This window comes from Ammospiza nelsoni, chromosome 14 (assembly GCF_027579445.1).
Source record: "Ammospiza nelsoni isolate bAmmNel1 chromosome 14, bAmmNel1.pri, whole genome shotgun sequence".
Lineage (NCBI taxonomy): Eukaryota > Metazoa > Chordata > Aves > Passeriformes > Passerellidae > Ammospiza > Ammospiza nelsoni.
This window is the reverse complement of record NC_080646.1, coordinates 8,873,239-9,161,596: the sequence shown is the minus strand read 5'-3', so window position 1 is coordinate 9,161,596 and position 288,358 is coordinate 8,873,239. Positions and strand designations below refer to the sequence as shown.

Sequence of the window (288,358 nt, the reverse complement as noted above, 5' to 3'; positions counted from 1 at the left end):
GAGAGAAGCGTTGCAGAAACAAGAATAGAGATGTGAATTTAGCAACTGAAATCAGACATGCCAGAGACTTTTAAATTGTGTTTTATTTTTATGGAAACCGTCCATCCTGGAGCAACAGGGTCTCTGGACCCTGAATATTTCTGTTTCTTCATATTGGGTGTACTGGTGATAGGTCCCAGAACTCCTTTGAGTTTTCTGCTTGGAATGAAGGAGAGGAGTGGGAGGCAGCTTCACCTAAGTGCACACAGTATATAATCTAGGAATGAATACACAATGAGAGCTAGATGGGACATTGTTCCTGGAATAAGACCAACACATCCATGCTTCAGTACTCTAAAGAGATAATCCTTCTCAAACTACATGTAACATGGGCTTGTGCTTAGAGAGGTACCACATCCCAAACACACAAATTCACTTGACTGTGGCTGAACTGCAGTCCCAGTCTGAACCCAGTGCTAAGGAATTTCATTGACTCTCAGTGTGTTTTCCCTTTGGATTCTGTTTTCCCTCTTGAGTTAACATGGTCTGAAAAAAACCAGAAACAAAGACCTTGAGAATTGTTATTTCCATCTTCCTTTCAACATTTTCTTTCTGCTAGGAAGCAGGAAAAGCGTGAGGATGACACACTTCAGTTCACACTCTCACTCCAGCTGCAAGAGCTGTAGAAGCTGGGGGCTTTGACAAGGCAGATGTGGTGAGGCTGAGCTGGGACTGGTTCCATTACAACTTCCCTCTACAGCTGTGAGGACAATCCTGACTGGGGAGCCTTCAGCACTGATGGTGATGTGCAAGGCAGAAGGATGTGGACAAACCTCCAGCTCACTGGCTGGAAGAAGGAAAAATAATTCTAGAAATCTCATCAACTTTCACCCAAGACCTTTGCTTCCTGGTGTAGACAGTGCAAGTTAAAGGTACAATTGAGAGTTTGGGTTCTTTATCTAAAATACAGTTTTGACTGGGAGTTACTAAAAGGCAGTAAAAATGGATGCATATTATGCTTTTTTCAGAGTCCCTTCTTGATGATTGTCATTTGAGGGATGAGAATGTCCAATTTGCCACATTGCATAAAGTTATGGCAGCTGTTCCATATTGCTAGATTGGAAATTAAAATGGAGATCTATTTAAATTGTCTGACACTACCAGCAAGCTTGAAAGCAATGCTTTAAAACATAACAGAACTCTAATCTGGGTCCTGAGGGGTAGTCAGTAACATTAAAAGCAAATGACTTTTTCCAAATGGCCTTTAACTACTTTGTGTCTTTTCCTTTTTGTTGCTAAATTCTGCTTTTCATGGCAACCATTTGATGAAGTGAACAGAATTTCTGAGAATGTCAAAGACCAAATCCTAAGTGAGAACATTTCAGCAGGTCCAGTGTGTTATGATAATAAATATTTTCAGGAATGTTTAAGCTATGCTAACCTTTAAAAAAGAATGGCTCACATTTCTATTTTCTTTCTTCATAAATGTCCAGTGCCTGAAACTTCTTAACAGTTTCTTCATCTAAAGATAAGACTGGGTTTATCTCCACCTGTAAAAGGTAATGTAATCTCTTAGTTTAGGAATTTCTAGAACCTTTGCATGTCAACACACAATCAAATCTAACTTTTGATCCTAGTGCTGCTGCTTTAGCAACACCAATTTTATACAGACTAGAAAAACTCTAGTTAAATAATATAGGAAATTGTTCTTTGAATCACGTGTAATTCCAGACCTGTGCTTCAGAACTCAGAATTCTCCAGTTTGATTTGTTTTCGCCCTAAAATGTTGGTTAAAAGCTTTAATGTTTTTATCCAGTAATTCTTAATCCACAGAAAGAATGCACTGTTGACATCTCTGCAATTTTTTGTTGTCCTGAATATGCCAGTTCATCTCACTCACACTGAGCATTAATCACTAAATGTAGCATTGTGATGTGTTCAGGAAATATTTGAGGAGGCTTTAGAAAGGCACACCATTAAAAAAGAAACAAACAAGCCCAAGTAGATTGTGTTGTTCCTTGTGGGTGAAATTCACCTGCATAAAGCTGAAATAGATATGTGACAGACTCTTGTGCTAAGGCACCTCCAATCCACTGCTCCCTGTGTTCTGTTTTGCTTCCCATAATCCTGTAATGATGAAGGTACTCTGTTCTAAAATACCATTTGCATTTCCAGGGGGGCATATTGGAAAGTATGAAGGGCACAGCAGACCCTGGAAAGAGCAATGTGCTATTGATTAATCTGTCCACTGGATGAACTTTGGTAAAAACCCGCCTTTCCAAAATTCTGAAATAATCTGCATACAAATAATGGCAGGGTGAATTCTCTCTGGGATTATATGACTACATAAATAAGCAGTTCTTCAGTGCAGCGTGTGGTTTTCTAATTTCCAGTAAAATGGAATGAGTCACACATGACAACAGCATTGCCACTAACCAGTGTGGCGTGGCATCTGAAAAAGATAGCGCTGGAAGGGTGTGAACTGCAGAGCAGATGATGGGGCTTGAAACATCTTGTTTGCTTTGGCAGGGCAACCAAAATCTTGATGCTTTCCCACAATCTGCTCCAAGGATATAGGTTTTGCTGTGCTGTATCAGATTATTACCCTGGGAATTTGTGTGTCCTGCCTTTGCCAATGGACAGCTCTTGATGCTTCAGATAAAGATAAATGCCTGGACTCCCCACAGGGGAATTCCAAAGTTGGATGCTGTGTCTTCAAGTAGGGTTTACATTACTGCATTATTACATTTTTCTCTCTGGGACCAAATCCACTCAGGCAAAAAAGGCCCAAGACAGCTCCCAAGTGCAGGTTCACATACCATACATATTATTTATATGTAGGTACTTGTGTTGGTATGGGCCTTAGGCTGAGTTCACTCCAGAGGGAGAGTCTAGCCATAGTCATGTCTTAGCACAGGCCCAGGATTTTCTTCCTCATGTCTGGAGAGTTTCTGCTGGGCGGCACAGCTGCACAGGAGCAAAGCATCCCATGGCTGCTGCTGCCATTGGACCCTGAGTCTGAGAGGAGGTCATGCAGAGTCTCAAAAGATGAAAGCCCAAATTAAAGGGATTGAAAGCAAAGCCCTTCCCTTTATTTCTGCACCTCTAGAATTGGAAATCAAATCTTCTGGTGTTAATAAACTAGAAACTCAGAAAATTTTCAGTTCAAAAGCAAGATGGAAATGACCTAGCACTTGGTCACTGTTACAGGGCATTAAGGTTGTCAACTTTGTAGTCATGAGTGACTTCTGCCTTTTTGGATCTATTATATGAAAGTGGTGTCAGACACTTTTTCCTTTGAATGTTTCTCTAAAGGAATATTTGTTAAAGGAGGGGTGGGAGAAGGATGCAAGTAATTATTTTTCTTCTCCTGGCATATCCCCAGACACAGCCATATTTAGGCAGAGTTAATGGTGATGTTCTTGGTGCCCAACATTACATTTTCATTGGTTTATGCTGCCTCCTCCCTGTCAGCATTGTCCACAGAAAGGGCTCAGGGAGTGCAGTAGTTTAAGCTGCAGTTAAATCCCTGTAGATGGAGATTTGCTGTGACAGAAATGCCTGCTGTCCTGGCAGTCTCTCACATCTGCTGGAGGCAAGAGTATGTCAAACAATAACTCAGCCAGCAGATGTGGTTCTGTAGGGACAGTAGTGTCTGTGGTACGAAAATTCCCTCCCAAAATCCAGATCTGTGGGGACAGTAAGCGTCTGTGTCAGTGACAACTTTATAGCATCTGCTGGGACAGTAATGCCTGTGATGGGTAAATGCATCTCTGCATCTGCTGGGTCAGTCAGAGAGAGATGTATTGTATATATCCAGTTCTACATGTGAAAATCTCCTTCTCTTTAGTTCGGGGGATTTGTTTGATTCCCTTTCCCACAGAGTTAATAAGAATGATTTTGTGTAAGAAGAGCTGAAGGTATTTGTGAGTCTTTTGCACGTAGGACAGACACTGCCACATTTCAGCTGCCAAGAAATGCTGCTACATTTTCTCCTACCATGGTATTAATCATTAATGGCTTTGTTCTCAATGAACAGCCTGAGTATCTTCAATGATGCTCTTGTGAGTGCTAATGCTTTGTGGTTGCAGTGAGAGCATCACATGAGAAATGTGTTTGTTCAGAGAGGAGGAGATGCACCATAAACACAGCATTCTGACCCAGACCAGATTTCAAATATTCCTAAGGACAGGTGTGCACAAATAAAGATTTTTAATTTGGCCTCATCTCTAGGTTAAGCACTGGACCCATGTGAGGAAGGATTGCACTGGGGACAGTCAATTTTCCAGCAGCAGCAACTCCATTCAGATGTCAGGGTATTTTGCTAAAACAAAGGCTGATGTTGACATTTTTTCTTGGATAGAGACAGATGCAAGAGCTTCTGCCTCAAGGTTATCCATTATACTGTATATTAACTAGATGTTTTAACATAGGGTTTCCTGCAGAGACAGCAGTGAATGATGATTAATACTTATCAATTAAAATCTAATCTTTTTCCCATGCGTATTTATATGCTGAACTTCAACCTACAAGGCAATTCTGTGACAGGAATTAGATATTCTTTTGTTGGAGAGCACTGGTATTATGGTCAGGGATGTATTATTCACTCATTTATTATGAGCATTGCATTTGTGCCTGGTTTTTGCCTGGGCATTGTATATAAACATAGTCTCTGTGAAAAGGAGTTTATAAACAATTACCATTAAAAGGACAATTATTTTCTCTTTTTTCATGTAGCAGCTCTGAGTAGGAGGTGAGGGATGGAGGAGAGAGGAAGCAAAGGTTGTACATGTTTTATGGCCATAATTATAATTAGCTATTTGAGAGATTAAAATTATATTAAATTTTAATTATAATTTACTATTTCAAAGATTAAAACTGATTTAAAAAGACTCAAGGTTATGAAGTACCTTACAGATCTACGAGTTATCTAGCTCAGTCTAAACAGATATAAATATATATACAGATATAAATCTTCCTTTTTTGTTTTTTGGGGGTTTTTTTTGGATTTTAACCCAGCCCAGGGAGCAGGCAGTGCCCCCGGGTGCGGTGGGTGCCCCGCAGCCGCAGCGCTGCCCGCGGGCCGTGGTAACAAAGAGCTCCAATCCCGCAGCCGCAGCGCTCCACTGCCAGAGAGGGAGCGGGAGGGATGGGCTCCAAACGCGTCGTGTGAGAGCAAAGGAGAGGCAGGAGGGATTTTCATTTCGAACTCTGCTTGGCACGGTTGTTAAACAGCACTCCATTCAGATACACCGCACGGTAACCCTGCTTCACGAGCGAGAGGCAGGGCGGAACAATGACTGAAGGAGGCCGCTCACAAACCCTGGTGGAGAGCCTGAAAGTGGGCAGGTGATCTGGCTGGTTAGTTCTGATTTATTACAAAGGCATCTTTATGCTTTTTGAATTCCCTTCCATCACTCATGTTAAACAAAACTGCATTCTTATAAGGCACTTCATCCCCTCCATGCCTGCACACGCTCATCGCTCATGTCACACTACCAGCTAAGCCATATGAAGCAAGTGCAGTTATGTGATGCCTATTACAAAAATCTTTTTTGTTTTATTTTATTGGAAACAAGCACTTCAGTAAAGCTGCTAGGAACTGGTTCAGGTTTACGGTACTGTATCAGCATTTTCAGAGACTGATTAAAGGTGTGAGACTTTTTCTTGTTTGCAGCAAAATTGCTTTTCACGACTTGTCCCAGAAGATCTTTGTTTTTAAAAAAATATTTTGCAAATGAATTCTGTAGCAGGGAGAGGTGTGGAATTATGGGAATGAAAGTGCTCGTGGAAGCATCATCTTCCCGTTTTGTAGTTTTTGATGTGACATTCCTTATCACAAGGGAAAGAGGCACTTCTGCAGCTTCCCTACCCCTGAGCCTCCTACCAGCTCAGAGAGGCATCACAAAGCCACTCACTACTCAATCTCCATTTCATTCCTTGTCGTTTATTAACACAACCCTACTGTTTTGAGAGCTCGGCCCATCCCTTTGTAAAAGCCTTCAAAGTGGCTGGAACAACTGGTGAAAGAATGATAAACGTTTTCAGCTGAAACTGGTCAGATTATGGATGAGTTGTTTATAAACATCTCGTCCACAACTGTCAAGAGGTGGAGCTGACATCATTGGAAGATGATAAATTCTGACATGGTGCTCTGAGATTTCACTGCCACCAAATGTAGGTTAATATGGGATTCAATAGGAAATCTGCCTTGTGTATTGCTGCATATTACAGGAAACGAAGGAATTTGTCATTTGTCTGCAGATTGCTAATTGCAGTTTATTGCACATTCAAAAGGTTAATTTGGGTATGTTATCACAGTAATCACATGCACTGCCTCAGATTAAACCATACCCTTACAGTAACTGATGAGCTGGCCTGTGGGATTTGGGATATTATTTTGTAATATTATGGCAAATAAGAAATTTGAGTAAATGCTGTAAGAGTGGGCAGCAGGGTCTTTAAGTGCAAAAGAACAGAGTTACAAGTCTCTGGTATGAAATACTTTCCCTTAACCCTTAATTTAATTATTCCCTGAGATGCATGTAATTTATTCTTTGTGATAATTGAAAACAGAAGACTCATCTATTCTAAATGAAAATTATATCCTATTCTTATTATTGTTAATGCTTTGTATTTAGAGGAGTATTTAAAGGGCTGAGATGAATTCATGACGTCTTCATGCTGGGTGCTGTATATATACACACAGTAAGCTCACTGCCCCAAAGACCTTACACTTTAATTAAATAAAGGTTGGAGGAAGGAAGTTTTATTACTTCTGTCACAAATGGGAAATGATAACAGAGAGAAACTAAAAGGACTGAGAATTACACTCCTCCTGCACCGAGTCCTGTATTTGCCTGTAATATATCCTCCCTTCCTGCTTTTGTTAAGTTGCTGTAAATTGCTAGGTGGATGGTTGGTCTCTCCCCCAGAGATGGAGTTTAATTCTGTGCATGTTTCAAGGTTTTATGGAACGAAAGGCGTTCTGGAGAGAGATAACACTTTAATTTAGACCTGATTAAGTTATTCTGAAGCAATACTTTGGTGGAGGGAGTGGATTTGTACAAATCTGGTGCATGTTTATTGTTGCCATATGAACCTAGTGCTGCATAGCTGCTGTGCTCCCCGGGGGCTGCGCTCTTGGTGCATGGGGGTTTGAAGGTACACCAGTATAACTTTTTAATTGTTATGATTCCCTCTAGTTTGCTCTTAAACATCTTCCAAAATAGTGAAAGAGTAATAGTGCTTGAGATGTTGGAACATTCCACAGGATTCATGGGGCTGTTGGAACACCAGTGCAGGCTTAGTCTCCCAGAAATGCATCTTCCTCTCCCCCTGCTCCCTGGAAGTACCATGCTCATTCTGAAGTGTATTTGAAGCATTTTTAATTGGAGCTTCTAGCTTAACATTAAAAATAAAGCCAGCTCTGCCTGGAATCTTGCTTTGTGGAATTTTTTCTATAGAGGAACATAAACCTGAAGATAACTTGTTTCCCTTTTTCTCCTTGTTCAGTACAGTACAGTGACCTGTTTAAGCAGATGGGGTGGGGAGAGGAAAGAAGAAAAAAATGGACAATTCAAGTGAAGAAGCAAAACAAAGAACAGGTAAAATTCAAGCACAACCCAACCCTCTCCTCCTTGCATTTCATTACTTATGACTCTCACTGTTGGACTCCAACAACACCAATTCCCTACACTCATCTCATCTCTGTCCTGTCCTGCCCTGTCTGGTAAATGGATACAGTGGTGTTCTGTCTCACAGATTTTAGACTCATTGAACTAAAAAGATTGCAAAGAATCAAACTTTAAAATAATTATTTTATTTAATAACAAAGAGTATTACTTTTTTGTTATAAGTTTTATGGATCCTTGGGCACTTATAAGTGATCTCTTGTTTACCCTATGAAAACGAGCCCTGCTGCCTATGCAAGTAAATATGTGGAATAAGTAATCTTTTAAATATGAAACCTCAGTTTCCTTAGTTGATGGGACAAGCTCAGCACTTAGGAAAGCACATCACCAGTGTGTACCCTTGCTGGAAAACAATCCACTGGAGCTTTGTTATACAACATTCAAACATCCTGGCGAGGTGACAGTAATTTGCAATAAACACTGCATGTAAACAATTACCTGTGACTTGTTACACTTGTTTGTACAGGCAGCTGGCTAAACAGATCTGGGTGCACTTGTAAACGTCTGTCCCTGTCACACCTGATACTGGAAAACAATTGCTTGTTATATGATTACTCTGAAAAAAACAGGGATTTGTACCTGACAGCTGGCAAGGACTGGGTATGGATGCTTATAGACAGAAAAGTGCCAGAGAAATCATATGTGATGATGGTGTTTTTATGACAACAGTGAGGGCACTTTCATATCTAATCCTCCCGTCAAGGGAGGTCTTTGTGACAGAGTACTTGACAAAAAAACCCACTTTTGCGTGTTGAAGGATCCTGTAGTAGTAGAGGTGAAAGTAAGTCATTTGGCCATGCAAGGTCCAAGAAGAGGCAGAGGCGCTTGATTTTCCAGTGGTTTAGCAAGGCAATGTAAGATGCGGGTGATGTTACGCTGGAGCAGCTGTGCGGGAGGCGTTCCCACCCTTCGGGCTCTTTCCGAGCGGCCCGCGGTGTCAGGGCCGGCACCGGGACACGGCCGCGCTCGGGTCACGGCCCTCACCCCGCGCCCGGGGCGCGCCGAGCCGGGCTGGGCGGGGCCGCGGCTCCCACCGGCTCTGACCCCGCGCCCGCCGGGGCTGCAGCGCCCGCGGGGCGGAACGGGAGGCGCCTCTGCCGGCGCAGCACGGGCCGGGGGCGGCGGGGCCGGAGCGGGCGGAGCGGGCTGAGGGCCCGGGCGGAGCGGGCTGTGAGGGCTCGGCCCGTCCCGCCCCGGCCGCGGCCCCGCGCGGGCGCACTGCGCGCGCCGGGGGAGGGAGGGAGCGGGGGAGGGAGGGGCGCGCAGGCGCGGGGCGCGCGCCGGGCGGGGCCGCGCGGGAGCCGGCGGGGGGTTCCGCGCGCCCGCGGCCGCCGCCCGCGGGGCCGGTGAAGGGGCGGCGGCGCTGCCGGCGCGGGGTCGGGGCCGGGGGCGGTGCCGGGGGCTCTGCGGCGCTGCCGGCGAGCGGCGGCGCTGCCGCTCCCGAAGCCGACGGCGCACAAAGGGCACCCCCCCACACCCCGAACCAACCCCCCCGCCGCAAAAACGCACCCCAAGCGCGGCCCCCTCCGCCGGCGCTCAGGTGGGGCTGGCGGCGGGCGCTCGGGAGCGCGGGGCTGGGGGAGGTGGGGGGAGCGGCGGCCGGCGGGCCGGGGCCCGGCATTGTTCGGCAGCCGACAACAAAGAGCGGGGCCGGGCCGGGCCGGGCCGGGGGGGCAGCGCCGGCCCCTCCGCGCCGCCCCGGCCAATCGCGGCGCGCGGCGGCGGCGCGCGGTGACAGCGAGCGGCGCTTACGCTGCGGCGCCCGGCGCGGCCCCCGCTCCCCGCCCCGCGCCCGCCCGCCCGCCTCTCCAGAGCCGTCTGGCTGCAGCAGAGCCTCAGACAGAGGAGGGGAGAGGAGGAAAAAAAAAACGCTGAGTGAGTGGAGTGGAGCCTGGGAGGGGCTCCTTAAAGAAACGCTGCCGCCGCTTGGCATTGTGGCCGGCGAGGAACTCGAGGGGGGGAAGCCATCGGAGCTCCTCTCGCTTATCCTCTTCCCACCCCCCCCACCCCACCCCCAGCCGACAAAAAAAAAAAAAAAGGAAAAAAAAAAAAGCCAACCGAAAAAAAAACCTCGGGGGGGAGTCGTGGGGGGGGTCCTGAGAACATCTTATAAACCGGATTGCACTGAGAGGAGGAAAAAAAAAAGCAAAAAAGATACAAAATATACAAGCAAAAGGCAACAATTCCCCCGTCTCCAGCAGTCGCCCACCCTCCCTTTCCTTCTCTCCTGCTGGCCATCTGCCTTGGGTTCTCCTTTGTGTCTGATCTCTTACTACTGAGCCGAGCGCAGGCGGAGGGTGCACCACACACAGGGACTATGCCCAGCTCGCTTTTTGCAGACATGGAGAGGAACGGGAGCGGCGGCGGCGGCGGTGGTGGTGGTGGTGGCGGGGGAGAGACCCTGGATGACCAAAGAGCCCTTCAGATCGCCCTGGATCAGCTCTCCCTGCTGGGGCTGGACAACGACGAGACGGGCTCCATTTACGACAACGAGCCTCGGAAAAAGAGCGTGAACATGACTGAATGCGTGCCGGTGCCCAGCTCGGAACATGTCGCTGAGATAGTGGGGAGACAAGGTGGGTGCTGCATGCGAGGGGCTGTGGGGGCGCGGGTCTCCCCTCCGCGCTGCCGGGCGGGCGGCTCAGATGCGACACTGGCCATTCCCAGGAACGCTGCAGCCGTGCGGCGCTGGCCAGTGCCGGCTTCCCCCAGACAAAGAAAGTGCAGCGGCAGACGTGATGTTTCCGAGGAGTGTTATGCATCAGTTTCGAGATGCACTTTCAGCTGCCGGGTTGGGGGAAAAAAAAATCAGGAAAATAATAAAAATCTGTCCTTTCCTCCGGCTGCAAAAGTTAAAGATTTGCAAGAGGAAACGGGAGGAAAATGGGAGCCTCGGTGCTTTCCCCCCTCCACCACCCCAAAGTTAGAAATCGTGGATTATTTTTAAGGAAGAGAAATGGAGTGGAGAAGTGGAACAATGGGGTTGGAATAAAGCATCCGCAGTGGGGAATATGGCTCATTCGGTACAGTCTCTGCTCCTCACCTTAAGAACTGATTTTATTTTTTCCAAAAGGAAAGTGCTGAGCAGGAATGTGGACTGGCGGGTGTGTTGATTTGTGAGGGCTGCTTGCATTTTGTTTTATTTTTTTTTCTGGCGGTGCAGTTTTCCTGCACCCTTTTTTTTAATTTTTTTTTTTTTTTTTTGTCGCTCCCTTTTTTATTTTTTTTTTCTCCCCCTGTGTTACCGAGCCTGTGAACTGCACGTTGGTAGTTTTGGGGCAGTTTGCATGGCAGATGTGTCGGTGGCCACTTGCGATGCCTTTGGGCGTGTGCCAGGGCTGTGGGCTGACATTACTTTACACCGTGACCGAGGCTCCCGGACGAGATGCCAGCGATCACCTGGGGTTGGGGGCAATGTGTTTCTCGGGTGGGTGTGTATTTTTTTTTTCCCCTCCCTAGCTGCACCCAAACAATGGGTTGTAACCGGTTCTCCCCCACCACCTCCCCTTCCTTCCCCTCCCCTTCGCCCTCCATCTCCGCATCTCGTTCCCAGGTTGTAAAATCAAAGCTCTGCGGGCAAAGACCAACACCTACATCAAGACCCCGGTTCGCGGGGAGGAGCCGCTCTTTGTTGTGACGGGCAGAAAGGAAGATGTGGCCATGGCCCGCAGGGAGATCATCTCTGCGGCCGAGCACTTCTCCATGATCCGAGCCTCGCGGAACAAGAACACAGCCCTGAACGGCACCGTCCCCGGCCCCCCGAACCTGCCCGGCCAAACCACCATCCAGGTGCGGGTGCCTTATCGCGTGGTGGGCTTGGTCGTGGGGCCCAAGGGGGCGACCATCAAGCGCATCCAGCAGCAGACGCACACGTACATCGTGACCCCGAGCCGGGACAAGGAGCCGGTCTTTGAAGTGACAGGCATGCCAGAGAACGTGGACCGGGCCCGGGAGGAGATCGAGGCGCACATCGCCATGCGCACCGGCGGCATCATCGAGCTGACGGACGAGAACGACTTCCACGCCAACGGCACGGACGTGGGCTTCGAGCTGAACGGCACGGGCAGCCTCTGGAGCAAGCCCACGCCGCCCAGCATCACACCCACCCCGGGCCGCAAACCCTTCTGCAACTACCGCAACGACAGCTCCAGCTCGCTGGGCAGCGCCTCCACCGACTCCTACTTCGGGGGCGGCACCGGGGGGGGCGGCAGCGCCCGCCTGGCCGACTACAGCCCCCCGAGCCCGGCGCTGAGCTTCTCGCACAACGGCAACAACAACAACAACAGCGCCAACGGCTACGTGTACGGCGGGGGCGGCGGCGACGTCCTCTCCTCCCCGGACTGCTGCTCCGAGCTGCCCTTCGACTCGCCGCCCGGCTTCGACCTGGCGCCCGCCCCGCCGCCCGGGGCCGCCCTCCTCTGGCCGCAGTTCGAGCGCGGCCCCGCCGCGCCGCCCTCGCCCGCGCCCTCGCCCGCCGCCGCCGCCGCCTTCTCGGGCGCCGCGCCCGCCAATGCCAACCTGGCGCTGCTGGTGAGCGGCCCCCGGCGCGGCGCCGCCCCGCCCCCGGCGCGGCTCTCCCCGCCCCTGCACGGCAGCGCGGCCGGCACCGAGCACCCGCTGGCGCGCCGGGTGCGCAGCGACCCCGGCGGGCGGCTGCTGGCCGCCTCCTACCCGCTGTACGCCAACGGGCTGGGCGCCCACCTGCCCGGGCTGCCCTCCGACTCCTCCGCCTCCTCGTCCTCCTCCTCCAGCTCCTCGTCCAGCTCCTCCTGCTCCTCCTCTGGCGTGCGGCGGAAGGGCAGCCGCGACTGCTCGGTGTGCTTTGAGAGCGAGGTGATCGCGGCGCTGGTGCCCTGCGGCCACAACCTCTTCTGCATGGAGTGCGCCAACCGCATCTGCGAGAAGACGGAGCCGCAGTGCCCCGTGTGCCACAGCGCCGTCACCCAGGCCATCCGCATCTTCTCCTGAGCGCCGCGGGCCGGGGGCACGAACCGGGGGGGCCGGCGGGGCCGGGGCCGCCGCACGCCGAGGGGCGCGGGCAGCGGCCGAGGGAGGGCTGGGGGGTGGTGTGACAGCGGGTGCATGCTATAAATAATAACGGGCGACTCCATTCTAGTGCTAGGCTAGTTTTTACACTGTACTTTAATACGAAGCTTCCAAAACTCCCCTTTTTTATAAACAAACAAACAGAAAAAAAAAAAGAAAAAAAAACAGAAAAAAAAATTGAAAGTAGAAGATGCTTATGATGATGACAATGGTGTGTGGACTGTTAGTAAAACGTGCTGGTAGTTCTAGGATGCTTATTACAAAATAATTAAATCTATGGGTGGATACTTTTCTGAATGTTCTTGAAAGGGCAAGAAGTTCCTGTGAAAAACCATGATACTGCAGCTTTATCAGACTTTTAAAAAGAAAAAAGAAAAAAAAAACCAACAAAACTGTAACATATCTCTTATATATATTAAAAACGTTTAAAGGTTTTAAAGATAAATTGCATTAATACAGATTGAAGTATTTTATTCTTTTTTGACTTGAAAAATTATATTTCATATTGCAAAGATGTTTACAAGTATTTTAATTTAAGTTCAGTGAACTTTTTGTAGCTGGGTTAAATCTTTTTTATTTTAGTATGGCCTTATGGCAAAGAACACTGTATTATTTTAATATCACACAATTGTGAACGGAATTACAAACCATAAAATGTGTAATGCTTTGAACAGTATTCTGTTGGGATGGAGATTTTATAGGTTCAGAAAAAAATCTTTTAAATCTGCTTCACCCAGCATATTTTCTATTCAGTGATATAAAGCATATTTTATTCTATATTATTACAAAAATGGAAATGTATAAACATATGTCAAAAGGAACTGTTGAAGCTTTCTAACATTTGTATAAATAGAATTCAGTGGAAATTACAAAAATTCTGTTGCACCACTATAGTTTTAGTATTTCTATTTTAATACATTTGTTTACCACTTGTTTATGTATATGTAGGTGACGTTACTTGAGCTTAAATGTACTTTACTGAGCAAAGTTTAAAAACAAAGTATATTTTATTTTATGATAAAGGGCCTTTAACCTCATGGTCAAATACTAATATTATATTTGCTGAGACAAGATTTGAAATTGTATCAAGAGTTTTATTTTTCTGACATTTAAAGTTCTACATAATAAAAGTAAAACTTAAGTAATGGTGCTACTTCATGTTTTTTTAAGTATTTCTATATAAATAAAATAAAATATTACAGAAAAAAAAAGGTACTCTGCGTGGTGATTTGATTTCATGTGCTGAGAGTTTTTTCTGGAATTTTTGTTTCCTGCTTGTATCAGTGAAACATGTTGGGAGTTTAAACTGTGTCATGCTAATGTTGCTGGAGCTCGTGCAGGCTTCCAGAATAATCCTGCCAGCTATCATACCTTATAACATGTTTTTAATGAAAAAAAACACGAGGTTTTTAATATGTGTTATATTGCTGGGGTTTTCCACAGCACAAAGTACTATTTTTTTAATAATCTCTAGTCATGAAAAGTACTTGGGTTTGTGTGAATTGTTACTTTTGGCAGACAAAGCATAGGAAGTAGGAAACTGAAAAGCAGCTGAAGGAGGGAGCAGGGGAGGCTCCTTTGTTGCTGATGGAGGCTCTGGTCCCTGCCATGCCCAGGGACCTCAGGACTGCGTCCCAGCCTGGGCACTTCTGGAGCACAGCGAGGGCTGCAGTAGCCTCCCTGAGTCCTTGACAGTGCTGTTTGGCACTCGTGGCTGGGCTAATTGGTGTTGACAAGCTGATTAGAATAACACGTTTATTGCCCTGTAAGGGTGGTTTGGCGTTGCTGGTGCCCGCAGTGGCGTTGGGGCGAGGGATGCTCAGCCGAGCCCATGGACACACCAAACAAGCCCTGCAGGACTTGTGCTGCTCCGTGCAGTCCATGGGAACAAAGTGGCTGTTGGCTGATGTTAGAGCAGATTGCACAAGGTGCTGCACATCCCTAAATGTTTCTCTTAGAGCTTCCATTGCCCTTTTCAGTGGGTGAGTGAAAACAACAAAGGAAACGCAGAGTGTGTAGCATATTTCATTTGCCTTACTTTGTGCTTAGCTGTGTATGGGCAGAGCTGCTCTGCTCCAATCTCCTTTATGGACTCCAGAGCTGCTGGTTGGGTGGGAAGGGGGAGGAGGGAGGATGCGGCAGGGGATGATGGGATCTCTTTGTTTGATTTGATTTGATTTTTGCTTCTTTCATTGAACTGTGGTTGTGGTATCATCCGATTTGTAGAGCTACAATCCCTCACCGAGTGTTGCATCTATCTCAGGAATATTGGAGGTTTGGATGGGGGGCAGAAACCCCCCACCCCAAGGCTGTGGAAAAGAATCCAGAGAGTGGCAGAGAAGATGTGTTTAAGCGGTACAGACACTGAAAAAACCCTTGGCAAAATCAATTGCTTTAGAGATCAGGAAGTTTAAGTCCATGTGTATATTTTCTTGATGATGGGTGTTTAGGAAATGCTTTCAAGATGTGTCAATCAATTTCTCATGTCTGTGTAAACATCCTGTGCAGTTTTCAGGGAGAAGTTGTGAAAATGACTATAAATAAAAAAGTGAATTTGATCACTCGTTTGGTTTTCAAGCTTAGTGAAGCTAAAAGGTAAATAAGATGAACAAAATGTGAAAACTAAAGTCTCCTCCTTTTCTTCCTGGTGATGTACAATCCTGCTGCGTCCCTGGTGTTGGCAGTGGTGCTATGGATGGCTGTGGTGTTATGGATGGCTGTGAGCAGCCTCTGGAGAGCAGCCCCTGGCCAGCAGCTCAGGAATGCCCTGGCCTGGGCTGCCCAGCCTGTCAGTAAATTCCTCATTGTCCAGGGTCATCTTGCAGGACTTGCTGTTTCTTTAGCAGGCTGTGGTGGAAACAAAGGCAATCCCCTCTTGCTCCATGGCTCTGGCTGCCTTTTCAGCCTCTGCACACTGTTTCAGCCCCTTTACATGCTCAATGTGTGTGTTGTCTCGAGATGGAAAGATGGGCTGTAGTGCCTTCAAAACTGATTGTGTTCACTCCTCTTTGGGAATTATTTTACCTGCAGAGGGACCAGTCTGGGTTACTCTTGCTTTGTCATCCAGTGAGTGCCTTTTGCCCTGTGGTGGTGGCAGAGCCAGGGGGCTCAGCAGCATTCACCCACCCGAATGGACCCTCCACTGCTGGCAGGGCTGGTGCACCCCCCTCTCTCTGTTGGAGGGTGTTTTGGGGTGTGCTGGCACACGTGGTGTCCATCCTGCCAGGTCTCATTGCTTGCTGGGTTGCCCTGAGCCCAGATCTGCTGCCAGTGTGGGGTGTAAATCCCCCGTCCCTGGCGAGCAGAGATGAGCTCACAGGAGCAGGGCTGGTGTGGGGAGGAACGTGCAGTCTGCTCACGTGCTCTGCCCTGGATTTATGCTGTAGGTCAGTCCCTCAGAGTGCAGAGGCCATAAATCAGTGCAGAATTTGTCCCAGGGTCGGGAGCCATATGGTGTGCTGGAGCAGGAGAGGAAGAGGGATGCCCACACCGAAGGAGAATAAAGGCCTGTGTGAGGGGCCAGAATATTTCAAAGCCTGAGAAAGGGGCAAAGTTCAGTTTCTAATTGAGTGCTTTGAAATATATAGATGTATATGGGCAATGTTTATCTTCCAGAACAAAGCTCCCTCTGTTTGCCAGTGTCTGTGTACCGGTGCTGGGGACTGTTCTGGGGGTGTCCAGCCCTGAGCTCCTCGGTGCTCTGGGGCTCTGGGGCTCTGGGTGCCCCTGGCACGTGCCAGCAGCCTGGCCCTGCTGCTTGGAGGCCCTGGTGAGGACCTGCATGTTTGTGGGAGTTTCCTGGCTTTCCCAACACATTTGTATGGTTCCCAGCGCATGTACACATCATTATCTCAAACCAGAGTACATTTACATATGTGAGAATTATTATAGACAAAGTCCTAAGTTTAATTATTCCTCTGTCCGTATCTTGTACTTCACAGAATTTGCATAACAATCAGACATCAAAGCCAGAACCCTTTACTGGAAGAAAGGTCTTTCCGCGATATTATTTTAATAAAATAAATTATAATGATCAATTAAACCTAAATTTACTCTTTAGATTTTTTTTCCTCCGAATCCATTGAAATGAGAGTTAAAAGCAAACTTTAAATTTAGCAATAAGAATCTAACACAGTAAGGTATTTAAATTGCTTTTTGTTTGATATTTCTCACTCCTCTCTGCCAACCCCCTCTGCCATCTTTTTTCCTCCATTCTCCTTGTCTTTTCATTTTGGAAGTTGAAATGGTGCTTTGCTGTCACTGAAGTAAATGTGGATTCTGCTGCTGGAAGAGTACACAGGTGAGTATTGCATTTAACTGATCTAGAAATGGCAAAAAGGAGTTATTCACCCTGCCTCTGCTTATTTGTGTTTCCTGTAACTCAAGTTGTCTCTCGAGTAGAGATGATTTAATTAGAGAACAAAGACTATTTTAACTCTAAGCTAGGCAAGGGAGGCTTCAGTGTGTGTAACCATTTGCATTTCTGGTTTACCTGTTTATGACAGTCTACCTGCAAGTGCCAAAGGGCCTGAGTTTGCAGGGGAATGTGTGCTCTGCCCAAAGGTGAGTGATGTGGAAGGCACTCCTGACTCCTGTGCTCTCCTGCTTCATACTCAGGAAACATGAGAGTTATATATAAATGTGATCATATATCCAATATGTACTTGTGTACACAACTGACTGCATAGAATCATCCAGAGAAATCATCAATTAGAAAGCATTTCCCTTTTTAGTGCATTGGTGTTAGCAGAAACTTGCTGTAATTATGGAAAAACTCGTATTGCAGTTTTATTACTTAATAGTAAGGTTTTTAATGAAGCTTTCACAGTTAAATATATGAAATAATTATATCTAATCTAAGTTTTAACTTTGATTAAAAAGCAAAAAGCTGATTTGGTATTAGTGAGATAGGTTCTATCATTATGTTCTTCTCCTGTGATGGAGCTGTATCAAAACTATCCAGGCACTTTGTGTATGGATTATTCTTTAATGTTATCTGTGCAGATAGAGCACATGCAGCTCTGCCTGTGCCCCAGGTATATACATGCATGCATGTACAATAAATACTGGGAGCACCACAGAGCCCTGATCTTTTAAGATTTGTGAAGTCTTGGGAAATAGCATCTATCATGAGAAATTGAATTTGTGGCCTTAAGGACTGTCAGGTGAGGATGTGGCTACAGAAGCCATGAGTATCTGCCCTGGGTTGCATTTTTCTGAGCTTAGGGCTCTGTGAAATAGTAGGATTTAGTTCCCCTCATAAAGTAAACTGACAAGTAAGGTTTGTTTGCATGTATACACTTATCCAGGGCACACAAGTAGTATTTCTCCCTAATGTGGGTTTTGTGGCTCTTTTTGTTAGGGATTTTTTTTTTTGCCCTGTCTTTTGCAACAACTTATAGCTCTCCATTGTTATGATGATTGTTGTTTAGGAAAATCAGTCAGTTATAAATAAAAGTTATATATTTTTTTAAAGTGCATCTTATACCTCTGCCATGACAAATGTGATTGATAAGCTGTCTTGAGAAATTTATAACCTTTGATACGATTGCACCAAGAGAAGTGCTTTGTTAGTTTTCAGTAGAGAATGGAAAGAAATTTTTGATGTTCCTCATTACTGGTTTTCCACTTGTGATGGAGATAAAATACAGTAAAGTGCTTTTTCCTCTTATGTACAAGGGCTCTTCTGCCTTTCATACCTGGTAGAATTGTGTGGTCCACTTTGTATTAGTATGAATGGCAATTGCCTTGTAAATGTGGTGGCCATTAATGGGTGAATAGTCTGTCATCTCTTATTTTGTCCTTTGTCTTTATGTTTTATTCACTTTTAGCCTCTACAAAAGAGCTTTAATTTAGACCTCAGACAACAGTAGCAGTGCTCCAGTTCATTATAGATCTAGTGGCAGTTTTATTTCATTTTGATGTTCTTTATATTTTGATGGGTGTACTAAACAGTAGAAGCCATTTTAATCAAAAGAAAATTTCAATGAGAGCATGACCTGTAAACAGTGGTTTTGTAAGAATCGCAAAAGTTTCTGTTACAGATTTGGAAATTATTTCCATGATTTAACTGCAAAGGACAAGTAAATCACCTCCTTCTAAGAGTTAGAAAAAGGAGTGTTTTTCAGGATCTTTAGTTCTTTAACTGACTCATTGTATCATCTCAGCTAATTAATTTCACCTTTTCTATGCTTCAGGATTTCCATCTGTGAATGAACTAATGACACCTACTTACAGGCAGCATTGTGAAGATTAATGAATTGACATTATTGAAGTATCCTGAGGTGGAAGTCCTGATGTAAGTACAAAGAACTATTACTGATGCTTCCTAATTAATCAGTCCACAATCCAGCATGTGGAATCACATTGGTCTACAGCAAACAAACACTGGATTATATTTGCAATCTGTTGGTGGGTTTTTTCCCAGATTTCTGGTTTTCAATGTAATTTGAACCACCTTTTTGAGGTGAGATGGGCTTGTTTGGCAAGAAATAGGTGATCCCAGTGATACATGTATCACCCTGGCAGGCTTTACTGTGGATACAGAAAAGCAACTTCAGCCTGGGATTTTCTTGCCTCCTCTGGTGTAACATTAGTAACACTTTAAACGTGCTGCCCTCTAAAATGGGGATGAAGATGTTAGCGTTACCAGGAGCATCCAGAGTCCCAGCAGGGGCTGGGTGTTCCTGCAGGTGGAGGTGGGTGGGAGGAGGGATGCTGCGCACCAGGAAATGTCAGAAGGGAATTGATGTTGTGAAATTGTTCACAATTTATGCAGATAACAAGGTCCATTCTTACTCCTCATGGCTGGGCTGCTGTTTCCATACAGATATGGCTACATCTGTGCAGGTCTTACACTACATGTTTTATAATGGAAAAATAATTTTTAAAAAAAGCTGGAAACAGTTGAATTTGTCTGAGCCTTGCTCTAATTAAGTAGTCTGCAACATGTACCTAAATTCTCATAATTTTGAGTACATAGTTGACAAATAGGTGAACGCAGCTGCTGCCTATTTCAGTTTCCAGAGACCAGTCACATTCCTAAATGTCTTGATACACTTCTTGTTGGAAATTGAAGTCACAAGATATTTTTTTGAGTTATTTGTAACTGTTACACAAGTGCAGGCAGGGAGGTTTAAAGTTTCACAAACATTTGTATTTCTTTCTACTTATGTCACTTCTTTAAAAAGAAGAGTCTATCACGTGCAATTATGAAACTGCTTCACGTTTGACACAGTTGAAGATGTTTTCAGGCCACAAAAATGAAATTTTCTATGACTAATTTAAATTAAAACCCCACTCTGGCAGAACATGTCCTCAATCTTTGGAGTCACATGGTTCTTGGAAAGCTCTTCCTTGGCTGTGCAGGAGGTCAGACTTTCAAGGAGAGAGTCTGTGCACAAATGTGCAGTGCTGCTAATGAGAGGAATTTCACACTTCTCCCCTCTGCCTCAAGCTCTGTGTTCATCCTGCTGCCTCTGAAGCCTTTGGAATTAGATGTTATAATGAGTGCTGGGCCATCACTGAGCTGGTGCAGCCGCATGCTGGAGCTCTAGCTGGGGACATGGCTTCCAGGAGCCAGGGTCACCCACTCTGCAAAAACAAGTGCTACTTAAAAGTGGGGTCTCCTGTTTGTTTCTGAGAGCATCTCAGCTCTGTGGCTGCCCTTCCTCTCCCCAGTGGCAATTTTCAAGCCAAACAGCCCTTTCATCATGGCTCTGGCTTAGCAGCAAAGTTGTCTGTTGATAATAGCAGGCTTCATTTCTTCCCCAGCTAACTGGTAGTCAGGCAGCCAAAGAATGGCCTATCCAAAATTAGGATATGCTCAATGCACCATCCGCTGGTGTTGTTCCCATCAGCCTAATTACATGACTTTTGGGTCAGACAATGTCTCATTGTGTGGCCCTTGGCAGCTAGGGGATGCCTAATGCTGCATGAATGTCTAATGTGGAGTTTGATGGCTATGACCAAGGCTGCAGCTCCTCACTGGAATTGAAAACATCCGTGGAGTTTCCATAGAAAACCAGGTCAATGGTGCTGCCATATAGCATTAGCCCCAGGGAAAGCCATTGGTGGCTGGTTGCCTGTACAAATCTCTGCAGTTTATGGTGCTTTCCTCTTTCAGGTAAATGACAATTAAGGAGTCAGATTGATTTAGTCTTTAGTGACCTAATTCAGAATCCTAATTTATAGCAAGCACCATCCCACATCCATTTATCTCTATCTTTTCTTCTATTTTATGCATTTAAGAACACTTGTGAAGTATCTTATGAAAACTGCAAGCACAATGAAGATGGCTTTGTACCCATAGGTTAAAAAAAATCATTTTATGTTTTCTTTGACTGCAAAAATTTTATGTAGAACTACCCTATCTTTATGCTTCCTGTAAAAGCCTGCCTTTTTTACAGGCAAAATCAAGGTATGAATGTAAAACACAATTCATTGTAGATGAAGGCTGTAATATGCTTGTTCATTTCAAAGGAGAATGTATAACTAATTACATTTTAATTGAATCTCTAACGTCAACAGCTGTTTTTAAAGGATCTTTTAAAGCTACATTTATTTTTAGTATTTAGTATAAGATTGTCTTTCTTTGCACACATCTCTCTTCATGCATTATTGCCCTTTAGAAAGTTTTCCTTCTTTTAAAGTATCAGTTAACACTAACATACATTAAAGACTAAGCTGGTAAAACTTGGTTTTAAGATGCTTGGTGTGACTTTTCTGTGTGGAGAGGAAAAACAATATGACACCATCAAAAACCACTTTGTTCTCTTTTTCTCCCAGACGTAAGAGGTTCCAGTTGCAGCCCAAAGTACCAAGGCCAGCTCTCAGCTGCTGGTGGTTTACTGATGGCTGTTATCAGTTCCTCCACAAGGCAGCTGCTAATTACAATAAATAGCAGCAACATCCCTTCAGTTGAGCGAGTTACACTGATTTAGTCCTTCTCTGATAAAGCAACAGCAGTATCTGTGAGTATCCTTTAACTTAGAGGGATCAAAAAATGATTGCTGTGAAAAAACTTTGTTAAACTTAGGGTTTCATGTATCAGGGCTTGGTTCTGTTGATTTCCTGGGATGTGAGTTAAAGTTAAACCCACTCCCCAACACCTCTCTGCTCTCACCAGAGGGGCTGGCTCATGTCCCAGTGGGTTTGCAGGAAAGCTGTGTCTGGCTGGTCATGAGCAGCTCTTTCCCTACACATGCTGGGATTCCTGCAGCTATGGAATTTACTCAGAGAGGAGATACCCTCCTCTGCCTCTCCATCACCTCCCTCTTGACAACTGTTGTTGTATGTTTTTGTATGGTTCAGAGTCTTAAGCACTCCAGAAATTGAGGGAATTATCTGAGAGATGATTGCTGTATTGCTGTGCAGGAATATGTAGCTAATATCAGTTCACTGTTTTCTGTATAATTCTACAAATTCTGCTCTATTTTTCTGTAAACATCAAAGCCTAGTAATCATCAGAGCCCTGTGTTGGTTTTGGAAGGTAGTTTCATAAGAGATTGAAATGGCAGTGTAGTTGCTAAAATTTCATAGGCAATAAATAAAAATTCATTATCTCTTGCAGAAGACTAGGCAGTAGGCTCAGAAAGACTTGACATCTGAGGCTAGGATGGTAATGGATGTAGTGGCAGTAAAATAATTGCAAATCAGGAAAACCAGTGAATCTTCTAGTTAACACCTGCAAATGCATGGTGATTATGTTTTCACCAGTAAATGGAGATTTGTGAAACCTGTGATTTGCAAGAGCAGAGTTGACCCGTTGTATTTTAGTGTTAAATCTCTCTTTTCTCCTTATAAGTGCACTGCTTCTAATTTTGATTATGTTAGGCAAGTGTAAATCACAGTTAACACTGGTGACATTGCTGTAATTGTAAATATCTGGTGTTAGTGTATTTGAGAGAAAATCAGACCAGTTTGGTCAGACTCTTTGGAGGGGGAATCTCTGAAAGCAGAATAAATTCATTAAAATGATAAGAGCTATCCCTATCCTGATGCTGCTGTAAATGAGAGCTGAATCTGACCAGCTTAGCACTGCAGCCTAAATAGGATTTTTAATGAAGCATGCACCAGCTCTTACATAAAAAGAGCTTCTTTTGTTTCAGTAGTGTAAAGCAGACTGAAATACCAAGATGTGTGGTGTTCCTTCAGCACTCCAATGTCCACTTCAGCCATTCCTGGAACAGCTCAAACCATTTTAATGCACTGATGGGGCAACTGAGACTACAAATGATCCTTGGGGAGTTTGATTTAGCTCTTAGACAATCCTGGCCTGATGTATTAGGTTCCTGTGAAGATAAGTTAACTGCCATTAAAACATGTTTAAAATTCTGGATTGGAGAGCTCAATAGAAATGTGAAGCATCTTGTTATGGTAGATGCTGTGGAATTAGCACCATGGTTTATCCTAGCATTCAGCAATAATTTTTCTGTGCTGGGGCAGAAAAACAGATCCAGTGAGAAATGTGCCACAGCTGGGCTGATGGAGGCTGTGGTGAAACAGCATTTTGATTTGTTGTGTTCTCAGAATTTTGCTTAATGTGTTACTATTTCTTCTTGTTAGAGCTGATTGAATCACATAAAACTGAATTCCAGGAGCTGAATAGCTACATGGCTTTGTATTAGGAGACATACCCATCACTCCAGCATTGCTTTCCTGGTATCAACAGCCTGTGCTGAATACCAACAGCACCAGGGATGTTCTCCTGTGTATCTGGGAAAATGCACAACACTTTGTGCAAAATAAACATGTCTTGTATGCTGAGTTGTTGAAAAGTTGTGTAACTTGCCTGGTGTCATTTTCAGTAATATTTACCAGTGGACTCTATATACTGACTCTTAGACCTACTGTCATGTTGGATTACCATTTCTATCAGATAATGCAGTTTTTATTTGTGTGTGTGTGTTTTCATAGGTAACACTTGTTCAGCTGCTGTGTGGTGTTTTATCCAACCTCTCTCTTGCCTTTCCCCTCTCAGCTCGGGGCTGTGTGCAGATGAGCTGCAGCACGTGCGCTGTGCAGAGGGACATGGAGGGTTTGCCCTGCTGCACTGAAACTCTTGGAGTATCAAAAGTCACCCCAAGCTACCTGAGCCAAGGCATGCTTTCTCTCTGATCTCAGTGGATCCAGGGTTTTCCTGCCATGTACACTTGCTGCCTGGACAGCTAGGAATTGTTTGGTTGCCTGTGTGCTCACACACATGAGGGTACATGGAGCAGGTGTGTTGTGTGTTGCTGAGAATTCAGGCAACACGTGTTGCCTCTGTCAGAAACATGCTTTTCCTGCTTTGAGGGCTATTCAGGTTATCTGTGTGTAATATCATGAGCTGCAAGAGAAAGGGAATTTGTGCCCTTTGAAGAAACTCCTCCAGTTTATCTTCTGTCTCTCTTCAATGTGATACACCACTATTTACATTTTTTTTATTCATTGCTTTCCCCCACCCTCCTGTTGCTCCAATCTTACAGGCAGTAAGAGTCTGGCTTTGGGCTTATTGGGGGTTGCAGATTTTCATTTCAATGTGTTACTGGATTTTTTGGCTCTGGAGCAGAAGCCAGCCTGCTTTACAATGGCTCCTCTTTGCATTAGACACTTCCAGGTTAAAAAGTGCACTGATGCACTTATTAAAACCTTGGTTATTTATTCATTTCCTCGATACTATCTTTAGGTATACACCTGGACTTGGAAATGATCAGTCATGTTTTTTTCATGTTGCCTTCTCTTTCTGTTCTCTTATATCAGCATGGAAAACCATGGTATTGGTACTGGAAGCCACCATTTCCAACCCATTTATCTGTATGAGTTGTCTTTCTGGATTAGCTTTTCTGGTGAAAACCTTGAAGACACCATGGCCTGCCTTTCTTTCTTTCTTTCTTTCTTTCTTTCTTTCTTTCTTTCTTTCTTTCCTTCCTGACTCACAAAGATATAGCAAAACTTTCCCAGACCTGGCAAGCAGCTCCCTGAGTGTGTTGAGCACTTGCAGGCACAGAGTGAGAAGTGAAAGTCAGGGAAGAGAACTGGGTGGAATAAAACTTTTGAATCCAGACCTTCCAGTTGCACAGCGAGATGTGTTTTATTTGAGAGAAATGAGCATTTGCAAGAGTGTGCCTGGGTGTGCATTTGCAATCACCTGAATCATTTACTGGTATCTATCTAAACAGGTGTTGCCAAACCTCCTAAATTCAAATAGTTTAATTTCAAGGGAAAAACCTATTGGTACAAACCAGTCTGGAGTGGTACAAACCACTCTTCTGCATGCAAATGGGAGAAGGGAAGGCTTGTTTAGAAGTACAAATGTAACAGACAGAGGGAAAGGAAAGAAAGGCTGGAAAAGCCAAATGTTGGGTAAAAAGCCTTCCTTGGAGATTTCACATCATTGTGGTGACTGCACTGAGGGACACCAGCACTGCCCTCTAAAAGCTGCTTCATTATTGGAAATGAATGGAAAATCCTCTATCAGATCAGTTGGGGCTTTAGATGGCACAAAACTCGGCACTTTCCATGCTGTAAATTTAATTTTTTTTTTTTTTTTTTTTTTTTTTTTTTTATCTTAGCATAAAATTTGATTAGGCTCCAGGAAATTCCTTAGAATTTCATGAGAAGGGATGTGATGCAGTGCTGGGGCATGGCCAAGGTGCATTTTCACAGGTGTTCTGATCATTAATGAGGGGCTGTTCATGATACAGGTTATCACCTGGTGAGATAAATGTGATCTGAATCAAGAGGCAGCACAATCACACTTCTGTCAAATTAGCCTGGATGAAAGATGCAAAGTTTATGCAGCTTTATGTTTTCAGATCAATTTTATGCCTGCTGTGGGAGGACAGCTGACAGTGAACCAGGCAAGGTTAGCAGCTGATCTGGTGTAAAGTCTTCCAGTACAGTCACCCCAATAAAAATTTTTAAAAGAAGTTTGCAAAGGCAAAGTGCATTTGAATTGGCTCAGTGCTCTCCATCCAGTGGTCACAATGTTGTGTAATACCATAAAAGCAGATTTAGCTTCTCTTTAGGTCACCAGCACAGCTCCCTGAGGTTCAATTTTCTAGACCTAAGCAGGGGCTTAGGTGAGCTCAGCACATGGAGGGGCAGCCTGGCAGGTGCTGTGTGTGTGTAGAGCCTCATATTGCATCCTAATAGTGATGCTTTTTCAGAAAACTTTATGCAAGTTGTAATTCCAAAAAGCTACCTGCAGACGTTTCCTGCAGGTACAGCAAGCTGGAGAAGAATGAGCTGCCCTGAAATGGCAGTTTAATATCTGAGATTTTATCAATGCTGGTTGCATTCCCTGGAGCCAGCTGTTAAAATCTCTGCTGATTTCCAAATGGGTGTTAAGGGCTTCCTCTACCCAGCTCCTTCTTCCCTCTGTGCCTCCTCCAAGAAAGCTCTGGCTCCAAAAGAGTTGAGGGATTGGATATCCCATGTGGGATCACTGAGCCCAGCATGTTATTCTTTATTCTCTCAAAGATTGAAAGTCATTAAAAGTAAAGATGATGGATAAGTGGTGTTTAATCAAGAGCTGTCTATAAGTGGGTTCAATTGTGAAGTGGCAAAGGGTTAGAGAGGCTAATTTCCTTGTTATAAATGGGTCCACTTAAATTTGATCGTTGGAAAGGGTTATCCATGTTTGGTGGAATAAGGAAATATCACTGCTATGAAAGCAAACCATTATTATTCAGTGGTATTCCCCAATTTTAGGGTTTGTGTGAGGAGGGGTATGTCTCCTTTACATGTGCAAGACAATTTGAAACAAATAGAGAACCTGTAAATACTGGTACAGCATTTTAACCTCCCTCAGTGTGGGCCTGGTGCCAGGTTTGGCTGTGGTTTCTCCCCTCAGTCAGGACCTATGGGAGTTTGAGCTGCTGTGATCAGCCCTTGCTGCACCAGGGCCTGGTGGGCTCCTCAGAGAAAGGGGCTGCTCTGGAATTGCACCCAGGGTCCTTCCCATGGTGCTCATGCTCATTGCTGACAGGAATAACTGAAGAGGCTTCTCAATCTTCTCTTGTGCAGCTTTGGTCAAATAGTTCTGTACGTCATTGGGTTAAAAGATGTTTAACACAAGGTTTGGAGCAATCCCCCCAAAAAAGCAGTAACTGCCAGAGAAATTTTTCCCTACAGCTTCTCCTAGGAAAACTTACCCAGATGTGTTTTTGTCACGTGGCTGCTCTTGCTCAAACCTGCAGAGGAAAATGGGAAATTGTGGCCATGGACACACCTGCTTGGAGGTGCCAGTCTTTTCTCTTGGTTAGCTGAGAGCTGGGGAGGACTCCTGGTGACTCCTTTCTCTTGCTTTCCTCACCTTCATGTCACAAGAAACAACTGCAGACATTGTTAGAGCAGATCTCAGCCATGTGTTTTCTCAGTTCAGGGTGGTATTGGCTTCCAAATTGTCTTTTTTGCCCAGAACATACGGTGATCCTTGGTGACAGTACCTTGTTCCAGTGGAGCTGTTCTGCCTGTTCTTGAGCCTCTACACAGCATGAGTGAAGTTTTCAGCCATGCTGGATGAAAATTGATTCTGTAAGAACAAAGTAGGCTCACCTGTTAATCTATACATAAGCTGATGTTTAAACCTCATTTTCTGCTCTCTTTGAAGTGAAAGGAAACCATCCAAATAAGAGATTTGAATTGATTCAGTTGTGTTTTCATTTTATTTGTGATAAATGTAACTTTCCCTCTCTGGAGGATGCCTGTCCCTCATCCCACTGGAGTGAGGCAGCACTGGCATCTGTGCAAACCTCCTTGCTCGGGTTTCCCCACTGGGAGTTTTCCACCCTTGCTGCTCACACTGGCTCTCTAGAAACCACCTTTCTTTCAAAATCCCTCAATTAACTGTGACTGGTGCCAGGAAAGAGGCTGACCCTGTTACACTTTCCCTGTGCCAGACCTGGTTGCTGGCAGAGGAGCTCTCCATATGGTTCAGCTTTGCCATTTTTCCTCTTCCTCCCAGATAAGCTGACTGACCTGGGAGTCCACTTGGCCCTGGCACAATTGAAGCTGCAGATAATCACATGAGGAAAGTAGAAGTGAAAAGCCAGTAGCAGTGTGGTTTCTGGGCCAGGCATTAATTGGGCTGTGGCAGAGCTGATTCCAGGTCCCAGATCTGCTGCAGCCATGGTCTGTAATTTTAGGAGGGTCACTTAATGCCTTGTGTCTGCCTTCCTGGTCTGGCCAAGCAGAGGGAGCAGTGCTCCTGCTCAGTCCCACAGCTTCCTGCCACCCATCCTTTGGGGCAGGGCTGCTCTTTGTGTAAGGGCTGCCCAGCATGACAGGGATCTGATCTTGCTTGAGGTCTGTGCAGTCTCCAGTAATAGTAACACAGACAATCAGTTAACTGACTCAGAAACAAGTACTCAAACAATATGCCTGTGAGCTTTCTCTCTTCATTGGATTTTATTATGATGTGTTCTTTGTTTGATTCACTCTATACCTCTAGGAACATTTATTTAGCTTATTTATGACATGGTTTTCTTAGAAAACCAGGGCATGGCTCTGAGTAGTCAGATGGATAATGCTTTTATTCATGTTGTTTCTCATGTAATAATTTTAGTCTTTACAAATATTTACTTCAGGCACTGAATGTATTAAAATTCTTGCAGTAGTCTTCCCTCTCTCAGATAGGATGGAATGCCTTCTCCTGCTGGCTGGATTTGGACCCTCAGCTCAGGCTGTGTCAGCCACGTTATTCCACACTCAGTGCCACTGTGATTGCCAGACTTCCAGCATGAGTAAGAAAACCTGGTTAATAGCAATTGTGTGCACTTTATTTTTCCCTTTCAGAGGTTATATCTGGTTACTGTGTGACTGGAACAATGAGACTAACCTCAGTTTTACTGTAACAAAGCAGCTATGAGCTTTCTGGGTAAAGTATATTTTGACTGACATACAAGTAGCTGTAGCTTTGCTGCACAATGGAGAAAATGACTTCATTTAACAGCTTTCTGTGCCAAGAAAGAAATAAAACAGTTCTGAGAATGTTGAAGATTTTTTTCCTGTTTTAATTTTAAACCTAAAAGAAAAAGCTGTTGCCATATAAGTCCAAGTCAATGGAATGTATAAATCTTTAAAAAGTTTTCATAAAGTAATAATGATTTTAGTATATGTACCAAATGAGATTAAAGAGCTACATTTGGTTCTAATACAGTTTCACGTTCAAAAAGACCATCAGTTTCCTGTTTAAAATCTACTTATATTGAACTGAATGGAGTTCAAACATAATGCCATTGTATTTCAGACATTTATCTTAATTTAAAACAGCTGAAAAGCATTAATAACAGAGCAAGGAAATGCAGAGGTATAGGCGTTCCTCCCTCCCTTCCCTGCTTTTTAAAATAATGAACTCAGATGGAACATGGCCCTGCTTCTGCTGTTCTGCCAGTCTGCAGAGCACAAGGAGCAGGGTGCCAGCCCCCTGAAACCACAACAGGAACATTCCTTTGGAAGGGCTGAAGGCCATGAGGGGACCTTCCTTCACCAAACATCCCTTTGCAAACAACGAGGGTGGGTCAAACAACGATTTACTGGAGCAGTTTTTGCCTTGAACATCTTCAGGAGGTATTTGCAGTACAGGCACAGCAAACTGGAACTCCCCAGCCTGAACTTTCCCACCTTGAGGCTTTGATGTCCTCCTTCCCATTGAAAATCTTCCCTCTGCCATGCCTGCCTGTAAGCACATAACATGGCAAATCTTGCCCCTGTGCATTTTGCATGCCCTTTGTATGAATTTCATCTTATCTGCTGCAATTCCACACAGGGTTGCTAATTCTGTGCCAGTCGGGCTGCTCAGAATTGTTCAACATCTTGGAGCTCTGAATCATTGTCAATAAAAATCAAAGCTGATTTCTGTTTTCCTGCTTGGTGTCGTTTCCCAGGAGGAGATGGTGAGTGAATAAAATGAATGGCAAGGGCATGAGAGGTCAGTTTTAGCACACCTATAGAAAAATCCTAATGGGGGCTGGGGCAGTCTTTTTTCAGGTGCTGTACAAGGACAGAGGAGCCAAGTGCTGCCTCTGAAGGTCTGTAACATAAGAAACCTTTACAATAATTTTCCAGTGAATTTTCACACTAGAATAAATTACCTCAAAACCCCTTCAGAATGATAAAGGAATCATCTAGTTTGATGTTCTACTTGCATGGGAACACCTTTTCCCCAAAGATGCCTGATATCCCACCAATCAATGTATCTGTCTAGTGGAATAATGTGAGAATGTAGTTTTGATTATCAGGCTCTTCCCAGGGAGCCTGGGCTACTTTGTAGTGTTATATTCCTTGCAGTTCTCAAAATCATGTGCATTAAAGGTTGCTTAACAGCTGGTGAGTCACACAGCTTGTTCTTTGAGCTCCAATGCTCCATTAGGGCACATCCACTAGAGGTATTTTAACCTTTGAAAAAATCAATACAAGTGGCTTAAGCATTCTAGGTTTTAAGGGGAAAAAAAAGGCAAAACAAACTAACACAACATAAGACTCTAAATAAGAACAAACTGCCTGCATGATGTTTAATAAATTAATCTCTCTTCCAGTGGATGTGTCTTAGGGGTGTAGCATTTGCTAGGGAGCAGCACAGTTCTTGTCTAAAAAGTCACTGTGCTTGGGCATCAGACAAAGTTGAGCCTGAGGGGAGTAAAATGTCTTCTGAGTTACAAAAATCTCTGGTTCATTTTCTCAACATTACAATGGGGAACAGACAAGGCACTTGGAAGTGTACTCCCTAATTTCACAGAGGAGTTGGTCTTTTTCTTAAACCATGAACTGCATTTACTGCAGATAATTGCAAATATGGCTTATGTGTAGCAATCCGCAGTGCTTGACTAAGTAGTCAGAATGAGAGAGGAATTCTGTGGGCAGTGTGTGTTTCCCTTGTGTTTAAATGTACCTGATGTTAAACGAGTTAAACTAGTCCTGCTTTAGCCAAGCTTCTTGAGGAAATGAAGTATATGCTCCCACTTCCCTGGTCAGTGCTGGGGCTTCTCCTCTGTGATGTAACTTGGTGGAGGAACATTGATTTGAATCAAATTTGACTGTGAGATGAAGGGCTGAAGGATATTGCAGTCCTCCAGATTTCATAAGGAGAAGCAGTCCAGCAGAGGGAAAACAAATCAGTGCTTCCTTTAGGGAGCACACTGCACAGTTGATTATTAGACACCTGAGGATCCAAGCCTTTGCCATGCACACACATGGCACAACTGCACAAAAAGCAGATTTCTGAAGTGGTGCCTGTGAAAAGAATCCTTTGCATAAAAGGGCAGTGGTTGGGTTTTCCCTTATGGTCTAGCCTCGGTGATTTTATTTCTCATGATGTCCCCTTGGGATAAATAACCTGGCTGTATAATCACCAGCCGCCTCTCAGAACTCCTGGATTCCCTCTGCTTTGGGCTCTTTGGCATCGATTTTACCCTCGGTATGAGGTGGAGAAATCTCCCTGTGCATCCCAGCCCCCGAGGCAGCCAGGCTGGGATGTGGGCACAGCTCTGCTCCTTGTGTGGCTGAGGGGACGGGTGGGTGGCAGGGCCAAGGGATGGGGCCTGGTGGCAGGGCTGAGGGATAGGGACGAGGTGGTGGCAGGACTGAGGGGCGGGCTGGTGCCAAGGCCGAGGAGTGGGATGGTGGCAGGGCTGAGGGATGGGGCCTGGTGGCAGGGCTGAGGGGCGGGCTGGTGCCAAGGCTGAGGAGTGGGATGGTGGCAGGGCTGAGGGGTGGGCTGGTGCCAAGGCCAAGGAGCAGGATGGTGGTAGGGCTGAGGGATGGCCTGGTGCCAAGGCCAAGGGGTGGGATGATGGCAGGGCTGAGAGATGGACTGGTACCAAGGCTGAGGGCCGGGGTGGTGGTAGGGCTGAGGGACGGCCTGGTGGCAGGGCTGCCTGAGGGCAGCTCAGGGTCATCGTCCCTGCTGTGGGAGGGTGGCAAGGCTGAGGGCTGAGGGATGGGCTTGTGGCAAGGCCGAGGGCTGGGCTGGTGGTACGGCTGCCTGGGGGCAGCTCAGGGTCACCATCCCTGCTGTGGGCAGGGTGCAGCCCATCAGAGAAACCCGAGCCACGCTGGGCTGGCTTTGTGCTCCAGCCACAGCCTCTGGGTGGTGAGCAGAGCCAGTGACAAACCCAGACAGGGCCAAGCTGCTCCTTTCCATGGCCCAAAGCCACCAGGCAGGCTCAGTGTCCCTGGTCTCAGGCCTCTCATGATGGGAGCAGAGCCTGGGCTGTGCTAGAGTGGGGCAGAGCACTGGGAGAGGAGAATGTTCTGGTGCTTCGTGCCACCAGCGTGTCACAAGAGTTAATGGCAGATGTGGTTGTGAAAATGTACTGTATTTTTAGACAACCTTTAATTAAGACGCTCTGTATGTAGCAGCCACCAAATAATATGCTGCCACTTGAAAGCTGTCAGGAGGGAAAAAGTGTACGAAGCTTCCTGATGCAGCCCTCTTTATTTTTATCTGAAAGTGAATTAGGAAACCTTTCCAGTAACAATAACTGTCCTTTCACATGAAATGATTTATTTAATGCACACTGTAAATACTTTGGGCATCTATATGGATTTATACTTAACCCCTTTCACTTCACATTGTTTAATCTAGCCTCATATTAAAAAGATTACATCTGAAAGCTGAATGGGTTTTGTGATCCCAGCCTTTTCTTCTGAGACTAATGTTTTATATAATTATTTTGATACAGCAGATTTTTTTCCATCCTTTTGTTAACCTTTGTGAGGGGTGAATAGCCCTTTCAGGGATTTCATTTGGATTAAATGAAGAGAAAAGAAATGTACAGTGTACAATTCTATTTCAAACTTAAAAATGCCTTCATTAATAGCATATTTATTGCCTATAGGGTTAGAAAGATGTAAGATGATAGAGGATTCTCTAATAGAGCACCAGTTCTTGCTTTGATATCACAGAGATAAAGTTTATCACGTAAAATTGGTCTTTGATGGAAAGCAGTTTCAGTAAATCAAGATATAAGAAATCTGAAAAAAACTTTATAAACACCATTTTGACATTCCTAGAATTCTGATACCCATCACTGGACAATGCCACTTTAAGTAGTAATGGGATTATTATTTAGCCAAGATATTGAGCACATTTACAGAATTAAACTGGTTAATATAGGTAAACTGCTTACAATATATGTAAACTTGCCTCCCAAGCTCTGCAGAAGAATGACCAAAACCCACTCAGGCTGGGAGTGGAAGACAGCCTTAAAAATTGCAACAGCAATAAATCTTTGTGCAGGTGGATGTTCATTTACAGACTTGCTCTGTCACCTGTGGAATTGCAAAAGCTCCAAAAGGCAGAATCAGGCCAAATTTTGCTTCTGCAGGGCAGCTTGTGTTCAGCTGGAAGTGCACCCGAGTGGAAGTGCTGGCAGGTGTGCTGATTTGCTGGCTTTTCAATTCAGCTTCAGCGTGTCTCCTTCATTCTTGTGTTTTGTTAATTTTATTGTCGGTAGATGCTTTGATATGTTAATGTGCAAGGAGAAGTTGCCAGCAGTTGCACAGAGGGAGGCAATGCCTAAGCCTGGAAGGCTGATCAGGACATTCCTGCAAATGCACATTATTCTAATCACAGCGAGCAAATGGCATCCTGCTCTGTGCTGTCTACCTGTCCCCAAGTCACTGCTGCCTTTGTAACAACACCATCCTTACTGAAATGATACATCCAGATAACACCATTAATCTATATTCTATAGCAATACAAATAAAGAATGCTAAGGGTATCTGTAGTCAGCAGTAACTCTCAGGGAAATTTATTTTAGATTTTCAGATTCTGGCTCTTCTGGGCCCAGGTGCAAAAACTCAGTGGAGTGTCCTCCATGTATGGGAAGGATTGTTGGAAAAGAAGTAAGTGTGACAGGTTTTCAAGAACAGAGGGGCTGAGGTATGTGCAGGTCAGTTGTCCCTTGTGCATATGGGTATTCAGTGGTTTTTGGAGTATCCTGCATGTGAAGAACACCAGAAAAAAATCCCAAAAAGTAGCAGAAAAAACAGGTCCTATTGCTAAAAGCACAAAATAATTTTTATTTTTTAATTCAAAAGCTTTCTGTAGTTCTCTAAGCTTTTTTTACTTTTCAAACCCTTATATCTTTGTCAGGCAAAGGACAAATTGCCTGATTATCCTGTTTCCACAAGTGATTTCTAACACACCAGTACCTTGTAATGGATCAAAAACCAGAAGAGGAAGAAAATGGAGGATCCATTTCTCATGTTATTTTTCAGAGAATCTCCTCTAATATCTCTGGGAATGGTGCCACCTATCACAAATATCAACATCTGAACCAAATCTGATATTGTTGCTCACATTAAATAGCACTCAGTTCTGGAGTAGACCTACAATAACACTTGAAAGGTGTTAGCCACAAATGTGCTACCTCCTAAAATAGTTCTTCAGGCAATGATATACTAGAGGCAGAAACCAATGAGATGAATAGTAATGCAGGTGGTAATGGTTGTTACCAGACACATGAGAATTTGACCCTTTTTGAGCACCCTGTACTGGTGGTTAAGTGAGGTTAAGTGACTATTCTTTCAGAAAGAGACATTTTGCACAAAAGGTGTTGATCTTTTAGACTGTCTCCTACAGGGAAGCCCATGGTCGCAGCTGTGGGCACACAAACCCTCCTTCAGGGCTGATGCTTGAACCCCAAGAATAATCAGTTTATAAAGCATATTATTTTTATTTCAGTGGCAAAATACCCAAACTGTCCTCAGGAGTTGGTGGGCCTGGACTCAGCGCATGCTGGTGCCCTGTGCCACATGGGCTCAATCAAAATCCATCCTGGAAGAACTGGCATATGGAAGGGAGAGGGAAGATACAGACACATCAAACACTGGAACAAAGAGACACTGTCCCTGCCAGTTTTGGTAAAAATAAAATAATGGAGCTGTCAGTGTCCTGGCTTGCTAATGAGTTGTGATGGATTGAGAGACATTCATTAATTTTCTGTGGAGGTGAATAGCAGAGACCAGCTCCTGATGTGTGATCTCAGTGTAACCAAGGTGTGGGCCTGTGCCTCAGACACAAATTCATGAGCTTTATTAGATACTTTGGTGAATTCAATGCAGCTGTAAAACCTCCTCAAGGAGCTGGCTGAAAACTTGCCTTTTGTGAAGCTGCAACCCCTGGGCTCAGAGCTGGCTGGGATAACATCAGACTCAGCTGGGTGTGCAGTTGTTGCACCTTGCTAAGCTGTTACCAGCTGTGCCTGAATCCCCACACCATGACTAAGGCATCTATTTTTCCTGTTGTCACCTGAGCTGTGAGAGCAGAGCTGGAGGAAAGAGGTGTTGGTCACATTGTGTTTTGGCTTCTCTAGCCAGCAGACAGTCAAATAGCTTCAATTTCCTAGTTAAAAACGACTTGCAAGCTTGCAGACAACTTTAGCCTGGTGGTACTGAATAAAAAAAAACTATTTATGCTCTTTTTCAGGATTTGTTCAATAACACGGAGTGCTCAGGTTTGACTCTAATTACATATCTCTTCAGCTGGATATCAAGGGGCTTTGTGGCAGCTGAAGGTGATTTCTAGAGGCCCCATGGCTTGATGTGCTTCAGCTGTGGGATGAGCCTGTAAAGGGACTCCTAGAAGCCTGAGTGAGGGGCAGAGGTGTGGGGTGGGGTTATTTTTCCTTCTTTCCTCCCTCACCTCCTTTCATTTTCTTCTTCCTTCCTTGCAGGGCTGTATGGTTCAGCTGGGTTTAAAAGCAATTTGCCATGTTCTTTCTGCCTTTATCCAGGCTGCAGTATTCCTCTGAGGATGTGCTTTTTAGTTGCTCTTTATTCTTATCTCCAGGAATATTTTTCCTCAAAGAGAGGCTGTAGTGATTTTTCTGGCAGGATGTTGCTGTTGTAGCAGCAGAGGGCTGTGGGTCCTCACCAGAAATGTCAGCCCTTTGCCATGAGGCAGTGAGTCTGCATCTGCAGTGCTTCTGATGTGAGCTATCATGGCTTGGGGAGGAGATTTTGACAGGAGACAGCACTTTAGAGGGTGAGTTAAAAGCATTATGCACTTGCTTCACTAAACTGGAAACACATTTTACTTACAGTGCCTGCTCACAAGGAATTGCAATGACTAATTCAGTGTCACCTGCTTGATTCACTGGGGCAGGGGGTGTTCTGTGGGTCACACTCAGCTGAACTGCTCTTTGTTAGAGGCTCCTGGGGTCTGTTTAGGGCTGGTCCCTGCTGAGCACAGCTTTGGTCTCTGGCAGCTCTTGGGCTGGTGAACAAGGCTAAAATTTGGGACTTTGATTGACAGTGATCTACATATTTTGATTATTCCCTCTGGTGCTGTTGTATCTTCTACATTAAGCTTTTGAAATTCCCTCTGATTTATGCCCTGTCCCAGGGTCTCTTCCAGTAAACCTGAGAGGCCTTGGAGAGCAGTTCCATCAGGCTCTCCCTCACCCAGGTGGATAGGAGCACACCTTATTTCCAGGTGGAAATTAGCAGACCTTTGCTGAGCCAAAGAGGAGATGCCTTTTAGCTTTCTAGGGAAGCAACCACCAGGAAACAGTCTCTAACTGGAATTGGAGGTGTGTTTATCACAGCTGGGTATTCTCTGTATATGGTGGTGCATCCATGGTGAGTAGGGGACAATTGGTGTAGCCTGTTCTTTATCTTTGCCCTTCAATTTGCTTCATGACTGCATCTAGTCAGCAAAGTCACCCCTTCAATGATCATTCAGGCTGCATTTTTAATTTTTTTAAAAATTTATTTTCTGGTGTCTTTCAGCCCCATTGCCCACATGGATAAATGGTTAAGAATAGTTTGAATGATGCTGTACTGAACTTCCCACCTTGCTGCTTGCACAAGGGCTCCCCTCCAGCCTCCAGACACTGGTGGCAAGCACTGCCATCCTCTCCTATTGCTGTTCTGTGAACCTTTGTGCTGTGAGCTCCTTGCAGCAGAGATGATTTTTTTGTCCTGATTTACCTGTCTGCTGCTACCGTGCACTGTAAATCCTTCTGCTAGCCTGGGTCACCAAAGGGGGACATGCCACGCTCCACAGAGTGACACATGCTCTCCATTAGCATGGATTCCATGAGGTCACTGTCAGGGAGACAGGGATTGGCACTGCTCGGTGCCCAAGGAGGGAGCTGAGCTCCAGCCTGAGCTCCCTGCTCTGCTCCGCTGAGGCAGCGGGAGGAGGGAGCAGCCACGCCAGTGAGTGCAGCTCCCTCCCTGCCCTGGCTGGCAGCTTTTGGGCTCTCATCTTCCACCTTCCTCTTCGGAAATGCCTGGAAAAAAAACCCTGGAAAGGAACTCCCATTAACAATTTTGTTGTGGTTGGGGTTTTTTTTTTTTTTTTTTTTTTTTTTTTTTTTTTTTTTTTAAATTATTGTTATTATTATTATTTAATCACATTCAGCGAGTAATTAGTAGCCAGATCACCCAGAGTGCCTCTCCAAACAAATGAAACCAGATTTACTGGTCCATCACATTTTTTCTTTTTTTGCTGCATCTTCTTCGTTTGATATGTACTCTCTGGGGCTGAAGCTTCTTTCTTCTGTTCATTTATAGGGTGCTGGCTGCAGTGGGATCTCAAGCCTGTGTTTTACAGGAGCTACTGAATATACATCACAGCTCTGTATTGTTTCATGGGTCTCTTGATACATGAATTGCTGATTAAGACTTTTCAAATTGTTTAAAAGAGCTCTCAGTGCTATGTTATCTATTCATGTGACCTTTCTACTTGCAGGCAAAATATCTGTTACCTCCTTTTAAAAAAGCGTCAATTACTCAGTTAAGATTTTAAAAAAGAATTTTAATTTTTCAGCTGCAAAATTCTCCTTTAAGGATAGTCAGGAAATGGGTATCTAATCAGAGTGCTTGAGGAATGCCAGCATTCTATGGCTTATGGCCACCAAAAGGGTTCTGTAGGAACCACGAGTGTAGAATAGGCAGGTTTTGACTTTCAAGCCTGGGAAGGACATTTGCAATAACGTTTTGTTTCTGGGAGGTCTCAGTGATCTTTGAGAGGTGATCACTGATGTAAGCAATTAGAAATTTAGTGTTGCTTGGGGATGCTAAATGAAAATAGGTTATTAAACAGGTTTTACTGGAAATAATTTATGAATAATTATCTCCTGAATAATCAGAAACATTAAACTGAAAAGAATAGATATGTCATTAAAAAAAGAGGGATGGGATCAAAAGGGATCGGGAATTAGCATTCCTCATTATTTTAATGCCAGAACATGCTTCTGTATTATTAATAGATGTTAAAGCAGCTGCAGATTTTTCTGACTGCATTTCTACAGCTTGAAGAATCATAATTATCTTAGGACTGAATATCCCTTTCTTAACAATGCCACCTGTTTTACCTTCCTTAGTTTGTCTCTGAGAACAAAAAAGCTCCTGTAAGGTCTCCTTTGATTCAATCCATAACCAGGGCATTTTTCTGTAGTTTACTCATCACAGTCCAGACAGACAAGCTCTGAAATCTTTTGAAAATAGAATAGTCAGATAATATTTCTCCCTCTCTTATAGTATTTTATTTCTTACCTCTTTTAATGGTATTTCCTTCCAAATGCATTTTTCTCCCTATGTAACATGTCATTAAACTACAGAGCATTTCAGCCTGGACTTTCCCCAAGTGTTATGGCCTATTCCCATCCAGCCCTGTGAAGCAGACTATTATTCTTCATAGCAGGGTTTAAAAATAATTGCCCAGCTCCCTTTAGAAAAAGGCAGTTAGATAATGATTTAGTCCAAAAGTGTATTTATCTGTTTCAGAGCTGGCTAATGATCAAGATCTATTTGCCTATCAGGTCACCACTGCGAGTGTGATTATTCCTGTGTGTTGGAGGGACTGGAGCACCCAGGGGTGCTGCTCTGGGGGTGCCCATGCCCAGCCCTGCCCTGGCACAGGTGAGCCCTGCTCTGGGATGCCCAAGATGGGGGTTCAGGGGGTGCTTGAGCAACAGGGCTGAAGGCTGGGTGCTGTCACTGACACACCTGAGAGATAATGCCTTGTGGAGTGCTTTTGGAAAGGGGCATTCCTGGAGATGCACTCCTGAAAACCTTGCAAAAGAATGATGAAAAGGTTGGGGAGAGCAGCACTCAGCTGTGTGAATGCTGCTGGGGTTTTTCTGGGCTGCTGTTTAACAGCTCTATTTTATTTGAAAGAAATGCCAGCAGTTTGGATCTGATGTAAAGTCCATTGAAGATGAAGGGAAAGCTAATGTTGCATTGAGTGAGCTTTGCCAATGGTTATTTTAGAAGACTTTTCTCTTGGTTTATAAATTAATTCTCTTGGTCTTCTTTTTAATTGGTGAGACAGAAACTCGATGGGCTGAGTGGCACTAAATCATTCAGAAGATATTTAAAATCTGTGTTTTCATGGAGAGCTGGGAGATACTATCCTTTCCTAGTGCACTGAACTAATCCTGGAAAAATAACAGAAAAGAATGTAATAGGAGGACATAACCAGAACAGGTTGTTTTATTCACTTGCCTTGTGATTCTGTGGTAGAAATATGGGATCAGGTAATAAAACCAGAACACACTCCCACTTAAATGAATGGAGCCATTCATTTCAAGGACAGCTCCAGGGTTTTTAAGCTAGCAATGTAACTGACTGAATTCCCTACAGGCAGATGAACTAGTGAAGGAAAAATGTACAGAATAAGGATTTCAGGTTACAAGCTTTAGTCTGTTGATTTGGTATGTTTGTTTTGTTTTAGTTTTTTTTCCATTTCTCCTTAAACGCTGAGGGCTAATTACTCTGGTGGGGGTGGGGAGGTGATGGAGAGGGGAGAGTGGGTTTGTTAGAGAGAATGGTCTTTGTGGCCACATCCTTCAATGTGCAAAAGCAACTGAACGACTAGAGCTCTGCAATTCTGAAATCAACCTATATCCAGTAAAACACAGACTGCCTTTTTCTAGGTGTGTGGTTGATCCAACAAGAAACTAATGAGAGTGAGACCAAAGGTCTTGCAATAGAAACAATGAAACAATATTATTACACTTTAATATAATAATATTTTAGGGAAACAATAATGATCTGATTTCTCTGCTGGAGGCAGGCCATAAAGATAAGGGTTTCTGGAGCACTTCACTCCTTCCAAGTGCTGCTTTGTGAACAATAGCATCTATGATGCTGAAGGCAGATAGAGAGGGCTCTTAACTTCTGCTATTTCTGCAGGAGGCTGGTCTTGACTGTGGGAAGACTCCCACTAAAGAGTAGAAGAGGCTTCATGTGACCCTTTCCCCATTCAGGATAATGGTTTTTCTCAACAGGTTTTGAAAGAAGGGGAGAACACGTTGTCAAAATAGACCACTGCAGGAAAATAAAGGTATTTCAGATAAGCACATCTGAAGGATGTGACTCTCCTGTGGGAAAGTCAATAGCAGTACAGAAACATGGCATTATCCTTTGCAAGCCCAAAATGCAAGCAGTGCATCATCCTCCACACCCTTTAGGACCTTTACTTAAATTTGCTTTTGTTCGTGATTGTGGGGAGTGGTGGATAAGTGGATACTGCTTCACATTTTTGTCTGAGTCACTTGGTCTGTCCCCTTCAACAAGAGAGAGCAGAGGGAGTTGGCAGGGTGTTTTTGGATCATCTAGAATGTGAATCAGGGGGAAGGCATCCCACTTCTTCTTCCTGGAGGAAAGGAAAAATTATCTCGTGCAGTGGAAGCAGAGAGCAGGAGGTATCAGATGGGCTCTCTCCTGCTATTAGATATCACTGCTGCTTCACCAGGCAAGGGAGACACTTGGAGGCTCAGCAATATTCATTTTTTTCTCCTCCCACACCATGAACTCTCAGTGTTCCTGGCTCTGGTTATCTCATGTGCTCACTTTGTCCTCAGGGAAGGGGTAGAAAGGGTCCCTTCACCAAGAAGGGGATTGTGAGGGATATCAGCCCTGCCTAGCATGTCACAGGTCTGTTCCAGGGCTTAGCAAAGGCTTTCCTCCCACTGGTGCTGCTGTCATCCTGTGTCCCTTCTGCCTGCCCATCCCTTTGGAGAGCTGTCTCCCATGCTTGTGGGCTGCATGATCTGATGTGGACTTGTGGCATCTTTGGGATTTCCCAGGAAATTTGATTTGGGCTTTGGCAACTGCTTGGCTTTTTACATGAAGCTGGAAAAATTGTGGGTTTTTCCCCCTCTTCTAGGCACATTTCATTGTGTCTGTTATCCCTGTTTACTGAGGACCCTAGAGAGGCATCATTACAAAAATGAATGAGAACATGGGGAAAGAGGTGGTTTCACTTCTGACTCTATTTTTTGAATGAATTTAAACATGCTCAGTTTGTACCTCCAGGCATGTGGAAGAGCAATGATCCCACCCAAAAGTGAGATATAGGTGACAGTCTAGGAATCAGAAGAATGGGAGAGCACTTGCAAGGGCAAAGAGCTCCAGCCAGAGTCACTTATGTCTAAATCAGCCCTAATGAAGGTTCAATGTGTTTTTGAAGCCATCCAGTGTTGGTGTCACTCCAGCTTCTCAGCAGCCTGTCCCTGAGTTTCCCCACCCTTATGCCCATAAAATTTATTTCTATAATATCTAATGTTTTTTCTGCAGTATGAGCCCATTATTCTTTGTTTTATCTGCTGCACACGTGGTGGAAAGATGCTCCGTTTCCTTTTGGAAATGTAAAAATTGTATGTACTTATTCATATCAGTTTCTTCTCATCAACCTCCCTGTTCTCAGCCTTTTTTATGTCCCTCCTTTCATTTTCCTTTGTCTCTTGAAAATTAAAATCCTCTTTTCATCAAAAAGCAAAACCAAGTGGAGGAAAGAACCTTGTGAATGCCAGATGAGTTTTGCAAGCCTCCGCGCGGCGTCGCAGCCCTTTGTCTGTCTCCTCTGTTTAGACAGCAAGCTCTTCAGAGGAGGGGCTCCTTTCCTGTGTTTGTACAAGTGCTTAGCAGGCTGGGGCCCTGACAGAGCTGGGCTCCTTGGGGGCTATCACAGTGCACAATAATAATGAACCATATGTTGGGTTAGCCAGGAAAATGCTCAGGCAGTAGGCAGATTTTTCCCCTAATGAACCAGGTATTGCTGAGACAATGCAGACCATTTCCCCTTCTAGCCCACTAATAATACATTTCACTTCTAGAGGAAGTAGTCCTAGGGATAGTGACGTGTTTGAAGCTTTGTGGGTCTTATTGTTAGCCTCTAAATATCTGCAATATATTTAGAAGAACATTTCTGGAGTATTTTGCAGAGCAGGCATTCAGGAGTTATCTGTCATACCTCTCATGGGGCAGCAGTTGTGGTGTGGGGACAGCCCTGCTCTCAAACCTGGCCAAAGTGGTGAAATATCTTGGCTTGGGCTCAGCATCCTGCCAAGCTTTATTGCATTTTGGAGTACTTTGGTTTGGCTCACTGGCTGAGCAAGTTTTTGTCAGTCTGTCGAGAGCTGCAGAGGTCCACAGGGTGATCAGCCTACTTCATACAGGGAGCAAAGAGCCTTGCAGTGATCAGCCTGCTTTAGAGGGATCTATCAGGCATCAGCAGAATTGCTTGGTTTTGCAACTAGATGGAAACTCTTATTTTTAAAAGATTTTTTTTCCTTTCAGATCTAGAGAGATGTTATCACCATATTTTTTTCACTCTTCCCAGTTCTGTCTTATTATCATCAAAATATTTTGAGCAAAGTTTAAGGTGTGTAACAACACTGAGATGTTGACACCAAGATGAAGCATTTAGCCTTTTTTTTTTTTGAAAGAAAAAACTTAGAATTTTAATTTCATAACTGTTTTTTGAATTGTCCTGAGTTAAAAGCAAAAGGGATACAAGGTCATGTTTAAAAAGTCATGCTTAAAAGTATTGGAAAGGATACCAAGATGGTGCCTTAAGTTTTAGCTCTCACATTTTTCAGATTCTGTACTGAATTACTATATTACTCTGAAAGATTTTTAGCAAGTCCACTTCACAGTTTAGTCAGACAAAACAACCTTTTTCCAGCCTGAGAACCGAGGTCCTCATAGAAGCTGCAGGCCCAAGAAAGTACAAACAATAGCGAATTGTGGGGAGCAAACTGGGAGGATGAAACTTCATTACCTGAAGTAATTGTCCAACTGTAATTGGACAATTAACCCCAATATGGAAATGGACCATATTATGGAAAACTTATAAAAGTGTGAAAATGTGTGACCTGTCATCCATCTTGGGTGTATCCTTGGCCAGGCTCTTGCACTGCACAAAGTGTATCCTTGGAAGGCCTTTTTTAATAAATCCCTACTTTATTTCTCTACTCTGTCGAACCTCTGTTCTAGTTAGCCTCTCATGGCATTAAAGATTACCCAGCTTTCAGCCAGAGGCCTTGTAGGACACTTGAAGTTCCTCACTAGCTCAGGGTGAGCCTGGCCAGCTGATGGTTGATGCTGATGTGTCACCACAGCCACCCTGCCCTGGTGCGGCTCTGCTGGGAGCAGGGTGCGAACCTGCTGGAGCTGCCTGAGGCTGCCCCTCTCTGCTGCCAGAGCTCAGCTCAGCAGGAATCACTGGGAATGGGGGGAGGGAAATGGAGGATTTGCTGCTTGGTAAATCCTCCCACTTGCCTCCTCCCAGTGGAGGCATTTGTGATAATCATGGAGAGCGCTAGCACTTGAGCAGCAATAACGGGCTCGGCGCCGTAATTGCCGCGTGCCCAGGGGAGGCACAGCGCTGCTTTCCTCTCATCATTGTCCTCCGTGCTGGGTGATGCCTCCTTCTGTCAGCTAAACATTGCTCCTTATCATCATCTTCATTTCCCTCACCAAGCAACACATGGGGTTATTTTAGGTGGGAGAAGGGACGTGCAGGGCGCCGTGAGATGCTGGGGTCGATATTTATGAGTAAATTCAAGCAGAGCATGATCTGCATGGTCCTGTAAAGTGCAGATCTGTTTGAATTGAGAGAACTATTTTAGTGAATTTATTGTTGCTTTTGATATGCTTTTTATATGTTCTTGTCAGAAGCTGAATTTAAAAAAAAGTGCTGCAATTCAGTGTTAGGCTGTAAAAACATAAAAATCTGCCAGAGAAAAACCTGTCATCATAACTTTCATCATGTTTCAAATCCTTACTTTGCCACATCTGCTCATTACATGAGACGGGCAAGGATTCAGAGCAGCTGAGCTTTGAGAAATTCAGTTACAGAAGGTAATAACTGATTAAAAGGTCAGGAGATTGCTTCAAAAATATTCCTATGGCCTCTTCATGAATTTCATAAGTGGGCTGCTGGTAGACCGCATTGCTGCATGTGTTTAGATACAGATTAGGCTGAGGAATGAATTAGAGTGAGGTGTAAAATAACTGAAATGTAAGCTGTGCAGCAAATGTACTTTTAAAAATGGTTGGTGTCTTTGTGCAATAAAAGTAGAAAAAAGATCATGGCCATTTTGGGAGCACAGTGGGTGAGATCAAGCATGGAAGGGTAAAGTTAATGGTGCTGTGGCCATTCATCTCAGCTGAGGACCTTGCCTGTGGGCTTTAACTCTGTTACTTGGTCAACGGATGCCATTGTTGTTATTATGTTTAAGAGAAGCTATGGATTTTCAGTCAGAATGATCTTTGCTTTTTTGTTTTTATTATTCTCTTTCCAGCTGAAATACAGTCTTGCTGCAAAAGCACGGTTGGGCTGCATCTCCCCTCTGCTGCAAGTGGCCTCTGGAGGCAGCAGGGCAGTCCCCGAGGAGGTGGGTGGGTGGGTCCCCCCTGTGCAGTTCTGCTCCCTCTGGATGCTGCTCCCAGGGGCAGCAGGGCAAGCAAAGGGCTGCCTCCCTTCTGCTGCTCTGCCTGAGCAGCCCTCCCTGCTGCTGGAGGCTTGCAAAGTCCCTGCAAAGATTCTGAGATTAGAAGAATGTTAATTTTAGTTTAATGTATAATTTTCTCTCTTAAAGAGGTTTTAAGCAAAAGAAAAGAGGCAACATAATGCAAGGAATCCAGAAGGTGGGGATTAAAAAAAAAAAAAAAGTCTTAAGCGTTGTGCCATTGGCTAGTTATCATAACAAAGGAAACAAGGTGCTGGTTGTGTATTTGTCTGGTCAGATGATATCATAGGCTTTGTAGCTTGTGCACAGAGGGAAGAGACTTTCTTCAAGGCAGTTTGCTGGCTGGATTTTAAGGTCTTTAGCCTGAGTTACCTGGACAAGTAACTTCACAGCTGGATGGTGTCAAGGCCACTTACAGCCCTCCCGTGGCTGTAGGGTTTTAAGTGGTGCTGTACACAGTCCTGTGTTGCAGTTGCAGTACCCCCTAATAGATAATATTTTAAAATGTACAAAGATATATTTGGTATAAATATAGCTCCCAGCATGAGGCACTGAATAAAACATTTCTCTTCACTCATCGGGGAGGATCATGCATAACTTACTCTTGGATCTGCTTCATCATTCAGGCGTTGGAGAGTCACCCCTAATTTGTGAAAACATATGGCTTATTCCACCCTTCCACACTGAGAATTCATTGGAGGCATGCTTGCCTGCAGTCTTGTGTTCACCATCTGGATCAACCTTCTGCAAGTCGAGGTAATTGGGAGTTACGGCGAGGGGGAGCAGGGAAGTGAGTTCCTCCTCCTCTGCTAAAACAGGAGGACATCTCTTCTGAATCTTGGCTTCATTACTGCCTGATAGACTGAATCTCAGCAAAAAAAAAAAAAAAATCACGGACCAGGCAAACAGCCAGGTTACTGAAAACACATTTTAGCCAATAGCTGTGAACTAACAAATAATTTAACTTTTTTTAGACTACATCTTGATTAACTTCCTAGCAACAGGGAGTGAGGGAAAACTTGCTGTGGATCCAATAAGAAACTGTTTGGTATGTCACAGATCTAGTGCCTGTCATCCATCATACCTCTGGGTGGATGGAAGCTTTGAACTCCCATTGCTCCTGCTCATATTTGATGGAATAGACAAATCTTAGACTACATATGCCACAGTTAGGCTGGAGTCTTTCTTGGAAAAGCAGTGTGTGGCTTGTTCAGGTTTTCCCACTTATTCTAATGCTGGTCCTCTCTCCTGGAGGGAGCCTTGGCATGTGGTCAGAGCCCTTCTGTGTGTTGCATTCCTAGAGCATCCCTCAGGCTGGGCAACCCACAGAGACCTCTGATGGGAGCTGTCATTGCAAACCAGCATGGCTTTGCTCAGTTTTACTGTTTTACTGCAGTCCTTCAGCTGCCCCTGTGGAACTAGTAGCTCAGTCTGGCCTGGAATGCAGAGTCTGAAATGCTCAGTTCTGCTCTGAGGTGCTTAGTAATTAATGCCAGTGCTTTCTCACTCTACCATGGACCTGAATGTGACCTGGTATATTCCCTAGCAGAGAAGAAAGTTATTATTGGCTTAAGTTGTTCTTATACCATGGGAACTGGTTGCATGCTGTGTTAGTAGCAATGGTAAATGTAAAAGCATTTTTTTAGAAAAAACACTTGCAGCTTTATCCTACACTGTTGTACTGGTACAGAGCCTTTGTGACACAATCTCTGTTTCTTTCAATAACCATAACTTCATCCAGTTTCTGAAAAAAGATTTAATTTAAGTTAGTCTGGATCAACAATGGGTACAGAACTATATGTCCATCAAAATTGAAAACTAAAAAGATTTCTTATGATCTTGTAGGCCCCTAATGGTCCATTTATTGTTTGTGTGCACGGCACAGTCTGCAGTTAAAGCTATTTTCTGTGCCCAGCTTCTCCAACCTGGTTTCATCACCTGGAATTACCAGCAGCCCTTCTCATCTACTACTCAGGCAGCAGAACAGTGATCATCCAAACTGTGCATGAGAGTTAGACTGGAGCTTGCCCATTGCTTGTGAATCCAGGCAGAATATTGAAGCAGGAAATGGGTCACACAGGGCTAAACTGGGGCTGGGATTTGCCTGTGATTGCTTTCAGGTAGGTGAGTTCTTGGTTTCTGTGGTGGAAAGAGTTCTCTGTGGCCATGTGCACATCATGAATTGTCAAGGTCTATCAAATACAGGAAAGTGGCCAGTTTAGCCCCCCAAGTCCCTCTGGGGCAGTCCCTCTGGTTCCCTCTTTGCCACAGCTGAAAGAGTTTGTGTGGATGGAGCCTGTCCTGGAACCACTGCCGTGGGCTTGCTTTGAAGACGTTCTGCTGCATTTTTTGGGCAAGATTTCACTGCTGCTGCCTTAAGCTCCAGGCAGGTTTTGCTCTTTCAGAGCTGTCTTTCAGGTCCTTCTGGGTCTGGGAGCATTGAACACACATGAAGCAATATATCACTTGTTTCAAAGTCGAGAGGGATATAAAAATATTCTGCACTGGCAATGCCTGTGAATAGCTTTCACAATTTCCTCTCCTCACCACCCCCTCGTACTCTGTCTCTGCTGTGCCTTGCTGCAGGAATGCTGAGCAGCCTCTTGCGTTGGCCGTGTCCTCCAGCACCAGCAACTCCTTCACACCCCTCTGTGTCCCAGGGAATCACCCAGCACAGCCTGGGCTGCAGCCTGGCACAGGGAGAGGTGAGTGGAAATATTTGGTGCCTCAGGACAGGGAGATCTTTCTCACTGCCCTGGGGGTACGTGGTATGTGGGCATGATTTCAGCCTGGGATCAGTTAAGGGTTTGTATGACAGGGCTGTGCCTGTCCTGGTCTACCCTCTTAATTTACTTCTCTCTTTATCACAGTGTTTGGAATTATTAACCCAGATTAAAATGCAAACTAGCACCATAAGCAAGCAGAATGTAATAGATGGTTTCCATGAAATGACATTAAAATAAAATAAATAATTTATGAGTAAGTCTTTCATCAGCTTTGGATGGCCATAAACCAACACTAATGAGCTACTGCCCAAACTTCAGGAATTAGTGCAGACAGGTTCTCCTCTCCAGGCCCCAAACCTGTCCCAAATGACAAGATGTTTCATATGCCTTTCTTAGATCATCTTATCTTAGAATTTTTATGTGTTGCATTTCAAAGTTTAAAATAGCCTCATTTATATGAATCTGAAGATTTACAAGGTACTGAAAATGTTCATTATTTTGCAAATGTAAGTTTTTATTAATGAACAATTCTCACAAGCCACCTACGTGCCTGGTTAGTCATACCCTTCGTTTATAGAGAGATACATCAGGGGAACGAAAGGTCATGCAAAGCAGGAAGGAGGACTGACTCTGGCTTGGCTACAGCCCAGGTCACCAAACACACAGATTCTGGATTATTGGTATTTCTGAAAGCCTTTGGCACTAGCATTTTCAGTACTTGCAGAATACCTCTGAGACAGGCAGGTCATAGCAATTTAAAGTTGTTGGATTTTTTTTTTTAAGTTTAATTGAGCTGTAAATAAGCATCTGTACCTCCAACAGAGAAATGAGACCAAATCGTTTTGATGAGCCTAATGAATATTATCTCTAAAATTGTATGGGTATGTTCATAGATGTAAATTTCATGGGCTGAATAGCCTGAGAATACTCCAAGAATGCTTGGAGAAGCTTCTCTCTGTTGAGATTATCAAGTTTTTTCTCCATATGGATGGGTGTAAATGGAGATTGATGGGAGGAGCTGTTATTTTAATGTACCCATTAGGGTGGTTCCTTTGTTTCAATATGTAGATGGAATTTTGAAGAAGATATCAAGCTAATTAAACAAAATTAGATATATTGATGCTTTATGCTCTCCTTTCTCCTCAGCTTCTGCTCAGCCCCATGCAATTTTCCATGAAGGGGTTAGTAGTTAGCAGGCATTACAGCACATATTGGTGCTGAAGAAAATTTCAGTCTTCACCCACGTTTTGAATGGAAACAGCAATATCTGACAAAAATATATTTAGTGAGAGGGGCGAGAAGATGATAGTTTGAAGGGTGTATTTTGGTTTGAAACCTTTGGTTTGGCTTTGTTTGCCAGCCAGTGGCACTGCTCTGGGGCACAGAGGAGGAGGCTCCAGGCGCTCCTCAGGGTCTGAGTGCAGCTCTCCCCTGCCCTCCCTCCTGCTGCTGCCACGGAGGGAGGTTCACTTCTCCAACACTTTTGGTGAAGGAAGGCTTTATGAATTGGCCAAGGCAGTCAGTCAGATTCAGTTTTACTCCTATGGGTGGTGTCCTGTACAAAACAATATTCTGGACATTCAGTTGAAATGGGGGAAGTTGGATTTTTCCCCCCCTCCCCACTGGACATGTTATTTGCTTCAATCTGCATGCTATTTATATTTGTAAAGTTAAGTGTTTGTGATCTGTTTGCTTTCTCACTCCAGCTCATTTGCAAGCTGACACAGGATGTTGCATTCTAACTTGGGAAGCAATTTAATTTTGATACAAAAAGTAGATCGATTGTAATTCCCAGGATGAGAACAAGGTCAATAATTCTATTGGATCTCTCAGAGCCATTTCTTGGTAGTGAAAAGCTGTAATTTTTCTGCCAAAGTAAATTCCATACATTTTAAGGTCTACACCTTATGCTCAGTTTTTTTTTAATTTTATTTTTGCCTCTTAAAAATTCTTTGAAAAATACTGATGTCTCTGTTGGAGCACACCAATCAATGCTAGATTTCTTGGCAGTGAAATGCTATTCATGCTGTGTACATAAGCTCCACATTGTCTTAAAGATTTTGCAGGTAGCTGGGAAAGACAAGACGGCATTTGTCTTGTGAAAGAAGCTTCCTAGGTGATTTTAGCTGAGCTCTAGGTTTTGGAGCCAACTTAGCATTTAAAGGCTAGGCACACTTTAAAAAAATCTAATTAGTATTTAGAATAAACGGTAGCATTAATTGCAGTCAGTTCTCTATAAAAGGAATGAACTACCACTTAATTGCATTTAAATACAATTATACAAGAAGATACAAAAATATATCTTGATTAGAGAAAAGAATTAACCTGAACTATTTCTTTCTTTGGTAATGAGCGAAATTTAAAAAATTGCATTATCCTGTGGAGCTGTCATTGGCTTCTTCCTGTAGCTGCTTCTCAGTCTTGAAATAGATATTCAAACACCCGTCTGTCATTTCAGCTTGGAATATTTTTCCTTCTCAGACAATAATTCTCTGCACCCAAAGTTGAAAGCCTTCCAGCTTTATGCTATCTCTGGTCTGTGGGGGTGCAGGTAGGAAGCAACTGTATAAGCTGGCAAGTATATTTCTTCATGGTATAGTTTGCAATCAAGTGAAAATGAAACTATTTCAGTTTTGGTTTGTTTTTATTGTTTTGTTTTCTGAATGGTTCAAGCCCTTGCTAAAAAAAATTCAAAGTGCTAATCCAGGAGGGGGCACGAAAGAAAGGACATGTGTCCCAAAGCCCTGTTAGGGAATGAAAGGTGCTGAACAGAATTGTTTTCTGAAAGATTGAAACCTGGTGTGTTGTGTGAAGTCTAATTTTAGACCACATTATGCTGCAATATGGTATCAGACTCAAAGAGCAGCAGGTGTCAGAGAATCTGCTAGCTGACACTCCATGTTACAGCAGAAAAGCTTTATTAAATTCATTTTCTAAGCTGCAAATAGGACTCTGACATGGTGTGAAATTCAGCTAAACTGAACTTCTTCAGCTCCTGCTCTAGCATGTCATGGATTTTCTGTAATCGCCCACTGTGATCTGGCTGGCCCAAGTTTAGAAATGCTGGCTATTAGCCTTAGCAGGAAAATGCTTTCCTTTTAAGCACTGTGTGCCTCCCACCCTCAACCTAATGAATCCTCAAGGGGGTCTGAAATGAGACAAAACCCAATCCTGAACCAAGTGAGAACAGGAAAATCAGGAAAATCTATTTAACGCCTTTCCCACTGGAGATGAATCTAATTCACTGAGAAATATTTGGTGGTGTGGCTAGGATTACGTGGATGAAACAGCTATTTTTATTTTGGATATCTGACATATGGCTATATGCTAATTTCTATGGATGAGAGATTTTCTTGAAAAATTAAAAGCTTTTTCAGCATAGAGAGAGAGAATGCATGGACAAAACAATGGCAAAGTTGTTTGTTGGGGTTTTTTTTGTGGCTTTCTATATCAGTGCTGTGAACAGCAAAGCCACCCTGGCATGGGAAGGGCTCTGTCACTGTGGGCTTTGGGCTGCCACCTCTCCTGCCCCAAAGGGGCTGTGGGTGCTGGGTGGTTCTGGCACCCAGAGCTCTGTGGTGCTGGCCCTGCAGCTCTGCACTCCTGCTAAAGGAAGGGCTGCAGAGATTTGGTTTAGTGGCACACAGGCTCACAATGTCTTCTAGACTTTGATAGAAAAGAAGTGGGGGGAAAAAACCCCAAACTTGCAGTGCTCCTAATTTTGGCAGTGTGGTGCCCTGATTTACCTGTGGCTGTTGTTGAAGGGGAGCTCAGTGCCCACAGCAATAGGGACAGTGTTATCAGAAGGGTTGTCATTCGTTTTGGGCTGTTCTGACTGGGTTTAAGCAGCCCTGAAAGCGTGGAGAAGCAGCAGAGAAGATCAAAAAAGAGCTGTCAAAGCTCTGAGCCTGTGGAATTAATTTAGAGAGCTCCCCTCAGACAAAACAGTGTCAGGTAAAGCTGGTGTTTTATACAGATCAGATGTGATCAGCTGGGCATTGCTGGCCATCCCAGGGAGCAGCAGAACACAACAAAAGGGAGATGTTCAGGCTGTGAGCTGAAGTCCTTTCTTTATTTTTTGGGAGGGGAGGATTCTGCCCTGTTTCTCTTTTGAAGATGATTCTATGTCTAATCTCATAAAGAGTAAGGATATAAATAGATAAATAACTTCTAGGGGTGCTTATGATTGATGTGTTTTCTATTCACAGTTTGGGTCAAAGTCCTTGTTGGGAGTCTGAACTGCCTTTAGCCTGTCAGGCTGCTTTACTCAGAAAGCAGCAAAGGAATGTGGAAACTAAAAGTTATGCAGGAAAGAGCTGGAAAATTTAGGATTTGCATACAGACCCCCTTTGCTGCCTGGCTGGCTGTTTCTCCTATAAATTATGGGAGATCATGGTTTTGGACAATGCAAAGCATTGCTTTCTGTTATCTCATTCAAGTTCTCACCCGATATTCTGATGATGCAAGTTGTACGCTCACTGATTTGATTGCCAGAACTAAAACAAAAACAACCCCAAAACCCCTCCAACATAATTTTCAAATACAGTGATTGATTTGGTTTAGAAATGCTTGTCATGATGCACAGGAGGTGCAGCCAAGCAATGATCTGATGCAGGGCTGAAAATCAGCTCAAGGGTGGGCAGGTGCACTGGGACACCTAAAAGGTGTCTTTGCCTTTGTAAGTGCTATAGCTGTGTGGGGTCTGAACAGTTTGGATTTTGTTCCAGTGTGGAAGTGGGGTGAAGTGGCCTTGTCAGATTGTGGGCAAACATAAGCAGTCAGTTTGTAAGAGTGCACAAGCAATAAGATTGTCATAGTGCACACCATTCAGCAAGATTTTGAAGCTACTTTCAGTGTAACTGTGCTGCTCCATGTGAATTACTGAATTTCTTTCTTTAAATGAACCTGAAATTCTAACCAAGTCCTCAGGTGAGGCTTCAAATATGAAGTTAAGAACAATATTTCTGGGTGAACCTTTCAAATTGCTTTTTTAATGTATCTTTGTGGGGCTCCTGCTACACAAAATGCATTGGGTTACCTACAAGAAGTAGTAGCCAAAAATGCCATGCAGGGACTGTGGTACCACTGATGTGTGCTGATAGGAAGGGTCTCTGCAGAACTAAGAGCAATAGCTGTATTTTATTCCAAAAGGTAGAACCCCTTGTATTTGGGACAGGATTTTTTGTTTTATTCATAATTTTTTACAAGAAAGCAAACTTTGGACTGGGTGTTTCAACAGTATTTTGGAGAAGACAGCCCTAATTTAATTTCTGGCACTGCTGGTTTGAAAAGAAACCATCAATATCATAATAATGTGTTTTCAGACCATATTATGTTGAGAAAATCTGGGACTTCATCTCAAAGGTGACCTGTTAAGGAAACTTGAAAATTAACTTCTCCCACTTCTTTTTGTTTTGCTTTTCCCTTTGGGTTTTAAAATGTTGTACAAAGGTCTGGGAAGCTTTGAATATTCCCAGATTTCTACTTGGAGATTTTTTTTGGTAATATTTAAAAATAACTAAGTCTGCTGTTGCTCTTCCCCTCCCCCTTTTTTCCCTAGACAACTCCTTGGGGATTTCAAGGACAGGAAAGTGAAACACGGCTCAGCGAGTCAGAGACATTTAATTTTTAGAAGAATTTTTTCCTAAGCATTTGGATTCAACAGGTGTTAGTGCAAAAAGCAGGATATTGGACCTGAACCAGCCTGGCTTGACATTTCTTCTTTCATCTACTTTTGCAGCTATAATTGCATGAGTTTTCATAGGTTTGGGTTTGGGTTTTTTTTAGGACAGGCAAATTATTAACTTTTTAATATCAAAATATTTTCCCTCCTCTATAATTTATTTAGTTCCTTCACAAGTTTTTTGATGCATCACAGATAAGAGAAAAAACTAATTATTTTTTAAAAAAAAAATTATTAAGAGAAGCCTCCAGAAGCTCTGGGTTAAGAGCAAAAGTGAAACAAGCATAAAATCCACAACCTCCAGAATAAATACAGATATTTGTGGTTTCCCTGGTGTTGAGCAGGACCCAATCCTGGGCAGCCATGCTACAGAAGAAAACCATCACTGTGTGACTGACAGAGCCAAGGAAACTTGGTTGTTTATGTGCAGCAGGAACTTTACATTTAAAATCAGTTTTGAGTGGTGGCTTAACGTGCAGATTCCGAGAGGTGAAAGCCATTTGTTGTCCCCAGGTCTCACAGCAGAGAGGAGCAGTTGATCCCAGTTACCCTTTGGGGTTTTGGACCAGGCCAGGGGGGTGTGCACAGGAGGCTCCTGCTGGTCCCAGTCTGCAGCAGAGTTTGAGGTGTCTGTGAGAAGGTGCTGCCTGGGAGCTGCCTGGAGCAGCAATGCTCAGCTGGCTCAGAGCCTGCTTTCTGCTTGTGCCTTGAGGGACTGATGGAGAAAATGATGTCTGGGAGCTCAGACTGACACACAAAGCCCATGGGTCATACCTGGCAGTCCCTCTGTGTTCTTTTGGCTGCCTGCTTGGGATGCTAAGATAATGAATTTTAATTGAAAAAAAAATCTTTTGGTGGAAGCATATTCTCAGATGGGGGAAGGATAAATTACAGAATAATTCATGGACTATTTGCAGCTCTTGAGAATTCAACTGATCTAAATAATGTATGTTTATACATACAAATTGTGTGTGTGTCCGTGCATATTTCAAATGTTTGATTGTTTCACATTAAGGAACAAGTGCTTACTGTAGAATACTGGAACACTTGCCATTTTGGTTTTAATTCTTTGCTATTATTATGAATCTCACACAGATTTTCCTTGGGATATTTTTCATACCTGCAATTATTGCTGGCCTAAAAGCATGCAGGCATGGCAGGCAGACAGCATCTATTTAAATCCTGAAGAGCACCAGCAGAGACAGAGCAGCCATCATCCCCCAGCTAATTAGGGATAAGGCGAGGTGGAAGATCCAGTGTTGCCTCCTTCTCTGCCTGCCTGTCTGGTGGGCTTGCTCCAGAGCAGGCTGAGCTGCTGGTCCCTCTCAGAGAATTAACTGGCATGATGGATTTGCAGTGCCTGGTGCTCTGGCTGCACTAATGACAGCCTGGTCCCAGCGTGCTGGCACAGCCACAGCTCAGCCCAGCTGCCTGGCAGCAAGGGCCCCTTCCAGCTCGTGCAGACCTTGGCCTCTGAAATATGACTTTTGTAGGTAGAGGAAGAGCTGCTGTCAGCTGGAAGAGCAGAAAATTCAGTGGTGTGCTCTGCAGTGCACGTGCACATGTGTGCAAATGTAGTAAGAATCACTCGCTGCTTTAAACTTAGTGTGGGGAAGAGTTAAACAGATGGCAGCAAGTGTTTGGACATGTAACTGAGCTCCTGGATGGTGAGGAGCCAGTCACTGGGAGCCCCAGTCCAGTCACTGGGAGGCCCAAGCTGCTAATAGTTTGCTTTTATGGGTGTATTAACTTCAGACTGTCAGCGACTCTGAAGGAACCCCTGAAGATGCAAGAGGATTTCACTGTACAGTCAGGTGAGAGGATTCCAGAGGCTGCTGCTGTGTGTAAGCTCTCAGTCTTCTCTTCCAGTGCTGCCTGGCCTTGGCTCATCCCTGCTCTGATCAGGGAAGACAACACATTGCTCTATAACTATGTACTCTATATATCTCTGCAACTATAACTATGTTGAGCTGATAGGGTATCCAAATAGAATATGTGACGAGTTTAAGAAAAATCATGAATTGGTTGAAATTAATTAGAAAATCTGAAATAGGGGTGAAATGAGATCAGGTGTTCTTTATGAGTACCTGCAGGTTCCATGTGCTCTCTGAGAAGGCCTGAATGGAGCAGTGATAAAGGATGAGCAGCTGGTAGGGAGCTGGAAGCTGCACATCTCACTGCCCTGAGAACATGACCAGGGAAAGCTGCACATGCACTGAGCCTCAGGAGGCCAGAGGTGCAGTGCAGGGGCAGAAACACCCTTGGGGGTTCAGGCTGCCTTTGGATGATTGACTAGAGCCCTGCTGCAGTGGTTTTGCTCGGCCTGTGTGGAAAGAGGGAGTCAGCTTTCTGAGCTGTACTTCAGGTTCAGTATTTTGTTACAGTTTTGTTGGATAAGGGGGTACAAATTTAGGGTAATTTACTTCCATGTCAGGATAGCATCTAGTGTAAGAAATGAGTGAAGATGGGTCCTAAAGAGACCCCGCTTGCAGGGCATGGGCAGGTGAGAGTTGTTGGTGCTGGTTGCACCTCCTGCAGTGCCCAGCTGGAACATGCCATGCACAAAGTACAGCAGAGGAAGATGAACAGAACAAACTGACCCTTGGGGGGAGAAGTGGGACTTGTTTGAAGAAATGAGTCTCAGGTAATTTCAGACTCAAGCATAGGGGGTGAGGGTGGCATCAGGCTAACAGGTGTGTGTCCTGGGTGCTGGGGTGGTGGAGTGACACATCTCCTCTGAGGACAGCCAAGGAGATGGATGTCAGCCCTGTGGCAAGGTGTACAAACCCCAGAAAGGCTGCACCTGTGAGCTCAGGGTGCTCATGTCACTGAGCATCCTCACACAGGGACTGCTTTTGGTCATTACTGATTTGAGCCAGATTCAAAGCAACAGCCTAGAGGCAATAGCTGGGATTTTTATAGGGCATGATGGCTTATTTAAATGCAAAATTCTGGCAATAATGCCTTCATCTTAGGCACAGTAAACTATCAATAGCTGCCTCTTAAATAGCCTTGTATTTTAAACAAGATATTACTAGTAACCAGCATTTACTATTAAGTGTAAACAAGTCCCAGAAGCACTGCCAGATCTGTGGTTTTTCTAATCTGCATAGCTGTTAAAACTCCTTTTCTGCAATGCTGGCTAGCTACATTTTAGGGTTATATTTCTGTCACAGGTGCAGAGTTGCTTCCCAGAGAGAAGGGCTTGCCACAGCACCCCTTGTACCTGGTACCAGCCCTGCCAGGGCCCCACGAGGTCCCAGTTTGAGTGCTGGCTGTGGCTGCATGCAGATTGCACACAGAGTTCAACTACCAGATGGGGGACACTAAATCTGCTTTGTCTAGCCAAGAGCTGGCAGACAGAGCACCACTGCTGCTGTCAGCCAGAGAAATACTGAAAATTGCTCAATCAACATAATTGATGGAGCTTTGTGGCAGGTCTGCAGCCCCGTGGGGCAGGGGGGGAGTGCCAGGTCAGCCATGGAGCCCTGTGAGCCCGTGGCTCTGCTCCCTTGCTTGGGGACACAGCTGCCTGCTCTGCCCCAGTGTGGTGGCTCTTGCAGAGGTACTTTCAAGGGGAAAATACTGTGAATGACACTATTGCTCAGTAATTCCTGCTTTGTTTGCAGAGAGGGGTCATGGCTAAGAGCTCTGTCCCTGATCCCTTTTATGATGTTGCCTTAAAGCACTCTGAGGACCACAGAGACACTGGGCTGCCCCCACCCTTCCATCATCCCTGCTTGCCATAAACCACAGGCTCAAGGTGAGGGAGAAACAGCAAACAAGGTTAAATCTTTATGGGCAGAGCTGGGCAAACACTCTGGCAAGTCTCAATCATTCTTTCAAACAGAGAGAGGTTTCATCTGTGGTATTGTACTTCCAACCCTTATTTGCTCTTCATGCTCTGTAGCAGTGGGGTTTCCAACAAGAGAGCCTTGAGCAAATGGAGCCTTCAAAGGTCCTGGCAGCAGTGAGCAGTGCTGCAAGCTGTGGAAGTGGGCTGCCTCATGGTGCTGAGCAAAGTGGGCACTTGTGTGTTGTGCTCAAGTGCCCAGCTGAAACATCCTCTTTGGTCCAAAAGGAGAATAAGGGGCTGACTCTGCAGAGCAAGCACCTGGTGTGCAAAGGGGAGCAGCTCACCAGCGTCAGTGGCCCTGCACTGGTGACATGGTCAAATAGGTGCAGACCAAACCTTGAATCAATTTAAAAATAATTAAAATTGTACTTCTCAATCAGTATACTGCACTTTTGTATCAGTCTACCTGTTTTTTTTTTTGTCTTAAGCTGTAAATTATGTAACCTGGTGGCTGCTTCTCTAGTCCTGAATCCTCCTGGAGATGTTTATCCATCATTTAAGTACAGGGGTGTCAATGTTTGTAAACGTGCAGGTAAACCTGCATATATGTGTTTGCATTTCTGTGCAGCCCTGCTAATGGCTAGCAAAACTGCTTTTTAGTGTACTGTATGGAATATGTCTTGCAAATACCCTTAAAGGTTCAATTAGAGAGTCAATTCAGTAGCTATTAGTAATGAAACATAAATGCAACTTCACATTTTTGCCAGCTGGCTCAGGTAACCTGCTCTCATCATCTACAGAAGCACAGCATTTTTCAATTCTCTGGCTGAATATTAAAATCCAAAATTAGACTATAATTACCAAAGGGTTTGATGGCAGAGCAAAGAGGGCTCCTCCCCACTGTGTGTCCTGCAGGAGCTCTGTGCTGGAGCCCAGATCTGCAGCTCATCACATCTGCTCAGGTGGGGCAGACAGCTGTCAAGAAATCTGTGTTTTTGCAGTACCAGCAGGAAACTGGTCAGGAGATTTCATCAGCTGCTTGATTTATATGAATGAATGCAGATTTCTGTGCTTTAGATCATGGCAACAGTTTTGAATCTATTTTGACTTTTTTTTTTCACTTCTGTCCATGGCAGCAAGTACTGTTTTTCACTGCATCTATATTACTAGACCTTGTGGGGATATAATATTTTCATCTGGTCCTGTGTTCATCCCCAAAACCAGGGTGTTTTTCTCTATTGCTGTCACCTACATGTCATACTAATGTTTTCCATAGTGTAATCCTCTACTTGATGCCATAACAGAGGAACACAGTGATGTTGTGTAAGTAGCAGTGCAGAGAACAATAGATTACTGTCATGCTAATAGAGTATTCCAGTGAATAGAGTGGATGTACAGTGTGTTTTATTAGGTGATTTGTTTCTGTTAGTGGCCACTGGGTGGAGGAAAAACTGAAAAAGCTGACAGCAGGAGCACAGCCTAAAGTGTTCTGATTTCCAGGGCATTCAGGGTGCCTGCAAGTCCTCCTGCTTTGCTGACAATGCACAGCAGCTCCTGAAAATCAGAGGACTTGTTGATGCCTGATTTTGAAATATGGGACTGAGCTTTTGATAATTCCAAGGTGCAGTTTAGCAAAGAGGCCAAGAAACAATAAGTGGTGACTGAGCGAGGGCAGCTTGGGCAGCGTGGGGTTGGCACGCTGAGCCAGCACCAGTGGGAACAGGGCTGGGAAGGGAGCTCTTCAGGAGGTGCTTGCTAAGAAAAGGCAACACTTATGCTTGCTTTTTCTTTATAACTCTCTTCCCTATTATTTTAAGATCTAGGGAGCAGAGGATTTGCAAAAAAACAGTGGGAATGTAACTTGGCCGTACAAATACATTTGCTGACTGTGGGGGGTATTGCATCTAGAAATTAACTGTGGACACAATAATTTAAAATCCTATTCCTTTTGATCCCTCCTGTTGTATGTTAATCTGAGGTTATATGCAAGAAATTACTGTTTCTAACCTAGTTTCCTCACTCTCCTGCAGGCTGGGGATGAGACTAGCCCCTTAAGTTGCTGCTAACACTCCTGCAGCATGGGCTTAAAATGAAAATGAAGCAGTTGCTTGGAAACCCTCCTCCTCTTTGTGTCACTTATTTTACTTTCTCAAGATGTCTTTTTCCAGACTATTAATTGTAAGTGGCAAAAATATTACAGGCGGAGCTGCTGGTGTCTCTTACTGTGAAGATTGTGTAACAAGCCCCTGGTTTGATTGGCATTTGCTTTCCTAGACTTGAACCCTTTTGAACAAAATTTGAAGGGAATTTGCTGTGCTAAGTAACTCCTAAACTCTTTAGGAAGATTTAATCCTAACTTATGCCTGAGAATAGATGTAGAGAACAATACACTGGTAAAAAAATTGGGGTGAACTTTGGAAAGGTAAAATATCTCAGTGCTTTGAAGCAAGGATCTGAATTTGGTGGGGAAGGATTGTCTGGCTCTTGACTCAGGGATATTTTTCTTGCCATTTCTAATCTATGAACATTTGGTTAAGTTATAGGTATTTCCTTAACTTATAATTTGAACATGTTGCATATAGGGACAGCTTTGGTGTATTTAGCAGCTAAAACCAGAACCAATTTCAGCCACACTCTGGACTGAGCTGAAGCCAGCCCTCCAGGGGTTATACCTTATTGAAGGGATATGCAGAAAGTGGATAAACTAGCTGCCAAGAAATCCTAATTCTACCATCTCTGAAACTGTGAGTACCTCGCTTTGCAGCTTCAATGTTCTTACTGGGTAGTTTTCTTGTGCAAAGTATATATTTTTAAATTGGGCAATTTAAGCATCAGCTGCACATATCTTAAAATTTCTGCAGTATGAGAATCTAATTTTTTCCACACAATTTGGTTACTGTCAGTCTGTTGGGAATGCCAATAGGCATGGGATCCTATATCTTCGATAAGAGGGATGTCAGTGCCAAAGGCTGTGTGTAAAATTTAAAGTGCATGGATCCATAAAATGCCTCAGGGTTATCCCTGCTATCTGTAGGAAACAGTCCTACAGGGAATACTCTGGGACTGGATAACACTGGGAAGGCAGTTTTCCTGACACTGGATCAATGATTTATTTTATTTTGGAGGCCTCTTCTGAGCAGTAGGGTGGGGGCAAGATAACTCTGGAGGGTTTAGCAGCATGAGATCTCTTATGCAACTAAGCAAATAGCTGGGCAGTCTGGTTACACAGAGTTTCAAAATACACCAAGCATGCAAATGGTTTTTTTGAGTAAAATAATAAAATGCTGTTTCTTTCAGTGGCATGCAGAATACAATACACACTGAAAAAAATTTTAAGTGGGAGAAAGCACTGGTGGGAAACCCTGGATTGTGGGAATTGTTTGCCTTTATATTTTTGGATGTTTCTACAAGCCATGTTGCCTGTCCATGTGTTAATGCTAGTGCAGTGTAATTGGGTGTTTGGAGGCACAGAAGGATTTTTTGTGTTTAGCAGACTCTTGAGTCTTTCTGGGTCTTGTATTTCTTAAAAAAGAGGAGGCTGATGGATATGTGTAGGCTAATGGGGCCATAAAACTTCATTTGGATAGAACCAAGAGGGATGTATGGCAGAAAAAGGATCATACACATTTGGGGGTTTTTGAGTGTGAAACCTGGTTTAAAATGGATTTATTGCTTTATAGTCCATGAAGGACTACCATCCACATGAACTGCCTGGACCTTCTTTTTTCACCTGAAAATTTAGTCTGGAATTTGAAGACTTGGGTGATTTTTGAAGGTTTTAAGCATCTGGAAATCCTGGAGATCAGTACCTTGCACAGACTCTGTGCCCAGGCAGCTCTGCATGGCCTGGAGATCCATCTGTCTGAGCCTGCTCTGCCCAGGGCACCTGGACCTGCTCCTCCCCAGGATGTCCTGCTTAGAGGGGATGCAGCCCAGGCCTTCAGCCTGAACTCACACAGATGCTGGGGCTCAAATTTCCCTATCCCAGAAAGCTGGCAGGACTGCACATCAGCAGTGCTAAAATATGGCTGGGAGCTGTGTGCATCCATCGGGGTCCGTGTGCTAGCATTCCCTCACTCAGTAGGGGTGTGATGAGTTCTTCATTAATATTAGATCTGGAAGGAGCAGATGGTGCCAAGATCTTGCACCTCAGAGCCAGAATTGCAGTTTGGAGCCAGCTGCATCATTTTCATTAGCTCGAGTTTCACAGGCCCCTTCTAGCCTTCATTTACCTTTGTAAGTGGGATGAGAGTGCCAGCTCAATGAACTGATGTGTTAAACATGAATAACATGTTGAATGATTATCCCAAGCAGCAGTACTGACTGATGAGGTAGTGCCACGTTCCCAGCCTCTCTCTAGCTGATGGCATATGTTGCTTTTACCAATAAAATCTGTAGACTCTAGAAAACTGGCTCTCAAGTTGCCTGGAGAAAGCCATAAGCAGCAGCAGGAATGCTCAAGGGCTGGATGGCAAGGAAACCTCTGGTAACTCTGCATAATTGCTTCTTGGATGGTGAGACTCTTGAGAAGGGGTAGTGGAGAGGCAACTGGGAAGAATGGATGAGATCAATATTTTGTGCTTGGATTTTTGTGTGTTATGTTGGTGAATGCTGCATCAGCACAGACAGGTTTCATAACACTATTATAGTAGAACAGAAACATTTTTTTAACGCTGTAAAGACCAGAGCTAAAATGAAGATGTCTAAATGAAAGTAAAGACACTGTGGTGAACCAGTACAGTGGATTCCTTACAGGTAGTGCAGAGAAGATGAAAAAAACAGAGGATCCTGATGAAAATCAGTTAAAGGCTGCTAAAATAGAAACCCCAATGTCAGGTTGCAGTGGTGTGGTAGAGATTCCATAGGCTGATTCATTTAACTTTGCTCTGCTTAAGCTCACCAGGAATGTGCTCAGACACATGACTGAAGATTCAGTGTGTGTAGCTTGCACCAACAGCAAATGGAATTTTGAACATTTGGCTTAAATAAGGCAGTGTGTCATTTGCTTCCCAATGCACTCTAATCTGCTTTAAAACACAGATGGGTCATCTCAATACAAACTTGAAATGTCCTGTTCATGGCAGAATAATTTAACTCTGAGAAAGGATATCTCCATCTCGTGTGCGTTCATTTGTCTAATTGTTCCAACTCTGGCACACAGCTCCTCTTTTCCAGGATCTGAGCTGCATACAGAAGTCAATGGGAACATTGCTTTCAGCTTGGCAGGGGCTGTAAGCAACACTGACAGAGATTATTGCTCTTGCTACACTGTAAATTTGAGACAAGCTAGCTAAACAGTGCAGTCTTTTAAGTGGATGGTTGTGAAAGGTTTTTAAATCTTGTCAATTGTCCATTAATGACTTTTCCCTGTTTGTTTTTTCTTGTTGATCCAGTTGGTTTGATGCAAATGCAGTGAAACCATCTGAGAATACAAAAAAGTATCAGAAAATAACTTTCAGAACACTTAAAAAGAACTCTCTGAGACTTCAGCTAGATATAAAGGGCTCTTCTGGTAGCATTTATTTTTTTTTAAAAAGGGACTTGTTGATTATTACTGTGCCTGGATTTAGCAGAGTGTAATTTATTCCTTTCCCTAACAACTGGCAATTAAACACAAAAGATGAAATGCATCCCACTGAAGTGAAGGGCAAAACTCCCACTGTCTTTGGTGGGACCAGGAATTCACCCAAAGTGTTCATGGAGAAATACTTTGAACACGATGTTATAAGCTATGCTTTGTGGTAGTAAAGAGCTTTTATTAAGCTCACAGCTCCAGATATTCACATGGTGCATTTGCGAGGTCTTTGCTGCACTGCTGTTTTCCCAACTACTAAAGGGCACATACAACTTGTAGTAAAAGGGAAGTTGATGGCTCTGTGTACATATTTCTTTCAGGCAACAGGTACTCCAGGTATGTGATGGTGTTCACAGGGGCCTTAGGATGAGGGAAGAGATGAGGATCTGACTCCATGTTTCCAAAGGTTTGATTTATTATTTTATGATATATATTAAAACTATACTAAAAGAATAGAAGAAAGGATTTCATCAGAAGGCTGGCTAAGAATAGAATAGGAAGAAATGATAACAAAGGGTTGTGGCTTGGCTCTCTGTCCAAGCCAGCTGGGCTGTGATTGGCCATTAATTAAAAACAACCAACATGGGCCAATCACAGATGCACCTGTTGCATTCCACAGCAGCAGATAACCATTGTTTACATTTTGTTCCTGAGGCCTCTCAGCTTCCCAGGGAGAAAAATCCTAAGGAAAGAATTTTTCATAAAAGATGTCTGTGACACAGCCTGTGTCTGATGTAAGGTGGAGGATATACCCCTCTGGTAAAAGAGGAAAATCTCCTCCCGGGCCAAGAATAGGCTCAGTCAGGTTTCTGCTCCAGCATTATTCACTAGGATTAATTGACACTGGGACCACCTTAACCAGGAGGGGCAGTGACTCCATGGATCCAGACTGGTACCTCATCCCCCAGATAGTTACTCATCTCCCAGCAAGACAAGTTACTCTGATAGTCACTTTAAAAAGCAACCCCCCAGCCACATCACTTCTTGCTTGCTGGGGCTTCAGTCAGAAAAGAGCAATTGACCTCATTAGTAAACTCAAAAATGTCTGGAAACAAAAAAAATATATAAGTTTTGGGATGAGAGGGAGGAGAGTACCTGAAAAAATTATTATTTTGGGTCAAACTCTGCTCTGTTAGCAAAGAGTGTCATAGAACTCCACCATGCCTGCCTGCTGCAGGGGCTGCCAGGGAGTTTTCAGCCATCAAGGTCTCATGAGCAGGAAAGGAGGACAAAAGAATTCACTAGAAGGAAATAAATCACAGGTGAGGAGGAGCAGAACAACCACTGCTGCTAGAACCTGGGAGCTCTGGGGATCTCTTGGTTGGTCACTCACACAGATGTTGCTCGTTATGGAAGTAGAGTTAACCAGTAAAGAGAAAGAAATTTTCAGCAGCAACAAAGCTGAACACACTCATTTCACTCCAGAGTTGTACTGTACTGCAGGTTCCTTCTCAAGGAAGAAAAGAGAGTGCTGAATGCAAAACCTGCCTGTACAGATCCCCTCCTGAAGGGCTCTGATGGATGCCCTGCACAGGGAAGGTGCTCACATCTCCAAGCAGTGATCTTTGTCCAGTAGGGTGTAGTTCCAGCAGATGAAACTCCCACAAAAACAGCTTCTGCTGGATCTCACCAAATAAGCCAGATAGTTTTGTGGCTGGCTGGGGAAAACACTGTTTGACAACGTGCTTTGCATGAACAAAGGAGAGTCCAAAATGGGAGAAACTACAGCTTTCTATTGATGCTTCTCCTAGGGGGATCTTTCCTCTCAAGTTCAAATGACTTGGAAGTCCTTTGCTTCATCTGAGAGAGTGAAATGAAACCCCACAGAGGTAAGAATGAGTGTGTGGGGCTGTTCCTGGACACCACACACCCCATATCATACCTGCATGCAGGTGAAGGGATGTTGGTCATGGGACAGAATGACAGATTTGCTTCTCCCCCTGGTAAGTGTTGTGTGCTTGTTGATTCTTAAAGAAATTCAGGTTTAATATTCATTCACTCTACAGCTGCATGTGGGCTATGGTGGCATGAGGGCTCAGGCTCTGTGGCTTTTGCCTTTTTGACTTTTTTTCCATGAAGATTGACTTGAAGAGCTTCTTCTGGCAGAAGCCAGAGGATCACTGAACACCCACTGCAGCTTTTTGTGCTTAAAGGTAGATTTGCTTCATGAAACCCACATTAAGAAGTCACCATTTAGAGAGGAGAATTAACAAAGGATTTTTGTGTTTCGAGATCATACCCTATACAGTGAACATTGTGGCTGTTTAGGAGATTTCCTGTAGGGTAAGGGTAGGACACATGTGCTGGGCTGGCCCTGGTGGATGGCACCAGAGCTGCTCTAGCACTCCCCATCTGAGCTGGACAGGGGAGAGAAAACAGAGCAAAAGGCTCATGGACCAAGATAAGGGCAATAACTGGGAGAGATAACAGGCAACACATCCAATGTTAAAGAATGGTTATGGGGAGTTGTTGGTGTTCTAATTGTGGTGGAGGGATGAGTTGTGTGTCACTTGCCCACTTTCATTCTGTGTTACATCATTTTGATTTTGGAGTAGGAAATTCTTTTTTGTTGGTTCAAGTGAAGATTGTGGATGAACGTGGATTTCAGTGGTTATTCTTAATATTTTACAGAGATAAGGGGGTAATGTGGTGGGTCTGTGTGGTTTTGTGGTTGGGGGCTACAGGAGTCGCTTCTGCCAGAAGGGAGGGGTGGGGGAAGGTGCCTTTATGATCTTGTTTTATTTCTCATTATACTGCTCTGATTTGATTGGTAATAAATTAAATTAACTTTTCCTCAAGTTGAGGTCATGATGGTAGTTTCTGAGTGATCTCCCTGTCATTGTGTCAGCCCAGGAGCCTTTAGTTGTGTTTTCCCTCCCCTGTGCAACTGAGGAGGGAGTGACAGTGTGGCTTTAGTGGGTACCCAGGGTCCAGACAGAGTCAACCCTCACAAACAATAACAGATTTTTCATTTAATATGATATTAAAAGCTTACAGTATGGTTGTACAGAGCTGAAAAATGGTTTTTTTGTGATATAGTCAAGGGAGTAAGCCAGGGAGAAAATACATTTTCATCTAGCAAGACTTGAAATATGCATCCACTTCAGGTTTTGTTAATAATGTTCTTAATTTGCTGTGTGTCATAGGAGGGCAGCATTAGTTATTATAATGCTGTATTTATGATGTTATCAGTAGCAGAGCTGCAATACAGTTTGCACCACAGAGCAGAACTCAGATTACTGGGGATTTAACATGGAAGTTCAATAAAAATAATTTAATATGTACTATGTACAATCAGAATGATATATTTTTCTTTCAGCAGGAAAGAATCATGTTGGATCATTAAGCCCTGCTCTCCTATCCTGTTCCCTATTTAGAAAATAATTACACATAGAGCTCCATATCATTCTGTGTATCATTCTATTGGCTTTGTGACACTGATTTATGTCAGGAAAGCATTGGGCCCAGCTGTCAAACACACTATCTTTATGTGGCCATAAAAGTAATGGAAGAAATCATATCAGCATATCAAAAGTATTAACTGTATTTTAATATATTTTGGCAAAAATGGAAACTGGAGGATTGCAGGTAAAATGTATTTACTCTTTGGTCTTTGACTTCTAACTTCTGGTTCAGAGCAAACTGTCAGAATCCAAAATGTCACTGATTTCTGGATCTTTTTCTGAGTGAATTTATTGCTCCTGATATGTGCTAAATTAACACATTGAGAGACTAAAGCCTTTTAATTTGGGTGAATTTCAAGGCTCCCACACAGAGCCTGAGTGTTTCCATTTTTGGGAAGGGATTCTCTCTGTCCCATGTACAGTCCCAGGCTTGCGGATGGTGCTCAATAAATAATCATAAATAACAAGCTGGCCTATGCCTGGTCCTCTCAGAACTCTGCAGCCTGCTCCCTTTTCCTTTCCTCTGACAGATTTAGTAATCTGCATCCTAAAGGAAGGAAGGAGTGGCTTTTGGCCTGCTGCTAAAGGCAATTTTTAATCATCCCTTTTGGGGTCAGACAGCTTATTCTGCACCTGAAACTGGATGGTTTTTGATCACAGAGCTGCCACCACAGGTACTTGTCCAAATACTTGCTATGAACTAAAGAAAGAGGAATTGGAAGGTGGAAAATTTCTCAAGCTCAGTATGATATAACAAACTGGAGCTGCTAGGAGCCAGGAAAGTTTCCCATCTAGTTTCCACCCAGCCTGAAGGATCAGCCCTGGGCTGGTTGGTGAGCCAGGGTAAAAGCCCCAGGGAATGCTCTGCTCCTGGGAGGTGTCAGCCCAAATGCTGATACCTGGTGTCACCATAGGATGGTAGCACCTTGCAGGGAACACACACGTCTTGCAGGATTGCTCTGCCAAGGGTTTCCCCACCCAGTAAATTCTCTGGGTGTAGTCAGTGAGTAGAGCAACCGTCTTCAAGTGCCTTATATAGGGGATTAATGTTGGCATTGGTCTTAGCTGTATGGCTTTGCTTTTAATACTAAAGCCAGGATGTGGGAGAAATGTGGAAAAGCTGAGCCAGGGTTTTGCCCTTTGAAGACAGGGAAAGGTCTGTGCAATAAGCTACCCTTTATACCAGGCTAAAAAGAAATCATTCTTTCTCATTGTTGTCAAATTGGCCCAAAGAATCCCTGTGAATGCATCTAGCTGTTTCCAGTTGCCTTTAACTGAGTTAGATATTGAATATTTGAGTTCTTTATAAGCACAAGATGAAATTATCATGATTTTCCAGAAGGCTCACAATGGAGTATAAACAATTCAACTGAAGTATTTATTAATAAATCTCTGATACACTGTAAAGATTATTTCCTTGTCTGAAGCTACAAAATGCCACAGTATCTGGCTTCACAGGAGCAATCCTTTCCTGGCTCACAGGCACTTCCTATGGGAAGGCAAAGGGCTGTTCCTCACAGCATCCAGTGTTCAGGGTCTGCTGCTTCTGGGGGTGGGGATTTGTGATCGTTGTTGGTATCTATTGGTATCTTATTTATCAATGGCCAGAAAAACAGATATTAAACTTTCAAGTCTATTAGCAGGACTTGGGCTCATGTGCTGAACTGATTGACACTGCTGCATTATTAGAGTTGGTGTTCTTCAGGTAAAATGAGGGAGAATTTTTTTATTAACTTCAGTTACATCTCCACCTGCAAAGAATTGCCCTGTTTCTCTATAATTAATGAAGTTCCAGATTACTTTTTTCTCATTTTCTCCCGTCTGTTCTCTTAGCCTCCCACCCATTGCCCTGCCAGCTCAGCATACTTTTGATTAACAGAAAAGATTTTATCTATCTCTAATGTTAAGCTGGTCTGTCTCTTTGCCCTTGTGAGAATCTTGTGGGAATGAAAAAATCCAGTGGCATTAAAAAAGGAACCATGAAGGCTCCTAATGTCATCCTGTTCAGCATTCCCCCTCTTAGTAAAACAAGCTTTAATATTCAGGACATTGAATAAGCTGTAGGAAGTGCCAAATTCTTGCTTGTATACTTGTTGCATTGCCAAAGTCTCTTTGGCTCTCCAGAAGGGATGAACAATAGTAGAAATGAGTAAAGTGAAATGCCAGATCCAGCTCTGATCAAACTCTGGAGGAGTTTTTATTTAGATTTGAACTTTCTCACACCCATTGCTATGCAATAGTGGCTGGTGCTTGGTGGCTTGCCACAGCCTGAATATCATATATTGAAATGTCTTTAGCTTTAGAGGATTACCTGGGAAAAAAAAGTCTTTCCAGTTGTAATGCTTGAAAAGGTCTGTTTCAACTCCATCTCCCCTGACCCCTCCTCCCTCTCCTTTTAACACCTGCATGTGAATATAATAAAGTGCAGATTGAAGCTGGTCATTTACAGAGGAGGAAGAGCCCTGGCGTGGTAATTGGGATGTTACTGCCTGCCTCCATGGCACATATTAGCTGAATAAAACATGCAGTCAATAAAGTGAAACAAAACAATAAAACTAAGCCCTTTGGTGCTCTATTATAGGGTGTTATGCAACATAGAAACCTGCAGTCATAAAACTGAGAATGAGAGAAACCTTACACTTTCAAGAACAAAGGCATCCAAGCATCAAGTTGGAAACAGCACTAAACTTCCACTCTCTCTGCACCTGGAAGCAGTTAGTTTTAAAAGCCATACTGGTTTATACTGTTCTCTTCCAATTTAAATAGGGCCTTCATGTGTTCTTGCTAGATGCTTATACAGAAACATGGTTTTAATTAAGGCATGCATTGATCCAAATCCAAAAGATACATTTATTTCAGAAGATAAATTTGTTAGCCATAGGCATAAAGAGCTGGTGTTCTGACTGAGATGATTCCAGCCTTGGGAACGATGTTCTGTATCCTTTCTAAGTGTGTAGTGTGCCATGCAGCTCTGGTTTGCATGACATCAATCAAATATACTCTATCCTTAAGCTGTTTGGCACAGTTAGTTTTGAGAAATAAAGGCGAGCTGAAAGAAAATTAAGATGTATAAGCATGGGAGGACAGATGTTTTCAGCTGTCAGATTTCACTAGCATTTATCAGTTATTTATATGGGATACTTAGCTATGGAAAATAAATCCTGATGAATAATTTATTGAACTATATGAGCAGTAAATTGCCCAGATACAGTAGCAAGTTTTCTGAATGTCTTTGTAGGTACTTATAGATTAAAGATACTTTTTCAACACTTCTTGGGGTGTAAATGAGAAACCTGTCAGGGACATGGTTTATTTCTCACCAGATGGACATAACTTGCTCCCTGGTCCTAAAAGTCAAAATATGTGTAATATTCTTCACAGCTCTTAGTTTGTTAAAATTTATTCCCTCTAAATATTGTCCCATATGAATTCCTGAAACTTCTGGGGGCTTATGGAAGCATAAAATAAAAAATGTTGTGCAAATCAAAAAGATTGTTTATGACCACCTCTTTACAGTGGTGATTAAAATGTTTATATAATTTATATAGTTAATGTAATAATTTGAAATGAGAAGTTGTAAAACTGCAATGTAAAAAATTAGCAAGAGTCAGAAACTTGGAAAACTTGTATTTTCTGCCTTGCTTTCTCTGTTTTTATCTTTTAGATAAAATTTTCTCTAATATGTAATATATTAGAGAAATATATTAGTTATGAGTTAGATGCTCAGAGTGGTGCACCATTTTCTGACAAATGCTCTGGTAAACTCTGGCCTTTTTCCATGAACTCCTTAGGCTTGAAACAATTTTAGGCAAATCTATTCTTGACTATCCTCATTCACAGGAAAGGCCCCATCTGACTCCTGACCACTTTCATGCTAGATGTTTTTTTATGTGCCTGGTTTAGAGCTGGGGCACATGACAGATGTGACACCAGTGAACTTTGGACGTGGCACCAAAAGCAGGTTCAAACACTCACAGGCCCTGGGTCATTACTGTGCCATCTGCTTTCCATGGGGCTGCAGGATACACCTCATTGTACCCTTTAAAGGGACTTGGCTGCATGATCAGAAGTGCTGCTTGGTGGCATATATCTCCTCTTTGATTGTACTGTACTGAGCTAAAGAAAAGGTTTTACATTTTACATAATATCCTTTTCCACTTCGTTACTGCTCGGATTGTGACTGCACCTTGTTATCCTCACCCTTTCCTAACCTGGAGTTAAATTGTCAATGTTGCTTTCTGGTTCTTGCTCTGTATAAAACTACTGGACATTTTGCATCTCCTAAATTTGTGGAGTTTGAGCACTTCAGCACCAAAATTTTGGCCACGAAACACTGAGGAGATAAATGAACCTCTGGGTATCTTTTCACAGGTATCTGTGAACGCAGCTGTCACGAGGCTGGATAAATCCTTGAACCCAAAACATTGACCTGGTTATGTAATATTGATTAAGCCCATGATCTGAAACCTGGTGACTTAAATTTTTCATGTCAGTTTTCTCACTGGTTCATTTGATATTTTGGTTTTATATTTTGAAGGACACTAAAGAAAAACGAAGCTTCTGTCTAGGAGACATTTTCCGTGTTGCCCCATTATTGATGTCATTGCAGCTTTTTTTATGTTCAAGTGACTCTTCATGTTCTTTTCTCCCTGAAAATAAGTCTCTCAATTAGTACAAACACAGTACATACATTGTACATTCATGTTCAACATTGGAACATGCAGTTAGCCAGTGAGCATGTAAATTAAGGTTACAGAAGGGGAACTAAAGGATACTATGTAAAATGTAAAATCAAATTTGAATAGTTTTCCAAGATTAATTTTTAAGATCTCAACAGCACACAATTTGCTGAATATTACAGAAGAATTTTATAGATTAAGTAATGGTTGTTCATGTACTTAAATGCCAGCATGCAGATTTACTGTGGTGAACTGCAGCATTTCTTCCTCAGAGAAAAACACAGCCTTGGTCAACATCCTCCCGTAAAATAAGCATTTTTAAAGAACTGAAGTTACAGTATAAATTATAGTTATCATTCTAAGCACTGAATTTTCAGACTATTTCCCTCTGTTTCCTCACTGGTGAGGAATGCCCAAGGACTGTAATATCAGCATGTCTCCCATTACAAAGTTAAACTCCAGAAACATTTAACAAGGTGAAAGTTCTAAAATTAGCCCAATTTTTCCAGCCCACACATCACACACCTGTGGGAGAACGTGTACAGTATATTCTACACTTTCTTTCCTCATTACGAATCAAAACACTCTAACCTAGCATGCAAAACATGCATTGCCTATTTTCATTAAGTCGAGAGACCTATTAATTCCAGATGTAAGCCATTCCACTTATCCTTCTTAAAGCTGGAAAGGGCATTTTCCTCTGCCTGTGTCTGGCTTTCAGCATGTGATGCTGTTCTTCTACATTTCCTGGCTGCACAGGGCACCCCTGAAGCTTTGCTGGTTCAGTGGTGCCTGTGCAGAGGAAAGGCAGGGCTGGCTGTGAGGGGCTCAGAGAGTTCAAAGCTTTTACCTTACTCCAACATGCTCTCCAGATATTTGGTTAATATCTCTCCCTACTTCAAATACACTCCCTGAGTGGGGATACCCCACCCTGGGGCTAAAATCCCCTCTTTGTCAGTGACTGTTCTCAAGACATGCAGGACAGTTGTAACAAGCCTAAGAAAAAGAGAAGTTATTATTGCTGGGTCTGTGTTATAGCTAGAAAACATTTAGATATCCACAAATGGAGAAGGGTAGAGAACCACTGGCTCAGATGGTTTGTTTTGGAAGTTAGGATCAGCCTAATCCTATTGTGTGTTTGTGGATCTAGCTAATTTCTGTGTTTAATGATGGCTTTTTGCAGCTTTTTACCAGGTCTGTTGGTGAGAATGTCTTTGTGAGGTAAGATAATTTCCCAGGAATTTTAGCTACAGCTAAAAGAATTTGGGGTGTAGGAGATTTGTCTGTAGTAGTAACTAACAAAAATGACCACACAGCTTTATGCATTGATTTTTCTTTTTCAGAATTAATTTAAAACTTTTTTCAAGCACTGATATGGTGGAAGCAACGATCCTTTAGTCAGTTTAGTGTGGGTAGATTTGAATAACTGAATGCTAACTGACAGTGAATTTATCTCTGGTAAAATGTCCATGGAAGAAGATTCTAGTCATAGTCCTTCTGACTCAAGGAAGAGAGAATGTTGGTCTTTTGTGAGATGGACACTGGGTGTGCCTTGGCAGCCCTCAGAAAAACCTCCTAACTCTGCTGGTACCTGACTGAGCATCAGGGCACAGTAAATATATGGCTGCTGCTGCTGCTGAAATTTTATACCTTTGTTGATCTGCACAACAGGAAAAAATTGATTTTGATGCCAACGTTAAAAAAGGGACACAGACTTGTGAATATATGGATAAACTCATAAACAGATGGTCTTGGGTATAAATTTTTACAGGAGGATTTTTCAGGTCAGGGATTGCTGCTTTGATGTGTGTTGTGAGGAGCACTAAGGGGTGGCAATCTGTGCCTGGGGCTCCTGAGTGCCATGGTAAGACAAACAACTGCTGAATTGCCCTTGCTGCTGCTAGGTTGGTGATATATCTGAGTATGTAAGTGTTTATAAAAATTATTTGCTCCATATCTTTGCTTTCCTTGTATTTCAGGAGAGTACTTACATGAGACAGAGAAGTGGGCTTGTGAACAACCAAGTGGAATAAAATTGTCACTGTGCTGCTGGCAGGCTTTGCAGTTAAAGTGTCGTGTAAATCTTTACCCCCATTTTTCTTTAAATAAGAATTTTTTTTTTAAGTGTGTTTAAGGCATAAGTCAACTTGAAAATTATTGGTTTTGTCAGAAACATGCTGTAAAATAGAAAATTAGAGACTGATGAGTCCCATGATTCTTAGGTACAGACCCAGAGTATGAAGTTGGGAATGGACTTCTGCCACTGCAGCTAAGAAGTCCTTTGAATTTTTTTAAGTGTTTCATTTGGCACACTGAATTGAAACTAATAGAGGAAAACAGTTTTTTTCAAGTCTACTGTGTACATAGTTTGGAGATAGTAATCTACAAATATTTCCAGCAAGAACTTCAGTTGTGTTGCTGTGGGCCTCATAAAAAGTGAGGATTTTATCACATTTTCCAGCTATCTCTTCTCCAGTGGACCTTAAATGCAAAGACTGGAAAAAAAACCATCTCTCTTCAAAAGCTATTTCTCTCCATTGAAGCACTGAGTGTTAATAAATTAAAACAAACATTTCTTTATAGAATTTATGATTTGATTGCTTTCAAAGGTGGAGTATGGTGCTTGCAATAGGACCTTTTTTTTTTTTTTTTAACTTGCATGGTTTGTAATGAAAAGAGGCATCATATAAAAGGAGATGGGAGATAACAGGGCTAACATTTTCCCCCCGTGTTACTGTAACAGTGTGAATTGGGAAAATCCAAGATGTTGTTCATTAGGAGCCTTTCTTGCTACAGGCTGTCACTCAACATTCCCATCCAGTGGTGCCTGTGAACATTGGGATTAAAAATAACCAGTGGGGAAACAATGGGATGAGAAGGAGATGGAGGATGATGAAGATGTCTTGGGAGCAAATTCCATCTGCATGGTGCTCTTAAAGAGCTGTGCACTACACACAGTGTATTAGCATGTTAAAGTGCCTTGGAGAGGAGCCTCAAAGCAGGAAACTGGCTTGCTGATAGCTACAAGAACTGGATAAAGGTTTGGAGGGTCCAAGCACTGTGCCCCTGCACAGCTGGTGTTGGATGCCAGTGCTCAGAAATCTTCATGCTACTTTGGAGCAACAAGCGAGCCTCTGCTTTGAATATGAATGAGTGAAGTCAACTGCCCCTTAATTTATACACATTGCCAGAGACCGTCCCAGGGTTTGGAATTAAATACTCCAGCACAAATCTCTTTAAACCTCTCCTAAATAAGAAATTATGCTAAAGCTCTTTAGTAAGGAGGTTCTCCCCCCTGTTGAAATAAAAATCAATTATGTTTGCTCTGCTGTGAACAATGTCATTCCCTAGCCTTGCTTTCTAATTGGGTAATGCCTTAATGACCTGCTGGGAGGCTGTGATGCATTGCTTTGGACCCTCTCTGCAGGCTCTTAGGCTACCAGTCAGATGTCAATGAAGCTTGGCTCAATAGGGGTTCTTTTTCTAAAATTCCATTATTCATCAGGGTTTATGCACTAAAATGATCACAAAATAAAACCTTCACATCAAGCAGAGTTAAATAGAATTATAGATGCTTTACCTCATTGTTAGACTTTGAGATTGTCACTGGATTAAAATTAGGTTCTTTTTTATTTGTTAAATTTGATGAAAACATTTTCTCGGTTTTGGGTTTTTCTGTTAAGAAGCATTGAAAGAAGCAACTTTAAAGGTGGTGGATTTTTTTTTAATAAGGAGGTGTATATGTATTTTAAATGAGTCTTATCTATTCTTGTTTATTTTAAACCACGAAAGAAATGTTTAAAAAAGTCTTATTCACTGTCAGTGAGTGATAAGTATCAAACCATTGACTTCATTCAATAGCTGTGTTGAATCATTCTGATTTTCTATCAGAACTGGGATAAATAAGATTTAAAAAAATCTTACATTTGCTTGATATTTTCTTCCTAACATCTAAAGGAGACTAGTAAAGTGGAATTGTAAAGGCTGTCATTACAAAGCTGGTGTTTGAAGAGAAGAACAGCTGGTTCTGGAGGACTCCTCTTCCAGAGCAAGAACAAGAATTTCTTTCCTTTGCCTGGAGAAGATGCTTTCTTTCCATGATGACAGCCTGAAGCTACATAGCTGTAAGAAAGGTAAAATTAAGCTGGGAAAGCACTTTTCCTATTAAATATGTCCGTATGTACACACATGGACGTGTATGCAATTTGAAAAGTAAAAGCAAATGACATTTGTGTGTTTTTGCAGCAGCCTCAAGGAAAGTTTTCTGTCTATTTAAACACAAATCTGTTATGCAGTGACAAATTAGGAGTTACCAGGGCAACTGCAGGTAACAATTTATTCATACTACCTCTGGAACACATCCACCTTGCTAACGTGACTGGCTCATGTGTTGTGTGCAGTGCATGTATTTCCAAATTAGTAAGTAAGTCAGTCATATAATTACCATAAAATTGCACCTTTCCCTCCAGTTTGTAAGGCGAGGGAAATGTACAAAAACACCATGAGAAATAAGTCAAATGTATAAATAAGTGAAAATTTTAATTTGCTTCACTTTTATATGTCCATATCTTCTGGAAAATTCCCTGGTTTTAAGCTTTAACCTTCTGGTTTTAAAACAAGGCCAGAATTAGTATCTCCTAGGATCTGCATCAGTGAGATAATAATTTTTCATCGGAACCCTCCCTCTTTGGAAAGATGTGAGATTTTCTGCAGATGCTTCACCTGCATCTCTCACACTGAAATCTCATTTTCAACAATCCAGTCCTTTCTGTCAGAGCTTCCATGCCCTTGTCTCCTGGTTAATGCCATCACCTTTACTTTTAACAATTATTAATGCTGCACTTTGTGTACTTGTCTGGCATATAGGCACATCCTGTCATTTGCAGCCTCTCAGTTGTAACATATAGATCTTCTCATCTGACTGATTGCCTGTCAGACAGAGGGAAATGAATTGATGTTTCCTTCTACACATGAAGGAGATTGACACAATTGTTTTCCTAAAACCTTGGAAAGCTCATGAAAACCATCCCAGTCATTCAGACAATACATCTTACTCCAGTATATTAAATTTTTTTCATGTTTATGAAGCTTTCATCAACATCTGCATCTCATCAGTTGTGAACTAGGTCATGAGATGCAGTCCTATGTAGAGTCTCCTGCTAGCAACTTCTTTAAAAGCTCCTTTTCTCCTCTGCTTTTCATTGTTTGAACAGTCTGCCCAAAACACTGCATTAAATTGTCCCCAGGGACAAGCACCCAGCACAGCCACCACTGCCCACACAGGTTTTTCAGACCAGTGTTACCCAGCCCCCAACTCTGGTCTGTCTCTACACCCAGTTGTAATGATAAGTGTTGAAATCTCAGAAATTTGCAGTTTCCTAACACGAAAAGCCTGTAATCCTCACATGATGGATTGCACCCTGTCAAGGAAAAAGTGTATTTGGAATAATTGGAGATTTCATATTTCAGTATTGATCACTTAAACTGAGAGCATGAGCTGGAAATTTGGAATACTACAGGCTGACCAAAGGTTGTTTTTAGGAATTTAGAGAGGCTTGTTATGGGTTCAGCCCTCATGTTTGATCTGTAAATTCTAAAAAGCTGTTCTGTTCTATTACACCATGGCCCCACCCCTATCATGTGAGAGCCATTCTCTGCACATCTAATTCTAATCAGTGATGTAAATAAACTTGAACTTGGAATACTCTCAAGACCACTTGCCCGTGTTTTCATGAGCACTCAGGAAAGGACCCAAGTTTCTCACAGCTGATATTAAAGCCTTAGCTGAAATACTCCTTCTGGCCACCCCAAACTGGAGTTTCCTCCAGCACACACTTGGAGGAATTTGGGACTCCGGAAGGTGACATGACACTCCACAGGAAGCCATGAAGTCTTCTGTTCCTGGTACACAAAACTGCAAAACTCATTAAATTCATTCCTAATCCTTCTGGAGGTTCCTTTTCCACATTCTTCTTCTCTCCCTCCACCCCCTGCCCCAAATATCTCTTTGGTCATTGGCCCTAAACAGTTGTGTTTTCATGTTTTATCAGGCACAACAGGAGAAAAGCCTGGTTTCTATTTGAAATGGCACAAACTAACTACAAAAATCACTATACAAATTATATGATTGCCTGGTATTGAGCTACAGTTTTAATGATTATAAAAAAATTAGTGTGTCACCTCACAGCACAGACCTATCTCCTCCCCAGGGAGTGAAGGATCACTTACATTTAATTTTGATTTGCCCAAATTTTATGGAAGGCTACTCTCTTGCTAATGGTTGAAGCTGTTTCACAAAGCCAGACTTAAGACTTGTAGTCAGATCAAATCTTGACAGAGAGAGATTTTTTACTTCCTTCAATGTTTCTGGATGTTGTTTCTTTTAAATGTCTTTTTTAATGCCTGAGGATTTATCTTCTGAAACAGTAAAACCCTGAGGGAAATCAGTGTTTGAGATTTTTCTGAGCTTGTTCAGTACTGAATTTCTTAAAATAGTACTTAAGTGATTTCTAGGCCTGGTGCTGTCTCCTTTGAAAGGAGATGGGTCACCATGAAGGACCAGATGCTTGACTTACATTGAATAAAGAAAAGAAAATTTGTGATTCAGACAGTTTTTATCTACCTGTGGAGCAATCCTTAGAAGTTTCCAAAGGAGGAAAAAAAGGAAGTTTTAATGAGAAAATCTGTTAAATTCTAACTCTATTTTAAACATTCTCTATTTCTATCTTTCAGGCTGGGTTTCGACTCTTCCATTTACCAATGACAAGATGTGAGATCTACCAAAAGAACTGTTGTGGATTTTCAGCATTTACATGGCTTCCATCCTTTTTATTCCACAGTCCCACAGGCTGTGAAATAGTAAAGAGAAATGGCCTCAAGTGGCAACTTTTTCTCTCCTGAGCGAGAAGGTTGGAGCAGATGAAAACACCACTGTGGTCTTTTCCAGCCTCACCCAGTCTGGGACTCTGTGGTCAGTTTTTACACATTGTAGAAGATGGGGTTTAGGTATTTAGCAACATGAGGCCTTCCTCATTTGCATGCTGAGCCATAATCAAACTCCTTGGGTTTCTGAACTGTCAGAGGTTGCTTTCTCTGCAGCTTGACTGCTGCACTCTGCTCCCCAGCAATACCCACCATGGTGTGTCCCATTAGCTCTAGACTGGAAATTTTGGATGTAGCTAAAATGTCTGTGATGTCTCACCCATTGGATCTCAGATTTACATCAGGATTTCTTCTGCAAACTTCTCAAATATCTTAAAAAATATAATCTTCCTTTTGTTAGACTGGGCTGGAGCAGAAATCTTTGGGCTGGAGCCTGAATGACAACTTCTTTTCATCTTTACTCTTTGCTTGCAGAAATGTTGGCATTATTAGCATATGGCTCCAAAGGATTTTGTTAAGTTTTCAATTAGTGGATTTGTAATGAATAGTTTGCATATGACATCACAGTTTGTTCCAGGCCAAGTCACTACTGTATGAGGTCATATTAAAAATCCTAAGCTGAATTCATAGTTACTATGTTAACTCTTAAAAGAGCATTTATAGGAAAAGAACAGTTTCCCATTAGAGTGCTGCCATGTTCTTTGTCTCAGCTGCAGTATTTGGTTTTGAAATCTCTCTACCAAGTAAAACTGTTGTTAATATGTTTGCTGCAAGGTGGTTTACTATAAAAATATTATCTAATATCACCTAAAAGAGGCTGGGATGTCTCTGTACTAACACAGGCAATATCAATTCCTGCCTTGACGAGGAAACCATAGTGAAGAAATGTAAATTCAGTGATTTCACAACCTTTCTGCTGTGTCCTTCCTGTTTTCTTTCAATTCATATTGTAAATGGTTTTCTTTTATTGTTTTTTATTTCAGGAACGGTTTGTGATTTGATGGTGTTTTCTGATGTTACCATGAGATGTCCTATGCTCCAGCTACATGAAGACATAAATCAGTGCAGTAATTGAAGATCAGTTACTAAAGAAGTTGGTGCTGAGGCTTTGAGGGTGCTGATCCACACAACACGTTCTTTGAAGATTTTTCTGCAGAATAAATTCAGGTCTCCTGAACTGAATGTCTACATCCCAGGCATGGTGTGTAGCTGTCCCAGGAAGCAGCTATTTGTTCAAATCCTTATGGTTAGCACCTGAAAATGAAATTCCAGTTCAGTCCTCTATGGATAAAATTTTTCAAATAAAGTGATTTTGCTGGGAAATAAAAAGAATGAAATATTTTTTAAAATGTTAAATTTGGAGAATTATTTAAACTAAGAGATAAAATTAGGATGACATTATAACATATTAAAATATTTTATTTTATAGATGGAAACTTCCAAAATATGTTCCAAAATACTTCACCTTGGGTTGAAAGATGTAGCTGACCTTCTTTGTTTTGATTTGGTTTGGTTGTTTTGTTTGTTATTTTTGAATTCTTCCAAACAGCCAGCAGCTTCTGCTTTGGATCAATTTTTCCCCGATTTCTTTTTTTTTTTTAAACCCAAAATAAGAAAATTGATTTATTCACTTGCTGTTTCTCATATGTTTAATTAATTTCAGATGCCAGATCCTAAATTCTAATTTTCAACAGGGTAAAGCTGTGTCAAAATTTTCTGTAAAGCAGTTTTTGTAAGTCAAAGCATTACATAAATAAAAGGAATAAAACTCAGACCATAACTGTGGGATCTCAGCACCTCAGGATGGAGGTGCAGAGTGGCCGAGAACACCCTTGGGGGGCTCGGGAGTCCTGGAATGTTGCCAGAAGTGTCTGGTGGCTGGACTTTGATCCTGCACAGGAGACGACACCTGTATGAGGATGGGAGGATTTCACTGGGTGAATGGTGAAGGGATAAGTTAATTAGAGTGTAAAACACAGGGTTTAGGATTTCTGTACAGGGGGGTCTAAAGAAGTAAGATGGAGGAATTGGGGCGTGTCCTGTTCTTCTTCTTCTTCTTCTTGGCCTCCATCTTCTGTGGTGATGGTGGCACTTTGGGATTGGCTGTTACTAGAAGTGCACCGGTTAATAAGGGTAAAAGGTATTGGGGAAAAATGATAAATATTGTGTATGTAACTTCAAGTATAAAGATAGGTGACTGCCCCGGGGGCTCTCAGTGTGCTCATGGCTGGCTGCTGTGCAGACCTCTGTCGGGCTGAGAGAAAATCTTTTAGATAAACAATTAATAAGCACCGAGACCGAGAAAAGATCTGAAGTCTCTTCTCGTCCTTTGAAGCGCGAGCTCTTCAAGGCCATCCCTGGGCCTTTCCAGGCCACCTAAACAGCCGAGAAACCAACACATAACTGCTTCACTGTTCTCATTACCAGCAGATTCTAATATATTTTAGAAGGATTTTTGTGCTCTGCTTTTACTTCAGCCCAAAGCAAGAATTTCAGACACTTGACAAATGTGGAGAGAAGTGAGTGGACACTTGGGGAAGTGAAGCAGTTCCCCAGTTCCTGAGAATGGGATCAGATCTGGGTCTGTTCCTGCATGGCCAGAGCCCCAGGTGGGGAGTGCAGGGCTCTGCTGAACAAACCTGGGTGGCAGCAGAGCCCTGCTTGGCTGCTTGCTGCCCCTCTGCCTTTTAGTATGGATTTTGGAAAGGTTATTTTATAATTTACTCTACAATGTATTGGAATGTTTAGCAAGGAGCAGCTTCTGTGCTGTCAACTTGCAATCCCTAAACTGGAAATCAATCTAAAAGCTAATTCTCCCTGGTCCTTTAATATCTTCTACACTTAGAACAAGCTCCATTGTTAGAGGATATTGAAGTGCTTTGCCAGGGGGATGCTTCCTTCCTGAGGTATTACACAGATTTAGGCTTGAGAAGGTTGACTGATTTGTCCAATATCACAGTTTGGTGGCAAAATTTAGCTCCCAACCCCAGGTCCAACTGATAGTCCTTACTATCTCTCTCAGGGATTAGCTGATTTAAGTAAAGTGTCATAAAGCTGCATTACTTGAATGAGCTAATAATTCTGAACCACCCTGGAGTGGCTGGCAAATCTGCAGCAAAGAAAGAAACAAAGGAAAAACAGTTGTCACAATTTTACATCTGAAAAGAGACAGGGCAAACTGCACCAAGCTGCTGAAATGGGTAAAATGGTCCAGCAGCAGATTTTTACTGTGCAATTCTGTTCCACATAATCAGTGCTCTTGGATTTTGTGGGAGCTGTTCCTGGATTTCATCTGCCTGTGAGGAGACAGAAATGCTCTGCCCTAGGGAGAACAATTGAGGGGGGAAAAGTGTTTCTTAAAATCCACAGTAAAAACCTCCCTGCTTTATCTAGAGCTCATTAGAGAGTTTAAAGAAAACCCAATGTCGTGTTTAAATGCTTTTCCCCCCTCAGTTTTATAGATGGTTAAATGGCACACAGGTTGTGCTGTCTCAGCCATCAAAAGCTAAGAAAGGAGGTTAAAAGACCCCAGGGATCCTTCACATTAATTACTACCACTGTCAGTTGGTGTGAAACCATGTTTGGGCCTTTTAGAAAGGAAGAGTGTAATTTGTGCTTTCACTTAGGGCTGAAACAAATCCTGCAGATACTTGATGGTATACACTCACGTGTAAAAATGACTAATTTGTTTCCACTGAATTCTTGGAGTTAATCTGGGAAAAATTGATGGGAAACCCCCTCACCCTACCCCAGTAACTCAACTGAATTTTAGCAACCTGAATTGGCAGTGTGTAAAACTGGCTTGAATTAATTGGGAGCCTAATCCACAGAAATTAGCTAAAAAATGCATTATTCACTCCAGTGTAGCAGCAGGGAGGAGAAATGAAAGAAGCAGAGAGGAAAAGCAGAAGCAGCACCTAAGGCAAAGGGCTGTCATTTGAATTTCATAATCGAGGGTGAGACAAAGACACCTCTTTGTCCAAGTAAACCACCTTCTGAAAGGGGAAATCTGAGGAAAACATAGAACTGTGCAGTGTGAGCATTGGGGCTGGTTGGATTCTGCATCTCCCATCATTTACAGTGGTGCACAAGAACAACCAAAGTGAAATGAAGTTTCTATAGCACAGCAGCACAGTGCATGGGTTGCATTTGTCACTCAATGTAATCTAGTATAGTCAGCCTGCTGAGAGAGACACACAAAATAAAAAACTGGGGTGCACCACAGCAGCAGAAAGGCTGGTCTGAAATCCCTTTCCACGCCTGCCCCCTGCCCCATGGGCTGGCAAACCAAAAAGAGACATTATATGTGAGTTACACCTGGGTGTGTGCAGGGAAATGGCAAAGACTGAAAAGACAGAAATTTTCTAGAGGACACAATGACAATTATCTTGACAACAAAGCTAACAAGTCTATCTCAGAAGGCCTGAGGAGTGTGGGGCTGTTTCATGGAATGGCCCAGGCCCTGAGCAGGGCACTGCTGCTGGAACTGGCCCAGCAAGGAGGGACAGGGGCTGGCTGCAGGCTGGCACAGCTGAACTGGCTCTGGGCTGAGACAGGCACCAGGGCTCAGGGCAGAAATGGGACTGGGCCACGCTGCTGGGAAGGGTTAACCTTTTTGGGAGCAGTGAATTGTTAGATCAGCCCAGGTGTCCCCCGAATCCCCTTCTTGATGTGCCCTACCCTTGCAGTTTCACTTGACTGTGTTATGCCATCCTAAAGTCTTTTGCTGCTGTGTTGCACAGTGGTCATGCTTGCTTAAAAGATGCCATTCAGGCTACCCCAGGAGGGTCCATACTTTTCCTACAAGAATTTGGCACATAGATACATGTTTACCTCACAAATCCAGTGTTACAAAAAGGGGAAATCTTAGAGGTGAGGAAACCAGGAACAGAGTGGTTCATAGAAACACAAAGTCTGATTTTCACACTTCTCAGCAGCAGCACAGAGAAAGTTAAAGCATGGTGCCGCCTTCATTATTTTTAATTAGTGTTGCATCCCCAACACACTGTGACCTGCTTTTTGTTTTGCCACATATGTGTTGCATGATGTGTAACCTCTCAGTGTCTGTTCCTGTCTAATTAATCCAGGTTTGACTGCTGCAACCTATGAGTTGTCCACCAGCTGTGTATGTGATATAACTCTTGGAGTTCTATTTTTTAGATATCTGAATCCAATTGCTAAGGCAAGATTGAAATTCTGTTTTGTTTTTGGTTGTTGGCTTGGGGTTTTTTTTTAATTGCTTAATGTGCTTGGGCAAATGAGGAACAGATTTTTGGGTGCCTTTCTGGTTATAAATTGTAATTAGGAAAACCTTTGCTATCTCCCAGAAGCAGCCTGCTAGTTAGTGATACTGGAGTGTGTGGCATTTGTACTATGATTTAATGAGAAGGCACGTGCCAAATTTTGCACTGGTTACTTGTTTTAAACTTACAGAACTGAAGTTTTGTGCAGCATTTCCCATTCCAAGGGGAAATGGCACCACAATAGGATTTAATGAATTGTGTACCTACAAGAGCAATATAGCTCCCAAAATGCTTGGTCAACTGAACTGCTTGTCCTGTAAATGCAGCAATAAAAGCTCTGCTGCTCCTCCTTTCCTCAGCACGGCCAGAACCTGCAAATCAGTTTTCACAGTGAAGAGGTGGCATCAGACAATTGTGCAATTGTGTTGGATTGCAACTTTGGAATGCCTGGTTGTGATCCCATGGCTTTTGCATTAGTTCTGTTCATTTGAAGGCTATCAGTGACTTCTCTGGTGCAGGATCAGACCATAATTACTAAAACAGTGAGCTTATCATGGCATTTGGAGATATGCTCTCATTGTTGAGGAAAGAACCTTGTCTGCTCTTTGATTTAAAGTTCTCCTGGACAGTAAGATTAGCTCTTGATGTTAAGCTAAGTAAGTGGTTCATTCATCATTTATTTATATCTGTGTTCATAGCTTGAATCTGGGTTTTTGGGGCTTGCACTGCAGATTCTCTCTCATTCCAGGAGTTTTCCAACCATCTGCATCTGGCACTTAGGGCTGGGGAGCAAAGCAGAGGGTGGTGGTGTGTCCCAGCAGGGCTGCCCTGTGCTGTGGTGCTGTTTTTTGAATGCTCCTTCCACTGCAGGGGTGAGGTGGATAACCTTGGGGAAAAACACATGGAACCTCCTGCACTGGACAAATAAAAACACCAGAGATGACTGTGAGAGAAGAACTGCTAATATGGGTGATCTAGTGGGACTTCCCCTGTACCCTGGAAAAAACTGAGCCCTTTTTTTGAGATGTTCTGCAGAATAAACATTGAGTTTTCTTGTCTCTGTAAGAAAGTAACAGCAGTGACAAAGCACAGCTAATAAGGGGAACAAAAAGAGATAAGGAAAGGTGAAGTAGTGAGACAGGAAAAAAAAAAGGTTGAAAGACAAAAGGTGAAAAGGGAGAGAAAGGTATCAGATTTCTTCTGGCATTCATCTGCTCTGTATATAGAGTTTGAATATATTTTCCAGCAGAGGATTTCCCCTTGCATTTGCAATTCAAAGCTTCTAGCAAATTCCACTGTTTCCCTTGGCACTTCTTCAGCCTCTGTGGATTTTCCAGTTCTGCTTTTTAGATGCAGTGCAATTGTCAAACTGTGCAGCTTTATTTTTTTCTTCCCTGAGGTAGTGTGCCTTAAGGTGTATTGTGGCATTACATAAATTTTTGGTTCAAAATCTGAAAAAGGGCAAGGATCTTTTTCCCTTGTTCCCTGCTCTTTATAATTTAATTCATGGATGGTCTTTAGGACTACTTGGATATTTGACAGTGTTTCCTGTCTTTCTTCACTTGCATGAATAAGTGGATAAAAAGATTTGGGATTTTCCATAGTATGGGTAGATGGTGATATGCAGCTATTATGCTCAAGGAAAATACCAGTAATGGGGTGCCTGGGACATGCTCATAAAGATAAATACTGTCAAAGGGGATGATGTACTTGGGATCATGTGTAGAGAAATAGAGACTTGCTGCATTGCTGTCTTGGGAGCAAAAAGACTTCTACCCCACATTGCAGCTGATTCCATCTGCCCTGTATCCAAAATATTGGTTTTACCCAGTCAGTTTGAGATCACATCAATAAGAGGATAACAAATGTTGCCTAACAGTGAAGAGTACAGATGGTTGCTTGCTTTATTTTTACTTCTACTAGTGCATAAAATTAAAGATTTTTAACAGAGCTTTGCTTTACATGCACGCTGTTAACAAGCTGAAGACATTTCATATTTGTCAAAGTAGGACTGCAAATAAAACTGATCAGTAAAGCCTGGATGTCTGGAGAGGATCTTTATGGTGGAGAGCAGAGAAGTAATTAACATGTGGCTCTTCAAAAGATGTGTTAAGAAAGTGAAAATTGTTTCAGCTCGTTCTCAGGTGAAGGAGGATGCTGCCAATGGATCCATTACACACGTGCAATGAGGTTTCCCTAATCACTGCCGGGATGGGCTGCTGAAAGTATTTGGGATCAGCTGCAGGAATAGCTAATTGTGTTTAGAGGCCCGGCAGCTCCACCAGGCAAAGGGATTCAAAGGTTTGCATGGGAGAATTCACTTCACAAGAGGCCCCTTTCAGACCCTCTCCAGGTTTGGAGCTCCTTTCCTTTTAGTGCACGTTCTGGGAAAGCACTTTTATAATCCTGCTTTAGAGTTATTGCGAGCGAATGCGGTGATGGTTCAATGAAAAAGCATGAAAACAGTAATGGAATTTCTTTTCTTTTTTCTTCTTTCTTTCCTAATAGGCCCTTTAGAAAGTCAGACCATATGTGTAGAAGCCTTATTAACTAGAGGCCAGGTTTAGAAAGAACTGTGGTAAATTACCGAGATGTATTTGAAAATAAACCTAGAAAACGCAGATTTGAGTTCTAAATTAGTACTTTGAAAAAAAAATTCAGACCTGTAATTGCTTGGTGTCTTATGGCATTTCAAATTATGTGTGATGTTTCTTATAAGATTGAAACTTATTAAGCAGAAAAAATGTAAGGAAATTATTAGAATGCTGCATATTTCACTTTGAAATTGCTTTCTTAGAAGAGAACTGTAGTTTTGCATTCTCTGTACTTTAATGCATTTATTGCAGAAAATGATTTTTGGTAGACTATGCAAGTGTTTTGGATGATCTACATGTGAAATACATAAAAGCATTAAATTGTTTCATGTAGCTGAAACCTGGAGGAAGCTGGGGTGGAGGGAGAAGGCATTACTTCTCCCTCAGTGCAGAAGGACTTTCTAAAAGTGATTTGAAAATATACTTGGTTTGCAAAATTTTCTCTGTTTATACTTGTTCCTAACTTGTTACAGGCATGCGCATTGTAGGGCTGTAGTTTTGGTTGGTTATTTTTTTATTTTTTCCTACCAAGTAGAAAGGATGAAAAACTCAGAGAAACAATGGAGAAGTCTTATGAAGAGTTTTATTCCCAATTCAAGTAAAGGACTCAGTTCAGATATGATCTTAATTTCCTGTGGATTAAATGACTTTTGTTCATAGGTCTCTAAAACCTATAATTTTCACCTTCTCATTCATCAGCTGGTCCCTCTGTGGAAGAGGGAAGAGAAAAGCTGTTAATTCCCTATTTAGATCACATGGATGATTATATCATAATCTTGAGTGTAAATGTGTATTTCAGAACAAGTGTGCACTGCGTGTCTAGAGTGGCTGTGTCCTTTGGAAAGGTCATATTTATTGTTTTCCTCCCCAGACTGCTGTTAGTTACAGCATGGTCCAGCTGGTTGAAGCAATACCTTTTCTTTATTTTCCATTACTAGCCTTTTCAGATTTGCCTGTGAACCTGAAAACTTTTGACAGAAAACCTGCATAACTAAGTTTACAGAACTGAAGTGTATATTTAAAAAACTTAGGTTTTCAAATTCATTACTGAATTAAACATTGCTGTTATTACTGACATCTCCTGGAAATTGCCAAATAGACCATGCTTATGGAAAGTAATTTGAGAATTATCAAGAAGGATAGGAGAATTTTATATTTTATATTATTATACAGTTTCTCTTAGATTTCTAAAATGCACGTTAGTCTTCTAGGTTATAAAATCCTTATATTTTCCATTTCTTAAAAAATTCTGATTTATCATGTTCTGGTTTTTAGCTGGCTGTAGAAGGGTGATGTTGGCTGTTACATTTACATGTCATGTGTAAATTACATGTACACATGTCCCAGTAGGTCAGTGTGGAACAGCTTTGTCCTGTTGTGTGTACTTTGCCTTTGGGACTTAAATTTTCTGAATGTTCCTGCAGATAATAATTAAGAATTTGACGTGTTTTTTGCACATAAGGATTTGGAAAAAAAATACATAAATGGATAAGCATGTGTAAGATGGCGAGGAATATCTGCTTTATTTGTTTTTTGGGAGTGTCCCTTAAAGGCTGGACTGGCACCCTTCAGGCTGAGAGGGACTCTGTCACTGTGTCACTCCATGTGAAACGGCAGCCCTGTAGTAATAAAGAGTTCCTCTTTAGCATCCTTATCTTGGAATGCATCTGAGTCCAAATATCCTAAATTACAGAAAATGACAGCTTTGTAGTGGATAAATTAATTTTAGGCATGTATCTTTGCTGTAATAAAAGACAATGTTTATATAGAAATGTATTTTTCCCTTATCTTGATAGTTTACTGGTCATGCTAATTGAGCACAGCTCTGTTTCTTGTGGCATCCACAAATTAGAAATTCTACTGTGAATTAACACAGATTTGGCTACAGATGGAACTGGCAGGCAAGCCATCATCATTATTATTTAAACCTATTAATGTTTACAACTGTTGTTTTAAATCAGATTTGTTTTTAAGTAGCACGATTGCAAGAATCCTTTTGTGTTTCAGAGATGACAGAAAATGAGTGCAGAGTCAGTTGTGGCACAATTTAAAAAATAATAATAACAATGAAAGATTGCCATATAGAATCTCTGCTCTAAGATTTCAGTGATGCTTGTGGAAAAATATTGTTTCCATGATTAGTTTTTGTAGACTTATTAGTGAAAATCTCAGTTGCACTTATTGCCTGAGCTGCTGAAAAAGGGATGGATTGAGTTGTTTGTTAGGTGTGGACTCGCAGTGTAAAAGTCTTTTGCTTTCTCAATTACTTCCAGTTTATCTTAATCAGGACACTGATTACTGAGCTACCAGTTTAGTCTGACTATCTGCTTTTTGCGCTCTCCTAGATGTGGCTGAATCCTGTTGTAGCAATTTCTTTTCCTCAAGAAAAGTCTGATTATAAATGTGGGCTAAGGAGCACGTTCCAAGGCCCAGGCGGGCATTGGAAACTGGGGCTTTTGGAGTCCCAAGGGTTTTGCTGCTGGTGAGAAAATATCACAATTGGCAAACAGCTGAACACAGCAGCAGGTGAGGTTTGGCCTTGGCACAGGTATCAGGTGATGAGATTGTATAAAGCCCCACCATTCTGAGCATTAACACCTACGTTAACTTCTGCACTTGATGTTTTTTTGTGGACTCAATAGAAATTCTCCTCTGTGCTGATCTTGTTTGTATTTTACAAGAGCAGATAAATGACTGTTGAAAAAATAAACAAAAAACCCAAACAAACAAAATCCCCCAGGCTGCAGCTCCCAAAGATATTCTTCTTTTCTGAAGGGGGTTTAATGAAGGATAGCAGTTTGTGCATGAAATGTATTTTTGCTTTCTAATTAGGGTTCTAATTAAGTGGCAGGATTGCCATTTTTTGCTTACTGGGCAGAGCTTTGCTTATATGTTGGACACTTAAATTATTTTCCTTTTTTCAACTATGAAATTCCATCCTCTGAAGTGGAATATTGATAAAGTGAGAGGGGCTACTCACAGATCAAGTACATCTCAGCAGGCTGTCCATGCTTTCTATAAGCTTTGATTTCGGAGTGATTAGTGCCATGTCTGGCAAACTGATGCTAATTTAAAACCCCTTCTGTTCTTGACCCCAATTCTCAAGAGTTCATGGAAGGTACCTGTTGCAACAACTCCGTTTGTAGTGCAGGCACACACACATTTAGAAAAAATTCTGAGCACCAATCAGCAAGTAAACAACTCCTGGTCTTGTCTGATTGTTGCCCATAAAGAGGTTTATAAAGAAGAAAGAAATGAGGCTTCTGAGAAGCCTTGGTTGATTAAGAGCTCTGTTCTTTGTATAACAGCAATAAATACAGGACTGCCTAAAATTAGTCACTTAACTGGTCATGGTTTGAAACTTTAGGACACTTTGAGGTCAGGCTTCAAAGGTGACGCATTTGGTAAATATATAACTGCTGTTCAGTATTAAAATGTCAGAAATGTAATAATGGAACAACAGGACAGCATACCCTGGACTTGATGGTGTTAGCTACCACATCCAGGTTACATGTGAATCCCTTCCTTTTGTTATTTTAGAGAGTAAAGTCCTGTTTGACAGCTTTGCTTCTGGAGGGTTTTTTTCATGATGAATCTCTTACATCTGCCATTCAACTTGTTTCTGCCTGGCCAAGAAATTGCTAGGAATTCTGCTATGTTAGAGTAGTTAGATCACTGCAGAGGGAAGAGTGCTGAACTTGCAAGCTGCTTGTTTCTGCTGTGCAAGCATTCAATATTTTGCATGGTAACTTAATAAATTTTGTTTCTGTTTAGAGAGATGAGCCTAATAATGAAACAGATATTTAAAAGTTATTTTTAGTGAACATTTAATATGACAAGGGCAAGTTTCAGGCAGGTTAGTAGGAGGTGAGAAGTTTGCGATGTCCTGAGGCATCCACTTCTACTCATCTTTCATATGTGATTAAATTGCTGTTTCTAGATGTAAATCTTGCCAAATAGCTGCTGGCTTTTTAATATAAATTACACAGATGTAACAGGGCAGAATAAACCTGATAAGCTTTATGAAGGCATAGTGCAAGTTGCTTATGCTCTTCTCTTGGCTAATTGCTTCTATTCACTGCTTAGCAAGAGCTTTCTCCTGTCTTTTTACTGCTGTGAATTGCTTTGCACATAAGCAGCTAGAGCTTAAAGGATATTTTTGTAAGGAGATGAAGCAAAACACTTTTGCTTCTATTCTATGTCCTGTTTTTATTTATTTTTAAATGCGATACAGAATTTCATCCTGTTCCTTAATCATGGGGTTCCTTTTCTGCTAGGCAGTCTTGGCTGATGTGTGGATTCACGGTCTCACTTGTGAGGCTGTGGAATAGCAGAGTAGCAGGCAGCAATGTCAATGACAAGCAGTTTAAGCAGGAGGGGCAGAAAAGCTGGAGGAGAAATGGAGCTGCTGTTCTGCATCCTGCTGTGTAGGAAACGTGGTGACACAGGAGTGAGGGGACAAGCACAGCCCCTTTCTGCAGAATCTTGCTGTGTGAGTGCTTCTGCCTGTGGCCTTCCCCCTGCCATTGCTTTGGAGGGGTGCAGAAAAGGACAGTGGGCATGGGACAGAAAGAAAGAGCTGTTCTCTCTGCTGTGGAAGTCTGTAATTATTTCCTTCCCCATGGCAGCGGTGTATTTTTAAAGGTAGCTTCTCCCCTCTGGGAAACAGGGTTAAGTGCCCAGCTTGGTCGTTTTTTGGAGGTGATCTTGGAATGTTTGGCAGCTCTGAGACCAGGCATTGTGTGCTGAAGCTCTTTAGTAATTTTGTCCTGTAATCAGAGGTAAAAATTGCCTTGGGTGCTGTAGGAGGGCCATGTGAAACTGGGTGAACACAAACCAGCCTAATAGGCCTTAAGTTAGTATGAATAACTAAAACATTACAAGAATGCATTCATGGCAACGTTCTAATTCTTCCACCTCTCTCTCGTGCTGCTCTGAGGAGGGTGTCCCTGGCAGCCCCCTTGTCCTGTTTGCTTTCCCCCTTCCTTATGAGGTCAGGAGGAGATGGCAGCTGCTCTTCCTCTTGGGGCTCCCAAAATGTGATGGGGGTGAGTGCTGCCAATCCTCCCAGGAGGTGATGCTGAGAGCAGGCTTGTACAGGTGACAAGCCATGGCTCTTTTCCACACCTAGGGAACTGTACACAATTTTCCTGCTGTTTTCAGGCTTACTCAGCAGCATTGTGAGGCAGGGGGACTGTGGCAGCACTTGTGGCCGCTGAGCAGCTGGTTTGGGACTGCAGTTTGCAGGAGTTTGCATCAGAACTTGACCCAAAACAATCCATCAAGGCCAAAGTGACAACTTTGAATCCACAGACAGCAGTGAGGCATTGCTTTGCTCCTCCCTCCTTTACTACAGCCTCTTACCTGTGGACATGGGCATCAGTACCAAATTTGAAACATTCGAGTTGTCAAAACCAATCTTGTTGTCTCGTTTTTTTTAATCTTTGGTGGCTTTATGTTACACAGTATTTGTTTTTATTAAGATTCATGTCACTTGGGTCTGAAAATGAATCTGAAAGTAATTCAAGTCTGTGCCAGTTTGGTGAGTGTGTCCTACTGCTTCGTACCCCAGCACAGCTCTCCCGGTAATATTTCTGTCCAGCTTTTTTCTCTGAAACAGGGCACTTTTTAAAGGCACATTCTCCATGAAGTCACACTTTCCAAGCTAATCTCCCTGCTCCATGCTGTAGTTCTGATTGGAAAGAGGGGTTGAGCTTCACTGGTGCTCTATGTAGGGGACATGAACAGCCAGCAAACTCAGGTCCAGGCTCTGTGGTCTTTACAGCCCCAGCACATGGAATAGCACAGGCAGGAGGGTCAGCACAGAGTGAGGACTGACAGAACTGAGAGGTTGGTGTGGGAGAAACATGGCACTTTTTAAACATGGCACTTTTTAAACATGGCCCTTTAAACGCGGCTGGAGCGTGCATGTCTCTGCACAGAGCATGAGCTCCGTGTTTTCCTGCTGAAACCTGTCTGGGGATAGGAATGTGTGTGTGAATAAACACTCTCATCTGTGTTAGTTCTTTTTAATGTGAGCCACTTCTTCAAGAGTGATCTGGGAGACAAACACACTCTTACAGAGGTGCTCTCTCTGCTGCACCTTTGGAAGAAAAAGTTTCCATGTCCTGCCCTCCTTTATCCCCAAGAATAAACTCAGGTGAAAAAACCTTTAGTTGCTATAAAGTCCTATCACAACCTTGTAAAACAAAACCCTAAGGCCCTTCTGTTATCATCTCATTAGAGGCTTAAATGAAAGGAAATTGAGAGTTAAGGTTGTATCTGGCTGAGTCATTGTCTCAGACCTCTCTACATGCAAGCAGATGTGGAATACTTTGTGTTTAAGGTTCAAATGCTCTGAGCAATTGAATTATTCAGTTCTTAAAGGCATTTGGGAAATACAATAATAAATATTGGCCATAGGGGTAGCATAGCTCTGTGGTGGAGGTGCCAATAGCCCTACATTTATCCTCTTGCCAAGGTAATTTCTAATGAAATAACCATCTCAGGAACTCTGTAACTATTCAATATATCCTATTGAAATAGTTATTCAATATATCCTATTGAAATAAGTTCTGTTTAATTATAGCTGAATTCTGGTCTTAATTTCATGATTGTTCATGTTTTCTGGAGGCTGGGTTTCAGTTCCATTCTCTCACCAAAGATATTAAATAAGTATTTAAAGCAGGAGTTCCTCTGGCTATGGTGTCAGATGACCCTCCGAGTGCAATGTGATATAGAATTAATGGAGAAGACAAAACCCTACAACCTCCTTTCAGGTATAGGGAGTGATAAGACTTTCCCTGAACCTCCTTTTATCCTGCCAGTGTGGGTTAGGAGAATTGGGATGTAACCCTTGACTTTTATTCTGGTTGGCTCTGTACACCTCAGAGGTGACAGTCTGAAGGAGTCTGATGTGCTTTTGGCTGGGTTTGTTTTAAGGAAAATGTGCATTTTACTTGGGCTACACTCACACACTGATTGTATGTGGCATTTTCAGTTAAAAAAAAAAAAAAAAGATTATGCAAAATCAGCCCCTCTTTTACAGCCTAATTGAGTTGCAGGAGGTTCCTTGACAGAAAAACTCAGAGTTGCCAGTATTCTGCTTTTCATTGCTGTTGGCCTGTACTTGGAGAATAATATGTTCATGAAAACTAGAAAGAAAAGAGGCATCCCACACAATCATCACATCTCACAAACTGATCCTCCTGCAGTTTCCCATTATCTTCATGCACCCAGTCCTTACATTAAAATCAGACAGATACTGCTGAGGAAGGGTGGAAAAAACCTGGAAACCAAAGGATGCCAACACCTGGAAGCCAAGACAGGCAAGGTCAGGTTTGGCAGCCTGGTGTTTTAGGATATTGTGCAACCACCTTTTCCCATTTCTGTGCTCCTGTGCCTGGGAGTGTGGTCTGAGCCCCTGAAAAAGAGGAGTTTGGGATTCCTGTCCCCCCTCCAAACTCCCCAGGGAAAATGCCTGTCCCCATTCCCAGACCTGCACAGGAGGTGGGAAGCTGATGGGAATTGTTGTGTGCCCTGCAGAGTGTCTGTGCTTCCATTTCTGACTGACATCCTACATGAATTATTAGAATTTGTTGTGTAAGAAAGTGCAGATTACTTTGTGTACAAATGAGACATGAACTGCCTTAATTAAATCCCAAGAAGTGATTTATTTAAAAGAAACCCCAAAAATGCTGAAATTTGCAGGGTCATAGTCATAAGGAAAAAATGTGTGATTTGCTTAAAAAAACACACCAAACAAAACCCCAATTGTTTTCCCTAAATTGATTGCAAATGTGCAAGTATAAGTAACATTTGGGTTTCTTTAACAAACTCCCAAGTGATTCAGCAGTTGCCAAGGTAACAGTGCTACTTTTTATAACAATAAAGATAGCATATAAAACTTCCACACTTTTCATTGTCTGAGATAATGCTGCACTGATGCTGTAATAACATTATTAGCATGTACTTTCTTTTGCTCATTGAGAAGCATGTCTGGTTCATAAATTGGCTGTACAGTAGCATCTACCACACTGGGGTCTGGGCTCATCAGGGCTCCTGGATACTGCAGTGATGTGAAGAAATAAAAAAGTATTTTGTTGGTCCAAATAATTTTTTTTAAAATGACCTTGTTGATTTTTTCTTTTTGAGGCTGTCATTGTAGCTTGTAGGTGCCCTCTATAAGTTAGCTGAATATTACTGATCTCTTCAATGCAAAAGTATCAGTATAAGCAAGTCCTGCAGATTAGTCTTCAGGACTAGGCTATACCTCATAAAACATTGAGGATACTTTTCTATTATTCATGGGAAGGTGTGCATTACTAAAGAAAATTCAGGTTTTAGTACCAAAATTTTGTTGTTCTTGCATGCTTTGGAACTGCTCTGTTCAAGTCTAAATGGATGTCCTCTGTTGTGCTTTTTTTTTGGTTCCCCCTCCCCCCCTCTTGAAATTTGAGTTTCTAGAGAACTTTGGCAGGCAGCTCAATGTGGTTACTCTGCATATAAACTCCTAGGTCTGGGTGGATTATTTGCATTCTGAATATTTGACGTCATGTTTCACTCTCAGTGAGTTTTCCACCTCTCCATCGAGATTTTGCCACTTCACAAATGAGAGAAACCTGTTTCCCTGCTCATTTCTGCAGTCAGATCTGTGATTTTTGAATGTAATTTTTCTTCTGGTCTCTGTAGTGGTGGCAATGAATCTTTTAATAAAAAGGCAGAAAAAAGATTCAAGTGCCCTTTATTGGACTTGTGGACTATGCTCCAGTCTACAAGAACAGACTGGAGCAGGGAGTAGAACTGACACAATTTACAGACTGAAATGCAACAATAGCAATTTAATCTCTGCACAAGATAAAGAGTTTATTATTCTTTTTCCTTTGTTCTGTCAAATCTTATTTTTAGGATAAGTGTCTGGTGGGCTGTATTTTAAGAAGTGCAGAGCAGTTTTTTCTTCACAACAGGCTTCATTCCCTAGGATTACAGTAGAGAGTACTTGTGCTTTAAAAAAAAAAATCCTCAACAAAACACTCTCTAAAACAAAACTATATCACATTCTGCCTCTCTGTCCAGGCATGCATACACCAAAAGTGAAAATCTGCCATTTCCAGATAAATTGGTTGTTAGTGGCCAAGACTGATGTAATAAGAGACTGATGAATTCAAGATGTAATTTCCCCCGTCTTTAGGACTTTAATGTTTGGCTGGCATTCCTCCTCCTGTTATCTGGTTTTACCTCAGTGCAAATATTGATAATATTCCTTGTATGAGAGAGTCAGTCTGTGGTCCTTTATTTCACTGCAGTTGTCCATTCTTCCTTTATTTCACTGCAGTTCTCTGCAGGGTGTGCTAACTCAATGAAGTCTGTGGCTTGGTCCCAGCCTGCAGAAAAAAACCAAAAGTGTGTTTTAGCTTATTTTTCCCTTTGGCGTTTATTGGTAAGGAAACAAGTGTTTTAAAGTATTTTGAATTATCTGATTCTCCTCTGTCAATTTACAATGTGCAATTCCTGTGCTCAGTGCTCACCTTGTGAGTAATGGGCTCATTCTTTGCTGCTTTTTGCTGACCACATCTGGGAGTTGATGTGCTGAGGAGGTGTCACTGGGTATTTTATCTCCCAATGTTTATGCTGGTGATCAGCACCCTGTCTGCCCCGGGCAGACACTCCACATCTCACTTTGAAATGCAATGCAACGTCTGGACCCAATCAAGTGATGCTGGAAATAAATGCTCAAACAGCTCAAACAAAGTCTTGGAGAAAAAGGGGCTTGGAGGGCTAAGGGGGAAAGGTTTAAATGGGTGTCAAATGAGTTTTACTGAGTTTTACTTGGATTGATGGGCTTCTGCAGATTCATTAGTGGGCCTGCCAGTGGGATGCTGCTACATTAAAACACAGGGTGCCCAGCCTCTGATGGAAAAGAACAAAGTAGCCTAAATCCAGTTAAGGGCTGAGTTATCACACACTTTTGTCTTTGCCTAATTAGGAGTAGCACTGGACTAGTAGCCTGGAATATACAGACTAAGGATGTGTTTAAGCCTTCCTTGTAAAACTGTATGCTCAGCAGAAAAAAATTAGGGGGAATTACTATTATTTTAAATTATAGGTGGCTGTGAATGGAGCACTGGTACTTTTTAGATGTTTTATTATGGATGATGTAGTAACAAACTTGAATTCAAGAGAAGCTCAGGTGACATTTTGATCAAGTTTCAATCAATGATGGAACTATTTGGGAGCAGAGCTGGAAAATACTGTCCCTTTATTTTTAAATTGTAAATAAATTTGCTACTCTCATAGCTGCTGTCCACTGCTTTAGTCACGAGCATGTTTTGTTTATTTTCAATATGAACTACTTGCTAATTGTTCTCTTCTGCTATCCACCCTTTGTGGTGGATGCCTTTTCACTTGACTCACAGCATATGATTTTTTAAACCATTTTATGTTAACTTAAAATAAAAAGTTAACTTTAAATAAGTTTATAATAAGTATATAATAAATGCATCTTGTGGCATACTGATAACTGTAGAACTGTTCTGGTTTGGAAATCCTTCAAATACCTCATCACCACCTCACCAATGAGTAACAAAGAGCAGCACAAGCCAATGCTTGTGTCATTGGAAGCACTTGCTAACAATTGATTCGAGAGTTTGATCAGCTCCATCAAGCAAATAAAATTTGCACAGGTCAGTGGAAGATGGCTGTTTTTGCTAAAAAGATCCAATTGACTCTTAACCCACCAAAGCTGTTGTGTGCTGAAGAGATTTAGAGTCTCATCATGAAAGCTTGAATGGGCTGATTATGACAGCAGCAACCCCTTGTACCTGAGAAGTTAATTAGGAGGCAGGATGAACTGGTCACAGGGTCCAGACCTCTGCTGGGAGCAGGAAGTTGATGTAATTCAGCTTTCATGGTGCTGGAAATTGGAAAGAGCTCGGTGCTGAGAGGGGCTTAGTACGTGTAGACAACAAACTACTTAAAGCTGCAAAGTATTCAGGAGCAAAGATAGGGCTGAAAAGAACTCTCTAGCAAGTTGAGATGTCTGAGGTTCATTATTGCTGTCACTGAGGGGTTTAGTACTTTTTCTCAAGGTTTCTTAGAAAATGTTTTCTGTGGCACGCCATGCATGGTGATGCCAATTGCCTCAGAGAGAGCCTGTGACTGGAATATGTAGAGTTGTGAATTTTGTCTGATCATAAATCACTTCTCTGAACATGGTGTGGCAGTTACTGACGAAGATCAAAGATCTTTGGCAACTGTGTGTTGTTTCTGCCAGTAGGTTTTTTTTTAGTAATGTTATAAATTACCTTTTTAAAAAATTGAAAAGGAATTAAGGATAACCATTCCCAGAGGGTCTCAGAACACCATTTTCTCCTTAACTTGGTAGTCATTTAAAAACCATTGTACAGGCATTTAAGAATGCAACTTATCCAAGGAAATTGTTCAGAAAAACATTCCTTTTAATTACTTGAATATGATAAAACTAGGTAACTAGAGATTTTTGTTACAAAAGTGGTCATGATTGGGGTATACTGTTACTACTATTTATTGTTAATGGTTGAAAAGGCAGCTTTGAAACATTAAACTTTGGCACCAACTAGATTAATTCAAAAGAAGTCTAAGATTAAGAACGGAGATGAAAATCTGGCTTGATTTATACATCTTACTCAGGAAATGGGAACTGTATGACATTAGTTTGTGCCATGAAAGATTTTCTGGAAAATAAGGCAATGTAGAAACAACATCTGTGTTAAGACCCCTTGCTGTACCTGTTATGGTCTCCCTTGCATTATAGGTAAAGAACTTGAATGCCCGTGCTGAACTTCAAGCAAATAAAAACAATGGCAGCCCCTTGGGTCAGTGGAAGGCTCTTTTCTCCAGTGGCCTCTCTGAGACCACAGAGGTCAAGGCAGCTGTTCTGTTTTCCAGCTGTGATGGACAGCTGCTTGACTTTGGCTTGGGATGTTTTCTCTAAGGAATGAAAGGACAGAGAATATGGAAGGAGGGGGAAAAGTGATGTGCTGAGTGCAGTCACAGGAGAAGTTTTTGGACTGAGGTACATGGTGGGTAAGGAGTGGCAGGAGAGGGAACTTAAGAGTGAGGAGCTCGTGCAGAGAGCAGGGATCCCTCAGGCATAAGAGGAAAAGCTTTTGAAGGATTAGAGTGTGCTGGGGAGAACTTAGTGCAGCTCAGATTCTGTTGCTTACTTTGAAATGTAGGAAACAGCCAGAAAACTTTTTTTTTTTTTTAATATTGTCACTTTAAGATTCAGTCTTGCTTTTTGGTGGAGTTTCGTGCTGGTGACATGGAAAAATGTTGCATTGCTTGTTCTTTCTTTGTGTGACCCTTTGTGAAAGTGCATCTATGTTTTTTTCTGTGAGTGTTATCTTTTGCAAGCAGTGTTGTCAAGCCAGCTTGTCATGTTGTTCGGGAATTTTGGACTGGATGGTGGATCATACTGGTAATACTTTTGGCTTAAACCCCTCAGGATCTGACAGAACTGAAACATGTTCTCTCCATTTTCCTGCTCAGTCTACAATTATTTGCATGCTTTGACTTATTTCTTTTTGCGTGTGTGTGTTTTGACTTCGTTCTATGTTTTTTTTTCTTTGCTCAGGAGCCCCCTGGGTACAAAACAGATTTGCCACAGACACAGAGTGTGCTCTATGGCTGTCTCCAGCCTGTGATGTTTTCCCCAGGCTGGAGAGCAAGGCAGGGTCCCTGCATTGCACTTATGGCAGGGCTGTGTCTAGCTGGCATTTCACAGATGAAAAACCATCCTTTGTCCTTTATTCTGAACTCAAGAGACTTGGTTAGGTTTTTTTTCCCCTTTAAGGGGAGAGTTGAGCAAACCCTCAATGTACCTTAACTCTAAGATGGTGATAATTTTCCTTCTTTGGTCTGGTTGATATGGCATTCAGAATTTTTTCTCCAATAGTCATTCCCCAATAGAGTAAAGTACTTGCCATTAAAAGGCTGCATAGTCCATTGGAGATTTGGTTTCTTCTAGGCAAAGGGTGAAATGGAATTTGTACAGAAAACCAGTAAAGAGCTTTGAAGTGTGTACAATGAAGTGTGTCAAAGATATGTTTTTACTTACACTTTAAGTAAGACAGATTTGAACTTTAACTTTCTGCTTTTTCTTTATGACATTCAGATCAGAAGGACAGTGAGATTACACCAAAATGCTTTTGAGTATTTGTTATTCCAATGTTACTTGAAAGGCTTGTACTGTCAAGTGTATTTGTGTGTGAACAGTTTTGCTTTTCTTTCTCTTGAATGGAGGCTTTTGTTTCAAAGGCCAGCACAAGTAGGACTTGGGTATCTTTTGGTGAAGCATTATTGAAATTTGTTTTTGGAAACAGCATGTCTTACTTCCATTTTGTGTAAATAAAGTTGCCAGGCTATAGGAAGAAAAATCTGGGCTTTCAGTTTAAAGATATCCTTATTGCCATAAAATTGCACACCTATAATTATCAAGCAGTGTTGTAGCTGCTCAAGCTTTTATGACTAAAATGTTCATGCCTTGATTATCTGACTTACAGTTGCAGAACAGGCTATTTAAATCACTGTGATAAAATGAACTGAGCCTCATGGCACTTAAACCTCTCAAATTCTAAGGGATTTAAAGCACAGACTTTTTGAAGTGGTGCCCACTCATCCTCGTGCTATTCATCATGCTTCTCTGGCTCCTTCTCTAACCACTGATGGAACTGCTCAAACATCTGGTCATTGACAAAACAGGAGTGAAAACACAAGTATTTGATTTAAGTGATGTGTGCAGTGCTCTCTGGGATGAGAGGAATGCCAGAAGGATGTAGCAGTGTTATTTGCTCGAGGTACTTAAAGCTCTTCTGGAAAATTAATTTAGCAGCCAGTTTTGAGGAGAGGTGTGTTTTAAAGGGGGGCTGAGCAGTGGTGGAGGTTTTTTTATTCACCACCCTTTGAAAATCTTTAGCTGCTGATAAATGTAAGGCTGTTGATCTCTGTTAGGTTTTTAGTCTGCTGCTGCTTTGCAGTGCTCAGCTCTCCACTGCCACTCTGCTCACGCCTGGGAGCAGATTGCATTTGAATTTTCAGAAAAATTGCATTGTATTGCTAGGATAGGCACAGCTGCTGCTTAGACTTCAGTAATTCTCCAGAGTAACACTTTGGTTTTCAGGGAGTTATCTGCAAATTTAATGATGAAAATATAACCACATCCACCTTCTAATAATATAAGTGACTCAAGTAGCTTCATTGTTTGAGATGATTACTGTAAATAGGAGTAGGAACCAATATTTACTTTTGCTTTAATCTCTTCCTCATGATTCATAGGAGCTGGCAAAATTAGGGAATAATTAGATTCTTATTCCAGTATTAGGAAAATTCTATTACTTTGCATGTGGTGTCTCTCTGGTTAGCAGGAGGAATCTGGTTAAGGAAAATGCTTCATCCTCACCTCTTGGTGAAAATTAAATATTACTTCTAACTTTGGTGTGGCTACATCTGCTGGAGACTATGCATGAATAGGTAAATTATGCTGGAAGCATGGCCTATAAAGTGGTTTTGGGATGATAGGATAAAAGCTGCTGTGTGAATGTGAATTAAGTTATCTGATAAACCACAGCTCTAGGGCAGGGATGAGGGTTTTTGGCTAAGGAGCTTATTGCACCCCTTCTGTAGGCACTAGAGCACTGTGCATCCAGTTTTTCCTTGCTGATTAACTGACCTGGGTGATCTGTGTGCTCTGTCCTGCTGTGTGACAAACACTTCCTTGGGAACATGTCACTGTGATAGCTCAAGGGATGCCCTTCCAGTGACAGCTGACAGGTTTAGATTTTGTGAGAATCAGTATTGTGGTCTTGACTAAAAAAGTCTAAACGATAAATAAAATGGGGTGAAATGCTGAAAGCCCTTCAAAACCCCTGATTGTAAGTGCTCTTGCAGGATAGGTCAGAGATAGGAAGGTGCAGAGGCAGAAGCAAATATTGCTGAATGATGGAGCCACAGCACCTTTTTTCCTGTGGAAACCCTCTTTCACTTTCTCTTGGGATGCAGGGTTTATCCTGGGGGTGAAATAATAATAATAATAGTAATAATGCTTTCTTTGTTTCTATCCTATTCTCCCTAGCATTGCCACCCTTCCTTGTTTTAGTCTCCCCTCTAAGAATTTATCCATTCTCCTTTGGAACCTGAATCTCAATTTTCCCCTCTTCTCCTTTATCCCATGTTTTCCTCTAAATGTATTTATTTCAATCCTTTAGTCTTCCCTTGTCCTTAAAGGTCCTATGACAATAAGTTTCATGGAAAATCTAAGTTCCAGCTCGTCATCTGGGCATTCTCAGGAAAGAGGAGCTGCTTCAGTAACTGGAAGCTCTCTGTGTGCTGTGCTCTAGGGAGATGATACACATCAAAAACATGCCAAGAAAACATTAGTCAGGGTCAGGGGCAACCTAGCCTGGACTTGCCTTGGTCAGAACATCAATCTTATTTCTAAGTGCAAGCAAAATATCAGTTTGTAATGTTTTTCTAAGGCAAGGACATTTTGATTTGCATTGTTGCAAAGCTTTTCTTGGCCATGGGTGAAGGTAGACTCCTCTAAACAGATTCTGCTCCATAAAGATGGCAGATAGGCATCTCTTGGGTGATGCAATTAAAATGCACCTCCAGTCTCCCTCCTGTATCCGCCAGCAAGCCAGTGGCATCACGAGCAGCTGATTCCTAGGGCTGTGTGATGAGTAACCTTGTGATTGATTTCCTTCTATTTTTGTGGAAGGCTGATGTATGAAATTTGTCAGTTTGGGATCCCTGGAGCTGTGAACATGTTTGATCACATCTGCTGGCAAGCAGAGGCCAGTGGGGTGTGTGAGTGAGAGCTTGGCCATGGGTTCAGGTGACTGCTTTCCAGTTATTTTCTCTGGCACTGCCTGAGATGAGAAAGTGGGGGATTTCTGAAAACCTGTTTTGCTCAGGCCCAGGGCATTCCCTCCCACTCTTCCTTCCTCTGACAGTCCTCACCTTCTCTGCCTTGCCTTAGGGCTAAAAGGGGTCTGGAAAAGAGAAAATGAAGCACCAGAAGAGGAGTAAAGCTGTATGGGGGGGTTAGACACAAATTAAAGTAGAATTATCTGGAGGGTGGAAAGAGCAAAATTATTCTCATTACCCCAGTTTTGGTGATTTTATTAACTCCATCTGTACACTCAAAAAGCAGGAACCCTGCAGGTTCTACTTTTGAGCACCTGTGCTGTTCAATGGGTCACTAATTGAGTCCTGTGAAGGTTTGTCAGTCAGGGCTCTTGTCTACTTGAACAGCATGAAGATATTTTGAAAGAATGAATTGTTGGTCAGTTTTCCTTTGCAACCTGGTGTTGTATTGCACTAAATATTTATTTAGTTTTTGTTTTGCACTGGGTGATTGGAGGGCCCTCTCCTGGGTGTCTAAACGTGGAGCCTGTTACATCTGCAGAGATCAAGCACTGTGGCTCAAGGAGTAACAGCCAATTTTGATAAAATTATTAACATCCAAAGAAGAATAAGCAGGAAATCATTTATTTATGGACTTTTGACCTTCTTTTGTTGATGACTGCAGATGTTTTTGATGCTAAATAAAATCTATAGAGACTTGTAGGCCTCTCTTGTTTGGACAGGTATATACACAGTTAGTTGGTCATCGAAATCATAATATTCAATGGAATACTATGGTTTCACTTTATAAAAAAATCATGGTTTTTTTGTTTTCCCTAGAAGTGTTCTGATCTGATAATGTTTCTGCCATTAAACTCATCAACTGGATTATTCCTGGAAGATGATCAAAATAGTTTATAAAATCTCTATGTAAATTACTTCCTTTAATTTGAGCGGTTTTGCATGAAACAATTTTTTTTTTTTGGGGTGGTATTTTAACCAAAACCTAGCTGCTTGCCAAGCTCCACCTTGACCTCTGTTTACCTTTGAGGGCAGCCAGCTTCTGTATTCATCATTTTATGCACTGAAATTAATGGGTTCTGGCTGGTTCAGCAGAAAACATCCAGTTTCCTGAAAAGCACCCTGAGAGGTTGTTTGTACAGTGCCCTTTGTGCTTGAGCAGACCTGGTAAGCACTAGAAAGTCTCACTCAAGCTGCTCCCTTGGGATTCCCAGCTCTGCTTTGCAGACAAATGAATTTTCTGAGCTTTTGGGTTCCTATCCTCACTGAATTGCTGAACCTCTTTTGAAGCCTGCCTTGTTCTTACAAGAAACCTTAGTGGAGAGGAGGTTTGTTTATGAAAGGATATATTAGACTCCTTCATTTGAAGCCAACAAAAGCAACTCTCTTTCCCTGGCTGTTCTAATTGATTTTTATTTTTTATTTATTGTTTTGAAGTTAAACAAGTCATAGATTAAAACCCCTTCAACCTACGCCTCTAGATATTTTTACCACGTAGTAAAAATGCAAGCACCAGTGCAAAGAAAAAGCAAACCACTGAAGCTTGGAGGGTAATGTTCCTGCAGATGCTTGGTCTGTGCCTACTTAAATTGTTCATGGCTGCAGCTCCTCATGGGCTCTGCTGCCATTTCCCTGGTTTGGGATGTTGGAACCAGCAGTGGCAGCTGCGTAAGAAATGTGAAACTTGTGTTGGTGCAGGTATCAGCATCTGATTGAATGTAAAAAACCCAAAATATTATTTTTCAATGGACTTCATCTAGCATTCCACAGGAGGAGTTCAAGCAAGAATACACTGTCATGGCTCAGAACAAACAGATAATTCCACTTTTGACCCCTATTACTAAACCTAGAGAAAAGTGACAAATAAAAACCCTATTAAAACCTAAAGCTTTGAATTTCCTCCTAAACATCAGCACAAGTTAATCCTTGTAATGCCTTCAATTTGGTCAGACCTTTGTTCATTGCTGATCTTTCCTTTGTCCTTCTACTTCACAACTGCTGGTAGCATTTAATGAATTTTTAAATGATGAGGTCAGGTCACTTAATAGAACATGAAAGGTCTTGATAAGAGAAGAAACTTTTTCTACAGTCACATCAAAGCCATTAGAAAAAAGTGATTTTTGTAATTTGTTTTGGGCTGCAACACTCCTGTAGAACATACCTAATTTTGAATCTGTTGTGACCATGGTCACAGGGGTTTTCAGGTGAAGGAAGAGATGAGAATGTTGACTCCATGTTCAGAAGGCTTGATTTATTATTTTATGTTATATATATATATATATATTACATTATAACCATACTAAAAAGAAATAGAAAGAAAAGGTTTCCTCAGAAGCTAGCTAAGCTAAGAATAGAAAAGAATGAATAACAAAGATCTGTGTCTCTGACTCTTTGGTCAGAGCCAAAGCTGGGTGAACCCACTGACATTGGGTCCATATTTATTCCTTATTTATAAAAGAAAGTTACATTTAGGAACCAGAAGTGGGAAGAAGCTGTAGATCTTCATGAGGAGACTGGAACAAAAGGCTGATCATGAAAATGAAAGGAGTTATTGTGTGTGCAGAGACTTCTTTCTGAACAGATAACAGTTTCTTAATTTCTTGGAGCCCATAAATTTATGCATAATCTTGGCATAGAGAAATATTTTTTTTGGTTCACAATGAAAGTTGTTTAATTTATTAGTAAGGAGATAACTTTTGTTTATATGCCAAGAAGCTGTCTTTGGAAATTATACAGTTGTCTGCATTTGGTGTTGCTAGATAATGGGATTATGTGAAATTTAAAATACACCCATCTCTACTGAATATGAGTGATGAGTGCATATGCAGTGAGATTTGTGGGGTTTGTGTGGTATAATGGCCATTTCTGTGGTATTTAACTAGCAGTTGCTTGGCTGAGTATTTTAAAAAACATAAAGTTGGGGTGTTGGGGAGAAGTTGCTCTACCTAAATGTTCTTTGGATTTCCAAACGCCTAATGCTTTAAGGAGGTTTTATATCACACCCCACACACACATACCTTCCCCCAAGCACTCCCCCTGGAAATGTGTGAGGAATATCTCCTTACAGGAGTCTGGTAAATGGCTACACTTTCTGAAGGAACTCATAAGATCATATGAATTAAAAGTGATAAGAAGTGTAATCTGAGTTGGTTCTGCTGTAAAAACTGAATCAGTCATTAGCTGTGAGGACAGAGCACTTTGAAACAGTCCATTAAGGCAAGAGATTGCCCAATTAGATATTCACGTGGCAGTTAAAATTGCATCAGAATGTTAACCACTTCCAATTTTTAGTCAAATGCCTTTTTAAACTTTGACTGAAATGTTCTTAGTTCTTGCTGCATGGCAAGAGTGAAAAAAGTGCTTGAAATACTTGTTAAAAATAACCAAAGCCCCACATCCACATTAATTTCATGCCAAGTTGTTCTTTATGTAATTTGAAAGGGCTGTGATATTCAGCTTCAAGTATTGAGAAACTTAAAGGGAATAATAATATGCCCTCATAATATTCCCATATGAGGGAAAATGATGCAAAGATTTCCCTTGTAACCTGAGCTATGAACAAATGTTTTGAACAAACCAATCTTCAAAATTTTTGATGCTTTTCAAAGTTTGGGGTATTTTTTTTTATTATTCCTAAGGCAAGGGAAAGAAACTGTAGTTAGGCATTCCAGTTTAATTAACCTTATTTTAAATAAATTTAAATGCTATTTGTAATTCTCTTGAAAAAATTACAGCAATCACTTGAGGGGGGTTTGTCTTCGCATTATGGTCTACAAATGCTGTTAAATTCAGTCTCCTGAGGACTCTTGCATTTGTCTCTGTTTTGGTTTTCTTTTTTTTTTTTCCTGTCTTCTGGTTGTTTTTTCCTGTTTTAAGTATTGCTTCAGTAAACAGAGAGCTGAAAAGCACCTTGGGCAACTGGAGCCATGGATTCTCCAGGGAGACACATCAGTAGAGTAGCAGTTTTCAGTAAGGTTAATAAGAATAAATTAGACATTATGCTTCTAGAACCAGATATTTGCAATTGTCTAGTGAACACAAGACAACAAAGGCACAGGTGAAATTTCCTGGAAGTCTGCATTTTGCTCTGTGCTCCTGTATCTGCCACACAAACAGTGTCAAGGATATTAGAGCAATTCCTTCAGGAACAACCAGAAATGCTGTAATTTTGAGGCTGTGCTGAGAAATAAATGCTTGCAGGGAAAGCTATTTTATTTTAACAAAAATGCCAGGGCTGTTGGTTTTAGGAGCTGATCAGCACCTACATAAACTCTTAGAATTATAATCCCAGCATTGCTGTCAGGACTATGTTTGGAAAGCTTGTTTCTGAATGTTAATGGAAATACTCAGAATTTGTTAATTTGAGCTATCTTGAAAGTTTTATTCTACAAAGGATCAACCTGAGAATGGCTTTACCCCAAATGTGGGGGGATTTTTTGGGTGGGAGTTGACATGAAAAGTGTGGGGACTCTTTTTTGCAGGTGGTCAATATGTTGATATTGACTGATTGTGTAACATTTAATGATATTTAGGCACAGATGCTTGCTAGGGTAAGGCAGGTCTTCAGTGACTGACATTGTGGAATGTGCATATTTTGTTTGGGTTTGGCCTTTATGTGTCAGAATTTAATAAGAAAAAATGAACAAAATAGGCTGTAACAACACTCTTGGTGTTTATTCTGGCAAATGAGGTTACTGCTCTTGCTTGAAAAGTCATAAGGAGAATTGGGTGGGAAAGAACTGGGGATCAGTGTTGTCATTATTTTATGTCTAGTAGAAACAAAACTGATTTGTCCCTTTACTGACACTGACATGGGTGCTCTGATCTGTTTGCAGGTGTACAGAGCATTATTCCTTTCTAGGGTACCATGGCACAACCCAACCAGTATCTGTGGGTCTGTTGTTTTGAAAAACATAGAAATTAATAGAGAAAATGTGATCAGTAGTTCAGCCCTTCTGTCCCACACCTTCATGCCCAGGCTAAAATGGTGTAAATTCCCCCTCTGTATGCTGCTCTTAGTAAAACTGAAAATGGAGACTCTGTGCAGTGCTTGGCTTCACCTATTCCTTTATCAATCTCATCTAATTCCACATATCTGTGTTATTCTCTCACTTCAGCAGAGAACTTAAAATCAGCCTCTCATAATTTAAATCCTCTGTTGCTTTAAAAAGTGGGCAATGCTCCCTTTACCAGATCTAAAGAAAGTGCAGCTCAGTGGAAAATGGCAAGTGTAGTGTTACTTTCTTGTACTTTTCAGTAAAAGACTGGAATGCTATTAAGCTCTTTCACATTTGCATGTGATATCTTATGAATTAAAGGCCAAGTTGTTGGGGTGAGAGGAGGTTTGATGATATTTCAGGTTTATATCTGTGATAGCATGAATGGAACATCATCAGGCTGAGCATCATAGAAGAAAAGTAGTATACCAAGTTAGGAACTGTAAAAGTAAATATCCATAAGCTCTTGTGATGCCTGACTTTAAATATTCTATTTTTCCAACTTTATAAAATAACCAAAACTTGGGGAAAATTTTTCCTATAACAGAGCCGAAAAAAGCATTCAGTATATGGTTTCAATCTAGTCACTGCTAAAACAATCTAATATAAGCTGTGAATGCTATTAGATTGTGGCACTAAGGGAGTCCTTCACTGGAAGGAAGGACTATCTTTGGAAGCCAAATAACATTCTGGTTACTTTATATTTAAAAATCCCAACTGTAGTGCAAGGCACTCCAGTAACTCCTTCAGTGAGAAAGCAATGTTTGAAAAATATGAGAAAATAATTCAGACTTATGATGAAAGGTTTTCAGGTGCAGTAATTGTATGCTAGAAGTGCAAAGACGTCTTTTAGGCATCATTCAGATAGGTTTCTACCAGAAAAGCAACACAGGAATTATTTTAAGATAATAGAAATAGTAAGTAGTGTGTGGCAAACATAACTTGTATCTACCAGTATTGGATGGGGAAATGGAGATTAAAAGCTTTAAGCAGACTTTAAAACAAATAAATAAAACCTTGAAGTTTAAGAGATTCCTGAGGTCTAGAATGTGACTAACACACAACGCCTGCATTTGAGGGGTCAAGTAACATACTGGAAAACTTTAGACTGCACTGTTTGATGTCATTCAAGTGGAAAGTCTTAGAAGCTCTTTTAAAGTTTAAATGAATTTTAATGGCCCAAATGAGAAAACACTTGGAAAAAAAACCATGTCATATGATTAACTCTTTACCTCCTGAATTCCAGTCCCATTGGTAGGATGCACACCAGTATGAAAAGCGAAGGAGATCCTTCCAGAATCCTGAAATCTCTAAGTTGTGTGGAGATGATGCTGGGCATTACCAAGTGCTGGCAGCTCTTCTGTTATCAGTGTCTTGCTGCTCTCAATAGAAGGCAGATTAAAAAAAATTCTATATTGAACATGCTCAAAGTCTTTTAAGATATTAAGAAAATGGCGTATTAGCTCCATTAAAAAAAAAAAAAAAAGGCTGCACAAACTGAAAAACTCAATATACCTGGTGGGAAGGGGAGGAGGGAAAGGACTTGGGGCCAGCTTCAGAAAGGAAATTGGAACCATCAGTAAGCCTTACAGGTTCTGAAGGGTCTCTGTAGTGTGAGGTATTAGGATCTTTGGTGGAATCCAGGCTTTACACGTGTACCATAATTGCCTCTGACAATGCTGCACAAAGCAAGGATTTCAAGGCTAGAAATCAATGAAATGGCGCAACAAATGCTGTGGCCTCCCTTGCTGCAATTAGATACAGGAGATTCAGATAATTTAAGTTTCTGCTCGTAAATTGCAGAACAGCCAGTTAGGAAGCTGTAAAAGGTGGGAGCCAGTTTAAAGGGTTGTACATAATGGGTGAGATTCCAGAGCGTGCTGCCCAGGAAAGACACTTTCAAGTGAACATAAAAACCCTTGAAGTGCTGATCCCAACGTGCACAGCTGCAGCAGAGAGGGCAAACAGTGCTGCTGCCCCAGGACTGCAGAGTAAATAAGGCAGCTGCCGTTCTGGTTATCTGCAGGTTAGAGCACGAACACAGGGTCTGCTCAGTGTATCTGTGACAGGAAATGGCCACTCTTAATGGGATATGAGGGAGATGAATCCAACTGGCACCATAAATCTGGGAGGTGTTAGTAAGTGTGAGGCAATTAGGATCCTTTTCACTGCAGAAAGGAGACGGTTTTATTACTTCTTTTAAAGTGTATTTCTTTCCTAAGTGATATAGGTGCCTGTTTTGAACCAGTTTCATTTAAATACAAGATTGAGTGAGGGAATGTAATCTGAACAGGATAAGCAATCTGAGGTTTTGAGTCAGCTATTTTACACAAACATGATCCAAGCCAGCTGCATGGTAGTTTTAAATAATTTAAAGTAGAGTTTGGGTGTGTTCACCTTAGTGAACACAGAGTGCAAATTCAGGTTTCAGTGGCAAAATATTTTCTCGGTAGATGATAATTAACAGCTCCAAACAGTGCATTCCCTCTTCCCCTTCTAATCTTGGCCTCCAGCATATCTCACTTGCCAAATCCAGTGATAATCTTTTGGATGCAAGTGGCATCTCTTGGATTAAGTGCTCCTGGGTAGTGCATTGCTCTCCAGGCATCACAGAATGTTGGTGGAGGACAAGGAGGGTGGGAAGGGGAGGGATGTGTGCACCAGCTTTTGAAAAGACTGGCAGAGCTCACATCTGCATTTAGCTTGGAAGAACTTGGTTTCCAAGCTTCAAACTCCCCTCCCTCCTCTCTGCTGGCCCAAGATCTGATGAAATGGCCAAAGGCAAGTGGAAAGCTCTAATTAACAAGGCAGATAGGCTCTGAAGGACTGAGCTAGGCACCTTCTGTGCCTTTCCTGGGGCTGTGTTGGTGTGGTTTTTTGGTTGTTTTTCTTCTTTTGAACAAGCTAGGCCCAGGCTCATTTGATAGTCAGTTCTGCTAGAACCCTTGAGCTTGTAAACTGATACTCTTTCTTTTTGTAACATGCTCATCACCATGGTGTCTGAGAACTTTGTTCTGCAGTGGTAACCTCGTGTGCATTAACAGACACTCCTATAATGGATTTTACCATGACTTTTCCCAAAAGGCCATTATCTATTTTCCTGTACCACCTGTGGACTTCACTAAAGATTTAACTCCCACCCCCCTGCCCTACACCCCAGCTGGAGGAGATGGTTTATTCAGTTTTCTCTCTTTCAGAACTGTGCAAATTCCTCAATAAATGGGCTGTCACACTCGTACAGCTCACAACAAAGTGGGTTTTTGTTCATATATCCAGACTACAAATGTATCGCTATCTGCAAATTGTTTAAATTCTTCATGCCCTGCCTTTGGAAAGTCTATTTTGAGACTGTTTTATATAAAGTCTGTGCTATGGTTCTTAGTTTATCCCCACCCTCTGTATTACAGCTTTACATGCAACCCAGATGCTGAACTGTTATGGATATTTAGTCATATATCAGTGGAAGAGCAATTTAGTGGGGGATGCTGAGGATTTTGTATTGCTGATTCTTGATCAGATTTTCCTGCGCCTAAGAATAAAAAGCATTTTTCCTGCTATGCAAGAGCTTCAAATTCCCCTGAATCTGAAAAACATTTCTTTTCTTACTCACATTGCTAGTAGTGATTTCAATAATTCCACTCTGATGTTAACAGCACTTGTTCTTACTCTGTTGCCTATGGATTTCTGATCCTTGCTGCAGCATCCTAAACGTTGATACAAACAATAACGAGGGGCACCTATCCCTCTGGGCATGCCTGTAGGTATTGGAGATGTAAGTGTTGCTAATGAGATAAAATTATGACAATTTCTTTCACAAGCTCAGGAAAAGTAGTTTCTTATATCCACGGGACTGCACTGGGTAAATCAGCAATTTTCAAGCTGAAGTTGCTTGGAAGGATCACACTGACAGCTCATTTGGCTGGTCTCTACTCCTGATTCCTCACAGCATCTTGTAGCACGGTCAGGGAGCAGAGCTCTGAGACGTTCTGTGCACCCTTCCTCACATCTGATCAGGGCTCTCCCCTGAGAAAACCAGGGTTATAAAACTCTTGGCTAAGCAAGAGTTTTACAAACCAGAAATGGAGAAAACTGAGTAATAGAAGACTGACACCAAATTCCCCTGTAACTTCAGGGAATCTCTGAGTGGAAAAATTCCAGAAGCCAGGGGTATCTGGCTTATGGTATTTTTATTATTTTTTTAGAAGAAGAAATGAAAAGTTGCACTTAGGAAATCGAAGATTCAGAATACCGTAATACAGACTTTGGGAAATGATCAAATGGAAACTTGTCTGCAACAAATTGCTTTAATGATCAGCATAAATGTGTTTTAATTTGGATTAATTACAGCCTGGGAAGACTTTGCTCCTAAATAAACTTCAGGAAAATGTCATCCATAATGAAAATACTAAATAAACTTCAGTATAAATAAATGGGTCATGGCTCTCTTACCCACTGAAGACTTGCTGTGTTTATAAAATGCACACAAAGCCCTGCATATATACTGTACCTTAAGGTATTTACGTAATGACAAAAGATCACTTTTTCATTTTCCAACCATCACCAAGGGATTGCAAAGCAATCAAACTTTAACAGCCAATTAATCTCTCTAGATGATGTTTGTGTAGCACTTAACCAGTTTCAGTAAATTAGATCCCTGTGGGCTGGGTTGTTACATTGATAGAAATGTTACTGCTAGCTGGAGGCATTCATTTACTAGTTTGTAAGAACAGCAGTGTTGAGAAATCCTGAGCATATGGAAACAAACTCTCTGCACCTTTTAAAAAGAAATGCTGTTTGTAAAGAATAGGAGGTTCTGGGGCTCGCCCAGCATGGAGCCTCACTAAACTAAAGCAGTTTGTCAGTTCTCTTGCATTGGAGAGACTGCTGTTAAATTCCCTGTAAGAAACAGAGGAAATCCATTGGGAGGCAGCTGTGGCTAAAGAAAGATAATTCATTGCAATAGCATCCACTAAAGCAAACACTTCAAGGAGCAGGTTTGTTTAAAGCATTTCTCCTGTGCACGTAGGCAAAATTACACTGAAACACTTTTTGGAAAAAACCTCCAGGAGGGCAAATTTTTTGGTATATGCAAGATAAAAATCTATCGGAAAAATATCATCTTGAAATTAAGCTGGAAACTTTTTCCATGTGTTGGTTCAAGGCCTCTGCAGCAGCTTTCAGGCTCCCTGTGTGCCATTTGAAGCCCACAAAGCGCAGCTGCAAATTTCCAAAGGAGAGCTGCATGGCTGATGCCTGTGCACCCATGGCAATACAGCTGCAGTTGTGGGTTCTCTGTGGGTTCCTCAAGGATTTAATTACTTCATGATTGCTGCACTAGGTTAGTGCTAGGGTTCTCTTGTCCATTATGGCTCCAGAGAAGGGTTCTGGGGACAAATGGGTGAGTTCAGCTCTGCTCTTTGCTGTAGACAAATCCAGCTGGAAGCAAGGCAGATGAATGGTTCTTGCTTGCAGCTGCACTGGTGCTGCATTCAGGATGCAAATGGGGAGAAAGGAAATGGCTGCAAGTGTTTAATTAACAGTTTCTGATCCACAGAAATGTCAGGAGGGCTTTAGGGAGAAATTAATTCCTGGCAGGATGAAGGCATTTGGTAAAAGTCACAGTCTAGCTTGCTGCCCTTGAAGCAGGTGTGTGGAGTCGGTGACATATGGCTGGCATCGCATGCTGGAGGCAGCACAGGGGATGTGGAAATTCTGTGTGTGGTTGGCTTTGTCTGATAAGGGTCAGGAAAACTGTGATAAAACCTTGGTGTTACCTGGGAGTGTCAGCCCAGGAGTGTCATGGCCAGTTGAAGTTGGTTTATATGTATTTTAATGGCTGGTGAATGTTCTCAGTGTAACTGGATGCTTGCCTGGGAAAGGACAGGCTGCCCAAGCCCCACTCAAGCCTGCAGTGCTACTTTGGTTCCCAAAATGCATTTGCTGCAAGGTGTGTGTGAGTATTTGAAGTCTATAAAAGCTGATCACCATTCTATGGGTGTTTGCTGAGGAAAATCAGGGCTATGAGCCCCTGCAGAGAAAGGTCAGCTCCTATTTGCTGCCTTTTGGACATGACCACCTGCTTTGCTCCTTCTGATAACTTACATTGTCATGCAATGGCTCATGATGTGGCCTGACCACATGGTGTTTAGCAGCAGAAGGTTTAATTAGATTGTTAAACAGGTAGTTCATATAGTTGCAAGACCAAAGCGATGATAAAGGAGGCCTGACCTGAATCAGCAAAGTTGCCATGGCTGAGCGTGCTAATAATGTCCTGGAAACTGAGGAATGGATCAGGTGCCTTCAGAGATCACCTGGCTCAAGGCCTTTTTGCTTTCTTATTTATAATTGAGGGTAAATTATAAACCCTCAATTACCTTGAGGTAGGTGTTACCTCAAGTTACACCTACAAGAGGTCAATATTATTACTCTACTGACCTCATTCTACTGACCTCTTGTAGGTGTTATTGTTCCAGTGCCTTCTGAGCACTGCTCAGGACATCTAATTAATACAAGGGCATGATAAGTTTTATCTACGGTTTTAGGTTTTTTCTTTGGCAACTGAAGGATCCTGGGGAAATGCCAGGCATTGGTCAACTAAACCTAGCAGCTTTCATAGCAGGAATGGGAGGGTTGTTAACCAGGGGAGCAAAAAGCAGCACAGACCACATGGATGCAGTAAAAGCAAATGTACAGGCTCTGTCTTCCAGCATTTTAGCAGGACTTATGCTGCAAATGTGTGTTTAGAAATTTTAGTTGAAAGCAAAATAGGAATTTCACTCTACACTGTAACAATTGTGGGATTTGCAAGAGTGGACAGAAGGTTTCTGAGTGTGGGTATAGTGGTCAAAACATGGTTTAGAACATAAGGAAGCCTGTAGTATACATGTGCTATTCATTACAATTTTTCAACAAAGATGTGGTCTGAATGGCTGGTAATGATGTGCTTTCTTAGTGCAATGATTTTCCTTAATGTTTAGATGCACAATGTACAAGTTTGGATAGAGACTTTTTTTCTTTTTTTCTTTTTTTTTTTTTGTGAACAGAGAAATGACTTTGTGTATATTGAGTAAAATTACAACTTCCTACAATGGCATGCTGAGAAAATAAATGTATCTAAGTGATACTTGGCTCTAGGGGTGAAATGAAAGAACAGAACTACAAGACTTTCTCCAGCCAAGTGAAGTTCTGACAAGGTCATATAACAAAAGCATAATAATATCACTCTAGGTTTCTAGTTATCATTTCAGTATGTGCTCTGAACAGTGAAAGCATTGCTAATTTTGTTTTCCACAGCTGTCCTCCATGTCATGAGTTTGTATTTCTGTATTGTTGGATCTTGCTCTCTTCCAGAGACGCCTGTTTTTGGTTTCTTCCACAGTAATGAATAGTTTTGAGACCGTTAAAATAATTCTCTGAGTGTTTCTGCTAGAAGCGGTCAACAGAATATCTGTTTGCAATTTAATATCTGGATATAACTTGGAAAGGTTATACCATGTATCTGCTAAATATCTTCACTCTGCAATGCAGGCAGGCAAATGCATTTGATTTGTTTTACACCATAGGTTATAATCAAGCACTGTCAAAACAGTAGTGAGTGGTGCAAAGATTCAAGAGGTGATGCTTCCTCCTGTGCAGAAAGCAGTAGACTTTGCTGGGCACGTTAATGGGGTGTGAAACTGCAGAGGGAAGCCCTGTGGCAGACACCTCGCTGGCTCTTTGGGAGGTCCCTGGCTTGGGAGGCTGCAGCCAGGAGAGCAAAGCTGACCCACTGCTCCTATGACCCTCTTCCCACTGTTCTCCTCATCTTCATCCCTGCCATTCCCTGTCCCCCAACCCAAACCTCAGATTTATTAAATGTCGTGACTTGTGGAAACCTTTAACAGCCCATTTTACCCAAGGCAGGGCAGCTGGTGCCTCCTGGAGGAGGTCAGACATACAAAATCCAGGTATACAGTGCAGGATGCCTTAGGGACAACTCAGCTTAGGCTGGAGTTTGATCTGCAGGACCAGTCCTGGAGCAATGGGCTGGTAATGTCAAGCAGCCTTTAGGCAATTCTGTTCGATTCCTGAATTAGAAAATAAATGGTGTACCAGGATTTGAAGCATTTCCTTTCCATTTTCTTTGGACTGGTATATTACAACACAGTCTTAGAGCTGATTCTCACCTGAACTGGATCTCAGATAACAATTGCCACGCTCACACTGATGCCATTTAGGTTTTGCCTTTTTCTCTGTGTTCTTTATATTCTTCACACATACATTCTCTGCAGTCTATTGTATTAATGACTGGTTTACCCAGTACTTTTCCATGGCCTTTCCTCAAGCAGAAAGACACAACAGATTCCAGAGCTCCAAGCCCCAGGAGGTACAAGCTCTGTGCTATCTTGGCTCTCCCTGGGAACCAAGGCTGAGAACAACTCTTCCAGATTCATTTTCATGCACAAAGCATAGCCGGTGCCAAGGGAGGGCACCAGGGAAGGGGCTTGCCCTGGGGGGAAATTGCATCACCACTTGTACCCCTAATTGGAGCTTTTAATCAATTATGCTAATTTCCTAAAGCCTATAAAAATGTACTCACCCTGGGTGGGGAATGTAGGATTTTGTGGACATCTTTCCATGATTGTCTCTTGAAGGCCTTCAAATAAAGGTCCTTTTATATGAACCTCTTACTAAAATTATCCCGTGTTTCATTTCCAGGTTGGGAAAAAGGCAACAACACACTCTACTCTTTTCTTTATAACGGAGCAGAGCATTCAATTCAGTGTCAGTTTAGTTCTGGTGGGGTGTGTGCTTCCTTCATGGTCAGGGCTCTTACACCAGTGGACACAGGCTTTGCTCTCTGTCTGCAATAACTCTGTGATACAAAGGCCTGGAGAAAGGCTGTGATCACCATGCCCAAAGACAGTCACACAGAAAAGTGCTGGATTAAAACAAAAGCTTTGGTGTTGTTCTAGAGCTGTGGAAGGGAGAGCACAGCTGCTTGTGTCAGGAGTTTGTGGGGCTGGGAGGCCAAGTCTCCTTTTTGGTGAAAAACACTGGACAGTTTCAGGCAGAAATTCTTGGATTTCAGTTTCAAAGAATGAGGAGGCTCTTTGCATCAACTTATATATGAAAAACCTTCTACAATGAGTTAGGCCATATTATAGGGAAATATTGGTTGTGTTAATTCTGGGCTGCATTTGTCAGCCTGGTCTTGATGAGACTTGCTTGAAGGTATGAAAACACACGTTCATCTTATGTTGCATCTTCTGCCTAAGACAGTGGAAGGAGTTAAATTCATTAAACTTAAGAGTTTAGATTTTTCTCATTCTTTTCCCTTCAGACTACATGGCATCTACAGAGGAGGGGAGTGAGAAAATACCCAACAGCTCTGTGTTTTCTGGAATGAGGATTCTGCACTAGGAAAAAACACGTTCAATCTCTGGTGCATGTATGTGTGAACAAGCAGCAGAATTCCATGCCCCTGGGACTGGCTGCCATCCAGAGCCTTGCCTGCACTGCAAGGGGGAGCAGGTGGTGTCTTAGCACCATCTCCCATTTCAGACTGCAGGTTATCTTAGGGGCAGCTTCAGCTTCTAGCCAGGGCTCTGTGGGAGCCTCTTGGCACACACCATCTGGTGGGAGCTCTGAATCAGCCTGGGCTGGTCCTGGCCTCTGGCTGATGTGGTGGTGGTGGTGAAAATACGGAACAATTCTTTTCTCTTCTGCTGTGTGCCACTTCAAATGACCTTTGGGCTGGGGGCTCTGAGGGATTTGCCCACAGCAATCTGGGTCTGAACTGGGTCTTCAGAGTTGGGCTTTGAAGAAGTGTTCCAGCACTGAGAGGTGTTTTAAAATCCAAAACTGTGCTGTGATAGTTTATTCCCATCTAAATCCCTTATTTTTTCCAGCCTGAAAGAGTATCATATTTCTAGTCTCTTTCGGTGTTGATGACGTTTTCTATCCATAGTTGTAATTTTTTTTCTAGAATGTTCTTGTCCCCTGTGTTCTTTTGGGATAAGAAGCATGCTGAATACAGTTTAAAGAAGTGAAACAAAACTTGAATTCCACCATCCACGTTTGTGGCGACAGACACATGAAGGTGTGTTAGATTTCATTCTCTTTTCCTTGGAGGATTGTTCCTCTGACTCCTTTTTTCCTTTGTTGATGAACACTGAGCTGACACTTCCACGGGTGGGTTCACAGGTTTCTTTTCTGAGTGGCAATAGCTGATCTAATAACGGTGTATCACAGTTGGATTGATTTCCCCTCCGTGCCTGCAGAGCATGGCTTTGAAGTTACTGATGTTGAATTCCATCAGATAAGGCCTCCTGGTCTCAGGAAGAACCTTTGAGGACTGGCCAAGGAAACTTAGAAGTCACAAGTCAGGGAATAGAGTTATTTAGTATTTTGAGTTGTTGGCTTTTGCTGCATTGCTTTCATCTCTTCACACCTTTGGGTTATTAAAGGACTTGTTGAGAAGGAGTGGGGGGCAGACTAGATTAAACAGTGTTAGCTGTTCACTCCTCAGGGCCTCTAGGTGTGACTGTATTGGTGAAAAATGATAATTTTAACTCCTAAGCCCAGAGGAGGTCTGAGGATGTTGTAGTTTAGGGTTGTGTTCCACCCTCGTGTGATATAGGGCTTAGGGGAGAGCAAACGGTGTTCCAGCTGGGAAAGAAGACAGGTCAAATACCATATCTTGGCCCTGACCCTCTTAGCAAAGCCTGACTTGCTCTACACAAGTGAAGAAAATAAAATCATTGCATAAGTCTGATGACTTCACTAGGTCTCACTGAAAATATAAGACAAAACAGCAAAGAAGCCAAAAATTGCCATTACTGCTAATATATTTTTAGAAGTTCTTAAATTTGTTGTGCTTTCTCATTGTGCGTGGTACCTTGCCAAGTCAGTGCCACAGGCTAAGATAGTCATTAGTATTCCTATTTATCTTCAGTAAAAATTAGTTACATTTGACAAAGCATGTGCACAGGATACATATAAACTCTGTCCTGGTGTTGGCAATTCTGTTGTTCATGCTTATTAACTTTACTGTAGCCTCAGGGCTCTCATGCTGACTCTGTTAAGGATAAAGCACTGTAACTCAGAGTGCTGTTTATGTGCTAGGCCTTTAAACTTATCTTTACAAATATTTCTACTAGTTATACTGTGTTCCCTACCTTGCAGTTCTAAGTGCTCAAACTATGTAACCAACCTCATTTCCTCCTTTTTCCCAGTCTTCCTCCCTTTCTTAAATTTTAATAAAGCAATGGGAAACAGATGAAAAAGGAAGAGGTCTTACACAAGGACAGGGAGGTTGGTAATGCCCATGTGTAAATTATTTCTGCAGCTCAGTCTAGGAGGGGGGGAAGGAGACAAGTATTAGAAATGGGACAGATCTGTTATGGTGTATCACAGGTCCAGGAAGAGAAACTGGATCTGCTTCAGGTTAATTTCAGCATGCTGGTCTTGGGAGAAAATCCAAACTCAACCTTTGTTAAATGTATTTCGACAATTTGTGTTGATTCTGAAATGAAAGAGCATCAGTAACAGAAGTATTGGGGTCAGCTGTAAGGTGGAGAGCTCCAGCACAGCTCACATCCTTCTATGCAGGTTTGTGGGAACTGTGGAGCCAAGGGTTCAGTAAATATAAAAGCATCTTGCTGTGGTTGTTGTGGCCCAGCTCTTGCAGGACATTTCCAACACTGCTGCTGCTTGCTCTGCATCACCAAGGCCCTGCTGGGGTCTGCAGGCAGGGCAAGGAAGGAGCATGGATGGGCAGCAAGTGAATGCCATCAACACTGAAAGAGACTAGAACTATGATAATCTTTCAGACTGGAAATAAAAGGAACATAGATGGGAATAAACACACCAAGTGACTTTGGTGTGCTGGGAGAACAGGCCCGTGGTGTTTGGAGCAGAGGAAAAGGGATGTGGTGCTGAGGCCCTGGTGGGGAAAGGTGAGATATGCCATCTGGGAAAGGAAGAGCCAGGAGCTCAGGTTTGAGAGGAGGTTTGGGCAGACAGACCCAGAGTTGAGTAGAAATAGCAGAGAAACAGAGGGCACTTCTGCTTCTCTGCTCAATTGATGGCCTTTAATCTAAGACCAGTGTTGTTTCCAGATCTGTCATACTTATCTCCAGACATAAAATATCACTGTAGTGGATGAACTTAATTTCCTACTGTTTGTATACTCATCAGAAAGCTTTAGGGAGTCTTTTATGGCCTATTACTTTAAAAGCTACCTGAATTTGCAGCACCCTGTGTTATACTCCATCTTATGGGAGCTGATGTCAGAATGTCTTAGTGAACAGATTTTGTGATATTCTGTGGGAATGCAGGTTTTGCTACTGGCACACTCCAGGACTTTCAGCAGCAGTGACTGAGGTGGAAACCTTTGTTACTTGAATATTTGACTGTGACTTGGCGAACAGTTGTGATTTGAAGGATTAATAATAAAAAAAATTAAAACAAAAATCATCATCAACCCCACTTTTCCTCTTCCCTGCCTTAAAAGGAATAATGCTTGGTAAGCCACCTTTGGAGGGACAGACAGTGACTGGGACTTGTTTCATCATCTGATTTTTGAAAGCCCTGATTCCTGGTTCCTAAACTGACAGGATACTAAGTGAAATGCCGAACAAAAATGAAAACGTCTGTCAGAAATATTGCAGCTTCCCCCTGTAGGAGGATGTTTTAAATGTGAAACTTCTCCTTTAAACATTCTGTGTGAAAGCTGCTTAAAAAAGAAAATGTTGAGGTAATATTGCTGTCTATTTTGAACATTTTTTAACCTTTCAGCTCTTGGTATGCTGTTATCTGTGTGTGAGATCTGCTGGAACGGTGGAAGGCTGAACATGTGTCCATTTCTATGCATCTAAGGATTTAGTCACAGGCAGCATAGACAGTTATGTAAAATATATCCCGAGGAAAAGTACTATGGTGTAACCCCTCTCATGATGAAATTCTTTAAATAAAAATTTAAAATGTTCAGTTGAATCTTTCTGGTGATACTGAGCTCTGCACCTCTTTCCATGAACTCCAGAATCCTTTAATCTTTTGCATTTGCTGCATTTGCACCTACTTCAAAGCATTGCTGCAGGCGTTGGAAAGGATCCTGGCGCTCGGTGGGAATAGGGTGGGGATGTGAAATTCTGTCATCACTTGGAAACTGCAGCCATTTCTGAGGTGCCAGTGTGATCTATCTTTACAAAAGGGCAGCAGCATTATGCAACTAATTTGGGAATGTAAGGAAACGTGTCAGTATTGGCTGGAGGTTTAGAATGTTTTTTTTTTTTTTTTTTTTTAAACCCAACTCTTTATACTGAGCAGTACTTGCCAATATAAGGAGAGAGCTGAATATGGTGTGGTAATGGTTGCTGGGCATCTGTAAGGGTAAATGCTAATTTACCTTGTGGTTTTGAAACCAGCTGTAAGAGGATGAGCCCTGGATGCAATCCAGCCACTGATGTGAGGGCCTGGTGGCACTGGAATGTAGCAGAGGGTACAGGAGATGAGCTGGAGAAAAGGAGGTGAAAGTGTTAATTTGAAGAAACAGGGCTGTGTTATTTTTAATAAAGAAGGTAGTCTGAGTTTTAGCTGTTATCACTTGTCTCTCAGCTGGTATTTTAAGAAATAAAATCTACTTTAGGACATGTTGTTTTAGGTGGGCTGGCTTAGCATGGTGTAAGCTGAGGATGGTGATGCTTTACAAGAACCAGTCTTGTGCTCCTGACACCTGTTTTTGACACCCCAAACCTCCTGCTGACTGCTGTGGGAATGATCAAAGTTTCAAGACTGATATATCCATTTGAATGCCCTCATTTTTGCATGTAATTCACAGATATCTTGGTTTCATATTGCTTCATATTTGGAAAAAAAGTTCAGTCATAAGTCTCAATCATTAGTGGCATCTGCTTACTCTGAGTTGTGCTTTAGCATATACATCTGCTGCTTTGACTTGCAAAAGTGCAAGTCATTTCATTCAAAGAATTTAATTGTGTAAGAAGCTGCAAGGCTTTTATGGTACTTAGATTATGTTTTATTTTAAAGGCCATGTTAAGCGCATTCTACAATTAAGTTTCATAAAGATTAGACACTATAATATTTTTGAAACTGCTCCTATAGTAAAGAATTGCAATTCTTGGGTTATAGAAGGTGACTAAACTGCTCCTAAAAGTGAAATCCAAGAGCAGTATAGCTTTTTGTTTTGCAGTGCACTTAAGTGATGAATTCACATGATGCTGGGAACAGAAGGCAATTTCCAAGGCTGGAGAAATATATTTGGTTTTTTATACTCAATGAGTTTTCAAATAACCTGTACCGCCAATCTCTCAGTACAGCTGAATTGGTTGGAAGAATGTATTTTGAGGAGAAAATGCATTTTAAAGTGATTGAACCTCTAAGTTTTTACTGTATCACCACAGTAGTTCTGTTTGCTCTTATCATGGTGCTATGTGTCCACTCTCCCAATTAACAAACGCCCTAATGCCAGAGGAGAACAGGAATCTCCAAGTAAGAGCTGGGAGAAATATGGGTCATAATGTCCTGAAGTTGGGTTTTTAAACTGGAATGGCACATTCAATGATTGCAAAAATAACCTACATATATCTCAAAATAATTTTCTCTAGAAATTTACCTCCAGTCTTTAATTGCTGCTGGAAAGGGAAGAGCTAGGCTGCACTTTGATCTGTAGTTAATAAACTTGATCTTGGTTTACACTTCCTTCAGTTATGGGAGATCAAAGGCGAGTTGAAGCTGAGACCTTGGGCTGTGCATGTGAAATGTGCTGTTATTTTGTGTTTGGTGTTGGAGGCAGCGCCGTTTCCTCAGGGTGATAAGCTGGGAAGAGGTGGCTGCTGGGGAGTCTTTGTGATAACCACTCTGCTCCATGGTAGAGATGCCCAAACAGAGTATAATGTATTCATACCTTGTGAATTCTCTTATCCCAGTTAGCTGGCAAAGATCAAACAAAAAAAACAACAAAAAACCTAGCAGAAAACCAACTTACATATTGCCCAAAGTTTTATTTTTATAAAATGTCTCTACAGCCAATCTATAGCAGTTGCAGTCAAAAAATTGTACATCTTTTCCAAAAAAAAAAAGGAAAAAATCATGACACAACATGGCCCATGCTGACATGAATTAATTTACATGTAGTACTAGACATGGCATCATTCATGAGGAACACGTGTTACTTCTAATTAATCTTGAATGTTGCACACACTCTGACTTGCCCAGGCAAGAACAGATTGAGAGTCATTGTGCATTTGTACAGTAAGAGATCAGAATACCATATTCATTCCAGTCTTCTAGCTTTCTGCACAGATGCATTTTAAAAGTAATGTAATTGCAATATTACTGTAGACTTTTTAATTGCATGATTAAAATAGGATTTTAATCAGCAAACTTTATTCCACAGACATTCTGCTGGGTAACTATATACAACATAAACATGTTTTTGTTGCATGACTGTATGAGACATGGAATTAGTAAGGGACGGATTCTATAAGCAACAATAAGGACATGGGGGAATCAGTGCATGCAAAAATTAAATTGAGTTCATAGATGATTGATAGATATATATACACAAACACACACACACACATATATATATATATATATATAATCTACCATCCTCTAGTTTTTAACTCAGTACATGCACATTATCCCAATTATTTTGGCTCTGCACGCCCCATAGTTTAGGATTTTTTTAGCATCTGCTTGTTTCTTTAATATTTAACATTTCCTGCACATATCACTTTGTGTGGTATGATGAGTTGGTTGGAGATGGCTGCTGTACTACATCATTAGAGGAGAAGATTGCAAATACAATTTTACCACCCGTTCATGTCTGGTTTTTCCCTTTCTGTTTTCATTTCCCAGACTGCTGTACTTTGGTAAGAATTGCTTGCTTTCTTTCCTGCAAGCTGAAAAAGCTGATCTTGTTGGACTGTGAGCAGAGCATTGCAAGAATCCAGATAAACCAGAAAATCCTACAACATTGATGTTACACTGTGCCAGCAAAACATGGCTTGTGGTGGGCTCAGCAGCCCCAAGCAGGAAAGGTTTGGCTGTGAGACCCCTGGGGGCTAATGGCTCCATGTGTTATCTGTCCATGAAAGTAAAAATGTTTTGAGGAAAGTCAAAAAAATTCCCATATTTCTTTGTCTCATGAGGCAACGTAGGAACAGCTGTTACAAGGACATGGAGAAATGTGGATCCTCTGGATGAGAATAGAAGGCTGGAACTTTGGGTTTTGCCAGTTCCAGCTTAATGAGTGGTTTTGAAGCAGAATTGTTCTGGGGAAGGGCTGATAATATAAAAATATATCTGGTAGTTTTGTTTTTGCTGTAAATTTGTAGTAGGAAAAAAGGAGAAAGAAATATTAGCACTGTGGGACTGCTGGGAGTCAAATTTTCTGTCTCTTGGCTATCTTAGCAATTTGAACAAATACTCTCTTCTGAATGTCTGGCATTCCTGATTATTGCTGTAGCTAATTTGTCTTGTCTTTTTCATATTATTTTATTACTTTGATAAAGTGTATTCTTGTATTTGAAAATAGTGACACGCAGCTTTTTATAATTTACTTTTTAATGACATTTTTTGCAGATTTACCTGGTGATTAGGGCCAAGAAAAATAATTTTTTTCAGCTATTTTCCTGGCTGGGTGGTATCTCTCCTCTCTGGGTACTTTATGAGCTCAGGAGATCTTTATTGTTGTCTCAGAAGGTCTGGAAGGCAAAGATTAAATTTCACTGAGGTCTAATCAGATTTTCATGAAGTTGAGCCAGAAAATGAGGTTGCTTCTGTCTCCATTTTTAACTGGTTTGCTCTTGATTTTTTTTTTTTTTAAATTGCATCTCTGACTTCCTGCTCTGGTGATCACACACTGGGGTCACAACATTGCCTCCTCAAGAGAGAGCAGAGCTGCAGGGAGGACAGCTGAGGAGCTCCATGCTCTGGCAGAGCTCTTGCTCTGATATTTCTGTGACACCTTTCCATGTTGGAATGGGGAGAGCAGGGAATAGGAGTTCTTGCCTGCTGGTGCTGATTTTCCTGGTATGACTTTGGCAATGCCCTGTGAATATCTCTGAGGGAAACTGGTGTCAGAGCAGAAAGGGAGAGTGGGCAGAGCTTGTGATGCCCTTTCACTGAGCAAGGGGTTCCTGCAGCCCTGCACCATGCAATGCAGATGCTCTGGGCTGAGATGAGCCCCTCTGTGATGCCCTCTCACTGAGCAATGCAGGCACAGCATTGCTGGAGGGTTCCTGCAGCCCTGCACCATGCAATGCAGCTGCTCTGGGCTGAGATGAGCCCCTCTGTGATGCTCTCTCAGGCACAGCATTGTTGGGGGTTCCTGCAGCCCTGCACCATGCAATGCAGCTGCTCTGGGCAGTGATGAGCACTTGAGTGATGCCCTCTCATTCAGCAAAGCAGGCACAGCATTGCTGGAAGGTTCCTGCAGCCCTGCACCATGCAATGCAGCTGCTCTGGGCTGAGATGAGCCCCTCTGTGATGCTCTCTCAGGCACAGCATTGTTGGGGGTTCCTTCAGCCCTGCACCATGCAATGCAGCTGCTCTGGACAGAAATGAGCATCTCTGTGATGCTCTCTCAGGCACAGCATTGCTGGAAGGTTTCTGCAGCCCTGCACCATGCAATGCAGCTGCTCTGGGCTGAGATGAGCCCCTCTGTGATGCTCTCTCAGGCACAGCAGGCAGGCCCAGCATTGTTGGGGGTTCCTGCAGCCCTGCACCATGCAATGCAGCTGCTCTGGGCTCAGCAGCTGCAGCAGAACGAGCTCTGTGCCCTGGGAGAGCTCTGAGTCCAGAGCACAAGGCTTCACTGCACTGGTCAGAAGCTGCTGCTCTCACCTGGCTGTGTGGGGAACTCATTTGTTGGCTGCCCACTAGAAATGCTTCAGGTTTTCCAGTTTGCTTCAGTCCTACTCTTTGCAACTGAGATAACAGATAAGAAGTGTGAGGTGCTGCTTTTCTGGTATCCATGGCACAACTCCTACCTCCTCCAACAGAGCTCACTAAGTTCTCTCTCTTCTCTGTCCTTCTATTTTTCCACTTGTTTTTCTTGGGTTTCTCCCCTGCTTTCTGCTGTTGGATTTTTCCAATGCAGGCAGAAAAGGGCTGGTGGTGTGTATTTTCTCAGGGTAATTATTAGGTGCAACAATGATGAATAAAACGGTAATGGCAGCCAACTACGTAATAAATAAATTGTATTACACTTTTGACCATGGGATTTTGGGTGGAGAGATAAAAGGGATATGCAACAGGAGCAGAGGGTGGAGGTGGGAGAAGAAACCAACATTTTTTTTTTCAAACACTATTCTTGACCTCCTGATTTATGGAAAGGCAAATCAATAGAATAAATTTGTCACTAGGTCTACAAATGTCCTTAAAGGCAATGATATCTAACCATAAGGAGGAAGAATTTAAGGATATATCTTGTAATGCTGAGGCCATAGTCCACCTATATGCTATGTGCTAGTGCTCAGTAGTGAATTATTTGCCCCCTTGATATATGGGGCCTAAATTTTCTTTACAGATTTTACCCATTTAAACCCAAGAACATGTAGCTCTTCTGGGATGAGTTGTCACATCTGTGCACTCGGGTGACAAGTGTGTCACCAGCAGGCTGCTTGTGATAGCTGTCCAGTGCAGGAGAACTCTGTTATGCCCTACAGCAGGCAGGCAGCACTGCAGGGGCACAGCTGCTGTGGTGGGAGATCCTGTGTGCTCTCAACACCCTCCTGCTTTCCACTGAGTGCATCCCTGGCAGCAGCTTGTGTGGATAACTGACCTGCATCCTCCTGTTTGTTTCCATCCTCACTCCTCAAACCCTGCAGAATTCAAATGATGAACAAACCCGCCTGGCAAACTTGGCAGATTCTCACTTTATTCATGAAGGCAGATCTAATGTTCCCTGACAAATTGTTCCAGAGAAACTGTCTTGTAAAATACAGGATCTGCCAGTTCCTTCATACCAAACCATATTTCTATTAGGACACAGTGTTAATGGTTCACTGGAAAGTACAATGCTTGGTGCAGAGTGAATCTGAAATCATTTAGCATACTTGATTGTTAACTGAGCTAACTATCCTGTGAGTGCACTGGCTGCCATCTGTCCATTGCCTTGGCAGCCTTGGAGGGGGGATAATCTGGGAGCTGGCACGGCTCCAGCTTGCCGCAGGTCTGCTTTCGAGTGTTTTTGCAGCAGATGTTGTGCCACATGCCCAAAGCTGCTGCCTGGAAGCTGCTGTGTGCTCAAATTTTTAATTTTGGGGGGGGGTGTCTGACTGTCTTTGACACAAGATTTGCATTTGTCTTAGCAGCTCCTTATGGATTGCCTTTGTTATAAATGATAATCTGATGAAAGAGCCAGAGCCAAAACCTCAAGGCCTCTGTCACAGGATTTTTGGTGGTTCCAGTGGACACTGGATTGGACCCTGAATCCAGTTTCTGATGTGGTTTTTTTTATCCCTTTAATGCTGTGTATTTGAAAGTGTGGCACTTAAAAAACACTTAGTATGGAATTAGGGAGCCCTCAACTTTGCACTGTGATTTTAAGGAATTCAATAATCCTTGCTCATCTAAGATACTCCAAAACTGTTTATATATATAGGTCCTTGCATGTTATGCACAGGGAAACTAGAAGTTCCAACAAATTTTTTCTCCTCTGTTATCTTCCATGGATTATTCCTCTGAAAGCCAGTTGATCCTAAATTAATGTAAATCAGCCAAGGTAAGGCGAAGCTTTAGGAACTGCTGCATTTTTCAATCCCGTGATTAAAATGCTTTGCTCTTCCTGTGCAGCTTGGTGCTTGTCAGCAGAGTAGCAGGAGGGAATTATCATCTTGCTGCAGCAACCCCTGCTGCCGCTGATAGGGAAGATTTCTTCTTCTCTCATTCCTTGCTTCTCATTAAGAAAAAGCAAAAGGGGGATAAAAGTCAATTAGGCAATGCAACATGATGGATCTCCGTGCATTTTCTACATGTCATCCATTTCAAGAGGTTTGCTATATGAGACTTGGAGCTGCTGGGCCATCCAAAGCATCTTTCTTCTATCCTGGTCTATATTTCCACTTGATGACTTTGTTTTGGACTGCCTGGATGAGTTCTTGGAGGATGACAAATGATATGAGTATGCCTGTTCAGCTCTAAAGCAACTGCGCATAGATTTGCTCCTGACTGTGCATGCAAATAAAATATAGTTCAATAGGTGACCCATTTTATGTGTTAGGCATGGGAAACTTCCCCATCTCAGTAATTAATTTATCACCCTTCAGAGGAAAACTTTTAGGCTGTTTTTGCAGCATGTGGTTTAATTTGCCTTTGTGCAGTGTCCATGCTTCTTTGAGTTTAAAATGTTTGGTTCAGAGTCTCTGCTTCTGAAAACATTAAAGGTGCAAAAAATAAAAATGTGATTACAACACTCAATCTTCTTAATTAGTTTCTATTGTTTAGTCTGTTAAATGCCATTTGCCTGTCAGGGAAATGCATCCCATGTGCAGGGAGCACTGCTGGAGTGCTGCAGAAGTGATAGGTTTTCAATATCTTGAGTTTCGGGAAAGGCCTTCGTAATATATCTAACTGGAATACTGACTAGGTAGTTAATCATAATCTAGGATCTCAGGCTGAGAAATGCTCCTAGTTCAAGCTGTGTGTGCAGACATCTGTTACTCAGCAACAAATGTCACTCTCTTTCCAGATGAGTTATTAGCAAATGTTAAAAAGACAGGTATACAGTAAAAGTTTAATGCCTATGAAATGACCTGTGAGGCTGCAAATGCCTCAGCATATGGAATATAATGCTGAGTAATAAAGAGATGAGCATTCTGGAGTATTTATGATGATTAAAAAGAAAAAAAAAAAAAGAAAAATACTGCTGCCATGTAAAAATGAATCAAAGAATTCAATTTACTGTTCCAAAAATGCATGCTTTACAAATGTACATGCTATAGTTTATGGAGGCATTTAGCTGAACAAGGCAACAAATGTTTTCTGGGAAATAATATGAGGCAATGCATTTGTCTGCAGCTGAAAATGTGTAGTTGCTTTCCTAAGGATTGGAAGCAATCTTGCTAAAGCAGAATAAGAAACTTTTACAATATCGAGATGCCAGTAGAGAGTGGACAGAAAAACTTCATTCAAGTAAGGTGAAGATATGACATTTATTGATCTTATAAGATAAAATACTTCACTTTTCTGTAACTATCAGCATAAGAATTGAGTTAGAGCAAGCTCTCGCCACCACAAGTATTTTATTTCCCATACACAGCATAGTTTAAGTTACATAAAAACAACTATCTGCAGTATTTCTCTAAAACATAGACATTAAATTCTGTAGTATTTGCATCAGGAAAGCTTCTCCTGTTCTTACCTGTGAAATCCAGAGACAGATGTTGGCAGTTCTGGTGCTCAGATGCTTGTGCCCGTGCTCCAGGATGCAGCACCTCTCTTTGTGCTGGCTGTGCATTGGGGTGGATAATGAATGAGACCTGATTAATCATGGTACAACTAGTTTGGAAGACAGGCAATAAAAACAAAGAACTTGAAAGTTTTTACAAATAAAGCTGTGCAGAAGCCTTACTTTATCTTCTATCCATCCTCCTAATCCTAAAGTCAGGCACCCTCCCTTTCCCTCATCTTTTCTCCATTGCTTAGCAACACTCATGGTGAACTTACTTAAAGCAGAGCTTTGTTCCCAGATGTGATTTCAGTAATATTTGCAGGCTTAACAGTTCTGAGATGTGAAAATCAGCCCCCTTCCTCTGCAACACCATTAGCCTACTTCACTAAATAGTCTTTCTTGTTCTCTCCTGCACCCCAGGCATGTTTCAGTTTTTGTCTCTACTGTTTTGATCTAACCAAGAGAGTTGTGGAAAGAAGGGGGAGGTTCAAATAAAGCTTTAATTATGGAGGACACACATACAATGTGCACAGCAAAGCTGTGAGTTGAGAATAGAATTGAAGTGTAAATGCAGAATGGTCAAGAAAAAATCTGTTATTTCTCTCGATTCAATTTGATTTTTTTGAAGTTGAGATTGAATAAATGGAATTTTTCATGGCAGCATTTACGTGCAGAATTGGTATGACCAACCACATATTACAATGTAGCCTTGTACAATCATTTTAAGTAGGGAGATGTTACAGTAGCTAATTGCTTCCTACACAGTTTTTCTAATTTTGGCAATACAGTGACATATCAGCACTTCCTAGAAATGCTCAGTTTGCCAGGCTAATCTGCATCTGTATTTAGTCCTGTTTCTGGAGGATGATCTGCTTTATCCATTCTGTTTCCTCTTGTTTTCCCTGTCTGCTTTTCTGTAGTTCACTACACTTTGAGCTACGGGTGTGTTCTGTGTGTTTTCCTGTGCAAGCCAGAAAATGTTAATGCACATCTCTTTGATCTTACAGACAAGCTAGATCACTCACCAAGGAGACTTGTGTTGAAATGCAAACATTTCCATTGAAGTCTCTCTCAGTTTATGTGCAGAACACTCTATGTAAAAGCTGGTGGTGAGCCTTCAAGGGTTCCATTGCTTCACCAGTGCCATAACCACCTTGCTGATATTCCACTGACAAGTTCCTGTGTTTTGGAATGGAAGACTTCCCAGGCATGGAAAACCTTGGAGCTTTTGCCAGGCACAATGATCTTAAGTCTTTTATGTTCAGACCTCTCTCATGGACTTTGAGGTTGACACTCCAGCTGAATGACCAACCTTGTGAAATCAATAATTTTGGAGGGGCTGTTGCCCAGAGGGGATGAAGTGCACACTCATGTGGTCCCTCAGCTCTAAGACAGCTAATGAAATAAACCACTTTAAAAAAAGCATGTAAACTGCAGTGGCAAATCCTCTCTAGCATTTTTTAAAGATAGTCACAAAGCAGATTCTGGGAAAAGGCTGCTGAATTTTTCTTTGACTTAGAGAATTGTAATTAATCTGTAATCTGCTTGATTCAATTTGTTTGGATAGAAATCAAATGAATTTCTGAATTACTGTGCATTCTCTGTGTCTCGTGTCACAGAGCTTTGCTGTAGGATCCTGTCCTTTCAACTGGAGGATGAATTAATAAAGCCCTATGTTATCCCTATGTGAGGTGTTTATAAAATAAGAGGATGCCTGAAAGCATTGATGGCAAGAGTGCTGAAGAATTTTGTAATTCTTTACTCTGGCTCCCATGTGCTAGCTACTGTGTTCCTACTGCTGCACCTTGTTTCTCCAAGGAAAGTGTGCTCTTGTCTTTAAAAGCTTTCATGGTATCTCTGTGTGTTTGTATTTATTTAAGTGTTGGTTTTTATGAGAAAAAGCCAAACAAAAAAAGGGAAATAAAAACGATTGAGAAGGTGACTTGATTCTTTTGTCTGAGAAAAGCAAGAAAGCAAGTCAGCTGTGGCTCATTCTTAACATGTTAAATCAGTACAAATGCACTTTTTGATTGATACCTTGGTTGTTTAAATGTGTGCCTAGGAGTTGTTCCAGACTGTGAGGTTCTTCAGGTGTGTTCTCCCTGTTACCACAGGTGGTGGTTCAGACATTTGCCAGGTGTTGTGTTTGCACAGGATGTCTGCTATGGGGTACCCTGGCAGTCCCAGTCTCTTTTCCTATGTTTGCTTTCATCCCCAAGTTTCTCTGTTGCTCACAGAATGTTACTTAGTGCAGTTCTCTGTATTGCATGCTTAAGGCAAGGTGTCCTTCTCCCCCAGATCTTCACCAACACCTCCCCATGCACACCCACCAAAAGGAAAGGGACAAAAAATCCCCAAAGCTGGAGGGATGAATTTTAAGCAGGATGAAAAAACAGCAGGCCCATTTCTTGGTGTAACATGAGATGAGTGTGATCGTCCCTAGTGCAAAATGCTCAGAAAGTGCAGAAAGGTGCACAGCCCTGGCAGTTCTGTGTGCTGTGCTTGTCTTGAGCATTGGGGCGTTTGATGTACTGCAGAACTGAGTTGAGTTTTCCTATCCTTTTGTCTTAGAGTATGTAGTTAGAAGCCAGAGGTGGTAGCCTCTGAATGAAGCAATATCATGCATTTTTTTATTACAAGTGTACCATGTTTCCTGATTGATGAATGTACAGTCAGACACACAATGTCTGAATCTTTCTCTCCTGTCATCCCTTTAAGGGAGCTCTGCTCTTTCAAGAGTTAATTGAGGACTGAAGATACCACTTGCTGTGTATTTGTACTGTTGTCCAAATTTGGTCTCATAGTGATGGATAAGTAAAATAGTTGCTCTGTGTTGTTCTCACACTCTTTTGGTAGAAGTAGTTTTCAAAGAGAGGTGTTAAACAGTCTTTGGATTACAGTGTCCTCTAATTTACCTAAACTGCTGTAGGAGATACAGTGTTTGTATATGAAAAATAAGACCAAAGGAACCTGTTAATTGCCTGGGTGCTGTCACAGCTGCTGATGCTTTGAAAATGAAAATCACTATTACTGTTAATGGTTTTTTAATTTTTTCATTAGATACTGATTTAACTTTTAGCCAGAATACATTCGGAGTTGCACAGCTGGGCTGATGTGAATGAAGAGTAGAATGTTTTTACAAATATCTACCCAGCAATCAATTGTTACTTGCTGGAGAGCAGATAAAGGGGTTGGGGTGCTGCTGGAACCAGTTCTCCCTTGTCACAGCCCAGTGGGACAGGGAAGTTCTGCACCTGCCTTGCACTGTTAGGTGGGATGAGGCTGGAGATAAAACAATTAAGTTATGCTTTTCATCTTCAAAGCACTTTAAAGACAGTATAAAATTAATCTGTACCACAGCCTGATTAAATATTCCAAGTGGTTCTCCAGCTTGGTTGCTGTCATTATCAGCGCTTCCCAGGTGATGGGCTACTTTGCCTTTACTTTTTAAATTCCTGCTGCACTTTGTCAAAATCCTGCTGACTTTGCCATTCTGGCAGAAACCCTGAAAAACACCTCTTATCTGGAATAAAATTAAATGCTTGGCTTTGAGCATGTGTAAAAAAAGGTGAGGAAAACCAGGTTGGAAAAGTAAGTGGGGAAACTTGAGTACTGTTGTCTGAGTGAAACCTTGAGGGCTGCAGCAGTGTATCCCTTGAATCTCTGTTTTGTTTTTTGTTTGAAGGGCCTGGATTAAGCTGATGGTAATTGTAAACCAAGATTATTCAGCATTTTGGGGAAGAATCCCAAACACCTGGACTGTAAACTGGTTGTCATACCAGGTGTTTGCAAATATGTGTGTGATATGTGTGTGTCCCCCATCTCCATCATCTTATCCCTGCCTCCCCACCTTTTTTTTTTTTTTTTTTGTATAAAAATTATTGTGTAAATTTGCAAATTGATTTGAAAAGTCAAAGACATGGGCTTGGTTTGTTTGGTTTATTTTCTTTTCCTCCGGAGAAGGCATTATGCATCTGGAACATTTTGCTGCACATGAGGCTGTCATGTTGTTAACTTTTGAACTCTCTGACCCTCGTGACTTCACTGTTTCATATCTTGCCTTATCTCTGTTGTTGGACTTCATGGGAGAAAAGCGTGTCATGTTTGTGTGCAGCTGAGGACAGAGGGTGGACTTGGACTGAGTGCAGACTTAAATGCTGTTCAGTTATAAACAATGTGTAATAATTGCAAAGCAGATTTGCTCTTAAACATCAGCCTTGGTGCTGCACTCAGAGTCTCCTGGATGACATCTAAAGGGGAAATGTTGTAGGGGGATAGAATATAAGAAAATAGTGTAGAGAGTAATCTTACCCCTAAGGAGTTGCAGCTGGGCCAATTGGCAAAGATTAGGAGCAGGCCTGACTTTAACAGGCCACAGGTGTAAGCAATGAGAAGAAGGGGCTATAAAGGAGTGGGGTGGCTGGGTTAGGAGGGAACTGGAGTCAGCTGGCTGCTTTGTGAAGAAGAAAGAGTCACTGGTCTGAGGAGGTGCCCACAAGAAACACCAAGAAGGTATGGAACTTTTGTTATAAAGAGATAGCAGTATGGAACTCCTGCAAAAAGATGGCAGCAAAAGGTCACCTTGTTTTTGTGGGCAGTTATAGGTGAAGGCAGCAAGGACACTGGTCTTTGCTGTGTTTAAAAACTGAAGAACCAGTTAGTGTGACATGTGGAATACTTCAGTTGATTCTGTGATTCACTGCAGTTAAAACTTTTAAACCCTTTCTCAATGGAGCTTTTGTGTGCCGTTCAAACCCCCTGTGTCATTTCCAGTGGGAACCAGCCCCGTTTGGTGCAGCCCTCCTGTGGCTCCCTGGGTGAGTGCACCTTCCTGGGAATGGGGGCCACTGCCCCGTGTCCTGGGCTGGGATCCTGCTCAGATCACACCCACAACACCCAGTTACAAAGGCGTTGCACAGTTTGGATCATTGCTCTGGTAGGAAGTTAGTGTCCAAACTAATTCTGCATCTCTGTGTGTGCTTTGCTTCTGTTACGCTCCATCTTGTAGCTCTAAGGAAGTGACACCAAAACCCAACCAACAATTTGGATTTCCATCCTACAAGCTTGTAGGAACTTGCCAAACTTTATTTGTAGACAGTTGTATTTATCCTATTCTGCAAACTAGTTTTTATAGCTAAGAATTCCTAAAAATTGGGGCTTGAAGGGATGTTCTACTAAAATAGATGCTTTTGTCAGTCTTCAGTGGGAACAAGAGTTAAATTTAAACAAGTGAGAGATTTTTTTTCCTAAAATGGTTGCTTTAATAAGGACATATTGTCTCATCAATTTTTAAGCTAAACTCCCTATAGAAATCAAAGAAGTGTTCTGAAAAATCAATTGTACAGTCTGACCCATGGTTACTGCCTGTCAAATGAGACTGAACTGTTCTCTTTGTAATATGGCCTCCATCAGCCTCTTTTTCTGAATGATTTTTTATATGAGAGCAAAGCCTGTGAATCTCTTTGGAACATGCGCTGAGGTAAAGCAATCTGATGGCTGAAACTGCTTCACTTCCTTTGCCTGTGGAGGATAAGTCAGCTCCCTGTGAAGCTTTACCTCCTGCAGACATCAGAATAGAATGTGAAATATTTAACATTTTAATTGTGTGAGGCTTCATTGAAAACCTTATTTTCCTTGCTCTGTGTCATTTAGAGAGGCAGTGCTGAACCACTGCTGAAAATGGAAGCCCTGACAGACAAGGGGGTATGGTGCTTGTTTAACAAAGAACAGCATGCAGACTCCATAATGCTCAAGGCTATATAATTCCATTTTCTTCTGTAGATTCTGTTTCATTGCTTTAGTGTCTGCAACACACAAGATTTTAGTATTCAAGAAAAAAGAATTCAAAGCCTGTCTAGTGCAATGTCATGTGCAGAATAAGGTTTTGTGTAATAGATGTTTATATTTTAATATAAATGTGATATACAAAGCATATAGAACTGAATCCCCCTCAAACCCTGAAATACTAAACACTTTCAGTTTTCATGTTATCATCATTTGAATAAAAAAGTATGTATTCAAGGGTTTGATAGTGGGTTTTTAATAATTAATAATTCAGAGGAAAATTATCTGTCCATACAAAACATGCTCTAAGTTCAATAGCTGATTTTTTTAATGACAGAGTGAAAATAATGCATCCTCCAGGCAAAATCATTCATTTTTGAGTAATCACCATACTGGGAAAATTTCATTCTTTCACATGGATGAAAAATGACTTTTCATGGCAAATGTGCTTCTTGTACTCCACCCTCTATTTTAGTCACAAATAATTTTTTAGAAAAAGATCTTTACTCATTGTGTAAATTAAATTTTGCATTGCTCCAGTTAATAGCTCATATCAGGTGTCCCAAGAGCATTCATCCATGTGAAAATCTACAATAGCTTAATTATCCAAAAATGTGGATTTGTGGGATATTTCTGCCTCGTAATTTACTCTCCATGCCAACCCTCCAGCCCTCTGAGTCCCCCAGTCTATGGTTGGGTTCTCATTCTTTGCAGGGACCATTGCATACTACAGTTATGTGTTTTAGGTAAATAAACTCTGGTATGTTGAGCGTGAAATTAGCACATGGCTTCTCTATCCCAAATCCAAAATGTTTCTGTAACTTTCCTTATTTTTTCCCCCTGGGTCTTACACTGCAGTTTGCAGCTTCAGCAGTAATTAGAAGAAAAAACATGAAAAAATCTAAATGGGATTCCTGGTATTTCTCACCTGGATGGAATGCTAAAAGTAGGGTTGAGACTGACAGATGGTATTTCTATGTTCACCCCAATTTCAGATTCATGTGTAAAGCTCAAATAAAGCCCTTTGTGAATTTAACTTGAAGTTCTTCTGAGATTCAGCCATCATCACTAATTCCCTTTCATACCTTGACATGCTTATAATTCATTTTGTATCCTGTACACTTTATAAGTGCAAGCCTCTTAACTCATTCTGACTAGGTAGAAATTACAGGGTAAAAATAAACTTTACCTGTGTTCCAGCAAGAATAGTGCAGCATTTATGAGAATGAGAATGTCAGCATGCATCCCTTACTAATAAGGATTTTCTCCAGTGATGACTTGTGCAAAGCTGTAATCTATACCAAAAATACATGTGATATCCACAGCTAAGGTAGAATATGCTAGAAAATACTCCAAATTCACAATTGCTTTGTACAGTGTTTTGGAACAGATTGTTTAGTGTGAACACTTCAAAATAAATTTTTTACTCTTTTCCTGGGGAAGCTGGGATGTCAATAACTAAGTATGCTCCTTGCTAGTGAAATAACCCAAAACATAGTTTTTCCCCTGCTGTAAGTAATCTTTAAGGCTGTCTACAGGTACCCTCAGTGGCATGGGGAAAAGAGCAAGTTATGCAAACTTATTCAAATTACCACATAGTTCCAATCATTCCTAATGTGTCAGGCTTTATGTTATGATGAGAGTGGTAACATAAAAAGAAGTCAAAGGCAAAATATTGTTTTTGAAACAGTAAAGTTGGAAATGGTTTGTAGATATGAAGTGTTATTCTGTTAAAATAACCCAAAAATTAGGACCTGCCTGAGGTCCAGAAGAGTTTGGATGACACTGTCAGGCACATTGTTTGACTGTTGGGTGTTCTGTTCAGGGCCAGGAGTTGGAATGGGTGAACCTGATGGGTCCCTTCAAGCTCAGAATATTCTATAATTTCATTTTCTGGTCATCAGTAGTTCAGTAACTTATTTTCACCCTGTTCCGTGTATGTATTTTGGTCTTGGCCTTGCAAATGGATCTTAGGTTACTGCTACATTTGTTAATTTCTTCTGCCATGAAACTCTATATACTTGTGATCTTTGGTTGATAAAATATTTTTGTAGTCCCAGATGACTGATGTGATCCGGCTTGCATTTGTTTTTGAGCACTTGAGTCTAGAGTAGAGTCTGGTTTCAGCAGCTGAAGGGGCAGAATGCACACTGCAGTCAATAGAGGCTGATGGCCTTGGGACTTTGAAAATTAGGCAGCTCCTTTTATCTTTACATCTCTACTTTAGTGGCTTGTCAGATGTACTAGAGTTTAAAAAATGTTGATTGAACTTTTTCAAACAAGTTATCTCTGTGTGAAAAGATCTCAAATTAGGGAAATGGGATGCAGTAATCCCATTAATGGAGATATTAGTGTTTCTAATAAACAAATATATTAGCAAAGCACCTTTGAGTAGAGAAAGTTTGCAGGACTGAAATAGATGTAAAGATTAGTCTTTTGCAGAATGTGGTTAGAGGTGAAATGCCTGTAGAAGTGTATCAGGAAAACAAAGCATTGATAATAACCTGGAGAGAACACAGTGTTTTATAGGGAAGCCACCTTTCCTGGTTTGGAGGACAAGGAAGGAGAAAGAACAGGAGAGGAAGTGAGACTGAAAAGGAAAAAAAAAAATAAAATCTGTGGAACTGAAAGAAATGAATCCAAAGAGTTTAAGTATTTGATTAAAAAAAAAAAAAAACAACCCAAACCCCTTTTCTCTCACTGCTGAGTAGTTTTCTGCTTTGTTTGAAATTGTCTCTGTGATAGTATCTTTGACTCCCATGAAAGGTTTGTGTGCAGTAACCAGCCAGCTCCTGGGATTGCCAGGATGACTGGAAGTAATCTTCTAGCAGTGGCACAAATATCCATGTTATACGAGGTGCCTTATCAGCTAACACGGGTGAGGAGGTTCACACTGTGCAGCCCACAGGAATGAGCCCTGGTGCCAGAACCTTCTGGGGTGTGAACTGTGAATCAATAACTGTGCAGCATCCCCACCTTCCAGGGAGGAAATGATTTGATTTGTGATTGACGTGAGCTGTAACAGTGATAACTGGAACAGGAGCTCAGAAGAGTTTATGCATATATGTATACACTTCAAACATGCAAATCAGAGAATAATTACCCTAACACTTTGGAAACAGAAGAGAGAGCTCCATATAACACATTAATGCACATGTTTCAGCAAGATGTGTAAAACATCTGCAATTATGAATGAATGGCCTCGTTATTCTACCATGTGCTCACTGCACTGTACAGAAAGTAAAAATAAATCTTTGAGACACTGCTATCATTTCCTTTCTTGTCAAGAATTTACATCTGGAATCCTCATGGGATCTTTCAGAGTACCCAGCAATGTAAAATGATCTGCCTGACTAATACAACGATTGCATTACACTGGTCATGGCTTTCTTATGGTTTAATTGTTGTAGCCTCTGAAACGTTAGCCCCTGGAATGGGCAGATACTGATCTCTGTCAGGTGATAGATATTAACCTTTTGTTAACCTGGATCCTTGTCTTCTAAAGTCCTTTCTTTTAAAGAAATGAGCCTTCTGTTACCAAAGATCTCAAATTGATGTATTTTTGCCTTTCTGTTTTTTAGTTAACAAATTAGACGGATTTATGGTTTTGCATATTAAATGCTCCTGAAAAAACATAAAGGTGTTACTTTACAGATCTGCTACATTTTCATCTTGAAATCCTGTTTAACTTTGAGCCACGTGGATAATCCTGAAATAGCTTTCTTTGCTTCCTGTCAGACACATGCTTTCATTCTGCAGAAAGCAGCAGGAGGCCTTTTGCTTGTTTTGAGTAGTGCTCATAAATATAAAATTGAACTGTACGCTGGAGTTTCAGAACGAAGGATGAATGTTAATAGATCACACACAAATTGGTCTCTGGAAGCAGCAGAGTCCATGGCATTGGCAGGAGGCCTGCCAAATGCCAGGCAAAAAGCTTTACCAGGGTGTAAGGTTTGTTTTGGCAATGTAGATGTTTCATGCCAGTGTAGTACTAAGAAAAAGTTTCCAAAGTGCTTGATGACAAATTGGTGGGTAGGTTCTTCCACAGAATGGAGGGATTATCTTGAGATTTAAGGCTGTAGTGCTTGTTTGTTCAGTACTTTGTATTGAGATCTCAGCAAGGGTTTGAATAATTCCTTCATGTTACTCAATCTGGTATGTCTTAAAAAAAATACATTTCTCTCAGTATTGAGACTCATGATATGCAGACTTACCAGGGGTTGAACTGTAAGTACTGATTTAAACTTGTGTTTTGAAAATCAAGATAAAGTTCATATATTGAAGGCAAATTACATCTTTTGCTGTTTCTCAGTTTGAAGCACTGTGTACGTTGAGCATTGTGGCAGAGACCCTATGAAATCTACCAGATGACTGTTAGTGCTCATAAAAAACATATTAGATGTTGTCTTCTTCATTTTTTCAACCTGAAAACTTCCTTGTCTGATAGTGAAAAGTCTGGTGTGAAAGTAGTAGCATGTACAAGTGTGTGTGAAAAGCTTCCATGAGATACTCCAATTGTAAAGAAGGAAGGGGTATGCAAGGGGGAATAAACTTTAAATCCTAAAGATTTGAAAAGTAGAAAGGGAGATATTGAGATAATAGTATTTTATAGCTAGCCTACCTGTTTGATTGTGGCAAAGGAATAGCCTTAGACCAAGATCAATTCAAGAGGATGGCAAATCTGACGGTACATATTAACAGAGCCTCTCTGGTGGCAACAAATCTCCAGAGGAAAGCAGTACTTGGAAAATTTTCACCCTTTAACAAGATAAAAAGATAATTAGGAAGCGTTTCAAACTGAAATAAGATGACATGTGGAACAGTGGTCATGCATTGAGAAATTAAAGCCCTGTGAGAGAACTGTGCCCAAAGTCCACATTTTAATGAGAATGTTTCTGACACTTGGGAAGACATTCCCTACTTTGAGATTCCATGAAAGAGTTCTGATCAAACAGGACTCAGATGGGGTCTGTCCTGAAGAACAGCACATGTAGATCAGAGTAGGCTGCTCCTTCCAAGAGCTCTAGAATTATCTTAATATGCATTCAGTCTTTGCAAAGCCTTTGTAATTTAGGTAGGAGGCCCTTATTAAGGGTAATGTGCCTAAGGAATGGTGCAATAAACATGTTGATGTCAAATATCAATTAATCATAAACACAGATGAATAGCTACCTTGTTTTCTTAAGGAAGGTCTCATTTAACCAGTTTATGCTTATGTAAAGCTGTGTGGAGAGTCTTTAAAAAACAAAACATTATTGGAATTACTTTCCTATGTGGTTTGTGTGTCTGAGATCTGATTTGCTCTGGGTTGAAGATATACCCACACTGCTTTTCCTGAGTTTGCTTCTGATGTGTGCTTTTAATCCTTTTGTACCTGGCTATTCAGGAGGCCTGATGAATGATAGAGCTGGCATTCCTTACTATTTTGAAGTAATTATTTTAATCTTAAGAACAGCTTTCTTTTACAACTGCAATACACAATATCAAAGATGCTGCGGTTTAGAAAGTGAAAACACTTGTGCACATTGTCACTATTCATTGAAGTGCCCTGTTTATGTCCTTCCAATGTCTTTTTGCATATAATTTCATTAAGCTGTGAGGACTTTAAGCTTTTTAACAACATAGATATTTTTGTGATCTTGCCTTTGTGGCAAATGTTTAAGTTGGAGAGTAAGAAGGGTTCTTCCAAAAATGTGGCAGGAGTTAAAAAATGAATAGTTCTATGGGTGAAAGATCTTTTGGGATAATTGAATTTTGTGCAGTTCAAAATAAACTGTGCAGTAATCTGTAGAGAAGGAAGAGAACTCTTCATGCAGGTCCAGCTGAAAGACCAGTAGGAGCAGCAAGACCTGTAAGTCTGAGCTCCCTGAGTCTCAGCAGGAAAAAGCATCCAGCAAAGGCCTGACCTGCAGTCTGCTAATTCAGTTAAAAGGCTCCTGATAATTAAAATGTGTAACAGATGGTGGATACTGAGGAAAGGTGAAGGAAGCAAACATGACTGCAGGCCAGATTTGTGGTCCCAGATGCTGAAGCTGAGGATTGATCCAGCCTGATGCTGACACAGGATAGATGTGTCTGACTGTGTTATGTGCACAGCTGTCTCTGGACACAGCAGACACAGAAGACATGGATTTTGGGGGAATTTTTTGGCTTAGTTTGGACCTTTTTCTCTGCCTTCAGTAGGGCAGAGAAAGAAGAAACCAAGCTGAACTCATAAAGGCTGTGTTAGAGAAGTGATGTGCTTTGTTAGACGTAAGATTAAACTTTGGTTAAAAGTGCTTGTTAGATTAAATGAAAAACCTTTTCCAGTCTCTTAAATAATTGTGCATACCTTTATGAGAGACCTAATAGGGGAATTGTCTTTTTCCAGCAATTAAGTATCAATTTAAATTCAGATCCAAGTTCTAGCTCAGAAATCTGCTGACTTGTGTCTTATAGCCCAATTTATTCACCTCAATTTCACCAAAATCCCTATGCTCTCTCTCATATTTCCTATCATGAGGTAAGGGGGAGACTGGAGTGAAATTTGGGCCCAGTGTGCCTGAGCCTAAGACAAAACAAGGAAATTGTGATCCCGAAAGAGTCTGGCTTGCGTGGTGCTGGGGCTGTGACTAAAATTTCTCAAGTGGTCACAACACTTGAGGGGAGGGGGGACTTGCAGTGGGAAATGCCCTGTCAGTACCTGTGTCCTCATCAGTGATGGTTTCATCCCTGCAAGGCTCCTAAATGCAACAGCTGGCCTTGGATCTAATGTTACTTTCAAATGTAGCTTCCCAGCTGGAAAGGGTGACTCTTGAAGTACTCAATGAAAAAAACCTGTATTTAATCTATGTTCAAACCAGTCAAAAATCTCCCAGGAGAATACCACCTAATGTCTTTAGCACAGAAATTCGACTGGAACACATTTGTTCTGAAACAAAACCAAGCCAAGTCTGTGTTGTCCCCTTTATGTGTATTTATAGCAGGTACACTATGAAAGATTTCCTTGTGAATTTATTTTCCCTTTGGTTCTGTTCGTTTTTGTGCTGTGGCACGAGAGCTGAGCAGGTGATTTTAGTGTTGTGCTGTCTATGGATGAGATGGGCATCTATTTTGATTTGAGTGAAAATCTATTTGATTTCCAGTGAGAAAAGGTGATGTATTTTTTGCCAAATAAGCAATGTTTATGCATCCCTGTCACCCTTCAGACCAGGAAAAATTATGAAGTGTGACTAAGTGAAGAGCAAATCCTATTCAGTCATTCTGTACTAGGGTACTTTGTGGCTGTCACAGTCTCCCAGTTTTGTTCTTTAGATGTGACTGAAGATGTTTTCTCCTGATTAATGAATCCCCATTAAACTTCAGGCATTTTTCAGGGCTCCTGGGGAAACTTTGTAATGTATCTGGGAGCTCTTACTTCTTCTCTGGACACAAGGAACTGGTAACTTGCCTGGCACTAAAAATCAATCTCTACTTGTGTTATCCAGGATAGATTCCTTGGGCAAGGAGAGCAATGCAGGAGAAGAAGAGAGGGGAGAATGTGGATAAATGTTGTAGCTTTACATCTTCATGTGCTTCCAGTGCATTCATGAGAGAGAAACAGGAAAATCCAGTTTACTGAGCTGGTGTTCAATCAAGGCCAAGCTCCCTTCCTGTGCTTCACTCTTCATGAAGGTACAAATTATCCTGTGAGAAAGTCAGGTCAGAAATTTAATAGTTTAGCTTTAAAATGTTGAATAGTAGTATTGAATTTTCCTGCTTCTACCTTACAGAGGTGAACATAAAGTAGGATATTGGCCTGAATTTATGTACAATACCAGACTAGACTGGAAAAAGAGGAGACCAATCAGACTGAGTTTGAGTCTGTCCTGTGATTTATTTTTTTATTAATGTTTTCTGGGGGAATTTTTTTTCCTCTGGTTGCAGAGGGATCCCAAAACAGTTGCTTCTTTCACTGCACTTTTTTTTTTTTTTTTCACAAGTGCATATCTGCCATTTTCCACTCTGTGAAATAATGCGTAGGAGAAAAATGGATCCTTGCTTTCCTTTAACTTTGGCTGTGATAGATATTGGTGTGCTATGTGCAGCATCAGCAGCCTGAATGTGGAGGTGGCAGCTGCCTCGAGTGGCTGTGGGTCTCCACTGTGGCTGTGGGGTATATACAAATATCCTCTCTGAGCATTAACTCTCACCCCTGAATATCACACGGTCTCCTCCAGCAGAATGGAGGTGGGTGCAGAAAGTGAGATAATGAGAGAAGAGGCAAAAAGAGGAAAGCAGAGCTGTGCTGAGCCAGCATTTTAGGCTAGAAATTCTAAAATGAAATCATATTCGAGATGTTTTAACCAGGGAGGATCGTAAAAGACAAAATCTTTTCGAAATGGTTGTTGATGCTCTTTGGGAGGATTCAATACTTAAAGGGGAGGACTCAGATAGCAGGGAAAATACAGGAGGGTCTCTCATAGTTCTTAAACTTAGCAGCTTGCCCTATATTGTTAGGTAGAAATAAACCTTAGTTCTTTGATATCGAATATTTTTTAAGATCCTTTCCCAATATTTTTCGAAAAGAAATGGCAAAAAGGCAGGAGAAATGGCTTGAAAACACAAAGGAAGTAAAAGATACAATGCTAAGATTGAAGCAACAGAAACATACAGAAAAATACATTAGAATCCTTGAAATCTCACAAGTGATTTACAAGTAAGAATCAAGAAATGCTATGGATAAATAAATTTAGTCACACTCTCAGGGAATTTTGAATGCTGTCATCTTTTTATCATTGGGTTCTAGGAAACCCACTGGGTAGAAAATCAAACAAAAAGAATTTGTTTGTTGTAATGTTTTTAAAATCTTCATTATAAAACTAACAAACCGTAGCAAAATAATCTGTGTTCCAACCATGCCCAAACAATGGTGTAGCAGCCTGAATATTCAATAAGTGAGTTGTCTTTTTAATAGTTATTATGCTTAGTATCAATGCCTGACAACTGCTGTTACCCCATTGAATTGTGCTAAATCCTCCCAAACAAGACACCCTTGCAATAAAACTTGACTTGTAATCATTTTTTTTTGGCAGGCACATCTTATAATTGCTATTATTCTAACTGCTCACACTCACATACAGCATGAGGTGCCAATGTTTTCAGTTCCTAACACTAAAGATGTGGTGATAGAGAAGGTGAGCCCTTGTTAATTCTGAGAGATTTGCTTAATTGGGACACAATGTGAAGATTCTCAACAATAATAACAGATGATGGGGAATAAATAGGCATGGCAGGAGAGAGGCAGTTTCTAGTGTGAATTTCCCTTTGCTTCTGTTTAATTGCATTACATACTGTGGGAAGTATCTGGAATATGCGTCTTCTAGTTAATTTTTCTTGACTACATCCATCTAGCCACTGCTCCTGGACATTTTAATGTTTGATAATACTCTATTTGCATATGAATACACATCAATAGCTGTCATTAGAACCAATTTACATACATGATTTCCTTCTTGAAGTGTCAACGTCTGAATTTTATCTAGAGACAGGAATAGGGTCAGGAAAGTTTAATTGTTTGTATAATGCAATTGAAAAGGCTGGCAGGAATCTAGGGCAATTTTGGAACATCTGTCTTTAAGTCATCAAAAATAAAGCACATAACAGCTGTGATAACAGCAGGATTATGATTAGATATACAGCATTCACCATCAGCTTGAACAAGGACTGGAAAACAAAAAGGAGGTAAATAAGTCAGTTTGGATAACATTACAGGAATTTTTAGTAGGTCTTTGGGCTTTTACTTTTAAAAGTTTACATGTAAATACACAGACAGAAATAGAAATAAAATCTTATTTTTTCCTTACAGAAGCTTATATTTATTCTTCAGAAGTAGAACTTGTGGCACAGTAATGTAGCTGAATGCTGCTTCCCACTTACTATGTGGTGTGTTATGTTGGCAAATCCTGCTTTAAAATTGCAGCTACTTGGTCAAGTTCATGATTTCTGTTTAAGGAACCATGAAATATTTGTGACTCATTTTCTTTGTAACATTAAATCATCTTTATTTGTTTCTCTATTTTCTCTTTGTTTATCTGTTATGAGTGTAAGTATAGTGAAAACAGTTGGTTTGGAAAAAGTGAGCTCTATCATGCTCTTTTAAACAGGGACTTCTGTATTGTTTTTAATAATTTTCAAGTTTCTATTATTTTGTCCTGCTGGGTACTTGAGTTTCAGCTATTTTGTATGTGAATGTTGCCTGACTTGAGATGGGAATTGTTTTTAGTGTATCAACTACTACCTAGTTCATACTATGGACTCCTAAGAAGTACTTCTGTGAGATTTCCAAAAACCAAGTTAATTTTTGCAATCTGAAATTGTTTCTCAATTTCAGGACTGATTTTAACACAGAAGGAAGTGTTAACTATTCACATGATGAATTACATTATGTAATTTCTAGTTAAGTTTGCAATTTGATGAAAGCTGAAAACATAAAAATATATAGTTACACACTTAGTTCAGAATTTTGCATCTGTAACTTTTGGGTGCCATTCAGTTAAACTCGACTGTATGACTTTACAGGCAGAACAGAAATACATTTTACATTTTGTAGTCACCATGTGAAAGAAGAATAAATCTGAAGGAAAATGCACAGCTTCAGCATTCATTTATGTCTTCTACTTAAACTAATTCATGACGATTGGATACATGAGTAATGACAATTCCAAAATTAAAACACTGGTTTGTTCTGCTGTCAGTATGAAAAGTCATTATGCTGCAGCAACACAGGGGAAACTACAGAATGCTTGTAAAAATATGCAGCCCAGAGCTGCTTCCTTGTCCATGGATGATTGTTGGGTTAACAAATTCATTTCAGTATCAAACCAGCAGCCTGCCAGCAGTGGAGCTGCTGGGGTGTTCTGTGGCTGTCTCACGCCACGCTTGGCTTTGCAAGAGCTTTTTGTGCTGCTGAGATGTCTCAGCAGCTGCCCCATGTGGTATAGAGCAACTTGGAGCCTTGGAATCTGTCATTTATTTCAGATACCCAGATCACTGCTTCATTTATAAGCAGGTTTTGGCATAGAAAAGCACCAACTGCAGAGAACTATGTGTTTTATGCCAAGGAGTTTTCCCCCCCATAAGTGTCAGTGCACTAACTATCATGTCATAATCAGTGTTTAGGAGATGCACTATTGTTTTAATTTCTGCAGGCTCCATAGAGTTTTCTCTCAGATCTTTCATAGGACCATAACATCCTCATTTACTGCAGCAAATGCATGTAACATTTCTGCAAGGAAAAAAAATATACGCTGCTTATTGATAGCCAATAAAAGTAATTATATAATTAGTGCTCTTCAAAAGGTACTGAGGCAGTGCAGCTCTGACTCATTGAAGGCTTTGGATTGGAAGGGCCCTAAAAGAGCATTTAATTCAATTTCCCTGCCATGGGCAGGACCACCTTTTGCTAGAGCAGATTGTTTAAAGCTCCTGATCAATAATGCTTCTAAGGGTTGGGGGCATCCTCTCAACAGACAACCAGACAATGCTGTATCATACACAAATGTGGCAAGGCACTCTGAGAGTCCCTCTTGGTTAGTTTTGATTGCTGAGATGAAAATCTGTAGGTTTATGACTGATCTGTCATATGCCAGCCAGGAGTTGTTTTCTAGTTTTTTTTCTCACCTACCTTAGGATTGCTCTGATTCTGAACTACTGCAAAAAGACGAGTGAGCCCCTCATTTCTGAAATGAAAATGAAACAGCATGTGGGAAGATGTAAAGTATGCTCATGAATTTTGCCTGTAGATCTAACATCATGCCAGCCAATGCTGACATCAGCAACTTGTCTCCACAACACAAGGATGCTGTATGAGTTTGTTTTCCTTAAGGATAATGGTTAACAAACACCTTGGGGAAAATGGCTGAGGGAAAGGCAATTTATTCTAACTTAGATTAGCCCTAGTTAGATTTTTTTTTTCCCAAAGTGAACCAAAATATTACTAACAATTTGAGTAAAGATATCCACGGAATTTATATTCATGTAAGTACAACAAGTGTGCTTTCCCTGAAGGAGAAATGGTAGTGAACTTCCCAAACTGGGAAGTACCTGTGATACAAAAATTGAGAATAAAACCTATCACAAGGTCTTAGCAACTGGTGAGAAAAATTCTGCTCCATCTGTCTTCAGATCTTGCTTATATGTTAGGACTTCTGTGCATCTAAAGCCAAGGATGTCGGGAACATGAGAGGTAGACAGCAGCTGACCTAGCACATACTGCAAAGCCTGCTGTGACATGTCACAATACAAATAGAGACACAGAAAGAAGAGAGGGTTTTGAAGTTTGAGCTGAAAGACTTTGGGAATAGAAGGAAATAATGCAGAAAATCAAAGTGTGTGTACAGCCGGGGCCAAAGCAGAGCTCAGCCAGAGTTGGTAGAGGTGTGACTGGTGTGAGGGAAAGTGAGGACACTTTAGAGGGGACATGGCTTCACTGGCAGTGCCTCAGCAAGGAGGATGACTTTCTAAGAGGAAAAGATCTGCATTTCTTGCAAATCTAGAGCAATTTAGTCACTTCATCTCCCAAGTAAGAAACTGCAGCTTCAGCTTGTTTCCCTGGTCTGTACCTCAGGATTCTGTGCCAGCTGGGATCACTGAGGAGCTCTGCCTTAAAGCTAGTTTGAAACTCTTCCTTCTTGCAGTGTGGAAAGTGAACACTAATGGCTGTTCCTAGGACCCAGCATGTTGAGGGTTCTGTTGTGTCAATGTAATCAATACCTGCTCAGTTGGGGTTAAAATTTCAGGCACTTTTTGGCAGTACTTTCAAAATGGAAGCCTTTACTTGTTGTAGGGGTCTGCTGTATGAAGTGGGCAGAGGAACTCTATATCTCCACTTTTCCAAGCTGGCATTGTCTTTAGCAAGAGTCAGACTTCTTAAAATAATGCCTTTATTTCTTTGGAAAGGATTTGGAATTAGCTCTCTTCAACTTATCAAGCACACATGAATGGCAGATAATTAAATGATTTTGATTTTATTTTGTAAGTCTTGGGAAAGGCATGTGTAAGTCCTAAGTACCATTGACAGCTCTGTTCAAAACACAGCAGTTTTTATTCAAATCAAGCCTCAGAAAAGATGGTCGTGTTCTTGACACAAGGATAAGACAATAGAATGAATAATTACTTTGCTTGTGATGTCTCTGGGCACATGAGACAGTTGCAATATTTTTTTCCTTGGAGAGAGCAAGGAAAACACTTAAGGTGAGACAGCTGCAGCTAGAGAGAATCTTATTGCTCAGGTGGCTGAAAGCATAGAGCTATACAGGTTTTGGTTTTTTTCTTTTTTGTTGGTTTTTTTTTTCTCTGAGGTTTTAATCTTAGGAGAAAACTTAAATCCTTTTAGAGAAGCTACTGCTGCAAAACAGCATAGTAGCTTTACATATCCAGCTCTTAAATATGACTTATTTGGCTTCCAGAGAAAGATCAGAAGTTTTAAAATTGGCAGAGGTAACATTGTCCTGTTTTATTAAACCATGAATGTGAGTGTGATGTTGGTGTTCTGGGGCTCCTGTTGTGCCAGCATGACTGTGAGCCTCAAGGCAATCTAATGTACAAGTTTATAGCAACACCAGAACCCAACATTGCTGTGAAGCAGGCAATGCCAGTTTTTGCTCTAAAATAGATGTGATAGTCTGGTGACCTCAGCTGGCTGCCAGACCCAGTTGTTCTCTTGATCCACTTCCTCTGTGGGTCAGGAAGATAAAAGATGGACAAAGTGAAGGGTTGAGATAAAAACAGTCTAATGGGAAAAGTGAAGGCTGCATAGAAAACCAAAGCAAAAAGAGGTTATTTATTCCCCACTTCCCATTACTAGGCAGATATCCAGTCACCTCCTGGGAAGCAGAGTATGTGTAATGGCTGCTTTGGAAGATGTGTGCCCTTAACCACAAATTTCCCCATGCTCCCACCCTTCAGGTTTTTATTGCTGGGTGTAATATCCCATGCTAAGGAATATCTGTGTGACAGTGTTCACAGGGGTCTTAGGATGAGGGAAGAGATGAGGATCTGACTCCATGTTTCAGAAGGCTTGATTTATTATTTTATGATATATATTACACCAAAACTATACTAAAAGAATAGAAGAGAGGATTTCATCAGAAGGCTAGTGAAGAATAGAAATGAAGGAATGAGAACAAAGGTTTGTGTCTTGGACTCTCTGTCCGAGCCAGCTGACTGTGATTGGCCATTAATTAGAAACAATCACATGAGACCAATCACAGATGCACCTGTTGCATTCCACAGCAGCAGACAGCCAATGTTTAAATTTTGTTCCTGAGGCTTCTCAGGAGGAAAAATCCTAAGGAAAGGATTTTCCATATAAGATGCCTGTGACATCTCTGCTCAGTCTGGGTGAGCTGCCCAAGCTGTGTGCTTTTCCATCCTCTGGCACTGAAACTGCTTGCCTCTTTGGGAGGAGGAGGTGAGGCTGGAGGGAAAGCCCTGCTGCTGTGTGAGTGCTCAGCAGCAGCCACAGCACTGCTGCACTATCACTGTGGTGTTATCACAAATGCAGGAGCTGCCATGAGGAGAGTTCACTCCATGCCAGCCACACCCACAGCTGGTACTGAAAGAAAACTGCTGAATCTGAACATTCCTGCTAACCAGATTTCATTTTCTCCTCCCTTCCTTGCATCCACTGTAATGTTACTGATTTCCTTATAAATTCATCTATGGTAATGTCCTGGGGCCCTGAGGAGAAGAGAGGATCTAGAGAAGGAGAGGGCATGTCAGGAAGCGCACTCTGCCTCCCTGTTCATGCTGTCAGGGATGACTGGATGTGTTGCAAGTATCTGCTGGAGCAGTTCTAAGAATATGGCAAATTGAGATTGTGAGCTAAACCCAATCCACAGTGAGACCAGCAAATCTCAACACTGACTTTTCCTAGATACATTGGGCAGTACTGCCTTGAAGTGAAAACACAGCTACTCTGCTGGGACATGTAACTGGAAACACAATGTGTGTGAAGATGTGTTTGTGTGCATGACTTTCTCATGAATACATATGATGCATATGGATGGATCTTTCCAAGTTGTTGAGAGTTTGGAAATACAGATGCAAATTAAAGCAGTTCAAGGTGCTGTCTGGCTTGACTAGAAATTCATCCATGAATTTTATTCACAACTTTTGCGGGCAAGTAGACCTATTATTCACTTAGTGAATTTGGTCATTTTTAGCTCTGAATATTTCCTTATGCGAACTCGTGGAGGTTATGCACTCTGGTTTTTTGTTGAGCTTGAAAATGCGAGGCTTCTGAAAGGATTAAAATGTTTTGGAATGAGTTTCTCCAGTCACTGTAGCACTAGTCCCTAAGAGCTCTCCTGCATTTATGAAGATTAAAGCATCTACTGATTAGTGCAACACTTTGGAAATTGCATAAAACTGGTTGTGAAGGACTCTTGCAGATTGAGAGTCTGATCCAACAACTGCTGAATTTGATGTATAGACGAGCGTTAGCAAATGCCACTTTAAAGTGCTTTAGCAGAGGAACAGTTCATTAAAATCAGAGGTTTTTTCCACAAGTTGAATGCACTGAAACAGGATAATTTTGTCTGCTTTTCCATAACTTGGTGTGGGTAAGGGATTTGGCAGAGAACACTCAGCAACAAGCTGCTCTCTTCTGTCTGTAGCTGAAGCCAGATGTATTCCTCCTTGCCCTCTGAGGACCAGAGATATTATTCTGAATATAAGGTGGGATTGATTTTCTTAGAATGAGAAGAAGAACATACCTGAATGGGAGTTGGAATTTGAATTCCATTTTCTCAAAGTGTTACTTTGACAGGGGGCTGCTCCTAAGAAAGACACATCATCTGATATGTAGGAGTACTACCTAATAACTAGGAGAATTTGAGCTGCGCAGTGCAGAAGATGCTTTGTTGGCTGTCACATGTGAGCTGTTCCAGTTGTCTTTTTTTGTGGTTTGTCCCCACCAGTGACTAAGCACTACACAGCCATTCTCTCCCTCCCCCTGCACTGGGATGGGGGAGAAAATCATGAGTGTAAAAGTGAGAACACGTGGGTTGAGATAAAGACATTTTAATGGGTAAAGCAAAAGCTGTGCATGCAATCAAAGCCAAGCAAGGAATTCATTCACCACATCCTGTGGGCAGGCAGGTGTTCACCATCTCCAGGAGAGCAGGGCTCCTTCACAATTAATGGTTACTTGGGAAGGCAAACACAATCACTGAATCCCTCCCTCTCCTTCCTTCTTCCCCCAGCTTTATGAGCTGAGCATTGTGTCCCATGGGCTCAGCTGTGTCCCCTCCTCAGTCTCCTCACAGCTGGGGTGGGGTGAGGAGCAGAACAGGCCCTGGCTCTGTGCAAGCTCTGCCCAGCACCATCAAAAACACCCCTGTGCCATCAACGCTGCTATCAGCACAAATCCCAAATCACAGCCCCATCCCAGCTACTGCAAAGAGAACTCGCTGTGTCCCAGCCCAAACTAGCACATCTTTCCATGAAATGATGCTCGGGTGTCAGTGGAGTAAAAGGAGCAGCTTCAATGCTGTGTGTGTGAAAGCTGGGGAGCAGCACTGGAGTCTCAGCAGACAGAGACCCTTAAATGCAGTGTTTTTCCCAGCTGGAGTGCCAAATGTCTCTTGATTACCAGGCTCTTGACAGCCTGCAGATGAGGGGCAGAATGCACTTGGCTTTTGAAAAAAAAAAATAAATCAAATGGTAGCTAAACCACCTCTTCTCTCTTAGATGCTCTCAGGCTGCATGGATGCTGTGCGTGAAATTTTGATCTTGTTTTAAAATATTTATTTCCTGAAACACTGCTTAGGCATTTATTATTTGACAACAGAGGGGTTATTTTAAAACTCCAAATTCTACAGTGTCAGGTTTTCACTCATAAAAATTCAGTCCAAATCTTTTTAAAAAAATGTCTGAAGATATGTAAAATGTTCAGTTTGAAAATGGGAGGGGGAGAAGAGCAATTAAAAATGTAAGAATAGAAGCTAATTATGAGCAATTCAGGCAGAGCTTTGTTTGGAAAATGTATCAGTATAAAATGGATAGGTGAATAGATTAGCGTTGATTGCAGTTTTTACATATAATAGACTCTTTTTCATGAGTAATCATTAGCAATTATAATGTAGGCTTTAAATCAGCTTGAGATGGGACTGCACTGTAATATGAATACTAAATAATTGTATGTTCTCAGACAGAAGAAGAAAATAACTTTGTGATTTGGTGTTTAAGTCCATAGTGCGAGCGTTTCCTTGGACTATGTGTCATTTGCTCTCTTTATTTCTGCTCCAAGTTCATTAATGTCACCATTGAATGCCAAGGTTCATGACACAAATGATTGTTACCTAGTGTTAGCTGGGAGTGGAAATTGCAATTATGCTTTTAAAGAAGTATAACTTCATGTAGTAATTACTGGCATTATTAATTGCTAAGAGGGAAAAAAAAAAGTTATCCAGGAGATCAAGTGGCACAAAGTGTAAATGTATTTGGAAATAGTGTGTGCCAATTGATCAGTGGCAATTTTCTTCCTGAGCCTGAAGGTTCTGGGCACCAATAATTGTGCAGGGCTGCATGAGAAGACTTTGTTGAGGGTGCCTGCTAACACCTGGCGCATGGCTTCCTTGGCTGATAGGTGGGATTTTTAGGAATGCTCTGGGCAGTAAAGCACTTCTCCTGATTTGCATCTGCTGTTAAGGATTCAGTCTGTTCAGTATTGTGACCCTGCTATTTTTAGTTCTTTATCCTTTCCTGAAAAGTTCACATTTCTAAAGGGTACACACCTGACTGAGAATCAATTAAGTAGTTCAAGGAAGAGCAGCCAAGTGGTCTGTGAGAATTACAGGGCCAGACTCTGCTTCCTGTTTTCTTCATTTTGTTACAAATGTTGTGGGATATTTCTGTTTGGTTTTTTTAATGGAAATAACTTGGGATTTTTTCTGTCAAACTGCTAGCTCCTTGTCCCATATCCTACCTCACTTAGTGGCTAATTTTAATCAAACTGAACAGATGCGCGAAGGACTTGAAGAACGTAGGTTTCTATGAGCTTTGTGTAGTGTGGTGGCCAAGTAAGGTAGAAATTAGAGCAGCCTGCATCTTTGTTCTCTTATCAAAGAGTAGGAGAGAAAAATGGTGGAAGGGGAAGAAGTATTGAGCAGAAAATTGTGCAATCAGGTGTGTGTGTGCATTTATCTCCCCTTTTGAAAGGGAAGTAGCCAGTCAGTGCCTCCATGTTTTGGTTCTTTGGAGGTGTCTTTGTTATTCGTTTCCTTCCTAGGGAAGACTAACCTCTAGAAACATGGGAGAGGGAGATGGTATACTGCAAAAATCTGCATTTTAAAGTTGGCTCTGCCCTGAGGAAATGCCCTGCAGGTATAAAAGCACTGCACACATTATGCTTGGCCAGTCCAAAATGACTACCACTTCTCCTAACAAGGTCTCCTTTCACACAAGTCTTACAGGTTTCTATAAATAACTTGTGTTTTTAATAGCCCAACCAACACTCTCAAAAAATGTTTTGGGAAGTGTGAAATTAATTGCCTTCCTTCTCCCTATTTAGAGATTTCTAGGACTACTTTTTCCACATCCTTGTGAAAGGGACATGCTGTCATTCTTTACCTTTTAAGGGCTGATTTAGCCCCCATTTTTGCATCAACTCAGCTATTAGAAATGTGCTGATATTTGACTGCAAAAAAAGTCATCTTATTTTTGATTGAGCTAAATCTTAAAGAAATCCAAAACCATTAAACTTTAAATAACCCTTATCTGAAGGCAACTGGTTTGTTCCAGTTTTCATTAGTCCATTTTGTACTTAAAAGTAACCCTTTTCTTTTGGTGATGCTTGAAATCTTATATTAGAGAGGATTGAAGTGGAGCAATTCATCCTTCCCCTGGCATTGAATATTCCTCTTGACTGATTCAGAAACCTGTGAATTACTCTGGTGTTTAAACTGCTGTGGCTGTAAATGTCCAAACATCTGGCGGATGAGCCCTTGAGGGAGGTGATACCAGGGCAGCTGCAGCTGTTGGGTCCTGTGGCCTTTGTGTGTATTTAATTGTGCTCCATGGTCACCTTCCTGAGCCCCTGCTGTCCTCATGGAGTGAATGAGCTCTTGGAGTGCTTGCCTGGCTCTGTCCTGCCCTCTGTACCTGCCTGCTCCCACTGGCTGCTGGCACATGTGCTCCAGTGTCACAGTGGTCACAAGGGTCTTCAGGGTGAGAGAGAGATGAGAATGTTGACCTCATGCTCAGAAGGCTTGATTTATTATTTTATTATTACATTATGACTATACTAAAAAGAAACAGAAGGAAAGTTCTCAGAAGGCTAGCTAAGCTAAGAATAGAAAAGGAATGAAAAACAAAGGTCTGTCTCCCAGCAGAGGGTGAGACCCAGCTCTGCTGTGAGTGGTCAGTAAATCCAAACATCCACAGACCAATCACGGATCCACCTGTTGCATTCCACAGCAGCACATAACCATTGTTTACGTTTTGTTGCTGAGGCCACAGCTTCTCAGAAGGGAGAATAATCCTAAAGAAAGGATTTTTATGAAAAGATGTCTGTGACACTCCAGCCCTGGAGGAGCAGATCCAGGTGCCCTCAGTTGAGTCTGACAGCTCCCTACTCCTCTGATACTCCATGGACACGAGAACAGGACCAGAGAATTCAGGTGAAAGCTGCCAGGTTCTGCTTCCTAAAAGCCATGGTGGCTCTGAGAGCTGCATCTTTGTAATGAATGAATTGAGTCACTGTGGGATTTGCAGTTTAAATTCTGAATATTTCCATTTGTTTTAAAGGAATTTGTGTCCATTCCTAATTTTTTGGTTTTTTTCTTTGCACTGTGCACAAGTGCTTCAGTACCTGAAGCGGGGACTCTGTGAAGTGAAAGAAACAAACTGGTATGGAGTGAGATGGAGTACAGAAGAGCTTCCCTTCCTGTGTGTGATGTGAGCAGTGCCATTCCCCACCATCCCCCCAAAACAGCTCTACAGTCTGTGAGCAGCCACAGGAAGGCATTAAAGTATGAAAGCAATGATAGATCAGGTGCTGAAGGGGAGGTTAAAATGTCTGTTAGCCTGGAGTCAGATAGTAGTGTATATGTTAGGGATAAACAGATGCACAGCTGTCCTTAATCTTTCATCATTCTGTTTATATACAGAAATAAATGTGTTTCCTCAAATGTAAAGTTACTGTACTCATTTAAACAAACATGATGTGTATATGGGAAACCTCAGCCTTTATCTTATGTCCATAAAAGCAACAGATATTTCATTTTCTCCTACTATAGAGGAGCTTCTGGAAGAATGATCTCTTAGCTTTCCTTTAGGATTTTGTGCTGTCCCTTGAATAACCTTGTGAAGAGCTGAAACAAATGGAAATTCCTGTGTGAGCAAATGGCAATATGGAGATTAAACAGAATTCATGTAATTTCCCCAGTAATAGATTGCCATTAAGGAATGTGAGTAACAAGGCAAAGCTCTCTGCCTGCCCTGAATCAAGGAAGTTGTGCCTGCCCTGACCCTCCAATGTTTTTTCACCAGGGGGTTGAATTTCAATTTCCATACATGACTGAGGTTTTTGACAGCTGGAATTTCTGTAGAGCTGGATCTAAACACCTCTGAGAGTGCTCTGCTTTGCACCCCTGCTGTACATGCTTGCAGACAGGTTGAGGCTTTTTTTGTGCTCAAATTCCCCCCACCTCCACATCTGGCTTGTCTGATAAGCTATCAGCATATCTAAGCAAGGAGCACGTGAGTGATCTCTTCTTGCTCCATTCTTCCCCTCCCGTGATTTGTAAGTGTTAAAGCACTCATCTGTTCTGGCAGCTAATGCATGCAGCCTCTCAATAGCTGATATCCTGTCACAGGCGGCTCAAACCGGCTTCATCTGGTCCGCTGCTTCAGCGAGAGGCTGAGGAAATAAATATAGGTGAAATGAAGAACTCAGCTCCTGGCTGCGGGGCTGGCGCCTGCCCTGCTGCAGGGTGGAACAACGCGGAGGTGGCACACGAGATGGTGCTGCTAACAGGGATCTGCACTTTGCTGCTCGCAACAAATTGGCTGCAGCTCTTTGTCCCACGCTGCAGCTCCGGGGGCTGTTACTTCGAGGGGATTTAAAATGCAGATGCATAAAATCTGCAATGAATTGTAACTTGGCAGATATGGCCAATAATGGGAAGAAAAATTGATTTTTGCGGCTGCAGAATCCATCATGCTATATTTTTATAAGTCTGATTAGTTTGCTTTGGTAATAAAAAACAAATAAATAAGTAGTTCAGGCTCCAAATGCTTTTCTGCCCTGATAGGAAGGAGTTAATAAAACTCCTGCGGAAGGAGTTAATAAAAACAATTCCAAACCCAGGCTCCCCCGGAGCTGAACAAAATCTCTTGCACCTACAGACAATCTGGCAGAATTAGGCTCTGTCATTTTACTGTCAGCTGTGCCTTTTCCTCTGCGCTCCCCTTAACGTTTTCACAACTTTCCCTCCCACAGCACCCTGTGCTTTAACAATACAAAGAAGAAGAAGTGAGTGCAAACCCAGATAAACGTGTGCTTTAAAGTTCAGAATCCCACTTTGATCTTGTCATCTCCAGGGCTTTGTTTAATGGTGCACCCTAAATTGCAGAGTGTCTTATGGGTACAGTGGGAACTGGAACTGGAAGTGACTGGTAATGCATTTCTTGGCTCCCCTGGAAAAAGCAGTGAGAAAAGTGCTTTTGGGAATCACTGTTGGATCCAGCTCTTGCTGTGCCAGTCAGTGACTTTTTTTGAGGCGATGGATGGTGGAAATCTCCAGAAATACTGTGCAGTAAAGCAAAACTCTTTACCTCTTTAGGGGGCCAGATAGGATTTTAAAACTTAGGAGAAGGAAACAAGGCCAGAGGCTCAAGGGACAGTGACCTCTCTGAATAGATTTCTTCCATTAGGAAGGATTTTTGCAATATCTGGAGAAGCTCAGCATCTCAGCTGTGTGCATCTCCAGCCTTTGGAAGTCAGCAGCAGAAAGCCCTAAGGCTGTGACAATGCTATTTCTTTTTTGACTTAAATTCTGTTCAATCTCAGATGTATGATGGTGATAATCTTAACTTCCTTTCTGTTGCTTCTTTTTATACAATAAAAAATGTTGGCATCAGACCTAACAGTATCTTGAGCAGTAAAAGCCAGAATCTGTGACACTGCCAGAGTGTCAGAGCTGGCTGCTCAGGGATTGAAGGCCTGGGGACTTCACAGGGCCAATAACAGGATGGATGTATCACAGACCTGCCTCCTGACTCCTCACAGATCACTCTGGGAAGTTATTTCAGAGCTTGTGTGCCCTATGGCCATGATTCTGGAGCTTCTGATTGTTAATAATAGTCTGTAGCCACCATCTGAAAAGTAATATCTGTGGCTCCCAGAGTCTGATCTCATTGAGGCAGTCACCCTGGCAGACCCACTTGGTTCTTGTGCCCATGGAGACAAACCAGATCATTTCTGCTGTCTCAAGAGCTAAATTCAGTCACCCTGCCTCCCAGTACAGACTTAATTTTTGTATTTTTTTTTTTGTTTTCTGCCTGGGATAATAAATCCCTGCTGCTGCCAACAGCTCTGTTTAGTCTCATGGAATCATGGTAAATATGCAGGGTGATAGACCTTTGTTTGTAATCAGCTGCCTTTTGTTACATGGTGCCCCCAGTGTGCTGAGCACACACGAGAAGGTGGGATAAATATGATGTAAGTTTATCTGAAGCTGAATTTTCCAGCTTGAGTGTCATATTGCCTTGTAAATAACATCTGACTAATGTTTTGGTGTCGAACCTATAAACAGGGTTTCCATTTTTGTGTGCTTGTGTTTTCCATAAAACTAAGATTTTTCACACTGATCTCCTTTTAATGCTCACTCTTCCTCACTAGTGTTTTTCTTAGGGAACGTTCTCTCAGCATGAATTTCATAAAATACTGCACCCAGCAAACCAACTGGTCTGGTAGTCATCTGAATCTGGTTCTACAGAAGGGTTGATGAGGCCTGTAATATTTTCTGAGCTATAGGAATAGCCTAGAGATGATAAAAATGAAGATAAATCAATATAAATCAGTGATCAGTAAAATAATTTCCTTGCTGGTAACTTTAATCTTGGGCAATGCTTTCAACAGGGTGCTCACTTTAAAAAATGATGCCTTGGGAAAGTGAGCAGCTCTTCAGTGGAAAACTCCCAGAGAGAAATGATGCTCAGCCTTTGAAACCTGTGCCACTTGAGCCTGCTGCAGCTCCTTTGTGTGCTTGGCCAGGCCACATACCAAAGGTATGTGCACCTCTCCTGTGCAGAGGCACACCTTGGAGCCAGGGGAGGTGGCTGCCTTCAAGCTGGCAGTGAGGAGCACTTTGTTCTCTGTAGAAACTCTTAGAGAAGCCTGATATGTGTTCTACTTGATGCCTTTGTTTAGTCACGATATGCAATTTTAAGAACTTTTGTTACCAAAAAGTTCTCTTTGTAGCAGGGAGAAATGGGGATTATAGACTGCTGCTGATTTTTCTACCTGTGTTCTGCTGTGGGCTTAGAGTGCAGTAAATGTAAGCTGAATTGAGCTGTCAGGTATAAATCCTCATGTGGTAACTCAGCATGAAACCTAAACAAGGTGTTACAGGTCATTCTTTGGTCATTTTCTTATATCACCCATCATTTCATAATTGTGTTGATGATGGCAGAGAGGGTGAGGGGGAAAAACACATAGAACAATGGAGCTTCTGCTTCACTGTAATGAAAAACTTGTATATTCGTTGAATGCTCATTTCAGTTTGCTAAATGCATGTGCTTCTTTGGCTGGCTGATATAGGACACATGGCAGGGGGAGCAGAGGATGAATTTGGTGGTCTGGGTTTGTGTTAACTTTTGGGGGCTCCTGAGAGACAGGGACATCAGAGAAAACAAACATTGGAAGCAAGTGGTCACTGCTGGTGAGTTTTCCTCACTCTATTTTTATGTTCTGGCCTGAAATGCAATTTCTTACTACAACTTTGCTTGTTATTCTCAGTCACTAAACAGTTCCAGCATCTTACGTGTGGCTCCTACAGCTCCTTTGACACAAATTTGGGGAATACTTGTAGGCAGGCATAACCTCATTCCATTAAAGGATTTTTATTTTGGGGAAATGTATTTAAAGCAGTGTTCATAGGGTGGTGTAGCTATTTAGGGGTTTTTTAGATATTGATGCTGGGTGAAAATTAAGCAGACATATTCACCCCAATGTTTTTTCTGTCATCATCAGATTTAGAGGAGCTGCTGTTGTCTCTCAAAGGTGGCATTTTAAGTTCTGCTGATGGGATGTGTGCTGGGCACACTTCTTTCTTTCACAGGCTTCTTCCTGAGGTGTGAAAAGCTGTAAAGGTTTCTCACACAGGTACTCCTTCCTATGGATTTGTCCTGCTGCACTCAGGTGGCCACACATGAGAATCTCTGCAGTGACGAGGCAGATCCTGAGGTGCTCAGTGCAGGTTATAAAAGGAGAATATGGAGCAGAGCAAATAGGCACTGTTGTGTGGAACAAACACATCTTGCTCTGTGAAGGGCCCATGGAGCACTTCATGGGGAGCTCACCACTGTGCCCATGGCTTTGTATGCCTCCCTCTTAACAGTCAGGGATTGTTCCTACAAAGACAAATCTGTGTACTTAGGACCTGTAAACCCTCTTTATGGTGATGGACAGTACTTGTGTTTTTATGACTTTGTTTAAAATTCGTATTCCTTACAGAGCAAAGGAACTGGGTTGATCAGGTGGAGCTTTCTGGGGGAATGTGCTTCTTCATGGGAGTAGTTGGGAAAGTGCAGCTTTTCAGAAATCCTCAGGCAGGGAAGGAATGAGAAAGACAGCTGGAGCCAGAAGCTTGGATATACTAGTATGGTAGAGTATGGACCAGTCAGCCAGGCTTCAGGGGATCTTGCATTGTGTGTTCTGCTGCAGTTCAGTCATCAGTTTAACCAAAACCAGACCTGGAATTAAGAGCTTCCCTGGAGGAACTGACACATGGAGGGAGATTTGCTAAAAGCCCTTAAAACACTTCTGTTGTCCTTTACTCAATGAAATGAATTTAAAGGAGTGCTTGTGTTCTATGTGGATGGTGGAGTGTTCTTAAAAGATAAAAATTTAGGTGTTGCCATCTTTGGAACATAGATACAACTTCTATTTTAGTTGTCTGTATTTAAGTAACCCACACTCATTTGCAAGGTCAGATTGTTGGAGATTTCTGTTCCAGGCTAGAGCTTTTAACATTTCTGGACTTTCCTATGCTTCTTTGTGGTTTTTGTTTTGGTTTTTTTTTTTTTTGTGTTTATGCTTTTTCTCTAAAATGAAATTATACAAAGCTGGACTCTTGAGTTTCTCTCACCTGAATCAGTGATATCAAACTGCTGCAGGAACACACTGAAGGAGGGGAGAGTGTTTGTGCTTGCATCTCCTGTTTTGTTGGATCCTGCTCTGCTCTGGGTGCAGCTGAATTTCATAACACAAGCTGAATGCAAAGGCCAATGTTACGGTCCACAAACAAAACAAGGAGCAGAATGTGGAATTTGTTTGCAGGAATTTTAAAGAGTCAATGAATGAGACTTAATGGGAGCAATTTTTTCCAGTCTTTTCTATGTGCAAATGCTTTTGTTGAATTCCTGCAGAGCACTTACATATGTCATAGCTTGTGACCCTGTGATGTAAAACACTTTGATTCCCTCTGGAGGAAGTGGTCTCGTTAGGATAGATGAAAACACAATAATTCCCAGAGTCTGACTCCAGCTGTTGCTGAGTTAAAAGCTACTTTTCTGGCATTACAAATGTAACAAAGCAAGACAAAGAGAAATCCAGGCTATTCAAATGTGACTGAGTTACTCTTTAATTTGAAAAAGTATTTTCTTAATGAAATGGGAATGTTTGTAACTTTAAAAATACACTTTTCATTAAGGTTTTTTTTTCCTATAAGAAAATCTAATTTCCCATTTCAGCCTGACAGAATTGATTTCCTGGTCAAACCACCTCTCCCTCAACCGCCCTGAAAATACTGGCAATTTTTCTTGGTAGCTACAGAATTTATCTCATAAAACATATTTATTGTTTAAGGCTTAAATGCTGGTGGTGTTTAGAAAAGCAGTGTTTGGGTTTGTGGAAGTGAGGTCTTTAAAATCAGCCCCTAGGGGTTTTTGTAGCTGCTGTTGGGCTAAGTGGTTGACAGGACAGAGGGGATGCTCTCACCCTGCATGGGAGCCTCCTGCATCTCCCTTTGTGCTCTGAAATCACTGAGTGTCTGAGCAAAAGACAAATCTCCTGTGTTTATTTAAAAGTTCATCTTGTATGTCCTAAACCTCCCTTCCTGCACTGTTAAGCTGTAGAAATGGACATCGAGGCAAAACAGGAGCAGATTTCAAGTGAAACAAAGATTTTAAGCTGTTTTTTAGACGTCGGTGCTTGATGATTTAGCCATCTCATCTGTGTTAGTCCTGTGCCTTGCCTGTGACCCAGAGGAGCAGTGAGGGAGCCTTCAGCCCGTGGTGGAACTCATTATGTGTGATTATCTCTGCTCCTTGCTTTGCAAAAAGCCTTCCCCAGGTGATGTGATGGGGTGGGAGGAAATTGCAGTTTTAACTGAGGCCACTGCCTGAACTTTTTGTGCTGATGTGGCTCCTCATGTTCCCATGGTTTGCAGATCTGGGTCCCACCAGCTCTCAGGCACCTGTAGGACTTTGTGGAGTGTTGCCTGCCCTTCAGACGCACTAAGAGAGTGTCCTTTCTTCATAGGTGTTCTTCTGAGCAAAGCGAAGGAAGAAATCATTATCACACAACCCCGGGAGTATTTGAGGCAGAGAATTGTAGATCAAATTCCTTAGCAACATAGATGGTGTGAAAAGGAGGAAAAAACCCAATCAATTTTGTTTTGGTTTGGTTTTTTTTTTTTTTTTTCAGTTGGGTATTTCCAAAATACTGTTTCCATTTTCCCAGCAGTTCAAGTAAGAGGGTGGTCAGCCCTTGTGCCTTCAGGTGAGGGATTCATGTTGTTGCTGATGGTGAGGCAGATACCAGTGGTGCCATACCCAAGGCTGTGTTTTGGCAGCACCAGGAGGGAATGGACCAAAAATGGCCAGAAAAGTGCTTGTCACCTGTACACTGGGTCTTAAATATTGAAGTAGGATCTTCCTACTTCTGGAAGGCATTTGTTGGGCTTCCAAAATCAATACCAGAGGGAATGAGATGGTCATCACTGATCATCCACTTGGATGTTTTAATTTGAACTCTTTAATCCTCCTGGGTTTGAATTTCATGCAGAGCAACTGATTTTGCAACAGCTGACTTGAGGGAATCTGTGCATCCTTCATCTAGAAATGCCTGGCTGGGGTACCTCCAACTTCATGTTTTCTGTAAAAATGCAGACACAGGAGTATACCATGATAGGCAAATATATTTCTAATGCTGTATTCCCATAAAACTATTTTAAAAATAATAAGCTGCTCATATGCTTGAAATATGTTTAGCTGAAAGGGGCATTTGCCTTAGTACTATATTTCTAAATTAAATGTATTCTGGATTTCAAGACCTAGAATCAAACATTGAGCATCATCTACCACTGAAAGCATATTTTGACATTTCTACAGCTTGCAAGCACACACTTCACAGGTACTGGCAAATTATGCAAATGCACAGAGCCCTTTGGCTGATTTTCTGCTTGTTTAAGTATTTGCTGTGAGTGTATAATATACCTGTCAGGTGCTCTTGGTAATGACCATTCACAGGTGCTCAGAGGTTCCAGTGGTAGGATTAGTGCTACCAACCCCCAAAAGTACAGATTCTAAGATTCTTCCTGAGAAGTTTTGTGCCAATGAAATTCAGTGTATCTTTTGGGCCTTCTGGTAATTATTTTTTGAATACTGAATGAAGCTGCTCCTGTCAGGGCTGAGGAGACAAGTCTGGGTCTGGGGCACAGCACTTTGGGGGTTTGCTGGAGGAAACTTCACCTTCCCTGCTCTTTCTTGCTCTGGTGGGCAAGAAGGGTCAAGCAGAGGAGGAGAGGGGTGCATTACTCACATAATATATCTAAATTTTGCATAGAGTTTGCGTGCTGTGTCTCTTCCTTCTGGAGAATGAGAACAGCCTCTTCACAATTAAAAGTAGTGTGGGAGAAAAGCAATCTGCATCAGAGAGATCTCTTGCTGAATAAACTTCAGGACACCTCAGCTTGCTATGGCTTGGCACAGGGCTGATTATTGTATTTTCCAACAAAACACAGCTTCTGGTGTCCTAAGCATTCTTGCCCTAATTTTGTGGGTAGTGTTGTGGTATATTTTCCTCTCTTAGATATAAACTCTACATAGTTAAATTCAGAGGATTTAATCATGGTTTTGAGTGCAGTCAGCCAGCTTCATTGTAGTTCTACTATTGGAAGTGTAATATGGTGGTTTCTAGGTTTGTTTCAATGTTTATATTGAGATACATTGTGTGATAATGGAAGACATGTATATTCAAATATACTGTTGGAAAAAAGAACTTGTTTTCTGGAAGCAAAAGGCTGTGCACAGCCTCAGATTTAAGCAGCTTTTTCTCAGTTTGATAATGGGATTTCTTTTGGAGCAAAAAGACTGTTTTTGGAGGTGATACTATTCCCACTGCAAGGCAGATAAGTCAGTAAAATCCAGGGTTGTAATTCCAGAGTGCTGCATTGCTCAGGTTTTTGTCCAGGCAATTCAAATTTTCTTCTCTGTGTTGAACATGGATCAGGATTTATACATTAAAAAAGTGTTTTCTTGCAGTTCTTATCTGACTTGGCAGATGCTACTGCACAAAGAATGTAGTGCTATTGTTTTGCCACACAGACACTCTACTGTATGGAATTGTATTTCTTTTCTGTCTGCAGTGCATTTATTACCACCACTGAAAGATTGTTAACAGAAGGTAAATACCACATTTACAGGAAGGCTAAAGGCAAATTTAGATTTTATTAAAAGGAGCCTCCTTGGCTATCAGCTGTGCTGTGGAAAAATTTCAATGCATAACCTGCAGGGCAGCTATCCTGGTCTAAAATAGACTTTTTCTTAATTACTTACTGAGAAGGATCTCATTCACAGGCAAATGGTTTACCCTTGAACACGAACCAAAGGGTAGAAGTTGCATGTTTTAGCAGAATCCAGGCACAGGTTGCAAATTCCCATTTAAAACAAGAAGTCTGCTTCTGCAAGGGATTCAGAGTATTTGTAAAGCCTTAGAGGACAGTTGGCTTGGTTGCTATGTATTTTAAAATATAGCAGAGTATTTTTCCTTTCCTTAGAAGAAAAGGTACATACCAATGAAAAAGATATCAGTGGGAGTTTGTTTTTTCTGGGGATGAAAAAACAAAATGAATATTTTTCCTTACTTCCCACTGTGCCTTAATTCTTTAACCAAGGAATCCCATAAAGGACACTTCTAAGGACCTGAAATATGACTGAGAGGTGTTTTTTTGCCAGCCCTTGTGCTGTATTGAGAATGACAAGGTAGGAAAATCCTGGCCAAGTGCCCAATCACTATTCCCAAAGTTGCTGGTGAATCTAGCTACTTTCAACTAATGCCTGAAAGGGTGTATTCAGATATTTTTCTTAGGCAGAATGCATCTCTGCTGTAAATTAAATACACTCACAGGTGGCTGGGGGTCTGTGTGAGCTCATGATCAGTAAGAATTTTGAGTATGTGGGATTTGGAACTGGAAATGTGGTCTGGGAAATCAGTGCCTTGTGCACTCCAGCAGCAGCAGCATGGTCTAACAGTGTAAGGTGGAAACTGCACATGGGGATGGACAGCAATTACTGTCACAGATAAAAAATGATCCATGGAAATAAGCATGCATAAATCCACTCTGGGGAGTGAAGCTAATTATCACCTCTGAAAAGCTCAAAGCCCTGGGCACTTGAGGGAAAATCTCTCTGCAGTAGCTGCTGCACAAGGCTCTGTATTCTTCATGAAAATTCCTAAAAGTTTGGTCTTGATGGGCCACCCAGACCTGTGTCTGTGGCTTGTCATTTAACCTCGTTGAGAGCTTTGTGAAAGCTGGTGTGACAAAAGAGCAGATTCATTTTTGCCTTCACTGAAAATCATACCTGTGCTACAAGTGGTTCAGTAATCGTGCCTGCAGAGTGTGCCTGTGGTGTTGACCTTTTAAAAATTTATTAGTTGTGCTTATTTTTATTTTTTCATAGTTTTACATTTTATTTTTTATTTTCCTTCCTGTGATCTCTGTGGGTGGAGAAAGAGGTTCCCAGGTTGCAATGGATTTGTTCCTATGGCCATACCTGAGCGCTGGGAACACAAGATGCTCCCACACCCTCCCCAGGAAGGATGAGGTGCCCAGGGAGGGGCTGCTGGAAAATCTAATTGGAAAGGGTTGTGGTAGAGATGCCCTGTTTGGGTTCTGCAAATGCCTTGACCAGGCATTCCTGAGCTGGGGTGCCAACAATGGGCAGGAGCAGCCTGAGGAAGGAACATGCTGCTGCTTCAAACTGGTACAGAACATTTCTGTGAGTGAAGTTTTACCATGCCTACTGCTGCTCTTTGACAGAAGAACGACCCAGGGGATGAGGTTCAGACAATTACCTGCATTTAGGATGTTTAAACAAAAAAAGAAGTGTGGGGTAATTTCCTTTTCAGTGAGTCTGAAATGAAAATATTTTACAGCTTTTAATTTTTAATTCTTAGATAGCTACCAAAGCCTTGATGCTGTTGTAAATTAAAAAAAAAAAAAAATCTCTGGAGGAGTTTGTGGAAATGGCCTTATTTTTCCTTTTGTTTTATTACTTGTGTTTTACACCAGGTGTGCACAGAAATATGCTCTTTTTAATGAAACATTCGTGATTTCCCACTGAGGAAAAGACTGGCTTATCTGAGTCTGTCACACTTGCCTGATATTAATTGATTAAATATTCATTTGCTAATTTCAAATCCTGTGGCTCTGTGAGCATGCTGAGCAGCCTGCAGAGGTCACAGGCATTGCTGCTGGAGCAGGAGCAGCCAGGGGAGAGGGGAAGGTACTGGTGTCCATCTGGCACAAACCCCCCAGAAGGACCTTTTGTGCTCCTCTGATATGTCCTGAGCTCTGCTCTGATACCTGTAAATTCCTTGTACTGAAGTGCAGTGCTGCAATAATCTGCAATACAACACAGTGCACATCTTTAGGAATGAGACCTGTGTGAAAAACTGGTAGAGCTCTGCCAGGAAAATGGGCTTGCAATTAGATTTCAGCTACACAGGGAAAGGAGACAATAGCATTTTCTTCTCTTTATTCAGCCTGATTCCTTTTTAAACCATATTAAAATGCATCAGAAGTGCCAGCCATTATAAAAATCTGAGATAGCAAGCAAATGAGGTAAGTAAAATTAGTGGCAATTGTGCTCAGACTAGGTTCTACTGAGAAATATTAGCAAGATGGCTCCCTGGAGACAGCCTGGATTTTAGAGGAAGCACTGAGACTGTTGTAGTGAGCTGATGGGGTCTCATGACTTAGTTATGAGACATCAGATTTTTATTTTAAGACTTACATTATCAGAATTTCAATATTTTGTGTGCCACTTCAGGTATTGTCTTAAGGGTCTATTCTTGTTGCTGATTTTTGCTCAGGCCTACTTGAAAAACAAGCGTGAATTTTTATAGATGTGGTACAGAAGCATTGTCCTGCCCTGGGCACTGTGAGGGAACATTGCTCTCATAATGGAACCAACCAAAAAACTTTGTCCAAGGAGGTCCCAAAAATTGGTAAAGCAAGGCACAAATAAGCAATGCATTGAAACAAGGGAGGTTTGGTACTTTGGGGAGTTAAGAACCATGTTCACCATCTTTCCACTGTCTGATGTAGACAAGTATTGAGATCACTTGGAGAAGTTTGTGGGTTTTGATTTTATATCTCAATTAAAATTCACAAGATTTAAAAAATTACGTGATGAATAACTTGAACCTGTCTGTTCTTTTCAGATTCTTGAACGAAAATGTTATTTCAAGACAGGCATGTATTGGTGAGCAAAGATTAGGCAGCGAGATTTGTGTTCTTAAGGTGTCTGAGCAGGGCTGGAGGGGACCCAGGGGCATGAAGTGTGATGAGGGGATTGGTGACCAGGGATGGCTCTGAGGACATTGCTCCTGGACTTGGGCAGCAGCCTCTCACTGCCCTGGGCTTGGCTTTTTTTTGCCTGTTCCTGCATTTAGGGGTAAGGGCTCTCCAGATGCTTGTATAGAGGAGAGGTTTTGGTAGAGGAATGAGTTAAAGGCATGAAAATAAAATTATGCTTCTGTCTCTTGCCTCATCTCCTTTGCATAGCTTCCAATTTCTGGGAAACTTGTAGAATTTTGATATTCTCAAAGTGCAGATAGAGCTCAAATTGGTGTTGAAAAGCTGCTGGGAAAACAGACAGCTGGACAAGCACACATGTGTAACATGATTGCCTAAGACTTATGTGGGGGATTAGACAGAAAAATCTACTTTGGTCAGAAGCTTTCACATAAGGGATGCTGTGCCTGCTCATCATGTATGCATGAAACTTCATTTAGCATTAACTGACATCAAAAGGAAGAGGAGTTTCCCATAATATTTGTTATGGGATGCAACTCTTCTTTCCAGGTTTTTAAAGATGGAAAGCATTTGTGGAAATTTCTGGGTTATAGAAATTTAAAAAATAAAAGGTGATGAATGTTGTGGAGTTCTTGTTTAGCATTTGTGCTCAGCAGTGCCTGATGGTTGTTTTGACAAGGTCTGATTATCTTTTAAAGTAATAAGCTGGGCTGGTTTGTTTATGCAGTGAATTTCTGTATGTAGCATTCAGCTCCAATGGACTGGTCAGGTGTGAGACTGAGGGGATTTTTATCTCCTAAGTGTGAGGTTTTATAATATGAGCTGGGCTGTGCTTGCAGAGAATTCATTGGCCTGTGGCTAAGGTCAAGAGAAACAAATGCTGAGTGACTGCATTTTCTGAGCTTGTGAGTTAACAGACACAGTGCTTTGATTGACTTCAAACTGTTCATAATATATTGTTCATGGAAGAATCTTCTGTTTGAAGAGTACTGCCAAGATCTGACTCTAATGTGATTTTCTCCTCCATCGTTTTTACAATGTGCAATAAATAATGGTAAAGGACATTGTGTCTGAAAGCACAGAGATGAGCGATTAGGAAAGGTGCTGATTTTTGAATTACAGGAACTTCAACACTGTTCACTAATGAATTGTTACAGCCAAATTTGTCCATGTTGGCGCTGCTGGAACCAGAGAGTTTACAGTAGTTACTGTGTGGGTTGCTGGTTTCAACAGAGCAGCAGCCATGAGCATTAGATAACCTCTGCTGAATGATGGATTGGTGTATAGCTCTAATGCCTCACTGATCAATCTCCTACTGGTCCTGCCTCCCAGATCAATGCTGTCATGAGAAAACCAAAGAGCTGCCATTATTTATACAGCAGAATTGACCATCTCATAGAAATATTTTCACTGCTTCTTAAATGCAGAGTGTTTCCATCAGTATTCCTGTAGACTTTACCAACACTCAAATAGTTTGTGTGATCTACATCTAGTGCAGAAAATGCTGCAATCACAGCCTTTGAGCCACACCATTCTGCTGTGCCTTCACTGCCTGTGTCTTTCCTTTTGGTTGTCCAGATTTAGTAAACAAGCAGGAAATGATCTAATTTGAAATTAACAATGTGAGTCTTGGTAGAAGAAAAGGAGATAACTCAGTATAAATAGATTTTATTGAGTTCACATGCTTTCTGATTACTTTGCAGAATTCTGATATTGATTATTTGCTAAATTGATAGCTTTCTTGCAGGGACATTACTAAATTTCCTTGATGTGCCTAATCCATCCACATACCTCCACTTATTAAAATTAGGGTCTTCTTTCCCCATGTGTCTGAACATGCTGTCAGCAAAATCCTGCTGCAGGGATGAATGGATTTTCAGGATTGATGTGTGTGTCAGAAGAACCTGACTTGGAAGCAACAATTCTTGGGTCAAAAGCATTCTGATGTCTTGCTGCTTTGTGCAAGATCAAAAATGCTTGGTGCCAGTGAAAACTGAAGGTGCCTGAGTTTCCTATGGCCTTGTGGAGCCAAATGCTCACAAGCATCTTTTTCCGCCATGCCTGGATAACTTCCTACATTAGTATTTCTGAATACATCTTGCAAGTAACTTATTCCATAGGAAAAATTAACTTTGAGAAGCACAGCCATTAATTCTAGCCTGTCCAATTTAAATGCCTTAAATTAACACAATTATTTCTTGAAAAGTAATGCTCAGTTATGTGTGCTTGGGCAAACAGTGCTGCAGCCAGCTCTGTCTCCATTGCTGATTGCAAAACACAATCAACAGCACTCTTCACCATGAGACCTTTGCTGAGACAGGAGTTTCTTTCAACTCAAAGCATAGAATTACCCAATCGTTAAAAAAAAATTACCCTTATAAAGATTATAAGTAAATGAGATTGTTTTATTAGTTTCTAAGTTGAAACTAAGAATACCAGAAAATTTCTTTGTATTGCTGAGTGTGGCCTCTGCAGTAATTGGAAAATCTGTTCATTTGAAGGGACAAGTGCATTTTCTGGTTTTTAAATTCACTCTACTGTTTGAGCAGCAAATTGCTATTAGCAAGTTCTACATATTGGCTCTATGCAAAACATTTGCATTAAAGCAGAAAGAGGGAACCTTTCCTTTGTTCACAATTAGAAAAGCTTTTGAAACACATTGGTTATTTGGCTAAAATTGTGCTAATTCCAGAGAGATTCAGAGAAATTTTTCTGTTTCTTTATCCTACCCCTTGAAAATCAAGAAATTCATCAAGAAGAATATTTTTCTGAGAGCATTTTTGTGCAATTCTTTCTTAGGCTGAAGAAATCCGTGATCTTGTCGCTATTTGAGATTTTTTTGGTAGGGTGAACAGATCGAAGAGGAGAGGTGATACAGCCAAGTCAATAATTTTGCAACGTGGGAGTTAAGGATGCATCTAACTGAAACCATTGTTACATCACATCACTTTCAGAGTCAAGATTTGTCTTTATTTCATTACAGGTGTTCATTTAGGAGGGTTCTGTGAGGTTGTTTGGAACCTCTGAAAGAGCCTTTGTTTAACATGTCAATTCATGTATTGTTTTAGTATAAACTGCAAAATTAGTTTCTCAGCCTTTTCCCTTCTCTGACAGCATTGTTGACTCCCAAAGAATGGATACATAGAGCAATTTGTGACTGGTTTATCTTTCATTGTGTGATGGTTTATCTCAGTGACACAGTAACATTGTTCTTTTCCTCCTGTGCTACTTTCTGATCAAATTAAAAGGAATTTTCTGATCAGCTGTAAATGCAATGTTGTTGAGGATGTGTATTAATTTTTGGGTATGGAGACTAATTTTTATCTTAAAGTAACGTTTTACTTGTAAAAATGCATAAAATTTTTCTACTTTCTTTCCATTTCATATCTGCCTCTCTGCAATATCACAAGTGTTTTTTTTTAATGCACTTGAGCAGCAATCTCATGTTCTATAATTAACATCTACAAGCTATTTGATATTCATAGTGTAAAATATTTGTTTATTAGTTCAGCAAATATATATTAATGAATTTTAAATCATTACCTGGAAAGTATATCTCCATTGGTTATTGATTTAACTGGAAATTAATCTGACAGGTCATCCAGAGTAAAATCAATTTCTTGCAGTGATAGGAAACCTACATTTATGTTTCAAATATTAGATATCTGAAAAGGCTTTTTGTGTGTTTAGCTAATAAGGTTGTGTATGAGCTGCTTGCAGTCACTGCAAGTGAGACACGCTGTCAGTAATTAGTATGCACTGCCAGACTTTGATTATACCAGCTCTTTGACCTATTTTTAACAGAAACTAGGGCAGTCCTTTGGATTGCCTTTCCCTGTCCCTGGACACCCTGCTGTGTTGTGCGCTTCATATTTGACATTATAACATTCAGCCGCGGTGCCAAACTGCAGAATATCCCTCTGGGCTTCTCATTGAAACAGATGTAACAGATGCCTGCCCACTCTGAAGTGCACAGTGGTTTCTGATAGCAGTCACACAGCAAAAGATTTTTTTTTTCCTGCATTGTTTAGTAAAGATTGCTTTAGTCCACAGCACCTTTTGGAGCAGAGTGAGTTGAAGGTTACTTAGGAAATAATTTTCTGACTGATCTGAAAGATCCTCTCTGTCCCCACCTTGTTCATTTACATCTCAGGCACAGGTTATGGCTAATGGCTTAAGAGCCATTTGGATAACTAGGAAATCACAGTGTCAGCTGTTAAACTTTTGGATATGTGCACACCGATGTGGATACACACTGGGAGTTAAAAAATCTACTGTCAGGAAATGTAGTAATGCATGGCTTTGCTAGGAATACATTTTAAGGTGCTTTAAAACAATTGCAGCACTGCAGACTTCAAATGCTCCAGGCCAAGACCAAAACCTTTTTCCCTGCTCTATTTCAAGCTGTTTCCTAATGTCTCTCTGTACCTTTGGGGAGTGTGTGAGTGGCAGTTCCTGCAGGAGCCAAGCAGGCAGATGAACTGAACAGTGCTGGAAGAGGGGAAGTGAGAGGTTGGCTGTGGATGTGAGAGTGGGCAGAGGAAGAGGAGGAGGAAAAGCAGCAAGAGCTGAGAACTCTGCCTAAGCAGGGGGGTGTGGAACAGATGCTTGGGGCTGGAGTGGATATTTGCTTTATAAAGAGTTGTCTGGCCTGAATACTGAAATGAAGGACAAGAGGAATGTGGGAGGAACAGAAGGCTTGGCTAGCAGAAACTAAATCACCTGTTTGCCTGCATTTCTTTGTGCTGCTCAGAAAAATCCATAGACTGTCTATACAGGGGGATTGTGTGGCAGATTCTCCACTGAGTTTTCACCTCTGTCAATTCTAATCCTCAGGAGTTGGTCTCCTTTCCTGTTTGAGCCTTTGGGAATTGAGACTGATGGATGCCATCCACCTCTCCTTGTGCATGCTGCTCCTATCAGAAGCCATCACCTGCTCTGGTGGTGGGATGCTGTCCTAGATGATTCCACATCTTTCCCTTGCTTTCATCCTCACTGTACCACCTCCTTGGAGCATTGGCATCCAGCCTTTGTGCTGGGAGAATATGGGTCAGTAAATGGCACTTGATTGCCAATGTACAGACCAGCTAAGGGTAAAACATGGTCTTTGTAATTGAGTGAATGAGCAAAAGGAGTTTTGTTCCACTCCTGGTGTGAAATCCTGGTGTTTCTCTTCAGGAAAGTGAGATGAGGGCCAAACCAGGCAGGTGTTAGTGTTTTCTACACAAACTGTGTAACTTCAGAGCCTCTCTGAGTGTGGGGCTGTGGCTTCCTGAGAATTTGTCTTGCTCAGAGTCAAATGAGTGTTTCTGAAAATCCCACCTGATTTGCTTGCCCGAGTCAGAAAAGGTTTCTTTCACTGATACACTGAATGTGCCTGTTTGTCTCTCGTGGGTTATGATAACACACTCATTACTGAAGTTGTATCTGATTGCTGCACAAAGACATTACTTGATTTTTAAATCAACATATTTGATATTTTTTTCTGTCATGCTTTATTAATAACATTGTATTCTAGTTGGAAAATTAATTCCAACCCTCATGCACAGTGTTATCCTAGCAAGCAGGAACACTTCATGCATATGTAATACTCTTTCCATGTCATATTTTTTTATATTTTGCCACTTCAATGGAGTAATGATCGAACTTGTTCTGCTTTTAGAAGTATAGTTCAGTGTTTGAAGAGGTAAATCACTGCATGGTTGACTTAAGTAATCTGGGGGTGATTTATAAACCTCCACAGAGGGTTCACACTTGGATGCCTTTGCTTGATCAGATCTATGAAGTTCAGTGAAGTCCTCTTGGAGTGACTGGGGATCCCAGTCTAGTGCATGGGTTCATCTGAAGCAGTTTTGCAGGATGAACACTTTGAAGGTGTTGGAAAGACCAGCCAGGCTCCTTCTAAACACCAAGAAGCTAGAGCAGGGGACATGAAACTGAGATTTCTTCAGCTGTGTCACAGAAAGTTAACCTGTCCTAAAAGAGAATTGGTGTTCTGTGATGTATCTGCCTTTTGTACAGCGGTGCCATGTGTTAACCTTCCTGCTGCTATCACTGCTCCTTCCCTTCAGCAAAGAAAAAAGCTGCAGCAAGGCAGCCTGTCGGGCTGTGTAATGATTTTGGCTGCTCTGTGGCAAAGGAGGATGTAGGAAAGACCTGTCAGGTTAAGAAGGAAATGTACTCTAAAATTAAGCACCTGTGTGTGTCTCCTGTTATTCTCTCACTAAGGAAAGATGAACGAGGCTACAGCCAGAGGTCAGGCTGTGAATGATTTTTGGATGCTTAACTCTGTACAGGTGGCTTGGTGCTAGTACCAGGTGCCAAGGTTCCTGAGCACTTTTTTCCAAAAGATGCTCATTTTGGTTCATAACGTTGCTGACTTCTATCTTTTGGGGTGTACTACCTTACATGTTGAGCTATTCTTCCACTTAGACTAATGTAGTCATGTTGAGGATGAGGGATGGAAAACATAAACATTTAAAGGGAAAACATTTATCCCTTTACAACAATCATCTTCCAAGTATTTTCTTTTGCAAAGCTAACTTTTATCATAGGATCTTCTTTTGAGAGTTCAGGATGTATTTCTTCCTACACAAGCCTACTCAAATCTGGCCAAACTTTGAGTGCACCTAGAAACATTAGCTTTGTTTAATTACAAGTTGATCTTTAATTTCCTGCACCAGTAGGAATGAGCAGTTTGCCTTCAAAGGCCAGTTTGATGTGAGTGCTGAGTTGGCTGGTGGATGTTAATTGTTATTCCCTATAGCTCCACTGAAACTGGAACAGGAGGTTGTAATCAGATAACTAGATGGTGTTTGATTCTTTACAACCCTTTGCTTACATGATTTTTATGTAATAACATGCTACACTGTGTTTTGTAAAAACCAAAATCAGTAACACCATTGCTACATTTTTAAACTTGCCCTTGTGGGTATTTTATATTAAGTATGTTTCTACTGGTAATCCAATAATATTTTTCATTTTTGATACAAAAAAAGTGTTTATCAAAATAAGAAATTGACAAGTGGAAAATTATTTTTTTAATACTTAATGGGAAAGCATCTGCTGGAATTATGCAGCATATGCTGAAAGCAAGCAAATACCAACGTGTGTCAGAGTGCCCCAATATTGACTTAATCAAAGAGCAGACAGTATTTTTTCCTGACTCTGGTGAGCTCAGGGTCTGGCCCATTTATTAAACATTCTTTGTGTTGCTTAGTAGTATTATTTCTAAGCCTTTTCCCCTTCATATGCTCCTTCTATTAACTGAAACATTTTACCATCTGTTTTTAGGTGGGGTAGGGAATTGATTACTGATTAAAATATTTCCAAACCTATCCATAATTTAAATGTAAAGGCGTATCATTTCAAGTGTCATTGAGTTTAAATGGAAATTGTGACCAGATTAATAATGTGTTGAGTTTTTGTGATGGCACATCTCCAAAGCATCAGCTCAGTGCAAACTGCTACATCTGCATTTCATGACTTTAGAGGAGTGCCAAGATATTTCCACTGGGGGCAACTGCAGAGCTCTATAACAAGGCAGTGGATGCCTTCTGGTCAAACAGATTCACAGGAAATATCTGAGCTATGTGTGGCCTCATGGTATCTGCCTCACTGGTGCTGCAGAGGTTGATTTGGGGAATGCTTTAATACAGTTTATTTCTTTGCTTTTCAGTACAATAACATTTTAGTATAATCCATCATGCATTTGAGCAGGTAAGAGAATGAGAGGGAGAAGGTTGGAATACAGTTATTAATGTGGAATCCTAGAGCATTGTGGCAACATCTGTGCATGGGATTCTGTAAATCCCAGATTTCATGGAGAATAGGGGTTCAGTTGTCTTGATCTTGGAATGACTTAGAAGTAAAGAATAGGTAGAGCAATTGCAGAGAAATGACAATTGATGGAGAGGGCTTCATGGTGAGGCATGAGGAAGGTCCTGTGTGAAGGTGTTGCTTGTGTGTTTTGTCACACTGCCAAATCACCATTCAAGCAGGAGAACTCATGTGCAAATGTGTGGATTTTTATGGCTGCTATAGGGAACAGACTTCTAAAATACAGCTTTTCTTGGGAGATATGGACATCACTGCCTGCTTTTGCTTTGTGAGGCTGGTGGGAGGGAATGATTTTCTACATCTGTACTATTTCTGCTGGAGAAAAGTGTTGGTTGAACTTCTAACTTGTCAGTTTGTATCGATGGGAAGAAAGGATAAGGCTCTGCTAATCTGAACAAAGCATTTAAGGCAAGTGGAAGTTCTCACCCTGTGCAAGTTAAACCAAATGCACCCTGTCACTGTTATCCTCTAACATTTATTCACACTTTTTCTGCACTGTTAATTTTTTGAGTTATTATCTGAAAATATCTTGACTGCTATTGTGAAAAGCAGGGTACAAGAGCCACAAGCTTTTCTGGAATGCACAGCCAGAGCACAAACCAGAACACCCCTTCAGCCCAGAGCCTCTCTCTGTGCCCAGAAACAGTGGACAGCCACAGGTTTCAGTTTCCAATGTGCAATAAGGTTAAAGCTCTCTGAGGCAAAGTGAAGGTGACAGCTAAAAAACAGTGCTAAACCAGTGAGATGCACAGAAAAGTGGGCTGCCAGGCTTCTGGGGTGCTCCTGTACAGTTTCTGCAAATTAACTCATTAGCTTAACTCTCTGAAATGTGGGGTTTGAACTCATTGTTACAATAGACCTCTAAATGCAATCTCCTATTAAAATCACCTTCCAGTGTGAGATAAGGTACACAATATTTCCTGGTTCAATTCCTTTTAATTTTTGGGAAAGAATCTGACTGATATTTAAAGACCAGGTGGATTGGCTCTTGCTGTTTTCCAAATTCCAAGGACCCACCATATCATCAAAAAGTTGCATTGCCTTTTCATACTTCCTGTCAAGCTGATGTGTGCTGAGGTTCTTCAAGTAGTATTGATAGGAAACTTTTGTAGTATGAAATCAAAAGTTCATTTCTTATCTCTTATGTCCAGGAAGCAAAAAGAACATCGAGCAAAAAGTTGCCAGATACACAGAGGTTTTGGAGCTTTTCAATTTAGAAAATCTTTCCTTCTGGATGAACTCTGTTTTCCACGTTGAATCATTCCATCTGAAATGCATTCTGTACACTGTCTTGTGTCTGACACAGGGAGAGGCAGTGTGGAGGCTGGGAGGGGACCAAACCTATGGATTTGATTAGGTGTGTTAGGCAACCCAAACATGAGGTAAAATATGGACCAGATAACTATCTTGGCTGCTGCTCAGTTGATGTTGGGATTAATTTTTTGACGGGGCTCCTTCCCTTGCTGCAGGAAGGCCTGAATACAGTCAAGGGGTTGATTGGAAAGAATGCAGCTTTTTTGCAAAGTCTGTATCTAGTTTGTGCTTTCTGTTGTGTGATGTTTTTTTTTTTGTTCTTTGTTTTGGTTTGGTTTTTGTGGGTTTTTTTAATTGCTTGCAAAAGTTCTTCCATTTTTTAGATGGTTTGTGGAAAGCTAAACTTGTTGGGAGCAGGCTGTTGAGGAACCAGTTCCTCAGTTGTTACCACAAGGAGGCTGGACTTCTGCTGTCGTCCTTTTTTGCCATAATAGTGAAGGAGTTACATGTTTCTGGAGGTAGTCAGCATCTGCCACCCAGATTTAGATTGTTTCACATTGATTTCTGATAAGCCAGACATGATGATAGTGGCCACAGCAATTACTTGAGGTGGTTTGGTCATGCTATTGGTCTGAAATGTGTTTCCTCTCCAGGTACATTGTGGAAATTTAAAATAGACTTACAGGATGCTGTGACAAGCCACCTCAGTTCTACTGGATCCATTAAGGCATGGGTCCTGCATTTCGATCCTCCATTATCAATCCTTTGCATGTACTGCAATTAATAATCCTTGAAATTATCAAGAATGAAAACTCCATCTTTTAGAAAAATAATTCTCTTCATGAAACAGAGGTTTGCCCTTAAAAGGGCTGCCCACAGCCATCAGACAGGGAGACCCACTGGAGGATATTTCCCAGTGTGTAGCTGTGCTGTTCCACCCCATTTTGGTTAACATGAGTTTCATTTCTCTGTACTCCAAGCACATTCAGGCTCGCATGACTCTTGTTTCACAATAATATCTTGCTGCAGCAGATGGTGGAGGTGTCAGGGAGCTGCTGAAAACTGCCATGTTTATTAAACCTTCTCAGCACAGAGTAGCTCATCTGTTCCTGCTGGCAGCGCTTCCCAAGGGACTAGATGCCAGTCAGGATATTCAGAACACATTGTGTCCTGGCTGTGTTCTTGCCTGGATTTGCATACTCTTGCCTTTGACTGTAAGAAAAGGCTTTGTGTTGGTAGCAGTGCATGTTGGACAAATGCTCCAAATGTTCTCCAAGTTTAATTCACCCACAGTGAGCATGAAAGCAGGAAGAGTGCACGCTGCTGGCCAACCTCGTCCAGTGCTGCCATTGTTTTCTTAAATGGTGATAAAGCAGGAAAACTTGGATAAATTCCTTAGCTCCCCTGGGTACTGCCTGTAAGAGGACAGAGTTACACAGGAGCTGCATTTCTGCAGAGCAGCACAAAGATGCTGAAAATGGTGTCCAGTTTGGCTCAGCTATCAGCACAGGAGCAGGTCTGCTGGCTAAGGTCCTCATGTTTGAACTGTATTGTTGAAACATAACTGGGTAAGCTGCTGGCATGAGCAGGGCTGTGTTGTGTCCCTTTATGGTTAAAGTTACTAGATAAATCAAAACAGAATACTCACACGTTGGAGTTACATCACTGACTGTGTTCACTGACTAAATGTGTGAACATAATTGCATTATTCCTTTTGTTTTCACTTCTGCGGATGGGATTTCAGATCAGAACAGGAGTGGATCTGCTTTTAACCATGGAATGGCTTTGTTTGTTTTTCCATTTCAAGACAGAACTGTTAATATGCTTCCTAATCACTTCAAGGATTGGAGAACAAATGGGTGGCACACATTTAACTTGATTGGTGTTAATGTACCTTAGAGAGGAGTTCAAGAAGAACTTAAACCCAGCAACAGGGCTGAGGCTGCATCTAATGTGGGAGGAGCAGTCCTGACAGTGGAGGTCTCTGCTTTAGCACCTGTGGATGCCAGTGCAGGCCCTGGGCTGGGGTTTGTGTCCATCCCTGCAGTCATTGGTGTCTGTGTGCCTGTGCCTCAGACAGTTTGACAGAACATCAAAGTCAGTACAGCCAAGTCTGAGGTGTCTTGCATCAGAAGGAACAACTTTACATTACTTGCGCACATTGCTGGATGTGAAATTAACTGCTCAGGGAAAAAAAAAAATCCAAACATCTTGGCATCATTATGGATACTTCATCGAGAACATCTGCTCTTTACAGAGCTCTGGGTTGAAAGAGAAAAGAAATTTCATCCCCAGCCCAAATGATCAGTGGATTCCCTGGAGCACTGGGATGGATATTGTTTGTAAGGCCAAGCTTTCATTCGAGTGTGCATCTCTGGACACAGCTCACTGACAATTGATGACATGAGCTTGCTGCTTGAAACCCAGCTGCTTTTCCTGCACACTTTGTCACTTGCAGAAGTAGCTCATTACAAAACTGAAAGTCTGAAGACTTCCCTAAGGGAAATGATGATGATGACGGTCCAGAATGACTTAAAACTAAATAGAAAAAAAAAAAAAAAGACGCCCTATGTTGTGAATGAGTGTTTTTAGGTTACTTAAAGAGTCATGGACAAAAGCATCAGTACAAACAGGTTTAATATAAAAGCAACAGCACAACCAAGTTCATTGGCAAGGTTCACTCTGCTACTTGCTAAATGGTTAGGCCAACCAAGGAAAAGTAAACAAAAATCCAGAGCCAATCAATCGAAACTGAAATTCAAAGTTATGCACTGGGTGAAGTGACAAAAGCATAGAAAGGAACACGGCCTAGAGGCACAACAGCATTTAAACTTAACAGCACTTAACAACATTTAACTTCATTTATAACCTCAGTTAAACAATTTAGCAAAAGATTTGTGTAGGATTTAGCATGCCACAATACTAACTTTGAGGCCTAACTTACAAATACAGGGTACTTCCGAATGCAGGAGAGCAGCATTCCTGGCACATTTGCTATAGCATATGCACAGAGATACAGAGTGTGCACAAGGTACCTGTGAAAAATTCCCCTTGAAGGTTGTGAAATACTCACTTCAGATGCCTTTGCATCTTCCAGTGGGTGAAGGGCTGGGCCTTGAGGAGAACAGAATCAGCTGAGAATAGAAAAGATGAGAGTTCACTGGCTCCCTCTCCACTCAGAGGGAGTTTGGTGGTAGCAGATCCTGCAGTGTTGAGAGCTCCAAGGGTCTCATTTTGGACCACTGTTCACAGGGCTCCAAGACATTAAAGCTCCAAGCTTTAGTCATAACAATGTTTCATTCTAACTGCATTTTGGGTTGGACACTTTCTTTGAATGTTTAAGAACAAAAATATTCTCTCATATTATTGGATTGTCATTCAGGCAAAAAAAGTGTCTGAGGTGTTCAATTAAAAAGGCAAAGAAGCAGGATCTCATTAGGCAGCACAAGTTCTTGGGAGCAGCCAGTGTCTGAAAAGCTCAAGAGGAGCTCATCCCAGGTGCTGTTTGTCAAGGCTGAAGTCTAATGAGCATTTCTGAGATCAGACCTGTGGGGAGGGAAAATGCCACCACAGTCCATCTTCACTATGGTCAGAGAAACAATGGGTTCTGCTCTTGGGACCAGTTTCTCTTAGAGATACCATAGGTGGGAGTAGGCATATAGAGAAATTAGGAACAATAAATCTTAATTTCCTTTTAGTTAGATGTGGAACAGAAAATGACGCAAAGCTTTTATTCTTCAATCTCTCTTAAATATTTGCTTTTACTGGTGCTTTCCATTAAGATACAAGTATATTAAATATTTTTTGCATAGACTCTTTTGAGAATAATTTTATTTTGCCTGTATTTCAATAGACAATCTCTGGTATTAGATTCATTATTTGGGCCCAAACCTTTCGTTTAGGATCTTGGCACAGTATAAGGATTGGTAAACATTACAGATGAATAAAAGAATGGAAGAGTTAACATATTTTCTAATTTTGACAACTATGGGGGGTACACAAAGGTAAAATATGATATATATTATCTCTTCCTCTGTAAAATTGCTGTCTGAGACAGGTGCATGTCTTTAGTATTTCACTGTGTGCATGGTTCTAAAAAGAAAATAGAGTGCTGTGTGATGATAAGTTTGCTACTTCTGTTAAGACAGAGATTTTAGCTGTGGGCAATGAAAATCAATCAGATGAGTTTGCTTTTCTCCTTCTGTTGATTGGCAGCAGTGATGAAAATAACAGACGCCAAAATCAGCTTCTGATGTTGAAAGACTCTTAGTGGCAAGATGACCTGAAGCTGTTGACACAGTGTCTTGGTTTCCTTGTTGATTCCAGCACATCCTTAGCTATGAGTATAAATAAAACCCAGGAAAGATTGTGGGGGTGTCTCAGGGAATTCACTCTGCAGAAGTTATGTGAGGGCAGGACAGGATTTCACTGTTTACCTGGCTCCTTCCCATGCTCTGTCTTCTGCCTTGTACAGAGCTGATGTGCCCTTGGAGCTAACTTAGGCTTGAGGACTTCAGAATAATCTCTCACAAATTTCATACGTAGCACAGAGTATTTTTAAATGCGTGCTGGGAGAACTTATTAGCTTCTGTGACCTCAGTAATTTTTTTCTTTACTCCTGAAATATCCTGGTCCATTGTGAGAATTTGACTTCAAAAATGTTGGAGAAATGTTTTTTCTTGATCTCTAGTTGAGAGGAAAAGCTGTTTGCATTAAGAGCTTATTTTCTCATTAATAGAAGGCAAAGGATGTTAATTAATCCAGTAGCCACTCCTTTTGTCTTGCCTTACAGCCCTACACCAGTGGTGCTGGCCAGAGCCCACCAGAGGGGCCCAGTGGGGCTGTCAGGGGTAGGGGAAGGCTCAGACCTTTCAGAGCTTCCCAAGTGTTTCCCCTGAGGAAGAAACGCAGAACTATGTTACAGCACCACCTTTGATAATTTCCTTTTGTTTCCTCTCTCCCCACACTTGCTTTTTTAGTTTGGTCTTCTAAAGGGCTGGCATATCCTCCTCTTGTTTTATTTTGTTTCACTTAAGATTCTGGTAGGTTTCTCTTTGGGAATATGTGATTTCACATTTTCAGCAAATGGGCCATTAGCATCTTGGTTAAGGTTAATTTGAAAAATTGTGGGGATTTTCCAGTAACACTGCTTTACACTTCTCTGTGTGAGGAAGGGAGCGTTGCCTGTGGAAAATACCCACACTTTAATTGAAATCTAGGTGGGATTATTCCCTTTTTCTATTTAAAAAAATCCAACCCACAAACCAGTAATGCAAATTGTTGGTGGCCAACGGGGACCTGACTGCCTGCATGGTGCTGACTCCTCCTCTGTGTCTAACCTGCTAAACCATATTGTGTTACCTCTATAATGGAGCATATTTCTTTCCTATGTAAGTAATTGCTGTGGTTACCTCATGAGCTTCAGGAAATCAGCAGTGGGTGGAGAAGTGCTAGTGAAACACTTTGTATAATAAGCTGTGAATCATTCCATGAATAAGTTTGTGAGGCTTTTGCTTCAGAACACAAAATCAATATCTGGGCCATGCACAGGTCATCCTTTTTATGCAGTGCAAAGTTGAAAAAATGCAGTAAGTGAAGGACTGCTCTCAGGAAAAGGCAGCAGTGAAACTTTTGCCAATGTAAAGCTCTCCTGTGCTGGTGAGTTACTGCAGAGTTGGCCAAGACAGTTTTCTAACTTCACCACTTTGCAATGAGTCAGTGTTGAGTTTGAGTTTGAGGTTGTTACAATATTAGAATATGTTACATTTGGCTAAAAAAGCAGCTCTATGCTTCCAGTCTGTGCTTATTTCATATCAAAAGAATATAGGAAATAAAAACATCTTCAGTAAAGGGATGAGGCTGAGTGTGTCTTTAGCAGACTTGTCAGCTCTGAAGGCTCTTGCAAAAATCCCATTATGTCTTGAGGTTTTTCTAAAGGCTCATGTGATTAAGTCACAGTCTGGTTCACGTAGAAGGAGGTTTCTAGGATTTTTATGTTTAATTATAATATCTTTTTACAACATACTAAAATGTTCCCTATTGCATCATCTAGCTGAATTGCTTGGTTTGACTTTTTCTCCTTAGATTTTGTCCCAGCTTAAGTGACAGGAATTGCTGCACTTGAGGTCATGCAGGGAATGCTTTCCTAACAACAGCACAGTTCCCAGCTCATAATGTGGTGTGGTTCAGGAAAAAAGGTCCGTCTGGTTCTGATATTGTGCTGCAGCTTGCTCAGTGAAAAATGAGCTGTGATTGCAGCTTGTCCCCACAGGCCCATCCAGCGCACCAGTGGAAATGCACAAACACAAACCATGACCTGAGCTTTTGAACAGCCAGACTGGACCCTGGACACATTCCTAGAAGAATTCCTGCCCTGAGACAGGAGTATATTGAAGAGACATCCCCATAATTTGCTGAATCTTTCAAATAAGATTGGAAATTAGGAAACATTTTTTCACCAAAAGGGTCGTCAGGCGTTGGAAGATTGTGCCCAGGGATGTGGAGTGACCATCCCTGCAGGCACTTAGGGACAGGCTGCAGTGGTGGACTTGGCAGTTCTACATTAGTGGTTGGACTTTATCTTAAAGGTCTTATCCAACCTAAATGTTTCTGTGATTTTTGATTGGTTGCATTCCTAGCTAAATTTATTATGGAATTAAAACCCCAAAACTGTGTAAAAGAAAAAAAAAAATCCCAGTTGCTAGTTATTACCGTTGGGAGTTTTTAAAAATGTTTATGTGATTAATAGCCTAGTATCCATCTTGAGATACAGTATTAGGAGAGGTGGGAGGTTTGTTTTTTGGGTTGTTCTGGCCAAGTCCCTTGGTAACATCCCCAAAGGCTAAACAGAGTAATGTGCATTTGATAAGAATATGTTTGAATAAGTCAATGGATGACTTCTTTGTGTGATAAATTCTGGTTATGTAACTAATGTAGAATGATTTAACATAATCCATTGTCTTCTGTCATTGCATACTTTTTTATATTACCTCAACTGCCATTTGCTAGAATTTGTTTGGATATAAAAGCTCATTGTCATCAACAAAAATATATTAAGTTTTCTGGATACTTTGGGCAGCCAATTTATGCAAAATGAAAGAAAAATTACCCTCTCCAGCCAACATCTACAGATAGCCAATTGCAACATGAGCTGAACCACAGTGTCATCATCAAATGAAATTCTTTGACTGATACAGCTGCAAGAATATCAGTCAGAAGACAAAACTATTTAATCCAATGTAAAAAGCAACGTGATCCAATGCAGTATATTATAAATATGTCAGAACAGTGCTGTTTAGTGGTCTCTCTGATTGCTGGAAGATGTTAATGCTCCATGATTTAAGCTAAAGAGGAATGGTCAATCTTTACTTAAAACCTAAAATTAAAAAGTGCATGGCATACTTCTGGCACTGAGAATTTATTTCAAGACTACAAGCCATGATAGACTCTGAGATAAAGGAATAGAAAAATAATGCAATAAGAGAAGAGTCCAGTTGTTTGTTAGCAGCTCAAAAACCCAGAGCTATTAAAAGTGCTAATGATTCAAGTAGTAGTGTTGGTATTTATTGCTAATAACATTCATATTGACCTATTATTCTGAGTGCATTTGGAAAAACCCCAAAATTTGCTTGAAAATAGTCTTGCTTTTTAACGTTTTTCTACTTATATACTTTTCCTGTCTTTCCAAATTAGCACTGTGGGATGCCCAAAATAACCACGTAGGTAGGTGAGAAATCATCCATCCTTCCCAACTGTGGTGAATTGGCTTTTATTTCTGACCTCAAATCAATTTGCTGTTGGCAAACATAGAATGCAGCATGGGAATAGAAAAATATTCTCCCAAGTTATCTGGACTGGAAGTGCTCAGCAAGAGAATGGCAGTGTTGCTTTCAGGTGAGAGGATTTGAATATTTAAATCCAATAATCATATCCTGAGAAGCCCAGCTAGAAAGTGTGTTTAGCTACCAGCCAGCCACTTAGAGATGCTTGTAGATGTAGTACACAGCTAAGAAATTTACCTTGAAACTTGTCGTGCAGCTCAACTACAGAGATTATTTAAAGTGTAAGAGAAATCATCTTCATTTCCTTAATTTGAAGAAGGTATGATAGTCTGCATAGGTGCAGGTGTTACAAACCATGAAAAATGTGCCTTGGGAGTGTAGCCCTGTTACTGGGCTGTGTCTGTGGCTGCTGGGAGGCAGAGGCAGAGCACAGCTGGGTGTTCTCCTCTCCTGGAGCAGAGCCTGTGCTGGGGCTGCCCTGCTCAGCTCAGTGCAGGGATCCCTGATTTTGGGTGCCCTTGGCTCTCAGCCCCTGCACAGAGCCCTGCAAAGAGTCTGAGCCAAGACTCTGTTTGTCAATGGGACTCTTCATGCAAAATTTGGAGATATGGTGTAAAAAATCCTATTCCCATTTGAGATCTCCAAAGCTTCAGCCTCAGCTGTTTATCCCTCGGAGTGACAGGACACTGGTTTGACTCAAGCATGTGACTGAGAGATTCATCAGAAATGTTCTGCTTGATTGCCTGACAGGCAGGCTAATATTTATTACAGGATCTGGGTTTAGATTTTCTGGATGTGATTCATTTCCAGCCATTAAGGCATTATGCAGTGATGCATAATGGGCATCCTAAATGAAATATTGATCCTTCTAAAATCAATTGTTTTACTCTTCATAAAAGATTTTTCCTTATGCAAAGGTTTACTTTTTGGAAGAGGACATACTCGAAAAAGGGGTATTTAGCATAAGTGGCCTCTGGCTGGATTGGGCCCATTGTTGTGTGAGTGGTTACACTCAGATTTTTAAGTTTCCTTGTACATTAATGTCTGTATATATAATATTAGTGATGTTTGAATAGACAGGCAAAAAAAAAATCTGGAAATAGGCAGTCTCAGGCACTTATTTACATGCTTTCAAAACCCAGGATAATGATTTCCACTTTGCTATCATAAAGGTGATTACTTTCTGGATGAAGAAATTGTTAACCTATGATCACAAAGCTCAGTGCAGCAGGATATTGCCACTTTCTTAAAAAACCTGGAGAGAATATTTTGTTCTTTATCTATGTATCTTGCTTTTAACATATTTTTGTATAGTTTTAAATAGATGTATTAAATTCACTGCTGTCATCAGTTGCATTGAAGCCACCTTGTTTTTATAGTGTATTTCTTTTAATTGGGGGCTACATAGAAGATCAAATCAAGCTCCCACTGAAGCTTTTAACTTTGGCCCTGAACAATTATTTTTGAAGAGCCTGTACTTTTATGACAGGAATTGCAGTCCAGGTTGATAAGGAAATATGTAAAATCAATTCAGACCTTTTCATATTTGAATTCATTAAATTGGTCTTACTTCATTAAAATAACAATTAATTTAAGGCAGCCAATATTGTGCAATTGCAATGGGAGAGGAAAAAATGCAAGGTAAGAATGATGATAGATTTGTCAAGTTACATAGTTGGAACTTATTACCTTGAGTGACAGTAATTTTGCATTCATTTAAAAAGATTGTACTTAATAATAATAGAGTATCTAAGGATCAGGATTGGAACTAATAGATCCCTTTATTCACTTTAGCTCTACATATTGCAAATAAGGATTTGGCATTGATGTAGCAATGAAAAAAGTCTTAAGTGAGGCTCATTTTTATTCTTCAAATAAAATTTGAATAGGTCTTTAAGTACGTTTTGTCTCCTCCTGGCACACTTTGTACTGGTACCTAAAAGCAAGCTTTAGTCAGAACTATTTATATGCAATTCTGTGGTTAATGCACCAAACATTCTTGAAAAGTATATTGCTATCTGCAAAGTGTGTCTCCAGCTCTGTGGAAAGCAATCAGTGCCCAAGAGATATTCACTTTAGCTCTCAGTGTTCCAGAAAGCATTTACTGTGCAAGGTTAGAGGCTGGTGTTTACTGCTTCCTCTTGGTACTTGTTTATTGGTAGCCTATATGTTGTGAGACGCAATATACAGGATTTGGAAGGCAATTAGCACAAGCTTTTTGCAGTCTAAATCCTAGTATGTAGGCCTACAGCGTGTTTTAAGCCATTTTTGACTGACTAACTTGATAAAAAAGAGTACTGTGCCAGCTTTTCCGATGAAAATGATCAGTTGAGGTACTGTAAAGCCAAAAGAATTTCAGGATTTTAGTTTTGGTTGAGACAGCTTTGAAGAATCCCAAGTAGTAGGGGTTTTTGGGGTTGTTTTTTTGTGTAGTAAAGATGAGCACCTCTAATACTGAGATTATTGTACTGGTTTTACTAAACAAAAAGCCCACCCAAAGGTGTGCTAGATGTGTGAGCCCAAGTAGCCCTAATTACTGTGGGTACCACTGTGATTGTAGCTGGGACACAGCAGCCTGCTTGATATTAACTTCTGTCACTGGACGTGATAGAGAAGAGGAAAAAAGCCCCACCAAACAAACAGGAATACCTTTTTCCTTCCAATTTTACTTGTATTTAAATTTACATGAAACCACATGGAAGGTGCTGGATCCATTTTAATGAACTGCAACTGTGTGCATGCAAAACTAGTAAAAAAAAAATAATAATTTCTATACATTGACCCACGGATTGGAAAATGAGATGGGCGCAGCTGAATGTGTGGTGCCAAAGGTAACTGCAGCACACACCAGCTTAGTGCACCTGCTGTGCAAGTGTCCCAGCCTTTGAGGTGACTGGAATATTTGTTTCCCTTGGAATTATCTGTGCTAATGCAATCAATGGCTTCCACATCTCCTTACTTGCTCCTGTAAAAGTGGATGCTGCGTCCCCTGCGGTTAACCAGAAATTGTTGCATCCTGATTCATGTTACCCTTGCTGTTTCAAGACCAATTAAATATTTAGCTATAGCAGTGGTAAACTGGTTAATCTTAAAAATTTGGTTGCAAATGAGCTAGATAAGTAGCTTTAGCTTAGCACACTGGTTTTCCAGTGCTGGCAGGACTCAGAGCTGGGAGATCGGATTTGGCTCAACAAGTGAGGCTGTGGTTTTAGGGCCCCAGGGCCCTTCTGGGGGTGTGATGGTGTCTGGCTCAGCCACGATAAGGTCTGATCTGTTTTGCAGGCACTTAGAGCAGGGCCAACAACCTGTCAGAGGCCTCTGCTGGTTGCTTGTGCTCTCTGGGTATGGGGCAAAATCAAAGGCAAAAGGAATTCTTAGATGCTTGTCCCTTAAAGGGAAATGCAATATGCACAAAACTGGGAGGCTCTCAGCTGAGGCAGTCTCCTGGTAATACTGATCAGAGTTCAAAGCATATGAAAAATCCTCAGTTAAAGCAAATGCTATTTCTAATTCCTTCTTTCTCCTCCCCTTTATCGATGTAATTTGAAAGCCAGGTGGGAAAAGCCAAAGCAGAAGGGGAAGGCCTAGGCTTTGTTCCTCCAGCGGTGGGAAGCACAGCCCGGCCTCACAATCCCTTGTAGATGTTGAGTGTCCCAGAGCAGCATTTCCCATGGCTGTGGATCTCAAACATGGGGTGACCCCACTGAGCAGAGGGGGCAGAGGCCAACCCTGAGGCAGACCTTGAAAATTAGGGCTGAAACTTTGGGTTTGACTTCTGTTGGAGGGAAATTGTCAGCATAACACCCAAGTCCTTGCATGGTGGGTCGTGGTGACTCCCAGGGACTCCATGGTAATGGTATGAAAGGAGCACAGCTTTGGTTAACTGAACAACATAACTCCCCTGCTTTAAAATCAATACAAAAATCAAATATGGAGTTATTTCAAAATCAGGACATTGTTTATTGTCTGTAATACAAGCAAGAGTAAAGGAAAGAAAGAAGTGCAGGAGTAAGCAAGGTTTCAAATAAGAAAAAGAGTACAAAGCTACAATAAAACAAACACTCCAAAAATGGAGAGGGAGAGAAAAATGATGATTGACTTAGAAATGCTATCTCCAGTTTGGGGTTTTTGAATTAAGGTCTTTTTCGAGTTGCTAAGTACTCCCAAGATGCAGCAGAAAGGAACAGATTTTTTTATAATATCCTTTTTCTTGTTTAACTAGATTCTCAGTTAATGTTTGTGAGTCTGGGGGGATGTCTCGCTATAATTGGTTTGAGCTATTTGTTTATCTATGATTTAGCACAATTTAGTGGGTTCTTCAGGTAGTGATGTTATAGTCCTGCCCATTTCATGTTTTATCCTCTCCAGAAGACAAGCAGAAAACCTCAAGAAACATTTCATGCAAATAGCCAGGGAAGCAGCTCGTTGTGAAAACAACTATTCTCCCATTATGTGACTCTCCAAAAATCTTAACCAAGCTCCAGTGGATGCAAACACAGTGCAGACAGTTGCAGTAATTATGCTAACCAGCAATAAAAGCTTCCATTTATGTGGCCCATCTACATCCTCAATGCAATCACTTCCAATCTCAAAATGCATCTAGCAGTTGGAAACCCAGAGCATCATTAGATTGCATTGACTGTGCTCCCCACAGCTGAGGGAATGCTCTTCCCCTGCAATACATTTTCCTAACAATTTCATGACCATTGAGATACACCCTTGAGTCAATTAAAATTATCTCCACTAAACTAGGCTGCAGCTTTTAAAGTGCTGGCTAATAGCTTGTGCGAGCAGCACCCATCTAGATTAGTTATGTGTGATGGTTTTATGAAACATAATTTATATTCTCAGCATGTCAGGATGGAATTCAGGATAGAATTCTTATTCATTTACCATTATTTCATTTTGCTAAAAAAAAAAAAAAGCAGTGCATAAAGCAATTTTTTTAGTACAATACAGACTATTGTATTTGTCTTAGAAGGAAGACTGAGCAAATGTGAAACATGGTGTTTTCTCATCTGACTTTAAGCGTTGCTGCTTTTAGGTACAGGGAAGGCTGCACTTGGATAATAAGAGGCAGGTGTCTAGTAAAACACAAAATGATGATGTACTGCTTGTTGTTTCTGCAGATCCTCTTTACCTTTCTCCTGTTTGCTCTATAGCTTTTTTTGTTCATCTTCAGATTCACTGGAAAGCTGCTGTTAAGGTCCTGCTGGACACAAGAATGGTTGTAAAAGTGTTTTGGCTATATGACTGAACAAGGGTGATGTTAAGCTTGTAATTGGCTTTAAAGCTGATGGCAAACAGGCCACTTCTACAGGGAATGTAGTTTTTTCTCTACACATGTCAAAAAGAAAATTCAGTCCAAACTCAGGCGTAATCATCAGTTCATACTTTTTTTTCTTGTTTAAAAAAAGACAAGTAGAGAAGACAAAATACTGCTGTAATTTACTTTAGAAGTGCTATACCTGTACTATACAGAGCTGGAAGAAAACTGAATATTTTATGTTTGCATTGTGACAGTTTGTCACTAAAAAGGTCTCAAATGATTATGAGGTGGAAATTGATGTTCTGAGCTTTTGTTTTATTTAAGCTATGCTGGTAGTTTAATTTGGTAGCAATGGGATTTGATATGAGCAATTTTCAAAGATAGTATAATGTGGATTCTGGAAATAATTGTGTTCTTAGAGGTGCTGGGGGTGATTAGATATCACTTCTGAAGGGGATGTTTTATGTAGAGTTTGCAATTTGCTTATTGCCTTTTGATTAGGGGCTGAAGGTGAGACATAAGTTGCAGTGTTGTGTTGATGTCAGATATGGGCTGAGCCTGGGACTGCTGAAAGCATCACATTTTCCATAATGTTTTGGGCATTGCCTTATATATGGTGAAGTGGTTTTTTTTAGCAAACTATTCATTAGCCATCTGTGGGCTCTGGCACACCACGCTGCTATGGTTTGTTAATGCTGAACTTGGTAAATCTGTTCTGCAGTGCAGCCTTGAAAGTGCCCCAGAAAAAACTCTGTCAGAGAAGCAGTGGGAAATTCCCACATCCATCGTTAGGCAATGAAAGATCTGCTGGATCCAGGATGAGATCACTTCCTCACGTTTCATCCTCTGCACAGCTTTTGGTGGGTGGGTGAGTCAAACCCAAGCCTGGTTTAATGTATGCTGAGTGAAAGACAGAAAGGAGCAATGTCACAGTGGGCTCTGGGAGTATTTGGCAGGAGCTGTTCAGTCCTTCAGGCCACAGGTGTCAGGAAGCAGAGTCCTGATGCTCTCTGAAGCTCTGGCCTCTTTCCCTTTGCCTCTTCAAGTGCTTACAAATCTGCTTCCTTTTGAAATTTGTAGGTGTTAAAACATCAAAGTTTTAAGAAGTTTAAACAAAGTCCTAGTTTGACAGCATTTAAACTGATAGTTATTGGCATGAAATTAAAACAGATTAAATAATTAAAAACATGAAATGACTAGTAAAATTTAACCTTTTTACTGACTGTAGTGTTTCAAACCACTCTCTCCAGCTTCTTAGGTTTTCTGCTTGATTGGGTTTGGAAACTAAAATGAAATTTAGAATTATAGGAGTTTAGTTTTTCTGGAAAAAAGTCTCATGGCAAGCTGAACTGAGGTGATTTATTATTTAGACACCAGGCTTTGTTAAAGACAAGTCAGACTCCAATTGTTTTTTTAGCAGTTGTGGAAAGAATAGTTTGTTCTTTTTACCTGGTTTATCTCAGTTGAATAGGGTATACTCTGTTCAGAAACCAGCCTGACCCTATAAAACTTTTCCAATTGCTAAGTGATTTGATTCAGTTGATCTCAACACTGTTTTTCCAGTTCTTTGACTACAGACTTACTGTTTTAAATAACTTGTGCATATAAAGGTTTTAACAAATCAAGAAATTTTACAGTTTGTCTTTTCTGTCTGTGAATGGTTTGACTTTCCAGACAGTCAGGTAGAAGACTGAAGTGAAAAGTTTTGTAAATAATGCATTGCATGCAGCTATTGTCAGATTCTATAGCACTTAAAACCTACTAAATATCAAGCAGAAACTGTGGAAAACAAGGAAAAACAGTGAAATATCAAACCCATTTAAACTCAGTTTCAACTCAGTGCCTAGGGAAATCATGGCACATGTTGTGCAGGGGAACATCCTTCAAATGAAATACATAGCATGTTGACAATGCCCATGTAGTGAGTTGCCATTAAAAACAAAAGCTTCCATATACAATAGTATGTACAAGTGTGTCTAGTAGGTGTCTGAATGAAAAGCCATGACAAGGAAGCATTTCTAGCTGGTACTTTGTGTCTCACTAATCAGTCTGGCCAAGACTGATGTTTTTTAACCTCTCTGGAAGTGGAGTGGTGAATTAGGGGTATGTGTGTGAATGTGATCTGTGATGGAATGGAAAAATAAAAGGCAACGTAGTGAACAATGCTTATTTCTTGGTGATTAAATAAATACAGTTTTAGAGAGGAGATGAAAGCAAAGACTTAAGGAAGGATATTCTGGAGAGTCTCTGCAAGAAGTTTTTAATTAACTAGAGAGTTTATACCAAAGTTTGAAAGGCTGAGAAGTGGGAAATATCAAGGCTGAGAGAAGAATTTGCTATCTCCTAATGCAATGACCTTTATGGAGGTCAGAAACCTTTCAATATCCTGTTGAGGAGAATGAATGAGAAACAAAAACCGAAAAAGGAAATTGAGGAAAGATGTTATTAGCAGCAGCTTCCTGGGAGTGGCTGCTTGTGTTTGAGTTGGCTGTGTCAGGGAGGAGAGAGGCTTTCATCCACATATGGCTGAAGTGTTATCTTGATGTGGTCTGCAAGGGAATGTGCTGCTTGAGAAGATACTAAATTAATTTAAAAAACTACAGGTGAAAAAGCTGTACTGGCTTGCCAAGTCTTTCATTAAAGCAGAGCATTGGAACTGACATGCTGCGAGAGACAGAAAACAAGACCAGAAATGATTCACAAGTTGAGGGGGAAGTGCTACTCTGGAAGAGAAAAACAAAATATCTTCTGAGAATGGAGTACCAAAAAAGTGAGGTTCAGTGATCAGACAGCTCAAATTCTTTCTTAAGAACTGATTCAGTGTCTTGGGGTGGCTTTAATGAATGCAGATCAACATTTACAACCACAGACTCCTGTGTATTTGCAGAAATGCTCCCCCATACTGACACAGAAAGCATTCCTCTTTGCCATTGTGTGTTACAGAAATGATGAGAGAAACAGGTGATGGAGCACTTGGAAAGCACCCTCGGGGGTGTGTATAGCAGATCAGAAACCAAGCATTGGCATTACAGCTGGGAGTAGCAGCCCTCTTTTGGCACTGAAGAGCAGGAGATTAAAATAGAGAGGAATTTGTTAACAAATGGCTTCATTTTGTCCAGCATTGGGCTCCAGTGTGGCCACTTTGTTTTTTGAAAATCCTGAGGCCTTCCCAGCTGTAGGACTTTCTGCTTTTTGCTCATCCTGACAGTGCCCAGCCTGTCCTAAGCAGCTTGCAGGGATAAACAACTCTGACCCATGTTTCAGTGGTTGGCCAACACAAAAAGGGGAGAAGAGTTCCAGAAGGTCTTTAGAGCTCTGTTCTCACAATATGGAATTTGGGTGCTTGATGATGGCCATGGCCGTGGGCTTTAATATATATTAAACCATAAATAATTGGGAGAGACAAGAAAAGGATGGCTAGAAATTGGCTAATTGCTTTAAACCTGATAAAGGCCATTACTTTTGTGTCAGATTCAGCCAGTTTGGATCACAACTTCTAAGTTTTAATTAAAATGGGTGCTGTTGCCCTTAATTGTATATTTCAGTAACTTTAAATAATGCAGATGATTTTTATTCAGTTGTCCTCTCCTGGCCGTGCCCCACTGAGATCACTGTTAATTAGATACTACATTACATCTAGCAATGTCTTTATTGCTGTTAATGTTGCTGTCTATATTATCTGGATGGCTCCAAAGTGAGAACATGCTGAGAATTTAATAAGATGGCTGGTAGTTGAGAAGCAGATATTAATGTGTTGTAAAACATCTCATATAACACGTTGTCTAATAAGTGACCATGTCACTCAGACAAGGGGATGGTGCAATTCACAGTCAGAGCAAAAAGTTAACCAATTCAGCTGCTCAGCACACTTGGTTTTCTTCAGTAGAGTTAACATAAGGAATATGACCATCAGACACATTTTAAAATGGTTCTCACACCCATTGACCTTGTGCCAGATGTGGGTAACAGTTATTAGAAAACTGTTTGTAGTTAATATGGTTTTGATGCTGCTGAATTGTAAAGGATGAGATAGCCGTGTTCTTGTGAGGAAGAGGAGTCTGCTGGGTGTGCTGCTGTGTGAGTTGGTTCCTTGATCAGCCTTGGCTGGATGCTGCCACACAGGTCCCTGACCTGCTACTTTTGGAAAAAAAAGCTCAAGGTGTTCTGTCAGACCGCACTGGGGAGAAGTGTAGATATTCACATTTACACCTTTTTTGGTCACTCTACTACAAGAGTGTTTAAATGTGTCTCAATTAGTGTTCTTCTTGGTTTCATAGTGAAACAAATTTTTTTTTTTGAAAGAAACAGTTGTCTGAAATTGCTTAAAAAAAGGCCATTTCTCATTAAAAGCAATTTCATACAAGAGTTTTAAAGAGGGTCTAAACCTTGCTCAAATCCATCTTTTGCCTGTGTGTGCTGCCTGCTATTTGTGCAAGCATCCTTGGAAGTGGGGGCTGGACCAATCCTGCAGTGTCCTCACTGCAGCACGGTCCCTGCAGCGGGTGGGCTCATTGTAGATAAAGTTGGACACAGAAGCTGGTTTCAGAGAAGCAGTGCTAGCCATTCCACTGATAAAGCTTTCCTTTGAAGCTCTTGGAGCTGTGTTTTCCATCCCTGTGTATTTTGTAAAAAGCTCTATGTTGAGGAGCGTAAATAAATAAAATAAATAAAAGCGTAAAGCCTTATAAAACCCTCTCTGATGAGCTGCTGTGACTGTGTGTGCAGATTAGCCCCAGCTCCCAGCGAGCTGTCCCTGCAGCCTGCAGGGCTGCTGGGGTTGTGCACTGCAGGTCTTGCCATTAGGAATTCATTCCCAATACCCAGACCAAACTTCTTTCCCCTTCATTTAATCTCCTGGCTATTAGTTATAGCAATTATCGTTTACTGAGATTGTTGCATGTTTTAATGGCATTTTAATCTTGTTATGACAATGAGAAAGTTTTCCCTCCTAGTTTGTGGTGCTGTGTTGCACTGGAGATGAAAGTGAGCTCAAGTACTTTGTTCTTGAGTAACAGTAATAGGTAAATATGTTCCTCCAGGTCCTGTAGATGTACAGGGGGAACTGCAATCCCTTTTCTGCAGAAGCACAACATGTATGGGGGTTCTCTGCATGTTGTAGATACTGAACAGTCATGTGAACCATTTTTCTTTCTCAGCAAAGAAAGCCCTTTCAGTTTATGCACTGTATCCTTTGATGATCTGCTGCATACAGGGATTAAATTACAAACTGTTTTCAACATTGCCTATGAATTTAAAGTCTGGAAAAGAAAAAAAAAATCCTCCTTTGGGTTATGGTTTTTGATTATATCTTTCTAATTACACACATCTAGTGAGATTACATCACATATTCCGCAGACATGACTGAAGTGCACGGCTCAAGATTTAGGAGATAAACATTAAAGTGCAAACATGTAACTGCAGAGTAATGTAAAGTCAGTTAGGAAAATTGGATTGAGGCATCCAGACTAACCACAAGTGGAGGAGGGAAATGTAATTTCTCCTTTATCTGCTGTATATTAGGGATTGCATTTTTACAGATGACTCTGTGGGCATTACATTGCCCTTTACCAGCGTGTGCACACAGAATGATCTTGGTTAAAATCATCCTAATAGTGGGAATAACTGCAGAGAATTACTGTGAGATGAAAAATAAAAACAACCAGTGACTGTGCTTTTCTTATGATTTGTAGGGGGCTCCATAATCCTGAATGAGTGCTCCTTTGCTGCCCCTCTATTGAGCTGTAGGTGAAATATTTCTCCTATTGGGCAAGAGGATATTGTTGAGTAAGATGCATTTAGTCTTCGTTTAAACAAGATCGTTGTTAGCTGTTGGAAGTTTGCGCTAGAACTAAATGTGGTGAAAGAAAAAGAAAGGAAGGCAGAGCTCTGAACTTGTCAGGCTGTGTGGGCAGGATAAGGCACCAGCCATCAGCTGAGCAGAGCTATCACACCTTGGTACCAGCAGTGCTCTGACTCCTGCAGAGGAAAATGTGCAGCGGGAAAAGGGATCTCTGCTTCCCAAAGAAAAGAGGTGTTGCCCAGTCTGGAGCTTTTCCTGGCTGAACTTTCCAGTTCCTGTCATTTCCTGTTGTGGTAAGGAGGGGGAAATTCGCCTGGTGTTTCAGCAAATTGGTGCACCTGCTGGAATATTGGCTCTGCAGCTCCTGCTGAGCTGTTCCAGGCGCTGGAATGTTGTCATTTTTATCAGGAAGGTGGCAGAGTGGTGCTTCTGTGCTTGCAAACCTGCTGGAATGTACCACTGCACTTCAGACACTGAGAGCAAGCTGTCTTGGTAGTAAAGCCATAAAACATTGCAAATGGGAGAAAAAAAATACTCAGAAGTGAGTATTGCCAGAAAGAGCACACAGTCTTAAGCAACTACTTTCGTTTGAATATTCATTTAATTATGAATGTCAAAGGTGATGAGATTTACTTTAATCATTTTGACCTCATTTTTTCAAAAATCTGAGTTCCTAAAGTTAAGTATCTAAAACTATATTTAGACATCTCAATGAAAGTGGCCTGATTCTCAAAGGTGCTGAGCAATTACAGAGATGGGAGATGCCTGATAGCTTTTGTCCCGGATTCTGAGGCTTAAAAATTATTACGAGAGCTTGCTGTTGGCAAGGATCAGACTGCATGATATTTTAAAAGGCTACAATCATATGGCATTGCATGCTAATGGCAATTTACCCTTTTTCAGTAGAAAAAAGGGATACGACTATAAATGTTCAAATTAAAACTCAAATGTCTCTGAATATTAAAAGCAAAATAAAAACTCAGTTGAAATTAATTATTTTAAACCTCCTGGTATATATGCAGCCAGGGCAATATAAAAGACCATTTTAAAGAAACCCAAGCCAGCAACAAACAGACAAAACCACTCCACCTTATTAGGCTAGATCTAATCTGAAGTATTTTGTTTTAATAGTGGTTGTAGAATGTGGAAATTAAAGCATAGATGGGAACTCTGACACCACTTTAATGGTGTAAGAGCACTACTTTAAACATTTGGTTAATGCGGTAACCCAGCCAATCTCCTCAGCTCCAGGGGGGTCTCCTTTTTTGGTGAACACTCCATCTTGTGTGAGATGTTTTAAATGACTGTCTTTCCAACTCAAAGTTACTGCTGGGTATTTTCTTCGTAATGTTGACATTTTTCAATGCTCTCCGCATATGTCTGATTTATGTCAATTTTATGGCTGCAGTGGATTGCCACAAATTGGGCACAAAGGAAATAGCTTTGACCTTGCAGTACATTCAGAGTCTTGGATTTTTACTTTTAGCCTCTTGTTTTGTTTGGGTTTTGCTTCCCTGGGTGAATGTTAAAATTCTGCAGTGTAATGGGTCTGTTTTTCAGGTATGCTAAAGATTTGTTTTGTTTTGGTTTTTTTTTTTTACTCGCTCATAATATTAACGGGCCATAAATGGAACAGAAACAACTCCCTGAGACTATATCCTGTGGGAGAATCTCCCCAGAGATTTTGGAGCCCAGACTAGAAATGGAGCATTTTTTTGAGAAATGCTATTTGTAGTGACTGGGCTCTTGTTGCTCATAGGATTGGGGAGGAGGAAACTTCTGAGCACTGTAAATAATTCAAGTTCAACAGTGCATGCCCAGCTGGGGCCACAGGAAGTTTTGGAGATCATGAGTACATAACTCATGTCATGGTGGACAACACCCATCAATAAAGGTTGGATGAGTATTCCATACCCAATTTGGGTCGTGATCTTTGTCTTTAACTTATATTTAGTTCTAAGTGCACACACACACGTGTGCGTGTGTGGATCAGAATTGTAAGAATCTTGGAAGCAAGGAGAGATTTGTACTAGAGGGAAGCAGTATAAACTAGGCTTTATTATTCGTTCTAATGAGTTGTGTTCCTAAGAAAAGTCAAAGTTGTGGTTATCATTCAAGTTGAACATTAGAGACCTTGCTGAAGCTATGAAATAAATGACAAAGTAATCAAATTGGAAACTTTTAGTTTTCCAGAGTGTGGTTTACAGGACTGGTGAAGCATTGATGGTTGACAGGATTGGAGCACATTGGACCACCAGGGACAGTTTGGTATCAGGCCCATTTTGGAAACAGCTTAGCAGCACTCTGTCTTTTTCTCTCAAATGGTTGACAGCCAGAGTTGTTGACAGACTGGTTGTGAGCAGAGAACTTTGCTGACTTGGTGGTGCATCATAGCTGCTGGACTTGTACCAGTTGTTTGTAACTCTGGGTGTAAAATATAACTCAGAAACCATCACAACTGCCGAACCACCCTTTGCTTAGCAGGGTCACAAACACGACCTCCACTCTCTAAAGCAGTGCCCTGCTGAGGGCAGGGCTCGAGGCACAGGAATAGTAAATCACTTGTGTTGTCTCTGGTTGCATTCTCTGGACGGCAGTGAGTCATGAAAGGTTCAGCTGAGGTCAACACCCACTGAGAGGTGTGGAGAAACACTTTTTCCCTCCAGTAACTAACTTTGGGAAGATACATATTTCATTGAACTGTTAAAGGCGATTTTTAATCCAAAAGAGAGCAGGATCCAGCATGAGTGAGGTTGTGCAACTGCTGACTTGTATGAACTCCCTGGCACCTTGGGAAGGGCAGTAGCAGACCTTTGCAGTCTTCTGAAGCCTGTAAAGGATGTTTTTCAGCAGTTTGGTAAAGTTAGTGGTGTGTGCTGAACGTACAATGCCACAACTTAATATGAGAGGGACTACTTTTTTTTTTTTTTTTTCCCCTCCATGTCCTGGAGCTTGGTCAGACCAGGAAGAGTTTTGAAGCAATCAATACCCACAGCTGGTGGTGTATTTTGGCTGACATATCCACTCTAAAGTTAAACCTAAGGAGGAAAAAGTTATTGCATTGCTTGAAGATTTAGAAGAAAGACAAGTTTATTTAAGATGAAAAAATAGAAACAAAAAAAAAAAAAGAGGCAGAAACAAGAAGACTCTTTGTGCTTTGGAGCCTGTATTGTAGTCTTTAGTAAAGAATGAGTAATAGTGTGGCATCAACCCTAGAATCATATAATCATTTAGGTTGGAGAAGCCCTTTAAGATCAAGTCCAGCTGTTAACCCTCTCAGTCCCCTTGGGTGGTTCCTACTGGGCCCCATAGTGTCTAAATGGTATGAAAGGTCACTGAATATTTCCTCCTGGATTATGAGGGCTTCTTACAGCTGCCCATCCCTGTTTGCCAAATCAGGAGGCTGGGTACCTGCAGAACAGCTTGTCTTAGTTGGAAAGACTGAGGCAAAGAAGGCATTAAAGCATAAAATTCTTCCCTCCCACATTCAATGAAGGATGGAAGTTCTCCTTATCCTTCTTTTTATTGATAATGTATTTACAGAAATATGTTTATTATAATTTATGGTATTATCCAGAGTAAGTTCTACTCTGACCAGTCTAATTTTTCCCTTGCATAACATTAATACATCATTTTAGTCTTCCTGAAGTCGCCTTGTTGTTCTTCCTAAGGTCGTAGATTCCTTTTTTGCTGGAGTTCCATGCAAAGCTCTGTTTAGCCCCCTGGTTAAGTCTTTCCTTTCCTCATCCAGCACATGGGGATGTCCTGCTACTGCTCCTTTCAAGACTTCCTTCTTGAAGAACATCCATTCCTCCTGGAATCCTTTGCACTTTGGGTCTGCCTCCTAAGGAACTCTGTCCAACAGGGCAAACACCTGGTTAGGCTGTGCCAGTCTGTCTTTCAGGCTGTATTTTATGGCTGGACCTTGATACATTTGTTTTCCTATTTGCTGAGTTATTGCCATGGTGTCTTTAAGCACCAGGCATGCTGATTGTGCTTGGTAAAGAGGAGTAATTGTAGCCACAGGGCTGGTCTGCTTCCAGCATGGAAGATGTAGTAGGATTCAGAAGAAGTTTTAGATCCTAAGAAGTCAAAAGAGCACTTTCTGGAAATTGTCTTGTGTGCTTTATTGTGTTTCTAGGCCAAATAAAGGATTTAGGTCATTTCAGGGCATCTGCAGGAGGACAAATATTCTTAAGCTTGTTTTGTTATAAGACAGAGTAACTGTAAACCTTTTGAGATGCCAGCTGGAAAATAGGCATTTTGAACTCCATCAAGTAACAGTAATAGCACTTCTAAAACATAATCTTGGAAGCCCTATGCCTGGAAATATAACATTTCTCTAATATGTAACCAAACCACATTTTTTCTCCATTTTTCTCTGCTGTATTTCATTTCAGTGTTTATATCATCACTACTTTATAAACAATAGCTTGCTGTTTATAACATACTTCTGAGTGGATTTATGCTAAACAATAAGCAAGATAGCAATATTGTCATGGTTTTCCAGTGCACAAGAAGGAAATCCAAGGTGATGGTAATAAATTAACTCACTTTCTTGTGCTTACCTTCTTTCAGAGCTTGGCTAACAATAAACTGATTTGTGGTAACTGCAGACATTACAAGTAATTATGTGAATCAGATAACAGGAAATCTTGTTTTTGTTGTCCATCTTTGAAGCAATCACTTTCAGTGACAAAGTGCAGCCAGCAGTTATAAACTAGATGGTTTTAAAAGCCACCAGCTGAATTCTGCACTTCTAAGGGAGCCACTTCCTTATTTAGTGTGTTTTCCCAACAATTCTGGGCCTTTTCACTTCTTAAAACAGTGGTATATGTCATCAGCAGGCCAGTCTGGGCTGTCAAACAACGCTGAATTAGATCCAATTAAACCAGTGCTCCAGTATACTGTACAGCCAGTGTGTATTGGGAAATATTAAACTCGCACAGTGAGCAAAATCCTTCATCATTTGTTCTTTGAGCTCTTCATAGACATAGCTGGAGGTGAAAAGCTGTTCCTGTTCTGATTGTCTTTCTGTTGTTCTGAGTTTGTTTGTGCTGGAGGGGAAAAGGTTCCCGAGTAAAGACTGAGGCGGTGGGTCCTGTGCAAGGTCCCGTGGCTGTGCACCACCTGAAGGGCTTTTGTTGCTGGTGGCTCTTGTTTGCCATTATCACACCTTCCTATTTGCTCTGTGGGCTCTATAAATCTGGGTCTTGGATTTGGTCCTTTTGTACCTACAGAGGTTTATTTTTTCTTATTAAAAATGCAACGTTATTGTTGGGCCAAGCAGCTTAAACATAACCAGCCACAAGAATTTCCTGCATATGTAATCATTTACAAAGAGTATACACATGAAGAAAAGAGTGTTACCTTTTGTTAAAAACTGGCAGAATTGCTTTTAATAAGTGGTGTGTGTTTAATTTTTTTTTCAAATGCAAGAAAAATTTGAAACCTAGCAAAGAATGAAGAGGAGAAATTAAAAAGTATTCCCTGATGCTTTAAGTTTGTCAACAGATGTGGTGATGCCAGTGTCACCTCATTAGTTCCTTCTCTTTGATTTTGAAAATTATTTTTGTGAGTAGAAAGTCTGTTGACCAAGGTGTTTAAATGTAACAAGGGGCATTAAATCCAACCAATTTGTTTGTTCAAAAGCAGTTTCCTATTTTACCTGCCAGTTTTATCTTCCTTTTATGAAGAGTACATGGAGATAAAGTGACCTGAGTGGCTTCATCATGGCCAGTGCCAGACCATGTGTATCTGTGCTCAGTTCCTTGGTGTGGGCTCTGTGTGCCCCTCTGTGTCTGGGGGAGATGATGATGTGCTGCAGTGATATTGGTATTTAACTTATTAATTTGCTTTCCTGCAAGCAATGCTAGGCTTACAGAGTACACAGACACCTTTCACTGCTTCATTTATGCTTTCCTCTGCATTGTGTTCCCTCAAACCCAGTTGTGTGTGTTTCAGATCAGTACTTGAAGAGAAAAACATGGGTTGTGAATACAAATATAATTTTTAACAGTGTGAACTGGAGGCTGAAAATAGTTCACGTCTGGGAGATTAGACCTGGATTTTTTGGTATTTTCTGTACTGTTGCTTTCTGTGTGGTCATTCTAGTTTGCAGACACATTTGGGTGGTCAGAGGCCCAAAGCTACAATATTGCAAACACACATGAGATTTACTTTATTTTTACAATTTACTTATTGGGATCATGTAAGGAAATTTAAATGTCTGCTCCAGTGCTTTCTGCAATAAGCTAGGATTTGCTCAATTCCAAATGCTTTAGTGCACAATTTTTGAATAAAACCAGAATTTTTTCCTGAAGTGTTTTCAGTGAACTGTTATGGAGTAGCTCAATATAAGGAGGATTTGTCTGGATTTCATAACATCTAAACAAAAAATAGAGAGTTATTTAAAAATCCTGTTAGGATTGTTATTTTGTTTTATGCCTTTTGTTTGAAGCAAAAGTTGAAAAGACAATTTTCAAAGGCAAATGCTAATTTGAGCAGAAAGCAGGTTGCTTGAGGTTATTTTTTAAAATGTAGATTTTAATTCATCTATCTAAAGAGCTTAACTGTTTTACGAAAAAAATTATTCTAACAACCCCAGTAGCAGATAAGAGGAATGTTTATGAACTGCTTGCTGAGATAAAATTGTTTTTTATAAAAAAGAGGACAATTAAAGAGCTTTCCAGCTAAGATTTTGTATTCTTGTAACTAATAATTGCAGCTTGTGCAGTTCCCTTTGGAGAAGTCAAAACGGAATCTTTGCAGTTCTGCGTCAGTAGTTTGAATGAGCTGATTCAGAAAGGTGGGGCTCTGCTCTGGGTACTCAAGGCTGGTGGTTGCTTTATGCTATTGTAAAATTGTACAAATTTTGGTAACACTGGTCATTGCAATTACCACCCTGCCTGGGCCAGCTTTGGTGGGGTTATTCTTGCTGCCATGGTCACATGTGTGGGAAAGCTTAGAAGAAAAGAAATCTTAGAAGAAAAACCCCAGTTTTCCTGGAATTAATGCAAAACAAGATTTGTGTAGGAACTAACAGAAGAGATGAAGGGTAGATCTAATTGTTCTCCCACACCACGTCAAGATTTTTCAGAAACCTTTATCCATCTTGAGGAATAACTAACAAGCAAGTAATTACATTTATTCAAGTTTGCTAGCCTGCTTTCCCAGAGGCAAAGTATCATTGCCTAAATGATTTCATTCATAAATGCATAAATGAGTAAAGTAATTTTACACAGATGCTGAAGGAGTCTATTGTCTTTCTTACAGTACAACTTGACAGTGAGAAAGGAGAGAGTAAAAGTTCCAAGCTGTCAAGAAGAATTGCATTCAATCTACTTCGGGTCTGCTCCTATTCAATGAGGCAGGTTTTGCTGGCAGAAATTTTTCTCTAGTCTTAAGGCAGTAATGTTGTGGCTGTGAGTGTCTGAGAGAAGGGCAGAGCCCTTTGGAAAAGGTAGGGGTGATTTTGTGTGATTTGATGTAGCTCGAAGAAGCAAAGGGACTTCCTGAAACCTCTTGATGGGACTGAATGGGAGATGCATTTCTTGGCAGCAATAGCAGCATGATGATGTCTCCTTAACCTGTGAATTGCTGCCCCAGATGCCTGTCCCCTGTGTAAAAACCCTGCATGAGAGATTTGTGTTGAAGTAGTCTGGCAGAGGTGCTTTAAGCATGGCACCAATGAGAACAAATGGATGAATAGCAAGAATTTTCATATAGTCACTGAAATGCAGGGACCAATCTTTTAAAAAGAAAAAGAAGTAGTGTCTCTAATAAAATTGAATCCAGGTTAAGAAAAGCACTGAAGCTTGATACAGTCCCCAAGTCCTCTTCCTAATCAGTTGCTTGCTGTCTTCTGTCATCCCTTGTGCAATTTCATATATTAGTTCTCCTGTTACCGTGTGATCTTCCAAGGTCAACCAGCCCTCCACACAAATTACTCGAGGAAAAACCTGTCAGAAGCCTTTCCTCCCAGGGAATAATTCCCCCTTTGGCAGGATGGTTTACCTGGTGCTGCTGCCAGATGTGTGCAGATGTTCCCGGGTGCTGAGCACAGGCTCTGCTGGATGTGGTGTCCCTTTGCTTTAGGAGCCTCCCTCCTGCCTGGGGCAGGGGTGGTGGCTTGGCAGAGGAGCCACAGCCCCACAGAACAGCCCTGAGCTGCAGGAGAGGCCCAGGGGGATATCATCAGCCTGGGGTGAATGTCACTTACACTGCTGGTAGATCTCCTTAGGGCTGTTACGATCTAATAGCAGGAAAATGGGAAATGCTCTGGTAAGAATGAGGTGATGGAGAGCAAGATTGTGACCTGTACAGTTGTAAGTGTGCATTTTCTGTCCTATTATGGAAAAGACTTATCAATACCTCTGAGATATTGCTGTCTTAATACCTATTTAACTGCTATCAAAATATAATTATTCAATTTCTGGGGTATATGCTAGAATTTAATCCTTGAAAGTCATGATCAATAATTTTGTCAAGAGAAGAAAAAACCGTCTGACTTGTTTATTGTTGTGAGATACAAAGGTAGGAGCTTTTTCGGAAGGATTTCTTGAGGAAAAAATAGCTAGGATGAAATCTCTGGTGTTTTAAAAGTAATCCCTTAGGAGTACAGAGTATACTTAGGCAGACATGGCTGTAGCAAAGATGAAGGATTAATAATAAGATCGAGCTTTATAATTTCGATTTCAATTCATTGGAGTACAAGTCATTCTTCTAGGACAAATAATTTTTTTAATTACTTATGTGTACAGTTGTAATTTGAATCATGTACCATCTCATGTTTGCTCAAGACATTTTTTCTCTACTGAGCAGAAATCTTATCTAAAGCAAGAAGCTACTTTTATCATGGGGGGTTCTTTTGATTGGATTTTTTTAAACTTTAGTCATGCTTTTATGGTAATTTAAGAGAGTTTAAAAAGTGTTTGACTTTTAAAGGAACAGCATTGCAGGCTGCACATTTAGCTTAAATTTATTTACAGTAAATTTATTTCAGTAAATTTCAGTCCCAGGGTTTTCTTTGTCTCAGACCACTTCTGCCATTGCAGCTTTCTTGCAATGATTAGCCACAGGCCAGTGTTGTAGATGAATTTCAGCACAATATCAAAATATATTTCAGTTCCAGTAAAAGGCTGCAGAAACAGTGATACCTGCACAGTCCCATTGTCAGTGTCCAGCAGCCAACATGCAACCCAAGGCTTGGGTCTCCAAGAGCAAACTCACAGGTACAGATTATCATTATCTTGAAAATGTCAAGTCAGTTAAAGCATATATTGTGTCATTTAGTTGCTTTAGTAAATGAGGAACTCTGCTATTCTTTCTAGTGAAGTTGTCTTTAATTGGATTTCTCAGTGGTCTTTTTCGAGAAAGCTTCTTGCTCATGAGGCCTTGAAAATCTTGCCAGAAAAATTGGCTGAGACCGGTATCACTCAATGATTCAAGAGCTGTTGATAAATATGTTATGAAGGATTTTGCAATCTGCCAGGGAAGCCCAATGAAATAATGTCAGGTATTGTGCTGGGCTGTGCTGGTTTTGCTCTTGTGACTCTGTGTGTTATGATAAAAGGCAAAATTCAGGTTAGAAGCCAATAGTGTGTGGGTTTTTTAATAAATATTTTTCTTCTGATCTGCATCCACTGATTAAGTCCTTACCACAGGCTTGTTTTACCTCTGTGATGGAGCCATGTTACTGCAGAAGTGACAAAAATTTTGTAGAGCAGTCCACGACAGAAAGACCTAAATGAAGAATAAGTGCAAGGAATCCACTGTGGTGAGTTGGTAATGAGTATAACAGCAAAGGATGATGAAATTTGTTGTTCAGTATGCTCTTATTCAGATGAAGTCCCAAATATTGTACCTCTCTTTGGTGGTGCTTTGCTGCTGATTCATAAGCTAAAACACCTCCTGTTGAGAGGCTGATTCTGTGTCACTTATATGAAATAACCTTCATTCTGGTAACTATTAAATGCTGTATAAATTGCAGGATTGCACCTCAATTTTCAACTTACTCCCATAGTGCCTAGTTTGTTTGGTTTAGTGATTTTACATCTGAGCTCTTGCTTAAGAGGTAAATTCTCAGGGGATCATGGCATTGTGAATGCTTCAGCATGAGATGTATGATTCAGCAGCTTAGCTAATAGTTACTTCTGTAAGTCAATGCATTTTTATGGTTTACTGTAAAAAACAGCAATTCCCACTGGTTGCTGCCTCCCAGGCGCCTATAGGACAGTGACTCACTGAATCTTTATGGCAGTTTTAAAAGAAATGCATTCCTTACTTTATTATGACTAATCTTCAACAGAATCAGGCCAAAATTTTAAGCACTCTATCTGTGTTTCTTAGAAAGTATACATGTATTTAAAGTGAAATGTGATCTCAGTCTTGGTAGCACACACAGAGCTGTGCAATATGCACAGAATTGCATCATCTCCTGGGGGTGATGTGGTCTGGTGAGGTAGGTACAGAGCTCTGAATGGAGGTTCTTCTGGACTGAAGTCCATGATTATGGAACCCAGGGGTGCAATGAGCATAGGGTTTCCATTTTCTGCAATTCAGTTTTTTTTTTTTTTCTAGTGACTTTTTAGGAAAAGTCTGTTTCAAATAAAGAGTGTCTGTAAGAGCACAGGGATTCGTGCTTTTAGTAAAGCCTGGGTGTGAGTCACCCTAAGCAATTCCCTCAGTCTTTAGAGCTGAATACTTAGGGGAAAAGTAAAAGCTCAAGACAAACGCTTCTGAAAACGCCTTGAGGAATAGCTGAGCCTTTGCATCTTCGGTCAGATAAAAACATATGCATGGAGACAGTGATGATGTTGGTAAAACAAGAGGGTCACAGGATAATTTTGACCCCTGCCTTATCAGGATGCCATTCCCTCTCCTGGCAAGCACAGGGAGGTTCAACCCTGCCGGAACCCGTGGGCTCTCCTGTCAGCTGTGGGCATCTCAGGTGTGGGATGTGGGAGCATCAGCCATGAGCAAGGTGGGAGACAGATTGTCCTGAGTTTGCAAATGTCTCAGCAGAGAGATTTCTGTCCTGTAACAGACAGCCAAGCTTTTTGGTTTCTATGGACTGTGCCTCTTCCCAATGTCTGTTCAAGTAGGGCTTCTGCACCCAGACTCCCTGAGTCGTGCACGGGTGAGAGGCTCACTCTGGTGAGAGAGGAGCAGGCTGAGTGCAGCAGCAGCTCAGGTGCCCTCTCAGATGCTGCCAGCAGTGCAGGGCACACTCTGGAGCTGCAGTGGTCTGCAGTCACCATACAGGTCTTGGCCAGGAGCAATTTCCTGTGGTAAACACAGGACACTGAAAGGTGATTGTTTGGAAGATATCCTGAGAGCTGTAAACCCTGTAAGTCACTTGGAGAGGCATATTTCATTTTCAGTTCATCATTTAAAGGCCTAAGGATTTTTTTTTCTTTATAATCCCCTCTTCCAATTTAAACTTTCTGGTATTCATCTGTAGATGAATCAGCTCCAACCTTATCTCAGTCCAGGGGAAAATCTGTAACAGATGCATCACACAGTAGCAAATGATTTTAGCTAAGCTACCTGGTACACTTTGCTCTCTCTTTAGCACAGTCATGTCCTAAAACGGCACCATGACTTTTAGAAGCTGAGAGAAAATTTATTAAACCAAGCAGGAGCTTAACACTAAAGAAGAGATATTGCAAGCAGACAGATCCCCTCCAGAAATCCTGCTGGATAGATGTGACTGGTAAGGTGTGTTAGAACCACAACAAACCAAGCAAAGCTTTATAAACAACCACCTAGCGGAATAAGGGTACCTTTCATAATTTCCAAGAGTAAGGTCTGTTTTTATTTGTTATGTTACCCTCCTGAGCAGATGATAGAACCTTTAGAAACAGCTGTTTTGAATCAAGCTTTGCATTTCTAGGTGTGGTAAAGGATTTTGTTCCTCAATCCTGCACTGGTGGATTGCATTTGTATGGGTTTACAGCTGAGCTATTTCCAAGAATCAGCCCTAACCAAACATTTCAAAATAAATTGAGCTGCCATTATGCTATGCTCCTCTAGAGAGCCTGCCATTTTCCTGGAAAGTTAGAATGCTATTAATTTTTCAATAGCTAATATCATCCATAAGCAAAGCCAATGTTAGTTGCTAGAGTGTTACAATTAGGTCCACTACATTTTTCATCTATGTGAAAGTACAAATATGTAACCCCAAATGCAGTAAGTTAAAGCTTTAATTTAATTTTCTAAGGTTTTAAACAGATACGAGTATTTCCTGTTAGCTACTTTTACCCTTCAATTGCTTTAAAATGATGTCATAAAGTTTCATTCTTGTGATTTGCTTTAAAGGGTTGAAATATGAGTCAGTCTCTTTTCAAAATATTCATATTCCTATGAAGTGATCCCAGTTTGATATCAAAGGAAAAAGGGCTATAAATCCGTCCTTTTGTTTCAGCTTGAAACATGACTTGTACTTGTCCTACAGAGCCTGGAAAAAAACAGCAATTAAATTTGCTACTCTGGAGGGCTCGTGAATTTATTTCTAGTGTTTTCTGATGACTTCACAAAAAAAAAAAAAAAGGAAAAAAAATACAGAAAAATGAAAAAAAAAACAAAAAAACCAATAAATCCAGCAGGACAGGATTTACTGTGCTGTATTAAGTGCTTCATGAGTGATCAAGGTAAAATTTCCAGAGAGGTCTCTAGCTGCAAGAAAAGGTGTTAGTATAAATACATCAGGCCTTATGGACCCAATGGGAGAAAAAGAAGAGCAAATAAGAATAAATTTGAGAGTTTTGAGGGTGGAGCATCTTTTACACCAAGCCTCCAGACAATTGATAGTAGTTAAGGTGTTTTCCCCAAACTAACAGAGAAGGTAAATTTGCTTTTGGACCAAATGATTCCTGGCTTGTATGGATTCCCTGAAAAAGGAATTGAAAGGGATTTTTGTAGGTCTTTGGCAGCAATTTTGAGTGTTATAAAACCCAAGCAAGGTAGGGGGAGCAGGCAGGGCAGTACAGATGGGCTGTTGGTGTCCCCTGGGGCTGTGCCAGGGCTGCTGGTGGCACCCTCGTGTCCCCGTTGGCCACATGTCCCTTTGAGGCACAGCAGAAGGGAGGGGAGGCAGCAGCTGCTCTGTCCAGGATGTGCCACAAACGAGCTGTTCCTCCTTTTGTCCCGAGTCACTGTTTTTACACTTGAACAAGGGGCCTTCAAAGCTGTGCCAATAGGTGAATTCTGGTGTTCCGTGCCCCTCAGAGCTGTGGTTTGCTCACCATGCAGATGGTCCGCCCTGCTTAGAACCTTGCCTTTAGGACAGGCACCTTCAAGGGCATTTTGCTGGTGGGGAAGCTGTGCTGGAGCCCTTGACATGTGGTATGTGAGCTGGAGAATGCTGTGAAGTGGCAGAAATGGGTTTCTGTAGGTGCACTTAGTTCAATGAGCATTGCACCCTTGGAGGACATAAAATAATATTTAACTTTCTTATTATTTGATCTTCTCCCAGTGCAGGTGCCTTTAACAAAATAAGAGCTAGCCTTAGATCTTATATGATCTTTTAATGTCATGACTTTCATCAATAATGATAAGAAGACATGTACAGGTGTATGTGCCTATACAGACATATACAGCTGTGCATGTACACAGCTTTGTTTTATAAGATAAAAGGGGAAAGCAAATAATAAACATGAATATGCAATTTTACCAAATTAAGTTTTCTTGTGATCAATTTGTTTTCCTTCGTGTGCAGTCAGATGGCTACTTGGCCAGTTTGTTCTCACTAATGCTGATACAAATATTCACACTGTCAATGACAAAAAAAACTCCTTTGTAGCAAGTAATTTTGTGTTTAATTATTAAATTCCAGTGTTTTTGTAAGTGATGCAAGTACTGTTTCTGTAGGAATAAGCAGTGTTATTGTGGCAGCATGGCATTATCTGCTACTTGTTCTTGATAAAGGACTTTTTAGGCAAGTTTCAGGTACCAGCTAAAGTAGATTCAGGGTTGGGAAAACAAATAAATTTCTTACATTTTCATTTAGAGTTGATCTCTTTTATCCACAATATGATGAAAATTTCAAGCAAGTTTCCAATTTGTGGCTCTGTCCTAAATTATTTCAGTCCCATCTTCTGAAATCCTGATTTAACACAGACCTTGCCAAAGAGATCAAGGAAAAGTACCTAAATAGTTTTCCATAGTGAACATGCTCTGCAAGGTATATTTTTTTGTTTTCATTTTAATTAACTGCCTCTCAGTTGCAAATATTTGCAATGAAAATCTAATAAAGCTTGCTTGGGTTTGGTTTTCATTAACATTGCAAAACTAGGAACAAATGAATAAACATGCATAAAAGGATCATGAACTGTATTGAATGTACAAGGGATTATGTCCAAGGCTTTGAGCTCCCTTAGCTTTCTGAGCTGGCCTGGCTATGGTTTTGTAAATGCTAGAACCTGGGACACATTTAAAGACACCATCCTAGGAAGTCCAAGGGTTATAATAATAGTAGGGAAACTTTCTTAGTATTAAGAGTTTCTCCAGATTAATCTTAAAATTTTGTCATGAATTAGATCTAAACATGGAGAGAATTTGGAATGAAAGAAAGAGGGGGCAAAGCCAAGGGGCTTTCTGCCTTGTTGGCCTTTGTGACTCAGACAACCACCTCAAGCCTTGTTGAAAAGTGGTGGTGTAAGGATTATAAAGATGTAAGAATCATGGTGTCCAGAGTAAAGCCCAGGCTTTGCCTAAGTCAACCTATTTTTTTTTAATTTTTAGTAGGGACGTGTTCCTGTTGATATTTTCTCCCCTTGTGACTTCTTTACTGTGCTACTTGGGAAAACCTTCATATGTTTTTCTCTCCTTCTGTTGCTATGTATGTTGTTGTATTTCTCAGGAAATACAGATGCTACATGAAATCCAAGGCAGCAGCATCTTCCTTCATAGTAGCCCTGCTTAACTTTGCATCAAGAAGCCAAATGAGAATTTTTACAGCTGGCTTTGAACCTCTTAGCTTCTGTCTTTAATGCTGTTTAAAGCTTCTTGGCTGTTACTGCAAACCCACTGTCCTGGATTTAGTCTTGCTGTCTTGCACAGCTGTGTTTTAACATGTTCAAGATGAGAATTTCATGATGGAACTTTCACATTTGTGGATTCTTAACACAAATTCTAATAGTGATAGAAAATTAAAATGTGCATACCCATAGCAACAGAAATAGTACAGCCACCATGAAATGGGGTGGTTGAAAGGAATAGGGTTGAGATTGTAAAAGCAGTTTGAATGCACACATGATTGCCTTTCAAGTGACTTGATGTGGTTGTGTCTGTTTTCCCTTTACAAACCTTTATGCTTTTGAATTGGAATTAATGTTAATGGAAAGCAAATTCTGAAATCACATGTGTGATTACTTACCAGAGCTGAATTTCAACTACCATGCGTCCTGCTTGTAGGAAAAAAGCATTGCCAAATGTGAAAAAAAATTCAGGCGCTGATAGAATTGTATTCCATGTCACAAGTCCAAAGATTTTGCTCATTTCAGCCTCCTTCTCAACACGTTCTTGTGCCTGTCCAAACAAATATACAGGCTAACACACTACCAAGAGGTTTCTATTTCATTTTGACCTCTGGAACCCCATTTGTTTATTTGCAAGGCTTCCTCTACAATAGAAACCAAGGAGCTGTTCACTTCTCCAGGGCAGTCAGGTAAAGGTCAGCTAAAGCTCTGTTAATTTATAGGGATCCATGATTTTATTTCACTCTGCATGAACCTTGCACTTACATTGTAGTGGCACTGAGCTCTTTGCAGAATTTGTTCTGAAGCCATTATGCTCAATTAAACACTTTCCTTGACTTTTTGGGCATGGGCTCAATATTTTCAGCTCCTTCTGCTTCCTTCCAGTCCATTTTCTTAACCTAATTATTAAGTGGCTTCATGGCTGCATTATCATATTTGAGGAAGACACTAAACAAATGAAAATAATAACTTTGCATTTTCCTAGGTTTTATCCAGATATGTTCATTCCAGAAGTATAATGAGATTGTAATTAATGCCTCTCTTTCAATATGTTAATTAATATATTGTGATTGCTTTAGAGAGTGTGTGAAATACCTGTTACAAGGTCAGAATGCATTTTTTAAATCCCTGATACTTGGTTAAGTTGTTTAATCCTCTGCAGAGGTTACATGTAGTGTGCATGCTAAAATGATGAGACATCATGTTTGAACTCAATCACCCAGCCCTTAGTGTTGGTGAAGGTGCAGTTCCTGTGGCTCAATAACCATGAAGATTTCCCAGGGCTCAGAATTGGTACCAAATTCTTCCACATGCATGAGTGTGGCTGTGGCAGGCCTGCCCAGCCTGGGGGTCAGAACAGCAGAGGGAAAATACCAGCATTGGCCATCCACATAATGTACTTTATTAAAGGCTCTCTGCATCTTGACTTGTGTAGGTCTTTAGGCTCAAAGGAATCAATCCTTGTCTTCCCCTTCACTCAGACATTTGCCTACACGTAACTCTGGGTTTGGATTCATTTTAAACTTAAAAAAAATCTAAAAATAATGTGATGTAGAAGTGACTTCATTTGGAATAAGGTTAAATTTAAAGGCACAGAGCATATGTCTAATATATGCAAATGTATGGAAAATAAACAGCCCTTACCCTCACACTCGGTGGCCTGGGGAGAGGGTACCTACTCCTTCCTTTTCTGAAGGTGGCACAACTGAAACTGAAATATATTTCACCAACTTTTTGTATGCATAAGATGGACACTGGGAGAACCTCAACAGTATTATCACTTTTTAAACTCCTTTTTTTTACCTCCTTGGCATGCACAAAAGCTGGTTTCCTTGGTTGGCTCCAATGCCTTGAAAGCTGCTAGGGTGCACTCTAGGTATCCCAGTACCCTCCAGTTGGGAGGATGTCTTTTTGTAACCACAGACTGCTGTAAAAGTAAATTTAATCCTGTTGCAGCTGGATCTTCAAAGGCAAACATCTTTAAAGAACCTTTGGTGCTCCACCGAGGTATTTGCAAAAAGATTTCTCAAAGCACTTTAAGGATGAGCTAAGGAGAAGTCTAACCACTGACCCAACAGTATTTATTTACATTTTAATGCTCCTAACGTGATTTGATGGCACAATGTTTAATAAGCAGCAGCAGTTTGAATTTCCTGGCTCGGCTGCCCAAGCTGTGGATATTGGCCTGTTACACTGTGTAATGAAATGAAATGAAATGAAATGAAACCTGAGCTGAGGCATCAGTGCTGGATCTGTCACTCCTGCTGGGGCTGGGGGAGGAGGGCACTGACTCATGATGCTGAGCAGCTTTCACATCAAGAATGTGTTACAGACATTACTCAATGCTCATCAAAAGATAAAAATAGAGTTTTAGAAAAAGATGTGGCTGATTTGTTTGTCAAACAGCCAGCAGTGCAAATCAGAGTGCTGGTGCCTTGTGAAGGTTCAGTGATTGAGATAAAGCAATGCTGGAAGGACAGAGTGGATGTAAGGTAGTTAATTATTTGTCTGTATTAGCTCTGTCCTGTGATGCTAGGATGGAATGCTTTCCAAGTTGTTCAGTTGTACCAGTTCTTTCCTAGAGGCACAAAACATTATTTGGTGTAGCAGCTTGAGAGATGTTTTTCATCTCTTGCCTCCTTCTCACGCTTTCAGGTGAAAGGAAGAGAGTTGTCAAATATTATCTGTAGGAACTGAAAGATGGCGATTAACATTTGCATCTGGTGAAGTGCTCAGTACCTTCTTTATTGTTTATTGTGTCAGCAAGTTTGTGAATATTTGGCATCTTTTTTGGACTTGAACTTGGAGCCCTGTACAGTTGGATTGTGTTGAAATAACAGCTTTTAGAATTAAATGTGAAATAAGGAGACATCTGAGTAAGAAATGATGAGGCTAGCTAACTCCATCAGGTTGTCTTGTCTCTTTCTTGAATTTTGTTTGATTTTGAGGACTGGTCATCTGCTAACCCAGCAAATCAAGGCTGAATCTTTGTTTCATCTCCCTTATATCTACACCCTAACATCTGTTCTATACCTTTTCTAGAAGCGTGTTCATGGCATACCTCTGTCATCCATGGAGAGACTGAGGGATGGGGAGAATCATGATTTTCCAAGTTGATAAACAAAACTAACAGCCAGATAAGATACCTGCTTTATTCACATTTTGGGTTGTTAAAAGTTCAGTGCTGAGTCAGTTGAGGAAAGTGTTGTTGTCTTCTGTGCAAAGTATTATAAATTACATTTTTATTACAAGATTAGCCAGAATAGCCTTGTGATTTATGCATCACATCTATGAGCCAAGTTCTGGGAAGAGTGAGGTTAAAAATAGGGTGGCAATAATGAAAAATTGGAAGTAATATGGGCATGGAAAATGTTATAAAAAAATTCAATAAAAGATGATAAAAGAAATTTAGGAGATGGTCAGATTTGATTTAATAACCAGGAAAAAAGGAACTTCTGAAAGGAAGGATCTCCTTTCTTGTTTGGTCATCATCCCGCTTATGTTTCTTCTATGCTGAAAGGTGTCTTATAGCATACAGTGCTTTAACTGTGATTCCTTTCACTTTGTGTGGGTATGGTTGGGGGCACCAGCCATCCCCAGTCCCTCCATGGGCATCACTTGGGCTGTTTCTTGCTGTGGATGATACAGAATTTACAGGTTGAAAGAAGCCACGTTGACCCTAAGGACCCTGATGTGCGGATAGAAACAGCTCAGCTCTCTTTTCAGCTTCTGTCAATGGGTTTCCTTGTGTTGTACCTTATTCTGTGGTACCTCTTTTGGGGGAAAGCCAAAAGAGAATAGGAGAGAAGCCACAGGGCTGTGGATCCCCTATTTCAGAGTGTTCATGTTGGTCTGGAGCAGTAACTTGCCCTGTGTGTGCAGGTGATCCTGCTCCTCTTGGATGTGGGACACAGAAATCTGCAGGGATGATGCTCTGCAGGCAGAACCTCATGCAAATATAACTCCTGCTGATACAGGGTGGCAAGGACAGCTGTCTTTGGGGTTTGTTTTCTACTGTTCTCAAGCTGATATAAAAGAAGGAAGAGAACACCTGAACAAATACGGGTGTGGCTATAAACAGGAGATGATGGTCTTTGGCAAATCAATAGAAGCTTTGCTTGTTGCAATTCGATGAGGAATTGCTCACACTGGACAAGATACCTTGACAGGAAGCATATTTTTTAAAGTCTGAGCTCAGGGCCATTCAGATCTAGACTGTATCAAACCAGTTCCTCCTCTTCCCTGAGAATTTCTGGGACCCTGCTGCGTCCAGGGGGGCTGCACACAACTGCACACCTCAGTTCCTACAGGCTGGAATGCAGAACTGATTTCTGCTGGTACATTTTGGGATTAGTAAAATTAGAAACTTTTTTTTTTCAGGAGCTCCTTTCATCAATTCTTTTGTATGATAATACCAGTGGGTGTGCTTATTGACTGGAGTTAGTCACTGCCTTCTCCCTTGCTTTTGCTCAGCAAGGCAAGGCAGTGATGCTGCCTGCTGTCAGAGGGGCAATTGGCAGAAGTTGATTTTCCTATCTGCTCCCAGCTAAACAATTCTAGGATGGCTCAAGATGAATTTTCAATGGCTTCACCATCTCTGTATTCTTTCTTCCTCCTTATAATTATTTGCACAGTTCCTGTTCTGTGGCCACCAGCTCCAGTAACATTCCTTATTTTATTTCAATTTAGTATAAATTCCTTTACAGATTTTTCTGATGTAGATCATTGCTTTTGTGATTCTGTAAGCATAAGACCAAATACAGTTATGCTGGTGGAAATATTTCTGAAGCCGAAGAACCACTTTCCCTTGTTTAAATTAAATTGGAAAAAATTACCACCCCATCACCTTGTGTACTCTGTGTGAATGCCAATAATAGAGTTCAGGTGTGTGATTGAAGAAGTTATTGTGGAGACTAGTAAACAGAGGAATTCAGGCAGCTAGTGTTGAATATTTTTTTTTTTTGCTTCAAAGATGTAAGGGAATCACAGATGCAGCCAGCTGAGTGCTAGTAAATTGTATGAGAAAACAAAATATGAGTTGAGAGAATAAGTGCTTTTGTTTGGTAAAGTGATGGCCTAGAGTTGTGACCAAAGAATATTTCTGCTGTTGTTTCATCCCTCTCATATCCAAAGAACAGGAGGATTTCTGGGACTTCAGTTCCCTGAATATTGCACTGTTGTTCCAGTGCCTATTCAATAAAGTCTGATGCTTCCCAAAAGTGATGGATTATTGCACATGTGCTGTTGATTTCTGGATATAGAACAGTCCTTGGCTGAAGCATTCAATATATTGCATATATGCCCTGTGAGGGTATGCATGTCTGTAGTCAGTCTAGGGTTTCTGCCAGGAAAAGGCTGCCTCATGTCTGGAAACCCCAGACAAATTCCTTACAATTCATCCAGATGAGATTAGAAATGGGGGAAAAAATAATATTGTAAAGTCTTAGAAAAATAAGACCGCAGGAGACCCAAAGATGTTACCTGTTGTGCCTCTTGATGGAAAATGAGGTCAGTTATGCCTATGGTATTCCTAATTAAAATTTTGTAACCTGTCCTAAAAGACCTCCAGGAAGTTTCTCTAGACAGAACTTCCCTGGGCAGCTCCCTGCATGTTTAACTGTTTCTGGTTTAGAAAGTTTTTTTCCCTAAAGTTTAGCTCTAACCATATCTTTAGACCTGTTTTCATAGATCATATTTGATAATTCTAGTGGCTTTCTCTTTGCCTGGTGCCAGTCTACCTGTCCTGTAGTCAGTCACACTAAAGAAAGGATTGGGATGGACTTAAACTTCTGCTTTGTGTATCCATGTACCCTGAAGCCTGTTTATGGTTTGAGTATCACAGTTGTCTTCTTGGGTTTTTTTCACTACAGAATGACATCATTGATTGATATTGATATTGGGATCCCTTGTAAACACTGTCAATTTTAATCCTGTTTTCCAAAGTAGTGGCAAACTTTCCATGCCATGTTACTTGCATTTAATGACATGTGCTCTTCCATCAACAAATCAGTGATGGATTTTCAGGGCCATGCATCCAGAATTGTTTGTGCAGCCCTGTTTGATGCTTCTCTCCACTTTGGCAACGTGCAGGTCAATAATCTGCAGGCAAAATTCTGTTTGTCACATGGTAGTACCGGATTTAGACCAAACTTCCCTTGTCTGCACATGAGGAGATCAGGGCACCATTCAGTGTTTTTTAAGTCAGAGCCTTTTATTTTGTTACAAACAGAAATTAGACTGGTTTGATATAATTTGCTTTGAACAAATTCATGTTGGTTGCTCATAATCTTGTTTTATTCCAGGTGGTTACAAATGAATTGTTTGTTCATGATTTTTTTCCAGGAAGCTGCAGTTAAGCTGCCTAGCCTATAATTTTCTTGCTCCTCAATTTCTTCTTTTTGATAGAAGGCATTAACTCTCCCTTTCTGCTTTTCAGAGGCATTACCTGTCCCCTACAAGTTCTTGAAAATAGCTGCTTCAACTAGTTGCTCAGGTGAAAAGGGATATGTTCTATCCCTAGGATTACACCAGAAAAATATCTGACTCTATAATCAAATTATCATCTTAACACAAAAAAAAAGCCCTGCTAAACCCTGACAATTGGCTCTGTGTGAGTTCAGGCATTTTGCAATTTCTCCTTTAGCAATCTCAGAGTGGTGTGTGATGGCATAAGAAGCTGGAGGGAAGGGCACAGTGTGCCTGGTGAATAAGCTGCCTCCCCCTTTGTCTCCTGCAGGCCATCTCGTTGCCTTTAATAGCTTCCCTTATATTTCAGTCGTTTCCATGGCAGCTAATAATTTATTATTGAGCTAAGTATTAATTGCTTTATAATTATAAATCCAAGCAGCATGCTGGCACATCTATCTGAAAACTTAGGCACTAATTCCTTTCATATTGATCTTCCTCCCTACTTGATCTTTTTGAATTCATGAGTTGTTTTATCTCACCTCTTAACAGTCAGTAAAACCAATCTAAAGCTTTTGTGTTGTAACCCCTTTTTGAATTCTGCTGTTGCAAAGCCTCCCTGACCAGCACAGCACTAGATATAAGCCCCTTTGAATGCCTTCATATAAATCCAGCAAAGAAGCTGCTTTGAGAATGCCCTTGCCCTTAAATTTGGGTGTTTTCTCTGCCTTTCCTTGAGCAATTTCATGATAGCAATTATAAGTATGTGATCATATTTTGTTTGTAATGCATAATATGTACATTGTAATATATGTAATAAATGTGCTTTCATTACATATATTGTAATATATGTAATGTGCTTTTATTTACATATATTTGGTATTAACACAATATTTGGTATTAATATAAACTATGCATACGGGCAATAATTTTCCTTTCAAAATTTAAATGAAAATTTTCAGTGGGAACTATCCTAGATACTGACAGAAAGCAGGCACTGATTTTGCTGCTGATATGTCTTTATGTTTCCTGCCTGTGCAATCTATTGCCTACTGATCCCAGCCTCAGTGTGAGCTTTTAGCAACTGTACTCTTTGTTCTGGATTCATGCATTTCTTGGCTCATGCCTGGGATCACTGGGTTGAGAAGCAACACAAATAATAAGAATAATCATATATAGAGTAGGATATTGATGTGACTGAAAATTGAAATATGCACTTTCTGCAAATGACAGAAATGGTTTTTCCAACAGAGTAATATTTTCAGATAGGCAAAGCTGTTGATAAATGCATATTTTCCTACCCGAGGAGCGCATTTCTCATGCCAAAACTGAGAACCTTTTTTATTTAGCAACCCTCCTATGGACCCTGTGCAAAGCCCAGTGATAATACGATAAATCAAACAGTTTTGTTACGTTGCATAGTTCTCCCAAGTTAGATGAACTATTTAATATTTGCAAAATCCCTGTCTTTAAAAAAGAAAAGAAAGGCAAGCAAAGCTTGCGACAGTTATTTTTGTTTTTCCACACAGTCGAATTTCCTGCCTGTTTACAAACCACAGCTCCTGCCATACTATTAGACCATTAAGTTTTAAATTGAGTGTTTCTAGGTAAATAGGCACAACATAATACTTTCCATGACTGATGCATCTGCCTTTGGGCTTATGGACAGACCACTGCCAAGGCAGCTTAACCCAATGTATCAACTGCATTTGAATTCTCTCCTAAGGATGCTGAGCCACTCTAGACACTGTTGTTCCTTATCCTCACTTATTTGGAGATTAATCTTGCTCCAGGAGACACTGTGCTCTACTGCCTGGCAGGGTGTCAGTTTTGTGAAGGCACTGTGTGATTAGGCTAAAATATTTAGTTGAGGAAGAAACAAAACAGTCTAGTCAACAGTTCAGTAGTTACAAATCTGGATGAACAGTCATACTAAAAATAAAATAAGTGAATATAGGCTTCATCTTGTTCTAAATTGATGGGGGTTTTTCATACCTGCATGAAAGAAAAAGACACTTGTTAAAGTGTCTTTTCTTGTTAAAGATCTTCACAGTAGTTTCTCTTGGAGGCATTTTAGATGGTTCCCCAGGTATATAACATTAAACCTTTCTGAATATTTTTTAGTGATGCTTCATAGAGAGTTCAAACAAATATTTTCAGTTAGGTGCTATTATGTAGATAGAGAAATCTTTTTTAGAAGGAGGCTGTGGATTTCAAAGTATGTATGATTGTTGTATTACTTGCTGCATATTTTTTTTTGCAAGACACACTGGTTTTGGATCCATACTTCTGCTTTGGTTACTTTCTCCCTGGTGTACAATTTTATGGAGGCTTGTAGGTATGATGTGGGGGCACAGAAAATTTATTGAAGCTGTTTCTCTATTGTTCTGTACCTGCATGGCAGTTCACATCTCTGATCTATTGTTCTCTGCTTGTGGCAGCACAGCTAGAACATCAAAGGGAGTTTGAACATCATTTGTGTAGCTAATTGTTTAGAATTGCCCAGACTTGCCAGTCAGCTCAATTCCTTACCTAACAAACTAGAAGGCAAATATATCTGGGCCTTTAAAGGGGATGCTCAGGCAGGGTCACCACTCAGCCTTTGTGTCTGTAGCTGCTCATAACTTTCTTTTTGATGCGCAGCAAAGGCAGATGGATGGCATCACTGCTCTATCCATTAAGCTACACATATATCTTATGTCTTTTCGGAGTGCTGCTTGCTTTTTTTAATCATTAGCACTTATTTCCTTCTGGTGCTTTCTTCTCTATTGGCTATAAAGGATGGTTTTTTCATGTTACGTTTGAATTTTGCTGTTAACAGGCCCTGCTGGTAAAAGCTTTTGTAACAGTGATAAAAAAACATGTGCGCTAGACAGCACAAATGATATGCAAGCTTATTCCATGAGGTTTGCTTAATTGAAGATAAATAAATTTATTATCTTGCAATTACTGTGGCTTGTATATGTAAACAGCTTCCCAGCAAGTTTAGCAACTCAACTCAACATGCTATTTTCCACTTGGCACCAGGTTTTACTTCACTGTATCATAAAAGCCTCTTGGAGGAGTTTCCCTCCTGGTCTCTGGGCTCTTTGACATTCAGACAAGATACCATGTCAGGATCTTAAAATTCTTCCACAGAAAACTCAGGAATATTGAGGCAGAGTAGCAAAACAAATAAGAATGTTAGTGAGTAAAATGCAGCTTAAAATGTTTTCATTTTTCAATTCAGAGTATAACTCTATTCTATGAGATGACTCCTAATTGATAGCACTGATTAGCTGTCTTTTATTGTTATTATTTCATAAGAGAAGAAGCACATGGAGTAGAAGAAATCACTCACTTGGGATTGTGGGAAGAAGCATTGTTGAAACGTGAAACTGTTGTTGGAGCTTGGCAGGCTCATTCTGCCATAATTACCCCATTGACCCACGAGTGAACTTACTTCACTTTTCAAAGGAACAATTTTGGAATGTTTCCTGGGGAACCTTGTGCTGTTGCTGTGTGAGCATACAGTGCAGGGTGCTGAAGCTACACCCCAACTTGTGGCTGGGTATTGGTGCTGCTCCCTGGTGAAGCTGCACAGACACTTTGTGGTGCATCAGGCCTTTGGTGGGAGTGTTCTGTGTGCTGAGCAAATCCTGTCCATGGACTTGTGCAGTGCTCAAGGGTGGAATTCATTCTGGATTTTTAGGATGCAGTCTTTAGTGAGCGTGGAAACTTGGGAGCCTGATCCCAAGTGCTGTCCAAGCACTTTCTATTAAGGGGGAGCCCAACACCTCATAAGCAGAACCAGAGATCTTTAAAAAACCCACTGATTTGGTGGTGTGGGGTTTTGGGCTTTTCCTCCCTTTTTATTAATTACATATCTGGAGACTTCTTTCTCCCACTTCTTTTTAAGGCACAGACCCAATTGCCTTTGCTGGCACTTGATCCCAAACTGAGCAGAGAACTGTCCTGCATGAGTCAGCTTCTAACCTGTCCTTTTAAACTATTTGAGCCACTACAAACCAGGACACCAAAACTTGCTGATCTTCCAGTCTGCAGATATAGTGCAAGGATGAGCTAGAAATGCTGAAGCATGATTATTTTTTACCTAGGCCTTTCAAGAAATTCTTAGTATTTCTGAAGAGTAGACTTCCTGTGGCTACTCAGGTTAGCATTTTATGTTAGCAATGAAACCTTTCAAAACATCCATGGAAAAGGAAAAATCCTGATAATTCAAAGATGAATTATATTTGATTAATTTTATGAATTAAATTATATTATAATAAAAATGGGCTAATGTAGTGGTAGTTCATTAAATGGAAAAAATTATGAATATACTAATGGCCTAATTCAGGAATTAATTGCTAATCCTTCTTCTTTGTAACAATTCAAATTTCTTTCTTCCTTTACATGGTTTTGATAAGGTAGCTGTGGATATCCTTTAGTGCTGCTTATGGTGACTTTTTTTGTTGAACTAATTTTTAGAATTTATCATAAATATGAATGTCAGTATTAGATTCTATTCTATGGGGAAGGTGGCAAAAGGAAAAAATTGTTTCTGAATTATTGAAGGTTCATCTTGAATTCACTTCCCAGCTTTCAATTTTGTTAGGGTTTTTTTTCCCCTCAGAGTTTAAGATAATGTTTCTATGGAGAAATACTCTGCTTCTTCAGAAAATGCAGCTCTCGTGTAACTTTCATTTCATTTCCTTGCCTGCACAATTAAAACACAAACTGGAGCCCTTTTTCTCGGCACTTCCATCGTCTATTTCTCATTATGCTCCTTGATGAGATTTTTAGGCTTCACAGAACACCGTCTAGGCAGCTAATCCGATGCAGGGCTAAGATCACAGCACTTCTTGTGTAATTCTTATTAGGTTAATCAAGAAACTTACTGAAGCAGGAGGTTCTTTAAGGCCTGCCAAATTTGAAGCGATAGATCAAAGTTCAGAGCCCTCTGACCCTCCTGCCCTAACTTGCCACAGCAAAGTCCCCATGAATGGCCCCATTGTGAATATGGCAACGTCCAGAGCCTGCACATTTGCAATTGTTTAGGCTTAGGAGGGGCATTGTGCTGCCCCTGGTGAAATGCGTTTTCTTTTCTCTTTCTGAAGTGTAAAGGTTTTCATCTCCATTGCCTATACAAGTGCTCTGGTCACCACAATGGCACTTAGGTGATCCTTGTTCCTGTCAGGCTGAGCACCCAGTTTTATGACAGAGTGCAATTAAATGGCTCAGAAGCCAACATTAGGAAAACAGCAGTGAAGAGCAGGGGCAAAGCTTAATTTCCATATGGTCAGCCAAGCAAGAACAACACCAGCATTGTGATCTGGAGTAGATAGTTTAAGCACTATTAAAGAGACATCTATTCTTTAAGTTGTCTCCTGAATGCTGCTGCACTTCTTTGATTGTGCTTCTTCATGGTCAAAACCTCTTCCTAGTACAAATGCTTTTAGCATGGCATGGCTTCTTTGGTGTTATTAATATAATGGCAAGGATTAGTTTGAATAATAACACTGAACTTTGGTATGGAAATCAAGTAATTTAATTAAATGAAGTCTGACCCAGACAGGCCAAGTGAAATTTGGTAAGGTTGCCTTCATAACATTCTGATTTACTATGTTCTTTTTCAAGGGAAATTACAAAATGAAGATTGCTCTGGAATTGGGGTAGGAATGGTAATTGTCCTTCTAAACAGACCCTGAAATTTTTTTGGTAAGTCAAATTGTGTTCATTTATTTTTAAATTTCAGAGTTAATTTGCCCAAAAAGTTACACTGTGACTTCCCAGAGCTAGCAATTGGCCAGCCAGAAGGGTGAAAAGGTTCTTTGAATTGCCCAGAGCAGCCATTTGAGTACTCCAATGTAAAAGTTAACATCCTGGTTTCAGATGTGCATATTGTTACAGCCTCTGTGATGCTGAGCTGGTCTCCCTGTGCTCCCAGAGCCAGTGGGAATTTGGCTGCTCTGAATGTGAGAGATGTCTTTGGGATGAGTTACCAGGGCCTGTGCTCTTGCATTGTCACAAGAACACACTTTAAATTTTACAAGTGATACAATGCAGAAATAGACAGGAGAGTGTGTGAACAACATAGGTTTATTTGGGGGTTTTTAGATCTATTTCTCACTGAATTAAAAGCAAATGCTTAGGAACTACATAATGCTTCTTTCAAGAGCAGTTAACTTGCAAGTCAATGAGTCAATTCCTGTAAAAAGCTAAAATTATCATCTCTTTCTGAGAAAACCCTTACAACCTTTACTTACAGCACATGAGCATGGTACCAGAAATTACAGGAGTTTATGAAAATAAAGCAAGAAATGTTCAGGTCACCAATTTACTAATTAGTGTCAATTGATTAAAGGAGGGTGTTCATTTACAAATCAAACAAAGCAGTTCAGGCAATTATGGTTCTCCCCCTTATTGCAGGAAAACGTTTGAAAATCTGACAGGCAGTTGTTTACTCAATATGAGTATTAAATTCTCTAATCTTTAAATTTACAGAAAATCACTGTATCACCTGCAGGAAGTTCTCAAGATAAATACCCAGTGGAGTATTTTGGTACAGTCAAGCTGCAGCCTGCTGCCTTTCAAAGTGAAAAAGAGAAAGGCAGGAGTGATTAAACAAAAGATGTCTTTGACGGTTCTAAATTTTTTCTGCCCAACTCTGTCTTGACTACGACTTAATTTTAAAATGCCTCCTTTTACCTGCCACAACCGAATTGATTTTCCCTCTATGTATAAAACAAAGTGTCAGCCTTATTCAATCCTTCCATGTGGCACATTAAGGTGTATTACTGTTATATAAGACAAAGTTTATTCTGGTGAGTTGCATTAACACCAGTGATGTGCCAGATATGATACAGGCACACCCTGTGTCAGTTTGGGAAGGAGTGCATGTGCAGAAGAGAATATTGTTATCACTCACTGCAAAATAATGCAGAATATTGCTTTATTTATGGCTTGAGAAACTGACAGAGATAGTTCAACCTTTGTGTCAGTCAAGTCCTGATTTAAAACTCCAGTTGTTGGCATTCAAGGACTCAATTATTTTATGACCTTTCATCTTTTTCCTCTTTACAGCACACACAGTGGCCAGGCTCCACTTAATTATTTGATTTTTTTCTTATTCTTTCTTTGTGCTTTTCTCTCTAAATGAAATCCAGGAGGGGAAGACTTGTTTCCAGTAACTTTATTTTTCATTTTTGATACATCATTACCATTTCCACAGTTGTATTTCCATGGCATTTCTTCCTGGCATAACCTCACTTGCCTGGCCAGCAGAGCCAAATGGGATTTACCAATTTACTCCTGGAAACTAAATGGCCTGATGTTCCTCCCTGGTTATCTGCCCTTTCAGCTGGTGGGATATATGCTCTGCCTTCTGCCTGCTTAGTGCCCTGTAGATAGATTTGAGCGGAATTTCTCGGGCTGTCAGGGTGATGGATGGGTGGTACAGTGGAGCCCGCTCAGCCAGAGCCAGTGGCTGCCTCTGCCATCCATCACTCTCGCTGCTGTCAGCCCCTTGATCAGGGCTGCAGAGCAGCTTCAGGCTTTGGCTGGGTCACAGTGCCACAGAAAAACAATTAGTTTGTCAAGGATATACATATTTTAGCACGAGGAGATTTGACATCTGAAATACGGCTGTGTTCTGTATTTGATAAATCAGATTTTTGCTTTGCTTTGAAGTAGCAGCTCTGTGGTTAGAGGGGACTGAGTGTGTTGCACTGGGTGCTCTTGTAGTTACAGTTGTGGATGGTGGGAAAGAAAAGTGTGTGATATGTTAGGAAAAAATAAATGGAAGAGCAGCATTTGATACCTGAGCACAGGAGCAGATATATATTTTTAAATGGCTATTAAAAACATCTCTGGCTTTTTAAAGCATCTAGGATTTTTTCCTACTGGTAATTTTTAGTAATTCTCATTCTTCTGGGGTTTTAGGTCATTCTCTGGCTTGATTTGTTGGCTTTTTCAACTCACCAACTATTTGTGAAATAGGAAAGTACCAGACTAAATTGAAGTATTTCTTCTTACTTGTGTTGCATTTCATGAGGGCCTGTGTTTCTCTGTATTTCATTACATTCCATGCGTTCAGCTGGTAACTTAAGTTTCTGCTCTTAAATGTTGGGCAGAATTTTTAATTCAGAACAGCCCTTCACTCCTGCTGATGACCTTAATTTTTTTATACTTTGCATTTAGAAACGCTGGCAAGAAGAAAGGAGAGATACCCAACAACTCATTTAGCTGGCAGTGAACCAGGGTAAGCTGCTAGAATATTTATTGTCTCACAGTGGTTTTTACTGGTTTTTTGAGGGACTTTTCCAGAGTTTAGCAGGAAGGGCTTGCAGATATGCCCAGGTTCTGCTGGGAGTGCTGCCCACGCTGAATGTGGCTCTGCCCTGGAGGCAGCTGACTCTTGTCACCTGCTGCAGAATGCCTGAAGCCTGGGCTCATGCTGAGGAGGAGAAACACTTGCTATGAACATGACTACATCAGTAGCACAAACCTGCTTTTTGGGCATGACACTGTGGGGTAAGGGAGCCCCAGGCTGTGAGTGGGGAGACACACAGGAGTGTGAGCAGGATCCCCTGTGCCTGGCTGAGCTGGCACAGCACTCCTGACCCAAAGCAGGACCCAAATCTTGGCTCTTCTGTAGCCATGGTATTTTCTGAAAAATCCTTTCCGTAGGATTTTTCCTCCTGAGAAGCTGAGAGGCCTCAAGGACAAAATGTAAACAATGGTTATCTGCTGCTGTGGAATGCAACAGGTGGGTCTGTGATTGGTCTCATGTGGTTGTTTCTAATTAATGGCCAATCACAGTCAGCTGGCTCAGACTCTGAGACAGAAGCTTTTGTTATCATTCCTTCTTTTTCTATTCTTAGCCAGCCTTCTGATGAAATCGTTTCTTCTATTCTTTTAGTATAGTTTTAATATAATATATATCATAAAATAATAAATCAAACCTTCTGAAACATGGAGTCAGAGCCAAGTCTCTTCCCTCATCCTCAGACCCTTGTGAACAGGGTCACACTTCTGTCCCCACAGCTGTCCTGCAGGACTAGGCATGGTAGCACCCACTGCCTGTGAAGTGAACAATCTGCCTGTGTGCTCAGGTATAAACCACTTATCTCTGGCACATGCTCTGTTACTGAAGCATCAGTGATATTTTCCAAAAGTCAATTGGTTGTGTTTAGCATTTCCATGCCCATATCTTGCAAATTAAATGGCCTTGCAAATAACTACCATGATGTGCACTAAAGTAGGAGAGATGTTTGAAACCATAGTCTTCCTCCTGAGCAGCTCGTGTGGCACAGTGAAACTCTGCAGAGACAAAGTGCCTGTGCTCTGGATTTGCTGAGTGAGTGCAGGAATAACTGCTCCTTGTTCACTAATATTCCTGTTCTCTATCACCAGCCACTCTCTGTCAGCTGCAACAATTGTGCTCACAGGATTGTTTTCTTAGAAGTCTGCTACATATTTATGTTCAAGTGAGAAGGACTTCTTCCTGGAGCTCTTACCAGTGGGATCGGTAGGGGGAAAATAAATCTTTGCCAAATTTGTGTTTTTCACGTTTTCAAGGGATCAGTTACATTTATCAGGTTTCTGGATAAATGCAGGTTATCTTCAGCTGAGTAAAATGGTAATGCTTCTCCTCCATAGCCAGGGTAGGAGTTATTTCTGTGTGGATGTTGTGCAGGCAGCTGCCTGCATGGCTGTGAGAAAGATGGCATAGCTCAGCCTATGTTGACATATTTAGAAGGAATCAAGCTCTCTCCACACATCTGGGTTTTAATAACATTGCTTTTTCCAGTGTTTTTTTTTGCACAGTGGAACAAATCAGAAATAGCCACTGAAGCTGAAGGCAGCAGAGGATCTTGTTCTAGCAACAGTGTGTTTCCTAGTCCTTTTCCAAACCTTAGACAACTGCTTGTTACATTATCCTGTTCAAACCCATTATTCCTGCTCTGTTTGATTTGTTGCTGTCCTGTCTCACGTGATGCATTTAAATCACAAGGTTTTCATGGCATGAAAACCTTTTGGCTTGGATCCAGAAGTATAATATACAAGTATAGAATAGACATTATTTACTTTCAGGAAAGAAGAAATTTGGCAGCTGGCTAGGGAAAGATGGAATTTCTGATTATTAGAATAACAGCAAGGGCAGGTTTTCATTACTAAGAAAGCATACAGACATTTCTGTTAACATGCCCATAACAAGGTAGCTTGTCATGCTAATTTAGTACCAGGAAAGTGTCTACATTAATGTAGGTAAAAGTTGTGGAGGAAATTTAGTGAAAGAAATTTAACCTGATTCTGGTCTATTGAGAGAGAAAATGAGACTATAATTCCAAAATGAATTAATAAATAAAAAGCCCCTTAGTGGAGAATAGTTATTTGCTTCTTTTTCCTCATAGTTAAAGGAAATTTATGTAATAGGCTGACTGAAGGACTCTGAAGGGGGTCCAAGAGGAGTGATTTGTTTCTAACTTCCCCTGCTTTCAATAGGAGTGCAGAATCTGTGTTCTGGCAGAGGTACCGAGAGCATGAGGTCTGTGTCTGTTACAGGAGCTGAAAGTCATGCACCAAGTTGAGAGATTGCATGCAGTAAATATTTAAATATGCTTTAAAACAAGTGTCTCTGGTTTTAAAGCCTTTTAACATCTTATACAATAGTTGGAAAGGACAGTGATTCCTGTGTGCTTTACTCATCTTGAAAAGTACTGAGTGAAAGCTCAGCTGGCTTCTATTTTATCCTGTTGTGTGTCTGTTGGGTTGCTTCACAAGTGGATGTTAAATCAGCTTTATAGGGAAACCAGGGCTAATATCTCTGAATTTCTGCAGCATAATCACCTGGGGCATTATGTTAACCTGATAAGCAGGGTGTGATGGGTGTTCACAGGGCAGTGAGAGAATTTTCCATCTCGTTTCAGTGCTCATAAAGCCACATTAGAATAAATATAGTAACTGAGGGATAATACTGCCAAAGAAAGGGCAGTTTTAAGGAGTGGATTACAGACCATTAAACAAGGAAAAAAAAAATTTGTAAGAGTACATAAGTATCCAATATAATAAGTGCAAGGTATGTGTTACTCAGTAGCTAGAGGCTGGACTAGTTATCTCTAACAAGCCCCTGGAATGGCACAGTTATAAGATTCAGGTGTTTGGCATGTGGAGCTGAATTTTCCACCTTAAAATCACCTCAGTGTTTTAAAGTTAGAAAAGACCTCTATAGCCTTGTTCATGCCTTTTTAAAATCAAAGAACACTGATATATTCAGCCTAACATCTAATGTTTAACTTCATTTTCAGTATCAGTTGTTCTCTATAAGTCCTTGGCCAAGCCTGATGGTTCCCAGCTCATTGTCAGGAGAGGTGAGATATAAAAGCAGTGCCACTGATGTGTCCTATATAAACTGACTTTCAGTGGCTCCCCCAGTTGCTCAAAAGCTTTTCTCTCCAGGGCCCTCGTATGAACACGACCTTCTACAATGCTAAATATTAAAACAACTGTTTTAAGCTTCATGTTTTAGTTTTAAAAGCAAAGGAACAAAGTGGCAGTGGGGGCCAGCTGGCAGACTTGCATAGCAATGCGCAAACCTTTCCCCTTTAGACACACCAGAATTGAAATTTGCACTTAAATCACGAGTCAGGAGGAATTTAAGCCTATCCAAGAACTCATTTATGCACATCACAAAACCACCGCACAAACTGGTACGGTACTTTTCATTTGGCAGCCATTCCTCCAGAGACATCCAGGACAGAAATAGCAAGGGTACTGCAGGCCAGATATTTGCTGGCAAAGTTGCCTGTGGTAGAAAACTTGTTCAGCACCTGCCTGTTGTGCTCTGCCTGGCTGCTATGGCCTGGGTTACACTATTGCAGTGATAAAGGCTGGAATTGTCCACATTATTTAGAAAAAAATATACTGGGTTTTTTTGTTTAATCTGAGCTAAAATTTGAAGTAAAATTTAAAGTGAGTGAGAAGGCAGAAAAGAACAGCAGGTCTGAGCAGAATCACTGTTTTGGAAATCTTGTAATTTCTTGGGACACAAGCTTGGAATTGGTTGTGCCAAGCAGAACACTTGTTCCTCTCTTCCAAGTGAACAAATCTGAGTTAAGGTTGACAGGTCACCATGTGGGTGTGAACGTCTTTGAATTTAACAACTCATTTCTTGCTCAGATTTTAAAAACTGGAATATTTGTTAATCAGCCTCTTTAGTTCTGCTTGCCCAAGTTCCTGTCTGATGATAATCCAAATGACATTCAAGTGAACTGTCTGCTGTCAGGAAGAAATGTGAATTGTCAATTAAAAGTAAAAATTGGAAAGTAGGTCAGGATGATCTTAAATCCTCTCAAGGTCACCTGGTCACTGCTGGGAGACAGATCTTTGTTGCCTCATGAAAGAAATCTTCAGTGCTAGCTTCTTTTTGGGAAACCCTGAAGGAAGGGTCTCTCTGTCCAACATGAAGACACTGTGATATTTGTCCTTCATCTGAAATATCTAAAATTGTGTTGTCAGCGGCACAGAAGAGAATGTAGGAAAGAATCAGGTTTTACCTAGTGATTTTTTTTATTTCCTGGAACATTAATCTATCATTAAATGTTGCCTGGATAATTGATGAGACAGCTGAGAGTCTCCTTTTATACATATGCTCTCTCTGACACACTGGTGTGCTTCACTTTCTGGAGAGTAAGAAAAGCTCCAGGAATTTCTCTTGTTGGCACTGATAGTAACACGTTCACTGGCAAAAATATTAAGCCCAGCTTTGTAGAAATGCTTTAAACAAGTGTAGAATACCTTAGAAATGGAGAAGCCTGCAGCCAATATTGATTATTGTACCAGCAAAATCTCTTACCAGCCTGTGTGTAGGATCTGTTGCATGGAAATTGCAATCCTTTAATTCTTCAAGGCTTTGCATCTCTCAGCAACTCTACTCTTGCAAAATCTGACAAGATAGATTGGATATTCTTCTTATTATTTTTCAGTATGTGTACAATCTGTAAGCAGTTTTAGTGTATATTAAAAAGAAGAAACACAATCCATTTCAGAGAGGAAATTTTGTTTTTTACAGCAGCCTCATTTGAAACACAGACTTATAATTAAAGAGGCCAAGGGCTAAGGAGAATCATAGAATAGAACAGAATCATAGAATATGCTGAGCTGGAAGGGACCCATCAGGATCATTGAGTCCACCCCATGGCCTTGTACAGAACATCCCACCATGTGCCCAAACACTTCTGAACTCAGAAATTATGCGCACAAACAAAAGTAATGAATATTCCTAGAACCCCTAGTTTTTGTTTGTTTGTTTTTTTTTGTCCTGTGTACATTAGAACTGCATTGTGCTCAATCCAGACCTCTCATTTGAGGAAAAAAGTGAGCAGTTTTTGTGTGCTGTGCTTGATGCTTTTCCCTGGTAGCGAACCTCATGCTCCCTCTAAAAGGCCTTGCTTTCCACAGGATCAGTTTGATCCAATTGTGTTAATCTCTGTTAGTCCCTCTGCTCTAATTGGACCAGGGTTTTAAGGCTGCTGATAGCAGAGTTACTGCTCCTTATTGTACTTGGGAATTACTGCAGCGTTAGCCTGCTCCAGCAAGGCTGGGATGTTTTAGCCATAATTACTGCATGAAAGGCTGTGATTTGTAAAGCCATGCTGTCACGCAGCTGGGGGAACACTCCCCCCAGCTGGGCACTCCCCAGGCTGCTCTGGTTCCCTCCTGCTCAGCTCTGGGTGCTGGCAGATCCCTGCAGAGGAGCAGGGAAGGAGCACTGCAGATTCTGCGTGCTCACAGCCCACAGGCTGCCTGCTCATCTGCAGAAAAATGGTTGGATATTAAAAATGGGGCCTCTGGGCCCAGCTCACAACCTTCTTGAGACAGCACTGATCTCCAGCCCAGCGTCTGCTACCTCAGGCTGGAGAAAGATGCACTTTGTGTGGATCTGTGAATTTAAAATTCGGATTCCCCGAGTTTTTAGGGTTACAAAAAGCCAGCCACTTTCTGTGTTGCTTACACAAAAAGTGTGTGTTTTAAGACAAATTATTAAATCTGAGTGCATTTCTAATTTTTTTTTTTCTTTTTCCATTCAGGTTTTCTATCAGGGTTGCCTGCAGAATCCAGGGGTCCCTCCTCTGCCTGCATTTTCCTTTCTGTATCATGAACTGCTTTCTAATGTACAGCTACTTTCTCAATTTTGCCTCTGGTCTGCTCTCAGATTTTCAGCACTTGTTTGGGATCCTGCTTTTATACTTCTCATTTGTTTCATTAAATGAACTTTTGAGGCAGCAAAAGGCAATGGGAACTCTTGATGACTTTGCAGGGAGGGGGATTGCAGACTGTGTCGACATACCTGGTGTTTTATAGAAATGTCTGTTGAGTTATGAACCACAAGTATTGTAATTTTTGTTTGCATTACTCTTTCTGTGGACTAGACTAATGGCTGTTTTGCTTTATTCTCAGGTTTATAAAATTGTTTATTTTCTGTAAGAGAGGCTGTTTCACTAGGACTCTTGGGCAGGAACATTGCGTTAGGTAACTGACTGTTTTGTAATAGAAATACCTTTCTCAAAAGTGGTAACAATATCTCAAAGGCTTTGCACTTAGCTGTAGTGTGATGTGATACAGATTTTATAGTAAGGCTTCAAAGAGTTTCCATATCTGAATCACGTAGAAGGGTATTTCAGTCAAACATTTCTCTCACATGTGAAAGCAGATGGAGAAGTCTTGTTTTGTTTTGTTGGTTATGAAGGGAAATGAATTCTCTTACCAGTAAATGATTGCAAGAAGCTTATTCATGCTGTGGTTTGAGAAAGTACATGGAAAATCTGCCAGTGATGGGATTGCAGCCTTGCTTTGAGTCCTGCAGCATGTGTGGGTTAAGGGGCTCACCTGTAGGATTCCAGTACAAGAGCAGTGAACATGAAAAGGAGAGGAGAAAATAGAAGGATATAAAACAGGAGAACAGATCATCCTTGAGGATCTTCTGAAGATGTCTGCTTTGGCTGCTTCTCCCATGTCTAGGTTAAGCTGAATTTTTTCCCCTTTCTCATCTTTCCAATGAGACATTAAGATGTCATTCCCAGCTCTTATAATTGGGGAATTTCTTCTCGTTGATTTGTCTGCTTTCTATTTCTGCCTCAGGACAGAATGATGCAATTGTTTCCTTCCTGGTGCATGACTTAGAGTGTACAAAATTCCCATTGCTCTGCAGGGACATCTGTACTGCCATAAAAACATAAAACACCAAGTGTGCCGTGTATCTGTTGGTGTCCTCTACTCTTGTGTGTCTGTGCAAGCCAAGTTGAGGGTTCTTCCCGAAATTACTAAGTTAGCTTTGAGGAATGGAGTTTCTTCAGTAATGTTCAGATCCAGGTGTCTGTTTATTCCAGCTGAAGGAATTATTACTGCTCAATCGTTCCCTTAATTTTAGTGAGTCAGGTAGGCATCCTCTCCTGGCTGGTGTTTGCTGTGCCCTTGTTTGGGTAGGAGGTCTGGTCACTCTGAATGGATGGCTACCCTGGATCTAGCAGCCATTTTCATTTATTTATTTGTTTGTTTGTTCATTTTTATGAGGAAATATTTTGCTGTGGCATCCTTTCTTTGTTTTCCAGGCAGAACTTGGAAGATTTCTCAAACTCAGCCCAAAAGTTCTGCTGTGGTTGTGTGTCTAAATAGCACATTTGATACGGACACACCTCACTATAACTGTGAAAAGAGGGAAGCACAGGACGTGAAAGGTGCAAGAACGTGCAGCCTGGCATGTGGTAACGTCTCCAAAGCTTTTATTTCAGACAAAAATTTAGGGAGTAGGACAAAGATAAGGAAACATCAAGCCCTGACAGTCTAACCTCTGACAGTTTTGGAATACTCTGTGGGAAGATAAAGTGATTGGAAGTAGGAGTAGGAAACTCAAGAGTGCTGCAAATGCAGGGGAGCAGATGAGGAAAAGCATTGATAAGCCAAGCCTGCTGGTATCAGCTAATCAGACAACATCTTGGGGAATTATTTAGGAATCATCCAAATGTGTGTGAGCTGGGAGAAATAATGTGTGTAAGCAAACACAAATCCTCAGTGGGTGAGAGGGTGTGTCCCTATCTCAAGCCACAGGCAAAATGTTTTATGGCCATACTGGGCATGACACTGTGGTTGCATAGGAGAGAGCTGCAAGTGCTGAGCTCCTTTCCAGGCCAGGCCTTGGGAATAGAGAAATGATGGTTATTTTTACAGATTTAAGGAGTGCACTAAGGCTATTATCAGTGCCAGGAACAAACAGCACAAAAGGTGATAAAGAGAATTGAGTTATATATAAATAAAACGTGTGTTTAGAGTGTAGATTTCATGCTCTCCAGCATTCCTGGAGATTTCTTGGATCCTGAAACTTTGAACATTGGTAGTGTGGTCCACAAGTTACCTGGATCTGCAGTGAGAGTAGGAATATTCTGTGAGCCACTATCTCAGCTGCACATCCAATCTCTATCAGCTATCTTCCAAACCTGAAGTCTCAGTGTCAAAATGGGGGAAAAATCCCCTAAGAGTGTCTGTGAAGATATCAATTTCAAAAGTATTGTGTAAATACAAGAGAAAGGCCTCTCACTCTGCTTGGTGGCTCCATATCAGCCAGGCTCCCTGTCCAGCCCTGGGTGCCACAGAGCAAAGCAGGTACACAGCAATGGACAGGAACCACAGGCAACTTATGAAGATAACAAAAGAAAATTCCAGCTATGGAAGCACACTGAAAACAATTGGGTTTTGTAGGCTGGAGGTGAAGGCAGCTGAGCAGGTATATGGAAAAAGCTGCCATTTGTAGGAAGGTATAATCTGTTTTTTCATGTCTTCATGGGACAGGACAAGAACTGATGAGTTTAAATGAAAGAAAAAGAGATCAGGAGTTAGATAGGAGGAGAAGCTTTGCAATTGTTCAGGATACTTTGTCACTGGAATGTGTTGCTCAGGGCTGCTGTGGAATCACTTCAGCTCGGTGAGATCAGGCTTGACAGACACCTGCCAGGAGTGCCAAAGGTGCTGATGCCTGTGCTGGGAACAGCAAGGTGAGCTCAGGGACCACCTGAGCACCTTCTTCTCCCAGTTTCCTTGATATGCATCTTTGTATTTTCCTTCTGACACTGCTGTTTTCTGTGGCAGTCCTCTCATCCAAAAAGAAGTCTTATTTAAAATGTTAGTTTGATATTCACTTCAATCAAGCAGCAGGAAAAGAAATATAATGTCTGGTTTTGTGACAGAAGGAAAGTTAGCCTGAGACAGATTTTGCTACAGAGACCAGCTTTAGGGCTACCACAATTTTTAAAACATCTGTTTCACTGTGGTGTAGCAGGAAGCAGCTTCTATTACACTTTATCAGCAAAAAATTCAAATCCCTAAGTGACAGGGCAAGCTTAGAAGGAAAAACAGCTGTTGACGAGACTGTGGTGCGTGTGCTGTGGGCCTCAGCAAAATACAACTTAATAGGAAGGGAAAGCAAAGCATCTTTCCATTCAGCTCTGAGGAAAAATGTTCATGGTCCCAGATGATGGGATGGATTTATTCAGCAGTTTGTGGGATGTGCTGCTCCCAGCAGTGCATCCCCAGGCAGGGCTGGCTCCAGGGCAGCAGATGTGTCACAGGGCTCAGGGATCAGGGCACTGATCCTGGGTTGCAAAAATCCTTTCTTTTGGGTAAAACAGAATGGTGACTCTGGTCAGCTCTGGAATTGTAGCTGGATGTGTTTCACTAGAGCACTTGGGCTACAAGAAGGGAAATTGTGGTATAGTCACGCTCCTTACTTTGCTGGTGCTCAAATAATGAGCATGAGTTCTGTAGTTCTGATTAAATTTTGCCTGGTTTTCTGTGTTTTCCTTTTGAAAGGTGTTTTTCTTTGGGGTGGTTACCTGCCTTCATATCTAGAAGGACTTGCGAAGGGGATTACTGCTTTTGGAGAAAAAACACAATAACCCATCTTTCTCTTATGGCTTTTGTGTGTGTGTACGTGTCAGATCTTGGGCTATACATTGACTTTGATTTTTTCTTTTGTGTGTGTGTCAGATCTTGGGCTATGCGCTGACTTTGAAGTGGAACGTAACCAAGATTTGTTGCACTGAAAAAATGTCATGTTAAATTGCTTGTTCCTCTTTAGTAAATGGTGGGGGAAATAAAAGTGTGATCATTATTTAAAAACAAACAAAGCTGGAATTCATGCTACAAGCAGGGCATTTATAGTCAGTGGTTTCTAGAGTGATGTTGGAAAAAAGACTGCATCATAACATGGCCTTCACTCCTCTAAATTCCTCATTAAATCTGTGTGAGTAACAGTTATTCTTTTGAGACAGTGACTTACTTAAAAAGCATAGGCATTGAATTGCAAAAACTCTCAAACCACCCAACCAAGTATATCAAAGAAAAAAGCCCAAACCACCCAACACCAAATAGCAACCAAATAAACAAAACACCCCGAAGTCATTAACTAATATGGCTACAAAGTTGTGTTGCAGGAATGCATAAAATACCCCAGATTTGGTGAGGTGTCTGTGAATGTGGATGTTAATGAGCTAAGTGAGCTGAAAAGTAAACAGGATGTGCCTCATTTCCCCTGATGAGCTTTTCTGTACAGGATCCTGGAATTTGCCTCCAGGTGAAGTGTCAGAGATTGTACTTTCCCCAGGGAGAGCCAATTCTAATTAAGCAGCATACAGACAAAATCATCTCTTTGTTCTGCTTTTACAGAGAAACACTCGAATACCAATTTTGGCAGGGTATCAGTGCTGAGGACATTGGCAGTGGCCCCTCACCTGTGCATCTCTGAGCTCTGCACTGTTACCATGGGATGTAGGAGTGAGTTCAAAAAAGGTTTCCACAAAATCAGCAAAGTGGAGTGAACAGTAGCTGAATCTCATTATATTGGCTTTACTTTCAATTTGGACAAGGCACAAATAATGAGGATTTGTTAATTAAATAGTGTGCTGGTATTTTTTTTTAACCTCTTGAGGTAAATGGTACACTTTAAATAGTGAAAGTTTTTCTAATGGGCATATGGAAAATCTATCCAAACAACACAAACTTTAGTTTTTGCAACAGAAGAAATTCCTTTAATTAGATGAGCGTTGTAGCTGCTTAACCTGAATTTTGTATGGAATATTTTCCTAAATATTTCAGGAGTTGAGGATGCACTGTGGTGCAGCACAGAGAAAAACCTTTGTATAATTTTGAATATTGGTAAAAGAATTTACCACTGTGCAAAGATGCAAGGTTTGGATTCCAACATACAGTTTTAAGTACACTAGAAAGAAAAGCAAAATTAAATTTGGGAGTGTATCTGGGTCTAAATTTGTAGTTCCTTTCAATGTATTTTGTTTGAGGTGAGCTTTTATGATAAAGGATGGGCTTAGCAGCCATAGCTGTACATTGATTGAGTGAGGCTGATCTTCGTGGAGCACATTTCTAGGGATAGGCTGGTGAGATGCTGTACAGTGAGTGTGGTTACACAAAAACCTGCCTTCCTTCTCAAGAGCAATGTAGGAGTTGGACATAGAGCCTGGAACTGGCACTAAAGGAAGATTTACTGATTTGTGGGTTACCTTTTATCTGTCTTCAGTGGTATGCTGGAAATGTTATTTTTCAGATACCTGTTTGAAACTCACCCTGCAGTTGGTGCCTAAGCGGTTGTTGCATTCCTCCAGTTTCTTATGCAAGTTCCAGTTCAAATAAATTCCCAGAATCTAATGTGTAAATTATTCAGACACATTGAATTTCAGCATTCTTCTTTTTGTTACTTGGTTAACATTATTTTCATAACCAGTAGAAGTGTATAATCTGATGTGTTGCTTTAATTTTATAGGGAGGATACTTCTGATATGTTTTGATTTGAGACTTCTTTTACTAACAAACATTCTGTTTACACTGTGAGATCAATGAGATGCAATTATTTATCAATGTGATCACAAAACAGAAAAAACATTTCAGAAAAATCTGGTAGTATTTGGTTGTCCAACTTTTGAGATAGAAATTTTGAAAGACTGATTTCTAAGCCAGTTGAGATCTGTTCCTGTAAATGGGGATAGAAATTTTGAAAGACTGATTTCTAAGCCAGTTGAGATATGTTCCTGAAAGTGGGGTTTCTGTGGAACCTCAGATTTTCACCATTAGCATTAAATGTTCACTACTAAGAAATGAATTGTTGAATTCAAATATAAAAATGGGGAGACTATTTCCGCTTGTAATTGATCAATAAATAATGTTCTTGATCTGAGGAAATTCCCCATGAGTAATCCTCTTGTAATCACAGCTGATGAGGCATGGTGGGTGATGGTGTATTTCTGTCTTCAGCAATCAGGCCGTGGCCATCAGAAAGCACATAAACCTGCAGGTCATTATCTTGAAGTGTAAGATGTCAACCCTCTGCCAGGCCTGCAGCCTTGCAGATGTTCAATATCCCTGTCATTGTTTAATTTAGCAATCCAGGCAGCTTTGTTGTGCGGGTTACAGTGAGATAGCCTGCAAAAAGCACAGGAGCGGTGATCTCCAGCAGCCATTGTGCCAGTTGTATATATTCTTTAAAATGCCCCCAGAAATGACAGACCGCTTGAAGCTGAAGCAGAGCAAGATGTTAATTTTGTGAGTATTCCTCCTTTTGGCTTGAGCAAGATGCCTTGGCAAACATATCTCAGCTCCAGGCTTTGTTCTCTGCTCTTTTCCTATTGTCAGGCGTACAGTAATGCCAACCAAGAACTGAAAAGCCACTTGCAGTAATATCAGCTAATGTGATGCTGGCAGAGTGAGAAATCACCACTGTTCTGCTGGCAAAGGACGTTTGTTTTGTTTCCTTTTATTACTCCTGAAGTCTCACTTTGGGAAGCAAACTGAGTTATCACTGCAGGAACCAAACGAGTTCAGTTACAGGAGAGACATCCCCTCTCTGGCTCAGGCATATGTCACCTGCACACACTGGTGCAGAGCTTCATGGCTCTTTTTGTAATATTTGTGTGGTTTCCAATATGCTTCCTTCCTAAGTGTACTGAACAATTTGGAATCTATTTCTTTTCTCTATCCAGAAGACTCGTTCTGCACTTTATTGTAACTCACTGCTCCTCTGTAGTTTGGTGTGGATGTTTGAGGCTGATTTGTTTAGTTTCATTTTTCTCAAGCATGGTTGTTGTTGTAAGTGCAGTTATGAGAGAGAGTTAATTAAACATTGTGGTGGATTGCTTTATTGATTCTACAGACCATTCACTCTGCAGAACTGAAAACACTCATAAGCATGATTTAGTATCTTAACGGTGGTTAATAAACATCTTGAAGAGCTGTCTTTTAACCTGAAAGGTGATGTAAGTAATTCACAGACCTTAAGCTCCAACAGAGCAGAGCACCTCTCCCACCCCCTCAAAAAAAAACCCCAAACCAACCAATGAAACAAACAAACAAGAAAACCAGCCCAAAACCAGCCAACCATCCAAAAATCCCCACAAATAACCCACCTCATGAACAACAGCAAGAAAATACCCACCTGAGGGACTGATGAGATCAGGAAACATGTGGGTTTGGTGTTTATTTTGTTTTTAAGGCTTTTATGGTGACTTTTCTTTTAGTAGTGGAAATTTATGAGTGATATTCATTGAATATGGCTAATATAATTAAGATAAATATAGAGGAATGAAAAGTGATTACCAGCTGGCTAAAATCAGAGTTTGCTTAAGCTTAAGGTTGTGTTGATTACAGGAGAATGACAAGTATGTATTATCATCTTCATGTCTGAGATAAAGAGGATTTAGTTTGGATTCAAATGAATGAAGGAGATTTGGAGTTGCTTGTGTCAGGGAGGGAAGTACCTGACTGAGGCTTCTGTCTGTTGTGTATCACAAACAAAAAGCTCAAGGTGAGTGTGAATATTGGAAATATAAGTTCAGCCCAGGACCTTATCAGAGGTATAAGGACCATTGTGGATTTACTGCAAATCAGATAAAACTCAACTTGAAGGAATGTTGGCACTTAGAGAAATTACTGTATTGTAGCTGACCCTCCAAACTGATGTCAGTGGGTCCAAAGGAATCTCTTCCTTTTGCCACAAGTGTCTGGGCTACAGGTTCCCTTCTGACTAGTGCAGTGAGGAAAATAGATAATTTTGTTTATTTTGTTTAGGTGGTGCAGAAACAACAACAGCAAGCCCCCTTAAATAATTGTTTAGATAATATCGTTCATTTAAAATTCACTGCCGCTAATTAAATTGTAGGCCTAACAAGCTAGGAGGTAAACTTTGGCAACGTACTAAACCACAACAATTATTAATGTAATTAAATTTAGTTATCTGTGTAGATGAGCAGAATGGTGCATTTAGGATAGCAGGAGCATGTAGCTTAAGCTGTGTGGTGTAACGGAGTATAACATAAGAAAAAGTCATCACTTTTTCCCTTGAGCAGAACAGCAGCAGGAGGAGAGGGTGCCCCAAAGGCACATTTTGCAGCATTAGAACAGAAATTACTGATTGATAAGAGGAAACTTAATACCCTTATTCTGACTTGCTATCTTTGTAGTAAAGCCAAGCTCTTAGAAACAGTTAATTATCACTTCAATACAAATATTTAGATGACAACTGTAAGCCCTCATCTTTTCTGCACATATGTTGGAGAGCTCTTTTGTTGTCTCAGTATGTGTGAAGGAGGAAGCTAAGATGAACAAGTAAGAACAGATCTGACATCCCTAAAGTTACTGTCAGCAAAAAACAGTGGAAAGACAAGACAGGTTCTTTGGTCTCAGCTGCCCCCTGAGTTGAATTGAACATGGTGTGAATTATTGGTGAATTGTGCCTCAGTCAGTGCTTCTCTGCACGTGTGGGCAGGCAGTAGCTAAGGCACTGAAGAGAAGGGCAAAACCTACTTTTTTTCCTACCTAATCATAAAGTCTGGTTTTTAATCAAGGCTGGAGATGTGCTTAGGCTCTGTTATTCTGGTTAGCAGTTTTTCTGCAGTGCCCGAGGTGGTGGATTGATGGGCATTTCCCATTCCTGGTGCTGAGGGCCTGCACCCACATTGCTGCAGCCTCTGTTGGATCAGCTGGCTGGGCTGAGCTAAGCATTGTCAGCATCCCCGAGGCACTGTATTGATCCTGGAATCAGACTTCATCTCCCCTACCTCCTCTCAGGTACATTTTTAGCTGCTGCATGTTGGCGCTTGCTGTGTGCTGCTGATGTTGCTGGCTGCAGCTGGGAACAGCTGGCCAGGATTACCTTCCTCCCGGCTGTCATGCTGGCTTTACAACTGATTTTTGGCAGGGTGGAGGACTGAGCTGCATTCTGCAGCTAGGAAAGATGCTGACATGGCTAATTCCCATCCTTTTGTGGCTTTGCAAGCTCCCTGCCAAATGGCTGCAGTTCTGAAGGGCTGCAGTGTACACAGAGGAAATGGTTCTCCTCGAGCCTACGGGTTGCTGGGGATTTAAAAGAAGTTTTCCAGGGATTGTGGACTTCTGTTGGGCAGTGTTTGAGTGCAGTTTCTGTTTTGAACTTATGGTTTATTGTATGTGTTTTCATGAGATGTGTTAGAAACAGATGTTCCTTTGGGAAAATAACCCTGTCCCTTGACAGTAATTTTTTTTCCTTTTGTTTATGTGCCTGGAATTAAGGCCTATTCTGCCTTACCAAAAGTGCTGTTTGGCAGGGTTCTTGCACCGTGTCCTTTATTAGCAGTGAAGTAATAATACAGGGTAAACAATTTCAAGCAAGCTGAAGAGCAGGACAATGCCATCCACATGTGCTGTAGAATGAAAAATCCTGAAGCAGGAATTGGGGGACTTCCTATGGAAGTGACTGTGCATTCTCAATATGCCTCATGCATTCTCCACACGGATTGAGAGGTGATGTTTATTCACACTCAGTTGCTGATTTATTCATAATATTTTGAGTTATTTATCCTTGGCTACATACACACTGTATTTTTTGGTATTTTTATTGCAATGCAGAAAAACAATATTCTGAGATTTACACTATGTGTTTTTAACTGTTAACTCTATTTAACTCTGTTCCTTTGTTTCCTTTCTCCAAATTTATTTTGTATAAATTAATGCAAGGGTAGGTCTTGACAGGGCTGTTTACTTTGACAACAATTTCAACAGTATATAACAGATATATACATAACATTGTGAATAATCACAATGGAGATGAAGGTTCTGCTTATCCTCTGGGGAAGCCCATAACCCACCACACACCTTAGAGTCCAGCCAGAATAGCTGTAATTTGAATATTAAATGCTGCAAGGCATCAAGTGAAAGGATTATTTATGTAATAGTTCACAAGTAATATTTAATGATGCCTTTGAAAAAAAATCATTCAACTTGCCTGAAAATGAAGAAAAATATCAGTGCAGGTTTTGCTTTGACTATGAGTTACTTTTTGACTGTATGACCTAATAGGCAAAACAGTGCAGAAGGTGTCTGTACAATAATGCATGAAAACCAAATGCTTGTGAGGAAACCTTTAAGTGCATACCTGTTTTATTGGAAACTTCTACTAATGTGCAAGCCTGCTTGGTGTGATGGGATAAAAAGAAATAAGCAATAGGTGAGATCTGTCATGGTCTGCTGTAGCTGGTCTTGATCCAAGCTCTCAGTTGACCATTCCCCAGTACCATGCCAGGAAAAAGAGCTGTAGCTCATTTATTTTAGTGTTTGGTAAAACTTAACCTAAATTAGCCTAATGGGAGGATAGTCTGCTCTGAGAAATGGTTTTTATATTTGATGTCCTGTAAAATGAAGTCTGTCCTCTTATTCCTCAGCTGACCCAGATTCTCTGGTTTGGAAAATAAAGCTGTTGCCCTGTTCCAATCAAATGTGAAACTTTAGCCTTGTCAAGGCACTGTGGGAATGAGGTGGCAGCAAAGTCCAGGAAAACAGCAATCTGGAGACTTTTCCCTCAATTATCACTTACCTACTAGACACACAGTCTCTATCAAAAACTCAAATGTACTTGATTTGACTCAGAATCAAAATCAGACCTTAAAATTAGTCAAACAGCCAGAGAGGAATTGCGAAGCTAGCAGTGGATTCAGTGCACTGCAAGTGAGAGCCAGGGGGCTGCTGAAGGCCAGGGTAATGTCCAGAGCAGGATGTTGGCTCCATGAGCTCGTGTGAAGGTGGCTGGTGTGAGTGATTAATGCCTGGGGCTGCTGTGCTGCGCTGAGGAGAGAGGAAGGAAGGAAGAGAGGAGGGAGAGGGAATGTGGATGGAACAGCGAACCACAAAAGCATCTCTTTGATCTCTGGGGGTAAGAAAAAAGCACTTAGCAGTGAAAGGATGGGAGTGGGGGAAGCTGTGCTGCTGAACTGTTTGAAGCTGAATTGTAGGATCCCAAAGAAGCAAGCAGAGTAGTTAGGATTGCATAACACCTTAACCCCAGCTCAGAAGCATTGAACAAACATAGAATACCTCACTGCATAGATTCTCTATAAACTTCCTGAGCATAATGTGTCACCACCTTCCTCCTATTTCATTAGTTACCCAATGTGATGGATTTGGAGAAATTGCAAGAAAACACAATTGCACAACTGGGGTTGATTGTGTGTTTTCATAATCTTGACTATCCAAATTTGCATCATCATGGTGTATCATAACTTGCATTTTTCTGAAAAAACTTTTATTTTCTTTGGTCATTTGGAGCCACTCTCCAGAAAAGGACCCTTGCTCATCTCTTTGGATTCTTTGTGGTTGCAGAGTGCGTGAGCTGTGCTCAGTTTAACAGCACATATGCTGTCCTGAGTCTGACATCATTCCAAGGCTGTGCCACCATGTGGTATTTAGAAAAGGAATTAGGGAAGAACATATTGTTTGTTGCCAAAGAAATAAAGTCTGAACTCCTTCCTGAAAGGTAGGTGATGGCATTGCTTGAAAGCTCTAAACCAGGAGACAGAGCAGTGGATCTTAGAGTGGAGACTGGCAGGTCTGTGCAGAACATGTCTCATGGAGACATCAAAAAGTTCAGGAAGTTTCCATGCGAGCTTTGTTTCTTCATGCTATCCTGTATTTCCTATTTCTCTCACTTCACTGGTTCTGAAATGCTTGTCTCTGGCAGCCACATGAGCGAAAACAAAAATGATTTTGACCACTGGGCCTCAGTCTGAGATTGGGGTTCAGACTGAAGTCCGGTGGGCTGACATGAGCCCTGGGGCTGCTGTGTCACAGCTGATATGGTACTTCTCCCTCTTGACCACTCCTAAAGAGGTGAAAAAAATGACATAAAATCATAATGTTTGCAGCTGTTTGTTCTTGTTAATGAGATGGGATTATTTCAGCTGCAGGATGATGCTGTAGATATTTGTGGAGTGTCAATATTGGAGATGATGGGAATTGCAAACCTTTGTGTCCTATCCTGCTTAGTACTTCCCCTATGTGACTGGCTGTGCCAGATTCTCTGGCTTTTGAAATTAGTAGAGCATACTTCTCTTTCTAAAAGGAGAAAAACCAGCAATCACTTTAGATTTTCAGTTAGATTTTGTATTCACTCAAGAAAATTCTAACTTAAAAAATGTTATAAACAGAACCCATATGAATGTTTTCATTCTTCCTTCCATATTTTCCTGTTTTGTGTTGCTCCAAAGAGACAGGGGAGGTGACCCTTTGCAGCAGCACAAGCCATTGAATCGCCCACAGCCACAGCCAAAATGTTGTCCTGCAGCATTTCAGCACAAAACAGGGCAGCTCATTGCCATTAAACTGTGGGGTTTTTTTCATTGCTCCTATCTAAATGTGACTCTCTCTTCCTGGACTATTAAATGGTTTAAGTCCAAATGGGACTTGGGTGCAGGCAGCACCTTCCTATTTCCTCAGAGGGACGTCTCTGAGGTTTCTTAAGGCAGAGGGTGTTGCTGGCATTCTCAGCTCTCTCCTCTGAAGGGGTGTACAACTGGGCTGGATTACTTTTTCCAGGCTAGAAAGTAATTAAAATCAGTGTTAGAACAGCTTTGGTTCCTGCATCCCCAAAGTGGGAAGGATGGGTTGTTCCAGTGTAAGGCCGTGACTAAGAGGATGCTGAAGCTCGCCCCAAGCCAGCTCATTGCATCTGTCCCAGTTCTGGGTTTCTGTTTTCCTCTCCCCACCCTGACCCTGACTGGGGGAGGTGTGAGGCTGCACTTTGCCCCTGACACAGCAAACCCTGCTGTAAATTTTCAGACCTTTCCTTATCTCAAAGGACAATTGCAGCTTCCTTTGAACCAAGACGTTTCTTGCAGCAACAAACTCATTGCTTTAGGAAAACTAGGCATCTCCCAATTTCCTTTTTATTTCCCTCTTTGTTAGGGTTTTTTGTTGGCATTGTGCCAAGATCTTTCTTTTTACAACCAAGATAAAGTTGTTACTTAGATTTTTTTTTTTTTTTTTTTTTGCATAGAAGTGAATTTGGATAAATGTGACTTGCTATTCCAGTTCCAACAAGTCTGAATGGAAACATTTTGGGGTCTGCTGGGGCCCTTTCCTGACTGTGCAAATGTTTAAGAGAAGAAATAATGAAAAAACCAAGTTTTTTAAATGAAAAAATATTATATATATGCAAAGGAATTTATTAAAAATGTCATTCAACTCTGTAGCTAATAGTTTCTCCTCTATGGCTTTTTCAAAAAATTGCTTATTAGAAAAACAACTATCACACTGAGGAGAAGAATTAGGGCTATTTCAAGCATATTATTTCACAGTTTCTTGCCAGTGGGAGACTCAGGGAGGGGGTTGGGGGCTTACAGTGGCTAGACAGACCATTAAATTGGTATTAAACACTTTTCCATATGAAGGAAGTCACCTTCTGCCAAAAATCCAGGAGCAGAAGGATTGGTTTCAATGCAAGTTGTGCTGGGATGGGGCTAGATAAACTTTGAAAAATGAAAAGGTCACTGGGGTCAGGGTGCAGGCTGCAGAGCCTGTCTGGCTGGCTTCCTTATAGACTCTTGGAGAGCTGGCACACCAAAGCAGCATGACGTCCTGCATAAACATTTGATCCTCCTGACCAGTTTTTTCCATGGTATTAGCTTTCTTAGCAGGGAAAAAAAAAAAAAAGTATATAAAAATGACCAAAGCTGTTTTATATCAGTTTTCACCATGCAGAGGCACAGAAAGATTTCTGTGTTGTGTCCAAAGCAAAAGGGAGGGCAAAGGCAAAAAGAGCAGCTTGCCAAAATACTTAGATTCACAAACTGCTCCGGTTCCTAAAATAGCAGCTTAGCACAACAGAGGGCTCCTCTGCAACTATGATAAAATTCACTGCTATTGATTTTTCAGCTGGTTAATCAAGTGGAAAAGATAAATAATATAAACCATGCAAATCTAGGAAGATGGAAAAGAAAGTTAAATGATTCTTTTAGACACCCAAATTAAAGAAATGTTAGAGGGCTGGCTAAATCTCCAAAGCAAAGAGAACCTGGGCGGAACAAGAGAGGCAGATCCGTGACTGAAGGGAATTGGTGCTGTGTGAGGAAGGCACAGGTACATTTTCCTGTTGTTTTGTGTGTCCTTGGCTTTGGGGACACAATTCAGTGCCCTGGCAGTTCCAGGGCTGAGCTTTGTGCTGTACTCTGGCCTCTGGAGAGCCTGGTGTCCCTCGAGAGCTCAGTGTGCAATGAAGTTGTACTTGGTTTGGAACAGACAAATGTGGGCAGCAGTGTCCTGGGTAAACTGAGCATGGAGAGGCTGAAACCTTGGCTGGACTGATGCATTTCACTTTCCTGCAAGGCAGAGCCAAGAAGAATTAAGGATTGTCCATCCCTTCTATTGTTAAGAACATCTCTTCTTCTGGCTTGGCCTTCGTGCACATTGTTCTTCATCTTCAAAATACTGATCTCAGCTCAGTAAAGGCAAACTAGCAGAAAACCTTCACTGTGCTGTTGTAAACTTTATTTTATATGCTGGAATTTTTTTTTTTTTTGGTTATGCTTTAACACAGGATCTAGATTCTGGAATGAACTGATGAAGTTCTTCAGCAGAGCAATGAGAAAGTGCATTGGGCAGCTGAGTGAAAGCTCAGAGCACGCTGCATGGGAATCCTCCAGCACAGAGCTTTGTGCTTGGAAGCAGCTCTGCTAATTTCCTGAGGAATTTGTGTGGCATATCTGCACTAGCTGATGGTATTGTAGCAGCAAAGCTTAACTCTGAGGGAATTTGGAGCCACTAAATAGTGGAGCAGCTCAGGGGTCTGTATTGTCTATACAGGACCATGAAGGTTTGTGAAACCTGCTGGTTTGTGCTATTTGAAAGACAGAAAAAAAATTGTTTCTGTTTTAAAACTTGAAGTTATTTTTTCCTGAATACATCTCTATTTACAGAGCTATTTTGCTGTTCAACCTCTTCTGGATGCCCTCAAGGCCTGAGTGCTGCCATCCTACACCTGTAATGTGACCAAAAAAACCAGTTTTCCTCCTGCAGCTGTAGGAGAGTTTAGTCATAGCCTCTAATGCACAGGTAATACATTGCTTGCTATGGATTCTTGTGATCAAAGTGCCTTTTAGAGGTGGTAGCTCACATTTGGAGATATGCAGTCCTGCCATAAGGCTGGCAGAAAACTCACTATGTATTGGGGATGCTTGGGTTTTATTGCATAAAACTTCCACATCTTGTAATCAGAGAAAAGAGGGATATTCCAGGTGATATCCCCTTCCATGATATGACCCCTGTGAGAGAGTAATGCAGGAAGAGACTTTATTGACACAGAAGACCAATGGAGGCTGCACATAAGAGGGGAAAGCAGGATCAAATGACATGACAAAGTCAGGCAGAGAAGATTTAATATGTTGCACTAAAAGCTGAAAATAACTCAGAGAGATGATAAAATCTCCAGCTTAAGGCAAAGAAGAGTGGAAACCACAGAAATGACCATAGTCCATTTTTATTTTAACCACTTGCAGGAAGGTGATGAGTCCCAACTTCCAATCTCTTTGATTTATCAGCAAGGTGAGTTTCCTGCTATGGAAATTAGAGCAGCAGAACTGCCAAAGAAGGAGGAAGAGCTCTGCAAGGAGCAGGAGGAGGAGGAGGAAACCCATTTGGATGGGGAGAGGAACGTGCCAGAAACACAGAAGTCAGAGAGCAAGAGTTATGCTGCCCCTCAGGAGGTGAACAATAAAAAAAAATAATGTCAGGATTTTAGATATGGAATAGACACAGGTAAATGAGACAATCTGAAATTAACTCATTTTTGTGGATATCTGAGTGCAGAAAACTTCACTCTTGAAACGCTATTTCTCTGCTGGGTCAGTGGAAGGTCAGCTGTCCAATAAGTTACAGGGCTATGTTAATTTGTTCCACCTTGGGTCTGAAGCCTATAATGAGGTGAAACAGGACTTTATGGAAACTTCTACGCTGAAGTAAAAGCTCAGATTTTCAGGTCCTGTCATTTACATGCCCTTTCTGGACCTGAGCAGAGGTCCTCTCAGAGAGCGTAAAAAGCTTCTGCTAAAAATATGTTAATAAATAAATACATGTATAAACAATACATGCATATACAATTTTAATATGGTTTTGTTTTTAACACAGGCTTTTGGGTTTTTTGGTTGACTGTTTGAGTTTTTTTTTTTTTAATTAATACCTTCTTTCTTGATAATGTTCTCAGAAATTGTAACTGACTTTACTGTCAATTGTTTTGCACGACAAAGGTTAAAACTTTCCTGACCAAAATGCAACCCAGTAGCTGAATGCATATATCTGCCTGTGTGTTGTTTGGTCCTCTGGGGAAAAGGACAGGTCACAGAGAGGTACAGACCTTCTTCCTTAGCTGAACTGCTTGAGGCTCTGAACTGAAGTATTTTCATATGTGGATGTGTGGGTATTGTTGCACATAGATAATGTATTGAGCATCAACAGTGCAACAGGATACAACTGGAAAATAGTCTTGAATAATTGCACAGCTGTAAATAAGATTTAATGTTCTCCATGTTCACTCTTGCACATTGTCAGACATCCTTTCTAACTCTAGAAATTCACAACTCAAGTGTTCACAGAAAATCAACAGAAGACCAGCTTGTAAATATTTTTTTCAGGCTTAACTGGTGTTCAAACAGAGACCATGTGCTCAAATACCTCCATTTCCATGAAGCTGCTTTCCATTCTGAGCTTTGCAGATCAGGCTAGTCATTATTAACCCAGCATTATTCATCCTCATTCTTTTGGATAAACCATTCATTGTCATCATGTTAATATTTGTTATGTGGGTTCATTTTATGTGGTGGGTTTTTTTTTTCCAATTTCCTCTACTGCTTCAATAACTCTTCCATTTCTTGCAAGACTTAATTTGAAACTATTTAAGTTTATTATTTCAACTTCCAAAGATGATTATTTGGCGTTGAGTAAACAACCTTAGCTGGGCACTTGCTGACATTCCTCCATAATAACTCTCTGCCCCTATTTTATCACTTATAGAATTGCTTTGTAATCCATTTTATGGGTCTTTTTAAAAATAGCTTTCTTATATAATAGATAGTAACATTTGTTATAAAATGAAAGTAAAACCAATTAAATCTGCCTTATTGTATTTACAAAAGATTGATGTGTGTGAAGTCTAACAGCTTATTTGGGGATTTTAATTTAAAAGTGCCCTGCAATAACATTCTCTTGTGTTCTGGGAACCAGCAGTAATGGAGAAGCCACTGCCTGCAGAGATGCTGAACTAAATTAAAGTATTGTGTGCTGGTATTTGAGCATCTGCCTCATACGTTAATCTCTGGGAAATGCTTGAAAATACCCTAAAGTAGCAGCCATTTCTTTGTTTAAGTTTGAAAGCTTTTTGTATCTATTCTCATTAACGCTGTAGTGCAGAAGATTTGCTGTTCAGTAAATGAATTGAACAGAAGCTTCTGCAAACCAAGAACAGATTGCAGCTTCCCCATTTCAGTCTCCATTTTACTTTTGTTGTGTGTAAAGGATTTAAATTTGAGCTCCAGGGACCTGGATTTTACTGTATTTCCTTCAACATATGTGCTCCCTGTGATACAGAAGCAAAATAGTTAGACTTACATGAATACTGTAAAAATTTGAATATTATGCTGCCTGAATGATTGAGGATTTTTTACCCCACCTTAGTCTTTCTCTTGAGTTATATTTACACATATCAGACTCTAAGTGTATGATTTCTCTGGAAGGTGGCTTTCAAAACTGCTTCATCTTCATTGTAAAATCTCTTATTTTTCTTCTCCTTTATAACATTTTCATTCACCCAGCTCTGGATCAGAAACAATACCATATGATTTACAATCGAGCATGACATAAATAGTTGAAGCTGTAAGAGCAGCATGTAGTAAACAAACAGACTGTAGGCAGTAATATATTTGAATACAGGATTTTTATGCATGAATAATCAATGAGTTTATAAAAACCAGTCTGTTTATAGATAATTTAGGAATAGAAGAATGCTTTTATTCATGAAACGACTTATCTTCTCCAGCTTAACAAACAGCTCCATGAAATGCAAGAAAAGAAGAGTTGTGACCTACAGATTTGCCAAACTTAGCTGTTGTTCTTTCAGAAGATAAAAGTGTGCATCCATAAGGACAAGGTCTGCAAATGGAGAGAGCATCTCTGAGCACACTCCCTTAATGCTGATTCCTGCACTGGTACCAAAGCTGCAGGTGAGCATCCTTGAACATCCTCAAACCTCCTCCTGCAGCTGCAGCTTAGCTGAGTGAAAATATTATTGTTTCCTGCTACTCCTTTCCTGGAGTTAAACCCCTTTTAACTGGACATTAAACCCCTTTTGTAGCTGCTGGAGGAGCTCCATTTTTGACAAAGCAAATGGATTGGCAAAATCATGTTATTTGTTTAGGAGGGGAGGTCTGTGAGCAGCTCCTAGATCTGCAGGGACAGTTACAAGTGGAATAAGGGAATGATGTGTGTCCATCCCCTGGTTCTGCCTCTGGCCTGTAATTTAAGTGTTGCCATGCCAAGTAAATCAGCAGTAAGAGGAGAAATGGCAGGATGTGCATCCTGGCACAGACCACAGCCCTGCTCAGAGCACCCTTGGAGTGCTGGGCAATCAGGGCAGAGTGCAGGAGGGCGAACGTCTGTGTGTCAGTCTGGCCTGAAAGAAGGCAGGTGCTTCAGAAATAATGACTGTGGCATTTCTAAGCCTTTCACTTCATTGTTTTTCTTCAGCCAAAAGTATCTGTTGAACTAAATTATACGTATAGTTTATCATAATTTTGAAAATCATTTTTATACCTAAGAAATTAATTTCCTTGTCCAAAGAGAGTCCATCAGCTCCCTTCTCATCTGACCTCTTTTTTGCTTCTGATGCAAGTTTCTTTAATGGTTTATCATAAGATCTTTATGCCTTTCACCTTAGTTCTCATGTGTTTAGAAACAGTACTTGCAAAGAAGGAGGCTCTGTTAGGATAAATTAACATCTTGGAGTGCTTGCAATTAGAAAGTGGAAATAGTAAAAGCTAGTTTTAAAATGCTTACAAAGAAAACAATTTGAAATGGGAAATCAGAAAGGGACTGGGTAGAGAAAATGATGAAGGGATTAGGAGTGTGGTGGTATTTCAAACTGAGGTTCCTTATATGTATTTAATTAAGAGCCAATAAAGTAGGATTTAAATATACATAAACTAGACACAGTAGAAACTTGTTAATTTTCACTCTAATAATTTGCAGATTTTATAATTTGTGAAAAGAAAAAAAAATTAAAAACTTCCTGCTGCCTTGCAGCAATGGTTTAAACCAGAGGCAATAGCGAAAAAGCCTATTATTAACACTTTGTTTCTTTGACAAGTATACTGGAAAGCAGTGGCTACACTTGTGATTGTGTTGTAAGGGATTAACCACTGGATCATAGTAATTAATACACCATAAAATGCACTTTGTTCCTACTCTTTCAGACAGCAGACTGTAACTCTCTGAGATTTTCACTGATTTGGAGCTGGCCATAAATAAGCATAAAGTCAGAAATGCAATGATTTGCAGTAACTCTCAGGCATTAGAATCACAAATCGACACCACCAGCATGGAAGCTTCTGAACACGTGCCTGGAAATTCCCAATTATTGTTGGAATCCTGTCCTTCAGGAGGTTTTGTCAGCTGTGGAGGGCAGCAGGAGGGTTTTGCTGCTGCTGCTGCAGGTCACTGTGTCTGCAGGGCTGGGTCCCAGAGCTCAACCTCAGTACAGGAGAAGGAACAGAGAATGGTCTGGTTTAGGCTGATGTGGATTTTTTAAGGTGAATTCTGATGGGCCAGCTCCTGCCCATTATTATTAATTATTAATTAATGTAGGTCTGAATTTATTGCCCCCTCACTTGTGCAATAGATCACAATGCTCCGGTGTCTTTTCCTTTTTACTTATTTGCATAAAAGGTAAATTGAGTTTGTTGTTATTCTGTCATTTAAAATATTTGACTGATTTTTCAGCCACTTTTAACCTGTTATATGCAATCTTTTCCAATGATGTTGTTCACATAGTGTCTAGGAAATAAACCATAGAATAATTCCAAACATATTTCATACATTTGATCCATTAATTTTGTAATTAGGTTGAGATGTTAAATATGGTTTTGTTTCTGAAATAACTTTTACTTATGTGAATTATGGATCAGTGATCAATTTTTATTATCACCGCAATATTTTAGAATATTTTCCTTTGAATTCCAGTTGTGTGAACTGGCCTTGATGTATGCTGCCCTTGATCCACACTAAATCAGGAGGAAAAAACCCCACCAAAAACCAAATAAAACTGCAATATGACCATGTCAGATTAAAATATTCCAGTCTATTTTAATCCTAATTCCAGTTACCTGGAAAGTGTCTACTCAGTTATGTGTAAAAACTTGGAGGGATGGTCCATTGAGTCAAAATTTTTTGTCTGCCAGGTAATTGCAGCACTTGGTGTCTCCAGCAGGGAGTTGCCCACATAGAGCTCTGGGCAGAGCAGGATCCATTTTTACATCTTCTTCTTTTGCGGTGTATTTGGTTAATCAAAGCTATTTCTCTGCAGCTTTCCTTCTGCAGCCAAGGTAGAGGATTTGCATTGTGACTCCAATTAGCTTGGAATTAATATGAACTTATGTTCAGCAGCTGATGTTTAATGTATGTCAGATTAAGTGGTTCTTTGATAAACTGGCTCTGAGGATTGTTATGACAATTCCTGTGACTGAGCTGCAGTAGTACCATGTGATTAACAGAGATAGTTCTGTCTTGTGCTGTACCCTGCTGCCACAGGGAGCCAGCCAGATCAGCTTTTAAGGCAAAATTTGTTTAAGAACAAACAAGCAAAGCCCTCAGAAACTAAACCCCCATACAAAATAAAACACACATACACAAAGAGAAGTTCCCCCCAGACAATTGAAACATCTGTCCTTGTTGCAGTAAGTAGCAAGGATCAGAATAATTTCCAAATGGCTTAGGAAATTATTTTTCTGCTTTATTTTAATCTATTTTGTATTTTCAGTGAAATAAAGGGTCAAAAATGGAAACAGCGCATATTAGAAATGCTGCGAAAATGCTTGCATTGCATGTCATTGGCAAAAACCCCAAACAATAAACATTCAGTGTCTGAGCCAGCCAGGTGTTGCAGGGTTTGGCCAAGCCCAAATCCTCCACAAAAGGATCTATTTTTTAGCATTTGTATTTCAAGGAAATGTTGGTTTCTGCAGAGCTGAGGCTCTAGCAAGAAATCAATAGACACTGGTGAGTGCAGTGCTCACCTTTCAGAAGGTCTATACTTGCAAACATCTCTCATGTAAGGCTTTTGCCAAGGCTCATTTGAGCAGAAATTGGTTTCCTGGTTTTTTAGGAGCATTTTTCCCCTGAATGAAGTGAGATGATCTTGTCAAGAAGTTTTATTCTGCCTCTGTTGCAAGTGGTCCTGTTTTTTCACCATCCACTTTGTCTTTTTGTCCCAAGGTCTGGAGGAAATCTGTCCAGGATGAGACAGAGGGAATCTTTGGGCAATGGAGGAATCCCCAAGAAGAAAAGCAGTGGAATTTGCTGCATCAGTCCCTGGCCAAAAGGAGATGAGCAGAAACATTCTCCTGGCAGGAATATGCTCAAGGATATAATTAGCAACAATGATAAAAGAACAGACACGGAAACATGAAATTAAATTAGCTAAGTATGCAAACCTGCTCTCGCAGTGGGTCACTCAGTGATGTCTAAAACAAATGTGAGTGGGCAGTATTAGCTTAATTCCTAATTTTATATTCATCTGCTGGTCCTTACAGCAAATACTCTTACCTCTGTTTTCAAAAATCCCACATCTGTGTCAGATTGGCACCATGAGGGTGTGGGGGCTTTGGTGTCCCTGCTGGGCCAGTCTGGGTCACCTGGGCATCAATTTTCTGACCTTCCCCCTTTAGTTTCAGATCACAGCTGACAAAGCAGTTTATATTTTATGTATTTTTCTAGTGTACTTTTTCAGCTGATTTTTTAAAATTGAAATTTATAGTTGAGCTTATCTTTGAAAAAACTCTTTTGAATTCTTCATGGTAGTCACGATGTTTTTCAGCATTCCTTTAACCATTTTTAAATTGATTTGCCTCACTAGCAAATATCAGTAGTTTAAGATTTATGATTTTCTTCTTCATATAAATGTTTCCCCTAGGATTAAGCTTGAGACAAATTCCTTCATGTTGCTGCCCACTACTTGCATTCATGGGTAAATTAAACTGTCTGGTTCCTTGTCACTGATTTTTAAAATGTTTGTAATTAAAATTGCAGAAGCATTTTTAATGCCAAAGATTAAACAGATGTTGGTGGATATATCAGGTTTTGACAAAGGTTTGGCAGGTAAAGTTTAAAGTAAGAATGGCTTTTTTATATTATTTATTTTTATTTTTATCTTTCCTGGCCTTTCAAGTGTGCTCAGAAGCGAGATGGATTGTTATAATGCTTGCCACAGTTTATTCTCATGCATCCCTAAACCAGGAACATGTGAGATGAGCAGCTCTTCATCTGTAGGGATGTGTGTAATGGCTGATACCAAAAGCTGTTCACCCATCCTCAGTGATTACAGCCCCTGGGGGCTGTTCCCCAGCTCATGATATCAGCTGAGATCACTCTCTTCCTGCTCTGATCTGGCTGCTCTGGTATTTTGTCTGTGCTGAGCCTGGAGCTCATTCCTTGTGCTGATTAATGTCTTCATATGGTCCTGAATCTCCCTGTCCTGCGTGTCTGCCCCTGCTTCTCCTGTGCTGTTACCTTGCGAGAGATTTCTCATAATTGCAGCAGGTTTTTGTGAAGACACATTGCCTGCTCTGTCCTGCCAGACACAATCCTCGGGGTCCCAGGAGCTGGAGGGCAGCCAGGCAATATTCTGCAGCTGCTTTGTGAGAATCCCAGGGGCTCAGACCTCAGTGAGGTTGGACTCAGACACGACCAGATGTCAAGAATTCTTACCAAGCACATCCTGAGCTTCAAAATGTTCGCAAATTCTTGTGAATAGTGGTGCATCCTACCTAAATGGTGCTACTTTAATGTGTGTTCTGTCTCCAGTTCAGACTCCCTGTCCTATACAAGTTTAGAAGGAAGAAAAATCTGTAAACCATCTTCTAATGTGTAAACCATCTTGTACTCAACTACCATCTTGTACTCAACATACAGGCCAAGACTTGTCCTGGTGTAAGGATGGAGCTAAATAAAAGTGGGTTTAATGCATTTCTAGCTGTTTGAGGTATTGTCCACATACTGAAGTGTTTGCTCTTTCCACACCCTGCTGTACCAATTGCCACACAAGGAATGGCAAATTGCTGATCTAATTCCATGAAAATCATGTGGTGGCTTCTCCACCCTTGGGGAATTCTCCTAGAAAGCCAAAGCTGGTCTGGAAACTATCTTTTGCTGTTGGAAGAGTTTAAAGGAGCTGCCTCCCAGCAGCGAGTGGAGCCTGTTGTGCCTGACAGATGTTTGCAGTCCTGCCTCAGAGCTGCGTGAGCTCACATCGGAGCCTGCTCCTGACACAGCACATCTGAGAGGGCTCCTCTGCTGAGTGTCATTTGCTTTTCCACCCAGCTGAGCTGATGTGCTGAGTGCTGTGTGCAGGGATACCCTGCAGCCAGCACCCAAGGCTCTGAGGGATCTCTCAGGCAGTTCTGGGCTTGTCTCCTCCCTGGAGCCTCCTGATCTGAGTATTGTGAACAACACAAAGCATGTCCTCAGTTCTGTGTGCTCTGGTGGCAGTGGCAGCTTCCTGAGGTGGAAGGCAGGATGACTTAGGCATTGTCTGGAAGTGGAGAGGTGAAACCTGCTGTGTTGTTCTGGGAGCTTTTTCAGCTTGGCTTATCTGTTTGTGCTCCTGCCCTTTGTCTTCTTTCTCTGACTATTGGGTGTTTGTAACGGGATTTTTTTTTTCCCCTATTTATAGTAAACCTGAGAGGTGAACCTGTCCTCCATTGGAGCCTGTGGGATTTTGCCCACTGCAATGAAAACAATTGAAAAGGGCACTGTAAGGAACACTATTCTGTAAAAATCATTTCCTTGCTGTTCTCAGCTTTGTACTTCTCATTGGTGATTAAAATGTAAGTTTCTGTTTTGATATCAAAGTTAAATTTAGCAAAATCCAATTTTTCTTCGTGATTTTGCCTTTTTCTTTTTTCCATGTTCTTTACAATGCCTTACAAACACTCACATCCTGTATTTCATTAAGTGTTCCACTGGCTTGCTGAGCATTGCAGAAGAGGTACAGCATTGCCTCAGGTGAGTTTTAGCAGCCAGGGTGTGGAGCTTTACTTGAGAGTCTGAAAAACTAGAAGAGTTTGACTTAATGCTTTTTATTAGAATTTTGCTTTCTTGCAAAAAGTAGGATTTTGTTTGTTTTCCTTGCTTGGTGAAGGAAGGTCTCTGAAGTAAATGTGATGTGTTTTTCTTCAGTCAGGATTTAGCTCTAGGAAAAATGAGCCTCTCCCTGTTTCACTGCCACTCTCGTCTGGAGGGATCTGTGTCTAACCAGAAATGTAAATACCTGCTTGCTTCCCCAGCTTAACTTCTGAAAAGCTTGGAAAGTAATTTCCTTCTCATTGAGAATTTAGGATGTTTTATTATTTCTTAGATTAAAACAGCAGCTGCATCTATATGAGCATTTCAGTTTCATCTCTTAGTAGACCATAGCGCTATTTTAGGAATCAGTCACCTGTCCCCCCTGTTCACACTGGGGTGTAACAAGCATTTGATCTCTCTCAGGTCTGTCTGTCTGTCAGTAACATACCCCTGGAGCTGCTCCTTGTGCCTTGTCTGATCCCTGAGTCCATCCATCCATCCATCCTGGCAAAGTGTGTCAGTGTGTCACTGCTGGTGAATGACACTTTCCTTTCCCACAGTCTGTGCCCCTGCCTATTTATCATTCATTTTGCCTCATGTTAACTGTGTATCCTCAGCATCACCTCTTCTGCCTTTTCCTCTTTTTTTTTTTTATTTGCTGGTTATGCCCTATCCCAGCTCATTTCATTGCTTATTATTGCTGCTGTATTTATTGATGGATGGCTCATTTCTTTCCAAGACACATAATCTGCACTCCTTCCTTTGCTGAAACTTGAAAAATGCACTTGGAGAAATACTTGAGGATAGGACAGTTTGTGCACTTCAGGCCAAATTAGAGACACAAATCTCATCATCTTTATTAGGGTGTGCATCTAATGTTTCACACAGCACTGGGGAAATTTATCTCCCTGCCTCTGTTTCTCAATTAGGTCACAAATTATCTCTGATTATATTATGGTTACTGACACATCAGTGCTGCTTTTTTATTTTGCCCTACCTTTCTTTTTAAGAGCTCTCATGCTGTGTCTTGCAGGTAAGGCAATTAATGGTTCTACTGCTTGTAATGCAGTGATAAAATCCTCGCTGCCTGCAGTGGGCAGAGGATCAATCCTCATTTCTGCCTGTCCTGATGTCCTTTTTCCCCACCTGGTGCTGGAGTGCTGAGTGTCTTGTTTGGCACAGTGGGAGGGGCACGGGCACGTCTGTGGTTTCTGGAAATGCTCCCAGTGCAGTTGTCACATGCTGCTACTAAATATTGCATTTCTGTGGGTTTGGAAAATCAAAACAACCACCTTCTCACAGTCTCCCAACTGCAGCTCTTTCTGTCAAGTCAATGAAAGGTTTTTGAGATTTTGCTGCTTTATTTTTATGTCATAACCTAATTCCAAAATAATCAACTGCACCTAGCCAGTACAGCTGTAATACAGAATATGCAGATATCTCTACTGCAGAGTTAAAAATATAAATGATAAAAAATGAGTAATGGTGCTCAAAGAGTAATGCATGTAAAGTCAATCACTCATAGATAGGAAGGATCAGATTAAAATCCCCACTTACAGGACATTCTAGGATTTTCAGAAGGATCTAACCAGGTGAGGTACGTAGTTCCATAGGAATGTATGAAATATGGTCTAAACCATTATGTACTCTTGAAAATGCAGTTGTTGATCTGTATTTTTGGATATCTGTATACTTTCAGAAGTAATCCTGGTAGGTGGGAAGTCTGTATTTAACTGGAAGTCAATGGGATTTAGCCATTAGTGGTTTTGTATTGGTACTAAGCCCTATATATGTATGGGGAAAAAAAATAATTCTGAAATACTAGGCCACTTGTCAAAAAAGAGGGACTTCCTTGGATGTTTAGGGGATTTCCTTTAGAACATGTCTCAAAAAGGTCAATGGGAGTGAATTAAAATATATAAAGTTTTAAGTTGTTCACAGAAGTGAGGCCATTACTGCAAAAACTATCCAGTATTTGAAGTTCTTAAAACATAAAAAGCAAGTGTGTTTTGCTTTTGAATGATTAATCTTAATCCAATTTTTTTTTTTTTCAGGTTAAGCATGAATTCTCTTTTTCAGTACCGTGCCAAGTTTTTCCTCTTTGAAGATACCATTAAAAACACCTCAAAGTTCCTCTGCCTCACACAATGTTGTTTTCAGGAATTGCTTGAGGTAAGCAGAAATGTAACTTGGTGTTATAAGGTGACTCATTAGGAAATGAGAAAAGAGATGAATTAATGTGCTGTCCATGAAATTAGCATTCCGATAATTGTTTGGTTTGTAATTATATTGGGTTTAATCTAACAATAATACTAAGAAATTGTGGGTTTTAAAACCATCCTTTGTTTGGGGGAAAATTTTAATTTCTTTAAAACAATTCATTTGCATCTATGCTTTTCTAAGTTTCTTTTTTTTTTGGTTTTTTGCTAAACCTCTAATGAGCTGTTTATACAAGCAGATACATTAACCTGGAGGATAATTCCATTTCAAGAGGAAGAATGAAGGACAAAATTGAATGTGCACCGTTCCTAAGGTAATGGTAGCACAATGTACCTAAGTGCTTTGCTATTGTAGTCTCATCAACGCTGAGCTGCTCAGAATTCTTTGGGATGTAGATCACTTCTGAGGTCTGAAAGGTGATAACCACTCTCCATATTTTACTACTGATGGACCTCTCAAATGAGGTGTGTGTGCTGACATCTCCATGCTTTGAAGATTTAAAGACCTCAAATACTGAGAAAAAGAGACTGACCTTGAAACTCCTGCCCCAAAATTCCCTTTTTTTGCACTATTGCTTTGCTGGATATATTAACTTGTGGAAAATCCTATAAAGGAAGATAATATTCATTGTGTTATTATAAATTTAAGTCTCATGCCAGATAATTCCTAGTGAAACATTTTTGAGGTGACTCCTGTATTCCAAGGAACAACTTCTAATGAGTGTGAAGGAGACAAACTGCAGCCTTAATGTTTTATATTTTCCATCTATCAGAGGTATTTCTGATTCTGAACTGTTGCTGAAATTAGGATTCTAACCAACTTTCATTGCAATTTATGGTATTTAGGAAAAGAAATACTTTTAGCAATTTGACAAGTACAATTTTCTCTAGAATGTTTTACAGTTATCAGAATGTCAGGAATTTGTTGAACTTAAATGAATGTAATCACACACTAAACTTTTCTCTGGTAATTTCAGAAGACAGCTTTGTAGAGTTTTGCTCTCCTTGTTCTCTTATTTTTATGCAAGTGCTGACAACAGGAGATGCTCGGGTATTCCAGCAGCAGGGGTCTAGAGGAACATGGGATTAGTCTGATTTAGATGGAAAAAAATTGTTCTCCATGGTTTCTGTAGTTAGACCTATTTTTCCATTACTGCATATTGCTTATTGTGCAAAGGGGAGCATTCCAGCAGAATATATTACAGAAGTCTGGACTAGAATAGTCTGAATATAGCAAAGGAGGAACACTCTTGCTCCTGTGTAGATCAAATCTAAGTTGGACTTTGTGCTGAAATTAAAATTGTCATGACAAAATCTGGGCAGGACCTGAGATTTTCCTTTAAAATTGATAGACTACAAAAAACCTTGATCAACTTGACATGCTAGAGAGAACAAAACAAAGACAAGTAGAAAAAAGCAGAGTTTTTTGTTGCTTGCATTTAATGTTTTCTATATAAGATACTGCCAACAAAACAAACAAATTGTTATATTTGATAACATGTAATCTGAAAAGGTTGATTGACTTGCCTGGAAAGAGGGGTTGTAATCTTCAGGAGTCCATAGTCTGGATGTCCTTCCCCTTTGGTAAACTGAGGGAAATTATCATTTTCAGAACAAATTCACAATTTTAAACTGAAACTACACTGTTTCTACTGAAAAAATCACAACTTTTCATAAGGAATTAAATTATGCTTAAATTAATATAGTGACATCCATAAACATGAAGGTGCTACTGCTTGATTATAGAAAGCAGATGAATCAATCCACTCAGTGGGAAACAAAGGGAAAATGCTCTAATACTTTAGATGAATTACAAGTGTTTTTACTAGTCCTGCAAAGTGTGATATCTCCCTATCTATATGTATATAGATTATGTATAAAATGCCATTCGTCCTGTAAGCAGCTTGCTTTTGGTAAAGGCTGTTTTCCCACTAATCTCATTTTGAATCATCTTTGTTTTCTAGAGTTTCCTAAAAATCAGCTGATTTTTGGCAGTTGCTGTTTACAACCATGGTAAAAGAATTTCAAAGTGATTGACAGGAAGCAGAACAGATCTCACTGGATTTTGTTGCACTGCTCAAAAAAGCCTTACTGCAATTCTGGCCTCTTGTGTAGTCGATGTGTGACACAGCAAGACAAAAACCCACCAATATTTTGTTAAATGTTTTAAAGACTTTAGTTGCATGATGCAGGATTGAGTGTGATGGATACTGTGGGTAACAGCCAACACTGCTTGCACAATGAACCTTTTTATATTGTACAATTTATAGTTCTGTTGATCCAGCTCATTGCAGCCCTACAAAACTAACTTTTGGGTTCAAATGTTCACCCTGATGTCAAGGTCTGATATTTTTACTTCTCCTTTTCGCCTAATTTTATTGATTTTTCTAGGCTAAGCATTCCATAAATTAGTTATAGCAAGAAGGCATATTGTGGAATGTGATATAATTGGCAACTGATTGTTGATGTAGGAGATTTATGTCGGCCTTATAGTAATAGTTTCTCATAATTGGAAACATATGTGATTTTTAGTGTCTAGACTTGGGAACTTTCCCAGGGAGGAGTTCCAGGTGGTTATCTAAGCATAATAGGCCAAATGGCTACTTAAAGGCTGCAGGCAGACATGGGAAATATGTAAATGCTGCTAGCAAATGTAATTATTTCATAATTTGACATTTATAAATTGTACTATATCAGTTTACATCTGATGGTTTGACCAGTTGATTTGTTCTACAAATTCATGTTAAAGCCTGAAATTTGCTTTCTCACTGAAATATTATAAAATACACTTCAGAAGTTCTTGATATATCTGGATGACAAAAAGCTTTTATCTATCCTGTGCCTAATTTAGTTGCATTGATAAATGAATGTTTAACTTAAAATAGCAAATAATTACATTTATAGAATGAATCCTGTGAAATTTGGTTTGGTACAGTGAAGTTACCTGGCACCCTGAGCTTTGTCTTTGTTTGTAGTAGCCTGATCTCTGGAAGGACCTCAGAGAGGAAACATGTCTGGAAGTTGTACAGCCTACTAAAACATGTTGTGATTTGATATTTCCTTGATCCCAGTTTGCCTTGAACATGCTCTGCACGTTAAAACATCCCTGGAGAAGGAAAGCACAGTTGGCTATCCCAGCATGAGTTCTCTGCAAATATTGTTCTGGGACCTGCACAGCCTGTGACTCACAATGAATATTTTCAGCTCTGGTTCTGAGTGTATAATAGGAAATAGAAATGAGTATAAGTGGGGGCCTAACACTGGATGACTTGATCATTGTGGCTTGCACAGGGAAACATGGAAGAGCTGTGCTAAAGATGTGAAAAGTCCTCTCAATTCAGTTTTCATGTGCCAGATGGTTGTTTCTTGTTGTGTTTTTTTTTTTAATCCTACCTGTTAAGATAGCAAAGAATGACATACGTTATCTGGCTCTGCAGCCAAGTGTGTGGTCCAAATTATTTTCACAGAATGCCTGACAAAGTCTGCTTGCTTGTCTGCCTGCCTCAATCATTTTTCTCAACTAATGAGAAAAATCTGCCAAGCATTGTTGGGCTAAGGCACTAATTATTCTCAAACAAATGTTTCAATTTTGCACAAGTTAGGAAGTGTCTCTGTTTTAAATGATTACATGCCAAGATGCCAGAGTAGTTAGACCAGTTTAGTTTGTCAATATGTCTGGAAGTCCCAGAGGACCAAAGAGATGAAATCATTTAAAGCAAATGGGATTGCAGTTTTAGGTGCTCTTTTAGAAAATATTGCTGCAATACTTTTTTTTTGGTGTATGTTCATTTTTAATGAGAAGTAGTAGGTCTATTTTCCTTCTGGAAAAGTGCATTTCTTGTGATATTCCTGGCTGCATTGGTCCTCAGATTCTCTTGATTTTGGCACTGAATTAAAGGAAATTTTGTGACCAGTCACGCAAGATTGGCCCATCTAATCCTTTCTCAGATTTTGTAGCCTGCTCATCATCACCCTATTCAAGCAATAAGGAAGTTGGTCTCTGATAGTGACAACATTGGAAAGTATCTCCTTGTAAAACTTTCAGTTGGATTTGGCAGCTGGAAGCAGCTTGAACAATGTGGGGGAAGCTTACAGCTCATTTTCCAAGCCATGGTTCCACACTTGGGCCTCAACTCCACATGTCACTGCTCAGAAATTGGTGTGAGCTTCCAGAACAGCATTGTCCCACCTCTGATCATGGAATGCTTAGGTCACATCTGATTGTGCCAAGGTTCTGGTGGTGTCTCTGGTGAGGTGTGTGCCTCTGCTCAGCTCTACCTTTGCTGACAGCTGCACTTCTGCCATCTGCCTTTCCCACTGTTTGTCCTCATCCCAAAATTGCTCTGAAAGAAGCAGATAGATTGCCAGGCTTAGGGGCTCCTGCTGGGTTTGCCTACGTGTATACCAACAAAAATCAGAGTTTCCAAGAACTGTCTTCCTGCCTTTAATTAGAGAGCTGCATCTTTTCAGAGAAAAAAGCATTTTAAAGATGATGAGAAATTCAACAATTAATTTCATGAGGATCACTGGAGAGGTTTACTTGAGCCAGCTCTGCGGTTTGCTTCATAGATGTGTGTTAGCTCAGAATTGTTGGATTAATTTGTTTCTAAAGCCTATATAAAGAGTAAGGGGAAAATTAAAGGATTAAACCACCAGAAAACAGAACTTGGAGCATTTCATGACTTGATTATTTTCCAGCAGCCACCTGTGCCAAGGAGGAAAACGTGCCTAAATATTGTGGTATTTGTATCTCCTCAAACAGTTACTCATAAAGAGATAAATGGGCAGTAATAACATGTATTTCACTAATGGTTTATGTGTTTTGTTTTTAACACATCCCCTTCTTATTTGGGGGAAAAAATGAAACCTGGTGCCTGGATACTTTCTATCATTAATGGGTTATTGCCTTATCTGTAGCCACTAGCTTAATTGCAATCTGTCTGCTTGGTGCATAGTGTGTGCTTTTTAATATAGATTTTGAGAATTATTGGTAAAAAGGAGATGTACTACATGGGAAAACTCATCTAGTCTGAAGGGTTGGGCAGTGCTGGCAGCTCCTGGAAGAGCTGTGTGGCAGCAGAGTGTGCAGATGGATGATCTCAGGCAAAGGCATTGCAAATAAAACATTCCTGGTTCTCACTGAACGAGCTGTGAACCCCAGGGTGCTCCTCAAAGTTCAACTCCCATGTAGTAAAGAAGGTTTTAGGATGATGGTTGTCACATATTTTGAAGAAGTTTCCATTTTCCATCTCATTGTTCTTTTCTTGGTTGGTATTCAGTGTATTGTTTTTGCTAGATAATTATCTCTTTTGATTTTGAGGTACTGGCTGTCCTTGGTGAGGCCTAAATCTTACCTGTAATGTCTATTACTTTGGTTTAATCAGAACACACACTCCATGCAAAATTTTGATTGGCTTCTTTTGCTTTTTTGACTCGTGTGCTGAGAACTGCAACAACAGGGAGGGTCTAAATTTGGTTAAGTTGGGGTCTGTGCTCCCAGACCAGTGAAATCCTGGTGGCAGTGAGAATATCAGGACACCCAGTTGTGCCTGGACTGCCAGCACGTCCAGTACCCTCCCTGTGATGCAATTCCTTTGTAGGTGTGTGAGCTTCCCAGGCAGTTCTCCTTCCATTTTAAGGATGTTTTGCACATAAAAGAACTTCCAAGATTTTTTTTTTTTTGGTAGCAGAGGATGCCATGTCATACATCAGTTTCATCATATTCATTCTTGAAATACATTTTATGTGTCTTAATTTATAGGAAGTGATAAAGACACAAAAGAGAAAACTAAATGTTAATGTAGTAGTTTCTTGTAATGGATTATTTTTTCTAAAGTGGAATACTCTGAAATCAGCTTACACGGCAAATTAGATTCCTGGAACCCCTGATATTTCCTTATAAGCAAAAAGATTTTCTGTGACTGGTTCCTCTGTCATTGACACTTTGGCATATTTAGGCTAATTCCAAATGCTAGTCCTTGTATGTACCACTAATACCTCTCTTTTCATAAAAAATGTCCTAATTTACTTGATTTTCCCTTTTTTTGTGTGTGTAAAACTGAAATTTGAGCACACTAAATTCAGCTCCATGTGTTTGTACTATATAAACCCTTTAAAATTGAAGTTTAGTTTTATGAACAGCCACAATTTTTTCAACTGAAAGGCTGTACTTTCCATCCAAGAACACTTCCTATTTTGTCTATCTACATGTGCTAGTTTGCAGAAGTGTAGTTGAAATCTAGTGGGAGTAACATTCCATTGTAGCTACACAAGTGTTGCATTGTTTAAAAACCAGAAAATTTTGCTATGTAAACCCTATTGCTCTTCTTTCCCACAACTTGCTGTTACAATTCTACCTAATTCAGTAGAAACTTAATTGTACTTAATTTTCTCTTTTTTGAAATAATGATTTCTCTGGAATTATAACTCCACCAAGTTAAAAATGTTGAAATATGTGCAGTTGAAATAATGTGGAGGGGGGTTGAAAATTTGTAATTTGTTGCTTCAGTCGGAAGGCTCTCAGCAGCTTGGCAATGTCCCCTATTTGCACCTATTAAGTAACTATAAACAAATTTCTACCATTGAACTGATTTAATGTGGTTAATAATTTGTATTTGAACTTTTGCTTTTTTAAATTTTTTTATGCAACCTAAAGGATGCCCTTATTGAAAAGAAGATGCTGGGCCTCTGATTTGTATTATTCTGAGCAGGAAATGTATCAGCACTGCTGAAGAAACCAGTAAATTGTTCTTTCCATGGTGCTTGGGAGGGTGATGAAGTGTCTTCTCAGGGGTCTCGCTCTGCAGTTATCTCTCAGTGCATCAGCAACATCTGAGTATTGCATCTAGTGATTTTCCTGTGAGAAGGGAGCTCTCCCTTACCCAGGTTAGCCATGACTCACCCTGAGGGCTGGAGCACAATGGATGTGAGATTTCAGCTGTCAGGTACAGGGTAGCACATCCCACTGGTGATGGGAAAGAGGAGATTGGATGCTCCAGAGAGACCCCAGCACTGTGCAAGCAGCAGGGAAAGTTCTCCCTGTCCCCTGGAATATTGGTGCTGTTCCTGTTGTGCTTGGCAGAGAAGCATTCAGCCTCAAGGGCTGTGAAGCTTCCAGCTCTTGACACGGTGTCACTGTGAGGTAACCCAGCAGGGCACAGCTGTGACCGTGTTCACAGGGGTCTGAGGATGAGGGAAGAGACGAGGATCTGACTCCGTGTTTCAGAAGGCTTGATTTATTATTTTATGATGTATATTATATGAAAACTATGCTAAAAGAATAGAAGAAAGGATTTCATCAGAAGGCTAGCTAAGAATAGAAAAAGAAAAAATTATAACAAAGGCTTGTGTCTCAGACAGAGAGTCCAAGCCAGCTGACTGTGACTGGCCATTAATTAAAAAAAAACCACATGAGACCAATCACAGATGCACCTGTTGCATTCCACAGCAGCAGATAATCAATGTTTACATTTTGTTCTTGAGGCCTCTCCTCTTCTCAGGAGAAAAAATCCTAAGGAAAGGATTTTCCATAAAAGATGTCTGTGACATACAGCTCCTCACAGTGTCACTGTTAGGTAACCCAGCAGGGCACAGCTGGGCAAAGTGCTCTCTTGAAAACCTTGTCAATGTATTTTGTCACGTCAGCATTGATTGAACTGCAAACATAACCTGTGTGCTTTAAGACAACACTTTTGTCTTGCAGAATTAGGGGAGAATTAAATCTGCACCGTGCTGTAGGTGCTTCATTCTCCTCCAGCAATGGTCCTCCCTGTTTCTTTAGTAGGAAATCTCTGTGCCCTGAAAAAGGGAGTCACTGATGCACAGGATTTCAGCTGAAAGTGGATTTGGTTGCAATATGTAATTGAGCAGAGGAGGGACAGAGGTTTTAAATTATGGAGTTGATTTTAACAGTTGACACTGGCATTAAATGTTCTATATTTGTAGCTCCTGCTTTAGTGGCTAAAATGGACATTTTATAGATAGAAAATGTGATCTGAATTCCCCTTGTAGGCTTGGCAGATAGGTTTGAGAGTGATTTCATCTTTTGTGTGTAATTTTCTTTTGGCTAGAATGAGTGCAGGGGGTGGTGGAGAGGTCAATTTGTCTATGTTTATAGGTGCTGACAGGTTTTCTGAGATTTAATTTTAATTCAGCTTGTTTAAAAATTGCATGGCAGTGTTTTGTAAAATACACTGTTGCCAGATTTTGTCTTCACTTGTATACCATCAATTTTGTGACACAAATTGGATTTATTGATAACCAGTGTGTTACAGTCAGCCAATACCTAGTTAAATCTGAGCTTTCAAAAGTTCAATCTGTATTTTATAAAGCTATGCATTCCATGGGTTTTATATGTTGCTAAGAGCTAGCTTATGCTTTTAGCAATTAACCCAGTTAGTAAGGAAACTACCCACTTAGTAGTGGTTTTTTGTGACTTTGATATTAAATGGTAGTTTAAAAATTGGGGGGTTTCAGGTGTTTGGAAAAGAGCTACTTTGAAGGTAGGAAAAGTCATTGTGAAAGTTCTGGTTATTTCCAAATAAGATCAAATTTGCATGATTGGGAAGAAAAAACCACCAAAAACCAAGGCAAAATTAATTATTTATAGCAGCCTGCATTTAAGAATATTTAACCTCAAATCTTTGCTTGTACCTTCCTTTCTCAAGTAGCACCTCTTACTTGATCATGAACTGATCAAAACCAAAAATTATGATTAAAACCAGTGCCAGTAGTACTGAATGGTTACACTGCAGGGATCATAGCCAGTTAAAATTAGGAATTTCTGAATAGGGGGGCTAGACTCTTAATCTTAAACATCTCTGGAAAAATTGCAGCCCTGATCTCCACGGGGAAGGAGGGGAAAAACATTGATTCAGAAAACATGTGCTGCGCTCCACTGTATAAATCTGGATCTCAAAAATAAACTTTTTTAGCATGCTCGAAAGTTGTTGCTGCCTACTGCCAAGTAGAAAATTTAATAAAGCGTTTAACTTTGTGCAGCCCAAGCCAGCTCTGCAAACACATGCTTTCCTGCTGAGATCAGGGTGAATATCTAGCACAGGGTGCAGGAGCCAGACTGTGGAGCAGCCGTGTCTGCCTGAATCCCTGCTCTGACTCCAGCTATGGCTGGGCTGGGATCACTGCAGAGTGAGTGTGCACAGCTCTGCTCCCTGCTCTGCCATGCAGCTTACATTTTCAATTATTTCAGCAGGGCCTCTTGCCTGCTTGGTAAATGGACATATTCACCTTCCCAGTTGAAAAATCTTTTTATAGAAGATGTTTTGTGCTCTCCTCGCGTATCTTCTAGTGCAGGGTTTTGGAATTCGGCCACAACAATTTTTGAAACAGCCTCTTAATACAAAGGGAGAAAATTAATAGATTGTTTAAAAAGTCATATAATTTTCATTAGTTCTCTTTGAGAAGCTTTTTCAAATCTAAATTTAGATATTGGATACAGTATTGATGGGGAAAGGAGTTGAAAACCTGGTTTTGCTTTCAGTCGGAAGAATCCAGCTTTTGTTTAGCCACATGTGGCGATAAGAGAGGGCTGAGTTAGTGAGGGTGTTGTTGTTATCTTATTGTATTTCATATTTCTGGAGTCCCATCTTAAAGTCCATACCTTCTTGCTGGTCCTATTATGCAGCTCCTCTCTGCAGCACAGTTCCTCATGGCTTCCATAGGGGCTCCTCCTGGGCTCTCGACCCAACCCCCTTTTATCCCAGAGCCCTTCATGAGCTACAGCTGCTACCCAACCAAGGATCCCACAGCTGTAGCTCATCCAGAGCAACAGGACCCACCTATCTAATACATAGGACTCTCACTACATATATATATTCACAAGGACTCCTTTATAACAATACATATATTCAGGCCCCTACATGAGGGCAGCACATCAGGCTCTGGGTCAGGGTTTGTGTTTCAGGTCCTTATCCTCCTCCCAGGAGGGTCTGGGGCTATGGGGAAATGAGCTTGCTTGCTTTGTTTTGGGAGGAGTGAGACTTACATAATGCTGAGCAGCACTAATGCACAGACCTGTCAAGGCTTGTCCAAATCTGGCCACAGCCCTGGCACTGGGGCAGGCCCATAAAGAGAGGAAGGAATTGTTTATATGGCAGCCATTTCTCGGAGTACCATCCCTGCTCTGTTCTGTCAAATAAACACCTCTTTCCAAAGTGGCAAACAGCAAGAGCATAATTTTTTTAAAGCTAAAGTAGCAATAATGCTGCCAAACTGTCTTTCTAAGATTTTGGTGTAATGGAGGCTTAGTAAATAGTAAAGAGGACAGTTCAGTCTTTGGAAAACTGAGAAAGAATTTAGACTATCAGTGATGGCACAGGAAGAAAGATCCATAAAGATCTGCAACTGTCTCATCTGAATTGCCCAAACTGGAATGAAAGAGATCTTGGTTTTGCTCCTGTTATTATTTATTTACTTGTCAGGAGTGAGAAAAAAAGGGAAAACCCCACCAACTTCACAAAAGGGCAAATCATTCTTTTTTTTTTTTGCTCAGGATCATCTTGCTCAGTGTGAAAGCCAGAGCACTTAGATGGGGAGGAATATCTGCTGGTAATTATTCTGTAAATTATTCTTTTTCTGCCATTTGTAATAGGGCTACTTCCAGCAATACTTTTGACTAGATACAACTTTGTCTTCTTTTCTGTTACTTGTGGGGATCACACATTAACTTTTGAGGATCTTGCATCTCAATGCCTTCAATAAGTTCTCCTTGCCTGCATTTCTAAAAACAGCACTCAGGGCTGCCCGTCCAACACATGGAGCCACTTCTGGCTTGATGGTAAAAACCACAGATTTGTTCACCTCACACAAGCCCTACAACAAGGCAGTGGTTGCCTGTTCAAAAGCATCCTATATTCAGCCTTTATTGTGAGCTTGTAGTGTTTTGTTTCTCTGGCATTTGGTCTCTGTGTTCGCCATTCTGACTAATGCAGAGAAAATCTGGAGTCGCACTTCCATGTCTCTCTCCTGATCATATTTGTTATTCTAAAGTAATACCGCTGTGGCAGGGGTTTAGTTAGCAAAGCAAATAATGTCTGTTCAAATGAGTGAAAAACTTATCTTCTTTTATGGCTGATGACATGGCAACATTAATATATATGTGTGTGTGTATATATATATATATATATGTAATAGTTTTGGGTGGTGCTTTCTAGCAGTGTTGCCATTCATGCTTCTTAATATGCAATGTGATATGATGAGTTTGAATTAAATTCTAGTAAACACTTGCACGTTTTGGAAGAACCACCTTTTGGTTGTCACAGCAATGAGGACAGGGGAGAAGCACTAAAGGAGGTGTTTTCATAGGACAGGTGCAATGGATGAGTTTGTGCTGCAATTGCTCACTCCTTGTGCAAAGTGAATAACTCTGCCTCTTTTTTATACACCTTTCTAGTACAAATTTTCCTTGGCAAGAAGTGATAGTAGAGTAAAAAACTACCTAAATGCATTTGGGAGGTTAATCCAGATAAATGTTTAGGTTTTTTTTTTTCAATTAAGTTTTGGGATGTGTGGTTGTTATCCTTGAGTCAACCAAATGTAGCCCATCATAATTGCAAGAAATACAAACAAGTAGCAGATGGATAAAATAGTCCTAGAATACCAAGTGGAAAAAGAAAGTTGTTCATCCTTATCTGAAATACAGGAAAAGCAAACATTCTCATGTAGCATTTGCCTGGAAGCATTCTGCATTATCAGTACAATTTGACTCAATATTTTTGATTTTAAATTGAATGCTATTGTGCTCAAAAGTGGAGTATTGTGATACTAAGCTCCTTGACTCCTGCTTTGACTAGTTTAGGTGGGTATTTTGAATTCTTTTCCTGTCATTCCCTGTTTAAACAGTTCGTCCTAATTTTCCGTGGAGTCACCCTCATACAAGAACTGATACTGTAGATCCATAGACAAAATTCTGCAAGCAAATGTGTTTTCTGCTGTCATGGGATTATGGAGATGTGGGTGAAAGATTAGGTTCCCCTGAGGAAATGGGTGCTTCTGCCTTTTTGGAGACTTCAGCTGAAGTCTTACATGTACATTGGTGTCTGTGGTTTCGCTCCCTTCACTTCATTTTGGTTTACAGTCATGATGAAAAAATAAAATGAAAAATAAAAATGAAACAAGCCAGTACCCAGGGCCAATTGGTCTGCGTGAGAGATTCTTGAGGTTTGGTTTTATTGTGTCAATCTGAAGCATGAGGCGGCTTCAAGGAAAGGGATGGTAAGAAGTGTTCTGCTAACTAGGCCATTGCATTAAAGTAACACTAGAAGGCTGAGAAACCAAGACAAGAAATGCAATTTAAAATGTAGGAACTGGACAGCATTCAGGAGAAGGACGAGAGGCTGCAGATGCTGTGGTTTTGCTGCTTATTGGACCTCTAGCTGTGTGCTGCTGCAAAGAAATCCTTGAAGCCATGAAGAAACACTTGGATATGAGCTAGACCATTTTGAAATGCCCAGTCTATAAAAGTTTATAGGGCAACAGGAAACCTGATAGCTGAAGTTTCAATTAATTGCCCACTTTGGCAATTATTCCCAACAGAAACAAACACCCTGGGGATTTTGCTTGGCACAGTCCACAACAATTGTTGTATGGTCTGCCTTCAACTGTACAAAATCTACCTAGGAAAAAGTGGGTTTAAAACTTAAGGTATTGCTTGTAAGGTTTAGGATATTGGGATGAAGGCAGTCTAGGCTGGGTTCTTAACTGCTGCTCTGTTTCCATATAACCCCAGGTTGTTTTGTCCTAGAAATGCAAAATTCCAGAGTCATCTCACTTAACTGAGATGTTAATTTTAGGATCACACATGTCCCAGATTCTCAATATAGTCAATGAGATACAAGCACCTCTGAAGGGTAATCTGCCCCCTGCAGGAGCTGAGCCTGCCCTGAAGGGAACTTTTCTTTGTCCATATGGTTGTGAGAAGTGAAAGACCCCCAGTTTGTGATGTCTGATTTATTTAACTATGTTTGGAATTGTACATGAGCAAGTACATCTTACTTTGCTTCTTCGGGAAAAATGCCTTGTGGTGTTTTTATATATGAAAACTTACCTTAAAATGTCTGAAAAGTGTGCAGGGAATCTTTCTGAAGCTAGAATTCTGCCTTCAGCTGCTAAGGCAGAGGAACAGGCTGAAAGAAAGTAATAATAGATATTATACAGCATGTGAGTCTGAGTAGTGCACAAAGCTTGGATACAGGGAGAGACACCATAAATCCTCCAGATTTTCAGGGATATGGGTCAGGGAGCTTGCTGTCTTGTATCTGAGGTCAGAAGAAATTGAGGAGAAGAAGAAAGATGTGGTGCTGACAGAGCATAGGTGAAGGGATGATGGAAAGCACAGAGCTGGGCTGAGGACAAAACATGAAGAGCAGAGACACACTGTGACAGCTGAATAGGGGGAATTGGGGCATGCTATAAATGCATTGAGGGTTATAAATGATGTTCTTAATGTTTTCCACATTTAGAATAAAATACAGGGTGCAACCTCATTTTTGAATACTTTGTGCAATTCCAGCTGTCCCATCTCGAGAATATGATGCAAGTTGTGGAGGTACAAAAGAAAACAATTTGATCAGAGGGATGTGATGGTTTCTGTGCAAGGGAGGATTCAGTCACCTTGGTTTCTCTAGTTTTGAGAAAAGGTGACTGATAAGGGGGAGGCAAGATAGCCTGGAGCCACATAAGGCTAGGAGGAGCATGAAGTGAGAGAAGAGATAGTGATTATTTATTCTCACTTAAAAAAAACAAAAACAAGTGAAGTGATCTGGCAACACCTAATTAAATTGTGGAAGTTATTGCTACAGGATGCTGGAGATGCCAAAATAGAAATGGTTTCTTAAAATGATTAGATAAACTCATGGAAAAATTAGTTCATGAAGAGCCATTAAAGATACTGATGTAGGGCCAGGCTCCAGCTCAGGAAATTTCCAAACTGCAGGTTTGCTGAGAATTGGCAGGATAAATTCTATGCTTGTCCTGTGTTCATAACCTTTCATTAAACATCTGCTTTGGCTGTTACCAAAGCAGGACACTAAGGCTAAATGGGTAAATGAATCTTTGGTTAACCTGCCATGTTTGCTTCTTCTTGCTAAACCATACAGGAAAGGCCTGCACTGTCTACTGTGTAAACTGGATGCAATTTAGCCCTAAAAATTCTAATTACTGCATATATTACTCTTTCATCTGCAGTATTATTTAAACATGTGAATAAACCCCAGTCTTTTGGGCTAAATTGAGCAGTAAAATTATTACTTTTTTCCCAGTGTGCTGTCCTGCATTGTCTTCTCCCTGTCAGGTTATATTGACACTGGCCCATATTATGTTTATTTTAATCTGGTCTATGAAAATCATCTTCACTGTCGCTGTTTAATAAGAATACTGACCTGGGTCAATTACCTTTAATTATCTAGAAGACATCCTTTTAGGATAAGTATAACCTTGAAATATTATTAACTAATATGTAGACCCTGGTGTATAGGTCTCATTGAAAGCTGTTCCACAAGCAACTAATAAATGAAATCTAATGAAACTGCTACTATCATTTTGGACTTATTAGTCACATCACTTAAAATAGTTTCTGCTCCAATCCCCATTGCTCTGTCGTCTTTGGATTAGCAATATTTGCAATCTCCTGCTGAAGTGCTGCTTAGAGAGCCAGAAGTGAGTGATGAGCACAGTGGGATGCTGTATGAATTCTGGAGCTGTTCCTAGGGTTTACTCCCAGAAGACTTTCACACCTGTGTGACAGTGAGTAGCAGGCCAAGAAGCTTTTGTTGAACATTCTTCATGCAAAGCGATCTTTAGCTTGAAGTTTGGGCGGTGAGCAGCACAAAGCAACTGCTGCCTGAGAATGGAAGGGGGTTTTACAGCCCAGAGAAGGCTGTTTGTCAGAGAACGGAGAACATGAGGTTTGATCAAATGCCAAATTAATTTGTGGCAAGTTAGCTTGAGTAAATAGACATCATCCGAGACCTCCTAGTGTGTCATTAAAAGCTGAATATCCGTCATGGCTTACAGATGGGAAAACTGAAGTAGGGTAAGATTAAATGGCTTTCCTATGTGTAAAAGCAGGGCACTATAGAACTAAGGGGAGAACTGAAGCCTCTGGAATCCCTTTTTTGTCTCTGCTGAACCATGTTGTCTCAATTACAGGGGCAAGGACACTATAAGGAAAACAGGCCTGGGTGGGGGGCTCTTTCCCTCTGGTCTCCTCGCATGCTATTCCTCCAAGAGAACTCCTTCAAGGATTACAGCAAAAGAATGTGCTTCTAAAAGCCATTTTGATGAAATCCCAAGACTAGCAGCAGCAAGCAAGCCTTTCTCACTTTCCAGCTTGATAACAAGTCTCACCGGTTGACAGTTTATTTTCTTTCCAACAATCAAGTCTTGAGTGAAAGAGCACTTGATTCTTGAGTAGGCAATAACAAGCGTAGGCATGGAGTTGTTGCCACTTGTGCTTTCATTTCAGCAGCAAAGTAGAAAACCAGATTTGCTGAAAATGAATTGAAATGTTTTCCTTAACCGCCTTCTCCATGTACATCTATTTTCTGTTTGGCTTTCTTAAATGGCATTCACAGAAGTTGACAAAGATTCCCACTTAAGTTTTTTTGTCTCTTTTAGCTTTTCATTTCAGGCTTATATAACAAGGTAAAAGATTTATCAATCAAATGCCAGCTTTTATAAAGGGCTAAATGTCCTGACTTTCTGTCCAGCTGTGGAGGTGGTGAGCAGATAAGATGAATGTGAAACAAAAGTGTAAATCTAACAGTGGAGTTCACAACACCTCATTATGGCCAGTGAACTCAAATGAAGAGGGAGGTCAGTGAGCAGCACTTAAACCCATGCCCTTAGAAAATCTGGTTAAATCAGGGAATGCATTGCCTTGCTTGTGACTGTAGTGTCTAGAGGGAACATAAATTATAGACTTGACCAAGCTATCTACATATGGAGGCAAAATTGTACTTCTGTGGAGCTGTTTTCTGCTCATATTTCATGCAGTCTTCACCTATTCCCAGAGCTATCTGCTGGAAGCAGGGCTAATATATAGGTAAGCTGGCAAGTTTGGAGTTCTGGGAGCAGGAATTGTTGTTGTTTTGTCAAAAGCCTGGGGCACTCAAGTGTTGGCCTTGATTTGTACCCTGAAGGGTTACTCTGCAGAAATATTTTGAGCATAAGGGAATAGGGCTATGGAATTACTACTGAATGTTTCATGGCAGGGTCATGTCCAGAGAGATGTTTGGTATATTCTCATTTATTGGAGTTCGATACCATCATTGGCAGGTACCTTACAAGGATTCTTTTTCCAACTGCCTATCTTGTTTCTTGGTTATTTTACAGATATTTTGAGGAAATTTAATTCTGAACTAGTTTAAACCATCTCCATTCATTTTTAAAGTTCATTAGCATCAGATGTTACTACTACCCCAGATTCCATAATTTCCATAGTGTTTGAACAGAGAGAACCTTTAAGTCCCATACTTCATTAGAATAGAGCTATTTTTTATTTCTGTTATCCTCTATAAGTTGTGTTAGTATAACAAAGTCATCTGCCATCCCTAAAATTTCTTAGAATTTTACTCCTAAAACTGTTCTTTGAATCATATTTTCTAGGACTTCTTAGGGCTTTGTGCAAAAAATCCTTCTCTCCAGCACTACGCAGACATTGACTGGGAAATCTCTTTATCAGTGGTTGGAATCAAAAGTAATTTTTTTTTCCTAGAATCCATTTTAGTCTCACGTACTGCTGCTTCTCAGTGTGAAAGAATCTATTTAACTGCCTGCTTTTTGGATGGCTTTTAATGTTGTTTTTAGATTTATACAAAAAGTATTTTGCCAATGAGCCTCTTCATCTTCACCACTAGAATGACTTTTAATGGACATCCAGTGGTTTCATACTAAGTAGTTTCTTTTAGCTTTATTCTCCCTAGGGAGGAATGCACTGAATGGCTGGAAATGTCAGCAGCTGCATTAGCTGAAGAGTTTAGCTGCTGCCACCTCCTAGATATATCTTGCCCTTTCTCATTTCTGTGTTTCTTACTGTTTCCCTCAGAGTCAGCCAAAGAAACTTCCTGTCTGGCATAACACAGATTAGGAACTAAATTAGCAGCTATTATAGATGGGCATTTTTCTGTTTATTTCAAGGCGAAATCCATTAAAACTGGCAGAAAAGTTGGCTCAGTTTCCACAGAGTCAACAAAACAAGCAGAAACATGAAGCTGAGAGAAAGGAAGGAATGTGTGCAGCTGCTGGGAGCCCAGTCCAGCTCAGCCACTGGGCAGTGTAACCAGGAGCTGGGCTGAGCACAGGGAGGTGAATTCTGTGTGGGCATGGGCACTCCCTGGGCTGGTACTTCACACACAGGTGAGGTTTAACATGATGATAAATTTGCCAGCATAGTCACCCTTTCCTCCAGAGTATCTGATCATGGGCCTAGCTGGAGATTGGAAAACAATTAAGTGAATCTTTGCTATTACTCAGCCAAGCAGTTTCTGTCCTGCCCTCATAGGCTAATAAAATTTAGTATTGCTGATAGTGATGGCTTAGTCATGTGTTTTGTCTGAGATTGCCTAGACCCAAATCTTCTCTAAGGCCATGACTATTCTTGATATTAATTCTTATAATTTATTTGTAGGCATGTTGCAGTGGTTGAAAACAGCAATTGAACAGTTGGAGAGATCCTCTACATTGTAAAATGGACCCATCAGCACATTTTGGTAATTTGTTGACCTCTCAGAAAAAGTCTGATATTAAGCATGTGTCTTTTTATTCATGTTCTGTGATCCATAAATTCAGAATTTTGGTTGTACAGCTGATTTTACACAAAAGTTTCACAGGCTGTTCCTTAGAATACAGCTCTGGATCTGTCCTTCATCAGAGCTCTTCAAAGAAAGGAGAGCTTATGCTGTACAGTGACAGAATTACATTAAACATATATAGCTGCTTGATTAGAACAGAGATCTTGTGTTCCAAGTTCTTGATGTTAAATACTGGAGTCAGCAAATCTCACAGCTGTGCAGTTATTTCCAGTGCCAGAAATCAGGTTTGTAGGAAAGAGATTGTATGTCTTGAGTCATCACTGCAGATTAGCCCCCAGAAATGTTATTTACTGTAATGGGTTATCAAACTTCACAGTGACTTTCAGAATGGGTGTTTTTACAGCTTATTGGTAAAACTGTAATATGAAGTTTTATTTTTGTACTGGTAAAATGCAGGCCACCTCATTGCCATGGTGCATATGATGTTATTGAAAATACTGGAAGTCTTTTAAAAAAAAACATTGTCACTGGTTTTGAGTTAGTCAAGCATTCAGTCTCACAAGTTTGTTCCAGTTAGAAAGAGAATTTGATGTTGGAGACAAATGTCTTTCATCTAATCTTGTTTATTTAAAAAGACATGCCAAGTACCTTTTCCTTGAGCATAGGAGGATCAAAAACAGGAGATTGTTTTCAGCTGGTACCCAGACTCAAAAGCTCTGTCTAGGATTTTCTTTGTGCTGCATCCCATATTTGCCCAGCCTGCATCTGGATTTTCTTTCTAAAATTCTGCTTGTCTGTTGTCCTTTTCATCATACCCGCACAGCAGTCAAACAAACAATCCTTTACATAGCTTAAATTCCTGACTGTTCTTTTATATTCCTGTTTTGGCCTGTGATAAGCTGTGTATTGGGTTCAAGATTTGGTTCAAGAATCTTTATTTCTTTCTGTTCTTTTTCTTGTCTTCTGTTAGTAATATTATTGTTAAATAGTATTCCTCTGGTTTTTACTACCAGTGAGCACATTTTATCAGTGTGCTGCTTGCAGAGCAGGTCTGTGGACAAGAGAAAGGTGAATGCAGCATAAAGTAAAACTAAAACTCAGTTAATCTGCTAATTCATGGAAGAGGAGGATGCATACATTTTCTTGAATAGTGATTTCAGTGATTATCTTCTCATTTTCTTTTTTCAGCACTCAGGTTGCAAACCAGAATTCTAAAATGATGATGGCAATAATAATGATAGATTTTGTCTAGAAGCTGAATAGTTCTGGTTGTGCTTCATTATTTACCAATCCCAAGAGTGATTTAACATAATTTTTCCAAGCAGCACAGTGCTCTTTTATCATGTCCCTTTTCCATGCCATCTCTCCCTCTTGTTGCAATGTCCCCAGATTCTTTCATCTCTCCGCAGGAAGCTGTCAGGGAGCTGTGTAAATTCAGCAGGCAGGACCAGCTTTTCAGTGCCATCAGGACTCTCTTGGAGCAGCCCCTGAGCTAAAGGCCACCCATCTGCAGCAGCAGAAGTGAAGTTTAAAATCCCTTTTCCTTGGCACTCTCAAGCAGAAACAGCCAAATGGGGCGCAGGGCTGAGTTTGCCACTTCCATACGTACTTGTGGATAAGTTAGTCTCAGGATATCAGATTTGCAATAACCTAAAGCCATTGGAAATGGTTCATGAACATTCAGGCATGCATACATAATTCAAGTTAACTGAATACGTTTATGTGCACGCTCATAAAACGGAAACAGGTTGCAACTTATTAGTGGAATAAATGGAATTGCTTCTTTATAGCACAAGTTTTATGCTTCTCCCTAATTTAAACCCAGATCATTAAAATATAAAGTTGGCTGATAATTGTAATAAATATTCCTGTAACATTTCTACTTGCCAGCTTGTACATAATCTTCCTTTGTTTCTCTTTAAAAACATTTATTCTATTTCAGCTTGTTCAATATACGCCATGAGGATTTAAAATATGTGTACTGGTGGGTAACTAACTTCTAAATGAAGGCTTGAGGTAAAATATCAAGTTTTACCTGAGTTAAATTACTTTTAGTGGAGATTTGTTGAAAGGATTGAATCCACTTCACAATGGCTGTTGCTCTTGGCTAAATTCCTCCTACATTATCAGGCAGCTTTACCAATGTTATGTCACTGTTGTCTAGAGGGAGAACATAACCCACAACAAACATCACTTGTGTTGAGTGGGAAAAAAGTGGTGGAAACAGGTGTTTTTTCTGCCTAAAAATATCTGTATTTTTCAATATAAATCTTGAAAATTGAATAACTTCCAGCCATTTTAATATACATGAAATGATGAAAGACCATGTCACATGTGCCATCCCATTAGGCTCAGAGAGATGTTTGTTTTTTGGGAAATACTCTGTGTGCCTCAGCATTATGAAGGAACATGCAAAGGTTTTTTTGGTACTTTTTTTTTTCAGTATTTAAAAATCAAAAGTCCTGACATAGTTACAGTTTTGAGATTCGCTGCAGTAAAAATAATTTTTCCTATACTCAAAAATTAATGTCTGTCTTGGGGCTTGATATTTTAGCAGATTAATAAGAAGACATGCAAGTTTAATCTTATTGCAGTCAGCATAGGAAAAGCTGTCCTGTGGAACATAATTTTCAGAAAGGCCTAGAATATTGGTGTCTTATATTTAAAATCTGTGTCTACAATTTAAAATCTGATTATTTTTAATAATTTTAATTATTGAATTTAAACAAAAGCCACATTAACCATTTCAGATTTAAGTTTTATTAGATGGATTTTGATCATAGTGAAATATATATATTTGTAAATAAAAAGTCCAAATACATTAATTACTTATTCTTCATATCACTTTAGTGCCACCTTATTTTTGGGATAAAAGACCATATGAAGGAAGGTAAGTTTCAAAGTCACAGCTCTTGCACCAAGAGAGTTAACTAAAGTTAGAGCAATTGGAATGACTTCTATTGATTCCCTGATGTATTCTTTTATTGTTTTGCCACAAAGTGAAACAATTATAACTCTTAAATCTGTACACATTGATATGGGATGAACCTTCTGTTCTTCTAATGTTCAAGTAATCATATTTACAGGATTTGATGCATGAAATTACCTATATCTCTGTCCTTCTTATTTTATATCAGTAGAATACCCATGGAAAATAAAAATGCTCTGAATTTTTTTAAAAACCACACAACTGGATGAAGCTTTACCTTTTCCTTATGCCAACCTACATCCTCAGTATTTTCATCTTTGCTTCTCCTCCTTAGAATGAAAATATTTGTCCAGTTTTACCAAAGCCGACACCCAAACCTCCATACCACACAGATTAAGAAGTGCTCTAAATCATCCTGCTTTTGTTGTGGGGTTTTTGTTGTTCTTTGGTTTTGTCTGACAGAAATCTGTGAGCTCCCAAATGCTTTTTTATGTTGTATTAATGAAGGCTGGATGCTACCTGGACATCAGGAACAGAAGACAGGAATGTTTCCAGATGAACTTGGAAGTTTGGCTCTGGAATCATCCCAATTGATTTTGCTGGAATCACCCCAATTCTTCTTTGGCAGATTGTCTAACAGCAACCTGGGGTTCTGTGGCCATGGGTCTGATGTCTAGGTCAGACTGCCCAGGATGGTTAGAACCTGATTTCCTTGCATTAATCCTTTTGATGTATGCCATGAAAGCATAGCCTGTAGCTGTCAAATTATATATGCACTGTGGGTGTAGTCTGTTTAAGTTCAGGACTTAGCATCATGTATTCCAATTCAATTTATTTTTATATCTCATCTTTCACACAGAGGGTCTGAAAATGCTCAACAGTGAGAGACAGAATAATGAGATAATGCTTTACAGAACTGTGAAAAGTGACTTGCATGCAGATAACAAGCAAGGCAAAGGTTGGACTTGAGTGAGAGGAGACAGCTGTAAATTAAAAGCAGGAGTAGTATAAATACAGAGCAGTTCTGATAGAAGAGACCTGAAAAGTGTAGGGAAAATGTTTAACTTCCTGTAAGAGTAGCAGAATAGTAAATCTTCTACCTATTCAGTGAGGAAACATGGTGCTAAATTATATTTTGCATTGCAGGTATTTGTGTTATTGGGATTGAGCAGCATGCTGCTAGATTTGTTACTTATGGGAGAAATAGTATGAGGATGGAAATGTAAAAATCTTTTGATAGCATCTGGCTGATGATAGAGCTCCTACTGAGGGGCTTAATCAAGAAGTGATTGAACTGTGTGAAGGAAGAAAAATATCAAGAAAGGGAGGTATAAAGATAATTTTGGACAAAATTAATTCTGGTCTGAGCAAGAATCATAATTAAAATATAGAAATAGTGGTAAATCTTCTGGTAGGGAATGAGGTTAGGGGAGGTGATAAGTATATAGGAGTCTATGGAGATGACTGGGTGTCTTGGGCTGGGTGACCATTCCCTGATAATTTCACATGCCTTTCACCCAGGACATTTTCTCATTTCTCCCAACCTGCAATATCCATCTCTGCAAAAGGAAAGTAGATTTTCCCATTGTGGGATTTTATCCTGGTTTTCTTTGTTAAAGTCTTTGTGACTTTCTCAGTGAGATCTGAGTCTTGTGATGTTTATTGAACTAGTAGAACCGAGTTCTTAGCTGAAGATAGGTGTAACAGAATCAGAAAGAACATTCTACCTTTGAAGTCCTCTACAGAAAAAGACAATATACCAATAGATTTTCTCCCCCCATTCCTGAACTACCTTAGTTGCATGCATACAGTCCTGATGTAGACCAGATTTGAATTGAGGACCATAAATAAATTTACATCAATTGCATAAAATTGATGGGCCAGCCTGAAACAAGCATAGAAGCTAAGGGAGAAAAAGAGGTTGACAGCACAGAGCCCTAAGAAGTGAAGAATGGCAAAGGTATATAGAGCCTAAAAGCAGAAAAAAACTTCAAATATAGATTTTGCTCTTTGAGGACAGCATCAAAAGCTGACTGTTGGAAAGGTTTGGGAAGGACAGAGTATAAATAACCAGTGCTCTTCTGGTCACTCATCTCTATTTGACTATATGTAGGCTGCAGTCTGAGGTTTCTTGTGTCCCATAAGAGCAAGTTAATAACTGATTTTTAGATGAAAAGCAGATGTCAATGTATTATCAAATGGTTCATGGTCAGAAGTAGTTGGAAAAAAGGCATGGCTAGAAGATGAAGCTGAGAGAGTAGGAAAATGTCATAGGGAAGATACCAAGAAAAAGTAAATGGATCTTCTTGTTGGAGACAAGAAGAGTCCTGCCCCAAAATTGTCAAGTGAATTTGGTTGGTCTTTGCTGACCTTCACTGAACTTATGAAAATATCTGGGGTTAGAAGGTAATCTCACTCTGATTTGCAGAGTCACGAGCATCTATGTATAGCTTCCTGCAAATTTTTGATATACACCTTAATATGCAGTGTATAAAATTGCGTGCTATAAAATTGAATTACCACAGAAGCTGTTTTGTTCCCAAAATTCCTTTAATATAAATGAGCTGGCTGGAAATAGTAGACAATTGTGGGGTGTTTCATAACCAGTGATGAATTTGTCATAGGACCACAATATAACTACTTATTAAATATTGTGACTATATTATCTACTAATAAGAAAGTCATGCTGTTTACCATCATTACACTAAGAAGTCACGATGACCCTCAACATAGGTCCTGACACAAATTATTATTGTTTACACAGACCTCCCAGCAGCCTGCTAAATGCAGTTTGCCAGTCAAAGTTTTGTAACTGTGATGCCTCAAACAGTTTATTCTTTTACATAAGTACAGGGCTGTAGTGCAGATTACTGGTGCAGTGTATAAATAAATCCTGATTTCTGCTCCCTCTCCAGATATATTTTATGAAAACAGAAAGGATGTTTGAAATTGCCCAGGTAAGCTGAGAGGATGCTATCTTGCATCTTCCCTCTATTATTTTTATTAATAACTTTGTCATAGTTGGTGTAAAATTGTAGCATGTTGAGAAAGGCTTTGGATCTAAAAGATTTCATCACCTTTAAATGGCAGTCAGAGGGGGAGCTTAACTGAGCACATGCACTTTCTTCTCTAGGAGTAGTTAATAAAATATGAACTTAGCACACAGTCTAATATTGATTTCTCTGGGAAAGACTGGATTGATATTAGATAATGATGTTGCATATGGACAGCAAATGACTTGAAAGACCTACTCAGCTTTTGATATTCACACTGCATTTTCAGCGCATTTCTCAAATACATCAGAACATTTCCTATCTAACCAAAATGACTGCACCTGATATTTGTCAGAATGTTTGCTGGCATTCTCCCTGTGCCTCAGTGAAATGCTTTAGGTCGGGTTTTGCAATTTAGGGGCTTGGTTAGAGAAGGTGGTGATGTTCCTCTAAAATTCAGGCAAGGAAACCTTCCAATGCACCTCAAAATAACAAGTGTTGACTTTGCTATCTTTCAGAAAGTGAGTCAAAGAATGCTCTGGGAATTCTCTGAGGAAGGCAAAACCTTGGCTTTCCATTCCCTTGGATTGCTAGCCCAGAATCTCAGCTGTGTCTCTACAAAAACATGAACATAGTCAAGAAGGTGTCAAGGAATGCCAAAAACGAGGTTAAAATTAGGGTTGGGAAAGGAAGAGCTCTGTCAGCTACTACAGAGTGTTGGGTCAATCCTTCAGTAGCTTTTGGTACTGAATGTATCTTCAGCTCTTTCATTTATTAATCTATTAATTTATTTTAAAAAATTCACCTTTGCTCACACTATCTCTTTGCTGAGAGTTTAAGAATGTTGTATGCCTGTATGGAATAATGCTCTGTATAATTGACAAGAGTGCATCTCCTATTTTTTGAGCCTTGTAGTTTTGCAGTAAGCCCCAGCCAGCATTAGGGTGCAGTACATTTAAAAGGAATGGTTTAGCACTGGATAATGAAAGCCTAGCAAAAGAATCAGGGTGGAAATGTGGACAAGAGGCTGGAGATTGGGTTCTGTGGCATATAGAGGGGTGTAGTTAACACTGGAATTCATCTTGATGTCAGGGCTACCAATAGACTATCCAAAATAGGAAGATGAATATTTTCCCTCCATAAAGTCTGCATATCCTTTTGAAGAAGCCGCCATAGCTCAGTCTGAAATTGTGGATCCAATCCAGAAATAATTGAGAGAGGATATTTGACTTGTGGTATGTGGTAGTCAAGCTAGATGATAGAAATTGACTTTTATGGCTTCAGAAATATGGCTATTTGTTTTTCAAAGGATGTGCCTCAAGATGATGAAGTCTGGTGATTTTTTCTTATAGATTACCACACTTTGAGTCTTCTGACATCAAATCCTTAAACACTCTTAATGCCATAGAAAGACACTTCCCTCCAACTAAGGTAGAACAAAGAGAAGGTGAATATTTTTCCTTCAAATTAAGTACCCATCACATATATATATATATGTGTGTGTGTGTGTGTGATATATTGTTTTGATATATATTGTTTTGATATATATTGTTTTTCTTATATTAACTTTTTTTTAAGAATCAAGGCTGAAATGACTGTTTACTAAGCTTATTGCTTTATACATGAAGGCTGAGGGTTTCTGAATGTAAGTCTACAGATCAAAAGCTGCCATATTGAAATTGGCTAAAACATTGGCAGAAGCCATAGGTAGTTATTTAGCCAATGGTGCATAACTTATTTAATGTGTAAGAGCACCTTAAAAATCCATGTGCATTTCTAATTGCGTATTTCAGTCTTGGTATGTAGTGTCATAAGTTCGAATTTTTTTGTATGTCTTTCTGAAAAGCATGCTTTTTATTTGCCAGATCTTTAAAATAATGTAGGCTGTTTAAAAAAATAAAACATAAAAAGGTTGGGGTAGGCTTAAAAAAAAAAATTTATTTTTTTTTTCCTTTCATTATTAAAACTAATAGGAGTAAGGCCAAAAGGGAAAAGTTAAAGAATACACCCAGGGATGTATTTAGTCATGAGGAATAGCTGTGACAAATATTTCTTTTCATTAAAGCTTTAATCTAGTGAGCCTTGGAGCTGTGGAAGTGGTGTCATGCTCTGGGAGCAATGTGCTGGTATTGTCCTGGTTTGAACACCAAAACCACCAGCACAAACCACCCAATTCCCTACCCTGCTGAAGTGGCAGGAGGAAATGTGCTGGGCTGTGCCCCCCAGAAAGGCAGCTTGGACAGGGCTGGATTGCCCCGATCATCTGGGAGAGATACTTTGGCCTCTTTGACCTCGTGTGGTGAAATTCTCTGTTCAGCATCTCCCTCCTCCCAGAACATCCCTGGGTCCAGCACTCGTGGTGCTTTGGTTCTACACCAACTCCGAGGGAAGGCTGCCACCTACTGAACTCCTGCAACATCTGTATTTGCCAATTTCTCACCCCAAGCAGTGACCAAATCCTGCTTCTGTTGCAAGAAATGTGGGATGGACAAGGTCCCTACATGGCCCAGCTCCATTCATCACTGCATTGGATGAGCAGCCTGGCACTTGCTAACAAATGTAATTTTTTTTTTTGTTGCAAGCATTAGAATGTGTGTTTTAACACACTAATTATAAGAGATGGCAATGAAAGTGAAGATAACAGGAGCCCACACAGCATTGCTGTTATCTGACCCTGACCTGAACTCTTCACTGCTCTAAGTGCTAAAATGCACTGCTAAGGATTTCTTGGGAAATTGGAGTGATATTTCAGTCACTGTCTCACAAAATTTAGAAGTGTCTTTAAAAATAATTAAACCAATAAGTCTCCTCACACTTCCAACTAAACGCTCAAGTGAATTTCATCAAAGATTATCATGCAAAAAATTTCAATTATCATTCCATAAATATGGATGAAATAAAGTATATATTTACCTCCTAAACTCTTCAATTCATTCCAGAATGACTGAAATTTCAGATCTCTTCATGGCTTTTCCTCCTAAAAATCTTTCTTTTGGCAAAGCAGAAGGAAAGAAATTCAATTTTTGGACATGTGCATATTCATTTCCAAAGGAAAACAGGACAACTTCAGTTTTGTATAAAAACTGAATCTCACAGAGTGAGTATTTTGGACCTGTTTTAGATACAGCTTCAAACTTTTGTTTAAAGTTGGTGATTTGGCTTCTCATGGATCATTTGGATTGGAGGATGACTACAGTAACTTCATGAAGCAAAGACAAGTATCTCCATAATACAAAGATTTGTTTCATATGCCTCTGCTAGGGGGGAAAAAAGAAGAGACTGTAATAGAGTTTAAAATGGGAGCAATGAGGGTCTTTCTGATTGAAAAACTACTTTGAGAATTCTATAAAAGGATTAGATTATATTTAAATGCATCACAGTTTTTTTGTGACCTTGTATAAACAAACTTCAGCATCTGATAACTTGAAGCCTTTCCTTTAGGCAGCTTCTGGACCATTTGTAAAATTAAGGTTGTTCATGGTTCCTGCCACACTTCAGCAAAATCATCTCCAGATGCTCCCTCAAAATTTGGCAGAAAATAAGACAATGGATGGAGAAAAAACACATTAGAAAACACAATTGCAGAAACATAAAATCTATATATTTTATTTTATTTTACTTTTTTATCATTTGCAAGATTCAACTGTCACTGTGCAAAGTGGGCAGTGCTGCTCTCTGCATCCTGCCTGGCAGAAAGTTATCTTCAAGAAAAATCAGCAACATCTTGTGTCACAATTTAGTTCCTGGTATTGTTATACCACAGAGGTAACTCTTGGCCAGAAAATTCCCATTACTTCAGAACATTCTGTAGCTACATGTTCCTTTTGGTTGTGCAGTGTATTTCTTAAGAGCCATCACAGCTCATAATTGGGGTGTTTTAGTGGAGATAAAGTTTCTTCAAGGTGGTAGGTGATTCTAGATATTCCACACATTGGAAAAACCAGGTTGTGACTCAGTCATAGCAGAATCTGCTCATACTCCTTAGTTTAGCACTTGTTTAAAGGAATTATCTCATGGATTCACTCTTTTCCCTCTCAGGCAATCAGAGTCCCTGCTGTAGCTCTGTACTTTGGGGAGGGTGCAGATAAGACCTGGCACAAATTGGCCAAAATATTCACTCTGAGCTTGAATAAAACAGGGGATCCAGCTCTGGTTTTAGGTTTTAGCACTGCTCCAGGCATCCTGATCTGGTTATTTTGCTTTTGGAAAAGAGCAGCTGACATAGCTACACTTATTTTGTGATGAAGCAGAAAATTAATAGAAACAAGCTGGTATAATGTGCTTTTTATGCCTTTTTCTTTGCCCTCCTCCATAGTTTCCATTCTTGGGTTCTTTTCAGGTGAGTTCTCCCACTCATAAAAGCTGACAGATTTCCAAGGATGTTCAAACAGCTGGTTCTGATGTAATGGTTCCCTTTTCCAGCAGGCACTGGCTTGAAACCCATCAGGTCTTATCCATCTTTCATAGGGATCAAGGGCTCAATTCTAGAAAATATTGGAGCATCCAAACACTTGTGATTGCAGTGAGATTACTCATGGGCCTAATGTGCTTAGTACCTGGCTGATTCATGCTGTAATTGGAGGCTCTTTGTGCTGTAGAGGGAAATAATCAGAGGCTTGACTGCAGCTTGTTAGGTGAAGTTCAGTAGTAAAGCTCTTATCACTAAATAGCTGGTATTTAGGGAATGATTCTATTTATAGCAGCACACTTTCTTTATTTTATTTCCTTGCACTGTTTATTCAGAGATTTATCTTTTTTGATTATCATAAAAATGTAAGTTTGCTAGAGGTGCTTTTATATGTCATGCTTCTTCCTCTGTGGAAGAACAAACCGATGCTTTATTCTATTTGCAGCAAATTGTTGCTGAGTATAGATGGTGCAGAGCAGAGAGCTTCATGTGTTTTCTTTGTTTCTTTGCAGAAAAATGAAGTGACAGGTGCTTAGCCTCATTTTTCATGCTAGCTTTGCCATGCCATTTTCACCAATAATGAAGGCAGCTGCCAGAGCTTGAGGAAATCAGGCGAAAAATTCAGCTGGCAGGTAGACCCAGTCACTTTAAGAAATGTAATCTTATGTTAGCAGATGGTAATTAAAAGGCAGAAGAAATAAAATTTTGTCTCAGTTTTCTGCACTGTTACATCAATTAAATCTGCAATAGAAATGCAAGCAGAAAATATAATTTATTTTCATGTGGCTACACAGTATGATTGTATGCAAATCTAATGATTTGTTTTGCAAAGACAATTGCAGGTTTTTTTAACCTAAGTAGAATAACTGGTCATTTCCAGAGTGTGTGTGCAGTAAATCTTCAGTCTTTAATATGCCTAATGCAATGAAAAGCATCTCCTTGTTTTCTATTCGTTGTTAAACCTCAAATTATGTTCTGCTGTCTATCCCCTTCCAGTTTCAGTAACACAAATTTAAATCTGAGCAGTTCAGTCTGAGTGTGGAGAGCTGATCTAGCTCAGGCCTCAGCAGGGGTGCATCCTGTTAAAAGAGAATATCCAACAAGTGCAAGATTGAGCTGGGTAACAGTTGTTATGATCTTGCAGGGAAATGATGTTTCCGCTCTAACAAGATTTCTAAGGATTTTCTGTTGTTCCTGCTACTTGCAGACTTCTAGCTTTGAGGACAGAGCCTCATAATTTCTCATATGTTACTACTTATGGCTTCTAGGATCACGAACAACATGTGCAAATCACTTGAAGTGTGAAATAATTACATAATTAAAGCTCATTATGGCAGAGGCGAGATGCTGGTGGAGCTGTGTCACCCTTTCCGGAGCTGGCTGGGATTGCAGGGCTTTCATGAGTCATGCACAAATATTCACCCCATTTTGGAAAAACTCACCCAATTTTGAATGTTACAGTATAATCAAACTTGAATGATATTTTAGTGCTGTTGTTAATTTTTAAAAGACATAGGGTTATTTAGTTTAAAGTTGATTAACCAGATGTTTATTTTTTGTATTTCTGCAGATCCAAGGCCAGGTTTGTCTGTGATGCTGAAACCACACTTATTAACTTACCTGTTGAGCACCAAGTCTGCACTAAAGACAAAAAGAAATAACCTAGACATGTTGTTTAAAAGTGCAGCTCCCAGTTCTTCTGTCCCACTGACTGATTGCTGATGACTTTGAACATAATGGAAATTTTATCACTGTAGATCCCATTCTAGTGAGACTGGCATAGCAAGCAACATTTTCTTTCAGTTTTTCTTAAGTGTTCAGTTGAGCAGAAATGCAAACACACTCCTTAAAGCTACAGTGATCAAAAGCATCATCTGAGACCAACAAGTTAATTCTAGTTGTGTCTGATGAGATTCCTGCCCATGTAAACATATAAAATATCTGGGATGTTTTGTAAGTTCTTATGAGTAACAATGAATATTAGTTTTGAATCAGAATTCACATATATTTCCCTTTTGCCCATGGAGTATCTCCATGAGTTTGAATTGAAGAAATTAGGTAAGCATTTAAGAGCTCAGGCTATATTACACTAGGCCCGGGTATAAAACGCCAGGCCCGGCAATATTACGGAAAGTGAGGAGGTGTATTATTATTGTTGTTATTGTTATTATTACTATTTTCCTGTCTTGCTAGGTGCAAGTTCTGTGTACAAGTGTGAGAAATTTTCCCTGCTTGCTCCTTGTTTAATGGGAGAGCACCTGATAATGGTTAGTATTCTTTTTCTTTTTGTTTTTCTTTTTTTTTGGTATCCTTATCATTGTACCTGGGCATTGAGTAAGGTACTCCAGCACTGTTAAGCCTTTTGCTTTCTCTAGACACTGGCATTTCACCTCCAAGTTGTTCAGCTGCAGGTTTTAGATATGGAAGCTCCATTTGTGCCTGGCTTTGCAAAGGTAAGTCTGTAAGAGACACTGAGTGCCTGGGGTACCTGAGGGTGTTCATTGTTGTCTGAGAAGCCAGTGCTGCTGGTTTTGAAATCTCATCTGTGCCCTCTGAGAAATGATCTTTTCATATACCTAAAGCATAAAAGCCCTTCAGCTAAGGCTTTCCAAAAAATGAATGTTGTATTCCTCCTGCCGGGACTTTGTCCAGAAGAAGGAAACAGATGCTTCACTTGATTTCTCCTTTCACACAGAAATCAATAAAGAAGGTGATATGAAGTCAAATTTTGAAAATGTGCAGAGCAAACTCAATGCATGCGGCCACTGGGCATTCTCTAAAATACTTTAATGCCCTTAGGAATTTTGTGGCCTTATTCTTAAAATGCCCTATTTGGGGCACTTAGAGAAACCCAGCAGTCTTAAAATGCTGAACAGCCTTTCCTGATAGATTTGGGTTACTAGGTGTGGTGCACCCATCACTAAAATCACTTCCAATAAATAAATAAATACTGGCTTCAGTATTTATGCCCTGTCCCTTGTGACTCTTCTAAGAAGTTTCCTGCTCCATTTTCAGAATTGAAAGAAATTATGGGAGTGGTTTGAGAAATGGCAAGGGTGTTTGGACTAGGAAATGCTGTGGTCTGACAATAAAATCCAAGGGGTTAAGCACGGTCTAAAAAAGGAAGGTGAAGTGGGAGAATAAGAAAATAGTTTGGATTCAGTTTGACATTTTCTTTTATCACACTTGCCCTCAGTCAGCTTGTTCAGCGATAGCAATTTCTCAGCACAATGTCAGGTACATAAAAGAATATGACAGCTTTCCCTGCTAACGCAGGCTGCCTGATAGAAATTATCATTCATTATCATTATTAGTGTAACTCACCAACCCCAAGTCTGAACCCATTCCAGTGGCACTGAAATGGCAGAAATCCCAATCACATCTACAGTCCAGGCTCAGACCTGAAGCTCTATTTTTTGGAGAAATCCAATGGTGATTACTGATTGGAGTTCTGTTATTTTATGTGGGATTTATGTTCTGTTTTTTAATGGAGTGTGTTAAATGAGAAGTGTTAAAAGACTAGCTACTGCAAGAAGAATAATTTAATGTTATTTTATAGTTTTTATATATGCTACCAGATGTAGCCAATCAATCAATAAAACAGCTTTTCTTTGAGAGCATTCTACTCCAGTGGCTAAACTTCCATAATTACCCTGCCACCATAATTAAAAATTATCTAAACTCCTTCCTTCTAGTTTGCTCAAGCTGATGAGAAGCTGATAAAATGGAGTTTCAGTGCAAATGACATCTTATCACTTGGCAACTTTCAAATGCAGAGTATTTCAAAACCAAATCTCTAAGACCGCACGTTACTTTGAGGAAATGTGTCAACAAAATGCTGTCAGCTCCTTCCTCTTGACAGGCTGTACAGATTTCAGATGACTCTTAACCATAGCTTGTCCATCAAATCAGCAGATGTTCTTTTTGGCACTACTGGTAGCACAGTCAGGGTGCCTGGTGGCTTTTTGAAAAGGCAGGAAAGGGTTTCTGGTTGTAACTGAGGGCTAAGATCTAGTTCTAAATGAGGAGAGAGGAGCAAGTGATGCTTATTGCTGATGTGCCTGGCAGTGGGGAGAAGGGAGCCCTGAAGTCTTCGGTGTTTTGCTCATTTGATCTCAGATAGGGATGGGGTGTCCTGAAGGACAGGAATGACTAATTGGAAGCTGCTTCTCTCAGCCCTAGAAAATGAAACAAATGCTCAGAGCACTTGTTCAGGCTGCAAAGTGTCACATGTCTTGATGGTTTTTAGGGCTGTCACTGCAGTGTGCAATTTCCACCCTTCCAAGAGGGACAGCAGTGCAAGACTCCCCATTTCCCTGTCTTTTTTCAGAGAAAAGCCTCTGCTTGCAAGATGCTTCTGGCTGCTTTTATCCCTCCCCTTGTGGGTTGGCTGGGCTGCAGAGGTCCAGCTGTTTCTGCTTTCATTGAAAGGGACCATAGTACAAACATACAGCAGATTTAATGTTTTACATGCCAGTTTAATAGATTGTTAGACTGGAGCATCTTGTCCTGAGGAGAGAGATGGTAGAGTGCCTCTCTCAGATTTATGTGTGTCCTCTGGGTATCCTCGTTCTTTACTTACCTAGTGCCTTTTTGGGCTGCTTTTATTCCCTAAAGCCACTGTGCAATGCTTCTCAAATAACACAAAACCAAAGGCTGTTTGTAGCCTACCAAATAAAGGTTTGTAGAAAGGAAAGCTGATCTTTTCCGTCATATGGATTCCTCAGTTTTAAATTTAAACCGGTTGAAACACCTTTGAACAGTTACACTTCAAAGGATATTTCTGCAAAATTTGTGTGCTCTGACTCTATCTTTGATTGCAAATTGAATCTGATTTCCTTACATTCTGTAATAGCTTGCAGTTTTGTTTTTCCTGGCACAAAAGCTCTTTCCATTTGTCCTTCAGTTAGTCAAAGGTAGAAGGCTCTCCCTGGGAGAGAGATTCATT

At 40.9% G+C, this 288,358-nt stretch overlaps 1 protein-coding gene and 1 long non-coding RNA gene across 3 annotated transcripts; both read left to right on the top strand.

The window, feature by feature from the left end:
- Positions 1-9,016: 9,016 nt before the first annotated feature.
- Positions 9,017-13,930, top strand: MEX3B (mex-3 RNA binding family member B). 2 transcript variants are annotated; one of them, XM_059482351.1, is made up of 3 exons: positions 9,017-9,213; positions 10,013-10,249; positions 11,227-13,930. In XM_059482351.1, the coding sequence occupies exons 2-3, from the start codon at positions 10,015-10,017 to the stop codon at positions 12,639-12,641; spliced, it is 1,650 nt and encodes a 549-aa protein (XP_059338334.1). In that variant the 5' UTR covers positions 9,017-9,213; positions 10,013-10,014; the 3' UTR covers positions 12,642-13,930. The 2 variants fall into 2 exon arrangements, with proteins under 2 accessions (XP_059338334.1, XP_059338333.1); XM_059482350.1 differs by lacking the exon at positions 9,017-9,213 and having other exon boundaries at positions 9,463-10,249.
- Positions 13,931-84,678: 70,748 nt separating this feature from the next.
- LOC132079693 (uncharacterized) lies at positions 84,679-246,949 on the top strand. The gene is made up of 6 exons (XR_009419440.1): positions 84,679-84,760; positions 220,049-220,129; positions 222,611-222,671; positions 243,688-243,823; positions 244,267-244,525; positions 246,798-246,949. It is a non-coding gene; the product is annotated as an uncharacterized LOC132079693 (long non-coding RNA).
- The last annotated feature ends 41,409 nt before the right edge of the window (positions 246,950-288,358 follow it).

Coding starts and splice junctions, on each gene's coding strand:
- MEX3B (XM_059482350.1), top strand. CDS start 9,991: ATGCCCAGCTCGCTTTTTGCAGACATGGAGAGGAACGGGAGCGGCGGC. Junction 10,250..11,226: donor TGAGATAGTGGGGAGACAAG/GTGGGTGCTGCA, acceptor TCTCGTTCCCAG/GTTGTAAAATCAAAGCTCTG.